We start from the raw sequence: 288,358 nt of genomic DNA, 5'->3' as shown, positions 1-288,358 counted from the left end.
AGTTGTGGCCGTAGGGTTCAAACCGGTTTCTTGCTGGCGCTCATTTGGAAGAACTCAAGTCCCTTTATGCTGAAGGTGGGTGTCTTCTGGACCATCCTCCCTCTCCTCCAACTCCACCTACCTCCCCACTTATCTAACCACCTAACAAAACCAGATGCAGAAAAAGCATTTGACAAAATTTAACACCCATTCACAATGAAAATTCTCAGCAATTAGGGAATATGTTGTAAGTGAGTTAGGAGGAAGGGCAGGAAACCTACCCAAATATGAGATGCACCATTTCTGGTCTCTGTGCAATTCACTGAAAGATGGTGGGGAATGGGAAGAAGGCTTGAAAATCTCATAGCTGGTGGCATTAGGACATCTAAGAGTTTCCCAGCAAACTCTAGGCAAATCACGGCTTTCACAAATCTGGTCACAGGGCCCACAACTCCTAAGAGGGATTTCAAATCTCCAGAACATTCTCAGTTGATATTTGTTAAATTAACAAATGTTCAGTGTGGTAAATCTGACGAAGTAAAATACTTGTCTTTAGTTTTGATAAATATTCTTTAGTAAGGACATTTCCACTCATTCTCAGTGTAACAAAATGCTCCTTTTTAAAAAAAAAAAATCAAGATGTGGAATTTCACAAAATGCCTCTGGTTTCTATCGATGTGACCCTATTTTTCCCCCTAATTTTGTAATAAATTAGTAAAATAAATTATATTTGTAGAAATCCCCAAGATTGAGTCATCCTGGAATAAACTGAATTGTTGATCATTTGCTATATTTTTAGCAAATGTGCTGGATTTGATCAAATATATTCAGGAGTTTTGCACCAGGAGCCGTAAAGTAGGATCACTCGATGGTTAACGTTCTCCATCTTCCTCGGGTTCTGTAGTCAGAGTTAAAAAGAAAAATTCCCTTTTTACGTGCACAAACATAAGGAGAACATGAGTAATAGTCTGTCCCTTAAAGTCCCACGAGAACATGTCCCTCAGCCTCTGGAAGCACATATGTGACTCGTCTCCGGGCGTCCTGGTCTGATTGGGTCTTTCTCTCGGGTTAGGAACTACGACAGCCAAGGGAAGAGCAGTCATGGGGGCCAGCGGCCCCTTCTAATCACCGAGGGGTCCTGGAGTCAAATTTCTACTCGCGGACTTCCAGCATTGAAAGATTGCATCTACCAAGCAGATTGCTTTCATTAAGGAAAAATAAACTCTCCACCAAAATCAGTAGCAGCAAAAACGATAACTCACAGCAGTAAACCCAGACAAAAATAGTGTCAAACTGGCTAGATCCCAGGCTCCGTGGAAAGAGACAGGCGACTCCAGTCAACCCCTGCGGACTCCTTGTTTGTAAATGTTTGCTTTCTATCAAGCGTTAGGAAGTATCGACCATAACGCACAGAAGCGCTCGATGAGCACGGCAGCACTTCAAAGGTCAAAAGATCCCGGACTGGGGGAAATTTTGCAATTTTACTCTTTCAGAAACAGAAGTTCAGAGTAAAAGAGCAGATCAGCTTCTCGGGAGATGAGCTTCCAGTTCTAACAGGACGGGAATTGATTTGGACATCGTGGTTAGTTTCAGCGATGTTCTCCCAGGGTGCCTACAGCTGAAGGGGAACCACGGAGGCTCCTCATCTTAAAAGACTCCGTGAGCACACAGTTGTCACCTGTTCACTGTGGTCCTCATTGTCCCCATGGATCCTGTGAGTAAACCGTACCCCGCGTAACCCCGATTTGCACAGGGCTGAACGTCCCCTGGGCTCCGGCGCTGAGCCCCGAGGTGGATGCCGTGCCCAGCGCGTGCACGGACTACAGCAACGCCTGCAAGAATCCCTAAGCCGACTCCCAAGAGGAGGCACGTTTGCATTTGCTTCCTAGTCCTCTGTCACCAGTCAGACCGCTCCTCCTAGCAGACAAAACGCAGCTGCTTCCCTGACCTAAAATCCTCGCCCCAGTATAACCCACCCAAGGGAGGAGCCAGACGCCCAGAATAAACTTCCACAAGACAAACAAACAAACGAACCAAACATAAACCAATGGATTTTTAAAGGGAGCTGTTCCTCACCCCACACTGGAGGTGATGCTGGGACAGTGGTTCCGGTGGGAGAGTCTGCGGGAGCTCAAGACAACGCCCGGGATGCGGCAATGGCAGCCGACAAGACAACACGCCCCGCCGCTGGCACACCCCCCTCGTTAAGAGCTATGCTTTCCACGTCTTAACTTTGTAAAGACTAGGATGCCCTTTACAGTCAGAGACGGACAACTGACAGTCTGTGATGTCACTGTCCTGGCTGTGGATGCATGAATGTGTGGATGTGTGGGGGTATCCCTGAACAACTGCAACCTCCTAACTTTCTGTAGGCAAATCTTTAAAGGATCATTTGAGAAGGAAATTGTGTATCCTGGTTTTGTATGAAAATACTCCACGATCACTTCAAGTAGGATTAAGCATTAAAGCCTTAGGAGGCAGTATCACTGAACAGACAGTAATGAAGTTGTCTCCTGGGAATCTCCACCGCCCTGATGTCACAGAGGATGTGTGAAGAAACATGACCGTCAGTGATTATGACTCAGATTCCAAAGAAAAGACTTTTCAAAGATGTTTTAGAAATAACTTCTTCAATTTATTTCTCTTATGTTTTCCTTTTTCACCCACGCGTAAGAACGACATAATTAAACACAGAGGAGCTTTCTCATGAGTGTGGAGTCACACTTCTAAGTGATGAGGAGTCACTGTGTCACGGCTGACATTGCTTTCCTTTCTTAGTGGCCCATCAAACTGTAGTGGGTGTCACAGTCAACGACGTCTTAGAGGCAAGGAAGTATGTCACATGGGCCTGGGAGGTCAGGATCACATTGAGCAAGTCTTTCCCTCCTGGAGTTCTGGTTTGTTATTGTTATGCAGTCAATGCTGAGGGGTGCACCTTCAGGTCTCCCACTGTGATTTGGGTTTTTGTAGCTCTATCAATCTTTGCTTTGCATATTTTAAGGCTAAGTTGTCCAGGTGAATTCAGTATTTTGTCATGATTCATGGAAACAGCCTAAATGTCCATCAACAGAGAACGTGATAAAGAAGCTGTGGGATATTTATACAATGGAATACTACTCAGCCACAAAAACCGACAACGTAACGGCATTTGCAGCAACATGGATGTCCCTGGAGAATGTCATTCTAAGTGAAGTAAGCCAGAAAGAGAAAGAAAAATACCATATGAGATCGCTCATATGTGGAATCTTAAAAAAAAAAATAAATAAATACAGAACAGAAACAGACTCATAGACATAGAATACAAACTTGCGGTTGCCAAGGGGACTGGGGGGTGGGAAGGGATAGACTGGGATTTCAAAATGTAGAATAGATAAACAAGATTATACTGTATAGCACAGGGAAATATATGCAAGATCTTGTGGTAGCTCACAGAGAAAAAAATGTGGCAATGAATATATGTATGTTCGTGTATAACTGAAACATTGTGCTCTACATTGGAATTTGACACAACATTGTAAAATGATTATACATCAATAAAAAATGTTTAAAAAATTTTGTCATTATTTGACTCTCTTTGTCACTAATAGTGCTTCATTCCTCAAAGTATATTTTGCCTGGTACTAGAATAAGCTATGCCAAATTTATTTTGTTTAATGCGGATGGTATTTCTATTTTCATCTTTTTTTTTTTAACATTTTTTATCGAAAATAAAGGAAAATAGCACTGGGTTGATGGGCCTTTGGGGAAGCTAACAAAAAGTGGAGATCAGTCAATTAGCAACTAAAAGCTGAGCATGAAAGCTTTGTCGTGTATGAAGAGGTTCTCATCTCCTGCGGCGTAGGAGCAGAGACAGTTGAGGATGAGGGCTAGGGTTTACCGGTGAGAGTGGCAGAGCTCCTTGTAAGGGTAAACTCCCAGTCAAGGCAGAACTGTGATGCCAAGGTCAGGCCATGGCAGGGGAAGAATGGGGTTTTGACACCTGGGATGGGGACATCTGGGTGAATGCTTCCCCAAACCTGAATCTCCAGATTCCCTGCAACCTCTGAGCCTGCAGAAGTGGCTCTCCTGCCTGTTGAGGGCTGGCATTTGCTCCTTGTTCAGGATGTTTCAGGGTCCTCTCCTCCCGAAAACCCACATGCCTCTCTCAGGACCTTCCCCCACATCCCCTCCCAGCTTCCAGGCCAATAACGCAGGCTAAGTCACGACACACGCCAGCCTGGCATTGCTGGGCCTGAATGGGAGGCAGGGGACTGTAGCTCAGGAAGCTGCAGAACCGGGTAGACAGGTAGGGAGTTAAGGAGTCCAGCAAGATGCAGGATCCGGGCGTGCTTTCAAGGGAGCCGGAACGTCAGGCTGAATAAGGGAAGCTATTTGAGTTATTTAGAGTATTAACGTTATTTCCTCCAATAAATCTCTTGCATGCCTAACCCTTCTTGGAAACCACTTCTTGGAGGACCAAACTGACACAGAACTGCATTGCAGCTCAGCTTTGAGCCCTGCATCCTTCCCTTCCCTTCCCCGCCAAGGTGTCGATCCCAAGAGCCTTCCGAACACATCTCTCACTGCCAATCTCCACCTCGGGGTCTCCTTCCCGGGGAACCAGCCCCTGGCAGTTGCCTCTGCAAAGGACTTCATTCCTACATTGCCTTGGTCCTCCTTTCCCACTTTCCCCTAAGCTTTCACAGCTCACTTTGAACTTTCCAAGCTTTCCTTCTGTTGTGTTATTGTCTCTTCTTTGACACCTGTATCGCGCTCATGGAGAAACGTGCGCTCCCAGTTCTCATTTCCTCCTCATGGCTGTTCTTCATCTGCCTTTATTCTTTGTTCCTGTTCTCTCCTTGGAGGAGAATTACTCATGTTAATGAGGACAGTTCTCTCTGGATTCCCTGTTTGCTGAGGACTGTGTGGAGGAATGATGGGCCTGGAGGGGGAGCTGTGGATTGAACTCAAGTCTGTCTTTCGGAAGGACTTTCTCATGACTCAGTGTCCTCTGAGCAGGGATGGGGTCTGCTCACCAATTCCAGTGGCCCGTTCCATGCTAAGCAGGCCTGTGATTTACAACAATCCTTAATGCTCCAGGGTATCTGGAGTCTTAAGGCAATTAATATTAATCCGACTGCCATGAAGATCCTTTCTCCGACCCTTTGTGCCTTTCAGAAAGACGGGGCATCTTGACGGCCTCCTCCCGGCCCTGGTTCACCCACAGTGCTCGATATGGACACCTCAGGCCAGGACCTTTGGTTGGACCCCACAGGGTTGTGCCACCCTTTAATGGAAAACTGTAGGCTGGAAAAAACCTGTGTATGTAGGGCTGGTGGGGTACATATGTTTTCCCATGTCATGTCTCAGTTTGTTCCAAAATGTGTTGTATTTGGCAGCTAGCCTTTGTAGCTTTGGTTTTTGCATGCATTTTCAATGCAAATAGTGTTTTCTTTTCTATTGTTCATTCTTTTCGTTGTTTTAAGTTGGCCTCTGGGGATGGACATGATTGGACCAGAATCCCAAAGTAAGTTTTTACAAGCTATTTACTTTTTACTCTTTTAAAAGAATCCAATTTACTTTAGCACCTCAGCCACATAGCTGGAGATGTGCTGTGTCTTAATTAGTAAGAAGTTAGCAACACAAACTATGAAAACTCAGAATAAAAGGGAAAAGTACGCAAAGCAAAACTAAAAATGCAAACATGGACATCGTTCTTTTAATCATATATTGGAAATAGATTTGGAAAGCAGAACCAAAAAAAAAAAAAATCAGTTTGGAATCGCCTCATGGAAACAAAGCTGGTTAAAAACACAAAGGTCAGGGCTGTGTTCACAGTGTTCTACATTGCTCATAAAAACTGCCATCAAGAAGCGGTGATGATGCAGTCCTGGAGGAAAACAAGCCACTACAGTGGTGGGGAGGCTCCCCCCGCCCCGAGTGAGGTCATCCGCGTGGTGAGGCAGGATGGGCATCTGCCGTCTAAACTCTGCGCCGGCTGCAGCGTGCCACAAAAACAGTCTTTGTTTCCTGTGACCCTTGCTCTCATTTCATTGGATGAAGATTGGTTCATAAGATGAGACTTTTCTGAAGTAATTTCACTGAGGACATTCAATGCAATTTCTTTACAAGCAAATGCTAATAGACTTCAATGTCTTTGTCTCAAAAGTGTTGCTAATCCCGAGTGATTCACAGTGGATGGTGGGGGAGGAGGTGTGGGTTGGGGAGAGTGATTGAGCAGACTTATTTCCATGCTTTCTTCCTTTTTGTCTTACCAAACATCTAAAGACCAGCTTGCCCCAAGTTTTCTAGATTTTCACGATCTTTTTTTGTTTTTTTTTAATCGACGTATAGTCGGTCAGACTTCCACTATCAAATGAGCAGTTACAATGGAAGAGAAATGACAGTGACTCAAACCCCACTCAGTGGCTGATTTACACATTAAAAAGCAGTTATTCCGGCTAGAGAGAAGCGGTTTATATTTCAGGAACACAAACTACAAATTTTCTGAAAACTACAATTTCATTTTATGAAAAGATAATGGATTCCCTATGTCTTTCAGCCCATTAGCAAGACGTGTAAAAAGAATTGAAGTGAAAGTAGGGAACAGTCTCACCCATCTCAATACAGTGCAGTCACCACTCAATACAGTGCAAATGAAAGAACAGCCCCAAATTTTCAGTTCTTCTCAGGAATTAGAAAATGTTTCTGATTAAACTAAAGGGAGCGTGTGCTCCAGTGACAAACCTCACAGCTGCATAGATGCCATGGTCATTCTCCATTCTGTTCCTGAATTTACTTTATGTAGCAGGTGGAACAGTGGACCCAAAGATGTCAGATCCTAATCCCTGGAACCTGTAAATGTCACTTTGTAAAGAAAAAGAGTCTTTGCAGATGTGATTATGTTAGAGATCTTTATGGTAAGATTATCCCAGATCATCTGAGCGGAATCTAAATGCCATCACATGTGTCCTTGTGAGAACGGAGAGAGACATGGCACATATGCAGAAGAGGAAAAGTCAAGGTGAAGACAGAGACACAGAAAGGAGTGACGTGACCACCAGTGAAGGGATGCTGGCAGCACCGGAAGTTGGCAGGGAAGGGAGTCTCTCCTGTGTCACGGGGAACGTGGCCCTGGGGACACCTTGATTTCAGCCCGGTGAAACTCACGTTGGACTCCTGGCCTCCAGAATCACTGAGAATAAGCTTCTGTTGTCGTAAGCCAAGTTGGTGGCAATTTGCTATTGTAGCAACAAGAAACTAGTATTTATATTTATATACTTATTTCTATATAAATATGATATGATTTTAGTTTATCCTTTCTTATCACTTAATTGCAACATGAATATCACAAAAAAAGCATAAAATTTAAAGCAACTATTTTCTAGAATTTGACTTGCATCATTTAAAAAATTTTTTTAAGATAAGTGCATGTAAAAACTGGCCTGTAATTACATGGTGTCAATGTCAGTTTCCTGGGTTTGATGATAAAGTCTGCGTATGTATGTGTTTACCATTGGAAGAAGCTTGTAGAAATGTGCAAAACTTTTCTGAATTATTTTCACAACTTTTTGTGATTCTATACTTATCTCAAAACAAGAAGTTAAGAAAAAACTTTTCTTTGTTTTGTCTTTCATTCATTCGCTTTTTGTATCAGTCACTGGTTGATTTTTGGTGGTTTCAGGGTTGAACGAATGAAAACGCTATACAGTCCATTTACTCTTCAAGAAGAAATATTTAAACCAGTGGCTTATGAAGTGATGGAGGATTTAATACCCACGTTTTCCAGAAACCTTTGCAGAGGGTGGGCGAAGAGAGAATATTGACTGTCGATCATGGGGGCACAAGACAATCACTCTGCATTCACCAGCTTAGATATCGTGGCGGTAAACAGTGGCATAATATTCAGACGCTGGAAGCCAGTGTAGGAGGACAAAGTTACTCTCGCCCCAAAGTGTCTTGCCCTTTCTATCCAGGACGACCAGTGCCTTTCCTGGAAGAAGAGTCAGTGTAGCGGGTGGGATAACACAGAAACTTCGGGGGAGAGGTAATTCCTTTCTACAACCAGATGCTAAGTGGTCTTGCTGGCAGCCAAGAGCAGAGTAAATCAAAGCAGTGAGACTCCTGAGCGTTGCAGAAGTAAAGCGTATCTGAAAATAATTTGTGGTCCCTTGTCTCTCTTCTTCCTAACTTCGCCAAGACTCAGCCAAGGAGCCCAAAGCCTTCGTGACCTCTTAAAATTTCGATCAAACACTATCCCATCCTTGAGGAAATAATTAAAATCCATGCTCTAAGTTACATAAAATCAAATAGAGTAACTCAATGTTTCCTCTCATGGGACATTTTTAGGAACTGTACTCATTCATTCAGCAAGTATTTATTATATTCTGGAGACTGTTTCAGGCGCCTGGGATACATCAATAAACAAACCGACATAGACTCCTGCCTTTTGGAACGTACGCTCGAGTGAAGAGGAACAAAAATTACAAGCATAATAAATAAGACACCTTGCAATTTTATATAAGGTAGTAAAGGAATGACATATTGAGAAGATGTGGTTTGAACAGACTTTAAAGGAGGTGGAGAAGTGAGTCATGTTAATGACTAAGAGGAGAGGATGGCAGATGCAAAAGCCAGGGGAACTGCCCTCAGATGGACTCAGGCTTGAGGAAGGGCAATGATGCTGCTGTTCCTGAGCATGTGGAAGGGGATAATCTCTTACAAAGTGGAAAAAAAATGGTGCAAGGTAGAAGCAGAGTTAATTGATCTTTGGCGCTAGTCCTCAAACTTTAATTCACGACAGAAAAACAGGAAGGGCTTGTTAAAACACAGACTGCTGAGGGCAGGACCCACAATGGTGGAGTGCAAGGAGCTTGACAAATCCTTTCCCAAAACAGGAACAATAAAACTGGAAGAACGACTTAAAAAGACAAAATTTGAAGACCACAGAATTCAACCAAAGGCAAGCAACAAACTGAGAAGGATTTATCCAATAAAACCACTGAACCTTAAGAAAGAACAGTCTTGCCTGAGGCTGGTCCTGCCCCAAAGCCCCACCTCGGTCAGCATGAGATTTCTACCAGGGCATGAAAACTGCAAGCTTTCCTACCAGAGGGTGATGGCTTTATTCGGAGTGGAGATCCGGGAAAACTCATGCCCCTGGAGACTGTTGGGAATAGTAGCCAGCCCAGGGGCAAAGGAATGGGGCTGGACAGCACTCTGGTTAGCCTGAGGTTCTGATTTTGGTTGGGGCAAGCTGACCAGCACCCTGGCTAGAATTTAACTAGGAAATCCAGGGAATGAGATAGCCCCAGTGACCTTGCTGAGCTCCCGCATTTTCCTGTCTGTGCCTGGAAGACTGCATATGAACAAGGCTGCACGTACACTCAGAAGGAGACAGAGGCCCTCAGCGATCCCCAGCTCTCTGGCTGAACGTGGAGACACACACACACACACACAAACACACACACACACACACACACACACACACAGAGGAGACACGAAAGGGCTGGGTGGAAAGTGAACGCCGGGACAAGTTCATAAATGACTTGAACTTTGAAGGAGTGCCTCAGCCACAGACAGATCTATTGGCAAGGAGAGGAATCCTTACTCATTCGGTGTGGTTGAGCGTAATCCCTGAGCAATCGTTGGCCGACCACGAAGATGTATTGAAACAGAGTCACGCATAAGGAGTCAAGCATATAAGTGAAAACAGGGAAAGAAAGGAAGGAAGGAAGGAAGGAAGGAAGAAAAGGAAAGGAAGGAAGGAAGAAAGAAAGAAAGAAGAAAGGAAGGAAGGAAGGAAGAAAGAAGGAAAGACAAAGAAAGAACGAAGGAAAGAAAAGGAAGGAAAGAAGGAAGGAAGGAAGAGAAAAGAAAAGAAAAGAAAAAAGAAAAAAGAAAGAAAGAAAGAAAGAGAAGAAGAAAGGAAAGAGGGAGGGAGGAAGGAAGAAGAAAGGACAGCTAGAGACATCGGCAACCACGTACCACAGGGGCGAAAGACGCCACTGAAGTAGTTAAGGCAAATTGCCAAAATAAGAAAACAAGCAAAAAAAAAAAAAAAAAAAGTGCAAGAACAGCAACCCTTGGTGTGAGGTGGGGGGAGAACCAGAATTGCTACAATAAATCCTCCAAGGTGTTCAGGCTTCAACAGAATATTACGAGACAGTCTAACGAACAGAGAGTACGACTTAGACTCAGGGAAATAAGCAGCTGGTAGGAGCCGGCTCTGAGGAGGCCCAAATGGGGGAGTTAGAAGACAAAGGCTTCCAGCCACTATTATAAAAATGGTCACAATACTAAGAAAAAAGAATAAAGTAAAAGTAAACAGAAAAAGTGTGCAGAGCCTCAGGGACCCAGAGGACACCATCAAATGCACCAACATACGTGTGATGGAAGTCTCAGGAGAAAAGAGAGAAGGAGGAAAAGAAAAATGGAAAAAAGAAGAACCCCTCAAAACCCCATAATTTGATTTTAAAAATCATTGATTTATAGATTTGAGAAGCTCAACAAATTTCAAGTAGGATAAACACAAAGAGACCTGTGTCTAAACACCTCATCATCAAACTTTTGGCAGACAAAGACAAAGAAAAAACCATAAAAGCAAGAGAAAAACGATTCATCACACAAAGGGAAAATTCATATGATTAAAGGCTGACAGAAATAATGAAGGTCACAACGGAATATAATGACATATTCAAAGTGCTGAAAGGAAAAAAGACAAGAATCCCATATCCAGAAAAGTTATCTTTCATAAACTAAGGCAAAATAAAGTCATTTCCAGATCAGCAAAGGCTAAGAGAATGTGCTGCTAGGAAATCTGTCTTACAGTAAATACTAACATCAAAGAGAAAGCGAAGATCTGAGTCTACTGGAATCAGATGTGTGAAAGGCTTTAAAATCACATCGGATGTGCTGGGGAAGAGATGCACCTCCAGTGTGATTTTGTGGATTAATGGGCAGTGGGAGTGGGGAGGAAGTACCTCCAACATCCAAAAGGGGTCAAAAAGGGACAAATGTTACCACTATTGTTAGTACATTTTTATTAAGTGAAACAGGGTTTGTTTAACTCAGTACTTCTCAAAGTGTGGTTCATGGATCCCTGGTGCTCCATGAGGTCAAATCTTTCCCTCATCCTGCTAAGATGGCACCTGGCTTTTTCAGTCGTATCCTTTTATGAGCTCCCAGTGAAGATTTCCAGAGGACATTCAACCTGTGACATTGTAATAGGGAAGAACAAATCTGACTCCATATTAGATCTGCTCTTTTGGCTCAGACCCTGGGCTCTCTCCTGTGCTCAGTCAAGCTGGTTCGGCACCTTTTGTAAAAGAATCTTGCCTATGGCCTGAAATAGACAGGAGAGCCCGTTCTCAAGGCTCTGACCTGTAAGGGTGTAACCCTTTTCCATTTATACAGAGATAGGAAGTTGCAGAACAGAGAAAAACATTTGTCTTGCTGGAGGTTTGCAGGGGCACCATGACCTGACCCACGGGGACAGCTGCAAGAACAAAGGATTCTGACACCAAGAAGTTTGCAACAACCAACCACACCCTCTCCCCTTTTTAACACAAAAGAAGCCTGAACTCTGACTTGGGGAAGATGGTTCTCTAGGACATTAGTCCCCCATCTTTTTGACCTGTTGACTTTCCCAATAAAGTCATTATTCCTTGCCCCAACACCTCATCTCCTGATTTATTGGCCTGTTGTGTGGTGAGCAGAATGAGTTTGGATTTAGTAGCAATATCATAACAGATGAAATGCAGAAGCAGAGATGAGATCCTGCCATCCATCTTCTAAGCTGATATGAAAAAGATTTGCAAGAATGTGAAACACGGACACTGTGTTCATGACTGTTTAGTTTGGGAATTTAAACTTTCGCTTAATATATATTATTGGTGTTAACTTGTAATAAGTTTATTATTGTTGTTTTCAATGAATTAGTAGTGTTTTAAAACAGGTTTAATTTCTAGTACTGTGAAATATCAGCAAACAAATAATAAACAAAAGCTTTTGGGGGAGGGCCTCAATTCTTTTGAAGGTCACAAAGGGACCCTGAGACCAAAAAGTCTGAGAACTATTGGTTTAATTAATTAATTTTCTTCTTATCATTCGGTTCAAGTAGTTATTATATCAGAAGGGTCAGGCACCTGTTTTGATTTCTTGGGTGTAAGAAATGTTTTTAAAAGAAAGAGAAGTCAGCCTTGCTGAGTTGACCCTGCTAGAATATTCAGCCTTCAGCAGGGGTGATTGAAGGATGGGTTTCAAAAGGGCCTGAAGAACCCCTGGGTGGGCAGTGTGCACCTGGGAAATGCAATGACTCAGGAAGAACTCAGGAATGGAGTAATTTTCCAGGCGAACTCGTAGCCAGTCTCCAGAAAAGCTGCCTGGAGGGTGCCCAGGGGAGTTCCCTGAAGCACCCGGTGGAATCCTCCCAAGCAACCTCAGGGGAACTTACGGGCAGGCAGTGGGCTGTCTGTGCAAGGTGGACGCTGAGTGGTCCTTCACACACACTTGAAGGAACTTGCATGCACTGTTGGTATCTGCTCAAGTCTGTCAATCCTAACACATTCTGATCACCACGGAGACTGACCCGCTTTATCACGGGGCAATTACAAACCACAACAGAATGTTTAAGGCAAAACTGAACACTGGCAGGGTTTTAACAGTGGCTTAGTTTCTCCATCCTTCAAGGGGTCTCTTCAAATCTCTGAGTTCCTCCATCTGGAAAGTGAAAAAAGCCTCTTGGGAATAAGGTAATGTTCAGGAATGCCTTATTTAAATAACAGCCCCGCTGACAGGAAGTGTTACACAACCACGAACAATAGATGGCATTTCAGAAGAGAAAAGTGTTCCAGCGAAGATCTGGCAGAGCAGTAAACATCTGTAGGAAGTGAAGTCTCTTCCTCATTGCAGAACCTCATCATGCTGTCAGGGAAAAGAGAGGAGATTGAGCAAAGTTAGATAAGGGAAGATATAGGGAATCTGAAATCATAACCTTCAAACTACCCTAGATTCTGAGAACAAGAAAGTATTCAACATAATTAAAGTTTTTGCAAACTTAAAGTGGGCCAAGACAAAAAAAAAAAAAAAAAAAAAAAAGCAACTGATTCTTACGGAGCACACACTATTAATCCACAAAACCGAAATTTACCATGAAAATAACACACAAGTGGGAGCCATTGGCCAACAGTCCTTCTACTCAACGGCATAGAGCTTTCTGAGAGTGACAGCACATTGGAAGATCATGGTCAGTGTTTCATTGTCTTCCGCTGCACTATGGCAATGTGTTCTATTGAGATTTTATTAGAAATTGGATGTCGCCCATCCTCTGAAGAAGCCCCCAGCAGAGAACTGGAAATCAGGCAGTTTCTAAAAAAGCAATGGGAAATGGGAGGATGGAGGATGGGTGTGCAGCTAGAGTGCTCTAAAGGCAAATGGCTGGGAAGGAGGAGAACTGGGAGCCGCTTTCTTCCTCACTCTGTGTTCACTGTCAAGCCTGGTGCGCGGCACGCCGTCAGCGCTGAAAAAAGAAATCTCGTGAATAACTGAGGATAGCGTAATTAAATTGAATTTTACCCTGGAAAGTGTGAAGTAAAATTCATATTTTATGGCAAGACAAGAAAAAAATTAGACTTAAAAAAAATTCTTTGCTGCCCTTGACCTCCTCTCCCCGTGCTGTGTATTGGGTATCTGCGTTGTGTGCGGACCGAACCTCCCCCGTCGGCAGGAGTACCTGCCCCACCGTAGACAGTAATGTTCGCCCAGCATCGAGGCAAGTCTTTACAGACGGGGAGTTTGAAAGTTGTAGATACTGACAGGTATATATACAATAGATAAACAAGATTGTACTGTGTAGCACAGGGAAATACATACGGGATCTGGTGGTAGCTCACAGAGAAAAAGAATGTGACAATGTATGTATGTTCATGTATAACTGAAAAATCGTGCTCTACACTGGAATTTGACACAACATTGTAAACTGACTTATAACTCAATAAAATAAAATAAAATTAAATTAAATTAAATTAAATTAAATTTAAAAAGGCAAGTCCTTAAAAGAGAACATTCCTTCCTGATATTGTATGGGGTCACATGACCCAGCAGGATGACATTTAGACCTGGATTATGTGAACTGCCAATAATACATCATCTGATGTACAGCTTCCTGTCTCGAAACACTTAGGAAACTTGCCTTGATTTCCAACTGGTGGAACCATCCTCAGAGCTTCCTGAGATGCTCCTCCTGGGTTATAATCCTCCAATTTGGCTCGAATAAAATTTCCCATTGCTTTTTTAGATCGACTGATTAACTTTTCATCGACAAAATGGAGAGATGGAAATTGGAGAATAGTTGTGAGGAAGAGGTTGGAAAGGAAGGGTAGGTTTTGCAATATTTTGTTTTCTTTCCAGGACAAAGCAGAGCTTGGAGTTGCTTTCCCAGGGTCTGGAATATTCTATTCAGTTGGACTATACTCCCTGGGGCTACTTCCTCAGTCTTCCTTCGTGTTCTTGGACAGTTTAGTAAAAAAAAAAAAAAAAAAAAAAAATTAAAATTAAAAAAAAATTAATTCTCTTTCCATGTGTTTAAAAAGCAAAAAAGTACTAGAAGTAGGTTTGAAAGGAACTTAACGTCAGTCAAATTAGATGAATACTGTGTTTCATAGTTGAGAAGAAATTGTCAGATGGAGACAACAGTCTCCTCCTGGTGGGGGAAAAATCAGAAGATACACATGCGACGTGTCCATCTTTTGGTTTCTACTCATGAGAGTCATGCCTCCTGTGTTACTGTTGCAGGGATTAAATGAAATAACGAGCTTAGCATGGCGTACGGACTTAAAGAAATTTAGTGCTATCAACCTCTGTTTGATGTGGAGATGGGGTGGAGTCCTCGCGTGCTTTTAAAAAGCTTGTTTGAATAGATTTGTTAGAGCAGTTTTAGGTTTACATAAAAATTTCACAGAAAGTACAGAGTTCCCTATGTACCCCCCTCCCTCGTCCACACCCACTATTGTTAGTATCTTGGCATCAGTATGGTACATTTATCATAACTGATGAAGCGATATTGATACCTTGTTATGCACTAAAGTCTATAGTTTGCACTAGGGTTGACTCTGTTTTTAAGTTCTATGGGCTTTGCCAAAATGTGTAACATCACGTATCCACCGTTACAGCATCATACAGCGTCGTTTCACTGCCCTAAAAAATCCTCTGCTCTGTCTGCTCATCCTTCCTTCCCTGCTCGTCCCTGGCGACCACTGACCTTTTTACCGTCTCCATAGTTTTACTTTTCCAGAATGTCACATAGTTGGAATCATGTACTATCCAGCCTTTCCACACTGGCTTCTTCCACTTAGTAACGTGCATTTAAGGTTCCTCCATGTCTTTTTGTGGCCTGAGAGTTCTCGTTTTTCTTCTTTTCTTCTGCATAATAGTCCATGTGCATCTTGAATACCAGTCGTCTGCTATAGGTTTAAGCATTGGAGTGATGGAAAACTTACAATTTTCAGCACCATGGTGAGGGGAAATTTGACATCTCAGAGATGCAGAATAAAGACGGTAAGTAACACAGCTTTTGCTGTGCAACGTACCCGAATACAGCAATATTCAACATCTAGAAACAATGTATTGAGTGTAGTGCATACCAGGTGCGTCTTGGACCCTCGCGACCCTGGGAACAAAGTGGCAAGTGCGCAGACACCGGTCCTGTCGTGCTGCCCCCGCAGCCCGTCCTGGACACCCATGCACACAGCCTGCTTCGCCCTTACCTGGCGCTTACTCTGTGCCTTCTGAATGTCGGCTCGCTTAATCCCCACAGTGATGCAGGTGCCATCCTTAGTCCCATTTTACAGATGCAGTGATGGGGCACAGAGAAGGCATGTAACTTCCTCTGTGTCCCGCCACTCCCGGGTGGCAGAGCGGGGACTGAGACCCCCGCAGCCTGGCTTTAGGCTTAAATTAATTCCTCATCATCAGGCTATGCTGACTTGGTGGCCGTCCAGCGGGAGAGCAGAGAACTAAGGAAGCAACAGCGACACGGCATGTGAAACCCGATGATAAGGCGCGAACCCGCTTCCACGGGGGCCCCAGGGCCGTCCGGCCCGGCTCTGACAGCAGCGGGCTGCGGGCGGGCGGTCAGGAGACGCTTGCTTGAGGCGGAAGCCCCTGTGACGCTGTCTGGGTGGGAGGAAGCCACTTTCTGCAGTGTGCCTGCGGGTCAGTCCTTGGCTTCGCAGCGCCTCCGTGTCCCACCGGACGAGCGCGGCCAGCTCACCTGGTTGGGTGCCCTCTGAGCGAGAAGCGCGCGGCGCCGAGCGAGAGCGCCCCTCGCCAGCCGGGCCGAGGAGGGGTGAGGGCGGCGGTCTCGCTCCCCGCTGGGTCCCCACCCGGCCGGCCGGCCGTGGGCTGACGCCCTCGCTCTTCCTTCTTTGGCTTCAACCCCGCCCCAAAAGCCTTGTCACCCTGAGTCCCGGGGACAGAAACACAGCCCGCTGTCTGGGAATCACCGGGCTGTTATCCCGACCATTAAAGAAGAAGGAGGAGATGGGGAAAAGGAGGGAAGTTGAGAAGCCACACACAGGGCTGAGCGCGCTGTCCTCAGACTGCACTCAAGAGCATTGATTTGCTTCTTTGACCAATAAACTGGCTCTGAAGTCGGTGTCAGTGAAGTTCCAAAACGGCTTTGAGTAATGGCATCCACAGGCTTCTGGTTTTAATGCAGAGCCCCATTTGGATGTACTGATTAAAAAAAGAAAAAACTCTCTTTGCTTTATACCAGATTGCATACTAGATTTTTAAAAAATCATGCATGGAGGAAAATACCCCTTCCTGCAATGGCTGTATTTCACCGTTAAGAGGGAACGTGTTGGACTTGCGGGTTGTTGGTGCGTGTCCAGGACCAGTCTCAGAGCTGCATGCCTTCGAACGGGGCCACCTGTGAAGCCAGACCTTGCAAGAGCACACCTGTTCACCTGGCCCAGGAGTCCTCCCATGGCCCCAAGTCTCCCTGAACATCTCCTCACATCTTCCTGTGCAAATGCACCCCGAGCAGTGATGGCGTTCCTTCATCGTGTGATCTTCTGTATTTTACTTGCATGAAACAAAGCCAGAGTTATCAAAAAGGGCTATGCACTGAACAGCACTCAGTAAAGCTCTTGATATTTTTAACTCTGTGTCCTTGTGTGTTGTGTTGCATTGAGTATTCGATTCAAAGTCTGGAAAGCTTTATATCCAACAGTCATGCCACTCAGAGTTAAATAAATGTGATAACTTTGGTCACTTCTAATAAGTAAAGCATTGGCTCTTAAACTTAAAACTACACAAAATGTTTCTGTTAGAAAAACTAAACTGGTGTACATTTTCTTAAGAAGAGGTCAGAGGTTTATTCTTAAATACTTTTAAAATTCAAAGTATAGTTGACTTACAGTGTTATGCTAGTTCCCAGTGTATAGGATATCGATTCAGTTATACATCAGGACATTTTTTTTTTTCACAGAACTAGAACAAATAATCCTAAAACTTCTGTGGAATCACAAAAGACCCAGAATTGCCAAAGCAATACTGAAGAAAAAGGATGAAGCTGGGGGAATAACCCTCCCAGACTTCAGACAATGTTACAGAGCTACAGTCATCAAAACAGTGTGGTATTGGCATAAAAACAGACACATGGATCAATGGAGCAGAAGGGAGAGCCCAGAAATGAACCCACACACCTGCAGTCAATAATCTTCAACAGAAGAGGCAAGGGATACAATGGAAAAAATTCTCTTCAACAAGTGGTGTTGGGAAAGCTGGACAGATGGATGTAAACCAATGAAGTCAGAAAGCACTCCCTCACACTATACACAAAAATAGACTCAAAACAGCTTAAAGACTTAAACATGAGACAGGACACCATAAACCTCCTAGAAGGAAACAGAGGCAAGACATTCTCTGACATAAATCGTAGCAATGTTCTCCTACGTCAGTCCACCCAGGCAATAGAAACAAAAGCAAAAATAAACAAAAACTATGTATTGTTTTGATGTGAAGCAACTTTTCTGGCTGTGAAACCACATAAGAGGATTGTTTATAAATCAGTGTTGTGTCCTGGAAAAAGCCTTTACTCACTACGAGACAAAGTAAACGTGAGTTTTCCCACAAGCCAGCTCTGAAGCCATTTGTCAGACAAGATGTCTCCTTTCCCAGGCTGACTGTACATACAGACAAGGTAGTTAGTTGTCTCTGGGAAATGATTTTAGTGGCTCCAATCAAAAGTCTACTTCTGCCACTAGGTCTGAGATCTACAAAAGCTAGAAGTTCATTTCATGGATTTGGGCCAAATGGGAGCAAGGCCACCTCTTAAAGTGGAAAGATGTGGAAAGAAAGACTCCAATTAGGCCACCATTGCAACAGGCAGGAAGTGACATCAATTTAGAAAAAATGTCTTTGAGCCGACCCTGCTCAGCAGTGTCCCCAGGACCTGCTGTGCCCTCATGAGGACACTTGGGGGGCTGTGGTAATGGTTATCAAGTTCAGCACAAAGGAAGAGGTTGTGGTGATCGCTGACGTTCTCCGCACGTGACCGCATCTCCACTGGCCGCTCCGAACCCCTGTGAAGCAACTGTCATTAATAGCCATCCTCGTGTACTGAAGTCCCCGAAGGAAACCAGACTCAGCCCTTTACTTCATGTAACCTTCTAAGACAAGGACTCTGATTGGGTGTTGGGTGGTGGTCATTTGGCCTGGATGGACTTGACCATCATGGGAGGATCTGCACTGACCAGACTCCACTCTCCAGGTTGTGTGAGAAGCCCTTGCCTGGACACATGGCACCTGGACTGCCAAGTTGGGTTGCCGAGTCTTGTCTGGACCCTGGCACCGCTCTTACTTCTCCTAAAGGAAGACGATGCTTCAGCCAGATGCACGGCGTGGCTTCATCGCAGGAAAGCACCGTAGAGTACCACCTACCCACACACAACAGAAACGGCTAGAAGAGTAAAAGGATAATTTCAATGAGGTCTGAGGAGTTTTCTCTAGAGTGAAGCCAGGGGACTTGTGCATCCAAGCTCCTCACGACTGTGAAAATATATATTGAGCAGATATATAGTGAAGATATGCCCTCAAGTCACTGGTTTTCACTGTCAAGGTCCATCAGGCAGAAGGGACTCTGACAATACCCTTTGCATCTAATTATGAGACAACACTCGATGTGTGACTCTGTGGGTGGCAAGAATGTTGAGATGTTCAGCGTCCCCTAAATGGAAATGCCTGGGGGAGAGGAAATGCGATGGGCGGCCAGAGCCATGAAGAATGGGTGCTAAATAGTTGGCTTGTCCACAGCGTTGTAGTCTCAAGTTGCTTTTCTCTCTTCTTTAAACAAAGGAGGTCATGCGATGCTGGCACACCACACAGAAGGGGGCCGCTCACACCCCCGTGGTTGGAGGGTGAGCTGGCGTGGCTCTCCTGTGGCCAGTTTGGCGGTGTGCCTTAGAAGCCACAAAATACTGATTGACAGCGGTTCACACCCAAGAACTTGAGATGTGCAGAGTGAGCTACGTTCACTGCCGCGTGGTTTAGAAGACAGAAACGTTTGAAGCAATGCAAATGCGCGGGAACACAGGTGTGACGAAATGGATTCTGTACCTCCATCCGATGGAATACTCTGCAGCCCTAAAACATCACGCTCTATTTTACTTTTTATTTTAATTTTTTGGGGGGAGGTAATTAGGATGGATTATTTATTTGTTTGCTTGTTCATTTGTTTGCTTATTTTAATGGAGGTACTGGGGATTGAACCCAGGACCTCATGCGTGCTAAGTACTCATTCTACCACAGAGCTATACCCTAACCCCTAAAAACATCACATTCTAGAAGAATATTTGATGAGAGCAAAAAAAAAAAAAAAAAAAAAACCCACAATGTATAGTTAAGAAAAAGCTTACAAAATAGTACCATTCTCATTCCATTTTTAAGTTACTTGAAATGCCAAGTTACAGTTTAAAAGATGCAATATTTAAAAATATCTGACGTGGTCAGGAGAATTCTAAACGAGCCCCCCAGGGTTCCACCCCCTAATGCCCAGAACCTGTGACCTGGGCGAGGCCCCCCTTGGTGACAGTGGTGTGCTACACGGCACGGCTGGCCTTAATGTGGAAACACTATCCCCACGGGCCCAATCCTGCCCCTCGAGACCCTTTAAATGCAGCGTCTTCCAGACTGACCGAGGAGAGGAAGTCGGATCTGAAGTGAAGGCGTGACTGTGATGCTGCTGGTGTGGGGATGGAGGAAGCCAGGTGAGAAGGCAGGCAGGTGACCTGAGAGAAGCCAGAGCTGACAGCCAACAAGGAAGTGGGGCCCTCAGTCCCACAGGTGTAAGCAACTGGATTTAGCCAAGATCCTGGGTGTGTTTGCAAGTAGATTCTCGCCCACGGCCTCCAGAGAAGATGCCTGCCTGCTGACATCAGCCTATGAGCCCCGTGCAGGGACCCCATCGGGCCCAGCCGGACGTGGGACCTACAGAGCCGTGAGCTAGTAAACACAGCAACAGAATACACGTGCCCGAAGTGCACCCCAAAAAGACTGAAAGGACAGAAACCACGGTACAATGAATATGGGTTCCCTTTGAATTAAAGAAAAATATATCTTATGGAAGGGATAAACTGGGAGTTTGAGACTTGCAGATACTGACTGGTATATATAAACTAGATAAACAAGTTTATACGTGTGTAGCACAGGGAAATACATTCACTATTTTGTAGTAGCTTATGGTGGAAAAGAATATGAAAATGAATATATGTATATCCATGTATGACATGATGCTGTACACCAGACCTGACACAGCATTGTAAACTGACTGTACCTCAATTAAAAAAAATCTAATCCTAAAAAAAAACAACAAACCAAAACCAAAGTGTAATCATGTATTTCCAAAAGAGAAAGATAATTTTATGTGTGTGGTATTCATTCAGAATGGGTTAAAGGAGCAGGGGAGGGCCTAGCTCAGGGGTAGAACACATGCCTGGCATGCACGAGGTCCTGGGTTCAATCCCCAGTACATCCATTAAATTAAAAGAACTAAACAAAATCTGATTACCTCCCGTCCAGAAAACAAACAAGCAAAAAAACCAGAATGAGTTAAAAGGAGAAAACACACTTCTCTAATTTACTAATTACACCCAGGTATTCTAATGCAAAAGGTTATTGTAACTCAGGAAAAGTTTGTGCTCAACGCTACCCGTGGTCTTGCCATTGCTCTATGCAGGGACGCAAGAATTACCTATGCAACTGTAATGAAAAAATGCTTACTGGTTGACAAAATAACCTGATTAATGGTTGGGTATTTTATTTTCAAACATAGCACAGGCCTATGTTCTAGGGTTACCTGCTAAAGGCAACCATAAATCGGGTCCTTTAAGTGCACAAGGGCTTACAGAAGAGATTCTTAAAGAGCCATCCCCTCCCTTGCTGTCTTAATGGCTCACCCAGCCCAGTTCCCGCAAGGATTTGCCGCCATCCACTCATGAATCTATGAGCAGTGACCGTTCCTTGCATAAACTTATTTTATTTCAAAATTTTAAGAATTTCCCTGTTAGCGATCTTGACTGTGGTGGTGATTTCATAGGCGTACACATCTATCAAAATTCATCAAATTGTGCATCTCAGATATGTGTTACTGTGCAGAATTATATTACAATAAAGGTGTTTAAAAAAAGAATTTTCCATCTATACTCATAAGTAAGAAACATTGACCTAAAAATGAACACTTTTTAAACAAATTTTATTTTATTGAATTACAGTCAGTTTACAATGTTGTGTCAATTCCCAGGGTAGAGCACAATTTCTCAGTTATACACGAACATACATAATTCATTGCCACATTCTTTTTCACCATAAGCTACCACCAGATCTTGTATATATTTCCCTGTGCTCTACAGTGTCATCTTGTTTATCTAGTCTATACATACGTGCCAGAATCTACAAATTTCGAACTTCCAGTCTGTCCCTTCCCACCCTAAATTAACATTTCTGATGTTCTTTTCCTGTTTAACAGATTTATGATGTTGCCCCATCCCAATTTGTATGTTGAATTTCTAACAACCAAGTGATTACGTTTGTAGATAGAGACTTTAAGAATGTAATTAGGTTTAAATGAGGCCATAAGGGTGGGGTTCCTAATGTTATAGGACTAGTGTCCTTATAAGAAAAGGAAGAGACACGTGAGCTCTCTGTGTTTCTGCATTCATGCACAGAGAAAAGCCCATGTGAGAACACAGAAGGAAAGTGGCCATCTGCAAGCCTGGAAGAAAGGTCTCAGCAGAAACTGGATTTTTCAGACCTTGATCTTGGACTTCTGACCTCCAGAATTGTGAGTATTAAGTATCTGTTTCTTAATTCAGTCAGCCTATGGTATTTTATTATGGCAGCTCTGGCAAACACATTTTTTTTTAGAATATAGAGTAACATTTTCCTCTTCCTTGAAGCTTTGGTAGAACTCATTTATAAAAGCATTTGAGTAATAACTATTTTGGAAAATATTCAACTACTATTTCAAGTCCTTTCTTGCTTCACAATCTGTTTAGTTAGACCATGTCTTTTTGAGCCATGTTTAGCAAATTAGAGCATTTTAGAAAATTGCCCATTTTACTGAAGTTTTTCAGTGCATTGGTATAAAGCTGTATGTGTTGTTATCCTATCATTTTAAATCTCTTGTTTATGGAATGATTACCCTTTCCCTACCCTATTGTTCTTTTGTTGTACCTTCTTTTTCCTTTTCCTTGATCAGACTTATCCAGGACATTTCTCTTTTGTTACTACTTTCAAAGAATTACTGTACTGGGTTGAAAGGTGACCCCAAAAAGGTGTGTCTATATCCTAATCCCCAGGACCTAAATATTACTTTATTTGGGGGCGGGGGAGAGTCCTTGCAGATGTAAGTAAGAACGTTGAGATGAGGCAATCATCCTGAATTTATCCGACAGGAACCTAAACCCAATGCAAAGTGTCTTTATAAAGAGAAAGGCAGAGGAAGACTTGAGACAAAAGAGAAGAAGCCTCCGACACAGAGAAGAAAGTGGTGTGAAGCCACCACCTTAATGGCAATTTGTTACAGGACCCTAGGACACGAACCCAATTATCTTTTGATTTTTAATTATCAACTCAATTTTTCTTCCAGTTTTATTACTGTCAGCTTTTTGTTTTACTGCTTTTGGATTTTTACCAGTATTTTATTTTCAGTTACAAAAGCTTAAAATGTCAAACCTAACCTCATTTTCCTAAGGGTATGTATTTGTTTTCCTGTGTATCAGTTGGAAACTGTAAAACTGCGGAACTGACCAAAATAATCAAATTCTTTATTGCTCTAAACACAACGTAGCTTAACAAGTTCTTCTCCCTAATCATCACTGACTGAGGAAATCTTCCACAAATCAATGACCAGGAATGAGTTTTCACCCGAGATACATGAGAAACTACAAACATAGCATAGATAACATACTTGGACCGGCACGGAATGTACACGTTTGCAGGCACGAAAATGATGAAAGCAGTTTACTCATTGCTCTTAAAGTTACGCAGAAGGAATTGGATTGCAATGTAACGTTTCATTTCTATTTTAAATCTCTCTGTATTGCCCATCTGCTTAGGATGGATGAGGTATTTGTGCAGCTTTCAGGATATAAGAAAAATAGTACTTTTGGATTTATGACGCTTTTCAGAGGGTGCCCAGTGCACTCACACCATATGCCGTGTGTAATGAGCCAGATGCTCATTTTTTTACTCCCCTATTTAATAACTACAGAGTCGAGCACTGTTCGCTGGGCTCTGGCATGTGCACTGCTCAGAGACACTGAGTAATTCGTGCAGGGATAATCCTTGAAGAATCGGAAATAGGATGTGGTGGATAGGTGCTCCCACCTTCAGTCCTATAGGTGGACAATTCTGGTTTCCCAAGATATCCATTAATAGTCAAGCCCCTGTTGCCCATGGCAGCAACCCCAAAAATCACCTTATACTGACTCTGCCTTCTTCCCTGTCTCACTCACCCCTGTCCCTCATTCCTGTTCCTGGGATTACTTCTCAAACTACCTGCAAATAAGTCTGTGCCTCAGACTCCACTCAGAGTCCTTCTGGCTCACACAATGTTCTTCTAAAATGTTTTGTGAATGAAGGAGCATACAAAATCTCAATCTATCTTCTCCCCGACACTTAACCAAGATCTTCCAGTTCACACAAAAACTTATATAATAAGATGTTCATATCAGCTTGTTTGTAATAACCAAAACCACGAAAAAACTCACATACACACCAACAGGTGAACGGAGTAACACACTGTGATACATCCACGTGGTACAACTCTGCTCAACAATAAAAAGGAATGAAGTTTGATACACACAACAACATGGAAGATCTCGAAATAATGATACTGATGAAAAAAGCCAGGAAGAAAGTTATGTGATTTCCTTTACATACATTTTAGGAAATATGAAGGAGCTGCAGTAACAGATTTTTTTTGCCTAAAAAAATCTTTAAAAAAAAGCAAAACCAATAAATTTGTTTTCTTAAAGGAAAAAAAAATGCTGCATAACATAAAGCAATAAAGCAGCCCCAGGTAGACGACAGGTTCAGAATAAATCTTGAAAAAGATTTAAAATAAAAAAAAAAAGATGAGATTTAACAAAAGGATGTAGGAACAAATTTGAAGAATCTAATGGCCCAAGCTAGAGCAATTTAAGCTGCAAAATAAATGATAGTATTAAATAGAATAAAATAAATATCCATAAGTCCATACAGATTTAATAAATAAAATCAAGAGAAGAAACAGCACTTCCTTACAGAAACTTATATGCTACGTTCACCATTTTATCCCCTCGCAATTGACATTATATGTCATACATCAAAGACATTTAATCAATGTTGTGTTGAATGACTAAATGGAAAAGAATGAGTTCCACTTACTAAGAATTATGATGTGTTTTTTTATCGAATTATAATTAACAATACTGTATTCATTTCAGATGGACACCATACAACATTTTTATACGTTATGAAATGATGATTGCAGTAAGACCAGTTCCATCTGCCACTGTATAAAGTGTTACAGTATTACCGATGGTATTCCCTAAGTGTACCTGACATCCATGTGACATTTATTTCAGCTGGAAGTTTGTACCTCTTAATCCCCTTCACCTAGTTCATTTGTCCCTCTGCTCCTCTCCCCTCTGGCAACCACCGTTTTGTTCTCTGTGTCTATGAATCTTTTTCTGTTCTGTTTTGTTTTCTTTCCTCATTAGTTTTGGTTTTTAGATTATATGTATAAAAGAAATCATATGGTATTTTTCTCCATCTGACTTATTTCGCTTAGCATGATACTCTCCAGGTCCATCCATGTTGCCACAAGTGACAAGATTTCATTCTTTTCTATGGCTGAATAATATTCTAGTGTGTGTGTGTGTATCACATCCTCTTTATTCATTCATCTATTGGTGAGCACTTAGGTTGCTTCCATATCCTGGCTAGTGTAAATAATGCTGCTATGAACATTGAGGTGCATGTATCTTTCTGAATTAGTGTTTCAGTTTTCTTCAGATATACATGCAGGAGTGGAATTACTGGATCATAAGATAGTTCCACCTGTAGATGTTTTGGAAATCTCCAAACTGGTTTCCATAGTGGCTGCACCAATTGCATTCCCAATAACAGTACATAAGGATTCTCTTCTCTTCACATCCTCACCAACAATTGTTATTTTTTGTCTTCTTGATAATAGCCATTCTGTGAGGTGATACCTCATTGTGATTTTGATTTGTATTTTCGTGATGGTTAATGATTTCAAATATCTGTTCATCTGTATGTCTTCTTTGGAAAAATATCTGTTCAGGTCCTCTGCTCATTTTTTAATCAGGTTGTTTCTTTGATGTTGAGTTGTATGAGTTCTTTACATATTTTGGATATCAACCCCTTCTCAGATATATTATTTGCAACTCTCTTTTCCCATTCAGTAGGTTGTGCATTAGTTTTGTTGGTGGTTTCCTTTGCCGTGCAAAAGCTTTTTAGTTTGACATAGTCCCTTTTGTTTATTTTTTAATTTTGTTTCCCTCACTTGAGGAGATATATCCAAAAATGTATTGCTAAGATTGATGTCAAAGAGGTTACTGCCTATATTTTCTTCTAGAGGTTTTATGGTCTTAGGTCTTATATTTACATCTTTAATCCAATTTGAGTTGATTTTTGTATATAGTGTAAGAAAGTGGTCCAGTTTTATTCTTTTGCATGTAGCTGTCCAGTTTTCCCAATACCATTTATTGAAGAGACTGCCTTTTCTCTATTGTATGCTCTGGCCTCCTTTGTCATACATTAATTGAACATATGAGAGTGGGTTCATTTCTGGGCTCTCTATTCCACTCCATTGATCTATGTGTCTGTTTTTGAGCCTGTCCCATACTGTTTTGTTTACTATAGCTTTCTACACAGTTTTGAGTCTGAGAGCATGATACCTCCAGCTTTGTTCTTCTTTCTCAAGATTGCGTTGGCACTTGGAGGGCTTTTGTAGTTCCACATTAATTTTAGAATTGTACTATTTCTGTGAAAAATGTCATTGGTATTTTGATAGGGATTGCATTGAATCTATAGATGACTTTGGGTAATACGGACACTTTAAAATATTAGTTTTTCGAATCCATGAACATAGTTCATCTTCCTGTTCATTTGTGTTGTCTTTGATTTCCTTCTTCAGTGTCTTACAGTTTTCAGAAAACAGGTCTTTCATCCCCTTAGTTAAATTTATTCCTAGGTATTTTAGTATTTTTCATGTGATTATAAATGGGATTGTTTCCTTAATGTCTCTTTCTGACAGTTCATTGTTTGTGTCTATAAATACAACAGGTTTCTGTGTATTAATTTTGTATCCTGTGACTTTCCTGAATTAACTTATTAGTCCTTCTCCTGAATTTAGTGTGCATACTTATGACCATTTCTTTAAATTCTTCATGAGGTAAATTACTTATATTCATTTCATTAGGATTTTCTGAGGTTTTATTTTGTTCTTTTATATAGAATATATTCCCCTGTCTCCTCGTTTTGCTTGACTTTCAATTTCGGTTTCTGTAAATTAGGTGAAACTGTACATCTCTTGATCTGGAAGGAATGGACTTGAGGGCAGCACCCCTGTGTGGACTACTCACCCCTGGCAGCTCTGGCAGGCTGGCAGAGCTGGAGTGGGCACGGACCAAGGGCCGTCCCTAGGGAGAACCATGCCCCAAGGCCACCTTGGCAGGGTGGCTGGAGCCGGACTGGGTCCTGGCCAGCGGCAGTCCCTGAAGAGTGCCACGCTGAGGCTGCCTTGGAAGGACAGCTGGAGTGCAGATGGGCTGAGTCTAGGGGGAGTCCTGAGGGAACTCAAACAATGGCACTTATCAGTGCCTCCAACCGTGGAGAAAGCTCCACCAATTGTCTGCCTGTTCGACAGAAGCTCCAGCGTTAGTGAATGGGTTCCCTTCCTGTGGAGTGTAGATGGCCTATAAACTGCTGTGTTTTGCTGTGTCCCAGAGTAGGCAAGGGAGTGCCAGGGCTTCTCAGCCGTGTCCCTCTTGCCCACGGGTGATGTTCCTGTGGGTGCTGTGTCTCCATTCTTCCCCATTTCCAGGTGGACCTTCTAAGTGCAGTAGCTGGTCAACCAGCTCTCAGGTCTTATTCAGCAGGAGCTGATCTCTGTACGTAGGTGTGGATTCGTCATGTCTGTTGGGGAGGTAAGCTCATCACCTTCCTACTTGTCTGTCATTCGGGGTTCCTCTTGAATTCTGGTGTTTCTTATGGACATTTTTATTTATTTATTTAGTTTCCTGTTTAATCTTTTTCTTTAACTTTTTTTTATTGAGTTATAGTTCTTATGGACGTTTTTAGAAGGAAAAATTTGATTATTGTTTTGGAAGTACTTGAATTATGGCCCAATTTCTAAGAACATGTACAGATATTCTATATAATCAAGACTCCATGGTTCTATCATCATATTTCTTCAGAGACAAAGACCCCGGTTTTGGTAAACAAACAAACAAAGCAGATGCTGTTAGGATAAAAAGTCTTCCTAAGAGATGTTTTCAGTGGGATAGAAATACGTTTTCTGTTCCAACTGCTTTGTTCGTACTTAGGAACCCTAAGTTATGAGTTACGTTTAATTGTATTCCTCAAGGCTCATTCACTTGGAATCTCTTTTCCACATCGAACGCGAATGTTTAATTCCACAGAATAAACAGAACAAGAGATGAGATACTATAAGCTATAAAGATAAATCTCAAGTCAGTACAGACGGTTCTCATTTTGTGACTACTTATCATGGTTTAATTCTGTCGGTTCTCTTAATTAGATATCTGCCAACACAAAATGCACTCTATTCCTGTTTTAATTTCAGAAGAAAATTTAGACTAATGTATGTAATAAGTAATTCCTTTAGTATATTGTTAGAAATGTCCCTGCTTTAAAATACAGTTTCAAATGGTCAAAAAAGTTTATTTTTACACCTACTTGAGGAAAATGCCAAGCTGCTACGGTTTAAGAACAATTTTCGAAGTATCTACGCAAAAATCAAGTTCGTATCTCTCCAAAATAAACTTGAAGTTTTCGAGATTATTTTTTAAGATTATTTTTGTTGATAATTCATTACATATAAAAATGGGGTGCTCTGCTGTAAAACTTGATTACTGTTTATATTCTGCTTTTGTTTATGGTGCTGTTATGAGCAGAATTGCATTATTCTCCAAATTCGTACATTGGAGTCCTAACCCCCAGCACCTCAGAATGTGATCGTATTTGAAGACCGGGTCTTTACAGAGGTAAGTAAATTGTATGTGGTTATTAGGGTGGGCTGTGACCTAGTATGACTGGACGCACACATGTACGGAGGCAAGACAAGGCGATAACGCAGGGAGGAGACGGTGGCAAAGGGGAGAGGCTTGGAACAAACCCTCCTTCACAGCCGTCAGAAGGAACTAACCTGCCAACTCTTTGATCACAGATGTCTAGCCTCATAGAGCTGTGAGGAAATAAATTTCTGTTGTATGAGCCACTCAATCTCTAATGCTTTATTAAGGCCACCCAGGCAAACTAACACAGGTGTTAATCTCAGTCCTTGTTATTATAGCCAATAAATATCTTTCAAGCTTGTCAAGGACAGTGAATAGTCTAGGATTTTATTCTGCTCGCAGGCTCACAAGCTAGCCTGCTAGTACTTCTTGGCTGCCAGCAGAACACATGAGATTACTGGGTCGGAGGTAAGGACTTCATTAGTGAAGGCAAAAGCAGGAGGCATACATGGGTTCCCTGCTCCTTCTGCATCACACAGGGACAGCGCAAGTGGTCCACGACGAATGCCCGTTAAGTGCCATGAGTTATGTTACAGGACCGGAAGACACGGAGCTTAGGAGAGTCATCTCTGTTAGAGTAAGTGGAAAGAAGCCTTGTCTTTGTCTGGGAAGAGACACTACCTCATCTCTCAGGATTACTCATTGCAAACACAGCTCTGAGAAGTGGCCCACATAAAGAGTGGTCAAGACCTTATATTCCTGGCATATCCAGCAAGAACATGGAAAGATATGCAGGGCCAATTGTGGCTTGCCTCTTCCAACAGAGCTACTATGTGCTGTGCCCAATGCTGAAGGCGCCAGTGGCAGAGATCAGCAAGCCAAAAGGAAGTTCCAATATGGCGTATTATGATGTGTCAAAATAGAAGTGTGGAATTCATTTCTTTCTAAAGGGGCACCTGAAGTCAAAGTGTGTTTCCTGGAGTGTTTGATAGCTTAACTGACACTTAAAAGATCAGTACAAATTCCGTATGTGATGAGATAGAGGAGCAGAATGAAAGGTAGTTCCAAGCAGCACAAAAAATTAAAGCAAAGGCCAGGAGGTAAGAAAACGATTGGTGGAATTGAAAACATGGAACATTTATTATATCTGGAAGCAAAAGTAAGAAGAGAAAATTAGAGATAAAAGTCAAAGCCAGGTCACGCTGGGCTCTGGAATCGTACTAAGGAATGGGTGCCTTTCCTTGAGTACAATGGAGGGCGAGGGAAAATGGTCTTAGGGTGGGAAGGGTTGGCATGAGTTTTCAATTTCAAAAAGATCGCTTTGGCCTCTGTGTGGGGGATAGATTTACTGAGTAAGGCTGAAGCCAGTTAGGCGCCATTACAGTAAAACAGGAAAAATTTTGTTGGCCAGGAGAATGGAGTCAAGAGATCTCTGGTATATTGACAGAATTGAAGGGATAAATGGACAGTTTCACAATAATATTTGGAGAATTCAATGCTTCACTTTCAGTAATGGATAAAATATTAGACAAAAGTCAGTAAGGATACACAGAGCTTGAACAACACTATATTCCAACCTGACCTAATAAACTTACATAGAACACTTTGCCCAGCAACAAAAGGATGCATATTCTCCTCAAGTGCACATGGAATGTTCTCCGGGGTAGACCCTGTAAATTTTAAAGTACAGAAATCAGACACAATATCTTCTCCAACAGCAATGGAGTGAAACTAGAAATCAATGCGAAGGAAAATTAGAAAATTCACAAATATGTGGAAATTAAACCACACACTTTTACACAATCAATGGGTCAAAAAAGAATTCAGATAATTAGATAATTAGAGGCAAAGGAAAATGAAAAACAAGACACCACCCTTACAGAGTGCGTCAAAGGCAGGGCTCAGAGGGAAATTTATGGCTGTAAACATCTACATTAAAAAAATAAGAAAGATCTCAAATCAGTAATCTAACTTTATACCTTGAGGAAATAGGAAAAAATTCCAATGGGCTTTTTTGCAAAATACAACAGCCAGACTTCACATTCATGTGGAATTACAAGGGATTGCAAATAGCCTAAACAATCTTTTTTTTTTTTTTTTTACTGGTCTATTTTTTTTTTTTTTTTGAGGTATAGTCAGTTTACAATGTTGTGTCAACTTCTGGTGTGCAGCACAATTCTTCACCAAACCACCTTGAAGACAGAACAAAGGTAGAGAACTCACACTTCCTGGTTTTAACACTTAAAAGCCACAACAATCAAGACAGTGTGGAACTCACATGAGGATAGACATAAGACTAGTGGAATAGAATTAAGAGTCCAGAAATTAAATAAAACTTAACTCAAAATGGATCAATGTTCTAAAAATAAGAACTAATACCATAAAAACCTTAGAAGAGTTCATAGGGGTTTATCTTCAACACCTTGGATTTGGCAAAGGATTCCAAAAGCATATGTAACAATAACAACAAAAAAGACCAGTTGGCCTTCATCATGTTTAAGTTTTTTGCATCAAAGGACACTATCAACAGAGTGAAAAGGCAACCTACAGAATGGGAAAATTATTTGAAAATCGTATATCTGATCAGGGTCCAGTATCCGTAATATATAAAGAATTCTTACAACTTAACAACAAAAAGACAAGCAACTAAATGAATAAATAAAATAAGTAAACCTAATTATCACCACCCCCACCCCCAAAAAATGGAAAACAACAGATGTTGTCAAGGAAATGGAAAAACTGGACCCTCATACATTGCTGGTGGGAACGTGAAATGGTACCGCCTCTGTGGGAAAGTTTGTTGGTTTCTCATATTTTAGCTATGTTTAAAAGCTAAACATAGAATTACCGTATGAACCAGCAATTCCACTCTTAGGTGTATGCCCAAAGGAATTGAAAGCAGGGGCTCGAACAGGTATTACTGCAGCCGTAGTCACAACAGCCAAAAGGTGGGACAGCCAGATGAATGGATAAGCAAAATGTGGTCTGCACATACAGTGGAATATTATTCAGCCATAAAAGAATGAAGTTCTGATCCATGTTATACCATGGATAAGCCTTGAAAACCTTACGCCACGTGAGACACTAAAATAAACCAGACATGAAAGGACAAATATTACAGGACCCCACATGCGTGAAATCTCTAGAATAGGCAAATTCATGGAGACAGAAAGTAAATCAGAGATCGCCAGGGGCCTCGGGGAGGAGGAACAGAGCATCATTGCTGGTGGGTACGTAGAGTCTGTTTGGGACGATGAAAAAATTTTTTGGAAATCGTGGTGGTGGTTGCATAACATCATGAATGTAATTAATGCTACGGAATTGTTTAAATTAAAGTTGGTTAAGATGACAAATTTTATATACGCTATATATTTTACCGCAATTTATAAACACTAACAATGTAATGTGATATATCAAACCCCACTGAATTACTCTTCTTATGGCATGTGGATTGTATCTCAATCAAGCTGCTTTAAAAAAGAGATTTGGGAGGCAGAATCAGTAGGAAATTGTAACTTACTAGGTATTTGTCATTCTTTGTGGCCACTCAGCAGCTGAACCTCTTCCTACATTCAGGAAAAGAGCCCACCACCTGCTGCAGAAATTGAAAAATCAGCTATTCATTTTCCCAGCCTCCTGGCAGCCGGGACCCTGGCACATGATCTCTGCCAATCTCTCTGTAGCTCCTCATCCCCAACTTCCAATCAGAAGGTGATGTGAAGGAGTAAGGTCATGCAGGTTCCTTCCTCGTGGGGGCAGGGCCTGTGGAAGTGGCTGCGTCCCGTCTGCAGGGGCAGTGACTCCGGTGGCAGCCCGGGAAAAGTCAGCCACACAAGCTGTGGTTTCTCCGCCCAGCATAGGAGACAGCAGTGCCTTCATGAGACCATTCCTGCAGTCTGCTTCTGGCTCCATGGCCTTCAAACCTGGTTTTCCAGCCTTCCTGTAGATTCTGTGAGTTGCCTGGTGTTTTTTAAATAAATGGCTGTTCCGCTTATGTTAGCCAGCGTTGGTCCCTGCTGCATGCAACAAAGTACCCTGAATGATATAAAAATTGGTCCCAGATCGTCAGGACGTTGAGTGAAAGATGGGATGGATTTTTCTGGATAATATGTAGCTGAAGGGAGTAAGAATCCTAGTATTGTTGCAGAAAAACGTGTTACAGCTCAGTTCTGACAGCAACCTGGATCCAGGTGAGAGACTAAGCAGCACTGGAGAGTTGGAGAACTCGGGTTTGGAGAACTCAGGTTTACCACGCCTGTGGACCCAGAGGAGTTAACACTTCAAGCTCTAGGACCTCATCTGTAGGTTTACACAGGCTTTTCTAGGCTGCCAGTTTACACTTTGCAACATCACATGCAAATAAGGTATAACAAAAGTTGACTAATTAGGAACAAGCTTTGTAGAAATGGACCAATCAGGAGTGAGAGAAATAACCAATCAGGAGTGAGCTCCATGCAAATGAAGTACTACAAATGGACCAATCAGAAGTTAGGGAAATGGACCAATCAGGAGTGAAGGAAATAGCCAATCAGGAGTTAGCTCAGGGAACCAATAGAATTTTAGGGGTAAGTTCCACTTTCCTAGAAATAAGCCCTTTCAGAGGCAAAAAAGTGAGACAGAGCCTCCGGGCCAGGGAACCGGATGGTTCCGGCAGGAGAGCAGTGGCCCTGCCTGGGGGTCCTGCCGGTCCTTTTATGGGGCTTCCCGCCTCAGTATTATATAGGAGAGCTCTGATCGCATCGGGCACGTGTAGCTGAATTGTGAGCTAGATTATCAGCCGTGGACACGTGGAATGCAGTGCTCACTGAAGGCTCACTGAGGGGTCTGAGTGACCACAATCAGGGGACAGAATAATAGGCCTGAAGACATGGCAGAGTCCTAGTCCTCCCCCCAGCAAGGCAGACTAGTTACTGATACCACTGAGTCTCCCGTTAGCCGAGCAGTGGTGACTGACCCAGCGCCAGTCGAAGTGGTCATTCAGCCCGCCAGTGGCAGATCGATTAGATTGGACCTGGGAGCTGGGCGGTTGTGATTTGGGACTCAGGCGACACTCCAAAAACTCCTTTGAGTGTCCCCTTCATGGACCACACAAGCTGAATTCCACATTTACTAGTCTTTCTTGCAACTGGGGTTTTGTATGCAAATTGAAAGAAAATTTGATGATGGTGCAAGAGGGGTGAGGCCCAGCTTCCTGCTGTTTAGCAGTTGCGGCAGGAAGAAGGTCACAGAGATGTTGGGTTTTCTGGGGCCCGACGCTTGTATTAAGTCTACCAACCAGTTGTGTCAAAATCGGTTATTCCAGTCCTCACAGTCCTGGGTAATGATCACTTGGAGGACTCAGTATTCAAGAGGGAGCTGCTTCCACCAGATGACAGAGCAATTATGCCTTTAGATTGGAACTAGGACTGCCCTCTGGCCGTTTCAGGCTTCGTGTGACCTTCAGTGAGAAGGTGATGCGTGAGGATCTGTGCTATTAGGTGCAAAGACTGACCTTGGTTATCCAGGGGACTTAAGGGTGGTGGTGCACATGGGACCAGGGCGGGCAGTAAGGATAGACTCGAGGGGTTTTCTGGGGATGCTTGACCACTCCTGACTTTTCTTTTCCAATGGTAAATATCACTGAACATCTATAAAAGCAGGACCACCAATGGCTCAGACCTTTCAGAGATGACTGTTTGCATCAATCCACAGGACTAACTGAGGGATGACAACAAAAAGAGAATGAGAGTTTAAGGAATCACTTACTAGATTTGCTTATTAGAGCTTTGGAATGCAAACACGGGGACCATAAAAGTTTTCTGTATTTTCTTCCTTACTGTTTCAACTATAAACAAAAATGTTAAAATAATTTTTCTATTTTTTCTCTTTTAAATGATTAAGAAGAGGAATTGTCTTCCGTTTTCTTCCTTTCCTTTCCATTTGAGATATAACTGACACACAGCGCTGTATAAGTTTAAGGTACACAGCATGATGACTTGACTTCCACATACTGTGAAATTTTTCTCATTTTCAATCTTCTTTCTCCAACTTACAAAGGGCAGGCTGATGCTCCATTTGGTCCTTAGATTACAAAATATAGAGATGTGGCCATTTCAGAAAGAGAGCAGAAACGGTAATTATCTAGAGATCCTGGGTTTGGAGCTGCAAGATTAGACTTTGGCTAGACAACAAATGTGTTTTCCTGTATGAGGGAGAGTTGCATTATATTAGCAAGAAGAGTTTTTAAGACGTGTAAAAGTTTAAAGAGTCAAAGGGATGCACTGTGGATATGCAGAAAATATGTCCAGTCTTTTTGGCCACCTGGCATCTGAATTTCATCTCTGTTTGGGGGACCCTACCATCATTTGATGAAGAACCACTACTCCCACTCCTAAACCCCAAAATGTCAGGTTCTCACGTCCCAACTCTTGTAATATAGGTCACGTGCATGTGACCTATACTCTGTTAGTCAAAGGCACTGGCTTCCTCCCACCCTCCCCTCTCCCTCATTTCTTGGTGGTAAACTAGCAATTAGGTACTACACAAACACTATTCTTTCTTTTCTATGTTTTTTTTTTTGAAGTATAGTCAGTTACAATGTGTCCGTTTCTGGTGCACAGCGTAGTGTCCCCGTCATGCGTATACATGCATACATATGTTCATTTTCGTATTCTTTTCCATTAAAGGTAATTACAAGATATTGAATATAGTTCCCTGTGCTGTACAGAAGAAATTTGTTTTTTTAATCTATTTTTATATATAGTGGTTAACATCTGCAAATCTCCAACTCCCAAATTTATCCCTTCCCACCCGCTTCTCCCTGGTAAGCGCAAGGTTACTATCCTGATGAAGGTGTTAACAATGGCATGGGTTGGATTTTAGTAATGGCATCCATGGTCTATGATCAGAAACATTGGTGATGCAAGCAGAAGTGTCTGTGCCCAGATTCAGTGGCAGTTCTGCTGGTTGACTGGCACTGATTCTGGCTCTGTGGCTGCTAAGATGACTGTTGCTCTCCAGGCTTGCTGTAGAATCTATGAGCTACTGAACTTCCTTTCAGTAAAATTCTTCCTACTTAGATCAACCAGAGTTGGTTTCCCTGGTCTGCAACTAAGAAACTTCACATAGTAGGTGAGGTGAGGGGAGAATCAAGGATGATAGTTAAGATACCCAGTGGCTCGTGCAGCTGAGTGGATAGTGGTCCCACTGTCTGAAGTAGGTACTGAGGAATTACCGCAAGTTGAAATAGGGGTGATAATGAGATTAACTTTGGACAAGCGGAGTACAATTTGTTTTGGAGACATCTGAATAGATAGTCCAGGAGGCATTTGATGTGCCAATTTCGTCCAAGGAGAGAGGACTGAACTGGATATAGGGTTGGGTTCACCAGCATATAAAAGGCAAGCGGAGCCTGGCAAGTGTGTGAGCTCTCCAGAATGAGAAGAAGACCTAGGAATTCTATGATTAGATGATGGAGCCTGCGAGACAGCTGCGAAGGTCCACAGACACTAAGACTGTGCGAGGGCCCGGAAACCAAGGCTCACGTGTGTTGAGCATCACTGACTGAACACCCAGTAGGCTGGTGACGGGATGCGTGCCTGGATGTGTACTGCTCGCCCTACCGAGCACACGCTCAGAGAAAGGACAAGGCTGAAGGCAGTGTGCGGTGGACAGGAGCGAGAGGGCTCCCACGCAAGCACTGCAGAAAACCAGGGCAAGCTACAGCAAGGACGGCAGGCAGATTCCTGAAGAGGCCCTTTCAGTCACGTGACTGGTCCTTTTTTATTGACTTGAGTGGGAGGTGAGCAACCTAACCAGATTATAATCACCTGATTCAAGAAGCTTGGGTGTGAGTGTGGGAGCGATTTAAGGAAGGAGATAAAGAGATAGCTTGGGGTTGAGGGAAGATTACTTCAAAATAGAGGAGAAAACAGGGTGACAGATTTATTCCTGTGTTCACATGGAAAGTCCCATGAGCCCAGGACGCCTTCTCATTCCCCAGTAAATTAGGCTGGTCGGTCACCCTAAATTCAGATGTAAATGATACCTGGTTAGTATCAAATGCTGGAGAGAGGAGAGCCCAGCTGCAGATCAAGGTCTTAGCGGGGGAAGGTGGGGGGCTGAGTCAGAGCTCAAGAGAAGGACCTCTTCGTGGTGATGGAGAAGCAGAAAGGAGGCGTGTGTACTTGGGCAACCCTGCAGTGATGGAAAGTGGTAGGAAATGGGGGGAGTTTATTCATCTTTTCTCTGTGAGATTGCAGGACATGAGGTCATTTCCTGGGTCTGAGCAGGGAGAGGAGGAGGCAGAAGGTCTGAGGAAAGCAGAAAAGGTCTGCAGTCATCTCCTGACAGGAAAGAACAAGAACTTTTCAGGGACCCACCTGAAGTTGGATTTGGTGACACATAGTCATTCTCTTGAAGTTGACTTCACTCCTTCCCCAAACTCCAGGGAAATGGCAAGAACAGGGACACGTTTCTAGAGGTGTTAACCCACCAAGACAAAGGGGACGGGAGAGGAACAGTCACCCAAGGATGAGAGAATCAGCAAACTGAGTGTGAGAGGAACTGACCTTGCAGAGTGGAGGTGGCTGTCCCACAGGTGCCTGCAGAAGGGAGTTCTGTGAAAAAGGACTCAGTTTCCACCCTGCAGACACCAGGAGACTCAGGACCAATAATAGGAACGCGGAGGTAACAATTCCTGCCCCAGCACCAGGATGCCTGCAGGACGCTTCTCTGGAAAAACTCAGAGGAAGGCTTTCGTATCTTCCTATTTGCTGTACCTTGTGTGGTTTACTGCATGTAATCCCGATGGAGAGTCTGGGAGGGGTGTTTCTACAAAGGAAATTTGGGGTGCCGCTACACAGAAAAATAGAAATAGGAATGCATACCGGGTAGAAAACACCCATCTATCAGCAGGTCTGGTATTCAAGCTAGACCTAAGGAAAGAGAAGGAGAAACCACACAAGGCTTTGGGTAGAGGGAAAAGCATGTTCTGGGCAGAGGGAACAGCATGTGCAAAGGCCCTGGGGTGGGAACGAGATTAAAATATTTAAAAACTGAAGGAAGATTAATGTTGCTGATGCCTAAGGAACAAGAAGTGTGAGATGAATTTAAGAGACAGAAGGAACCAGGGTTTTGTAGACCCTTGTGGATCACAGATAGTGTGGTTTCTTCCCTAAGTGTGATGAGAAGTCACTGAAGCAGGTTTGACCAGAATCTATTTTTATTCTATATGGAGAGTTAGGGTGTTGGGAAGATGAAAGCGGCTTGGACTAAGATGATGGCATGGGGGTGGAAGGACATGGCTAGATGGGTGATGCGTTTTGGCGGCCTTCCTGCTGTACCTCAGTTCCTCTATAATCTGTCATCACCCAACAGCTTGGAGGGTCTCCTTAAGCTATTAATCAGGTAATATTTGTTGAATGAATAAAGTTCTGATGGACAGATGCTTTACTGATCAGGTAATTGAACAAAAAGTGCCATAATATTGTTTAACTTAATGTAATAAGCACTCAGTGTAGAATTTACATACGAAGCAACTGAGGCCCAGAGAGGTCAAGTGATTTGCCCGAGGCCACACAGCTGATCAATGGCACAGCGGTTCCAAAAACACGCTCTCAATCACATACTCTCCTGCCTCTCTTTATATCCTGGGTTCAGCCATTTCGACAAATGGAAAATAAATGATGTTCTTTAAAAACCGAAGCACACTGGGTACTGAGTCATTTGTAAGAAAGAACCGAGGAAGAGGTTTATAAAGGAGGCCGGGCTGAGAACTAAGATTCGAGTGCAAAATTTCAAAGGACATTTTTAAGCAACGAAACGTCTACGATTGTATTCAGGAAATTACAGCAATAGGCCAATTGCAACAGCTTGCAGCAACAAGCCAAGATAAGGTGACTAAGTTTAAGCGAAAAAATAACAGTATGCAGATCGGGCCGGCAAGAGGCAGACAGTAAGTGCCAGAGGCAGCAACTGCAGGTGTTCATCAGGAGAGAAGTCGCCCGTCTCAGGGTTGCCTGGCAGGTGCTGGTCTCGCAGACAAGGCAACCTTGGCGCGGAAAGTTAATCACCCTAAGCCAGGAGCAGCAGCTCCTCTAGAAGAAGGTGCAATGCTGCTTTAAAATGCCAATGCATTCTCTGATTCTGGTTTTAGAATTCAGAAATACGGCCTCGGGAAATAATACAGCCCCTCCCATTTAGACTTGGGACCAGTGAGCCCCAGGTTTTGTATCTGTCAGCCAGTGGGCTCGAAGCTCCTTTTGGCTTTCCTGGGGGTCAGTCACCTTGCTGCCACGCTGACATGTCAAATGGCTGAATTGGAGGTTTGCAGGTTTGCATGGCATTGCTCGTTGTGTTCATTTTTCAAAACACAAGTCTTTCGTGATATCTGTCTCTTGTCGAATGATGTTGAACTTTGAAGTGCATATAATCAAAAAGTAAAAACTTTGCCCACATGGACTCCTGTATTTTTAGCCCAGAAATGACCACCATGAACAACTGGGTGTGCCTCCCTCCAGATTTCCTTCAGACATGATACACATCTTCTGTCTTTAGAAATAAGTGGCATCACCTTACGTATGTGGGTCTACTTTTGATTTGCTCTGTTATTGCCCTCTTTCAACGTCAATATGAATAGAGTTGCTTCTTTTTAATAGTTGCTTAATAGCCCATTGTATGAAGGTATCATCGTTTATTTAACTAATGGCCCACTGATGGCCCCTGAAAGCTGTTTCTAATTATTCTTCTGACAAATAACTCTACAGTCAATCTCCTTGCGTCACGTGTCTTGGCTCGTGTATGTGATTATTTCGGTGGGACAGATTCTGAGAGATGTGTGGCTAGTTCTGTGAGACAAATTCTAGGAGGGCTGTTGTAGATTAAAAGGCGGGAGCATGTTCATAGCTGATACATACTGTCAAAATTCACTTTTAAAATTGTATTCCCTGACCTTTCTGCCAACAATGAATACTGTCACTCTTCTGTCGTTGCCAGTTGGATAAGTAAAAAATTCTCATTTTAATGCTATTTCCTCCATTATTAATGAAGCTGTTCATGTCTCCATATGCTTCAAAGTCATTTGCATTTGATTTTTTCAAAAATCAGTTATTCATATCTTTTGCTTATCTTACCATTGGGCACTGATCTTTTTTTGTGGATTTATAAGAACTCAACATATTTAAAATATAAACCTACAATCTAGAATAAAAATTTTAAATATTTCCCACAACTTTTTGCTTTCAACTTCAATTGGGGTGTCCTTTATCAAACAAAAGCTGATTGCTTTTCCCTGAATTAAATGTTTATCTTCTTTTTTTATAGCTTCTGGGTTTCATGTTATGCCCTACCCCAAGGATATAAATCTATTCTCTCATATTTTGTTTTAGTAGTCCTATGTGTAGTTTTAACACTTAAATCTTAAGTCATGTGAGAATATTTTTATGTCCAGAACAAGGTGAAGGAATAATCAGTGATCTCAGTATGATGCACTTTCCCATTACAGGTATCAGTTCTCTTAACCACCACGTTACCTGCCTTCTTCTATTTGGGGCGATTAGAAAGCTAAAGAAAACATCGTCTAGACTCCCCCAGAACTGAGGTTCTGGAAGCAGACGATGCTCCATTATTTAGATACTCATGAGCGGTTTGGAAGGCAGAAGAGAGCCATCTCCCTGGGACTCTTGAGTGTTGCCGTTAGTGAGGGAGCTCGGAAAATGTGAGGCTTTCTCGCATCAGGTGCTCCAGCGTCCACCTGCCAGCTTTCCGGGAATCAGAAAGCAATGGTATAAAGAAGCTGTGGTATAGCTATACAGTGGAATATTACTCAGCCATAAAAAAGAATGAAACAATGCCTTTTGCAGCAACATAAATGGACCTAGAGATTATCATATTAAGTGAAGTAAGCCAGAGAAAAACAAATATCATATGATATCCCTTACATGTGGAATCTGAAAAAAAAAAGATGCAAAGGAACTTATTTACTCATAGACTCACAGAGATAGAAAACAAATTTATGGTTACCAGAGGGGTAGGAGGGGAAGGGATAAATTAGGAGATTGGGATTTGCAGATACTGACTACTACACATAAAATAGATAAACAGCAAGGTCCTACTGTCTAGCACAAGGAACTATATTCAATATCTTGTAATAACCTATGATAAAAAAGAATATACACATGTGTATATATGTTTCATATATATGTGTATGTATGTATATGTACATATATGTATATATATATAAAACTGGATCACTATGCTGTACACAAGAAACTAACACATTCTAAATCAACTATACTTCAACTTAAAAAAAAAGCAGTGATGACACGGACAGCTTCTCAATGTGACTTATTCGCAGACCAAGCTCTGGGTACCACAGTCCGGTTTCCTGAATGTGAGAGGCAGGTGCAGAGACACGGCTTCTCGTCTCTGGCCTAGCTTCAGCCACGACCTCACCAGGGGCTCCCGCAGAATCCGCCCTGTTTGTGCTGAGTCGTCCCAGGAGATCCAGCCCTGACAATGCTCCTGCTGCCCTTCCAACAGAGTTGCAAATATCTAATTTCCTGCATTAAATCACCTTCTGCCCAAAACACCAAGGGCAACTTTTATTTCCTGCTCTCGACCCTGACTGACACGCTCTTGGGTTTAAATGAGCTTATGTATCACACACGGCTTTACACTGATATGTGAGTCTGTTTCCTGAATTTCAGCTCTAGTTTGTTGATCAATTTGTTTTTCAGTGATGCCACAGTGTTTTAATTGCTCCTGCTCCGATGTCTGGTTTCATAAGTCAAATAAGTTCACTGCATTTATTCTTCTTTTTCAAAGTCAGTTCAGTGATTTTGGGATATTTATCCATCCAATGGAACAGGAGAATCAACTTTTCAGGGTTCTCAAAATATCCATTGGAATTTTGGTTAATTTGGGCATAATCATCATCTCTATAACATGGACCATTTTAATCCAGAAATGTGTTCAACCTCCTCACTTACATGTCTCTTTTCATGTCATTATTCAGTGTTTAATCGTTTTCTTTACATACATCAGCCTGCACCTTTCTATTAGACGTAGTATTAATTATTTAATATTCTTTTATTATGAATAAGACGCTTTTCCCAGTTATATTTTGAATATATTTAAATATATTTTAAAATATAATAAAAAGAGTAACATTGATTAAGCACTTTCTAGGCACCGGAAATGTTATTCACATTATGCTTTAAGCGTTATTCAGATACAAATGAAAATCTGTAAGCCATAAAATACTCACTCAACGGTAGCTTTAAAAAAATCCTGATTTATTTTCCACACTCTCTGGAAGCCTGGAGGTGGCAGACAGTCGCTTACTTTGATCTTTTCCTCTGTGGGCCAATGGGTGCATTGCATCCTTTTTTTTTTTTTTTTAAAGCAAGAGGAGAGGAAAAGAAGAGGCACCTGTGACCTCTTCTATCTCTCTGGCTGGAATGCTGTCAAATAGCCACCCTACCTCCAAGGATGTCCGTGGAAGTATGTGGCACTTGCAAATCCCAAAATAGACAAGGACTAGAGGGATGAGTTTGGAACTCATCAGTGAGTCAGACACATTACCTCCTGTTGGTGACATCCTTCCCAGCACTTCTGAGGGCAGCAGAGTCATCCTCCCAAGGTTACTGTCGCAGTTGTGAATGGTGGCACGCACGCTTCTAGCTGCTGTATTATAAATAGTCATAGTAAGGATGCTTTTTCCTCCTGTCTCATTGCTCATGGCTGATGTCAAATAATCATGGTTATTCTTGTTTATTTCCCACTTTAAAAGGGAAGGCTTTCTTGCTTCACTGTTAAGTAAATGATTAAACGTGTCCTGAAAACGAATACTCTTCAAATATTCAATAGCAAAAATGGATATTTTTCAGCACCAAAAAAGTGTTCTTTCTAGTCTGTACTTTAAAACGTTTTCCTTTTCTGACAACAAATATCTGTGTTTCTGACTAGCCTTCAGCAAAGGTACCAAAGGCATATCATACGCAAAAAGAGTGTTGGGGAGGACTTGCCCGACACTTTCCGGGCAAACCTCAAGCCTTTTTTTTTTTTTCCCCAGCTCCACCTACTTACAGAAGCATCAGCGCCTGACAAGAAACTAAACAACGTCGCTCGGATATACGGGAGAGGAGACTTCTGGTCCTGTGAGAGAGGTAAGGAAAGCGGAGAGCAATCTCCCTGCAAGACTTTAATCACTGGTTTTCTCTGTTTGCTACTTTCCATGAGCTATATATTATCAGGAACCCACCTTTGAGAATATCGCGGCATCTTCTACCGTTTCTGGAAGAGAAAAAAAAACTGGCTGGCTGGGTCTGGGTTTCTGAGAAATGGGGATCTGAGTCAAAGCTCATGTGTGAAGGTTTTCTTGGGAGGTACAACCCTAGCACTGCAAAAGCTGGGGGGAAAGGGAGGCAGAAAAGTAGGGAAAGGGGTAGGAGGTGACGTGTCACCAAGCTGACTGCCGCTTCCCACGCAAATGCGGCCCGTGTTCAGTGATGTGGACACCATGCTGCTAAACTTGTGGGTTCCACGCCATCTCTTGCCTCCCACCGATCAGAATTCACCCCAGGGTGCGCCAGCTCCTCTGCACTTTGGGGCTGTGTTATCTGCCCTAGAGGCAGCTCTGGGAAGGGCAGGCACCCAGCTTCTGTGCTCGCCTGAGTTCCTAAGTGATGGAAACCCTAGTGTCTGCAGGACCTGCCAGGTCAGACCCCGTGCGTGGAGGGAGTCGGATGAAGCCAGCCACACCCCCACGGAGGGCTGGAGACAGCCGGTCGGTGGGGTGGGAAAAGTGAAGGTGTCCCAGACAGGGCCTCTCCACGGGGCAAGCAACCAAGACCTGGAGTAGCTGAGGCCCAGGGAATCCAGGAGCCCACACTGGGACCTGTGTAACAGCTGTGGATATCTTCTTGATATTAGGAAAAAAGTTATATGTAGCAGGGTCGTGGGGCAGCATGAGCCCCAGTTTGGGAACCACCCACAGGTGGCCGGGGGCAACAGGGTCAAGATGCAGCGCATCCCAAGTGAGAACAGTGCCTGGAGGCTGAAGCCAGGTGGGTCTCAGTTTCCTTTAACCCAGTTCTGCGCTGCACTGTCTCAAGCCGGGCTGCGTCCCCATGTGGGGTGAAGGCACGCGGTGTGGAACCGTTCAGGATGGTGGGTTCCAGTGTGGCTCCGAGCTCTCAGGCTCTGAAGTCCAGCCTGAGTCCGACTGCTGGTCCCAACACCGCTCACCTCTTCATGGGGTGGCAAGGGAATAAAATGCCTTAAAACAGGTGACATCTGCCAATCAGCACAGGCACGCTGCGATGCCTTAGAGGTCTGTCTTATTACTGTGGCCTTGAGAGGGACCAAGCACAGGGACCGCATTCACAAAGCATCGCTCTGGTGGTCAGCACCGTGTAGGCGTGCCGTACACCTTAGCTCCTGCTTAGGTGTGGGGCCTCTTTCAAGAATTTTCAGCTCTCTTAAAATATCTTTTCCTTCTTCTGGGTTAATCAATCAAAATATGATTAAACTTAGGGATAAAATAATAGAGATACTATACATAGTTAATAAATCCAAAATTGCTGATTGCTTTTATTAGTGGTAAAAATAACTCTGGAAATCAGAAAAACTCAGTTTGGGTTAAATTCATAACATTGGCTTGCTTTTAGATTCTACAGATGAGTGATATCATATGGTATTTTTCTTTCTCTTTCTGGCTCACTTCACTTAAACTGACGATCTCCAGGTCCATCCATTATTTTATTCTTTTTTATGGCTGAGTAGTATTTCATTATATATATATAATATATATATATATATATATATTATATATATATATATACATATACCACAACTTCTTCATCCAGACATCTGTCGATGGACATTTAGGTTGTTTCCATGTCTTGGTTATTGTAAATAGTGCTGCTGTGAACATTGGGGGGCAGGTGTCTTTTCGAATTAGAGTTCCCTGGACACAACTGAACTTATTTACAAACCAGAAATAGACTCACAGACATAGAAAACAAACTCATGGTTGCCAGCGAGGAAAGTGGGTATAAACTGGGAGTTTGAGATTTGCAGATACTAACTACTATGTATAAAATAGATAAGCGACAAGTTTATATTTTATAGCACAGGGAACTTTATTCCACATCTTATAGTAACCTATAATGAAAAAAAATGTGAAAAGGAATATATGTATGTACATGCATGACTGAAGCATCGGGCTGCACACCAGAAATTGATATAACATTGTAAACTGACTATACATCAATTTAAAAAAATGGAAAAAAAGGTGGCTTGCTTTGTTGACTGGAGCAAATGGTGGCAGAGTTTCACACTACATGTATCCTGGAGGTTAAAAAGTGCATTACATTCTTTCTCACCGCTTCTACCTTACTGATACCTGAGAAGCTGTTTATTGAAAGCCGTATTCCTACAAATTACATTACTGTTGGTTTTCTGATGCAGTATATATTAACTTTGATATGGCTAATAACTAATGATTAAATAGTCATCATTCCAAAAAAGAACAAAGGATTTTCAGCTCCGGGAAAGTAAACCAACTTCGGGCACCAGGATTTTACCCTTACAGGGACACATGTCTTGGTGAGCGCAGGATGTCTGGGAGCCATATGTCCACAGGGAGACCTCCTTCCTGCCCTAATGGTGGCGCCTGTGCTCACCCTCCAGGAACCAGACAGCTTCCTTCCCTGGAGCAGAGCGGGAGCATCTCACCGGAGACCCCATGTGGGAGGGAGGCCCCCAGCTCCAAACCCCAGGACGTCTGTTGTCTGGCACTCCCTGGTGGTCCGGGGTGATCAGCCTCCCCTGGCCCCACTCCTCTGCCCCTCTCCTGCCCGCCGGGCAATGACTTGGCGAGGCCTGTCTCCTCCGGGTCCACTGTGGCGCCTCCCAGGTGCCCGCCTTCCCATGCTTTGCCACCTCAGTGCTTCACGCCTGGATGAGTAACCCATTTCCAGTTTCCTCCCATCTGAGTTCACCCTGCTTGCCACCCCGGCTGGTGCTCAGAGCGAACATCCAGCCCTTTGTCTGGGGTTGGGGAGGTGGGATATAGCTGAGCGGCAGAGCGCATGCTTAGCACGCACAAGGTCCTGGGTTCAATCCCCGGTCCCTCGTACCTCTGTTAAAAAAAAAAAAAATACTGCAGCCAGGTCTGAATGTCTGAGAGCCCGGAGGGCCTATCCTGGGAGCAGTGAGGCCCGAGGGTACAATGTCACTACCACACTACTTTCTACAGGAGGAAACTGAGGCACCGAGGTTTCACGTGACCTACCCAGGTCCTCAAGCGTGAGTTAGAGACTCACGGAATCCAGGCCAAGGTCTGGAGACCAGGTTTCCAGCCTCTACCCCACATTGATTCCTCGTGTGTGCCATTTTGCGTGAAAATGTGTTTGAAACAATGTGTCACACCTGGTTCCTCCCATCTGCCTGTAAGATGCACAAGCCTCCTTGGTGTGAGCACTCGGGGTGAGCGCTCGGGGCGCCCCAGCCTGGACCCGGTCTGCCGTCCTCTCCGGCTCTCCCGCGGCCAGACTTCTCACACCCTGGGCTCCCGTCAAGCTGTCCCCTGGCCTCGCGCTCCCCAGGCCTCCCTCCATCGCCGACTTCCGGGCCTCGGATAGGCAACTCCTGCCGTTCAGTATCCTCTGACCTGTCTGTCAAAAGGCCACCCATCTTTACAAACTCTGGTCGCATTCCACCTCTTTCAGGAAGCGTTTCCGTCTCCCTTCAGGGGGTGTGGGTCTCCTTCCGGGGAAACCCTCTTGGCACACAGTCTTGACTTCGAATGACAGTGATGCATTGTGATGCAATTGATGTGATGGTTCTAACCCTCGCACTGACCTCTGGGCACTCAACTCCAGGCCCTTGATCAGGAAATGTGCATGAAACAGGAGAGTGAATACATGAGCTCATGGTCTAGGGCAGGCCCAGGACCTCACTCGACTTGTCCAGGAGTGCCTCAATAAATGATGCTCGATCAGTGGAAAAATTACAGAACTTCTATCCCCGTCCGCCTCTGGCATGCTCTCTTAAAGACACAGGCAATCACTTGTTCACCTACATTGAATGAGGCACTGACAGTCCCTCAGAATTCGTTGCCCACATGCAATTAATAGGGGCACACACTCTGTACACATACACAATGCTCACAGACACAGGGTCCCACATGCACACGCACACACATCTTTGGTGGATACTGTTTCCCTGATGCAGGTTGAGTTCTGATTGGGTTAATAGTAACAATTCCTAGCCCGTATCACTCTCTCATATTGGACATTTTCCCAAGCAGTTAGTAGATCTTGGCTCAGTTTATCCTCGGAAAAACTTGTTGAGATTGATACTAGTATTATCAATGGTTACCAGAAGTTTCCCAGCTGAGGCAGAACGCAGTTTAGGAAAGTATCTTGCCCCAGCTAGACAGCCTGTGAGCGGTGGGGCTGGGACACGGACACACCGCTGTCTGCTCCTCGCCCCAGCGCTCTGTGACCTGTTCGTCTGGGTGATGGGTTAACAGCCTGCTTCCCTGTAGTCCCAACAGGACGTCGACACAGCAGAACCCTCCACAGACATGTGTGTGCTGCTTGAGAAGGCGGTCACCCAGCAGAAGCTGAACTAACCCCTCAGGCACTTCTGCCGAGTTGCTCAGAGCCTGTTAAACTGGAAGTTTCTCAGAAGACCAGAAATGTGGTCAAGCACCCAATTTCCGGGCTTCTCAGTGCATTTACCAAACTGATAACATTCACTCTAAACGTCTTGCTGAAACAAACCAGACCTGCAGAGGACAATTTCTGCCTGGAAATCCCTCAGTGCGTACGTTTCACGGTGTGATTTCCTCCTGTGCACGTTGCAGTTAGGCACAGTAGAGGTCATAGGTGAGCCAGCGTTTCCCTGCAAATGCCAGGTTTTCAGCGTCCCCTTTCTGCACGGTGTGCCTGCAGCCTAGGCTGCAGAATCACCCGATTGCAATGCCAGAAGGAATGCTATGGAGAATCCGGTTCAGCTCCCTAGGCTCTCAGATGAAGGAAGAAGGTTCAGAGAGAAGGAACGATGCCCTTAATGGGTTTGGGGTAAGGAGTGCACTAGAACCCCAGCCTCCTGAGTTGCAGTCAGACCTCTTTCCAGTGAACTACCCTGCGGGTGACTTTGCAGAAATGTTTAGATAAGGTTTGTCTCCGTGGCTGGAGCTGCGTTGCAATGTGGACATGCCACCTCTTATTCTTAGTAAAATGACTTTTGTTAGAACACATGTCACAATTTCGTATTTCACACACTGGTAACCCTGCTAGCCGGGCCCCAGTTGCCAGCTAGCTGCTGCCACAATGCTTGCTTCATCACTGGCCGTTTTGCAATGAACACAGATCGCTGCTACCCAAGTCCTGAGCATTTTTAGTATATTCCCCCGCTCCTCCCCTACCGTTTTTGATTAGTTTCCTTTCTTTTGTCACCTTTACACACATACACCATTTAATCTGAATGAGCAAAAATGCTCACTGAAATGTGTTGCCCTCTGTGGTGGCTGAACTTAAAGGCTTGTTTCGGTTTTTGTGATGGTGTACTTGCAACATTTTCTCTTCGTTTGCAAAATCACCTCTTCCTGGTCTTTTCCTGGGTCTTTTTGGAGACACTTTGAAATGTATTCAGACATCAGCTGCTTTTGTCTGGGGAAATCATGGACCCCGTGTAGAGATCTAGTTTCTTTCTTAGCTTCAGCAAGAGCCATTAATAGGACACATTGCGACCTGCCATAACTTAAAGCCTGTCCTTCCAGGGGGAGCGCTATTGGACCATCTTCTATTACCCAATTTCCTACAAAAACTAGTTTTTGAAGAACAAGGCCAAGCAGGCCAGCGGAACCACGTGGCTGAAGCTGGGGCACAGAGCGGCTGGGGCTGGAAGACGGTGGAAATTTTGAACACTTGCAACATCTGGGTTGTGGCTGAGCCAGGTAGGGGGCAAGAAAGAAGAGGAGGTGGGAGTTTGGTAGAGGAAAGAATCCAAAGGAGTAATGAGGGTTTGATGATTGGGGAAAGATCAAAGGGAAAAAAATAAGAATAAATCAAGAGGAAAAAATATGAAAAGAATTCAGGTCAACAACAGTGGAAGAATGAAAAGGGAAGGAGGGGAGTGGGCCTAAGGACTTGAAATGACGTGAAGGGTAGAAATAAAACAAAGAACACGAGCGAAAGAAAGAAACACCGTTCCAGGAAGTTTCTGCCCCAATCCTGGATGACTCATTAGGTCAAAGCCAAAGCATCAGCACAAACCCCATGCTGATGGCTGTGGGCAGGCCTCTCCTGGGTGACCGGCCACGACAATCCTGCCACACTAGCTCACGCTTTGAAGTCTCAACGCAAGAACAAAACACAACTATAACTTACGGATTCCTAGAAATCATTTCACCTTCTGTCCATGAAGTTTAATAAAAAGACCCACGATCCTCAATACGCACAGTGCAGTGGAAAGACACTGGACACCGGAGCCCCGATGAGGACTGTGGGGCCCCAGTGGTGGCCAAAGGATTTTGAGCTACGGCAGCTTTTCTGCAGAGAAATCTAGAAGCCGGTCCTAGAACCGATATGGTGGAGCTGTCTGATCTGGGTCTCTCAGTAGGGAGAATGCCTTTCTTCCCCCGGGGAGCATCTCAACAGAACCTCTCCATCAGGGGGCAGACTGTCCAGCCTCCACCTCCTCTTGATGGGGCACTTTCTCTCTCTCCCTCTTTCTCTCCCTGCCATAGTTCACATGCTGCTAAGCTGAATTCTCTTTAGAGATCCCAGTTTGCAGCTACACCTGCCTGAAGAGGCCCGGGGCTAAAACTTCCTGGACGCAGAGGTCCTCTTACGTGTTTTCTCTCCTGAAGCAGCTGCAGTTGTAGGGTTCTTCCCATCTCAGAAAGGAGAGGCCACAATCTTACTCATTCTACCCTCAAGTTATCGCTGTTATATTTGCTTAATCAGAAAGCGTGCTGGCAGTGTAATCAGATGAGGCTGAATGTGGCTGATTGTCTCCTGCCTCATCACTGTCATCATCACTGTCCCTGCCTGCTTCTCCCTCATCCTGCCCCCCTAGAACTGAGCGGAACTGAGGCGAAGGAAGTTTTGACTCCATGACTTCAACCAGACCCCTCCTCCTCCTCCTCCTCCTGGGACCTGGTCGCAGCCCTGCTCTACAGTCAGGCACATGCTGACGATTTCCTGGAAGCCTCCAACCTGAGTAATTTGTTTCCAGTGTTTTAGGTTTTATGCTCCGTTCACTGTGTTAATCTGCAAGTGCCTGCCTATTCTGTGACTGTTCCAGGATACAGCGCTGGACACACCACGTCCCGGGTCACGGGCACAGATCCTTTTCTGTATTGTTCAGCGGTTTCCTAATCACCAGGAGGAGCTAAAGAGTTACTTTCTAAGCTGGTACCACAGATAATCTTTTACACTTCATCTGACTTCCAAGCAAGATGGCAGTGAAAAATCATGCACAACCACGATTCAAGCACAATCTAGAAATACACCCGCAAGTAATCAGAGGAGCCTCAGGTTTCAAAATTCAGCAAAAAGAACCAGTTTCCAGGTTCAGAGAATTCCTCCACGATCACCACTTGGGGGTGACTCCAAGCATGTTACCTACCTTTCTTGAATTTGACATTGTTTTTCTATAAAGTGGTGGGTCTTGGGGTCCCATTCTACAACAGCGTTTGGAATTCTATGAATTTATTTAAAAAGCAAGACAATGTGGAGAATGTGCTGTAGGTGGTTGTGCTGGGGGGCGGGGTATGTCCTAAGTGACTCTGCATTTCTGGGAACTAATTGCATTTCTGACCCTGAAAAGGTAAGTAACAGGCATACGGTTTTAATTTCATCTGAGAGGTTTTCAAAGCTATAATGGACATTGTGAGGATTTGGGGGAAAAGGAAATGTATTAGTAAATTTAAGAAAAAGTGGAAAATACAAACCAAAATCAGGATTCATTTCATCTATGGAATCTACTCTTTGGAGTAAGTGTCTGATAGAGCTGGCTGACTCAAAAGCCACACGCAGATTTGCTTTTCCAATTGGTGAGCGTCTGGGAAGGTGGGTTTGGGGAAGATGTTAAGACGCATATTGCATGTCTATGTCGTCAGGGCCTTGTTGGTAAATCTACACTCCACCAGATGAACTGTGAACATGTGTGTGTTCCGAACCACAACATCGTCCTTGGAGAATAGTTTGAAACGCGAAGCTTTCCAGAAACCCAACTGATAACGTGATAAACGTGTTTAAGCACCAGTCTTCCGGTACTTATAATTCTGTAACACGAGGATGGGAAAGGTTAGAAGAGAGACAAACTCGGCAAGCAGATTTTCTATTGATGATGGACACGGGTGATGGCAACGGGGTGGGGGGTAGGTCACTCCACTCTTTAACTTTGGTGTTAGTTCAAATTTTTCCTTTTTGAAAGAGTGTATTTTTATCACGGGGAAAAGAAAGTGGAACGTCATGGAAGGCATTCAGCCCAGCTCCTGCACAGTCCAAGCGGAGCAGGAGGTCCTTCCGCACCTGCCACATTCCCTATTTGGGCAATCCTGTGCGTCACCGTCAGGAACATGGCTCCCTTCGCAGAGCCAGGCACCTCCGCTCTATGTATAGATGCGCCGTGTGTGTGCCACGTGCCTTCAGTCTTTAGCTTGATGACTTAACTCTCACCGCGAGGTGCCTTCCTCCCGTTTCGTTACGACTCTTATGTCCCCCGGGAATTTGGGAGAAGAAGACAACTGCATCGAATTAAAGGCAGAAAATGACTGAATAGCTTCTAGCTTCAACATCAAGAGACCCCGAGCGGCCGTCTCGAGCCCCAGCAGCGGACGGAGCAGCCGGGCGCACCAGGCCCGCGGACCCGCGCCCCGGCCGGCCGCTCTCGGCGCGGCCGCGGGAGGAGCCGGCGGGGCGGCAGATGGACGTCCGCGAGCCGCGTTTCCCAGCTGGGTTACGCAACAACTTTGCAGTCGTCATCTGCGCCCTAATGTGCAGGGGGCGGTGCTGGTGCGTTGCGCTTTCTACGCCCCCGCCACCCCCCATCACCCCCCCCCAGGTCCCCCCCCCCCGCCTCTCCGGGCTGTCTCGCTTTCTGGGGAGACGCGCGGGGCATTGTAATCGCTGCCGACGCAGCACAGCGAGGCTCGAGACGGCCACCCGGCCCCCTCCCCTCGGCGGCCCGCCCGAGGTCTGGCGGCGCGCCAGCCTCGCCTCCCCGCCTCCCCTCGCGCCCACCCCGCGGAGGAGCGGTCCTCCCGGAGTGTGCGGGGCGGGGAACGGGGAGGTCCCTGCCACGCCCGGGCCGCCGCAGCCCGCGGCCCTCGACCCGGTACTCGGTCGGCAACAGGTAGCCCGGCCGGCTGCGCGCTCGGGGGAACAAAACGCGCCTCTGCGAGGGAACGAGGGTCGCCGGGCTCAGAAAGGCGCCTCGGCGACCGAGAGGGCGAAGGCGGCGGTGCGGGGGGCGGCGCGGCGAGTCGGGGGGCTTGGGCCCCTCCCCAGGCTCGCTCTGGTCCAGGCGGCCGCGCCGGCCGTTGCGCAACCCGGGAGCGGGGCGCGGGTCCTCCCAGCGCGCGGGCGGCGGCGGTGGCCACGGCCGGGAAGGGACGCGGGCTGCTGGTGGCTCTGCCGGGAGGGGGAGCGGGCGGGGGCGGGGCGGGAGGGGCGGGGCCTCGGAGAGCCCGCCCCCGCCGGCCGCGGCCATTGGCGGCGGGCTGGGGGAGGGTGCGGGCGCGGCGATTGGGGCCGCGGCCGCCCGTCACGGCGGGGCTGGCGGGCGGCGACGTAGCGCCGCGCTCGGAACTGACCTACTAACACACATCTCCCGGCGCGGCCACGGCGCCCGCGGACCCGGCGCGCCGCCCGCCTCCCGCGCCGCGCCCTCGCCGCCGCCTGCCGCCCCGGAGGCCCGGCCGGACCTGGGTCCCCGCGCGCCGCCGGCTCCGTTCCCGGCCCGCGTTCCTTCTCCCCGCCGCTCCAGCTCGCCGGCCCGACAGCAGGAACACGGTAAGCGCTCCGCCCACCGCCAGCCGGGGCCCGGCGCCCCGCTCCCCGCCCGCTCCCGGGGCGCGCGGCCGGCGGGCGCGGGGCGCGGGCCGGGCTGTGCGCCGGGCCCGGCCGTGCGCGGGGCTGGCTGGCGGCGGCGAGTGTGCGCGGGGCATTCATTACATAAACTTTTGCTGCCTTGTCAGGAGGGGACTCGCCACCTTAAGGTGGCTGCTTTGATTGCAGCGCCCTCGCGCCGGCACGTAGCCCAGGCTGGCTTGCGCTCCCCCCGCCGCTGTTGCATAATGTCTCCCGATTTCAGGAAAATTGATGTTTTGGTGGAGAAGAGCGCCGGGGAGGCTGAGCCGAGGCTGAGCCATCTCGCGGGGAAGGGCAGCGCTCTTTCCGTTCTCGTCCCTTCTGAGGGGCTGGCGGCGGCGGCGAGGAGGGGGCTGAGTAGTGGGGAAGAGTCCTGATTTTCTCGTTGAGAAAGAGGGTTGGGAGCGTGAACGGTGACGGCATTCGGAGAATGCCTGCGCTGCGTGTGTTTGTGTCCGGGGCTGAGTCTGCACAGACGTTTTCCACCCTGTTTGTCGTCAGCGTGTTTTACCAGCGCTCGGGGAGGCTGTGGGATCTGTCCTTGCACACATTGCATAATCTACCTACGGTGACATACTGGCAGGGATTACGGGCTGATGTGGGAATGTGCGCTACGTGTGCAACGATTTGGTAATTTTAGCGCAGCGTTGGATATTAGATCGTTATTTACATGTGTACTACGTCCCAAATTAAAAGAAAAAACAAGATGTATTTTTAAACACTCCTTCAAAGCGTGAAAGGAAGAATTCCTCGGGTTGTATTCTGATCTTGAATACTGCCCGGGCTCGCCCCTTAGGTGTTCTGAGCTAGTATTTTTAAATCTGGGACGAGCCATTGTGACGTTTACCTCTCCACCTTCCTAATTTTAATACATTCCATCCGATCAGCCCTTTTTCTCACCAAATTGTCGTTGCTTTTTCAGACGCGACAAGACAGATCACATAATAGTTTCCTGGAAATGTTGCATTATGTAACTGACGAATTTGCTGGCAGTGAGCATAGGAAGAGGGAGCTAATTACGTGATTTTATAATCCTGCTACAAAGAAAGTAGGACAATCTTAGCCTTTAAAATGTCACTGTAACAGTTTTTTTTTTTAAGGATATTTTAAGCAGGCAAGTAGACAACTGGGCAAGCATTGAGTTTGCGCATGCTGCCCAATGTGTGTCTTTTGCCCTAAATGAAATGTGCGTTCTTCTAAATTTAGCCCTAACTATCACATTTTGACAATTGTGGCCGCACCGTTCTATTTCTGGTGTTTTCTCCAGGGCTGTGTGCAAATACAAGTTCAAGGCCATTTGCTGTAGTTTTAACTCCACGCCTTCGGAGACCTTTGATAAGATTGTATTTTTAGGAAGGCATTTCGCAGAGCCCAGTGGTTTGCTGGAGGCTGACTCCCATTTATCTTTTTAAAGGACGCTTTAGGAAAGTGCTGTTCCCTGAGAACAGCAGGGGATGGCCAAGTGTCATCTTCTAGTCTCGGCTTTTGTAAATAACAACAGCGAATGAGCTCACAATATTTATTTCACGTCGTATTTTTTTTCCCTCCAGACAAAATGATTTATGGGAAACAGATATAGGTTAGTAGATTGTATTTTTGTGTGGACGCCCCAGTTTTATTAATGTGAGGATGATACGAGTTAATGTACCCAGATTTTAAATTTCTTCCCGGACCCTTACATAGTGTATGTGTGAATGTATGTATGTGATGGTGTGTTTGTATCAGATTTGTTTTCCCCTAATGTAACATTTAAATAATTTTAGTGCAGGGTTGGGGGGGGGGCGTTTGGTAGGGGGCAAAGGGGGACGTATTGCAAGATTCACCCCTGGAGCAAATTATATTACCCCAAGTAATTGAAGTTGCTTTCCAGGAAGCTAATATTGCTCCAGGCCCCCGGTGTCAGACCCCGACCTACTCTGGAGCTCGAGCTGCGTGCCCCTGACCTGCCGGGGGCCCGCGTAGCGCCCCCTTCCGATCGCGACCTCAGGGGCGCTCCTGTGCCTCCTGGCGCGCCCCTCCCTCCTGCGCGCCCTTGGGGTCTGGGGGGATGTGGGGTTGGCGGGCGGGGCCCCCGGCCCGCACCGGGGAGCGCCCTGGGCGGCGCTTGCACGGGGGCCGCGCGGCGGCCTGCGCTCTTCCTCGCCCCCTCCCCACATTCCTTTGTTCTGGCGCGGGGGTCCTGGCGGCGCCGAGGCCCCGCTGCGCCGCCCACCCGGCGGGAGGCGGGTCCTGGGGAGGCGCGGCGCGGGGGGCGCGGGGGGACCGCCCGGGGCCGGCGAGTGCGGCGCTCCGTGGGCTCGCCTGGGCGGGAGGGGAGCAGGAGGGGCGGGGTGGCCCCCGGGCGAGGCCACCGGGAGACGGCAGCCCCGCGCCCCGCCGGGCAGCTCTGGGGCCTGCCTTCCCGGGTTCTGCGCCTTGAGCTCCTGAGCGCCGCAGACACCTTTGTTCCTGGAGGCTTCATTGTATGTCGGAGCCGAGCGCTTCTCGGTTGGTAAAGCGAAAAAGACCGAAGAAAACCTCTAAATGTCAACAGACCACAAAAATTGGGAGTGGGGCGCTCCAGCATTGATGGTGATGATAGGCGGGCCCGGCTTGACTGTAACCAGTCGAGTCGATTTTTTTTTTTTTTTTGAACCTTTAGTTTTTGTTGTCAAAGGCTAGCGTAGAGAGAACTCGAATGCCCCGAGTTCAAAAAGCATATATATATCAAAGGGCCCTTACGGCTGCCGCTGCCCTGCTGTGAGGCTACAGGGCTTCCATCCTGGCCGTAAGGCTTCTGAGATTGCGCGCGTTGCAGTAATTCTCGGTGAGTTCACGGCAGCCTCACAGATGTCCCCTGAAAAGCGCGTAAGCGCCAAGTGCTTTGTTGAAAATTGGCTTCTGGGGGAGCCTGTCCTCCACCCCAGACCCTAACCCGTTTCTCTCTTGAGTGTCAAGCCAGTGAGTAGTTGGGGACCAGTGAAATGCTAACATAAGAACTCGGGCTCTGGGCTCAGAAGAGCTGGGTCCCAGGCCCCAGCCTGTGATCTTGGGCGGCTTGCCCTGATTTCCACAGGCCTCCAGGGTAAACTGAGGAAATAAAACCTGTTGATCTAGGCAGTCGTGAGGAGCTCAGTAAACGTTTCCTATGCAAGTGACCAGGAACCAGAGACACATGTATTTTTGATAAAGGTATTCACCTTTTTTCTCTGCTTACGTCTTTGGACAATGACAGACTGAAATTTGAACTCAGCATTTAGTTAGAGTCTTCTTGAAATACTGTGCTTTTTCGTTCGAGTGATGATTCGGGTTTTTTTTCTTTTTCCTCAAAACTATTTGCCATTACACTCAATGGTAATTTTAGTTGGAAGGGAATTCTTGACAGGATCCCAGAACCTCAAACTTCCCAAGTCATGAGATTCATGGGGAACTGTTTAAAGGAACAGAGATAGAGAGAGGGAGGGAGGGAGAGGTGAGCTGATGGTGGCAGGAATGGTGTAGGAAGTGCCAAACAGCTGCCTTTGTCCAGTTCCCTTGGCCTCTCTGTGATGGTTGTCTGGGGCCTGGGCGATCTCTGCATCTCAGGTTCTCTGCTCTGAGATCAGAGGCTGTTAGACCTCACAGGTAAGCTCTCTGGGAGGGTGATGTGCAGCCTATAAAGTAAAGACACGCCCCATGACTGCTGATGGTTGGCCCTTTCGACTGATACGGAAGTCAGTTGCATTTGGTTTTGGGCTTGGGGAGCAGGAGGCAAAAATTAGGCCTAGAACAGATCCTCGTCATCATTGCCTTCATTCTGCTCATCCTTCAAAAACGAGATTAAGAGCTAACATTTTCTGTACACGTACCCTGCACGTGCCAGACACAGCGTGGACCGGTCTATTATCCTCCCCACTTTGTAGATAAGGAAGTGGAGGCGAAGGGAAATCGTTTAGCAACCCAGGCCAGGAGCTTGAAACGGGGTGGCGTGGGGGAGGGGGAGGGAGGGGCTCTGCCTCCGTCCCTTCCCTGAGTGTGAATGCAAGCTCACTGCAGTTTTTGAAACAATTTCCTTTTCTGTGTTCAAGACTTATCTTTGTGAGGTGCAATTATAACATCACTGTGATGCAACAGCCTGAAAATTAAAACCCTTTGTTCGGGCCCTTTCCCATGTTGAGCAACGTGCCTGACTCACCAGCTGAGTGGATATTTCTAGTTGACCTTGCTTTGGTCCACAGCGTCAGTTCCGAGACGTGAATGTGATTGCAGCATGGAATGGAAAAGGTGCAGTCACACTGCCCAGGCTTTATTTTTACCCGAGTTAAAATCACACATACTTCATTATTTCCATTGTAACCCAGATGGCATTGATGCTGTTAAACGTTGTTTATTTTTAATGTGTATTAAGGAATGAGAGCACACTTGGGATTCGGTTCAAAATATGACAGAAACAATGTAATTGAGGTTTCCTTTAATATTCATTTCTTGTTTTTGTAAGGTATGCCTGTGTTTCACGGGGTTAACACATTGTTTGATATCCTGTTATTTTTCTGAATTATATTTGAGTTGAGTTTTATCCAGATTGGATTTGTATGAGAATGTCGAAAGACATTGACCTTTGATCACAGACATTACACAAGAGTTTTTCAGTTTCAAAATGAATTTGTATGACCGCCACCCTCAATTATCTCTCAAATTTCATTACAAATAGCTTTCTTGTAGTTAAAAAAAATTCTGTTTCTTATATGGTTTAATTAGAGAGTGTAAGCTTGTTTTTATGATAAGAAAGTTCAGTAGGGATTTACTAGATGCCTTTCATAATAATCTGCTTTGAGGACTCCGTTTTATTGGAAGCAGAATGATGTTTATAAAAGCCTTTTAGCTATCAGAACATGGTGTCTTTTATTAATTAACTTTCTAGGGATCTTAAACTGGAATTAAGTAGCCTTCAAATAAACACTAAAAATAAACATTTAAAATGATCTGTTCTCTTCATAAGGCACGTAGTAGAGTAGTGACATTTGTAATCTTCTGTGCCCTGGGAAGGAACGTGAAGAAGAAGTTAAGAAGTCAAGCTGAGGGAAACTGGAATGTGATCCTTCAGTGTAGTTGGGAACATTCAGAAACTTGCCCTTCTGTACCCTTTCCCCACCCAGCCCCCGCACGCGCCCCGTTTTTACTTGCCATCATTACTCCCATGTTGCATGTATCCTGGCATTTCTTAGCAGATGCAGAATGTCCTATAACTGGGTTATTTCATGATTACTGGTGTCACTTAAGATTTCAGATAGTTGATAGACTGATAAATTATCTTTTTGAAACTTCAGGAAAATTAATGTTCCTCATTTCGAAGTGACTGCGGTTTTGTTTCTGGTTTTTTTTAATGCATTAGTATTTCACACACACCCCCTCCCTCCCCCTCCCTCAAGCCTTGGATTTGTTTGGACACGTTAGGATCTGCGCTCAGACCAAGCAGTCTTCAGGATATTTTCATCCTGAGTTAGGTTACAAACAGTGGCCTCTTTTTATGAATGTAAAGTTGTACTATTTCATATTTCAATTCCTTAAATTATATTGATGCTGCAATGAAATACAGTGTTGTTCTCCTATTTATTAAGTTTAAATCTAATTTTCAGGTAGTTCTTTGTTGAAGATAAAACAGCAAGAAATTAGAAATATTTGCATTTATCATAAGCTCGCTCTGGTTTTGACACATTCATTTACAGAGGCACCCGAATAGAAAAAGTAGGTCAGTTTGTTGCCATGATAGGGTAGATTTTGGCAAAGTGTGAGAGTCCGTTTATGTGTGTGTTCATATCTTGATCAAGTATACATTTCTCTCTGACTTCAAGTTTAAAGTCTGTGTTACTAGAGGCAGAATTATATTATTAATGGGAGGCACTTCATTGGCCCTTAGAGAAGTTTAACATAGTTGTCTTAATTTAAAAAGCCTTTTATTTTTCAGCCTGATCAGAAAATCCTTGTGCAACTTCAGCATTTCCTGAATTTTTTCATTCCCCACTTCCCCGTAGATTTGATTTTTATTCATGAAAAGAAATAAAGCATTTTACTGAAATGATCATGTCACGGATTTTACCCACAGGAGGAAAACGTAGGTTAACATTTCGCTAGTATTACTAGTTTAAAGAGCTAAGAGTTGATTCAGTGACTTTATTTTTTTCACTAAAATGGTGTTTATCTCAAAAATAAGCAACTACCTTCTTAGTAGAGAGGTGGTTTGTAGTTGAACATAAAAGAACTTTTTTTTTCTTTAATGGTATCTATACTATACCTCTGAGGGTATAATGAATACATTCAGAGAGTAGAGGAAAAATGAGTAGTTCTATAAAAATATTTCCAAATCATGCGGCTCATCAAATAGTATTTCATCTTGTATTGACAGTTTTAAAATCAAAACTTGTAACAGAAGCAATTTGCAATAAGACTTCCCCCTTGAAGAGATAATTAGTAACAGAGTTTTCTCATGGTAGATTTTAATGTCTAAACTATTAGTAAGATTTTAGATGCTTGAAACAAAATGTTTCTTTTTGTTCTGTAACAAGTTTGGATTGTCAACCAATAGTTCTCTGAGAGATGCATTGGAGGCCAGGGAAGATATAGGTCAAACATAAGGAATGAGATTCCTCCTCGAGGAGAAATTTGGTCTAGAATTTGTGTTGGAACTCTTTATTCTTTTAGAGAATTTTCTAAACCAAATTTTAATCTTAATTTAAAATAGCATTTAGGTCATCTGACTTAAATAGACCGTAAAATCTGGGCTTGCGAAACCTAACTCCTGTAGAAATAGCGTGATGTACTATGAAAAAGCGTCAATTAGCAACGGCACGTCCGCGTTAGGTATGGGAAAATAATGTCATTGGAATGTGATGACTCCTGCTCTTAAATTTCTCTTTTTATTTGTGTTTTTAAGCAGCAGCCATATTATCTAATGGGTGTAATGAAGCTGATCGTGCTGGACACGCCAGCATCATAGAATTGGCATTTAGTGTCAATTACTCACCAGAAGGGAAACTAGTGGTGACTGATGTAACGCAGCGTTAGTGGTGATCTGAGAACAGAAGGCAGAGGTGAACTGACTGTTAAATTAATCATAAGGGGAAAACATCAGAATCTGAAATAAAGTCATTAGTTGATCATAAATACTGATGTTTTCAGAAGGCGTTGTAAACTAGCTTTGCGTTCGCTTTCATTTAAATTGATGGTTGAAGGGCACAAATAGATTCGTTGCCCCCCGCACCTCTGCCCTCACGTGCTGCGTGATCCTGGCAAAGTCACTCAGCCTTTCTGGGTTTTAACTGCTCCCCCCACCCCATGTTGAAAATGGATACATTTTGCTTTTGTACTAGAAAAATCACAGGTGACAATGCCAATAGCTAGCACTTTTCTTTTCCTCTGTTTATTTTAGCACATAAGACTGCTAGGAGATTAAAATTTTAGCAAAGAGATGAAAATGTAGAATGTTTTCTCAATTTATTAAATACTTTCAGGATGTAGAACATCTCCAAGGAAGCTGGAGAGAAGTCCCAGGTGGCACCTTTGTCGTCTTAAGGAAGTTCTGGCGGCATCTAAGAGTGCTTTACTGCCCCCAGAGTAACTTAGGAAATGAGTATAAATGACTCAGAAATGAGAGCAACACAGAAAGGAACTGAATGTAATTGAGATGCACTGCAGAAGTCCCCACCAGAACAGCCCCCTGCAAGTACAGAAGAGGAAACCGGACCGTGAGAGGGACTGGATTGCAGTCAGAGCTGGGCTGGAATCAGCTCTGCCACTTAACTGGCTGTGTGACGCTGGGCAAGTTGCTTAACTTCTCTGAGCCTTAGTTTTCTTGTTTGAAAGTGGTTATTATCATGAGGGTAGTGAAATTATGACAGGCCAGGCTCACCGTGCTTCTTGCGTACTAAGTGTTCAGCAAATGGTCATCACTGTTTTTATTTTCACCCTCCCAAGAGAAAAAGCAGTGCAGGCTGGAAACGATGTGATCTGTGCACCAACCCCCGGCCTGACGTGGGCGGCGCTCCTTGCGCATCCCTGGCTCACAAGTCTGTCTCCCCCGCTGGAATAAGGGGATCCCTTGACCCTTGGGAGTTGGATTTATGTGCCCCCAGTCTTCCTCAGTGCCAGGTATGCAGTAGGTGTTGAATAAATCAAGCAAAGAGTAAGAGAAGCTCTCTGTCAATAAGCAAAGTATCTTTTTTAGGATTTCCACCGTGAGACTAAATTAAAAAGAATGTGTCAGAAAAGTGCTTTTGGTTACAAAACTCTCTTATGTGTGGCAAATGAGTGACTGTCAATCAGACGTTGAGCACCTAATATGTTCAGTTTGTTGCCAGGATACAAATACATTCATTTGCGCCCGTAAGGAATCTGTAGTCTAGCTGGGCTTATAAAACAAACGGAGGAAGATACACGTGGTCCAGAATCAGCACCTCTCTGCATTATCTCACACTGTGATAAACTTCTTTCAACTCTGTAAGGTTATTTGATAAATAATATTACCGAAAATATGCTAATACACTACGTGGTGATTTGCTGATAGGGGTCATAGAGACAGTTAATTTGTGCAGGTGAGGGAAGAATCTAGATTCTGGTACACAGAGTGAAGTTCCAATAGGGAGGAGACTAATGGAAAAGAAATGAGATTTTCCCACAGGTTTTAAACATGCCAACAAAGTTGTGGAGATGACAAAGTGGGCACATGGGACTTAGACACCAAGAAGAAAGGAGCCACGAGATTTTTCTTTTTAACATTTTGTATTGATTTGTAATCATTTTAACATGTTGTGTCAAATTCCAGTGTAGAGCACAATTTTTCCGTTATACATGAACATACATATATTCATTGTCACATTTGAGATTTTAAGACAAGTGAGATTTTTAAACTTAAATAGAGGTGGGATCATTTTCCTCCAGGCAGCATGACGAGGGCTGTCTGCCCTCACTCACACCAGACCCAGCACACATCTTTGGACCAGGAGGCTGAAGAGAGTCCCCACTCACTCCATGCATGTGATGAAAACGGGTATGATATGATGACATAATGAAAAGTTTAGGGAGAGTGGCAAAGGCAGACAGCACGGTGGGACATTTCAAAAGCGTCATGGGAAAAACTCGTAAGTGAGGTGAAATGTAGAAGGAATGTAATTTTTTTCCAGGGAAGGGACAAATTAAAAAATGTAAAGAAGAGAAAGGTTCTCAAGCGGCAAATATACTCAGAATAATAGCGTACAGGGAACTCCATGATGCTTTGAAAAACAGAGGTCCCTGAGGATACAGTGGAGATTTGAAGGGCACTTTGGGAAAAAAGTTCAATGTAATAGTCCTTCTTTAGCTGGAGTTTTTACCTTTTGCCTCAACATTTATTTGACTTAAAGGGGGAAGGACTTAACTGCATTAGGGAATACCCTTTTTTTTTTTTTTTGATAGACTTTATTCTTTTAGAGCTGTTTCAGGTTCACAACAGAATTGAGCAGAAAATACAGAGAGTTCACACGTAGCCCTCCCCTCCCCTCAGCATCCCTCATCAGTGGGCGTATTTGGTACCATCGCTGAACCAACGTGGACACGTTATTATCAACCAACGTCCATAGTTTACATGAGGGTTTCCTTTTGATGTTGTACATTCTGTGGAGGGAATACCCATTCTTAACAGGAGGAAAGAATCCATTCAGTATGCAGAGGGCAAATGAGTTTTCATGTCAGAACAAGAAAGCTGAGTGGAAATAGAGGAGGCTGTGTTGTTGTACTAAGTGATAACTAGAAAGATCTCCTTTCTACACCATCACCGCCTGCTCTGGCAGACTCTTTGCCTTCACTTCCCATTAAAGCTGTATTATCAAAAACAAACAGAAGCAGGGTGTTTGTAATCACAAATTTTCCCGAGTTGCAACTCACTGTTTCCGTTGGCTCAGTTGGATGGATACAAACGTGGCATTAAACCTGAGTCTTTGTGATCCTGGAACTGTTACGTCATTCCTTCTGCTCCTTCTGGAAAAGACACAAGAGGCTGGCAGGCTTTTCCAGCTGATAAAATTAAACTTCATTTCATTAGTCATTGTAGAACTATGCACAAGGAAGGCAGAATGACATGAAACAAAAACATTCAATCTTTTTAATGGGGCAGGGTAGAGTGCTGAATGAGCAGTTGTCTTGCCACATCTCCTTTATGGAAGTTTTCCCTGCTGGGAAATTAGGCAAGGAAGCCCTGTCCAGAAACACAGATCCAGAACCACCATGAGAGGATTGTTATTGGAACCTAATATGGATTTATTATCTCGTGTCAGGCCAAATGCAGATTAGAACCGTGTCATCAGTGGAAAAGGAAGCTATTTGGTTCTATTTTTGAGTTCTTATATTTTGTTTGAAACTAATTCATAAAATGGAAAGAAATTCTTTCCATAATTAGATTCTCTCAGTTTAAAATAATTTTAGGTTCTCTCAGTTTAAAATAAATTTACATTTCAAGAATGCACTCTACTTTAAAAAAAAATCCCTTTAAATAGTAACTGTTTATTTTGGTACAAAGCTATTAGATACATGAAATCTATTTTGACAGAATTTTCAGGACCAAAAAAAGCACTTTGAATGCTTCCATCTTAAGTGAATGCTTGATAAGTCAATTTGAAGGAATCAGAAGAAGGAACATTTCTAACCTCATAGTGCAAATACGTCAAAGAGATGGCTTTATTGAGAGGAACCCTTTCCAGGTGTGCTGAGTCTCTTGGCAGAATGACCTTGACATAGCCCATCGGGGGTTTGAGGGACAGGATTTGCCCACATAAGAGTCCAGTTAAAAAGCTGCAACTCCGTTGTTTGTGTGGCTTTTATTTTCATTTTTGTGGAAATAAAAACTTAGCCCCATTTATGTTTTATTCCATGCAGTTACAAAATTTGTTTACTGACATTAAAGGAGTTTACTTGGAGAAGTTCCTTTTTATGAGGTGAGCTTGTTTGCTTGGCAGCGATAGAAATGCGACCGAAAATTATCCAGAAGCACCCAGTCTGCAAGCACTTACCAGCCAGCGGGGATCTGTCATCTCCTTCCTGTCATGCCCTGTCCCTCGTCCCCCTCCCCACCGTGTCTTCTCCCGAAACACAGCCTTCCTCAGTTTCTCCCCGGGGCAGGTGTGTGTTTTTCTCTCACTGCCCTGGACCACGCGTTCCTCTGCCAATACGACAGCTCGCACTGGGGGTTTGTCCCTCACGACTCTACAGTACAGGGATTTGCTTTCTTCCCTTCTTCCTTTCTTTTCTTTCTTTTTTTCTTTCTTTTCTTTTCTTTCTTTCTTTCTTTTTCTTTCCTTTTCTTTCTTTCTTTCTTTCTTTCTTTCTTTCTTTCTTTCTTTCTTTCTTTCTTTCTTTTCTTTCTTTCTTTCTTTCCCGCCTTCCTTCCTTCTTTCTTTCTTTCCTTCCTTCTCTTTCTTTCTTTTTCTTTCCTTCTTTCTTTCTTTCTTTCCCTCCTTCCTTCCTTCTTTTCTTTCTTTTCTTTCCTTCCTTCCTTCTCTTTCTTTCTCTTTCTTTCTTTCCCTCCTTCCTTCCTTTTCTTTCTTTCTTTCTTTCTTTCTTTCTTTCTTTCTTTCTTTCTTTCTTTCTTTCTTTCTTTCTTTCTTTCTTTCTTTCTTTCTTTCTTTCTTTCTCTCTCTCTCTCTCTCTCTCTTTCTTTTCTTTCATTGAGTTATAGTCATTTTACAATGTTGTGTCAATTGGTTGCTTACTTTGGTTTCAAGATTGTAAACTCTTCAAAGGAAAAAACACTGCACCTTGTTCAGACCCACGTACCCTAAGTGCTGAGTGCCGTTTCTTGTACAGAACGGGTAATAAATACTTACCAAGTAACTGTTTCTTTTCGTGTATTGCAGGTCACCTACAAGACTGCCTACTCCGTTCAGCTAAGAGGAGCCAGAGAGATTGAGTCTGGACGGTAGAACAAAAGGAAGAATATTGATGGATGTTAAACCACGGGTTTTAGAGCGTTTGAGAGGCCTGGGGAAGTAACTTGCTCCCCTGCCCCGCGTAGGTAGGTGAAGGCTGTTTCTGATGCAGCTGAGAAAAATGCAGAGCATCAAGAAGGAGCAGGCGGCCCACGATCCCGGGAGCGCCGTGGACAAGATGATGGTGCTTAACTCTGCCTTGACTGAAGTCTCCGAAGACTTGGCGCCCGAAGACCTACTGCTAAATGAAGGAAGCGTGGGGAAAAGCAAATCTTCGGCGTGCCGGAGGAAACGGGAATTCATCCCCGACGAGAAGAAGGACGCCATGTACTGGGAAAAGAGGCGGAAGAACAACGAGGCGGCCAAGAGGTCTCGTGAGAAGCGTCGGCTGAACGACCTGGTTTTAGAGAACAAGCTGATTGCACTGGGGGAGGAAAACGCCACTTTAAAAGCCGAACTGCTTTCCCTGAAATTGAAGTTTGGTTTGATTAGCTCGACAGCCTATGCCCAGGAGATTCAGAAGCTGAGCAACTCGACGGCTGTGTACTTTCAAGACTACCAGACGTCCAAGGGCAGCGTGGGCGCCTTCGTGGACGAGCACGAGCCCTCGATGGTGGCCAGCAGCTGCATTTCGGTCATTAAGCACTCCCCGCAGAGCTCTCTGTCTGACGCTTCCGAAGTGCTCTCGCTGGAGCACTCGCAGGAGGGCCCCGCGCAGAGCGGCTGCAGAAGTCCTGAAAGCAAGTTCCAGGTCATCAAGCAGGAGCCCATGGAGCTGGAGAGCTTCGCCAGGGAGCCGAGAGATGAGCGGGGTGCCTACCGGGCAGCCCTGTATCAGACCTACATGGGGGGGTCGTTTCCTGGTTACGCGCACTCCCCGCCGCTGCTGCAGGCCAACCGGTCCTCCAGCAACTCTCCGAGGACGTCGGAGACTGATGACGGGGCCGTGGGAAAGTCGTCGGACGGCGAAGACGAGCAGCAGGTCCCCAAGGGCCCGATCCACTCCCCCGTGGAACTGCAGCGCGCCCACGCCACCGTGGTTAAGGTCCCCGAAGTGAATTCCTCTGCCCTGCCGCACAAGCTTCGCATTAAAGCCAAAGCCATGCAGATAAAAGTGGAAGCCCTGGAGAACGAGTTTGACGCCGCGCCCAAGCTTCCCTCGCCCCTTGACATGACGTCCAAGAGACACTTTGAACTCGAGAAGCATCCTGCCCCCACCCTGGTCCCTTCCTCCCTCACTCCCTTTTCAGTGCAAGTGACGAACATTCAAGACTGGTCCCTCAAAGCCGAACACTGGCATCAAAAAGACCTGAACGGCAAAAGCCAGGGCGGTTTCAAAACTGGCGTTGTTGAAGTGAAAGACACTGGGTACGAAGTTTCGGACCCAGAGAACTTGTTTCTGAAGCAGGGGATCGCACACTTGCCGGCAGAGGTGGTCTCACTCAAGAGACTGATCGCCACGCACCAGATCTCTGCTTCGGACTCCGGGTGAAGTTACTACTGAACCGGCTCTGGGCATCTCGCTGTCTTTGGCAATAGATGAGTATGTTTTGTATTAGGCTGAGTTTTCACTGGACCTGTGTCATTTCACTGTAACGTTCACACGTTGTCTGTCGGGTGTCTTTTTGTGCACAAATTACTATGAAGATTAGATTGTGTTATCACTCTGCCTTGGGTGTAGTCACAGAGTCCATTGCAAAGGCTGTATATATGGGACATTATTTTTGTTGTTTTCCCATAAAGTGTGTAAGTTACCAGTTTCAATAAAGGATTGGTGACAAACACAGAACTTCTGCTCCATGGCACTTAATTTTATGGGAAAGTAATTTAAGTTACAAAAATAGATACTAAGATGCTCTGATTTTACTTATTTGGGCGAGTTTTTTCTTCCCATCAGTAAGGGAAAAGCAGAACATATGGTCAACACATAATTTTTTTTTTCTTTTCTCTACTTTGGCCCAGGCTATGATAAGTTTGAAAATCTTCCAGCGGGGAGGGGACAAGGGGTGGTGGGGAGTGAATTTTCTTGCATTTGAGACTAATTTACAAAATTACTCCCCATTATCTATCTTCCTTTAAGGTTATGTTTTCTCTGCCTTTTTTTTTTTTTTTTAAGTTGAAAAATCCAACTTGTTTAGCATCAGCTTCCCTTTAGTCATCTCTCTCTTAAGTATGATGCATGAATGCGGAAAGTTGAGTCACTGACCCACTTTATTAATTAGAGGTTCTTTTTAAAAGGGTGAATAACAGAGTAAGGATGAAGTCATTTTTATGTTACTGTAAATCTTAACAGTTCTAGAGTGTAGCAGTCCAGGGAGTTAGCTAGTGAAACACTTTTTATTTAGTTCCCCAAATTTCAAAGAACACATCAGTGATCACCTACCATATACAGTCTGGGTGTATGTAGTGGCTCGGTTTGTTGTTTTCTTTCTTTCTTTTTTTTTTTTTTTAAACAATTCATTAATGATGAATATAATAGCTCCAAGTTTGGAAACTCTTCATGATCCAGAAGCCCGGAAGGAAGCATCATTCTCAGTAAATTGATGATTTGACTGTTAGTGACAATTTGTCCAGGACCCTCAGTTGCCCCACAGCAGTAAAAGTCTCCAAACGCAGACCAGGCGGGACCAGCTTCTGGGCGGGGTGCAGGGCCTGGGTCAAGGTCGGGCCAGCACAGCTGTCTCCGTGGCGGTTTTCCTCGCCCAAGCCCTCTCCAGAACTGCCTTTTTCCACACTGACCTCTTTTTCATCCTAGAGTTGGGGGCGGGGGCTGGACCTCAGGCTTCATAAAACACATGGCGGGTGAGGTAACCCTCGCTCTGTTCCCCGTGTCTCGTGGTGGTATCTGGGAAGAGCCCGGACCTACATCCCGCCTCAGGGCTCCCTCATCTTTTTCACGGCCTGGTTTGAATAAAGCCTGATTTTCAAGATCTTAAACCTCCTGCCCTTTTCTATTTCACAAAGTGATCCTTTGAATTAAAGGCGATGCGGGAACGTACACACGTGCCATCCACCTTGTCCCTTTGGACACCGCGACCCGTTCTCTCTCTGAAATCTCCTGCCTCTTGGAGAAGTGCGTTGCCCATCTTGGCCCCTGGCCTGCTGGCTTCAGTAACTGCCCCGTTTCCGGGTGGGGCCCAGAGGCAAACCCATCTCACTTGGGAATGCTGCAAAGCGGAGGAGGGCGAAGATGTCGGATGGCAAGTTAGGATCCAGAAGGGTGTCACACCCTAGAGTGGACGCAACGACTCTAACAACATGAATGAGAAGAGGGTTACAAGGTGCAGTCAAGTTTCTGTGTCAAGCGGGAAAACAGAAGGCTGTCCAAGTTCACAACTGGGGAAAAACAAAACAAAAAAACCAGAAATAACTACATCTGGAGGGAAAAAGCTTTAGTTCCCTCCAGTTTACTGTGAATCAACACCCAGTGGAATGTTGGGTTGGGTCCAGACATGGAGACAACCGTCCCGTGGTCCCCGGGCGCATGGGAACCTGCCAGAGGAACCCGTCAGGGATGGGAGATTTCGCAGCCATGAAATAGGAGAAATATATTAAGAAAATGGTTGATACATTGTCGCCAGAATGGCCAAACTTTGTCCTGTGTGGTACTTACTGTAAAGGTGCAAGTAGATGATAACAAAAAAGGGAAACCTGGAGTTTTCAGGAAGAACTATGCACCCGTCAGAGCCGGGGGTAAGGTACCCCTCCCGAGGCCACGGTTCCTCCCCTGTGAGTTGTAATGTTAGCTATCATGGTGAGTATATCACATCTGGATGCCCTCTTCCTTGGTCATTTTGTCATAATTCCAAGGATCTAAGATAGAGCCAGGATGATGCTTAGCATGTTATCCCTTAGGGTGTGGGGGGTGTAGCTCAGTGGTAGAACTCATGCTTGGCTTCAGTCCCCAGTGCCTCTGTTAAAGAGGGGGGAAGAAAAGAAAGAAAGTAAGAAAGAAAGAAAAAAGAATTTTAAATGTTGCTCCTTAAAAATAAAGGGCGATATAAACAATTCCAAACTCACCAGGAACCGGAGAAAGGTAAGTTACACTGTGACACTTCTGTCCCACGATGTCAATTGGGGAAGAGCTACCGCCTCTCCCTCCCACTCACAAGGCTCCAAAAAATGATATAAAATGTGTTTAAAGCCAAGCAAATCTTTAATTGTATTCAACAAATAAGAAATGGGAGCCTCCGAGCACTGAAGTTCTTAAGAATTCCCAGCAAGGTGGCTGTCAGGTAGGCAGGAAGCTGTAGCCCGGAAAACACGGAGACCCCACGTCAGCCCCCGGGCACGAGCGGAGGGAGGGGAGCCTGAACCGTCAGCTGTGGGGCTGATGGGGACACTAGCCCCAGAAACAGCTGAATGTCCCCTCCACCTGCCCAGGACGAGGCGAGCGGGAGCAGGGAGTGTGGAGGGGCGGATTCAGAGAGCCAGGCGGTGTCCCAGGGCCGACGTGGAGAACGCAGACGTAAGGGTCTCTTGTAACAGCGCATCCCTGCTGTGTCCAACAGTGTCACATTGTTACTGTTAGCATCACTGTGCCCACTTCATAAAGGAGGGTACGGAGACCCTGAGAGGTCGGCTTGCCGAACACTGCAGCCAGAACCCAGGCCCCACGGCACCAGACAGGACACGGCTGGCCAGCCCAGTGTCGTCTGGCATGTGAGCTTTTCCCCTGGTACGACTGAGGGAGACGAGACTAGGGAGCCTGTCTAATCTGCAGGAGAGAAGGGGGGACCTTAGGAGGCGTCCACGTTGTAAGTGCCTTTTCTCTGCAAATTAGTCTAACTGCTATTTAAGTATCCACTTTTCTATGGCATAGTAATTGTGTAATAACTCTATTTTTCCATCTTCAAGAGGCAAATATTCCCAAATAAAAACAGCTAACATCTGGGTAGGTCTTCCTGTTCAAGTGGAAGTTCACACACACTAGCTCTTCTAAAGTCCAACCCCTTGTACGCGGGCACCTTGTTGTCACAGAGACATTGTTAATTGAAAAATTTTTAAAACTCATGTTAGATTTATTTTTTTGAAAAAAGTAGCTACTGAACTCATTTTCAAAAACTAAAAATTTTCAAAAATGAGAAACATTGGCAGTGCGCATTTGGGTGTGTGTGTGTGTGTGTGTGTGCATGTGTGTGCGTGTGTGTGTTGTGGGGCAGGGATTGGGATTGTGTACGAAGTGGTGCAACCATCGAGGTGACATTGTACAGTGTCCACAAACTACTTGCACCAGAAAAACTGAAATAAGAAAAACTTGCCAAGGATGTGAAATTGTGGGATACTCAAGATTCCAGTGAACCTGTTTCTGCTTTGCAAATCAGTTCATTTGTGTCTTTTTTTTTTTTTTTTTTAGATTCCACATATAAGTGATATCATATGGTATTTTTCTTTCTCTTTCTGGTTTACTTCACTTAGAATGACGATCTACAGGTCCACAGGGAATTCTATTCAATATCTTGTAGTCACCTATAACGAAAAAGAATATGAAAATAAATGTATGTATGTGTGTGCATGCGTGACTGAAGCATTAAGCTGTCCACCAGAAATTGATACAACGTTGCAAACTGACTCTACTCCAGTTTAAAAAAAAAGATTCCAGTGAAGATAGAAAAATAAGAGAACATTTAGAATTATGAACTGTAGTCTAATTTAGTAGCGTGAACCAGGATGCGACGTGGGAAGTAAGATAAAGTACCGCTCGTTTAAAGCCTTTGGCACTGTTTTCTGCAGAGCTGGCTTCCACTGATTCTAATGGACGTCAGGAAATAATACAATGCAAGAGCTAATGGAGATAAATAGCAGTCCTGGCAAAGGAGAACAGGTGACATTAGAAGGTGACAAAGAGCCCTGCTGAAAACATCAGGTGGGCGTGTGGCCACTTCTGCTGAGTCATCATGTTGAGTATTGATAATGTTACTGGCAGACGAGCCGAAGTTCTTCATAAAGTAAACTAAGTAAGTCAAATAGGAGGGGAGGGTGTAGCTCAAGTGGTAGAGTCCTGGCTTAGCATGCACAAGGTCCTGGGTTCGATCCCCAGTACCTCCTCTGTCAATCAATAAATCAATAAAACTAATTCCCCCCCCAAATCTAATAAAAACTAAAAATAATAAAAATAACACTAAAAATATGTAAGAGGGGAGGGTGTAGCTCAGTGGTAGAGTGCATGCTTAGCATGCATGAGGTTCTGGGTTCAATTCCCCAGTACCTCCAATTTAGCAACCAAATAAACAAATAAATCCAATTACCTCCCCTGAAAAAATAAAATAACACTTAAAAAAAGAAAAGTAAAATAACCCAGACAGATATGACTGCCATTTTTTTGCATTCTTCTTTTTTTTTTTGGAAGTATAGTCAGTTTACCGTGTTGTGTCAGTTTCTGGTGTACAGTGTACTGTTTCAGTCATCCATACACATCCATATGTTCCTTCTCAGATTCTTTTTCATTATAGGAGACAAGATATTGAATAGAGCTCCCTGTGCTCTACAGTGGAAACCTGTTGTTTCTCCATTTTATATATAGTATGTAACTGCCATTTTTGATATCTCCAAATATCCTTGATATTTTGTCAGTCTTATCTGCTTGAGAAGGAAAAGGTTACTTTGGAGAAAGTGCCTGAATAAAGTCCAAGGTCCTGGAGGTCAAGAATAAGGCCCTTCTGAAAGCACCCATGGACGAAATCCTGAAGATGGGAAAGGCCGGGCAAGCAGGTCATTTAGTAACAATATTTGGCGATTTAAGAACAGGGGGAGGAGGAAAGCAGAAGCCTCAGAATGAACCACCCTTGAAGTAAGCAGATCTTTCAGTGTAAAAAGGTGTTTGTTTGTTTGTTTGTTTGTTTTAAGTTACTCTAACGGCTGTACCAGATTTCTCATGAGAGAGGGAGCTTTCTTTTTGAGAAGAAAACTCTGATGCACTACTGGGGTCACAGGGAGAGTCCTAAAAACGAGGATGTCAGCAGGTGCAGGGCTCCAAGGGAAAGAGGCAGGTTGTTTTGCAGAGAAAGTGAGAGAAGATGGAGGTGGGGGTGGTTCTGCTTCTCAGGAGGCTGCTTTTCAAAGGAAGGGAGGGGGGAGGAGGCCCAGGGAAGCCCCTGATGAGTACATGGCAGAAACATTTCTTCCTCAGGTTGTCAGTAAGTCCTGGGAGGCTCTCAGATGCTGTGTGTGAGTGGATTTTGTTTGCTTGCTGGACTTTATCTGTGGGTCAGCATTCTGCAGAGCAAGAAAGCTCAGCTGGGAGCAGGCGCCAAAGGCAGGTGGGGTGGTGAGGCCTGACGTCCCCAGGAGCCCGCAGCGTCTAGAAGGGGACTTGGACCTGGACCGACCATGTCACTGAGGCCGGGAGACCACCTGAGCTGGATCTCCCCAGTTAGGGAGGCCCTGCTAATTATCAACAAATACAAATTGCCTATAGATACCAAATTTTGTGTTGTGTAACAAGAAACATTATCTCCTTTTGGGTTTTTTGTTTGGGGGTGGGGGTTACTAATTTATTTTTTAAATATTTTAATTTATTTTTAATGGAGATACTGGGGATTGAACCCACAACCTCACGCATGCTAGAAGGGCCCTCTGCCACTGAGCTACACAGTGTCTCCTTTTGAAGGGTTTTGAATTTGCTTCTAAAGGAAAAACCAAAACACTAAATGTGGAAACCGCCAATAGACATTGCCAAGAGGGAGAATGTGCGGGAAAGAGCAGGTCCATGAGAGGAGCTGCAGGGGGGAGACCTGAGGGGCATCTCCCCAGGAGGAGAACGGGCTCGAGCCGGGGTGAGAACCTGGCGGCTGGGAAGAGCAGAGAGCAGCGATCATACCGCCATCGGGGCCGTGGTGTGGTATGCTGCCTCCCTGGAGAAATGAACTTATTTAGATGATCCGCAAGAAATAAAATTCAAAAGAAAGTGTAGAACCAGTTGCCCAAGGACCTTGAATTCCAGGCTGTAGGAAAACGTAACCTCTTACCTGCCTGCTGAGAGACAGGGAAGGCAGCAAATTCAAGCGTGAGGTCAGGACAGCAGGTGGGCAGGGGTGAGGGAACACTCCGAGGATGGCGGGAATGAATCTAGGACAAGAATTCACCGCCGGTGCGTAGAGGGTGAACAGAAGAGGATGCTGTGGACGGACACGCAGCAGAGGATGCTGTGGACGGACACGCAGCAGAGGTCGCCGGGGCTCCCGGGTGGGGGCAGGGCCTACGTCACGCGCGGCTGCGGTGCGGTCCCATCCCAGTAGCCCCACGCCGGGCCCACTGGGCAGCTGGGGGCTCCCTGCGCCTGCACACGGGCCGAGGTCACCGGCCCGAGCCGCCGCCCGGTGGGGATCCAACGTGACAGAGCGTCTTCACGCACGCGCCTCGTGCGGCCAGGGGGGAAGCGCCCGAAGCGCGCGGCGCGGCGCCGGCCTCCGCTCACTCCCGCCGGGTCTGGACTCAGCGCCTCGCCACGCGGCCCCCAGCCCCGCCCTCGTGCGCACTGAGCTCCCGGGAGGAGGAGGATGGGAGCGGGGTTAGAAAGCAAGGCGGTGCTGGGAGGGACAGAGGAAGTGGTGCAGGGGAGCCCGGTTGGAGTAAAGCAGGAGGTTCTCTGCGAGGCGGTGGCCCAGACCCGCGGAGAAGAAACGGGCCTCGGCTCCCACCGGGAAAAGGGGCCTGCGGTCCTGGCTGCAAGAGGTGGCAGTGGCTGTGTGGGGCACAAGGCGGGCTGGGCCGGGGACGGCGTCGGTGCGATCGGGGACAGCAGCTTTTCTCCTTAGAACTTCCCCAGAACTCCCAAGCTGCCACACGGACCAGCCTTTTCCAGCAGGTAGTCACCAGATCGCTTCTCTTCTCTCCTAAAACCTTAAAGCCACGTCACCATGTGATGTGGCGAATAGGAGCCTGAGATTTGGCTGGCTCTTAACTTGCCCTCATACATCAGCCTTTTCTCAGCGTTTCACCAGGAATGGATTGACCCAGCCAGGGTTACTGAGAAGGTGGATTGCAATGAACCTCCTCCTGGTCTTTCTGCAAAGTAGGATAAATGTCACAATAAATTACTTTTTTGCTTCTTTGATTTGTAGTTTCTTTTGTATTGGAGGCCAAATGGAATCTAAGATCCTATCGATATCACTGCTGAGCGAAATTGGGATAATTATTTCGATAATTCAAGCGAAAGGACTCTGAAATTTTTGATATTGTAAATGAATGTCTTTTTTGAAAATCAAGATAATTGTCTTGCCAGAAATATGCAAATTAGGCCTCAAGCTTGCGAAACACATAGAAAACTCATTTTCCTTAGGTAGGAGAATCACCTTGGCCCCTCCTTGGAGTCATGTATTAAAGCAGAAACGAGGAAAGTGTCACTCCTGCGTTCATTGAGTTTGAAAGTAAATTAACCTCAGGCCAGAATGTTCTGTGATGGAGGAAAGTGTAGTATAATAACTGATGAAAGCAATAAACAATGGCTGAGCAGAAGGAAACAGTTATTAGAAATTTCTACCTTTTGTTTGTCACCGCCTAACGTTTTTGCCAAGTTCTCTGATGCCTGCCTGCCGTGATAGGGTGCCAAAGCTGAACTCTGCCTTCCGAATACAGGGATGTGTGTTTATGATGAAAGTATAACAAAGAACTAGTAAGAGGTCGTTTTTCTGAGTATGCCCCTATGAGAACTCAAGGCGTACTTTAAACATAGAACATTGTGGTGAGCACCAAGCCCAGAGCAAAAGCATCTTTTGTTCCCACCCCACCCGACCCTTCCTCACTCCCACCGTAACAGCAGATCAGAAGCTCCATCCAGAGGAATCTAATGCCTGTGCTGACGGGGACTGTTCTGCCTCTGGAAACGTGGCTGGCCAGGGCTGAAGGCGCCAGTGGGCCTGCACGCACGAGGTTCTGGGCGCAGCGCGTTCATACTCCCTGCCCCTAACGCTGTCTGAACTTCTGAAAGCTCTTACTGTGTCCATCACGGAAATGCGACGTTAACCTGTTGTATCCATCAGGGCTCACAGAGAAACAGAACCAGCAGGATTTAAGGACATCTATATCTTTACCTATTTCCCTACCAATCGATTGATCAGTTGATCTATTGAAAAAGAGAGGGGCTGCAGGCAGCCACATTCTGCTGTCTACAAGCTGCAGGCCCAGGAAAGCCAAGTCACTTGTGTAACAGCCTGAGCCCAGAGGCCTGAGGACCAGGAGGGCTGATGGTATGAATCCCAGTCTGCGGGCAGGGAAGGGTAAAGCGAGACGCCCTGGTTCAAACACAGAGCTAGACTTCGAATCCACCTGGATTTGTGTTTTTTTTCGAGGTACTGGATACCCCTGTATGGGAGACAAAGCCAAAGAATATAAGACCTGCTTTAAAAGTTTTCACTCCTTGGGAGATTGGGGTTCAAATAGGCTTTGGAAAAACAATCACTTACCAAAGGTTTGGTGGGGAGCATCTCTGAATTAGTCTGCTGAAGCATACCATCTGGTCTCTGAACTCACAGCGTCTCTGAAATTACACCTGAACTCAAAGCCATTCTATTTTGTTCTTTTCTGCCTTGGGTTCCAGCAGCCTTCCCAATAATTTGTAAGATATTTGGAAGAGTCACCATCTGCTACTGCTCACTATGTGTTAGGCTTCCGATGTGGTAAAAATATTCGTTATTTTAAAACCGAACATTTTTAAACTTCTTCTCCCCTTTTGTGAATGTTTTCTAATGCATCTTTGGTAACCCATTAAGGTAAGTGTGATAATTTATTATTACATATTTGTTTCTCTATAAAATGAGAACAGCTTGTCTGTAATGGTAGCAGAACCCTCGAGAACACGTGCTTTGGAGTTAATTTCTAATAGGCCTTCGCAAGGAACAGTCTGTTCTCCACGGACAGGACACATCACTGCTCGAGTCCCTGAGAAAAGATGGCACTAAATCAACTACTCCTGCTTTGATTGACACTATTTTTAAGTCATTTTATTCTTGGCTGTAGATACTGTCTTCTTGAAACATACAACTTGTCTATAAGAATCCTGCACAAATTCCATTTCTACAGTAAGGCTAAACTATTAAATCAAGAGACACATGTATAGTAAATTCAAAGAATGCATATATTCTGAATCTTTGAGGTGTTCTTGCCGTTTGAGGAATGCCTGCAATGAGTCAGCGGACCAGGAAGCTAAGATAAAATAATCATTCATAACCCACAAGATGTATATCTGTAGAACTTTTGTTTTGTGATTAACTGCAGTAGTAATTCATTTACAACCAATCTTACACAGGGTTTTCTGGTTTAACTGAAGGGGCAAAACCCACAAAGGGACCAGCAAGAACTCCCAGGCAGGGCCACTGCCTTCCTGCTTTTGTGCTTCTGTAAAACGGCTTGCTTCTCAGGAAATGAAACTTACCCCTAAAATTCCATTGGTTCCCAAAAGCTCACTCCTGGTTGGTCCATTTCTAACACCTCATTTGCATATGGCAAGAATTTAATTGAAACCTAAAACCCTATAAAAGCCTGTGTAAACCTGCAGTTGGGGTCCAGAGCTTGGAGTGCTAACTCCTCTGGGCCCGCCAGCATGGTAAACCTGAGTTCTCCAGCCCTCCGACTGTCGCTTGGTCTCTCCATGGGATTCAGGTTTCTGTAACACTCCTAAGATAACCAATGGTAAGTTTTAATTTCTTCATATTAAAAATGCTTCTATGTGAAAATTTACACTAAAACATACACACACACAGAGATTCCATATGGAGGTATTTTCACACCCATTTCACTTTTATCAGTAACCCAGCATAATATCTCAGTTTCAAGATGCAATTTCAGTGCAGTTACATTTAACAGCTCTACATTGTATACAGTCAACACGCTTCAATGAAGGGGAGGGAACCTGAAAAAGCCAAACATTCTACAAGGCAACTGGCCTGCTGGACTCTAGAAAAGTCAATGTTCTAGATTAAAAGAGACTAACAAGGCATCACTAAGTGTAATGCATGAATTTGAAACAAGAAAAAGCTGTGGATGACGTACTCGGAAATCCTAAATATATATGACATTTCAGAATAGTTGTTAAGTTTGAGATGTAATAATGGATACATACAAGGCGACAGGAGACTTTCCCCATTCTTAAGGAATACATGTTTCAACTTTTAAGGGTGAAATGTCACAATGTCTGCAATTTACTTAGAGAAAGAAATGAGAACAAATGGCGAATGTAACTTCCACCAGTTAACAAACTGGCAAAAGGTACATGCAAGGGTTTGTTGGACTCATCCTCCAACTTTTCTGTAGACTTACATGTTTTGAAAAGAAAATTAAGAAGAGGAATCTCTAAGTACCATAGAATTAAAAATAATAATTAGTTTTAAAAATAATCAGATTGTGTGTACATCTATCAAAATTCCTCAAATTGTACATCTGAAATATGTGTAGTTTACTGTACAGGAATCAGACTGCAGTAAAGGTGTTGAAAATACATCTGATTTAGAAGCAATGGGCGCCGTAATACTCATTCTAGAAGTGTTTCATGGGGCAAAAGGTATGACTTAATTCTACATTCTGATCCGTTAATGAAACAAAGAAAGAGAAATGGCACAAAAAGCCTCAAAGACCAGAGAAAAAGGAGCTGGCAAGTAAATACATCAAGATGGAGGTTAGACGGTAAGAACAGATCCCAAGGGCACGTACAGAGGTACAGGGTTCCCACTGTAAGCAAGAAGACAATACCGTTCTCTAGAAAACAGCCACTAAAGATGTTTAATAATCAGAAGCAGCATAGGTCAGAAGCTCACACACCAGCTCTGGCCCTAACTATAGAACCATGGGCAAGTTTATTCCTTTGCATTTTCCTAGTTTCCATTTCTTTATCAAAAACGAGGATTTAAATACAAACATTCACAGGTTGCGGGAAGAAGTATGTCAAACACTTAGCAAAGTATGCTGCATCGTAAGTGCGCCACAGTTGCTGCTATTATGATCACAGGTATATTTTACAAAGTAGGCAGAAATGGTTATCCTGGAGTTACATCTCCATGCACGCTGTGTCAGATGAGGGTGATGGCAAGCCTGGTGGGAGAGGCAGCCTGGAGAAATTATGATCGAAAGAGGGGTTTTCAAGGAAAATACAACCCTGGTAATCAAACAGATCTGGGATATAATCTTAACTTCTAGTTTAAAAAAAGTTATTGACTGGATAAAGAAGTTGTGGTATATTTATACAATGGAATACTACTCAACCATAAAAAAGAATAAAATAATTCCATTTGCAGCAACATGAATGGACCTGGAGATTGTCATTCTAAGAGAAGTAAGCCAGAAAGAGAAAGAAAAATACCATATGATATCACTTATACGTGGAATCTTAAAAAAAAGACAAATGAACTTATTTACAAAACAGAAACAGACTCACAGACATAGAAAATAAACTTACGGTTACCAGGGGGAAAGAGGGTAGGAAGGGATAAATTGGGAGTTTGAGATTTGCAGATACTATTATGTATAAAATAGATAAACAGCAAGTTTATACTATGTAGCACAGGGAACTGTCTTCAATGTCTTGTAGTAACCTATAATGAAAAAGAATATGAAAAGGAATATATGTATGTACATGTATGACCGAACTATTACGCTGTACACCAGAAATTGACACATTATAAACTGACAATGCTTCAATTAAAAAAAGATATTTTGAACTGAAGTAAATAAGAATTCTTACCTTCGTATGCAAACAGCAAAGATGTCTTATTGGGGGGGGGAGGCATAAATAAGGTAGATGACCTCTGCCTCAACATTTTTTATTTAAAACAAAAACTGCGCAGCTCTCCGTTAGCTAGAAAGGAAAGATGCTGAGGAGGTAAGAAAAGGCATCCATATCTTACTGCATCCCTTCGACATCCTGATCACCTTCCTCTTCAGTTTATTATCAGCCTTCTTTTCAGTCGGTTATATTTTAGACGAGGTGCAGTAAGACGTAGTAGTCATCCAGGTATGGCTGCTCCATGGTGATTAGGTTCTATCTTGTGCCCAACACCTTCTTTTTCCCCAAGGGACTTAGAAGATCAACAAAAGCACCCAGATAAAGCCGAGCAGACGAGGCCAGCCAGTGCTTGGAGAGGAACAGCCCTCCAGACACCGGGACAGACTGAGGAGGGTGCCACCCTCAACGCTTTCCACTGTCACCACTTCTGGACATCTCTTCCCACGCTGGATGCCGTATTGGGGAGAAGCCAGAGACGGTAATTCAAGAGGCAGAGAAGGGCTGTTGGATCATGATTGGATCAAAGATAAAAAACAAATTTCTCCTCTATAGGGCAGGAAACTGTATTTGATATCTTGTAGTAACCTATAATGAGAAAGAATATGAAAACAAATATATGTATGTATATATATGACTGAAACATTACGCCATACACCAGAAATTGACACATTGTAAACTGACTATACTTACAAAAAAAAGGAAAAAAAACCCAAATTATTGGATCAGGCTAAATTTAACGTGGAGTAGATATTTGGTTACTTTTTGTTTTCCCCTGCTAATAAGCAGAATGGAGCTGGAGAGAAACACCTGAGTAGTTATACATAATTTGAAAGAGCTGTTCCTGGAAAGATCTGAGCTGAAGAGTGAGCGAAGTTTTGCAACATGGCTACATTGTTCGCAGCATGCTGAGGGTGGAGAGACCATCGTACTGGCTTAGTGGTCAGGTATACTGAGTGTGGTGGTTAATCTATGTGTCAACTTTGACCAGATCACAGGGAACCCAGGTATTTGGCTAAACATTATTTCTCAGTGTGTCTGTGGGGGTGTTTCTGGATGAGGTTAATCTTTGAATCAGTGGACTGAGTAAAGCAGAAGGCCCTCCCCAACGCCGGTGGGCCTCAGCCAATCCACTGAAGGTCTGAATAGAACCAAAAAGAGGAGGAAGCTGGAACTTGCTTTCTGCCTAATACCTGAGCTGGGATGTGGTCTCCTGTCCTCAGAATGGGCATTATACCATCATCTCCTCTGATTCTCAGACCTTTGGACTCAGACCGGAATTTAAACCACTGGTTTTCCTGGGTCTCCAGCTTGCAGATAGTAGATCTTGGGACTTCTCAGCCTCCATAATTATGTGGGTCCATAATAAATCTCTCTCTCTCTCTCCATATATGTGTATGGACATATGTCCTATCGGCTCTGTTTCTGCAGGTAATCCTAGTACACTGGCCTGTGTGAGTTACCAGTGCATGGGCCGCCGTTAAGTCACAGACGTGGATAATATCTTCCCAAGAGGTTATGTCAGCAACAAAGAGATAGCACCTGGGCCAGCACCGCGATGTCCCGGTTTAGGATCAGGACGGAGTCTGCAGGTAACACGCCGAAGGAGAGGCCAGAGCGGGAGCAGCAGGACCAAGAGGCCGGGGCATCACGAAAGCCAGAGCGCAGCCGCGTGAGAGAACTGAGAGGAAGGAGTGGCATTTTAAACAGGATTTAGACTTTCCCTCTTGCTGACCTGAGACATCCAACAGCCAGTTCTCTACGCTGACTTGCTTAACGTTCATAGCTTCTCGGTATTTACTTGAAACGTCACTGCCTGGGGAGAGATGCAAATGGAAATGTGTATTGCTTCTGAAAATGTTTTCCTTTGAGGCTTAGTGGGGAACTGACATGGTGCCAAAACACCCCTGCGCAGACTGCTTGTTGCTGGAAAGGGGGGAAGGCAACACTCACTGGAAGGCCTTGACTGTGATCAGCGTTACCATCACTGAGAGTGGGCAGCCAGACACGGGCTCCCCCTTCAGTGGCACAACAGGAACGCTGTGCTATTACTGAGGAAGGGGTCTTGTCCAAAATGGTTAACCTGAGTAGAATGAAGCCTTTCTGTTTGCCTTCCAGTTTATGGATAAATACAGGGTAAAGGAGCAAGTGAAGTATCTCTACAAGGAAACAGATAAAATCAGAAAGTGGAACACGTTACAGCACAACCATATTCAGTACACAGAACACAGTGTAACTGCCTGTGCAAAAAGTGAAGGTCCTAGGGAAAGGGGTTGGGGGGCACAAGAGGGAATTATGTTTTATTAAGAGAGATTATACGAGACAGAATAATGCAATGTATAGTTCTTATTTGGATCCTGGTGTGTACACAAGAAAGCAGGTTTTGAGATCACTGGAAAATTTAACTATGAATTGATATTGGAGATACTGGGGAGTTGTTAATTTTGTTAGGCATGATAAATCATGTGATTGTAAAGTAAAAGCTTAGTTTTAAAAAGGCATCCTGTAAAGAAGTTGTGGTACATATATATAATGGAATATTACTCAGCCATAAAAAGAATGAAATCACGCTATTTGCAACAACATGGATGGACCTAGAGATTATCATATTAAGTGAAGTAAGTCAGACAGAGAAAGACAAATATCATATATTACTTATATGCAGAATCTAAAAAATATGATACAAATTCTATTTACACACTAAAACCAGACTCACAGATGTAAACAAACTATGGTTACCAAAGGGGAAAGAGTGGGGAGGGATAAATTAGGGATTGGAGATTAACAGACACATTAAAATAGATAAACAACAAAGGCCTACTGTACAGCACAGGGAACTATATTCAATTTCTTATAATAACATATAATGGAAAAGAAGCTGAAAAGAAAATACGTATGTATGCATATGTATAACTGAATCTCTTTGCTGTACATCTGAAACTAACACTGTAAATCAACTACACTTCAATAAAATTTTTTTTTAAATGCTAAGTAAATCTCTAAAAAATGCATCCTGGAGTATTTTGAGGTGAATTACCATAATGTCTATAACTCACACTGTGATACTGTAGGAAAAATGAGAGGGATGTCTTTGTTTTACAGAGATAAACAACAGAATATGTAGGGGTAAATGGTACCTCTGTAGCTTACATTAAACAATTTCAACCCACTCCCGAGCAACTAACAAAGCAAACAGAGCAGAATCAGACATCACTAACGTTCACCAGTATCTGGTTGCCCCTCCTTTCTAATGCCTGGAGAATCACACCTCCCAACGTTCTTGGAGTTAATACAGTCGTGGCCGGGTTAACAGATCTGGCAGATGGAATGTGAGCAGAAGTAATAACACGCTTCAGGGGGAAGGATTTAATCACCTGTATTGATTCTCCAGACTCCTCTCAATCTTGGCCACAGCAAACCCAGAGGCCTCTTGTTTTACTGTTGATATCATCACATTACAGACCCCCTGTCAACCTGGGCCCCCAAGTGATGCCTCAATGAAGCATAGCCCCCGATCTTCCCACCAACCTATGTTGAACGTATAGCAGAACATTGTGTTGCTTTAAAGGCCACTGTAAAGCCACTGGGGCTGTTTGTTACTAGAATATAATATAGCCTTTCCTGACTGATACAGTTAACAGGTATTAAAATTAAGTGATGGGTATGTTTTATTTTTCTCTCCAGTTTTCTGAATTTTTCTTACAATAAAAGGTCTAAAAAATGATTTTCTTTGAAAATGAGTGTCTATTATCACTGGGATTAGTTCAATGAGATTTTTGATTATTAACATCTTTTTTGTGAAGCTAGAACCAACTCCTTACTGTCAGAATAAAAATTTTGGAATATTGGAATGAGTCAGACTGCTTTCAAAATATATTCTGACTGACAAGAAGCAGAATCTTTGGATTTCAGTTTCCTTTCTTATAAAATGAAGAGTTTTGACAAGACAGCCTCTAAGGTGCTTCCCATTTATGAAATGTAATGATGAAGCGATTTAGGTATTTAATAGCAATCATTTCTAAATAGATTTAAATATATACATGTACTCTATGTAGTGGAATGTAAATCTATTTCCTTTTTTCTGTGAACTTAAATTTCTTCCTTGATCATATTCACTTTGTCTCTTGTATAGCTGCATTGCTTAAAGAACACATTTTTAAGAAACATCGGGAGTGGAAAGCAAGGAAATTCTGTTTTGCCATCTCAAGGCATTAGCTGGAAATAACAGACCAGGTGAGCAGCCAGTGCCTGCGAAGCGCCTCGGAGAGATTCAGTGCCAACGAGGAGAACTCAGTACCCGGTACACGGGCGATTATAGAGGCAGGCTATTTAAAGCTCTTATCCTTCAGAAGACAGCTGGAGCTATTTTAAATGTCCACATAAGGACTTTAGTGCTATTTTTAAGGCATTAAATGAAATACCTGAACAGAAAAAGCAATCAAGAGGGGAGTGAGGGAAATGTGAGCTGTCTTGATTGTGGTGGTGGTTTCACGGGTGCATACAGCTGTCAAAATTCATCAAATTGTTTACCTGGAATATGTGTAGCTTACTGTACAGGAATCTTACCACAATAAAGGTGTTAAGCATAAGTGAAAAATAAAATAAAATAAAATAAAATAAAATAAAATAAAATAACTCACTGGAATAATATACTTTAATAAGACCGTGTTGACAAAGGGTCAAAGGTTGGAAGCAAGCACTTCCCATGATGGGAGGTCCAGGCTCTACGTGGAGGGAGCTCACTGGGGCAACACCCTTGACCTCCCTCCCCTCCCCACTCTTTCCTTTGTTTCAGGGAAGAGAAGCGGCTCACATGATTGGTCATTCGGGGAGAAGACACTGAGGGTTTGTGGCTCAGCCCCTCCCTTTTCTGTCTCCCTGTCGGATCCACGTGTCTGAGAAGTGTGCCTTCTCTGCTTCTCTGCGCCTTGAGCGTTAGGGCACCAGGTCCCCCCAGAGGTGGGAGCTAAACAGTGTACCGGTGATGGCAGTTGTCCAGCACTGACAATGACCGAGTGGGTAGGTCCGGTTCTCGATCCTGGCACTGGCAGGCCCATTTGGCTGCAGATGGAAAGCCACCCTTGCTAATCGCCCTGACAGTGATCAGAATGTCAGAGGAAAACTCGAGATCACACAAACAAGGATGTTGATTCCCTACCCTCTCCTCCATTTCTCAACAGGTTGGCGTCAGGGTATCACAGTGCAATGGACATTTTTGAATTGTTTGCTAATATTCAATGGTGCTATAGAAACTGAGAACACAAGAGGAAAGAGGAAAGCTGTAAGACAGATAGGTAAGTATGACTGTAAGAAAAAGGTTTGGATAAGTAGTTAGTAAGTATGTAGAGTGGAAGACATATTGGCAAAATTCCTAAGATGTGTAGATAAAGATAAGTTCACAAGCAAAGCACGTGTGTGCTAAACACAGATAAAGGAGGAATGGAAAGACCAATAGAACCCTAAAATCCATGACCATAAATATTCACGAGGCACTAAATATTCACGAGGTTTTAATTCAACCGCTCCTCCTAGCCCTCTGTGTACCCAGCCTAAGAAATGTAACCTGCAGCTGCTCAGCAAGCTTACTGGCCATCAGCGACAGAGCCAGGCATCCATGTCCCATTGGCCACAGGCAGCTTCCCTGATTGCAACTCCTTACTCAAGCCTCAGTTCTGGTCCTCAACAACACCACGACAGGGACACTGATGCGGCAGAAGACATGAACATTGTGTAACCAGCATCCAGACCATGGCCCTCCCACCCAGAGTCTGTTAACTCACCCTATACCTTTCCCCTTCTTCTCCCTGCGTGTTTGAAATTGACTTAATGAATTCAGCGCTTGGAGCAGTTGCATTTGGCTGGTAAGACCATCTGTGCCGTGACCTCTGGGACCGCTTGGCTGGTGATGTCCAGTTGGCAATGAGCACAGAATGAATCTCAACTAAGTTAACAGGAAAACCAGGTCACAGTGGAGAAATGCTCTCAGAAATTCAAGCCATGTTTAAAAAGAAAAACTCCAGCCTAAGAGAACCTTGGAAAAAACTGACTCATGGTTGAGTGTAGAAAAGGCATTAAACAAGAGATCAGAGATAAATCCAAGTCAAGGGGAGGGTATAGCTCAGTGGTGGAGTGTGTGCTTAGCATGCCTGGGGTCCTGGGTTCAATCCTGGGTTCCTCCATCAAAAATAGTAAGTAAATAAATCAACCTAATTACTTCCCCCAAAATAAAGATATATAAAATAATAATAAAGTTTTAAAAAGTCAGCCTCTGTATTAAAAAGGGAAAAAAAGAATCTACTTTTTTAAAAAAAAAATAAAAATAACGATAAAAATAAATGAAAAGAAAAAAGAAAGAAAGAAAGTCAGGTCAAAACTCAGTGAAGACCTGATCAAATCTACACAGGAAAAAAAAAACCCTAAAATCCCAAATCTAAGGAAATGGCATCACTGTTAGGGGGAGCTGTGACTAATACGCATAGGCTGAGGTGTGTGGCATAGATCAAGTTAAAGCTGCAACTGCCCACCCCAGGAGCTGAGCCTGGAGGGCTCTGACATCCGACCTCCCAACTCCGCACATAGTGTATAAAGGGGAACACTATGATTGAGCAAAATAGCTTCTCCAAAACCCGACAGTACTGCTCACGGTGGTGTCATTCATCACAGAAACGAGGAACTTATACCAGACACGACTTAAATGAATAAAGAATCTAGTCAAATATTAAAAAGAAACATGATGAACTAGTGGAGTGAAAGAAAAAACTACTCCAGGCCACTCCATCACTAGTTTTTGTTTTCTCAAAGATGTCTTATAATGGAATCACACCGTGTTTAACCACTTAAGTCAGGCTGCTTTTACTGGGCACAATATCTTTGAGATTGATCCCAGTTCTGTGTGTATCAATCGTGTGTTCCTTCTCACTGCTGAGCGGAATTCAAAAAAGCAACCAGCTCACAGACATAGAGAACAAACTAGTGGTTACCAATGGTGAGAGGGAAGAGGGGAGGGACAAGTTAGGAGCAGGAGGTTAAGATGTACAAACTTCTAAGCATAAAATAAATAAGCTACAAGGATGTATTGTACAGCACAGGGAACATAGCCAGTATGTTACAATATCTATAAATGGAACATAATCACTATGTTGTACACCTGATACTAATATTGCAAATAAACTCTACCTCAGTCAAAAAGATCTTAAAATTATATTCAAAGTGTAATCATTGTTGCTTTTAAAAATCGAAGGGATGGCATTTAAAAATCATGTGCAGATAGTGGAAGTGAAATAACCAAATGAAAATGATTGATACACTTATTTGAAGTTTACAAGAACCAGTCCTTTTATAAAGCAGAAGTTACTCTTTAACTTAGTTAAATACTTCTGTTTCTATTTTCCTCCATTAAAATATTTTTAAACAATAATTTATCCAACCCATAAGACCAACGGAGGAAATTTAGAAAGTTTGAAATAATAAGGTTAGAGATAAGAGATACAGCTATTTTTGAAGCCAACTTAGCAAAACTAATATAATTTGCCCAAAGGTTCATGTAAAGTGAGACTATCCTTCATGCCATTTTAAGTAAAATTTATAGTGGTTTGTTTTATTTTTTAGATTCCACATATAAGTGATAACAGACAGTATTTATCTATCTCTGTGTGACTTATTTTCCCAAACGTGATACCCTCCAGGTCCATCCATGTTGTTGCAAATGGAAAAATTTCATTATTTTATGGCTGAGTAGTATTCTATAGCTGAGTATACATTCCACACACACACACACACACACACCCCATATCATTATCATTCACCTCTTGATGGACACTTAGGTTGCTTCCATATTTGGCTATTGTAAATTTCTGCATTTACAGACCAACATTTAGAGCTTACTTAACCTATGTTTAATAGTATTGACTTTAAAATAATTTTTTCCCCTGCATTTTGGTTTACCTAGTTAGAGGAGATAGCCTATGCGTTCTAGCAACCCGCTCCCTCTGGTCACCACGGCTCTGTGCTCTAGGGCTGTTCCCTATGTGGGCTGCACGGGTCCTTGTGTGGAGGCTGCTGGCTGCTGGTTTGCAGGGGTGGGTCACAAGGCGGCTGCCTTTGGGACCCTAGGAGGCCCCAGGGCTAGTGCTGGCTCAGTATTGGGTGGATTCAGGGTCCAGGAGATGCCAACACTGGTGCCTTCCCACCAGTGGGCAAAGCCAAGTCCTGCAGTCTGGCTGCAGGGCCCAGCGAGTCCCAAGGCTGGTGCTGGCCTGCTGGTGCGTGGCCTGGGTCACTGTGGGGCTGCAGTTGTCCTGGGGCTGCTGTCCACCTGGTGGTGAGGCTGGTCCCAAGGCTCCCTGGTGAGCATGACCAAGGCCCAGGGGCTTCTGGTGCTGGCGGATGGGCAGCGTCCTGGTGTCTCTGGCTTGCAGGGCCCTTGAGGCCCCAGGTCGGGGGACTGCGCACTGGTGTGCGGGGCCAGGTCCTGGGGCAGCTGTGGGCTCAGGAGGCCTTAAGGCAGCCTATCTGCTTGTGAGGGATTGTCCCTGCCAAGTTAGTTCCTTGGCCTCAGGCATCCCAGTACTGGTGCCTACAGGCTGGTGGGCAGGGGTGGGGCTGGGTCCTAAATGGCGCTTGCCAGCACCAGTGTCCATGTCGCAGAACCAAGCCGAGCTCCCCAAAATGGCTTCCTCCAGTGTCCATGTCCCCAAGATAAGCTCTGGTCACTGCCTGCCCATCCAGGAGACTTTCAAAGATCAGCCGGTGGATCTTATCCAGGCCCCTTCCAAATTCCTGCTTCTGCCCTGGGTCCCAGAGCATGTGAGATTTTGTGTGCCCTTTAAGAATAGGGTGCTTCCCACAGCCCTCTGCTCTCCCAAAGTTAGCACACTGCTCTTCAAAGCCAAACATTCTGGGGACTCACTCTCCTGAGATAGGACCCCTGGGTCGGGGAGCCCGATGTGGGGTTCAGACCCCTTTGGGTCCTTTGGGAAGCACCTCTACAGCTGTAATTTTTCTCCCATTTGTGGGTCACCCTCCCCGGGGGTATGGGTCTTGACTAAACCTTAACTCCGCCCCTCCTGCCCAGCTCGGTTGTGGTTCCTTCTTTACATATTTAGCTGTAGATCTTTCCTGGTAGGCTCTGGTCTTTCTCATTGATAGCTGTCCTGTAAACAGATGTAATTTTGGTGTGCCCATGAGAGGAGGTGAGCTCAGGGTCTTTCTACTCTGCCACCTTGGGAACTCGCCCAAGTTTTGAGATCTTTAACTGACTCTAAGACCTCTGAGAATAATGCCAAGTTAATGAATAACACTGTCACCGGAGATCTTTGGTGATTAAAACGCATAAATATAAACGGATTACAAAAATGACTGATCACTCTAGAATGCATATCTGCTTTTTGCAAAGCTCCAGTTAAGACAGTAAATTTATGTGAGATATAGTGCCTTGTATATAACATTCATAAGGTAAATTTATTTTATTTATTATTTTTAATGGAAATATTGGGGATTGAACCCAGGGCCTTGTGCATGCCAAGCACGCACTCTACCACTGAGCTACACCCTCCCTCAATTTTAAAAAGCTGACGTGCAAAAGTTTAAGTTTTTAGCTAACTACATATATGTATTTAAACCAAAATTCATATGAAATGTTTTAAACTGAAAAAGCTTATGAATAATAAAAGAGCAAATAGTTCAGATAAAAATCATTTTGATATTTATATGAATATACACTCTACTCTTCAAAGAAAAAGGAAACAATTTTGTTTTCTGTCTTCTGTGGAGGACAGAACCCCACAGCTAACTGTTCTCTCTCAAGGAGTCAGCTTTCTGACAGTGTTCTCTTTATAGCTTTGCATTAATTTCTTGAATCATTTTTAACAAAAATCTCTCATTTTTAAAAAGCTAAATTTTCTTACTACTATACTGAATCTAAACCTTGCTTTCCTGGCTTAGTAATTTCCTGTCTTAAAAACAATGATATATGTTCATATCCTGATGTGATTAAATGTTGGGCAACTCTCTTTTGATATTTCCTTCCATTAATCTAGGTCCACACTTACAACAAAACTGTAGATCAAAAAAGAGAAAATAGACTAATTATGTAGTGGTAGAATGTTATCAGTATGTATATACACATATACATATAAAATGTATCAAAATGCGTAATGACTGAGGCAAAATTGTTCAAAATCGATGTTTGTTTTTAGATACAAAACCCTGGTAATTTGGTGGCAACTGTAACACATACTTCATGAAAGGGATCAGAGGCCCTGGACATTTGTCAATATCGTCATTGATCTTACATTTCTTCTCTCTGGATCATTCTTGGCTAAACGTACCCAAATAGGGGATTCCACTCTCCTCCATTCTGAATTAAATACCATCAACTAATCAGCGCTATTCGTTACTCTCACCCACAGGTGATTTCATAAACTATAGATCAGAAAATGAAATTCCTACAAGTAGCAAAAAAGAAAAAAAGCCTCAACAAAAAAATTGTACCAAATACCAGACTTCCCAAGGGACAAAATTTGGATTTCTAGGACTCTTTCTATATAGAAAGGGATGACATGCATCTTATGCTTTTTTTTTTTTTTTTTAAGCGTCTTAGGTAATTCTAATGTTTAGCTACGGCTGAGAACTACTGATGTAAGGTATGAATTGCCCATCAGTTTTGCACACTCACCCAATATTGAGACTAGAAAGCCATTCTTAATATTAATGATCTAAGTGGTGTTCTCATCTGCTTGGAGCTCTTGAATGTGGAGCCCACGTGCACCTGGGTCCTGGAGCCCTGTGCTCTGCTTACATACATGTAGAGATAATTAGCTGTTGCATTTTCTAGCAGCAGAGTTTTAGCAGACCTTTTTGTGCAACTCAATTTTCTTATGAAAGATTACAGTATTAAACTCCTTTCAGAAGAGTATACTGACCATAGAATTTAAGTTTGTCAGACATATTTATAGGAACAAAAACCTGTGTTATTAAAACCAAAAAATCAAATAAAATTAAAATTTGTAACTGAAAAATAACTTAAAATGAGAAGTTTGCCCATGCTTGCCTGCCTGAAATGGTGGTTTTCATTTTATTTAAATGAGACTTAGAGAAGTCCTTTAACCTGAAATGGTGTCATTTAATTCATGGACCCCATTGAAGAATGAAGGGTTTAAAATATATGACTAAAGAAAATTTTAATTGAAAAGTCAAATTATGCGTCTTGAGATACTTCTAAGGTTAATCAGTAATTTGAGGAGGTTTGGACCTCGTTCTAAGTAACTTCATGGAAAGCTATACACTGTATTTTTATTTATTCAACAAAAAGAACGAATATTATCAAGAATCTAATTTGTATCAGGCCTTGTAGTGGACCTTGGGACACCACAGCCAACAAAACGTACAAGAGGCTTTTCTGGATTTTGCAACGTGGCAGTAGTTAGGTGTTGATCCTGGGAGAACACAGAAAGGCCACAGACAGTCTTCGACACAGTTCCAAATTCAGTCCTGACCTACAGACTTGAAAAAGAAGAGCGCTCAGCCCCAACCATCAAAATCGGACGTGTGGCTCTCGATTACAAGTTCCCTAATCAAACTTCTGCCCCCGTGGGAGCACCTCAGTGGTGGGCTTGTTAAAAATACATGTTCTTACTTTCGTATTTACTCTGAAACAAAGTCGCCGGCTTGTTCTTTGGGGCTGAAAATGCCTTTTGACGCCAAAGGCCAGAAGATTCCAGGGCATTTGCTGGGTTCTGATGGATTGTCTGCCATGGGACTGACGTCAGTCCCCGCGGCTTCCAGCCTCTGCCCCCCACCCTTAGGATCGACACCCCAAAACACCTGATATTTGAAGGGAACATCTTGATTGTTTTAAAAATAATTTGGGTGGCTGGTGTGATGTTTTTGAGTTCTCCTTCTCTTTCTCTTTCGAGATGATTAATTTATTATTTCTAAGAAAACTTTGATGTCTCCCTTTTCGCCCGGGTGACAACCACTACCATTTTCTTAGAAAAAAGTCAGAAGCTCCACGTTGGTGGGTACTCCGCGGCAGCCTCCTGGGTGGAGGCCATCCACAGATGTAACACATGAGTGACTAACATGACGTGGGGAAACGCAGAAGGCCCCTCGCTGTTCCTGGTTATCAGGGCTTGAAAGTCAAGAGTTACTCTTCCAACGTCTCCCAAGGCCCAATTTAACTCAACTAGGCTTTCTATGTTGGAGATACATCATTAATCAAGTGACTTCAGTTGAGATGCCATGTGTGGTCTTTCTACAGGACACATCTAGAGTAACACTGCTGATCAAAATAAAGTCTGTCTCATTTTCTGAATTATTGATAAATTCAGTTGCTTGATATAAACCAAGTGTCCCAGGCAATGTGCTGCCCTTGGTGTGGCGATCAGCCAAAGGAAGTTTCACTGAGGGCTGAGATAAATACAGCACACTGACTTTTTCAACCTTGGTCCAAAATGAGACTATTCTCAACCCTCACTACAGGTTGACTAACTTTAAGTAATTAATGATTTGAAAATGTTTTGTGCTCTGCATGAGAGAAACTTTGTTTTGATAATAAAGATGCTGTAAATATATGCTTCTGTGTTTTGATTAAACTCTGAGTTAAAAGTCTACAATTAAAAAAAAATCACACATACCACTAGAAATAGGGTTAAAATTTTTAAACATATAATTTGATGTGTGCATATACATATATACGTGTATGTTCACATATGCATATGCATGTGTATAAACATACACAAATAAAAGTTACAGGAAGAGGTGAAAATATAAGCAGAGGTCCTAATGTTGTTCTTCCTACCTCAGTGTATTCTGTCTTAGACATCATTGCTCAATGCTAAAATTACTGTATCTTAAAATTAATAATAATAATAGCTAACACTTACAGAATTTTTATAATATGCTCTTCCGTAGTAAGTGCTTTACGTATACGTAGAGGGAAAATAATATTACTCCTCCCATTTTACATATCAAAGTCTATTTCTCAAGGACACACTGCTGATAAGAGGCATCACTGAGACTGAAATGTACATGGTTTGAATCCAGGGACCATGTTTTTAGTCACCATGCTGTTACCTGCAAAAGCAGCCTCAGTTTCGGCAATGTCTTTTTAATTTCACTTCAGTTTTTCTTCCCTTAAGTTAAAAAATTATCAAATAATAAATTTATATAATTTTAAAAAGCCCAAAAGTAAGGTGGGTACACAAGGAATAAGAATAGCCTCCCTTTTCTCCTAACCCTATTTCCTAGGTGCCTTGGTGAAAGATCTTAGGTGTTGTGTGTCGTGATATCAAACATAAGAAGTATTTTTTTTCTCAGAAATACAGTTGAGCCATTTTTGCCTCTTGTTTGGAGTTTTGCTCCTGGTGATGGCAAAGTAGCTCATATTGGACCAAATCTCTTGCGGATAACAATTGTAACCTCTGGACAAAAACAAACAACAATAACAAACCCCCACAAGATAAAAACTAACTGAAGGTACCGGAGAGGTAAGAACAGAAAGAAACTGGAGGGGAGTTCACACTTGGAAGAAAGATACGGTACTGGGTTATTGTCCCAATTCTATGGAGTTCTGCCTGAGGGCAAGCCTCAGCTTGCATGATGGATAAAACTCAGGAACCTGCACACCTACTGGCAGAGGAATCAGAGGAGGTAATTTGGGGCAACCACAAAAGCTGAAAAATAAGGGGAGAAATCTCAGAAAGGAGGGAGTTACAGAGCAGATGCCCAAAATTATCCATGTAAATGTTGCCCAAATCTCTGGCTAGCCCCTGAATGGTACGTGAGCACAGCAGACTCCAAGCAAGGCAGTCCCAAAGCTAAAAGAACTGGCAGGAGATCTCAGAGGCTGCCCCCTGCCGAAGCGGCAGAGTCTGTGTTCAGACAAATTAACCTCCTGCTAAAACGTAATCAACACTACTGAGAGGAATGATAGAACCCAGAGTCATTATAACAACACGATGTCCAGAACATAATCCAAAATTATTAGACACATGAACAAACAGAGAAATGTGACTGATACTAAAATCAGTTCTTCTCAAACTTTATGGCCTGAGGATCTCTTTGTACTTTTTCAAATCACTGAGGACCCCAACAGGGGTTTATTATGTGTATTGTATCTATTGATATTTCCTTATTAAAAATTAAAGTTGACAACATTTTACAAAGTTTATTAACTCTTTTAAAAGAGTAGTAATAAACTCAGTACATGTCCACATAAGTAACATGTTTCCATTAAAAATAGCTGTATTTTCTAAAACAAAAGCAATTAATAAGAAGAGTGGCATTGTTTATATTTTCTTTCAAATCTCTGATGTCTGGATTGAAAGAAAAACAGCAAGATTCTCATATTTGCTTCTGCATTCATAGCTTTGGTCATTTATAAAATACTGGTTCATTAAATTATGAAGATATTTCAAATGTTGATGTATTTCATTGTTCAATATTTAAAAATCAGTCATTAATATCTTGACTGCTCTCGTAAGGCAAGTCTTTAAATATCAGGAAACTCATGATAGGAGATACAAGTTTTCAGAAATTCCAGTTTTCACTTGAAATTTCAATTTTTATTGTGGGCCCCAAATATTGTCACTTTCCTTGAAGTGACAAACTCTCATCATTCATTTTTTAGACAATGTCTGCCAAATACTGAATTCTGAAAAAACCAGTGTGTCTACTCATTGTTCTTCCCATTAAAAATGGTGTTTCATGTAAGAATCAGCTAGTTTTACTCACAATTCAACCAACCACACAAGTACTTTTCTATCTGCTTCATTATGCAGCAAAAGGGATTTAATCCATGAGTCACAACTTGTTTCATAGAATATTTTTAAAAGCGTGTTTAAAGGTTGATATTTGAAGGAATTAATAGTTTATCTGGCTTCATCAAAGCAATTCTTGAATAACCAGCCACTAGTACACTGTGGTACCACTGCCTTGATTCATTGTAACATGCCACAATCTTTACTAACAACTGTTTTTGTACCGTCATTGCAAATGTCAACATACTGAAACAGGCAAATGATATTTTAGGATTACTAGGAAAATAATTTTGACCTTTCTGATTCCCAGAAAGCATCTTGGGAACCTCAGGAGTCAGCAAACCACAATTTGAGAAATACTGCAGAAGAGAAAATATAAACAATGAAGATTGACCTCAAGATCACCCAGATGTTTTAACAAAGAGTTTAAAGCAGCCCTTATTGGAATGCTTAAAAAAGTTTATGGAAATATGTTCAAAATGAATGCTCAAATAAGAAATCTCAGTAATAGAAGCTACTCAAAAAAACCAAATGGAAAATTATAGAACTGAAAAAATGTAATTCTGAAATTTAAAAAATTCACTGGGTGGGCCAAATAGCAGATTGGAAAGGAAAGGGAAAGAGTCAGTGATTGGAAGAGAAATCCATAAAAACTATAAAATCTAAAACATAGAGGAAAAAAGATTGGAAAAAAAAAAAAAAGAACAGAGACAAGACTTTAGAACTAGGAGACAATACCAAAATATTTAACAAACTCATAACTAGAATCCAAGAAAAAGAGAAAGAGAATGGGACAGAGATAAGCATATAAGGAAAAAGTGGCCCAAAGTCCAAAGGTTATAGAATTTCAGAGATCCCCAAGTATAAATGCAAAGACAGTCATATCTAGATACACATTAGTCAAACTGCTAAAAACCAGAGGTAAAGAGAAAATCTTAAAAGCAGTCAGAGAAGTAACACATTATGTGCAGGGAACAATTAAAAAAAGACAACTTGTTTTTCATCAGAAATAATGGAGAACAGAAGACAGAAGAACTACATTTTTAATATACTAAAGGAAAAAAAATCTCAACCCCAGTTTATAGCCAAAGAAAATAGCCTTGAACAATGAAAGTGAAATAAAGACATTTTCAGAAAAAGGAAAACTGGAAGTATTACTGACTAGCAAATGTCCAGTGTAAGAATTGCTAAATAAGGTCTTCAGGCCAAAGGGAAATTATACCAGGTGGAAATTCTGATTTGCAGGATGGAATGAAGAGTACCAGAAATAATAAATATGGGGGAAAATATAAAAAATGGTATTTCCCTTTGAGTGAGGGTATAAAGACACCTATATAGTTGCAATGTTTTTTACATTTTATTTGAAACAGCACAACATTCATTCTAAATAGACTGTGTGAGGATAAGAATGTGTATTGTAATCCATAGGTCAACCACTCAAGGGGAAAAAGAGGTACAGTTCAAAAGCCAACAGAGAAATTTAAATGGAATTCTAAAAAATTCAATTAGCCAAAAGAAGGCAGGAAAGCAAGAGCAGAGGAACAAAATCAGACACAACAAACAGGAAACAAGTGGCAAAATGGGAGGCCCAAATTAAACCAGATCAATAATTACAATAAATATAAATGGAGCAAACATTCTACTTGATGTCAGAGATTGTTACAGTAGATTTAAAAAAAGCAAAACTCAACTACTTGCTGTCCACAAGAGACACACCTGAAGTATCTGTCTTTTTTTAAAATACAATTTGAAGGTATAATTCACCTTCCAACATGGGCAGGAAAATAACTCCCTAGAGATTCCTTGCTCTGGGTTAGAATCCTGACAAACAGCAGGACAGGCTAGAGGTGAAAGATGAAAGTGTGGTTTGCCTGTAGCATCTGTCCACCCCTATGTGAGTGCTCCCCCGATGTCCACCCCAACCAAAATCCACTTCCTGTGTTTTGCCTTCTGACTTAAAGCAGCCTACGCTCTGTGCTTCTGCAGGGCGTAGATTTGTTCCTTCCAGTCTCTTCGAGTCCAGGTGTCTGTGAATGACATAATTTGATAAACTAATTTAAGCTAATGTATTATTCACTAACAATAAATTACTATTCCATGGCATGACTATGAAAAGGGCAGCCAGTGCCTTAATCATAATAACTGATATTTATGGAGTAATTAAAGAAGGACCGTGCTAAGCACTTCATGGGTGCCATCCCATTTAGCCCTCTCCAAAAACTTCATGAGGCAGATGTTGTAACTGTTAACATTTCCCCATCAGGAAAACTAAGGTGTGTTGAAGGGGGTTCCCCCCGCCCCCTGCCATAGACACACACCCACACCCACACACACACACACACACACAGAGTTACATGTTTACTGTTAAAGTGTTCAAAACAGGATTTAAACTCAGTGTATCTGATTCTAATACCCAGTCCCTTAAAAATCTAAGGAATAGTTCTGCCATAATGACAGGCATGAGAGAAGAGACACGGGGACAAAGTAGCCTTTTTGTCCTTCAAAATTATTTAAGTAGCCTCGTACCTCTGTCTATACACTGACCATGTAACCAGCATCTTTGTGGCGGAAATACAAAGGCACTTTGAACGTCTATGACGCGGGTCCTTTACATAAATTATCTCATTTATTCTTTACAACCTGGAAAGGTGGGCTCTTCTTATCCCCGTATTACAGATGAGAAAATATGAATGTTTCAAAAATTATAAAACAAGGGATATTGATCTTTGGCGTCAGTCATGAGAGTAACAAATCAAAAAACAAAACATACATATCAGTTATGGGTTTGAGCACTTCTTAGAAAAAGCTTGTATTCACGTACCGTTAGTATAACGAAAATAACAAGAACAAATGTGATTCAAGAACATTTTCTGAGAGTAGAAAAATCCACTTCTAACATACTGGAGACTTGGCCTCTGAAAAGCTTGGTGGCTACCCCCAGGAATGTTGGGGTGCTCCTGAGTTACTACATAGCACTCTGAATATTGCTTGCTTTACAACCTTCCTCTCCAGGAAGAAACAATTATGACCCTGCTACAACAGCACCACAAAGTCTTGAGAAGTACAATGTATTTTGTTGCTCTAAAATTTTTTTCTCCCAATTTTATTTAGATGTAATTAACATACAGCGCTGTGTCAGTTTAAGGTGTCCAGCATAATGATTTGACTTACATACATCATGAAATGACTAGCACAATAAATTCAGTGCAAAATCCATCATCTCATATAGATACAAAATTAAAGGCATAGAAAAAATTTTTCCTTGTGATGAGAACTCTCAGAATTTACTCTCTTAGCAACTTTCACATATAAGATGCAGCAGTGTGAATTATAGTTATTAAGTTGTACATTATAACCCTAGAACTTACTTATAACTAGAAGTTTGTACCTTTTGACCATCTTCATCCATTCCTCCTCCCTGACTCCTTGTCTCTGGTAATCACTACAGGATATTTTTAGTTTTAAAAATTTTTAAAAGCTGAAGTATAGTCCGGTTACAATGTTGTGTCAATTTCTGGTGTACAGCATAGTGATTCAGTTATTTCTATCTATATCTACATAGATAGATACCTTTTCATATTCCTTTTCATTATAGGCTATTACAAGGTATTGCATATAGTTCCCTGTGCTATATAGTAGAAATTTGTTGTTGATCTATTTTATATATACTAGTTAGTATCTGCAAATCTCAAACTCTTAATTTATCCCTTCCCACCCCCCTTTCTCCCTGGTAATCATTGTCTATGCCTATGGGTCTGTTTCTGTTTGATAAATAAGCTCATTTGTTTCATAATTTTTTTTTTCTTTTTGGCTTCTGGATAGCTATAGTAAAAAAAGACAGACAAACCGCACTGTCCTCTGTTGACTTTCTCTGAAGTTGCTGAAAGCACTAATGATCGTGGCTTGGTTAACGCCTGTGCTTTGAAAAGTGTGAAACTGTTGGTGCCTCCACTAGCAATGCCACCTGCCTCATATGACAAAGACCTTAGGGAGAATAACTAGGTGTCAGGGAAAGAAGAGAACTTGAATGGGGCAGTGGGAAATTATGACAAAATTCCTTGTGCTGATTTGCACAGGACTCTGCAGCTTACTAGTTTTTTGACCTCTGGTAAATCAGTTTACAAGCCAGAGTCCTCCTCTGAGAGTGTCAGTGTCCTCCAATGTCCTTGCTCTGAGGATGAGAGGGGAGAGATGTTGGTACTGTTTGAGAGGAAAAACTTGCCTCTATCTTCTTGCTTTAGTGACGTGGGGCCTGCAAATTAAGCTGCAAAAGACAGATCAATGGGAGAAAAAAGGGTTTATTTCTATGTGTATGCATACAGGAGTTAACAAAAGAAGTAGCTAACTCCCTAAATGGTTAAAGTTAGAGGCTTTAGTCCCAACTGAGAAGGGGGAAGGGAGGGAGAGGAACAGAAAGGTTTTATTAAAAAAGACAAATGGGTTTTAAGGAGAACAAACTGAAGATAAGAATGTTTGTGATAATGTGTGTTTAAGCAGGTGTGAGTGGTCTTTCCTTCTTCTTCGTGGCTGTGAAACTTCCCAAAGAAGGGATTTATGGTAGGTTTATCTTGGTCTCTCTCTGTCTCCTGGGAGTCAATGTGCCTCAAAGGGGATTTATGACAGCCTCATTTCTCAGAAGCTCCTGCTTAGTCAGAGAAAGAAATCTCTGAGAAAGTTTCTTTCTGCATCTGTTCAATCTCAAATACCTTCAGCTTAAAATATTCTTTATATCTACCCTGGGTTCCCACAGTACTGTCATCACACAGGGAGGCTGGTGTGGAGCTAGGGTTAGGGGGATGTAGGGCAGCAGAGCTGGTCACAGGGAACTGAGTCTCTGTCACAGACTCAGTTATGTCTCCCCAAATTCATATGTTGAAGCCCTACCCTCTACTAAAACTGTTTTTGAATATATGGCCTTTAAAGGGATAATTAAGATAATAACATCGTAAAGGTGGGGCCCTAATTCAATAGGACCCATGTGCTTAGAAGAAGAGACAGAGGCACCAAGGAAGGATGCATCAGAGAAGAGGTTGTATGAGGTCATAGCTAGAAGGTGGCTGTCTGCAAGCCAAAGAGAGAGGCCTCAGGAGAGACCAAGCCTGCCGACAACTTGATCTTGGACTTCCAGCCCAGTCTGTGGTATTTGTTACGGCAGCCCACGCTGACTAATACACCTTCTTTAGACTCCTTTACTGATCTAGAGGACAGAATGAAATTCCTACCTACTGGAAAAGTGTATACGGAATGAGACACAAGAACCCCAAGACCTGACCAGGAAAGGGCTAAAATCAGAGCTCTCCAGCTACACTCTGACAGAGCAGGAACTCTTTTTGACCTGTCCAGGAAGTAGGAGCGGACACTACAACTCTGATGGCTGAGCGAGGTAAAGAGCAATGGGGTTGGCCTTCACATGTGAGAATTCTATGGCCAGTTCTCATTCTAGACATACTCATAGCCAAGAAGAGATTTAGGGCCTAGTGGGAAGGCACCATTCAAGCTCTCCCTGGGTCTGTGGGGGAACTCGAAGCAGGAAGGTAACATCAAAGGATTCGAAGGGCAGGGAAGGTAAACAGGTGACTCAGAGGAGAAGGCTGGGTGAGAGGCATGGAGGTCTTCCAGGAGCATCAACCACCAGTTGACCAGGGCAGTACAGACTCATTGGCTTTGAATTAGGGTCCAGGTGGACTGTGACATCTATCTTCCAATGTATTTCAATAATTTTAATAGTTTTAGACTTACGTTAAAAATTGAGGACACAGGACAGAGAGTCCCCACGCACCCCACCCCTAGTTTCCCCTATTACTGACATCCTACATTAGTATGCTGCACTTGTTACAGTCAGTGAACTTACCTTGACACATTACTAACTAAAGTCTGTGCTTTGTCTGGATTCCCTTAATTTCCGCCCGAAGTCCATTATTTCTGTTGCAGGAGCCCACAGTACCTTTAGTCATCAGGGCTCCTTTGCCTCCTCTTGACTGTGACAGTTTCTCAGTCTTATTTTTGATGACCTTGACAAAACCGTGACCACACATTTTAGTTCACCTTTGCAGCTAACACAGGACCCCAGGGCACAGCCCAGGGAGGGGAGGGAGGTGAGTTCTCTTAGAACATGTTCCTCCACTAAACTATTCCACAGCTTTCCCCCTGCCTTTGCTGGACAAGCCGGCACACTTCGGCCAGGCAAGTGGAATCTGGAACAGTCGGGGGTGCTGCGGGGGGCGAAGGCTCAGGGGCGTGGCGAGGACTCAGGGGCGGGGCGAGGACTCAGGGGCGGGGCCTGGCGCGAGAGCGAGGCTTAGGGGGCGTGACTAGGGAAAAGGACTGCCTTGGGTAGGGGCGGGGTCTGGGCGTGGCCTGCGGCGTGCGCGCGGCGGGGGCGGGGCAGCAGCCGCAGGCCCACGCCGTAAACAGACAACATGGCGGCGGCGGCGGCGGCGGCACCGGGGGCCTTGGGCACTTTGCAGGCCGGCCGCGCCCGCTTGGTGGCCGCTTGCTGTGCGCGGCTCGGCCCCGGGTGGAGGCTGCCCGGCCCCTGGACGGGCCCGCGGGCCGGCCCGGCGACCTGGGCGCGGGGCTGGACGCCCGCCATCGGGGGACCGGCCTCGCGGAGGGGCTTCGGCTCCGAGGTGAAGACGGAGGACGAGCTGCGGGTGCGGCACCTGGAGGAGGAGAACCGAGGTGAGGGGCGCGAGGCGGGCGGCCGCCGGCCCCGGGAAGGGGTCGCCAGGTCGAGCGTCCGGGCTGACGCCAGCGCCCGCGGGGAGGCCTGGGGGCCCTCCCCTCCCCCACCCCGGCGGCCCTCCCCTCCCCCACCCCGGCGGCGCGCTGTCGGGGGCGCTCGGGCCGGCCGCGCCCTGCGGACGGCTCACCTGTGCCAAGGTCGGCGGACCCGCTGCGTGCGAGCTCCGCTTCCAGATTCTGTTCTCGCTCCGTGCTTGCTTTCTGTCAGCTCAGACATCAGGGGGAGAGTTTCAGAAGCTGCAGTGAGAATGCACTTTATTGATTATTCTGAATAGTCCTCAGTTTAAAGCTGTTCCTCTGAAACAAATTTTCCCCTTGCCCATTTTGTCTTAGAAAGTAAGTTTGGTGGACGAGTCCATTTCATTTAAACCATTTTGAGCATTCTGTTTTTCCTTTCTGCTCTTCCGGCTACCTTGCTGAGCTCTGGGGGACGTAATTGTGCACGGTCTTGTTCTTGCCTTTGAGCCACCTTCCGTGGGAGGAGACTGATGCATTAGCGATACGATACAGTGGGAGGAAGGGCTGTGATAGAGGGGGTGTGCCTTTCGGCGGGATAACCGCTAAAGCTCAGTTCCTTTCACTTGCCTTGTTGGAGAAAGCCAAGTGGGTCATGAAAGATGGAAACAGCAGTTTGCCAGAGGAGCAGACATTTAATTTTGACACGCAGTTACTGAGCACCAAGAATCCGTTAAGCAGAAGTTCAGAATGAGTTAAGTCATGATTCCTACCTATATGCAACTGCTAGTGTAGTGAGGAAGATGCTGGTAATGAAAAGGCTGTGCTAACTTTAAAGGCTTGGTGAGAGCAGAGGGCTGGACTACGCCCAAGGGGAGATTGGAAGACTCCAGAGGGGCGATTTCTGAGGGTCAGGTTTGGGTTTTGCCAGATGAAAAGGGTTCCAAGGCATTCCTTGCAATGGAATTTGACATTAGTCAGGGTTCTTAGACAGACTTCTCTGTGCTTCAACTTTCTTATGTGTAAAATCGGGAAAAAAAAATACGAACTTTGTATGCCTGCTGTGGACATTAGATGACAGCGTTCGTATAAATTGCACACTCAGTGTCTAACTCATAGGGGGTACTCCGGAGGATGATGAGTTATTTTATTTGTTTATTATTATTCCAGGCCAGAGACAAGAGCATGGGCAAAGGCACGGAGCGTGAACATGTGTGGTGTTTTGGGGCAGTAGCGTAAGGCAGTGTGACTGCTACAGCATGACAGGCAGAATATTGAGAAATTCAGCTGGGAAGTAGGCGGGCAGTTGGGCGTTTAGAGCTGTGTATTTCAGTTACACTAGGTGTGCTGACAGTGCATCGGATGCAAAGGCATTTCAGGTACAGCTAGTAATGTGCACCATGTTCTGTGTTTTCTTTTTTTTTTTATCTTTATGACTTAAATAATTGCAAATTGAAAGTAAATTTTCATCAAGTATCTGGGAAGTCTTTAAATTAGGACCCAGATGGATCAAAGAGAAGAAATCAGAGAATACAAGACTACTTAGTACATTCAGAATGTTTTCAGTTACTTGAAATGTAGAAATCAGCCATTAGGAGATAAAGTTTCTTAGGAAAACTGACCCAGGTTCCTTTCAGGATTGGCAAGATGACAGGTCAGTCCTGGCTCTTGGCTAACATTATATATCCTTCGCTTTGCTTTGCTGTCAGACCAGCAGTGAGCAGCGCAAAGAACATTAGGTCACGGATACTGCAGGTGAGGGAGTCTCCCAGATGCCTTTGCTTCCTGTTAGAGGCCAGTCCAAAATCCGGTGCTCTCAGCAGCCTGCAGGGGATATGAGAGCTCTCCCAGGTTGGAGGAGCCCCAGGCTGGTCTCTGCCCTGTATCCCTCTTAGACTGGTGGAGGTGGGTAAGTGCGTGCAGAACACATCGGCCCTTACCTTTTCCTGCTCTTTTTATGTGTCTGTGCTTTTGCACACACCTCCTGGAATGACTTCTCCCTTCTCCCTGCCAACCTTCTCCCAGTCTGGCAGGCTTCTGCTCGTAAGTGTGACCCATTTCAAAGATCATTTTTGTGAGCTATGTACCAGCTTCTGGCAGAAGTAGAGCAAATGATCAAGTGCATAGTGCACGCCATCCTTGGTGCCTGCGCCTTCCTCGTCGTTCCCACCTAGCTTATCATCAGGTCTTCCCCAGTGCCTTTGTATCTTTCCGCTTTTTCTCCATGCTTTCCTTTATCAACACCACTCTCGTCCAAGCTTGTATCATCTCTCAGGTGGGCTGTTGCAGAGGAAGACGAGTCTTCCTACTTGCTCTTTTTTTTTTTCCAAACAGGTTGATTCCATTCATATGCTTTTCTCACGTTTTAAAAGATATGTTTTTGAATATTTTATAGCATGTGAATTCTGGCTCAACAAAGTGATATATTTAGATAGATGTGTATATTTTAAAATCTTTATTGAGATTGATTCATATATAAAATTAAAAGTGTACAATTGTTTTTAGTGTATTTACAGAGTTGTGCAACCATCACCACAATCCAATTTTAGAACATCTTTATCAATCCAGAAAGAAACCCTGTCCTCTTTAGCAGTGACTCCCCATTCTCATACTCCGTCTCCCCACAAAATAAGACCCATTTGTCGTCTACTTTGTTTCTTCAGTTTTTCTACTTTGGATGTTTCACGTGAAGAAATCATATGTGGTTATTTGTGGCTTCTTTCACTGAGCATTATGTTTTCAAGGCTGTATCACTTTGTGGCATGTGTCAGTAAGTACTTCATTTCTTTTTATGGCTGAATAATATTTCATTGTTTGGATTATCTGTTCATTCATGTACATTTGCGTCATTTCCACTTTTTGGGTCTTGTGAACAATCCTGCTTAGAACGTTCATATATAAATTTTTAGGACATTCTTGTTTTAAAATTTCCACTTAGGGGTGGAATTGCTGGGTCATGTTGTAATTGTAATTTTATGGTGAACATTTTGAGAAACTACTAAACTTTTCCAAAGTGGCTGCAGCATTTTATATTCCTATCAGCAAAATATAAGAGCTCTGATTTCTTCACATCATGACCAGTACTTGTTTGGGTTTTTGATCATAGCCATCCGGGTATGTGTGAGGTGGCATCTCACTGTGGCTTTGATTTGGATTTCCTAGTGGTTAAAGATGTTGAGTATCTTTTCATGTGCTCATTTGGCCATGTGTGTATCTACTTTAGAGAAGTGTCTTTTCATATCCTTTTTAATTGGGTTGTTTGTCTTTTTGTTTTGAATTGTAAGAGTTCTTTATTTACACTGGAAATTAAGTCCCTAATCAGATACATGATTTGCGTAACTTTTCTCCTGTTCTGTGGGTTGTCTTTTCACTTTATTAATGGTGTATTTCGAAGAACCTAGGATTTTAATGATGTATGATGTCCAATTTGTTGGCTTCTTTATTGGCTGAGCTTTTGGACCATATGTAAAACACTGTTGTCTGATCCAAGGTCACAAAGATTTATAACAGTTTTCTTCTAAGAGTTTTATGATTTTAGCTTGTCAGTGCTTTTGTCTGTAATCAATTTAGAGTTAGCTTCTGTATATGGTGTGAAGTAAGAGGTTAACTTCATTCTTTTGCTTTGGATATTCAGTGTCTCAGAACTATTGAATAAACTGTTCTTTCACGAATTGTGTTGGCACCTCCTTTGAAAATTAATGGACCTTAAACATAAGAGTTTATTTCTGGACTTTCAGTTCTATTCCAATTATCTACATGCCTATCTGTATGCCAGTACCATTTCTGAAGAATTTACCAGAATTTCTGAAAAATTCTCAGTTTTCTCAAGAAAGTCAAATCCACTGGCATCTTGATAGGGATGCATTGAATAGTCAGATCAATTTGGGGAAAGTTGCCTTCTAAACAATGTTAAGTTTTCCATTTCATGAACATGGAATATCTTCATTCAACAGCAGTTTGTAGTTTTCAGTGTACAAGACTCGCACTGCTTTTAAATTTATTTCTAACTATTTCATTCTGTTTGGATACTGTTGTAAATGGAATTGTTCTGTGTTTTGTTTTCAGATTGTTCACTGCTAGTGTATAGGAATACAGTTGTTTTTGTATGTTGAGCTTATATCATACAACTTTGCTGAACTTGCTTGTTTGTTCTCTTAGTTTTTTAGTAGATTCCTTAATATTTTCTATATGCAAGATCCATGTCACCTGCGCATAGAAGAGGTTTTGCTTATTCTCTCCCAATCTAGATGTCTTTTATTTCTTTCTTTTGCCTAAATCTCCCTCATTGGAGTCTCCATTACAGTATTGAATAAAAGCATCAGGAACAGACATCCTGGTCTTGTTCCTGATCTTGAGGGGAAAGCCTTCAGTGTTTCACCACTAAGTATGACGTTAGCTATGGGTTTTTTGTAGATGTGCCTTATCAGGTTGAAGAAGCCTCTATTCATCGTTTTTTTTTTTAATCCTGTTGAATTTTGTCAGATTCTTTTTCTTTATCTATTGGCGGTATTTGTGTGACTTTTCTTATTTAACCTACTTATATGATGGGTTACATTAATGGATTTTCAAATATTGAACCAGTGTCGCGCACCTGGAACAAACCCGACTTGATTGTGGGGTGTAATTTGTTTTATTCATTGCTGGATTTGTTTGGCTAATATTTTGTTTAGGAGTTTTACGTTTATGTTGGTGAGAGAGAGTGGTCTTTAGTTTTCCATTCTTGTGATGTCTTTGCCCAGTTTTGGTAGAAGGGTAATGCTGGCTTCACAGAATGAGCTAGGAAGCGCTCCTCCTGATTCTGTTTTCTGGAAGAGATTGTAGAGAAATTATATCATTTTTTTTTTCCTTTGAACGTTTCGGTAGAATTCACTGGTGACACCACCCGCATCTGATGCCTTCTGTTTGAGAAGCTGATTAATTACCGATTCAGGTTCTTTAATAGCTATAGGCTTGCCCAGTTTATCTGCTTCTCCTTCTGGTACGTTGTGTCTTCTAAGGAACTGGTTCATTTCATCTAAGTTGGCACATTTATTGGCATATGGTTGTTTATAATAGTCCTTTATTATGCTTGTGGTATCAGTGGGATTCAGTAGTGATGAATTTCTGATGTTAGTAAGTTTTATTCATTTCTGATATTAGTAATTTGTATTCTCTCTCTCTCTCTTTTTTTTTCATGGTTAGCTGGGCTAGAGGCTTATCAGTTAACCGTTCCTTTTAAAGAACCAACTTTTGATCTGGTTGATTTTTCTTTACTGATTACCTGTTTTGAATTTTATTGATTTCTGCTGATTTTTATTTTTTTTTAACTTGTTTTAGATTTAATTTGTTCTTTAGTTTCTTAAGGTGGAAGCTTAGATTACCAATCGTAGATGTTTCTTAATATGCACATTCAGTGCTGTGAATTGTCCTCTAAGCACTGCTTTTGCCGCATCACACAAATTTTGATAAGTTGTATTTCCAATTAAATTTAGTTAGAAGTATTTTAAATTTCTCTTGAGATTTCTTCTTTTACCTATATGTTGCTTTGAAGTGCCTTATTTAATCTCCAAGTATTTTGAGATTTTCCTGCTATCTTACTGGTTTCCAGGTTTTTTTCCATTCATCTAGGAGCATACTTCGGTATGATTTCTGTTTTAAATTTGTTAAGGTGTGTTTTTAGCCCAGAATGTGGTCTGTCTTGTGAATATTCATATGAGCTTGGGCAGAATGTGTATTCTGCTGCTGTTGTTGGACGCAGTATTCTATATTCAATTAGATCTAGTACTCAATGAGATCTAGTTGATTTTTGGTGGTGTTCAGTTTTGCTGTACCCTTAACTGATTTTCTGCCTGCTGGGTCTGTCTATAACTGATAGAGACAAGTTGAAATTTGCAGCTATGATAGTGGATTTATTTCTCCTTGTAATTCTATCAGTTTTTAAATCATGCAATTTGATGCTGGATTGTTAGGTGCATACACATTGTGGGTTACTATGTTTTGTTGGGGAAATGACCCCTTCAGCATTATGTAATGCCCCCTTTTATCCCTGAGACTCTTCCTTGTTCTGAGATTTGTTTTCTCTGAAATTAATGTAACTACTCCAGGTTTTCTTTTATTAGTGTTAGCATGGTTTATGTTTCTCCATCTCTTTATTTTTAATCAGTCTGTGTCTTTATATTTAAAGTGAATTTCTTGTACACAACATATATAGTTGGGTCATGTTTTTAATCCATTCTGGCAATGTCTGTCTTTTAATTAATGTATTTTATACCATTCATACTTAAAGTGATTATTGAAATAGTTGGGTTGTTATGTCTTATATTTGTAACTGCTTTAGGATGAACTTTTGATTTCTAGTAAGTCTAAAAACCAGAAGTTTGTTGTGTGTGTGTGTGTGTGTATGTGTGTGTGTGTGTGTGTGTGTGTTTATATTTATTTCCTATTCTGACCACTGAAACAATCTCAAAGGAATGATACCATAATAGCAGTGAACATATCTAATGCCCAGATTTTGGTTTCTAAACACTCTGCCCCCTGAAAGAAACCAGGGCTCTTTGGAGAAATCTCTGATTTTAGGTCCGGAGCAGGGAAATTGAATGGTAAACCTGGATTATCTTTGGGGTCAAAAAGCAAGATAGTGTCCAAATGCTAAAAGGAACGTGTCAGAAGGACATAGGCTTAGAAGAGCTCTCACTGGCCATATATAGGATAATTTGAACATTAAAATGTATAATAGTAGATTATAGCTTATACCTTGAATAAAGAATCCATGAAGTCATGATGATTACTCAAAATACTGGGGGGAGGGAAGAAAGTGTTTTTATTGAAGAATGATGGGGATGATAGAAAATCACCATTTTGAAACCATCAGTGTAAAAAGAAAGGAATTATCACGGCAGTGAGAAATACGGACACTTTCTCTTTTTCCAAGTGGATATCCAGGTGTCCCAACACCATTTCTTTATCTTTATACCCCACTGGTTTGCAGTGCCATTTTTATCATAAGCTGAGTTTCCATCCAGGCTTACTGTTCTCTTCTATGATCTCTGTAGACGCTGCACTTGTGCATTATTTTATGAGTAAAGCTGTGTTGTGTTTTAATGTATTGCAGGGCTGGATACTCCCTCCTTCACCTTTGCTCTTCCTTTTGCTTTGTTTCTTGACTCTTCCTGTAGGGTTATTTTTCCATATGAGTTTTGGAATCTTCATGTCTAGTTTCAGAAGAAGTCCGCTTGATGTGTTTTTTTTTTAATTGGCATTGTGTTGGCTCTAAAATTAGGGAAATATTTGTGTTTCCATTTGTTCAGTTCTTTCTCTCTCCATTTTTTTTTTAAAGGAGGGTTTTAAAAGTGCCTGCCAGGGGGATTTGCCCATTTCTGTTAAGTGTACCTGAAGTCATTCTCCCCGTCTCCTTTCTGGTTGTTGTAAAAATGAGATTTATGACCATGAGGTGTCTTCTAAGTGACTGCCTGTCTTCCTTCTTCCTCCCTCGTCTCCCTCCTCTCTTTCTTCCTTTTTATATGAAGGCTGTTGTTTCTGGATATTAACTTCCTGCCTTTTAAATAATGCTCTTTTGTTTGTGGTAGTGTTTGATTTGATTGTTTGGGGTTTGCTAGGTTTACAGTCATCATCTGTTAATGATTTTCCAAGCTTCTAAAATTTTAGTATTATAAAAATTGCTGCAGTCCCTGTGCATGTCTCCTTCTGTTCCTGTGAAGGAGTTCTGCATTAGTTCAGTGTATTTTTGGTATTGGTTCTGTTTTTGTAGTATTGTAAGGAGGCTGAATTATGTATGTGGTTTATCAAAAGTATTCTGTCAGTGATTATCAGTACTTGGTGTCTTATATGAGATTTGTTAGTGATAATAGTTTAATTATTGAAGTCTACAAAATTTTAAAGTAACACAATATGCTAACGGTAAAAAAAAAAATAAATAAAGCACCATGGAAGGGTGCCACCTCTTCACTTTCAGACCCTTTCATCAGAAGTAAAAACTTTAAACTCATCTTTTGAGTCCTTGTTGTGAATAATGATTTTATTCACTTTCTTATTTGTTTACAGAAAATTATTTTTATAGACAGTATGTGGACTTTTTTTGATATAAGATCAGAAAATATTTGCTATTCTCTTTCTTTCATCTTCTAACCTTCCAATTTCTGTCATTTGTAACTTTGGTTCACATCAAAGTTTATGAGAGTTACATTTTTTCTGTCTTAAAATTATTCAGCGCTTTATCTATAGATTGACTATAAATAGGGGTTACAATATGAGTGATAGTAGTCATGCTGGACCCACCACCTTCAGTGTGTTTCTGGAAGAGCATACGTTTCATCTCCATCCCGCAGCCTGAAGCCTGCGTGCTGTCATCTCTCATCAGAATCTCTGCAGGAGCCACTTGTTTGGAATCCCCCAAAATACTTTTGTTTTTCTTTTTTGTAAATTGGGGTGAAATTTCACACAATGCAAAATCTACCATTTTAACTTTTTAAAGTGTACGCTCAGTGGTTTTTAGTTTATTCACTGTGTTGTACAACTGTCACCGCAGTCTTATTCCAAACACTTCCATTACCTTCAAAACAAACCCATACTCCTTAGTCAGTCATTCCTCATTCCCCTCTCCCCCCGGTTTCCAGAAACTACTAATCTCTATTCTGTCTTTTTGGGTTTGCCTACAGTAGATATTTCATAGAAACAGAATCATATACTATGTGACTTTCTGTGTCTGACTTCTTTCAGCTTAATGTTTTCAGAGTTCTATGTTACAGCATGCGTCAACACTTGATTCCTTTCTATGGCTGAATAATATTCCATTGAATGATTATAGCACATTTTGTTTGTTTTTACTTTTTAGATATTCTGAGTAATGCTACTAAACTCTTGAATACAGTTATTTGCTTGAACATACGTTTCATGTCTCCTGGGTAGATACCTAGGAATAGAATCCTTGGATCGTTTGGTAATTTTTATGCTGAGTTCTTGGGGGAACCACCCAGCTGGTCTCCGTGGGGGCGCACCGCTTTACATTTTCATCACCACTGAATGAGAGTTCCTGTTTCTCCACATCATCATTACCACTTGCTTGTTTGCATTTGTTTAAATTTCAGCTGTCTCACTGGGTGTGAAGGGATACCTCACTGTGGTTTAGATTTGCATTTACCTAATAACAAATGTTGAGTCTCGTTTCATTTGTATATTTTTTTTTGGAGAAATACCTGTCCAAATCCTTTGCCTGTTTTTCAGTTGGGGTGTCTTTTTCTGTGAGTAATAAGAATTCGTTGTATTATCTAGATATTAACCCCATATCAGATTATGATTTGCAGATATTTTCTATTCTGTCAGTTGATTTTTCACTTCCTTGGTAGTTTTGATGAAGTCTGTTATATACATATATATATATATTTTAAAAAATTTATTGTTTGTGCTTTTGTTACCGTAAGATGCTGTTGCCTAATCCAGGGTCATGAAAATTTATACCTATGCTTCCTTCTACGAGTGTTACAGTTTTAGCTCTTTGTTATGTCTTGGGTCTATTTTGAGATAATTTTTTATGTGGTAGAGAGAAGGGCCCAGCTCCGTTCTTTTGTGGGTGAATACTCACTTGTCCCACCACTATTTGTTGCAAAGTCTTGTACCATTGAATGGGCTTAATATCCTTGTTGAAACCAATTGATCACAAATTTTTATTTATTTAGATCTTCCTTAGATTTTTTCATTGATGTTTTGTAGTTTTCAGTGTATAGTCTTGAACTTTCTTGATTAAATTTCTTCTTAAGAATTCTGTTCTTTTTGTTGCTACTACAAATTATTTTCCTAATCTCAGTTTGGGAGTGTTTATTGATAGTGTATAGAGAGAACTGATTTTTGTATATTGGTCTTGTATCATACAACTTTTCTGAGTTCATTTATTAGCTCTAATAGTTTGTGGTGGATTCTTTGGAATTTTCTGTATATAAGATCATGTTATTTGTGAATAGAAATAGTTTTACTTCTTTTTTTCCTATCTTGAATGCCTTTTAATTCTTTTTCTTGCCTTAATGACCCTGGCTAGAATTTCCATTACAACGCTGAATAGGAGTGCTGAGAACAAGCATCCTTATCTAGTTTTTTTTATCTTAACGGGAAGACCTTCAGTTTTTTGACATTAAGTATGATGTTGGTTGTGGGTTTTTTTAATAAATGCCCTTTTTTAGGTTGAGGAAGTTCCCTTCTATTACTAGTTTGTTGAGGTTTTTCTATTTTTTTTTTCTTTTAATCATTAAAGCATGTTGGATTTTGTCAAATGTTTTCTTCTGTATCAGTTGAGGTGATCCTGTGGCTTTAAAATTTTTTCTTTATTTTATTAATGTGGTTTGTTACTTTGATTTTTTTGTGCTGAAACACTCTTCCGTTGCTGGGATAAATCCCTCTTGGTTTAGAAACCTTTTCATACGCTGTTAGTTTTGGTTTGCTAGTATTTTGTTGAGGATTTTTACATCTATATTCATAAGGGATATTAGTCTATAGTCCCCTAGTGTATTCGTGCTTCCTTCTAATCTGTTTTCTACACTGTGGCCTGAGTGATCTTTTTAAAATGGAAATTTGAACACAGAGATACATTTCCCTAGTTTTATAAAAAGCTGTTAGAAACATCACAAACGTACTAAATGGTGAAGTGCTTAGAAACATTTTCATTAAAGGCATTGACAAAATAAGAGACCTTATTATTTTTGCTAATATTGTGTATTGGACTTGAAGTCCTAGCTGAAGTAAAACAGCAAGAGAAGGAAATGAGAAATTAACTTTGGAGCAGAAAATGTAATTGCCAATATTTCTGGGTATTGATTGATTGTCATCTTAGAAAATTGGAGAGAACCACTTATTAAACCTATTAATATTTCATAAATTTTCTGGGGAAAGATCACAGAAAATCTCATTAAACTTTCCACATACTCTCAGTATGTGTTAGAAAATGTAACTGATACAGAAATAAAAGCATTCACCTAAGAGGCAACAAATAGCCTTTGAAGATGCTCAAGTGCCATGTGGAACAGTCTCTTAAGTGTTTGTTGAGGGGAAAAAACCCAAGACCTGAAAATGCGGCTCATTGCACCACGTTCTAAACGGAAGGACTTAATACTTTAAATATATCAGTTTCCTAAATATTAAACAGCAACTTTAACGTAATGCCATTGACTATCCTAACAGTTTATTTTAAATTTCAGCAAACAAGAGTTATGTCTAAGAATATTTAACCCATTTTGAAAAATAGGAACTGATGGGCGTGGTGCTTGCTGTGAATGAGATAACAAAACATAAAATACTGTTCTAATAAAGCAGCGGAGCGTAAGGACTGGAGCAGACCAAGACATTGACAGTAAAACAGAGCAGAGAGTCCAGAAAGTGCCTTTTATAGTTATTTAGTATCCATCTGTTTGGTTTTTGAAATTAGAAGGAAAATAGTGGGCTGTTTTATAGATAGTGCTGGCCAAAATGTTTATGCATTTTAGATAAAATAAAGTTATGAGTCCTGTGGAGTTGACAATAGCAGAAATCAAAGTATTCATAGTATTAGAGAATTGGTTCTAATCACTGGGGTAGAGAAATCTTTCTTAAATTTTAATTTACATAGTTTTGCTTTGTCTTAATTCCCTGTGCAGCTGGTGACGTGACCAATGTCTAATATGGTTTGTTTTGAGAACTAGCAGTGCCTTCCTCAACCCCATTTCCCACACTCCAGAGCCAGTCAACCCTTTAAGACCCTTTGGCTGAGTCTTTTGGGCACATATCACCTTGTTTGAAATAACGTACGTGTGTTTCTACTTCTGGAATTTTCAAATTTAGGTATTATCTCTCTGTTGACTTTTTGCTCCTTTCACACTCCACCACTCGTGTGCTTTCTCTTTTGCCGCCATCCTCACTCCATGGTGCTGTGGTGATTTGGCTATATTCTAGGTCTAAGTAAATGTTGCCATTAAAAAAAATAGCTTTATTGAGAAATTCATGTACCTTAATATTCTCCTGTTTAAATATACAATTTAATGGCTTTATTATCTTCACAGAGATGTGCCTCTATCACCACAGTCAATTGCAGGACATTTTTGTTGCTCCAAAGAGAAACTACACTTTTTAGCTGTCACTGCTCAATTCCTCCGTCTCCACCCGCCCTAGGCAAACCACTAATCTACATTTTTTGTCCTTTTCGATTTGCCTCCCCTCGACGGTTCATATAAATGGGATGATACAGTATGTGCTTTTTTTTTATGACTGGCTTCTTTCACTCAGCATGTTTTCAGGGTCATCCGTGTTGTATGTGTATCAAAACTTCATTTCTTTCTTTTTTTGCTGAATATCACCCTGCATGGATATAGTACATTGTGTTTATCCGTTCATCGGCTGATGGGTATTTGGGTGCTTTCCACGCTTTGGCTGTTTTGATGCTGCTCGGATCATTTCGCTGCAAGTGTTTGTGTGGACATGTGTTTTCATTATAAACCCTTTTTAAGGAAGACTGTACATGTGTAAGTTGCAGAGGCAATGATATACCACCTAAAAAGTTAAAACTTTGGTGCAAAAAAAATACCACAAACAAGTTGAATTTTAGAAGCGAGTGATAGAGAAAAAACCTGTTATATAAATAATGGATTAATATCTGTACTCTACAAGTTAATTAATCGAAATGCAAAAGACAACTCTGACAAGATGGGCAAACAACAAGGACAGTTAATTCACAAAACAAATAACAAATGATCATTAAGCTTGGTTAACTCAGCTTTGGTTCAGAAGATTGGTTGAAACCTGATACATGATGCCATCGCTTTCCCACATTTTGTCAGAGCTTTATAATCAGCAGTGTCGAGTGGTAGACCAGTAATTCTCAACAACGTATTTTACAAGATCCCCCTTTACTGACCTGAAATGAAATGTATAGATAATGTAAACTGCTCACGCACATCATTAAAAAAAAATCTTTAAATACAATAATGAAAACAAAAGGAAGATAATTTATGGCAAAGTAACTTAGTTCAATGTTTAACTTTTCTGCTGTGATCATTAAAATATTAATACGTTAGGATTTCAGAGAAGTTAGAAGACTAGAAGCCATTCTACAAAGGAAGTAGAGAAAAATAAAAAACTGATGGTATAGGGGGATATTAGAATAAAAGCTAGTACTGGATTAGTAAGTAGAGACCAGGCTTGTTTGTATATAAGAGGTGGAAAATAGCCTGAATTGAAGAAGGGATGACATGCCAAGGTAAATTTTGCACTGAGCAAAAGTGATATTCTCACGAATGAGCTGTGCTTTGACTGTTTTTTGAGTCAGAATAATTTTCTCCTGGGATGTGGGAGAGGGTGGTGACAGGGTGAACTGTAAGATTAAGTTCTCATTGATGCTAAGTCAAACAGTAATTGCCTGTAATATATTTGAAAGTGCAGTGAATATAATTAGACGTAGGATACCTTTCTTTCTTTCTTGTTTGATGGGTAGCATGTAAAACGGTTTATTAAAATTGCTCTGGTTTTAGGGCAACAAGCCTGTACTCGAAAAGAGCACATGCATGTCTGTGTGTCAAGTTCTGAGTTTTGTGCATCTCGTTGTGTGAGGTCTACTGTGCTGCTGTGGCTCCTGCATCTTGTCTAACAGTGTGGTGGTTCCAGGCGAACTGGCACACACACAACTGCCACAGGAACTTCTAAATGGCCCGAAGGAGCTGAGTCCCAGGGCCCTAATTCCCGTATATCTTTATGAATGACTTAATGTGTATAATGTAAGAATAATTTGTTAGCGCTGTTGTGTCTTAGTACAATGTAGAGGTAGTTTAAAAGTATGTTTGATTTGATCTTATCATCGGATTAATTTTATATATTTGAGAATTAGTGGTAATGTAAATATTCAAATATGTGGGGAAGGAAGTGCCCTTGTGCAGGTCATACACCTAATTGGAAAGGAAGTGTAGAATTTCTCAAGTTTTTAAAATTCTAAAGGTTTTAATGTTCACATTTGTCCTTAATTCCCTGCATGTAATTTTGTACAATGAAGGGTTCCCTAAACTTTATAAGCTTTAGGTCCTGCAAACCCTGGATCCAACCCTGGTGACGGTCCAAGATGTTTTTTACATTTTCCAAATGTGTTCTAAGAGGTGTTTCATTCCGTTGAGGTGTGCTGCTATGAACAAATCGGTATTGGTGTTTTGGCTGGGCAGTAAATAGGGACAGTATTTTTGAGTAGTGTCTGTTAAAATTAAGAATGCACCATTCTGTTGGACCTTAGAAATTCCTTTTTTTGATACCTATTGGAGAAATATTTATACGTGTACAGAAAAGAAATCTTCAAGAATGTCTATTGCAGCATTATATTTTGGAAAATGCTCATCAAAAAGAAAAATAGTGGAAATACATTTTACAGAATATTATGAATTGAAACGAATGTCTTAATACAGAAGGATCTTTAAGACTTAATTAAGTAAATAAAGGAAATGAGTATGAGCCTGTTTGTGTAAAGCAGCTCAGATAGAAAATTAAATAGATTTTCTGGAAGGTTACGTGTCAACATGTAACCATGGCTACCTCTGGAGAGGAGAGTGGCATTGGGTCCAGTGCGGGAGGACTTTCCGGAGGACTTCCGCTTTGGGTGTATCATTTTCAATTTTGCATAAGCAAAATGTATTCATGTATTTTTTTCCCCTAAGTCCCAACTAAGTTACTACGTTCATTTTTCAGTTTTGTGAGCTTTGTAGAGCAGGGTTGATGCTGTAAAATGAACTTGTTACAGATTGACCAAGACTTTTACAGTGTTTTGTCAAAAGGCCAGGGGAAGTCTAAAAATAGGAATCTAAGGTTAGCAAACTTGTTCTGGTTCGGTTCTGTGAGGAGGATGCAAGATAACTGAGTTACTGAGAAGCTGTTAACTGTGGAATAAAGTGGGACAGGTACAGAACAAAAAACAGCTGGCCTTGCTGAATAAAGATTAGGTTTTGTTCCACTTACTTACACGTTTGGCACTGGATGATTCATTTTGAATTACAGAGCTAATTTCCAACTCTTTGAGGTGGAAGTACCTAAGGCATCAGGCCTCAAACATGGGACCAGGACCACTGGAATTAATCTATGGTAGAAGCATTCTGATGGCACTTTACAATTTAGTAATAATGCCAGCAGTACCTTATCTAGCATGCACCATGGTAACACTTACTGCATCTGAGTGTTTGCAGAAGGGACAATAATCATTAAATGCTTATGATGCAAGCGTCTTATCACATGATCCTCACAGCCGTCCCGAGGAGTTTAGAGCTGTTGGCGACTTCACTTTACGGGGTTAGAAACTGAGGGTCAGGGAGGTTAAATAGCTGCCCGAGGTCACATGGTGCGTGGCAGAGTGGGATTTCAGCCCCAGCAGTCAGACCTCGGAGCCCGCATTCTCCGCCTCTACCCTTAGCGTTGACACCAACTTGGATGTCTCATAGGCACTTCAGGTTTCACTGTAGTTCAAAACCAAACTAAAACTTCATCCCCCTGTACACTCACCTCGATGGTTGTTTTTTGATTCTTTGTCTCATTGAATGTCATTTCCTTTTCATCCAGCTGCTGGGTGAAGACCTATTGGACATTCCTGACGCCTCCTTCCAGTGCGTTCAGTCCTCAGTCTAATCAATCACTAGCGCATTGTAAATGTTACCTCTTGAATCCTTTCACTTCTTCTATTTCTAACTGTTAACCTCAGACAAACCTGTATTGCTTGACTGGGTTGCCGCTTGTGGCTCGAAGTGTCAGTCCCTAGACACTTGGGCATGGTCTCTGCATGTACAAACCAACACCCCTGCGCCTCCTCCCCGGCCCCCGGTTGTGTATGTGTGTTTATACTACTTAAAACTCCCTCAGTGGCCACTCCTGGTTTTTTAACAGGGCAGTGTAATGTAATGACAATACCTGGCCTGGGCTGACCTTTCCTCTCATTGCATACTCTCTTCCTCCTGGATGACAGGACCTTTCATGGGGCCAGGACTATTTTATGATTGCTCCTAAGTTGCCCCTGCCTGGACTTGAGCACTCTCTCATCTCCCGGTCCCCCTGTAATAGAGAACAAATCTGACTCCATATTGGATCTGCTCCTTTGGCTTTGACCACCGTGCCCTGTTCCCTAGGCTTAGTCCTGCTCACTCTGCACTCACATAAAGATAACAACGTTGCAGAATAGAGAGCAACGTTTGTTTTGTTGGAGGTTTGCAGGAGCACCATCACCCGGCCCGCGTGGACGGCTGCAGGAACAAAGGATTCTTGCACCAAGAAGTTTGCAACAACCAACCACAGCCCCTCCTCTGGTTTTTTGTATAAAAGGAGCCTGTATTCTGACTTGAGGAGGATGGTTCTCCAAGACATTAGTCTGCCATCCTCTCGGTCTGCCAGCTTTCCGAATAAAGTCGCTATTCCTTGCCCCAGCACCTCGTCTCCCGATTTATTGGCCTGTCGTGCGGTGAGCAGAACGAGTTTGGACTCGGTAACACCCCCAGCTCCTACTCATCTTTCTAATCTCAGCTCAAATAGCACTGTCTTGGATAAGCTTTTCCTAACCAGCCCCCCCTACCCCTGCCCCAGACGGTATCAGTTCTGGTTACAAATTACTGGAACACCATTTAGAGCATGTAAAGCATTTTGAATCGTATATTTTTATCATTAGTTTATTGTTTGTCTTTCTTTCCTAGACTAGTTCCTTGAGGGCTGAGCACCAAAATGGGTCCTGAGTGCATCTGAATGAATGCACATGTCTGGTTCCATCCATTAGGCTTTCTTCATGAGGGAACTGAAGCCCGAACCCTGTAGGGTTGTCATTCTTCCTTCCAGGGTGGAGTTTGCCACTTACTAGCTGCAGGTGGTTACTTAACCTCCCCGAGTCCCAATTATTTTATCTGTTCCAGAAGGATAAAGATAGTACCTACCTCTTAGGTTGTTTTGGGGATTACATGAGTCAGTAAAGATAGGGCACTGGGAACATAATGAAATACTCAGTTAGCGGTAGCTGTTGCCATTAGCGTTGGGTGCTACCCAAGGCCATTCAGCTGTTTAATGTGGAGCCTGCCCTGGATACCAGTTCTCCTTCTTGACTTTCTCCGTGCTGAGATCGTTTGGAATTCTTGCAAATTTATTCTGCCATGAGCCAGAGTTCATCTTTGTACTTTCTTTGAGAAATGGGTTTTGCAAACTGCCTTGAGACGGCGTGTGCACATGTGCACATTTTGTTGTCTTTAACCCAATTACAAACAAGGATCAACACCACCCTCACCCGCCCCCTTCAACTAGACGGAAGGCATTTCTGATGTGGAAGGAAAATTGGTGCTTACTCAGGGAACAAGAAGGTTGGGAACAGGTTTTATAGGACTTTGAATATCAAATTAAGGTCTTTGAAGTCAGGTATTTTGGAAATAAGAAATAATTAAAGGGTTTTAAGTAGGAGGTGAATTCTGTGCATGGAATTACTTTTAGAAAATTGATCTGACTACAGCAGTTGGAATGGAAGGCTGAATTTGGGTGATGCTCTCTGATGAAATTAGGGAAGTTAGGAGGGAGAGCTGGGCTTTGTGGGAGAAAAAACGAACTTTTATGGATTCAAGTTGAATTGCTTGTTGGACTTCTAAATGGAGGTGGCTTCAGGTTAAGTACATGCAACAGAGTCAGGAGAGAAACCTGGGAAGGAAGTACTGAAACTATGTGTGTAGTATGACTGAAAAAAGGTAATTGAGATATTAACACCTAGTATGCTAGCAAAAAGGCTGATCCTAACACAATTGTTAGCTATTATGTACTTCTGAATATACTTGAAGGTGATGAAACTCTATTTTACATAGTACTGTGTACGTTAGAATTTTCACCAGTCAGCGCAGCCTTCCCGCTAGTTAATCTGATTTAGTGATGTGCAATTTAGTAAAATGTGGCAGATTACCTTGGTTGTGTTTAAGGAGAGATAATTGAAGGAGACATGCTGTTTTGTAGTTCTTCTCTGAAAGGCTGAAGAAAAGCAGTAAATATTAAGCACTAGATTGATTTTATAAATATGTTACATATACCGCATTCTTCAAAAATACTCCTCAAAAGGAAGGAAAACATGAAAATTGGGATAAAGCTCTTGACATGAACCTCATGGAGGTGGTAGATTCGTAAGTCCCAAGATAACCAGCTTGTGTGTATGTGGGAGTCCGTAACGTGAATACCTCACTAACTCAAATGCTTGTTCTTTTTTTTTTCCTTAACTAGGAATTGTGGTGCTTGGAATAAACAGAGCCTCTGCCAAAAATTCATTGAGTAAAAATCTTATAAAAATGGTGAGTGTAAAGATTCAACTGTTTGCTTCTAATATTAAGAAACAGTGTTGATATCAATCTGAAAATGATTTTTCCCCTTTTCCCTCCTTAACCCTCCCTGTTTCTGTTTAGCTCTCAAAGGCTGTGGATGCTTTAAAATCTGATAAGAAAGTACGGACCATAATAGTCAGAAGTGAAGTCCCAGGGATATTCTGTGCTGGTATGTAAATAGATTAAGTTTTTAAAACTGTAGTCTAATTTTTCCTTAGCGATCGTCTGTTTTCAATTATAAAGTGTTCTGTGGTTTGAATGTCATTACCAACAATTCCTCTTTGTCTGTTTTTTACTGCTTTACAAGAAAAGAAAAATGCTTTGTCAGTATTAGAGACTTTTACAACATGTGGAAAAGTTGTTTTGGAAGTTGAAAGAATAATTTGAGCCATTAAAATATTCCTTGCTAGTACATGAGTAATATTTATGAAAGATCAACTGGGAAGGAAACATTGCGTCTTTTAGTCACAACAGTGTGTTCTGTATTTATGAGTTGTTTAAAAAATGCTTTATTTGAGTAGCAGTAGCTGCCCCAGGACAAAGTGTTAAGTATAGACATTTGCTTTGGAGATTGGTGTTTGTCGTAGTTCTCACTCAAGTATGTGTCCACAAGTCGGATTTCTAAATTGGTATCTACAGCAGTGAAAGCTGGTCTGTTCTCTGTTTGTGCTGTATTACCAAAAACCAGAGATCAAGTTGCTTTGCATTTTCCATATTTGTCAGTATTTCTTTTTTGGTTTTTTGTTTTTTAATTTATTATTTATTTTTAAAAATATTTTTTATTGATTTATAATCATTATACAATGTTGTGTCAAATTCCAGTGTAGAGCACGATTTTTCGGTTATACATGTACACACATGTATTCATTATCACATTTTTTTTCTCTGTGAGCTACCACAAGATCTTGTATTTATTTCCCTGTGCTGTACAGTATAATCTTGTTTATCTATTCTACATTTTGAAATCCCAGTTTGTCCCTTCCCACCCCCCATCCCCTTGGCAACCACAAGTTTGTATTCTGTTTATGAGTCTCTTTCTGTTTTGTGTTTATGTTTTGTTTGCTTTTTTTTTTTTTTAGATTCCACATATGAGCGATCTCATATGGTATTTTTCTTTCTCTTTCTGGCTTAGTTCACTTAGAATGACATTCTCCAGGAACATCCATGTTGCTGCAAATGGCATTACGTTGTCGGTTTTTATGGCTGAATAGTATTCCACTGTATAAATATACCACGTCGTCTTTATCCAGTCCTCTGTTGATGGACATTTGGGCTGTTTCCATGTCTTGGCTATTGTAAATAGTGCTGCTGTGAACATTGGGGTACAGGTGTCATCTTGAAGTAGGGTTCCTTCTGGATATATGCCCAGGAGCAGGATTCCTGGGTCATATGGTAAGTCTATTCCTAGTCTTTTGAGGAACCTCCATACTGTTTTCCACAGTGGCTGCACCAAACTGCATTCCCACCAGCAGTGTAGGAGGGTTCCCCTTTCTCCACAGCCTCTCCAGCATTTATCATTTGTGGACTTTTGAATGATGGCCATTCTGACTGGTGTGAGGTGATATCTCATTGTAGTTTTGATTTGCACTTCTCTGATAATTAGTGATACTGAGCATTTTTTCATGTGCCTGTTGATCATTCGTATGTCTTCCTTGGAGAATTGCTTGTTTAGGTCTTTTGCCCATTTTTGGGTTGGGTTGTTCGGTTGTTTCTTATTAAGTTGTATGAGCTGCATATATATTCTGGAGATCAAGCCTTTGTCGGTTTCATTTGCAAAAATGTTCTCCCATTCCGTGGGTTGTCTTTTTGTTTTCCTTGTGGTTTCCTTTGCTGTGCAGAAGCTTATACGTTTCATTAGGTCCCATTTGTTTATTCTTGCTTTTATTTCTATTGCTTGGGTAGACTGTTTTAGGAGAACATTTTTGAGATGTATGTCAGATAATGTTTTGCCTATATTTTCCTCTAGGAGGTTTATTGTATCTTGTCTTATGTTTAAGTCTTTGATCCATTTTGAGTTGATTTTTGTGTATGATGTAAGGGAGTGTTCTAGCTTCATTGTTTTACATGCTGCTGTCCAGTTTTCCCAACACCATTTGCTGAAGAGACTGTCTTTATTCCATTGTATATTCTTGCCTCTTTTTTTGAAGATTAGTTGACCAAAAGTTTCTGGGTTCATTTCTGGGCACTCTATTCTGTTCCATTGGTCCATATGTCTGTTTTTGTACCAATACCATGCTGTCTTGGTGACTGTAGCTCTATAGTATTGTCTGAAGTCTGGGAGAGTTATTCCTCCAGTCTCTTTCTTTCTCTTCAGTAATGCTTTGGCAATTCTAGGTCTTTGATGGTTCCATATAAATTTTATTATGATTTGTTGTAGTTCTGTGAAATAGTCAGTATTTCTAAGTCATGAGATTGAATGAATCTGTTTCAGTTAGTAAAAAATGTAGCTGATAAAGGTAAAAATGCTGATAATATGCAGTATCATTGTAATTTACTAATAAGTAAATGAAGATAGAAGTTGACTGAGGCATAAAAAATTTTTTTTCAGTAAAAATATAAATGGGATAATCCACTTGAGATAATCAAACACTTGAGGGAACAGCGTACAGTGTTTTATTCATCCCACAAGTATGTTTTGAGCATTTCGAGTCTACCCAGAGCAGTGCAGGGGACGTGGGGGGAGTGTTTCTAGACAGAATGTTTTTAGAGCTGTCTTAGTTGTGGCTGATGTTGGTCAGTTTCATTGTTAAGGGTGCTCAGCTTTTCAAGCTTCAAACTCTGTAGCTTCGCCTTAAAGTAAGGCAGGATTCTATGGTATTTAGGAACATTCGGTATAAATGAGTTGTATTTTAGCTTTTGGTATAATGTACTGTGTCTAAAAGGATTAGTTCAAACTTGAGTTTGGTAATCAGAGAGAGCAGGATTCTTCTCGTCCGCAGCCTGGGCGGTGATGTTCTGAGTACAGGCTTCTGCTGTACATCTGTCAGATGCGAGTGGCGCCGTCCTCCCGGTGGGGTTTTCGGAGGTGTCATGTGGCAGTGGACGTCAGTGCGGTGCTCGTGGTCATAGCTGTCACTAGATTTTATAAGGGCTTTATATATTGAAATTTTTTCCCCTTAAACAATATGAAAAACTTACACTGAGAGAATTGGGATTCTTGTATCTGTGACCTTAGGACCAGGTAGGAGACTGTCTCTCCAGGTGACTGAGTCAACGCCATGCTGATGGTTCTGAGGACCCCTGACAGGCTCATTGGCCAGACGCAGAACAGTCTGGGGGCTTTTAAGGGAGGCCCACTTACATGAATCTTGGAGGAGTGACGGTGGTGCAGTGAAGGCGGAATGACATTCAGAAGGAGGTGCTGATGGTCGTAACTCGTCACTGGCTGTGTTGGTAATAGGTTTTATAATTGTAACACTGTAATTCCTGGTAGAATTCTTTTTGTTTTACCTCTGCTGCCCATTTGTTTTGTGTCTCCACATTGTTAATGCTCTCTGGAAAAGGCTTTACGCTTTAGTACAGTTTACAGCTATCTTTTATAGGTTGCCTTTTTGGGGACATATTATGTAATATACCAGATGCTTGACCCGATTAAATACTGTAGCCTGGACTACGTCTTCCCAAGGGCTGAGCAGGTCTGTTTTCTTTGCCCTGTGTGCTTTTCACAATGAGGGTAATCTCCTATACTTAAACTCATAAGGTTTGTTACTGTATTTTGTCCAAAAATAAAAGTTTGAATTATAGAAAAATTGGAGAAAATCATTTGTTTTGGTAACTTAGAGTGTGTAATAGAACCATTCTTTCAAATTTCTCTGAAAGGTAGTCTTATGTATATTTGAAACAGGCAGTTTAGTAGGTCTGTCTTCATTAACATGTACACATTAAGTGTACTGTAAGTCTGTGTAAACAAAATCTGTTTACATACTTAAAAAGAATATTTAAACTTATATCCTACATTAGTATAAAAGTCTTACTTTTACTCAGACCTCATTTATTTATTATTGTTGGAGAATAGCCTTTCACATCGTTAGAGCTTTAATTTCTGTTCTGAAGCAGACATATTCAAAAACAAAATCCTCAAAAATGTACTCATTTATTGGTAACCCCAACCCCCTAAAGTTACTCATTTTCCCTCTTCCCTTTCTGCCCCCGCAAAGATTTCTCTTCTCTGTACGTCTGTATTCTAGTGGCACCTTGTTTATTTCCCAAAACTTAAAGCTTATGAAGTGGTCTTGCCTCAAATTTCTTGAGGATGGGAACTTCTGTTTTTCGTTTTTGAAAATCATCTTAGGTGTTCTCACAACACAGCACGCAGCAGGGACCCAGGAGGTGTTTGCTGAACCTGATCAGCCTTTGCACTGTGCTGTGATTCACTGGTGGTGTTTTCAGGGGCTGTTGGGATGTGAGCAGCTTCTCTGAAATTCGCTGGTCGGGTCTCTGGCTCCTCACTCTGGTTCAGGCTTCCACGTCCTTTTTCTAATACGCTACGAGAACAGCTAACTAAGCCCTGTTCATAACACGATCGCTCCAGGCACTGGAGGCTGGACTGACTTCTCATTTAAATCTATTATTTAGAGTCTACAATCGTATTTTACTTATCTTTACGTTTTTTAAATTAGATTTTAGTTTAAAAAACAGGTAGTATGTCAGCATGTGTGAAATGTAGACAATATGTGTGAAAAGAATACAAAGAGAAGTCCCACTCTTACCCCCTCCCTCTACGCCATTCTTTCCCGAATAAAAACAGCAATGTTTATTATTTTATTTCATCCTTTTTGTATTTCATTATACAGATGCATACAAATATATGTAAATATACAGATATATGTGTACTCGGTAGAATGTTAAGATGCTATATTTAAAGTGATAATGTGAAAAGTATGTTATAGTGTGGAAAATACATGTAATAAGAAGAGAGCTACGTGTGACATGTCACTCGCATTATGACTGCACCTGTGTGAGCTGGGTGTACAAATAAAGTCACAGCTTAGGCGCGATGTTTTCCTTCTTCTGCCTTCAAAGTTTCGGTAATAATAATTATAGTAAGAAATTATATTAAGGTAATACATACAAAGTAAATAATTTTGAAAAAATTACCAAGCATGTTTAGTATATTTTTCAATCTTGGTAACTAAAATTGTGACATTAATTGCATTTCTGAATTATTGTTGCAACATTTAGGAAGAAAAATTTCAGAATAACAAGACCTTACACGACTCTTCAGATCCTTTCATTTTACAGAATCTCTGTGAGGTTAAGTACCTGGTTAAAGGTGGTGGCTTTGCTGGAACTACTTCTGACTCCTAGGGCAGGGTTTTCTTTACTGTACCAGTGGTTTTTAATCTTTTGGGATATGAAGTCTCCTTTTTGAGCTCTTAAAGTTTCGTGCACTTTCACACTGTAGTGGTCCTGTGTTGACTGAGATGTGTGATGTCACATGCCACTCTGGGTACAGTAATCTATTTAGATGAATTTTCTGTTTGACTACAGTGATGCCTAGATCCAGAAAAAATACATATCGTAGTTAGCATGGCTGGAGACCACGTTTCCTCCACATGCCTGCTCTCAGATAACCGTGCTGCGCCCTGGGCCCGACTCCACGTTGGGAGTCAGCGTCGTGGATGTATCTTTCTTGTGGATGCACTGCTCTGGGTTCATGGCTTGCCTGAACGTCTCTCAGTATCCTGAGAAATAGCATTTTGGTAGTCAGGACTCACTGTGAAATGTTTAGGAGTTAGAATTTTAATATATTTAATGGAATTATGAAAAAGTCCTTTTAAACTAGGCCACTGCATCAGATGGGACTGTTTGATCCTAGTCATCTGTGTGTTTTTGTCCTGTTAGTGTTCTGAGGCTAAGTAGCAAAGTACACATGTGTTGTTTTTACTATAAAATTTTTGAAATGAAATTTTGTGAGAAATTACTGAGTCTGAGGATCTTTTCTTTTGAAATTCCTGAAATAGATTATAAACAGTTCTTGGTAATTGATTCCTGTATGTAGAACTCTAAATTGAGTATTTCGCTGAATTACACTGGTGTGGGTTTTTTTTAAAAAGTAAAGGTACTTTTGCTTCTGCTTTTGAGTTCTAGTAAGTTGTCTTCTGACTAAAAACTTCTCACTAAAATTGTTAACATGCTTTATTGAATGCTGTATTTTCAAATGGAGGTAAATGTCATGACATGATTAAATATATGGGGACCTCTGACTAGTGAACTTATCTATTCAGTATTGTTTCAGAATCTCAAGTTATCTTTGTGTATTTGAGTGTTAGTCCCTTAGAGAGTTTGTAAGTAAAGGGAAAGCTAGATAACCTACAGATTTGTGTTTAGTTTAGCATAAGATTCTTTTTTTGGGAAATTAAAAAAAAGTCTGTGTTACAGAGATACGAATTACTTGCAAAAATGTACCAATTTCAAGTACACATGTAGTTGATTAATTTTGACAGATGTTTAAACCATGAGGATAGTTGTGCTATAGAACATGTTCTTCACTTAAAAAGCTTTCTTTTTTCTTTTTAAATTGAAGTATAATTGACTTATAACACTGTGTTAGTTCCAGGTGCATGGCAGAGTGATTCAGTCTTTCTCTACGTTACGAAACGGTCACCGTGATAAGTCTAGTTACCATCTGTCACCGTACAAAGTTATTAAATATAATTGACTGTTCCCCTGTACATTTCATCCCCGTGACTCATTTATTTTGTAGCTGAAAGTTTATACCTCTTCATCTGCCTCCCCTATTTCACTCATCGTCCCACCCTTGCCCCCTCTGGCAACCACCTGTTTATTCTCTGTCTGTGACTCTGGTTTTGTTTGGTTATGTTTGTTGATCTGTTGTTGTTTTGTAGATTCCACATATAAATGAAATCATACGGTCTTTGTCTTTCTGTGTCTGACTGACTTCATTTAGCATAATGCCCTCTAGGCCTACCCATGTTTTCGCAAACGGCAAGATTTCATTTTTTTAATGACTAATATTCCACTGAAAATATATGTCATCTCTTTATCCGTTCATCTGTCAGTGGGCACTTAGGGTGCTTTCATATCTCGGCTGTTGTAAATAATGCTGCCGTGAACATAGGGGTGCATATGTTTTTGAATTAGTGTTTTTGTTTTCTTTGGAAGGCTACCGAGGAGTGAAATTGCTGGATCGTATGATAGTTCTATTTTCAATTTCTTGAGGCGCATCCATACTGTTTGCCATGGTGGCTGCATGACTTTGCATTCCCACCAGCAGTGCGTAAGAGTTACTTTTTCTCCACATTCTCACCAACACTTGTTATTTGTTTTCTTTTTGATAATAGCCATTCTGACAGCTGTGAGGCAGTATTTCATTGTGGTTGTGGTTTACATTTCCCTAATTAATGATTTCATGTGTCTTTTGGCCATCTGTATGTCTTCTCTGGAAAAATGCCTATTCAGGCCTCTGCCCATTTTTTAATTGGGGTGTTTGTGTTTTTGATGTTGAGTTGTATGAGTTCTTTGTATATTTTAGATATTAACCTCTTATTAGGGATATCATTTGCAGAAATATCTTCCCATTCAAGTAGGCGGCCTTTTTGTTGGTTGATAGCTTCTTTCACTGTGCAAAAGCTTTTAGTTTGATGTTGTCCCATTTGTTTACATTTGCTTTTGTTCCCTTTGCCTGAGGACTTACTTCCAAAAGATTTTTGCTAAGACCAGTGACACAGAATGCTGCTTACGCTTTCTTCTGGTTTTGTGGTTTTGGGTCTTTAATCCGTTTTGAGTTTGTTTTTGTATATGGTGTGACTATGGAGTCCAGTTTGATTCTTTTGCATTAACCGTCCAGCTTTCCTAACACCATTTATTCCCCTGGTGTACGTTCTTGCCTCCCTCATTGCGTGTTAATCGCTCCTATAAATGGAGGGTCATTTCTGGGCTTTCTGTTCTGTTCCCTTGCTTTGTGTGTGTGTTTTGGTGCAGGTACCGTGTTGTTTTGATTACTGCAGCTTTGTAGTGTAGTCTGAAATCGGGGCGTCTCATACCTTTAGCTTTGTTCTTTCTCAAGATCCTTTTCCCTATTTGGATTCTTTGGTGTTTTTATACAGATTTTAGAATTATTTGTCCTAGTTCAAATGCCATGGGTCTTTTGATGGAATTGCACTGAATGTATAGGTTGCCTCGGGTAGTGCGGTCATTTTAACACTGTTCCTCAGCCCGTGAGCACAGAATGTCTTCCCGTTTGTTGGTGTTGTCTTCAATTTCTTTCATCATTGCCTTGCAGTTTTCTCAGAGTAGGTCTTTTATGTCCTTGGTTAGATTTGTTCCTAGTTAATTTTATTATTTTTGATGCAGTTGTAAATGGGGTTATTCTCTTATTCTTTCTGATAGTTTGTTGTTAAGTGTATAGAAAGATCACAGATTTCTGTATATTATTTTATACCCTGCAAGTTTACTGGATTCCCTGATGAGTTCTAATGGTTTTTGGTAGTGTCTTTAGGACTTTCTGTCCAGGGTATCCTGTCATCTGCAAACAGTGACAGTAAAGTTATTTACATCCATTCTTCTCCCGAGCTCACTGAACGTCTTTGTGATCTTTATCTTGAACTCTTTATCAGGTAGTTTCTTGTCTCCACTTCACTTAATTCTTCTGGAGTTTTCTTTCTTTGGTACATTTTCCTTTGTTGCCTCATTTTTCTCAGTTCTCTGTTTTTACCTCTCTGTATTAGGTAGGCTGGCTACACTTCCTGATCTTGGATAAGTGGTCTTATGTAGGAGACGTCCTATGGGGCCCAGCAGCACATGCCCTTTGGTCCCCAGAGCTACGTGCTCTAGGGCTGCCCCCTATGTGGACTGTGTGAACCCTGTGATGGCAGGGCTGACTGCTGTGGTCATGCTGGGAGATGGGGCTGGCCTCTGGCCTGGCTGGCTGCCAGGCTCTGCCTTGTGCAGAGGCTGCAGGTCACTGGTGGGTGGGGCTGGGTACTGGGGCAGCTGGCTTTGGGATCAGGTTGTCCTAGGGCTGGTGCCAGCCTGCTTGAGGGTGGTGCTGTTAAAAATCTTTCTTATGCCCATATGGTGTCGTATAGCCTATCCCCTCCCCTTCTCCCACCCCCTTAAAACACTGATCTCATTGCTCTTACCATAGTTTTTCCTCTTCTAGAATGTCCTACAAATGGAATCCTTCTGTAGATGGCCTTTTGTATCTGGCTTCCTTCCCTTAGCATAATGCTTTGAGGTTCACCCATGATACGTGTTTCAGTAATTTCACTTTATTGCTGAGTATGATTTTCATTATGTCACTGAGCATTTGTTTTACTTGCTAAATAGCCATTGCATAGTTACAGCACAATTTGTTTATCTGTTTTGCAGTTAATGGTCATTTGGGTTTTTCCACTATTTTGGCTTTTACAAGCATGTTTTTCTTTCTTTTGGATAAATAATTAAGAGTGGAATTACTGGGTTTTATCATAACTGTACATTTCATTTTATGAGAGACTGCTACTATTTTCTAGCCATTCTGCATTCCCGCCAGCAATGTATGATAGTTCCAGGTGTTCTGCATTCTCGGCAACACTTCATATTGTCAGCCTTTAATTTTAGACACTCTAGTGGGTATGTAGTTACATGTAATTGTGGTTTTAGATTGCATTTTTTAAATGCGTAATGACTTTGAGCACCTTGTCTGGTGCTTTTTTGTCACCTGTATATCTTTTTTTGGTGAAGTGTTTATTCACATCTTTTACCCATGTTTTAATAAAAATAAAAATGAAAGATCGTCTTTTTATTGAGTTAAAGAGTTTTTAATATATTCTTGATACAGACCTTTTGCTGATAAATGATAAAGATAAGTAAGAGTATTTTTACTCCTATTCTTTGGCTTGTCTTTTTCTTAACAGTTTGCTTTGAAGAACAAAAGTTTTTCAGTCGAAGTCCAGTTCATCTATTTGTTTTCTCTTGTGGTTTGTTTCTATTTTGTGAGCTAAGAAACCTTGACCTACTCCAAAGTCACAAAGACTTCCTCTCTGTGTTTTCTTCCAAAAAGTTTTCAGTTTTTATGTTTTATAGTTAGACCTGTGATTCATTCTTAGTTCATTTTCGTATATATCATAAGGTGTGGATTTAGGTAATGTGGTATAATAAAATATATATTTGGTTTTTGCCCTGGGTCCCTGGCACAGAGCTCCTAAAATCCTGGGAATTTCTTTGGAGTAATGAGTATCTTCTGTGTGCTAATGAGATGGCTGAAGGCAGGGGCCCCAGATGACTTTAGAATGGGGTGGTTGCCAGAAAAATCAGTCCTGGGGTTAGAGGGTTAGAACTTAAGCCCCACTCCCCCAATCTTGAGAAGGTAGCGGGGCCAGGGATTGAGTTCAGTGTCTGCTGGACAGTGGTTTACTCAGTCACGCCTAGGTAGTGAAGACGCCATAAAAACCTGTAAACGATGAGGCTTGAGGGGGATTCCAGGCTGGTGCACATGTGGGATTGTCGGGAGGGCGAGACTTTGTGCCCCGCCTCCCCGTACCTTGCCCTGTTCATCTCTTCCGTTTGGCTGATCCTGAGTTGTGTGTCCTTAATAATAAACTGGTAAATGTAAGTAAAATGTTTTCCTAAGTTTTGGGAGTGATTCGAGTGAAGTATTGACTCTAATGGGGGGTTTGTGGGAACACTTGAATGTTTAGCTGGTTGGTCAAAAGTCTGGGTTCTCCCCGGGACTTAGGACCAGCGTCTAAAGTGAAAGCAGGCTCGTAGGGCTGCGCGATATCGTAGGACCCGCGCTAACTTAGGGAGTCAGCATCAGAATTGAATTGAATTGTTGGACACCCAGTTGGTGTCAGAATTGGTGAATTGGTGTATAAATCACCCCCTCTCTCCCCATTTAGTGTCAGCAATAGGCCTGGCTGGACTGGCCCCTAGAACTCAGGAAGTGCTTGATTTATTATTACTGGTTTATTCTAAAGGCTACAACTCAGGAACAGCCAAGTGGTAGAATGCATAGGGCAGGTACCCTCCCAAACATGTGTTCAACAACCTGGAAGCTTCTTTTTTTTTTGACAGGGGGAGGCAATTAGGTTTATTTATTTATTAGCGGAGGTGCCGGGGGGTTGAACCCAGGACCCTCTACCGCTTGAGCTACACCCTCCCCCAACCCGGGAAGCTTCTTGAACCCAATTGTTAATGGATTTTACGGAGGTTCCATTACATAGCCAGGACTGATTGAATCATCGGCCATTAGTGATCGGTCTCTGGTCCCTCTACTGTCACCGGAGGTTGAGGGGTAGGGATGAAAGTTCCAGCCTCTTGTCATGGCTGGGTCCTTCTGGTGACCAGCCTCCATCCTAAAACTGTTAAGGGGCCCGCCAGCAGTCATCTCATTAACATAAACCCAGCTATGGTTGAGAGGGGCTCGTTATAAATAAAAACAGAATATACCGCCATCACTCAGGGAATTCCAAGGGTTTCAGAAGCTCTGTGCCAGGATACAGTGACAAAGACCACATAGAGTTTTTATTATACTTCAGGGTTGTTTTTTTTAATTCATATGTATGTCCAGTTCTGTCACCATTTATTAAAGACTAACTCTTCCTCCACTGAATTATCTTAGGGCCTTTCTAAAAAGCCAGCTGCCATATGTATGTGTGAGCTATGCCCAGGCTCTCTGCGCTGCACTGTCTCAGTTGCTCTGTACAAGCCTTGAACATTCTCGGCTAAATTCAGTCCTAAACATTGCGTATTTTTTGATGATACTATAGAGTGGCTGCTCTTAATTTAGACTCCCGATTGTTACTGCTAGCATGTGGAAATGCGATTGACTTTTGTGTGTTGACATTGTATCTTGCAACCATGTTAAACTCACTTTTTAGTTCTAGGAGTCATTTTGTAGATTCCTTGGTATCTTCTAGGTAGATGGTCAAGTTATCTGCAAATAAGGACAGTTTTACTTCTTCCTTTCCATTCTGTTGGCCTTTTGTTTTATTCTTCTCTTAAAATTAGGCCTTTATTGCGATGTTGAATAGAAATGAAATGTCCATCCTTGCCTTTTCTTCAACCTTACGGGGGTGCATTCAGTCTTTTGCCATTAAGTGTAATTTTGCTGTAGATTTTTCATCAGTGTACTTGACTAGGGTGAAAAACTTTCTATTCCCAGTTTGCTGAGTTTGTTTGTTTGTTTTTTTAATCATGAATTGGTGTTGAATTTTATCCAAAAATTTTTTGTACCTATTAAGATGATTATGTGGTTTTTCTTTTTCAGTCTCTTCATATGGTGAATTGATTGATTTTCAAATATTAAACAACTTTGTGTTCCTGGAATACACCCTTCTTGGTCATGATGTACTATAGCTTTTATATATTGCCGGATCTAATTTGCCAAAGTTTTGTTGATGAATTTTGCACTTTGATCGTGAGGGAAATTGGTTTTTAATTTTCTTGTCATGTCTCTGTTTTTGGTGTCAGGGTGTTACTGTTCTCATACAATGAATTGGGAAATGTTGCAGTTTTGTTTGTTCTGTTGTGCTGGATGAGCTTGTGTAGAACTGGTGTTGTTTCCTACTTGGTTGTTACGTAAAATGCACCAACGAAGCCGTCTGGTCTCGGAGCTTCTTTGTGGGAAGATTTTTAACTAAGATTTTAATCTCTTTAGTAGATAGAAGACTATTCATGTTATCCATTTCTTTTTATGTTTTGATAAATTATGTCATTTAAAGAAATTGCCTGTTTTATCCAAGTTTTTAAATTTATTGGCCTAAAATTGTTCATAATGTTCCCTTATCCTTTTAATGTCTATTGAATCTATATTGATATCTCCCCTTTCATTTTTGATATTGATAATTTGTCATTTTTCTTAAAAATTCTAGCAAAACTTTGATTACTTTTCATGATTGTTTCAAAGAACCAGCTTTGATTTCATTGTTACTGTTTTTTTCCTATTTTCTGTTTCATTAATGTCATTATCACTTTCTTTCCTCTGTGTGCTTTGGGTTTAATTTACTTCTCATTTTCTAGCTTCTTAAGGTGGAAGCTTAGATCATTGATTTCAGTCCCTTCCTCTCTCCTCATACCAATGTTTAATATTATACTTTTAATTTCTCCACTCGAACATGCCAGAGATGCCATTAAAAATGGCTTAGATTACTGTTTGTGGAAGTAATAATTATTGGCTGTTGCTAATTCATTTCTGACCTTGTTTCCATTTTTTAAAAAATACCTAAATGATATTTTATGCTCTTAGATGTTATTTTCTTTTTTAAAAATAGGAAGTATGTATTAGTGCTAACTTGCTGACTCCTCTCTCTGCTTCCACTGTTGCCCCGCTGAGGCACACTCCCCATCGTGTAGCCCGAGGAATCTTAAAAAATAATCACTTCACACTTCCTGCTCCAAATAACCCTCAGAAGTAAAGTGTGGTGGCTGAATGATGCCCCCGAGGATGTCCGTGTCTCAATCCCCGGATCCTATGCGCATGTGATCTCAGCGCAGACGGGGCGTCACCGATCCGTGTAAGTCAGAGATCCTGAAACGGAGCGGTCGCCCTGGGTCACCCAGTGGGGCGATGTGTAGACAGGGGTCTGTGTAAGAGGGAGGCGGGAGGGTTAGAAGTTGGGAAGAGAAAGGAGAATCAGGGAAAGGTCTGCGAGGGGAGAAGTGACGGCAACGCAGCGGAGAAGCCCTGCCCCGCGGGCGCGGACAGCCCCGGGAGCCGGCGAGGCGAGGGAGCTCGCTCTCTGGGGCCTCGGGGGCGCAGCGCTGCCAGTTTCAGGCTCCTGACCTGCAACTGCGGACGATCCCGCTGAATTTGTGGTTATTTGTGGGGAAGCTGATGCCGCAAGTGTGAGTCTCCCGCCCCGGGTGCCTCGCCCCTCCTGCCGCTTGCCCGTCCCGCTTGGCCTCGCAGCCCTCGTTCTCGGCGGCACAGAGCTCAGCGCCGCTCAGACTCCCTGTGCACGGCGCTGCCTCTGCTCAAGTGTCATCTCCTTAGAGAGTTGTGACCGAGTCATTTTAGCCGAAACAGGCGTCTCCACTTCCTCTCACCGTCTGCCACATTTTCCTATTTTAGCTTCATCTTCTCAGTTCCTGAATTTATTTTTTAGTTGTTTGTTATCGATCTGCTTCTTGTACAGATAAGCTCACCCCCTGGAGTCAGGACAGGAGCCCAGCGCCCGCACAGCGCCGAGTCCACTGAAGGCACTTAACAGATAGTTCATGGGACGAAGAACTGAAAAATTTTGGTTGCTGATGTAGTGACGTTGGCAAAGTGTCATGGTTAAGTAAAGCAACCTTTGCTTTTTGGTACAGTGCGTGTATAGGTGGCTTATGGGGTGAAGAAGAGGCAACTGCTCTTGGCCATTCTCCCCCAGTCCCGTGTCCAGGCCTGCCCAGTTAGGTCGCCTTGGTGGGGAGGGGACATTAGAAGGCACTAGAAGCCAGAAGAGGTCTTCCATGCAGAAGTCCCCTCTTTCACGAGGCCAGGGGAGTGTAATTCAACCCATGACCCTGGGTCAGGTTTGGTATCGCTCCAGCCGCTGGAAGGGCAGAGCTGAAAAAATTAGAAAAAAAATAAGAATTTATATCAGTCTCTGCCTCTGGCAATTTATATTTAGCAGCACAGGTTGCTTTCTGAGAGGGTCCCATGGGAGCCAGAGTTAGACTGGACCAGGGTTAGGCAAACCTTTTCAGTAAAGAGCCAGGTAGTCTAGGCTCTGTGGGCCTCTTGCAGTCTTTATCATATGTTATTAAAAAATTTTTTTTAATTTTTATGATGCTTTAGGAAAAAGCAGACTGTTTGTAGCTCGAGGGCCATATGAAAGCTGGGTGCAGAGTGGCTGCGGTGTTCTGAGCCCTGGTTCGGGCGCTGTTCCTTTGTCTTGTCTGCTTGACAAAGTCCATTTCCTGGGACCTAGCCCCTCACCTGCAGCTGGGGAAGCCGGACTCAGCTTCCTCGAGCTTCACAGCTAGATGTTAGACACCTGGCCCGTGCAGGCTGTGTTGTGTGTCTTAACACACATTAAAAGTGCCCTCTTTTCTTGTGTGATTGATGAATGATCCTGCTGACAACTCTGCTACTCACAGTTGTACAAATATTCTGTTCAGTGAGATCACCGTAAGGGCGAATGCTAGACTCAAAGGCCACTACCATTTGAGGTTTAAGGTTCCTGGAAACCTCCTGGTTAGAATTTCCATGTGAGTAACTTAGGACTTTTGGGGGCAGAATAAGATTTGAGAGATGGAGGTGGTCAGTGTATTCACGCTTTCTAAAGTAAAAATAAAGCCAACATGATTAATACATTACATATATTACATATTACAATATAACTTACTCATTTACAGTATTTGTAATATTATATACTTGTTATCTCTTAACTGTAAACCTCTGGAAGTTTTCTCCTCTTGAATTGTATGAAATATCTGTAAATTGGTTTTGCTTTTGTAGAGATAGGAGAGCCCTTACTGGGTGTCCTTCTGAAAGCGTTGTTTTGTCCTGGCAGGCGTTACTCCCCTGGAGGATCTTCCCAAGGCTTTTGAGGCTTGTTTTAAAAGTTTCTGGTGTCTTCACTAAATACCCAGGTCTTCTGTGTGTTTTCTCGGTTCCCGCTGGCCGTGATGGGAACACCAGGAGTTGTTCAGGCCAGAGCTCCCCGTTGTTCTTTCTCTGATAGTTGCCTGTGAAATGGCAGCCACCCCAGCTTAAAGCTTAAGGGGAGCCCGTGTAGATTATTGCAGCCCCTTCCCTGAGAGGCGCTCTCCTCTTTGGTTCCCTGTCCTGCAGATTCTAGCCACACGGCCTCCCTGAGCTCTCGTCTCTGGGCATCAGCAACACCACTGTGTTGTTGCATTTAGGGCCCCCTGCCTTACACCCCAGCTTAGAATGTGCCTGGGAAAGAAAGCTGGAACAGTCAGTGGGCTCCCCGATCTATCTGGCACTACTTGTTGATCAGCTTCTGAAAGATACTTCATATATACTGGGAGAGGAAGGGCTCGTGCTCCAGTACCACTGACTCCCCCACAGTCAGAGGCAGACGCCTCCAGTTCCCTCAGCGGGGAATGGTGCTTAGGAACCAACATCCGAGTGCTCAGGGTGCTCCTTGTTCCCGGGGCGTCTCTGCTTCTAGGCCCTTGTACTGCACACAGCTAAGAAATAGGGAGGTAAAAAAATTAGGTTATACGTGTATACACACATACTTATGTCAAGGTCTGTATTTATATATTGAAAACCATGAGTTCATACAAATAACTGTTTCCAGTCCATCACTGCAGGATCCACTCTCACTCTCTCCCGTTCAGTAGATGTCATATTTTCAGTGTATTTACTCACTTGCTCATTCCTCTAGTAATGGAGAAAATAGTTTCAAGTGACTGGTGCCTACCACTGTGATAAATCCACTTTCTAACTAGAGTTTAATACTTAGAGTATTTATGTCTTTAGATGGAGGGTAGCGAGTAAAAATACTGTGTTGAAGAGTTATTTACATGATTTCCTCTTCAGTTAATTATGTTTAATTCGTACGAAGTAAAATTAGGTTTCCTCACTCGTTTATTTCACCTTGAGTATGTGAAGTGTCAACACAATTTCGAAAGTCAGAGCTGTCCACGGAGGTGTCACTGCCCCTTCCTCCTCTAGTCCCTTCCGATTTCCACCCTCGAGGGTTGTTAATGAATCTTGTTAGCTTCTAGTTTATCCATCATGTTTCTTTCTGCAGAATTAAGGATATGCTTGTTTAAGCATCTCCATTCTTGTACCAGTAGTGTCCTATACATGCTTCCTTTTATCCTTCACTGTTTTCGGTTAACATATATACTGTTAACCGAAGTTAACTGGGAGTCACTCCATATTAGTTCACAGAAATGTGATGATAGCTGGAGTATATGAGGGTTAATGGGACTTTCTCAGGATGGAGCTATGTCCCCAGTTTGCAGGCTGATGACACCGATCCTGGCCCTGTTTGAGATGGAGAAGTGATGAGACTTTAGAAGAGAAGCCTTCAGGCAAGCCGGGGGGGCCTGGGATGCTGGGCAGAATGGATGTTCTGGGTTATGGTTGGTGAAAGGACACTTCACTGTGAGGAAGAATGAAGGCCTGTTTATTAGAGCCTGAGTTCTGGTAACATTCTGTGTCAGAGCACTCATTTTCATTTAATGGGGAGTTGCTATAAATGACTCTGAGGAAAATTTGCTATGTAGATTTTTTTTAATTAATTTTTTTAGAGAAGTTTTAGATTCACAGCAAAGTTGAGAGGGAGGTACAGAGACTTCCCGTACACCCCCCGCCCCCACTCACGAGGAGCCTCCCTCGTTATCAGCATCATGCACTGAGTGGTACCTTTGTGACAGTTGAGTAACCTCCATGCTTACAAGTGAGTAACTCTGCACAAGGGTTCACTCTTGATGTTGTGCGTTCTGTGGGCTTTGGCAAATGTAAAATGGCATGTATCCGCCATTGTAGCGTCATGCAGAGTATTTTCATTGCCCTGAAATTTAGAGGCCAGTTGTGCTCAGCCTGTTCATCCCCTCCACCCTCACAACCACTGATCTTTTTACTGTCTTCATGTTTTTTGCCTTTTGCAGAGTGTCAGATAGCTGTTATCATGGAGTATGCAGCTTTTTCAGATTGGCTTCTTTCACTTAGTAGTATGCATCTAAGTTTTCTCCATGTCTTTTCATGCCTTGATAGCTCTTTCTTTTTATTGCTGAATAATTTTCCACTGTGTTGATAGATCACAGTTTGCTTATCCATTTATCTGCTGAAGGACACCTTGGTCTCCTCCAAGTGCTGGTGATTATGAATAAAAGCTACTGTGCATAGCAGTTCAGACTTTTGAGTGGACGTGTTTTCAACTCCTTTGGGTGACTACCAGGGAGCGTGGTGGCTGGACTGAATGGTAAGAGTCTAGTTTTATAAGAATCCACCAAAGTGGCTGTACCATTTCGCCTTCCCACAGGCAATGGAAGAGAGTTTCTGTTGCTCTACATTCTTGCCAGCATTTGGTGTGGTCAGTGTTCAGATTTCCGCTATTCAGACGAGTGTGTGGTGTTACCTCTTCGTTGTTTTAATTTGCATTTCCATGATGAAGTGTGATGTGGAGCATCTTTTCATGTCCTTATTTGCCATCTGTGTATCTTCTTTGGTGAGGTGTCTGTTAAGGTCTTTGGCTCAGTTTTTAACCAAATTCTTTATTTTCTTATTGTTGAGTTTGAAGAGTTTGTGTCTTTTAGATAACATTCTTTTATCAGATGTGTCCTCTGCAGGTATTTTCTCAGTCTGTGGCTTGTCTTCTCATTCTCTTGACTTTGTCTTTTGCAGATACTTTTTGGTTTTAATCAAGTCCAGTTATCCATTATTTGCTTCATGGATTATGCCTTGATGTTGTATTTATACATTGAATTTATAGATCAAATTGGGAAAAACTGATATCTTAACCATTCTGAGGCATCCTATCCTTGAACATGGACTGTCTCCACTTATTTAGTTCTTTTTCGCTTTTGCTCATACATTTTGTAGTTTTTCTTGTATGAATCGCGTACATATTTGATTAGATTGGTATTACTTTGAACAAATTATTATCTGTTAGCTCAGTGAAGAAGAAAGAGAGTAGAAGTTTTTATTTTACTTTCACTTACTCCTTTTTGGATGCACTTCCTTCTTTTTGGATGCACTTCCTTTTCTTTATGTGGATCTATGTAATTTTCCTCCCCTCTAAAGAACTTTATTATTATTTTTTTTAATATTTCTTGCAAGGCAGGTCTCTTGGCAACAGATTTTCTCAGTTTTTGTTTGTCTGATAAAGTTTTTATTTTCCTTCACTTTTAAAGGATAATTTTGCAGGTACAGAATTCTTGGTTTGGTGGTGTTTTTCTCTCCACACTTTAAATATTCCGCTTCACTCTCTCCTTGCTTGCATGGTTTTTGAGGAGATGTCAGGCGTAATTCTTATCTTTGTTCTTTTATGGGTGAGATTTTTTTTCCTCTGGCTTCTGTCAGAATTTATCTTTGACTTTTCTGTAGTTTGAAAATATTATGCCAAGGTGGGTTTTGTTTGTTTAATTTTTATTCGTTTTTTTGCATTGTGTTGTTGGTGTTCTTGGTGTTCTCGGTGTTCTCTGAGCTTTCTGGGTCTGTGGTTAGTGTCTGACATACATTTGAGGAGATTCTCAGGCATTCCTGGTTCAGATGTTTCTTGTTCTTTCTGCCTTTCTCCTCCTTTTGGTAATCCTGATATGCACGTATTACACTTTCTGTGCTTGTCCCGCAGTTCTTCGGTGTTGGGGTTTTTATCTTTAAATTTTTTTTCAGTCTTTGTTCCCTTTCTCGGTTTTGGAAGTTTCTGTTGTGACAGCCTCAAGCTCAGAGTCTCCCCAGCTCCATGCCGCCTGCTGAGAAGCCCGTCGAAGCTGCCGTTCATTTCTGTTGCAGTGTTTTAATCTCTAGCATCTCTTGTTTCTTTCTCAGGGCGTCCATCTCTGCTTGCTTTGTCGGTCTGTCCTTGCGTGCCGTCTGCTTTACTCATTAGCGCCCTTATTACCATATTAGGCATCGTCATTTCAAGTTCATGGTCTGCAATTCCAGCATTGCTGCTACGTCTGTGTCCGTAAATTGTGTTTTGGTGCCTTGGTGTGCCTTTTACTGTTCACTTGCCAGCCCCGCATGGTGATGTGCTGGATCAGGGACCCTCCGTAGGTAGGCCTTCAGTGATGTGGCGAGGTGGCGGGAGGGGAGGTGTTCTGCGGTGATGCTGTGATTAGGTCTCAGGCCGGTCGTGAGCCTATGAGCTGTGAGCTTTGCGGGTGTTTCTCCGGTTGTTTCCTGCCCCCTTAGGTGGGGCTGGATGGCCAGAGCGGGCTGGAGTCGGGTGTCCCTTCCTCCAGGTCGGTTAGGCTCTGCTTGGTTAGTTTCCCCGAAGGCAGGCCTTGTTGGGAACAGAAGTCTCTGGTATTTCAAAGCGGCTCCTCTTCCCCATCCCCCGCCAGCAGGAGGAGGGGGTTTTGCTCCAGTATTTACCCTGAGAAGCCGGTGAGGCTCTTGGAGGTGAAACGCACAGAACTGCTGGGTACCCTGGAGTCTAACCCTCAGCGGTGCTCCCGCCCAGCCTCCAGCAGTTCATCAGCTGCGTTCCAGGTCTTCCTGCCCTGGCGGTGGTTTGCGCTGCTCGCGCGTCTCAGCCCTGGCGTGCTGTGGTTCTCTGTACCTGCCTGTTCTTCAGTCTCGGGGGCAGCAGTTTGCCCTGTGCCTTCCTCTGCTCTCTTCCCGATCCTAGAAGAGCTGTTGATTCAGCCTGTTCAGCTTTTCACTTGTTGTTAGGACAGAGTGGCAACCTCTCGGCTCCTTCCATGTGGAACTGGGAACTGCAGGTCTGTATAGCTCCTTTTAGACTGAAATTTTATATTTAATTGAATTAAAAGGTAGTTTCAGATCCAGGATGAAGTCTGAGCTAAAAGTGCTTAAGAATTAGTGTTGCTCTTAAGGCTTGAGAAGCTGTGAGGGTAGTCATAACAAGAAGACTACGCTCCTGAGCTTTAGTTGTGTCTCTCCCACTCAGAACCTTGGCTGGAAGTTCCCTGTAATGGTTAGGGCTAACCTTTATGCCCTCGCCAGTCACGATCCCATTCCTTGGGAACGGAGTAGCCTGAAGCTGGACCCACCTGTTATCATTTATAATGTATCGTGTAGTACATACCAAGCATCAGTTAGGATTCTCTCAGTTTCATGTTACAGAAAAATGGATTCCAAGTTGACTTTACCTTATAACGTTGTTAGAATTGTTCTAATTGAGTGATTCTGGACTGTTGTGAAGCTCCTTTGGCTTCGCTCTTTTCTGTCTGCCAGCTTCATTCCCAGCTTGGTAGCCTGAAGCTTCAGTAGTTCAGGGCCTCCCACCCACGGATGACCACGTTGAAAGGAGGAGAACGCTTTTGCCCAAATTCAGGTTGGAGCCCTCGGATTGATCTTGGTTTGATTCTTGGGGGAAGAAAGTACACTGGTTAGCTCAAGATGTGGGAGTGGGTTTAAGTTCTTTCAGAGGACATGGAATGGGGGGTGAGGGGTGGGGGCGGGCTAGAGGCCGACACCAGAACAGACATAAGGCTGCCTTCAGGAAGTGGCAAGAAGGCGGTAGATGCTAAGTAAACAGCCAATGTTCATGAATTTTAAAATTCCTGCTATAAATTGTCTTCTACTGCAGTCCAACTACAAAGGAAAACTTGGATTCCTTTAATTTATTCATTCATTTCTTCATCCGATTTCTTGGAGGGGAGCCTGTCGTGGGCTGGGTGCTGTTCTGGGATCTGGGGACGCAGCCGTAAGAAGGCCCGAAGTCACCTGCTCTTGTGGAGCCCCAAGGCGTGGGGGTGGGGGAGGCAGTTAAAAAACACGAATGCAAACATGTGCTGGGTCCAGCACTTACTGGAGTGCTCTGAGTGCAAATTAAATGGGGCGGGAAGAATGAGTTGTTGTTGCCAGTAAGTGCTCTGAGTGCAAATTAAATGGGGCGGGGAGAATGAGTTGTTGTGGCTGGTGTGGAGGATGCTGTTCCATGCGTGGTGGAGAGGGAAGGCCTCGGTGAGGAGTTGAGTGAGTAGAGAGTCCTGGAGAAGTGAGCTGGTGAGCCTTAGGGGTGTCTGTGGAGGAGTGTTTCAGGCAGAGGGCGAAGCAAGAGCAGAGCCTGGAGGCAACGTGATACTTTGCAAGATAGTGGGAGAGCAAGAAGGTTAATGTCTGGAGCAGGGTGAATGAGAGGAAGAGAGCTAGGAGGTGACGTCACAGAGGTAGGAGTCCAAGTCATGCAGAGTCCAAGTGACGTTGACTTTTTGCTTCTACTCTGAGTGGAAAGAGACTCTGGGGTGTTTTAAGCTAAGGAGTGACCTGATATGACTGAAGCTTTAAAAGGCTTGCTCTGGCTGTGTGTTGAGAACAGGCCGTTCCAGAACTTCTGCCTTTTGATCCTCAGCAGTTAAGGTTGTACTTGGACCAGTGTAGCCGTGGTGGAGGTAGTGAAAAATTGTTGGATTCTACATATATTTATATTTTGAAGGTGGAGACAGGGATTTATTGATGAAAAGGAGGGGGTATGAAGGAAAAGAGTCAAGGTTGACTCTGTTTTGATCTGAACATTGGAAGGATGGAGTCCCCATCAAGTGACAAGTGGAAGAAGGCAGGAGGAACATGTTCTGGGGAGGAACTTTAGTAGTTGGGGGAGGGGAGTGTTTACGGTGCTTGAGATGCGTATCAGACATTCAACTGGATGTGTCTAGTAGGCAGTTGAACTTAGGAGTCTGTAGTTCAGGGTAGAGGTCTGGGCTTGAGGTAAGAATTTTGATATCATTGGTATACAGGTGGTGTTTAAATCTCTGAGTAAATGAAATAAGAACAAGCAAAATAGTCCAGAAGATGGTGAAAAAACAGAGAGGGAGGTGGAAGGAGAAGGAAAAGATCTAATGGACTCTCCCCAAATGCAGTGGTAGAAATAAATTCAAATTTATTACCTATCGTAGTCAATGTCAGTGTATTAAATTCTTTAGAAGACAAACAGTAGCTGGCTTAAGAAAAGTTATCACTAAGCTGCTGTAAGAAACACTTAAAACATAAGGATATAGGTTGAAAGCTGAAGAGAAGAAAAAAGATATTCCAGTCCAATACTGACTAAAAGAAAGCTCATATAAATATATTGATATCAAATGAAATAGATGTTGAAGCAAAGTTCTATTAGAAATAGTTATCAGAGATAGAGAGTCAGTACGTCACGATAAAAGGTTCAATTCCCCAGGTGGGTATAATTCTCAACTTTTATGCTGTTAGAAACAGCCTCAAAATATACAGTGTGAAAATTGACATCTTTTATGAATTGTAAAATTTCTACTTTTATGAAAAGTAGAAAAATGTTTCTCCTTTTATGAATTGATGTTTCATGATTTTCATTCTTTTTTAGAGGTCTTCTGAAGAACAGAAAATTTGCTTTAGAAAAGAAAATTAAAACTCATTTTCTCTTTCTAGTTACTATATGGTTCATTGGACCTTCTTATGAATCTAAGATGCTGTAGATTCTTATATCACTGTTATCTTTATATTGGAAATTTCATCTTCCTAGATTTTATTAATCTTTATTCCCAACTATGCTAAGAAAAACTAAAATAAAAAATAAAATAAAAAAAGAAAAACTAAAATAAAATAAAATAAAAAAAGAAGAATGAAGGAATTGTCTAGAAAGATGTCAATGTTACTGCATTATCTTTGAGTCTTTATTGCATTGCCTCAAGAGTTGCACATATTTTAAGAAAATACAAATGGAGTCTGGAGGTACCGTCTTTTAGTTTTCATTGAACACAGTTGAGAATTTAGAATTTTTCATTTTCTACCCATAATGGTTAAGAGTAGAAAAGTTGATAGAGGAAGACATTTTGCAGTTGTTAGATGGATAAAATAATGGTCAAAGCAGACAGTGGGGCTCTCGGCCCTCATTACAATGGTGAACTCGATCATATGAGTGAAATCTTAGACTGTGCGTCATCAGATGATAGTATCCTAGTTGAATTTTCTTGAACTCAAGAATTGATCAGCGAACAGTATATTTCTGTGGTTTCTATAAAGGAAATACGGGCTTTGCATCAAGTTAGTCATTAGGCAGGAAGGGCTTCATGATGCAGTATTTTATGACAAGAAGTTAGACACTGTCCTATTTTGCCAGAAGGATGTGTGACAGTATTCTTGAATTTCATATAATGTTGTGCACGAACATTTACTTGATGCAGCTCGCACTTGAAGAGTGTTGACGGCAGCAGGTGTGTGTACAAAGGTGATAGGGAGAGAATATGTAATAGAGAAAAGAAAACAAGGCATTGGCTTGATCATTCTGTTGGATGTTTATAAATCTGCAAATGAATGTATTTTTACAGTCAGGGAACAAAGGATATGGCTGTCCTCAACAGGTTTATAAGCCATTGAGTTCCAGAAGCACTCCATTTCCACTGTCCAAGTTCAAGAAGTAGAAGTGATGGTCTTGTAGTAGAGATATATTTGAAATCTGGGAACAGATTTAATAAAACTATATGTCCCTGGTTCGTGCATGTCAGTTGACCAGTTTTATTCAAATGATAGAGCCCTTTTGTGTGTGTTTGTGTGTGTAAATGTGAGTGTGTATGTATATACACAGTGTGTATTTGTAAGTATGTGTGTATATAATACACATATGTGCACATACCAGGAAAATATAAAAATATGGGGTTTCTGTATTTCAATTTTGACTACAGTTTTCAACTAATTTGCTTTTTTACTATCCTTTTATTTTTCTGTAAATTATTTATATAATGACCTAAATATTAAATAAAAGAGTCTATTGACTCGGCTGACAAAGGGAGTTGATTATTTTTCCTGGCCTGCTGAGGGTTAATGTAACGTACCTGTGTGGATCACTGCCCCCAGCAGTTGACTGTGTACCCCTTTCAAGCACACATAGAATAGTCATGAAAATTAACCATCTGCTTGGCTGTAAAACCTCCACGGATTTCAAAGGCTGAGTTCTGTGACTACAGGCAGCTACAAGCTGTAGTAAATACACAAGCCATTTACAAAAGGCAATTAGAAGAAGTCCCCTACATTGAGAAATTTAAAATAACTTCTGAGTAACTCACAGCTCAACAAAGGAAGTATAATGGAAAGTAGAACATACTCAGAATTAAATTCTAACAAAATACTTTAAAAGTTGTGTAATATAGTTAAGATTGTACTTTAAGAAAGAATAAATGCTCAGGATGAAGAAACTAAGAATCCAACTTAAAAAGTGACAAAAATAACTACAGAATAAACCCAGATAGGGTAGAAGGAAGGAGGTGAAGATGAACATAAGCTTATGACGTGGAAAACACACAGTAAGTAGTGAGGATGGTGAAGTCCGAAGCTGGTTCTTTGAAAGTCAAGCTTCTGGAGGGGAAAGCGCCATGGCTCTCATGAGTTCAGGGCCTGCCATTTGCCTAGACGGCCACAATTAGGGATGTATTTAACCCCCAGCCATGTAGGATGATCCACTTCTCTGCCACCATGTCTTGAAATTCATCTGCATTAAACTTAGTAAATCCTCACTTCCTGGGGATATGGGTCTTCTGGGGCCAGCGAACTTGAACTTGGCCCTGTATCGGACCTCAGTCACATGCTCCTTGTTCTGCAGCTGGTGTGGGTGGACACGATGACTTGGCCAGTGTGGCCCCTGGGCCCTGTGTGCTGGGACTTTCCAGAGGCACACTGCATACCTGTCTGGAGCCTAGACTGGGGACAGCATGAAGTTAGACATGAATGTCCACTGGAAAGGGCTGTCTCCAAGGTCCCTTAGGGCAGTCCACACAAGCAGCAGGCTGTGTGCACTACTGAGGGGGTTCCTGTTTGCCGCCATTGCCCACCAGGCCTCCTTGGGGAAAAGAGCATGGCGGGCTTAATTGGCTGCAGGAGGAGTATTTTTAACATAAACTTTTAAATTGAATTGTAATGAACATATGGAAAATTAACACAGACCATAAGCGTGTAATAAATTTCCACAAAATGAACTCAACCTGTGCAGTCACCGCCCACGTTAAGAAGTGAACACTGCCCTTACCGGCACACCGCAGCGCATTCCTTACGCCTCGTCCTCGTTAACCGTCTCTCACCCAAAAGATGCTGGGTGTTTCTCTGATTTTTATTACCAAGCACTAATTTTGCCTGTTTTCAAACTTTGTGGAACTGGCATTATCCAGCATGTGGTCCTCTAAGGCTGGCTTCCACTCGGCGTGTTTGCGGGGTTCAGTATGTGCTGGTCACCTAGGAATGGCGCAATCACATTTGGGAGTATTTCACAGTTCGTTATGCTGTTGGTGAGTGTTTGGGGTGTTGCTGGTTTCAGCTTTTCTGAATAATGCTTCTATGAATGTGCTAGTGCGTTTTTTTTTTATTGAGTTATAGTCAGTTTACAGTGTTGTGTCAATTTCTGGTGCACAGCACGATGCTTCGGTCACACCTGAACACACACATACTCATTTTCATACTCTTTTTCACCATGAGCTACTACAAGATACTGAATGCATTTCCCTGCACTGTACAGGAGAAACTTGTTTCTCTATTTTATATGTGTTGTGCATGTTTGTTTAGTTGCATGTCATGCATTTCTGACGCATGTGTGCACTTGGGGTGGGACTGCTTTCCAAAGCGATTTTTACCCCCAGCAGCATTAAATCAGAGTTTTTGTTGCTCTGTACCTTTGCTAACACTTAAACTCTGTATTGCTTATAAAACTGTGTTTTTAGTTTATGTTTGCTTGTTGGTTAATTATGTCGTGTTCCTTTTCCTCTCTTCATTAGCCGGTGTGATGCCCTCTTTTGCGAATTGTCTGTATCGCTTGCCTGTATTTCGTAGTTGGCTAGTTTATCTTCCCAACTTACAGCCCTTTGTACGGACGGGACGTGTGTGTTTCAGATACCTTTTCCCACTCTTTCGCTCCCGTATTCCCTCGCCTAATGACATCTTTTGAGGAACAGAAGATTTTAATTTTAGGAAAAATCTAGTGTTTTCCTTTTAGAAGTCTTTGGGGAAATCTTTTAAAAATCTTTGTACTAATTTCTTGAAGATATCTTTGGATGTTTTCACTTAGAAGTTAATTGTTGGACCTTTGACATTTAGGCAGTGATTCACCATTAATTGATTTGTGTGTGTTTGTGATATGAAGGGTCAAGAACTGTTTTGTCCCATGTGAACCTCCAGTGGCCCCATTCCCAGTTACTGGCATGTTCCAGCGGCGCCATCTTTGTCGTAAATCAGGCAGGTATTTTCTGGACTTGCTGTTTGGTTCCATTGCTCTGTTTATCTCTGAGCCCATCTGAAGTTCTCTTGACGACTATAGCTTTACAGTGTGTCTTCTTTTAGCATAAACGCTTCGACTTTTTCTTCATTCTTCAGCCTTTTCCTCTTCAAGAGTATCTTGACTGTTATTAGGCTTTCGCGTATTCATTTTGTCAGTTTCTAAAAGCACTGGGGCTTTGATTGGGACCACACCGAATCTATTAGTTTGGAGAGAATTTACGTCTTTCAGTATGGAGTCTACCAACACTCCACACAGTACTACTCCATAAACACGATGTGGTTCTCTGTTTATTTAGGACTGATTTAGTTTAGATTTCGTAGGTTTTTGTGTCAAGATCTTATACATCTTTTATTAGATTTATTCCTTGGCTGTTTGATCTTTTTAATGTTAATATAAATGCTATCTGTTTAAAATTGCACAAATTTCTTACACGACTATATAGAAAGACAGTCAGTTTTTGTATGTTGAACTTGTATCTAGCAACCTTACTAAATTCACTTGTTTTCATGATTTGTAAATTCTTTTGGCTATTTTTCATGTATAATTAAGTCATCTGCTAATAATCACAGTTTTTATTTTTTTCTTCTGATCTTTGTAATTAAAAAAATCTTTCTTATTCCACTGACTAGTACGTCTGTTCCCATCTGTAGAATTTCTTGATCTCTTAGAGGAAATAATTGACCATTAAAAGTGATGTTAGTGATAGATATTTTATAATTGCTCTTTATCAGATCAAAAAAATTCTTTTATTCCTAATTTGCTGTGACTTTTTAATTAATAGCGAAGGTTGATTAGAGAGGACACCCAAAGCACAAGTAATAAAAGAGAAAAATTGATGAACTGGACTTTTTTAAAATGAGAACTTCCAGAACCCATCAAGAATCATCAAAAGATATTGTGTGTATTTGTGTTTTCAGATTTTCTGTTTCTTTGCCAATTTTAGTAAGTTGTGTTTTCCTAGAAATTTGTGTGTCGTGTTTCAAATTAATTGGGCCAGAGTTGTTAATAATATTCCCTTATTGTTTCATTGTCTGTAAAATCCTTAGTACCGGCCTCCTTTCATTCTTGATTGGAATTTGTGCTTTCTTTGATCTTCCATTATGAGTCTTGCTAAAAGGCCTTTTATTTATTTTAGTTTTTCTCAAAGAGCCAACTACTTTGATTTTTCTCTCTTGCACATGTATTTTCTATTTACAAAATTATTTTTTACTCTAGTTTTTAATCTTTCTTTTCTTCTATTTTGGGATTTTTTCCCTCCCTTTTTTCTGTTTCTAGTTAGGGATACTTGATAAGGGTATCTGACTGCTTTATCAGCGCCTGTGAGAGGTCTGTTAAAACCCACTGTGGTTGTCGACGTGTCAGTTTTTGCTTCTTATATTTTAGAGCTGTCTTTTTTGTTTTTTATTTATAATTCTTATGACTTTTTTAATGGATCATCATGTTCGCTATTGTAAAGTGACCCTCTGTCTTGAGTCATGTTTCTTGCCTTCATTCTCCCTTGTCAGAGATTAAGATGACTTTGCAAGTTTTCTTTTGCTTGATATTTGCATGTTTTTTTACCCTTTTCCTTAGCCATTCTGTGCTCTTGTATTTTAAGACGTATCTCTTGAAAACGGTATCAAATAAGATTTTCAACTCTCCTTGCATAACCTGTGTGAAGATTTCCCTGTAGTGTTTCTTTTAGTGTGGGCCTGCTGACGTCCGATTGTGTGGGTGTGTGAAAATGTCTTTGTTTCACTATCATTTTTGATGGATAGATTTGATTCGTTTGGAATTCTCGGTGGGCAGTTATTTTCCTTCCTGACTTTAAAGGTGCTCTTTTTCTGTCTCACACTGTGGCTTGGATAAAGCTGTATTCCAGGACTTCTCTGCTGGACTGCTGTGCAGCGAATGGGCCACAAGTGTTAGGAGCAAACCTTGATTCTCTTTGGCTCCTGCCATGGCTTCCAGCAGCCTGGTCTCTTTAACCTGAGTGTGCTTTTCAAAGCGTGCTGTGTGGTCACAGGGTCAGAATGTTGGTAAAAGCCCTCCATCAGACCTCTGGTTGGTGTGTTAGAGGGCACCCTCATGGTGTCCTGGGACCAGGCGACGTGATGGATCCCATGATGCAGTTATGGGGGCCCCTCAGGACCACCTCATCCAGAGTCCTCGTCTGTCCCATCAGCTTCCACTTCTGCATTGCTTTGGCTCCTCTTTCATCCACTCCCTTCCCCCGTATCACACTACATTTAGCTACTTCTGTTAGCCAGTATGTATTAGCTAACATGCACTAAGCAACATTTTATATTCTCAGTTTACAGTTATATTCTCAGTGTTAAATGACAGTGAGTTTGAACCATTACTTCATGAACAAATACATCCTGCTAATTTAATGTAGAATTTTTTGGCCCTACTAACTTTTTACTTTTCATAGCAGAAATTAGTTATGAAGATATTATACCAGACATCTAAAAACGTTTAAAGAGTAACATATTGAGAATCCATCACCTAACTTAAGCAACACAGTATTACAAAAAAGATTGAAGTTCTCTGTGTCCGTTGCCAGTCACAACCCTCCCCTCTGCTGAGGTCACCACCAGTTGAATTTGGAGTTTATTACTTCCATGAATGTTTATATCCCTAAGTAGCATTCTTCTTTTAAAAACTTATGTAAATGGTTATTATCTTTTGTGTCTTTCTGTAATTATATATAATTATGAATATGTTATATTTATTTCTTTACTTATAAATCTTCCAACATTGTTAAATTTATCCATATTTATACTTTAATTCCTTCGTTTTCATGTTGCACATACAACATTCTGTTGCATAAATATGTTCCAGTTTTGTTATTAATCCTTTTGTTGAGTGTCTAGGTTATTTCCAAGTGTTTTGCTATTTTTATGTATGTTACATTGAATGTCATTGTACATGTTTCCTCGGGCGTGTGTTTGAGAGATTTTCTAGGGCATGTATACCTAAGAAGTAACGGGTTGTGTAGGGTGTGTGCTTGATCAGCTGTAGTTCTCACTCCCGCAGGAAGTGTGTGGGCTCAGAATGTCCCCGCCTCGGCTGATACTTGATATGATGTCCTGTCATGATCAGTTTCTAGTGGGCTAGTAAGAGAGTGAGGAGCTGAGCGTATACCGTCCGTCCTGTAATTCTACTTTGTCGTTTATTTGTCTGTTTATTTAAATAGGGACCTACCTTATCTCAGAGAAGTTAATTTTATAAAAAAGAATGTCTTTGTTGAGCCACAGAGTAAACAATCCCTTAAGGAATTCTTTATGTTGATTTGTATCTGTTCCCAAGTGATGAGTCTGGGGTGAACTAATTATCACACTGTCGGTTTGTATATACTTTCAAATGAGTGATTGTTAAATGTGATCTGTGGTCACCAAGCGGGCATCCATGAGGGCACAATGGTTTTCGCAGCAGTGAGGTGCCCTTTTCACTGGGTTGGCATTTGCACTGATGGGGCAGAAGCAGTGGTGGGTAAAGTGCCAGCATACTTGCAGGAACCAGGAAAGTGGCATCAATCTGCAGTGATTTTTGTTAACACGAATGGGCTTATTTGTATTATTCAATGAATAAATAAATACTTAAAAATTTTTGTTTCATTGTATAATAGAATAACTGTTGGTAGATTTATATTATATAATCTGAACAAAGCCCCTTCCTCTAAGAGTATGAAGGGGGCCTGAGACCACAAAGTTGGAGAACCATTACTTTAAGCACATGGTAGATGTATGAACAGACAAGTATTTTATTCTTTCTGATGCTGACCAGCGTCTTTGGGATGGAAAAGTTAGATAATAGAATTCCTTTGGTAGATAAATTCTGTCTTATCTTCAAGTTATATATGAATCTTAAGTAAATTTTCAATTCGTTGCCTTAAAATTTTGTTTATAACTGGATTATATTTGTAAATAAAATACTTTGCAGGTGCTGATCTTAAGGAAAGAGTCAAAATGAATCCCAGTGAAGTTGGCCCTTTTGTCTCCAAAATAAGAGCAGTGATTAATGAAATCGGTAAGCACAATTACTTTGTCTGTTGAGCATGCTGAAGAGGACCTTAAATGTCAGCTTTCAAAAGTTTTACACTGTCTTCTATATAAGCTTTGACTACAATATATAATTAGATTTTCATGGCCTATAGCTGGTTGGTTGTAAAGCAGCATGGAATATATTTAACTTGAAAAATAGTGAAAAATATTTTATAATTAAAGATGCCTCCTGTTTATGATGACACAGCATGTGGAGGTAGTTCTTAGAAAACAAAGAAGAATTTGGTGTAAGCCTTTGACGTAAAGTGTCTATATTTCTTAAATAATTGCATACACAAACGTATTTATGGATTTGGAATTTTTTTGGTTTTTCATGTAAATAGAATCATTCTGTGTAATGTTTATATTTACGTACCTATTAATTTACTTTTTTATTAATACTTTTTAATATATTGCTGATAGTAATGCACAGAGTAGTCTTATCCAAAATTTTAAATTATTGCTTCCTTAATGAACATTTAGGGTTTTTGTTGTTGTTTTGTTTTTTTGCTGTTTTATTGTTTATAATAAAACAATGATTATCTTCGTACAGAGTCTTTTAGAGCATTAGGATGTGTGTATAGGATAGGTGTCTAGACATGGTGTCGCAGTTCTCAGGACGCACTGAATATAGAACGCACCGAAGAAACTGAATCAGTAGTTGAACGTTTTTTCACAGAGAAAGCCTGAGACCCAGTTTTTACATGTTCAGTCACTTGCGTTTCAGATTCTTTCCCTAGCCGGTGAGGAACAGATCATTGCAACCGTATACTACCTCTTCCACAGAACGGTGGAGTGAGAGTACCTTCCTAAAGTCATTATTTCAGATCTGCAGGACCTTATGCATAAATATGACACAAACAATGGAAGAAAGGATTGAGAGGAGCCACACCTGTGAACATAGATGAGATCAGTAAGTTCATTACAAAGACCAAGTTGGATTTTCACAGGAATTGAAGGGGGAGAGAAAGATTTCCACTTGAAAATATTAAATTTAATTCGTGACGTTAGCCAAGTAAAATCATGGGTTTTTCTCAATAGACTGAGAAAAAGAATTAGAGAGATGTCCGCTCTATCACAGGTAAAGCGCAAGGCAAGCCAGGAGGAGCCGAGCGCGCCTGTTCCTGTTCTGTTCTCTTAGTAAATGCTCATTAGGCATCATCTCCTGTTTCACTATGGAGATTTCAAATCAAACAGGCTCTGTACTCACAGACAATAAAGCGGTAATAGAATAGAAAAGAAAATCAGCTGGTCTCCTAAAGTCAGAAAAAAGACAGGAGGTCCCCACCACCTCTGTTCAAGATGGTTCTGAACATTCTGGCATGTGTGCAAAAGGCAGGGAGTGGAAATACAATGATGGCTGAAAAAGAAGAAATATAACACTGTCTTTCTCCATTGGTGATTGTCTCCATTGAAAATCTATAAGGATCAATAAATTATTAGAAATAATGAATGTTGCAAGATAGCTGAATAGAAGATTCGTATTAAAAAATAATTAATTACCTTTCTTCCTACCAGCAACAGACAAAAGGTATCAATCAAAGAAAGATAACGTTGACAGTAGAAACAAAAGTGGATCTAGAAATATATGCAAGCTGTTTGGAAAAATTATGAAACTTTACTGATAAGACACTAAAAAAATTAAATGGAGACATTGTCTTATTGAACAGAAAGATTCAGTATCAAAAAGATGATTCTCACAAATGAAATTAAGTGCATTAATTTTGTGAGGAACTTGGTGGGCACAGACAGGCCCCCAAATAAAATAGCTGAACATTCTTAAAGAAGAAGGAAATAAGGGTCCTTGCCTTATTATGCTCAAGACCTATTTTAAAGATACAGAAATTAAGGTGGTATATTACTGGCTTTGCGATAGACGAACTGACCAGTGGAGTGGACCGTAGAACCATAAAGTAGGGGAACTGATATGGAGAGAGGAGGCGCTGCAGATCACTGGCGGGTGGCAAAGACGTGACCACGGTTGTGAAATGAAACAAACTTGTATGGTCTTGATGGAGTGAAAAATCTCTTAAACACAAAAAAAAAACCACAAAGGGAAAGGTTGATAATGTTCTATGAAATTAAACTTAAGAACATCTGTTTGTTAAAAGACACTAAAGAAAGTAGAAAGAAAAGCCACAAACTGGGAGAAAACACTTGAAACACATATCTGCCCAAGGATTTGTGTGTATATATATATATATATATATATATATGCATATAAGAATCAACACATGCATACATATATGCAGCCTGGAAGTCAATAAGACAAAAATGTTTCCCACAAAAGCGAAGTGGGAAGTACGTGCAGGAAAGATGAGCATCCTCACAGGTAATCATAGAAATGCAGGTGCATACCACAGTGGGATACTATTTTATACCTACCAGATTAGCCAAAAATTCCTAAGCCTGCTATTACCAAGAGTTAACGAGGAAGTGGATCATTAGGAAGTTTATACACTTCCAGTGGGAGTATTAATTGGTGTGACTGGTTAGGAAAACAGTTCGGTGTTGTCTTACAGAGTTGAGCATCCACATCCCATAAGACTCAATAGTTCACTTTTTTTGTGGAGTATTTGCCTAGAAGGGTGCACTTTAGGACTGTTTTTTCTAGACCTATAGTTAACAAATATATTTATGGTTTGGTCCAGTAAACACATAGGTGTGGGTGGGTATCAAACGTTCATGAAATAACCTTTCTTTGTGCATTGCATTTTGATGCTATTTTACTTTATTTTTAAAACTTCCCAATTTTGACCATCTGATGAATGCACTGCTACTTGGAGTTTGACACTACACTATTCTATAGATATTCTGCAGGTGTATCCTAGGGAAACTTATCCCTGGATTTAAGACAAAGACTATTTATAGTAGCAATATTGTTCAGAATAAAAAGCTGAAAACAACCAAATTGCAGTGACGGGGGAAATGGATAAATGTTTTGGTCCTTTTGCGCAGTTGGGTGTAGACAGCATTGTAAATAAATGAATAACTTACATGTGTAACAACAAGGATAAATCTTTGAAAAATGTTGAATTAAAACAATGTATAACTTTATAAAACTGAAGTCATGCAAGACGGTATATAATTTGGAGCCATGTAAGCATGTAATGAAATCACACACACAATACACACACAGAGGAAAAGTGTGAGAATGATAAACACAGACGTCGGTGGTTACCTTTGGGTTTGGAAAGGCAGATAGAAGAATAGGTGAAGAACACCTGGACAGGTAGGGTGTTAGTTCTGACCTGTTTCTTATTTTGGTGATGCTAAGGGAGTTGGTTATTTTTGTGCTTCATTATGTGTACATGTTAAATATGTTCTTTATATTTGCCAAATTAGATCGAAGTAGATTCATAGCTCTTGAGTTCTGCAGACATTTCTTGTGTTATTTCTTGAATTATTTTCTGCGTTTTTTCTTATATCCTTTTTTCTTATTTTCAAGAGAAGCCAGAATTCTACAGTTTTAGAAAATACCTCCTACTTTTAAGGTTTTTATTGAGAGAGGAAAAAACCCTTCGAATGTCAAACAGAATTGGTTTATGGACCTGATTTTGTACATAAGCCTCCGGTTTTCCTTGGGGTCCTTATCCTCTGGTTCTCCTCATAGTTCATTTTCTGTAGAGAAGGACTTCCCGGAGGTCATTTTTCCCCGGAGGAAATGGCTTGTCTGGTGCGTGTTAATGGATGCTGGTGGAGGGGGATCCTGCATGGTACACGTGGGGCTGTTTTCACATACCAGTGTGCTGGCGCCTGCTCACATGGACCTGAGGATTGTTAAAGTGTCAGGAATTTTGTGAGCTGGTTTTGAACAACCATGTACATCTTGCGATCCATCATTGTGGCAGTATCAGTAATAGTACAAATCAGAACGTATCCTTCCTGTTTGATACACTTTCCCCTCTTGCCTCCTGTTGCATGTTCATTTTTCACAGCTGGAGTATCTTTCTCTGGGTTCTAAGGGGTGAATGGACTTTGTTCTTGGCCACAGTGGCTACTGTGCTCTGCTTGCTTTTCATGAAAGAGTCTATAAGGAACTTACAGGCACTGGATGCATTTGAAAGCTGTTCTGTTAAAATAGAGATGAGAAAGAAGTTCTGTATGTTGAGTCATTAAATTACTTACTTTACTGCTCCTAACTTCTTAGAAAGCGTCTTCTTAAGAAGTAACCCCAAAATTCTACAGCAAAATTTAATTCTTTTGCTCTTTTCAAAGGAAAAAAAAACTTAAATGGCTTTTTTTTTTGGAGATATTTTATTCTAAAGAAATTCTCAGGTTTCTCAAAAGTTGATCACTGTTACAAGTCCCCACTGTCCCCTTCAAGTATGAGATGTCTGGGTAGAAAGCAGTAACTGACTACTTTGAAATGTCATGCGTTAGCAAGTCAGCATGGATGTGCAGACATGAGATTGTCCTGGTCTAATAACTGACTGCTCTTGTTCCTCAGCTTTCCACCCCTCCTTCAGCTGCATGATCTGGCCACCTTACTGCTGGGACCACCGTTGTGCAAATTAGCAATTTAGAATATGCTGTTCTCAAGCAAATGTATTTAATTACCTACTTAGGACCAGCCTTTGTCTAATCGGATGATATTTCATGAAGAGCTAGAAAGCATTTTCAGAGTTCTCTTTGAAGTGGAAACTCCGAGGGGGGAAGTCCTGGTTCTCTCAAGTTGAGGTCTCAAGGAGTTGCTATCTAATGGTGAAAAATATTTAAAATAGGTTTTCACCAGGATTTTAAATTGTAGGCTCTAGTGTGATGTGGATAATTCTGTGAATGATCTTCCACAGTAATCCTTTAAAATGCCAGGCATTTCTGGCTTCCTCCCCCCCTTACCCCCCCCCAATAAAATTGCAGAAGCTTCAATTTAGCTATGTAAATGCAGAGCTTAATTTGCATTGAAATACAAGTAATTATGTTAAGAGGACAGATTGTAAAATTCATCTATTTAACATCATTTTTTCTTAAGATTTTGTTATACTGTAAAGTTTTATAAAAAGGAAGTAATTTGATTTTGAAAGTTTTCAAATTCTCTGATTAGCTTCTCTTCATGTGATTGAAAAATCTATTGTTTTAAGTATTTTTCTATCAGAAAAAGCTGTCTCTTTGGGTCAAATACATAGAAAATATTTTTGTACAATGAAACAAAATTTTGTGTAAAAAAATTTTATGTAAATTTTATGGGATAAACCTCTTCTCAAGAAGTGCTTCTCATTTATTTTTCTTTAGTTGACATGATTTTGAATTTTAGGGTTGAAAAGCTCAAAGAAATAAAGAGTAAGTCACTCATAATTAAAAACTAAAGAAGCACAAAAATACAGAAGCACATTTCTATCAGACTTTTATCTTGGTCACCTTTCTGCAGGGGTTTGTTATGGAATCAGACTCTTTTTTTTCCCCAGCCTAGCTGACTTTGTACAAGAGAATATTCTTTCTGTTTCGGTGGCTGCATGATCTGTCTGTCTTCCTGTTGTCTTTACCTTAAGCTAGAAGATAGAATACAGTTCATATTGTAAAGCTGATCTTATGCCAGAACATCAGCTCAGTTTAACAGTTGCTCAGAGGCTTTGCCATAAATGTTTATTTTATTATAGAAAAGTTATATTTTACACATTACCAAAGTGCAGTGAGCATCTATGAATTGTTTTGATACATGTTGATTGAGGCATACCTTGCATAAATCTCTTGATGTGGAGGTAGGAGATGTGGATTCTAGTCCTCCCTGCCATTTGGTACTTTTCCTGTCTCCTCCTTGTTGTGAGAACACCGTGGGCTTTTTCTCCACCTGTCCCTAGTATCTGGCATGGTGGATCTCCGATTGAAAGAGTAAATTGGGATCCTGCTGGTGGAGCAGTGAACAGAGCTGTCCTGGTTTCCTCTCATCTTCAGATTGGATTCTCCCTCGGAACCCCTTTCTGTTTGCCTGTACCTGAAATTCAAAGAATCATGCTCATCCTGGCCTGAGCTTGATTCTTTCTCTTCCACCCCAGTTCGTGGTGTTTCCAGGATGTGACTGAGGATGATAGAACAAACATAGATGGACCAATTTGCTTATTTATCATGATGAGTAAATTAGAACACTACCCTTCTGCTGGATTAAAATGGGAGGCGGAGGTCAGGAGTTCAGGTTTGAAACGTAAAGCTGGTTGATGCTAAGGAGACATCCAAGTTGGAGATGTCAGGCAGGCAACAAGAGAGGAGCCTGGACAGGAGCAGGTAGTCCGGGCTCGAGATGTGAATTTGGGAGCCATCAGAACGTGGATGGTACGTGAAGCTCTGGCCCTGGGTGAGGCACCTAGGAAGTTAACTGCAGAGAGAAAAAATGTCTGGCAGCCCTGAGGCGTTACAATGTTTCAAGGCTGAGAGGAGAAAGCACCAGAACGGAGACGGAGAATGACCAGCCTGGGAAGGCAGGTGGGAGGAAAACGGTGTTCTGACACCAGGGGAAGAAGGGCTTTCGTGAAGGAGGGACTGAGCGAAAGCTGCGGACAGGCCACGTGAGATGCGTGGTAAGGAAACTGCTCAGTATTGCAACAAGCACCCTTTTGGAGACAGCGTTGAGGCTGTGGTCAGATGCTTAACTTGGCTGGGAAACGATGAAAAACTCCATTCTTTCTGTAGGGCAACTTTGGGAGATGCCTTAGTCTGGGTACCAGGCTGGGCTTTCTGGTTTTAAGTACTTTAAAAAAAAAAGCTAGTTATCTGAAACTTATTCTGGTTATGGACAAATACTTCCTGTAATTTGATTTCTTGTAAATAAACTATAAGTGAAAGTATTTGGAAAAATTTTCCTCTAAAATAGATGTACATAGCTTTCTATGAAGCACAGCATCTGACTTACCATGGCTTAATTGTAGTCTCGGATGCTGACTTATGGCAGTCATAGCCTCTGATGTAAGATCCAGAGCTTTTGCATATGAATGAAGTGTGAGTAATTTTTACCCGTTTAAAGCACTGTATTTGTCATTTCATGCACTTAGTCATTATATACTTTTTAATTACATAAAATGTTCACCTGAGAAATGTGCTTGTAAAGGTACACATCCACCTAGAACTCTTTACAGTATCGCATTTTAGGATTTAGATATTCTCCAGTAATGAACACAAGAGAGCTTGCGTCAGTTCCAGGTGTATCCCCGATAAACTTTCCATTTGGTTTAGAGGCATCTGATAACTCAAGAGAAATCCAGAGGTGTTATTTATTTTTTTCAGTTTAAGTTTATCACCATTATACAGTTCAAAACTTTTCCAGATGTTTCATTTTTGTTTTGCTTTATCTGAAATAAAGCTTATTCTGAAGGTACTTAAATCGGTACCACAGTGACTATTATAATACAATTTGAGAGATTATATGCTTGTTATGTTATCTTTACTATTGCCTGTTTTGGTTTTTATTTTGGCTGTGTTGTGTTAAGAATTGTTCAGAAAAGAAGATTTTCAAAGTTTGCAGAATCGTTTGTCGGTCTGCCAAGTTGACCTGTTTAAGTAATTAATTTAGTTAAATTGGACGTTATCCAGCATGTATTTTACATGCCCTCCCACCCCTCATTTGATGTAATAACTAGAAATTGGAGGTACTGAATTACGGTGTGTGAAAGGTTGATTGGTGAAACACTCTGGTTAAGTCTTGACTTTAGTTTTCCAAGTAGTAATTTCCAGATCTCAATTTTAGTTTTCTTTACCCTCTTGCCAAGAATGATGGAAAGCTGACACAGGTACCTAGGAGTTACTTGTTTTCCCGTATGAGTAGTTAACAGCCCCTGTTTATTGAATCATAGTCTAGAATGGAGTCGTTACACCTCACAGTTTGCAACTTACGGTCTCTTGTCTCTTTCTGGAGTTTTACTGCTTTGGCTGCTTTCATTGGGGTATTAATCACATTATGACTTTGGACAGTTTTGTGAAAATTATAATGTGTTGCTAAATATAGCAAGAGCAATGGGCTTATCAACCAAGCTCTGTCACTTACTCTAAAATATTACCCTAGAATATTCTAGAATTTGACAAGACTAGAAAAAAATCACTTTAAAATTTTTTGGCTTTTTTTCAACTTTTTTTTTGGCGGGGGCAGTAATTAGATTTTACTTATTTATTTTTAGAGGAGGTGCTGGGGATTGAGCCCAGGACCTTGTGTATACTAAGCATGCACTCTACCACTTGAACTAAACCCTCCCCCATTTTTTTGCTTTTTGATGTTAGCACTTAATTCCACAGGGAATATGTGTATGTGTTTAATGTAAAAATTTAAAACTTTCCAGCAGCTTTCCCTCATTCTCTTTCTCTCCACATAAGTAATTATTGCTCGTATGCTAATTTAACATGTACATTTTTAGTCCTTTTCTTGATTTTTACTTGAATATTTGCATGCATACATTGCTAGATAGATTATGTACAAACATGTATATGTATGTATGTATATGAAAATAAGCACAAAAACAGGTCTTTAAAATTTTATTTTTGGAAACGTATAGTATTCAGGAATTTATCCATGTCATCTAGATTTTCAGATGCGTTAGTATAAAGTCGTCCACAGTGTTCTTTTATCTGCTTAACGTCAGAAGTGCCAGCAGTGCTGTCCCCTCTGCACTCCTGATGGTGTCCTGATTCGTGTCCTCTGTCTCCTCCTTTGATCAGTCTCTCCAGAGCCTCCTCAGTTTTATTATACATTAGAAAATCTGTTTAGGGCTTTGTTAATTCTCTCTATTGTTTCTGTTTGATTAATTCCTATTCTACTTTTTATTAATTCCTTCCTTTTTTCTTCAGGTTTAATTTGCTGCTTTATTTTAGACTTATTCAGGTGATTGTCTGTTTCATGTGTTTTCTGTCAGTTAGACATATATCAGACCGTCTTACTGCATCCTTTTATCTCTGTATTTTCCATGTTTGTTTTTCCTTACTTTGTGAATAGTTTCTTGTCACCTCTCCACCAATTCAGTAATTTTCTCCTAAGCTGCACCTGATTGTATACAAACATTGAGTTTTTTTGTTTCATTTAAAAATAGTTTTTGGTTCTTCAGAAAATCTGTTATGTCACTTTTTTGTTTGCAGTTTACAGTTTCCTGCTTGGCTTCGTGTTTTTGAGAGTCCGCGTTTGATGATTTCAGATCTCAGTTTTATGTGGACCTTTTCCTTTTTACTGTTTCCCTTATCTTGTTTCCTTGGCTAGTCTTTGTGTAATAGACATTGTAATTTAGAGTGTAGGTTTCTCCAGTGTGGATTTTTATCACTGCAATTAAAAAAAAAGAATTTCCTAGCATTGTTTACTACAGATATACCATAATGTATATAATTATTCCTTTATTGATGGCTTTTAGATAGTTTTTAGTTTTTTACTATTATAAACAACAATGCAGAAAATAGCATTAAACATAATATTAGTGTATCTGAGGAAGCCTCAATAAATAGACACATCTTTCTCTCTGAGGTTTGGAATAAATTAAAAAAAAACTAGAAAAAAAAGGCAAAATATTTTTATGACTGGTATTAGGTAAGTTGAGGTTGTGGCTTCAGATCTGTTGATGAGGTTTGCTCATTTGGATTGCTGGCATTAGACTCACTTACCCCAGATGGAGCTGCTCTGTGCTGGCTCTGGCCGTAACTCGCAGGGCACTCTGCACACGCATGCAGGAACATGTGTGACCTTGGAGGCCAGGCACATTTCCAAAAGAAGAAAGAAGGAGGTTATAGCTCAACCAAGAACACGTGCGTTTATTCATTTTTGAAGGAGCCATTTAGATAAATCACTTGTTAGGGTAGAAGAAATTTGGGGACCAAAGTTACAGGAGAGGGGGACCCCCACCTCTGTAATGCTGTATATATTTAGCATTTTAGGGAAGAAGAGAACACCTGTCTAGCCATGTACCCTGGACACTTGCCAGCTGGGAAAGTGAGTGAGGAGCCTTGTCAGAAAGCACCTCTGGAAGCAGGTGCCTGGAGCTGGCCCTCCTGCTGAACTGATGCTCGATGCTCGCCTGTTGAGCCAGCTCTCTGCGCTCTCTGCTGAGCTGCTGAAATGGCAAAGAAAATGTGCCTCCAGGCCACGCATACTCGTCTGTCCCCAGTTAGCCAGTGTTTCTGTTGTTATTTCCTGGTTGACTTCTTGCAGATGGGTCAGAGGATGGCTGCGACATCTGTACTGTGTGGAATGTACTGTGCTTCTGCTTTGTGGACGCTCCCGCTGTGTCAGTTGGTGTATAGATGTTTTATCACTGCTAGATCTTCATCGTGGATTTTTGCTTTATTAAGCCTTATGAAGTGCCTTTTGGGTTTTTTTTTTAAGCCCTTTTAATGCTTTTATCCCATTGTTGCCCTTTTTTGTTAAGATTTTGAGGTGTTTTCTTTGTATTTGACTCTGAGGGGTCATACCCGTTCTTCGTATTTTTAATATTTTCTGTTTTGTTTTAGATGTTTTGTATTGTTCTGCTTGTAGTTGGGTTTTGCTGTGTCATCCAGCTGGAGTTTTTTCTTGCTGGATGAATATAGCTCCTTTAAATATATTGATACACTTGGTGTTGAGTCCATCATTATGATTTTCTGTGCCTTCTGATTTTGATGATTTTATGTTTACAAAATCATTTTAAATATGCTGTGTGTTTTTCTGGTTCGTTCTGTTTGTGGACTTATTCTAATCATGGGAAAGGGTTGCGTTTTTGTTCTGGGGTTATCTTTATTATTAGAATTTCATGTGCTGTACTCGGTCCTCTGTTCCTTTAGAAAGTTCTATTGACTTCTTCGAATGAGGAGCGATGGAATTGGCATCTTTCCAGTTTTAAATTCTTTTCTCCCACCTTACTCTTCTCCCATCATTTTTCTTACTGTTTTCTTTATAATTTTAAATAGACTGATACCTGTATTACTTGATTTATCAATTTTAAATTGTGTCTCTCTTGTTTATAAGAGATCAGGGAACTGGTGTACTTTCTTTTGTTTAATTTATCATTTTCATGTTAGTCAAGTCACATACTTTTTAAAAACAGGTTTATTGAGGTGTAATTGACGTACAAGAGATTGCAGCTATTGGAGTGTATACAGCGTGGTGACTCTGACTTGTGAAAAGATCAACATAATCAAGATGGCAAACATATCCATCACCCCTAGAAGCTTCCCCAGAAGGGTCTTTGGTAATCCCTTTGTCCGGCCCCTCCTGGTCCCCCAACTTGTCCCCAGACAACTACAGCACTGCTGTGTATCACTAGATACTAGTTTCCATTTTTAACAATTTTTTATGAATGGAACACAGTATGTATTAATTTTGTATGTCTTTTAATCAGCGTATTTTTTTTGCGACTCATCCATGTGTATCATGGATCAGAAGTAGGTTCGTTTTTAGTGCCGAGCAGTGTTCCACTGCAGGGAGGTACCACATGCTGACATTTGGGTTGTGTGCCGTTCGGGGCAGTTACACATAAACCTGCTGCAAACATTTGTATGTTAAACCTTTAACTGTCTTTACCTTCACTAGTCTTCCCCAAGGAATTAAGGCTCTCACTGCTGCTTTTTATCAGCATCCTGTGGGTCAGTGAGGTGGTCAGGTTCTCTGTGGGTTAGTCAGGGTATCCAGAGCCTTGCCGGAGGGTCTTGTGAAAATGCACATCCTGACCCAGCAGGTATGGGTGGGGCCCGGGGTTCTACATTTTAAACCAGCTTCCGGGGGATGCTAGTGCTGCTGGACCACAGTCGCACTTGGAAGAGCAAGGCTGTAGAGCCTGAGAGTTGATGCGAGCAAGGCAGTAATAGTGTAGTTTCTTCCTACAGGTGAAAGTAAACTACTCTAGTGTTAACGTTTTTTATCAGAAACGGAAATAACGTCATTTGCCCGGTCAGGCAGCATTTGAAGTGCCAAGAGCTTCGTTATGTGTGAAGCAGCAGTCGATAGTGGAGGTCCTGACTCAGGTACGTTTGTTACAATGTCCCAGACCAGCCTGCTGCGTGGGAGCGTGGGGACTTACCTCGCCAGCATCCCCTCTTCGCGGTTCCGCAGGGAGGCTTTATTTGATTTGGAGTTCTGGTGGGAAGGGGGTGCTCTGGTGTTGGCTCTTCCTGCTTTAATGACCTGCACAGTCACGTACCAGAGACGGTCTGGGTTGGGGGTGTCCGGGGAAACTCGAGTCGGAACTCTAGTGTAGTCAGCTGGCTGGTACCTTGCCTCTGGTTCCTAGGGTCCCCAGCTGGACCCAGTGAGCTGCGGTGTTGCTCCAGGTTTCCAAGAATTAGCAGAGCACAGAGCCATCGTGCTCGTCAGCGTTTCCCTTTCCTCAGACACACGGTCGCAGGTCCTCAGGGAGGGATGTCCTCCTCAGGGGCCCTGGGTCTGGGCTGTGAGGGCTGGTGATCAGCAGTAATGGGGACAGTGGAGACCCTGGGGCCACACCACCTGAGTTCGAATTGTGCCTGTACCAGGCCAGTAACAGCAGCTCCTCTGCCCAGTGTCCCTGTCTAGAAAGTGGAAGTCACGATAGTTTCGATGTCCTAAGACTGGTAGGAGGTTCAAATAATATTTGTGACATCCTTAGTCCTGTGACCACACATAGTAAGCAGTTCCAAGTATTTTGCTAGATCCACAGGTAGCAGCAAAAAAGAAAGAAGGCTGGTGGGTAAGCGGTAGGCTTGGAAAAATCAAGCAGCTTTTCTCACTTCGCACAGTGGTCACTGTTGTGACTCCTGAAGCGATGGCTCCCATTTGCAGCCCTGCAGCCCCCTGTGCGATGGGGTGAGTGTGCGTGTTGGCGTCCAGGCCTGCTGCTTTCTCAGTGGCCTTGGCTGGGCTCCAGGAGAGCCAGGGCGCAGCCAGCCTTGAGGCTTCGGGCAGGAGTGGTTTTGTTTTGTTTTTCGTGGTTCCTTTGAAAGTTGACGATGGCAGTGGGAGAGAATACATTAACCTGACGGTAAAGTTTTAGCTGAAGTTAGGGATCATTAGCAATTTATTATAATTTTCAGTTAACCTTGATTTTATTTCTGTTCTCCTTGAATGATTTCAATAAAGGCAGACTTCTGGTATTACTCGATGGACATTTCTTTTGAAATATTCGATTTCTCTGTTTTCTATAAGAACACTATTCTTCAAGCAAAACCAAATTTACAGCTAGTGTTTTTCCTTAATAATTGCACTGTTTGTATTTTTCCGGAAACATCTGAAAACCTACATTATGTGTTGCATTTACCTCCAAACTGACAGGAGACCCTCAGTTGCCTTTTCCCCACATTCCTGGCCGTCTGGCCCCAGTTGTGCTCACGGGGGTGTCCTGCGGACTCCGGGGTAGACAAGAGCCTTCCCCTGCCACTCATTTATTTTTCTCTTAAAATAGCAAACCTTTGCTTGTTGGCTTTACTTTTATTTTTAGGATCATTCAAAGGATTATTATCTTCTTTGTCATACCTGGCTCATTTCCTGGTACTAACCTCAAAATAGTACGCGGTCCTGCTGGTTGCGTAACGTCCTGAGTCATGATTTCTTCCTGTCGCTGTTGGGAACAGCCATTGCTCCTGACGGTTCCTGTTTCGTTCAGTTGCACTGTTTTATACAACTGCCGTTTTGATATTTCCTGGGCCTTTGAAACTGATGATCTGCCTTTCTAATGGTGTGTCTTACTGAGTCTCCTCTGAGATTGTGAAGTGCTCCCAAGTAGAAGAAATACTGCACGTAAAAACAAGCACATTAGGTAATTACGGCACTAGCATGGACTTTGAGATGACTCATGTTTTCCTGAAAAAAATTAATAAGAGAAACATCTTTCAGGGAAAAATTAGGCTTCTGCAGAACTTCAGGATTTATAATACAGTAAAAGGTTAAAATTTACTCATTGACTACTAAGGTGTTCTACGTAATCCTTTAGTAGGAAAAATTTTATAGACTGCCTTACATAATGCTAATTTGTGCTCATGTTTGAAAGTACTAAGCACTGCCCCCATTTAATGAGTTGAGAGTGTTAATACCCTGTTTTCCTTGCTTTTTTATATATAAGGAACCCCATGTTTGTCATTTGTATTATCTATAGGTTGTAATGTTAAAAACTTTTATCTGTTTGAGAAAAATGTCTTTTAAGTTTTTAATTGTCACATTTAAAAGTGATTTTCATTATTTCCAAAAAGTATAAGCATATGGGGGGAAAGTATTGTATTCTCTTAACTTCAGAATTAGGAAAACCTTCAGAACGAGATGCGTCATTTCAGCACCCTGTGCCCCCAGCCCCCTCGTCTCCTGGGTCAGTATGTTTGTTATTTCCCGTCTCCTACCACTGCGTTACATAAACCCCATCCTCATACTTTAAGTCACATGGAACCTATAATCTGGCTGTTGGACATACCCCTTTCCCCTTCATTTTGTTACCGAGTCCAAACTCGTTCTGCTCGCCACACGACAGGCCGGTAAATCGGGAGACAAGGTGTTGGGGCAAGGAATAGCGACTTTATTTGGAAAGCCCGCAGACCGAGAGGATGGCAGACTAACAGCTTGGAGAACCATCCTGCTCCAGTCAGGATACAGGCTCCTTTTATACAAAAAAACAACAGGGGAGTAGGGGTGTGGTTGATTGTTGCAAACTTCTTGCTGCAGGAATTCTTTGTTCTTGCAGCTATCTATGTAGGTCAGGCCATGGTGTCCCTGTAAACCTCCAAAAAAACAAAGGTTCTCTATTTTGCAACTTGCCATCTCCACCTAAGTGCAGAAATGCTGATCTCCTTAAAGGTCAGAGGCCCGAGAATAGGCTCTCCTGGGTATTTCAGGCTAAAGGCAACATTGTTTTACAAAAGGTGCAGAGCGAGCAGGACTGAGCCTAGAAAACGGGGCACAGTGGTTAAAACTAAAGGAACAGATCCAGTATGCAGTCAGATCTGTTCTCCTCTATTACAATTTTATGTTATCAAAGTAATGTTTGTTTATAGACCTCTCACGTGAAGGGAAAAGGTATATTCATTAATCAATTTCATTTGTGTGTTTATTTCTCTTTTTTACTGACATTTTATACCACTGGAAAAATGATGCTTTTTAACTTTCTGTTGGCTAAGTGTGATTTTTAAGTATAATGTTTATTTGAGGATATTAACTAATAAAAACGTAGAGCAAAGAAAGCCTTGTCAGCCCTCTGAGCAGCCACTGCCTTTGTGTGGCAGCACTAAGAACATCACCGACGACCAGGAATTGCCACCTTCCCGGATTCTTTCTGTTCGGCTTCAGGGCTTATGAAGTTACGTATATTACTTTGGTAATTTGTAGTCGGTTTATTCCTTTTCCCCTTCTATTCAGCCCGCATTTTCAGTGCACAATTTGATGAGAAGAAAAATTCCTCTTTCCATATATATCAAATCAATTTATCTCTATTTTTAGGGAAAAAGAAATCTAAGGAATGTGATGTAACCCCTGTTTACCGTGGGATGAAATTTTCAGAAGCTGGAAGTCAGGAGTACACATTTTTCAGGCCTGGGTTCGATTCTGGAGGCCCTTTAAACTCACTTCTGTGTTTTCTGTTTCTGAAGAGTCGGCTTCCAGCAGATACGTAGCGAGTGCTGAAGGCGCTCCGGGGTGAGCAGCGCACCGCCAGGAGGGAACAGCCCCCTCCTTCCCGTTGCTCCCTGCGACTTAGGATCTCTGCAGTTGTTCTTTTCTGCAGCCCTAGGGGGCTGCATACGCTCATGGAGTTTCTTTAAAGTATGAAGTTAAGTCGATAGTAAAACGGAAAGCAGAGAGAACACCAGGATTAATGCAGTGGAGACAGAAGAGACGGGGGAACCTTGACGGCTGTCGCAGAGCGGTGAGAAGGTGTTACTGAGCAGCGTTGATGTGATGCTGGTCTTGCTTCAGGGCGGGCAGTAGGCGGTGTGAATGCTCTGCGGGAGCAGTATGTGCAGAGCGCCGTGGAAACGTGAAGCAAGGGACTTCCGGCTTGCTGGGCATTCCCGGCAGAGGGCAGCTTGCACACAGGTGTGGGTGGGAACGGCTTCTGGAGGTGCCTTAAGTAGTCTGGGGCTAGGGTAGGTGTGAGAGGTTGGAGGAGAGGTTGGGCAGGTGGGCAGACTTGGTTCATCCGCCGCCTCCTGTGCCGTGCGGTAAGTTTGCTCTATTTTTATCCTGTTGTGGAATAAATCATTGTACTATCTTAAATAGGGGGATAGCATGACTCTGTTTGCGTTGTAGAAAGATTTTCCTGCAGGAAACAAGGATAGTGCATTGGAAGGGGCAGACTGAGGTGAAGGAGGTCCTCCTGCTGGTGAGAATGAGGGGACCCGGACGGCTGGCTGTAGGAAAGGGAATGGAAGTTCCCATTTGTGAGCTGTTGTTAGGCAGGACTTTGAAAATAGTTGGGCGTAAGGTCATTAGAAAGGGGGACACCTGGGATGGCTTCTCGGTGTCTGTCTCGAGTAACTTGGTGGTGGAGATGCTACCAAATGTGAAATGGAGTCTAGAAAAAGGACTGACAAGAAGTTGATGGGAACGTGCTGAAGTATTTAAGCAGAGATGTCCAACAGGCAGGACATAGAGATACAGTTTAGAGAGAGGTTTGGGTTTGAGGTGGCTGTTCGGGTATCATTGGTGTTATGGACAGTAAAAGCTAAGGATGGGGAGGACACCTTCCAGGCAGAGCTTCTGCTGAGAGCGGAAGGAGGCTGGGAAATAACCAAAGGTAGAAAGAAAGGCAGGAAAAAATGAGGGGGGGATCAGGCAGGCAGATGACTAAGGAACGTCTGGTTTTGAGTTTCGTGATTGGCTGACCCCTTCCCAGTCCTCCTTTGGGCAGGTTCTCAGAGCCGTGCCAGTGCCCTTCCCACCTGAGGTGTGCGGGATCTGATAGAGCCTGATTGTCTTCTGGCTGCTGTGCATCGTACTTGTTACCAGGTGATCGATCTAGTGGGTCGATCCCCCAGCAGCCACTCGAACTGCTTCTGTCTTGTTTGAGTAGATGTGTCACTTCTTTGAATGAGGCTCCATCATTCTGAGCACCAGGTAACCCAGCAAAGTGTCGTGAACTTTGCATTACACCTAAGTCACTTCAGCTTGAAATTTGTGTGAATCAGAACATCTCATGAAAGACTTTCAGACTGTGAAGTCAGAACTGTGATTCTGTTAGCTCAACAGAAAATATTTATGAATGTGTTTCAGCAACGTGGTAAGATTGAAAGACACTGCACAGGTATGTGAAGGAGAACTACACATTTATTATATGTTTTCGTAGAATAAGAACAAAATGCTTATTTTGTTAAAAGTAAAAGGGGTACAAAATCCTGTAGACAATATTCCACTTAAAAATACAGTCACAGAAAAATATTTAAAATAAATTACATGATAAGGTAACACTCTTCCTGAAGAAGCATCAAATCTTTCTTTCTGTTTCAGCTAACCTTCCAGTGCCAACCATCGCGGCCATAGACGGACTCGCCTTAGGTGGCGGTCTTGAACTGGCTTTAGCGTGTGATATAAGAGTAGCAGGTGAGAATTAATTTTATTAAAAATGTAACTTTTAAAAAATGAGGTTTGTGTTGACCCTTCAGATAATTCCAATATTTTACTAATTTTTTTTCCTGTTGTGGAATAAACATGTAGAAAAAGTCACCTTGTTGGGCTTAATGAGGTTTTAAAATTCCCAGTTAAGAAAACAGTCTTTTATACTCAGTCTCTTGTTCAGTCTTAGCAGTAGGAGAGGAAAACAGGAATTGGGTCAGACAGACCTGAATTTGGATCTTGGGTCCTGCCCTTTTTAGATCAGTTTCCCCTCTGAAATGTTGTGAAGATGAAATGACTTCATTTATGATAAACGTGTAGCCCAAGCCGTAATTATTGTTAGTGACAGTAATAATAACTTAACCTGTTTGAGGTTCACTTTCTTCCTGCGTGGTTTTCTGAGGATTGGATGAGGTGACTATGAAAATGATAAGGAAAAACAATGGGTGCTAACCACGCGCTGAGTATTTCCTGGTGCTCGACGCTCTTCTTAGCTCTTGACGTGTGTTAACTCACTCAGTCTGCCTCACGGCCCTGTGAAACGGGTACACACCGTGGAGCCTGAAGAAGCTCGGGCCCAGAGAGGTGAAGTAGCAAGTCTAACATCAGCGACGGCGCTGGGATTTGAACCCAGGCGGTCTGGCGTCCCAGCCGGAGTACCGCGTGCTGCCACTGTTGTCCTTGACACTGCCTTCTGTGTGGTCACAGTGCTGTCTGCATCCTTGTCCCTCGTCGAGGTGACAGGGGCACGGGACCAAGGACTGGGCGAAGCAGGCAGCCAGTGTTTGTCACTGTTCTTGCCCTGGTTCCCAACATCCCTTCTGATGGAGCTGCCTGTTAAATGTAGAGTCAGGATAATTATGTTTTTAATAATTTTATGTGATGTTTCTGGGGATTTGTTGTTGCTAGTCCATATGTTCGTTCCCCCTTTTCACTCTATTTTTGATCTCTGTCTTCTTGACTGAGATCCTTGGGTTTTAAATTGACAAATCAAGTTACACGCGATCCATTTCTGAAAGAATGCAAGTTCTGGGAATTAGGGTATGGAAAGTCGTCCAAGGACATTTGGATATGCAAATAAAGAAATAATTAAGATGTTTTAAAGTAGCTGTGAAAACAAACATGGAAAGAGGAACCCTGTCCAGCTGTCAGAACCGTAAAACCATTTGTCAGGAGTAACTAGAGATTGGGTCTTGAAAAGTTGCCATATCTGATATGATATATTAAGCTGTTTGATCTGGAGGACTGTTCAGCCAGTCAAGGAATTTTTACTTGTCAGACGCAGCCTCTCTCCTCATCCTGAATAATTAATGAACTCTGAGCCTTCAGACATGACTTGGCAGTATCAGGTCAAATTATGTAGTTACAACCCTGGTCTTTCTGCATCAAAAAATTAATTTGCTGCCAAGCAATTTTTAACAGAAAATGTTATGTGAATCTCTTAATATATATCATTTAGAGTGTTCATGTATTTCCATAACTAAATGTCTTCCAAAGGGATTTTTAAAAAGATTCGTGACAGAAATTTAATTAGTAAACAGAATAGCCTACTAACTTTTTTTAAGTCATCATATTTGAATTTGACGATGTGGGTGTTACTTAATTTCTTTCTTTCCTTTTTAGCTTCCTCTGCAAAAATGGGCCTGGTTGAAACAAAGATGGCAATTATTCCTGGTGGAGGTATGAATTGTTCACGCCTGTCTTGATTTGCTCCTCAAAACAGAGCATAAGGCAAAAGGGTGTTAGTCGAAAAGGCAACATTTTGGGTAAAGAGACTAGTCCTGTATTGTTTGCTTATTATTATTCAAAGTGCATCCTTTTAGCCTCTGTGGGTGTGAAGATGGAGGGCGCCTTGCCTGGTGTTCTCTTCTTGTGCTGTGTCCTGTGCTTTTTCTGTATGATTTCTTAGCTTTTAAATTATCGTAGCAGCCACATTATTCTTGAAAGAGCACACCGATATTTTGAAATTCTTTATGGGTATATAAATGCGTTTGCCCTCAGAGAGCCTTTTCGCACCGTCAGACCCCAGTGGAGGAAGGAGCAGGGCTTCCCAGGCTGCATGCCAGCTTCCTTGGGTTTCTCTGCAGCTGGACAAAGGTTGGGGTTAGTGGGCAGCCTGGATTTGGAGCTGAGGAGCTGGTGTTTATTCTTTTACCACAAAAAAGACAGGTGAGCTGCTGCTTTTTGGAAGACTCATTTAAGAAAGCACTTTTCCAACGTTGGTAACGAAATCTTGCATCACCCAGTAAATCTGAAATTGTTCCTTTGTCTGCTGCAGAGAATTTAGAGACATTCCCATTCGGTGGAGTTGTTCTTTCAAAAAATGGACTTCATTTGAGGATGTGTATGTTAATAAGTTATTACTGTATGAGTGAAGTGATAGTAATAATGTAAAAATGAAAGGCGGTGTTTGAACACTTCAGGCATGTTGTACCTGAATGGGTTAAAGTTATGTGTTTAACCTTATCTTTAATACAATACGCATCGTGATTAGGGTGTACAGGTAGAAATTACACCTTAATTTAGTGAAACTGAAGACTGCCCAGATCAGTTTTAAGACTTAAGTTTTTTCTACTTTGGCAATTGCTGAAAATGCTATTCCTGTAGGTAAAAGCATTTAGTATCTACCTGTCCTGCCATACCAACCTTTTTCACAGTGACTCATGGAAACACTGAAAGGATGATAGGAAAATGGATCCGATGATAAGAATTATCAGATAACTAACGTGAAATAAAACAGCTGTTCCCCAAATTAAAAAAGGAAGAAGGAAAGACGAATTTTTAGTTTATTTTCTGTTTTAAAAAGAAAGAAGGAAAGAAGGAGGGGAATTAGAGTGCTCAGGTTTCAGAGGACCAGAACTGGGGTCCCGAGATCTGTCTGTGTCTCGTCCCCAGGGTGAGCGATTCAGGACATCCCTGCCCGGCTCACCGTAAGCTGTGTTTAGCAGTAACGCAGCCCCTTGGCACGGAGTCCAGGAACTCTATTTTAAGGTGTGTCTGTGAAGTAATGGCAGATTTTTAAATCCTGTGTGTGTGTGTTGTCCTGAACACAGTAGTCATTTTGGAAAGTTTTGTTTATAACCTTTGTCGAAATCTTCTTAGAATTTACATCAGAATTTGAGCTGATTCTTTGGAATATCTTCTGCCAGTGACTCATCTTTTTCCTCTGAGGGTGAATTTGCTTTTCATAAATAGCAAAAGACCTTTCTGTGCCAAATCTGATTAATAAGGTCATAACTGTTTTCAGGAAGAAGAAAAGTGTAACAAAAATAAGACTGCTTTTCTTAAGAGACTTACGTAATGTCAGACTTTTACCAGTGTTGTGAGCAGGGGACAGCACTGCTGGGTGAGTGGGCTGATTCCCCAGTGACCCCTCTGAATTCTAGTCCACTTACGAACGCACCTCATGCACTGCAGTGTCGTTTCTTTGTACTGGTAAACGTGCTCAGTGACCACTTGCTTTATTTCCAGTTAGGATGTTTGGGGAGTTATTTGCAAGAAACTTACGTTGTTAGTTGCTGTGGTGGAAACACACAGACCTGGATCGAGATGACAGTGTTCCCTTGGAGTGCCCGTCCGAAATCTGGTAGGAGAGAGTAAACGTGTGCAGTGCCGCAGCTGCCCTGTTATTACAGAGCTGTTGGCATCAAACAGGAGCAAGGCAGTTTAAGCTGGGGAGCTGTGAGTGTGAGGAAATAGTGGTGGACTGAGTCAGCTGTAAGCGTCAGAGGACAAGACCTGCACACGGGTCCCAGCACCTCTCTCGCCTCTGCTCACACACTGTGTTTCAGGCACATTTACTCACTTAACTTAGCACGTATTTGTTGCGCCGTGCACTGGCGTAGACACCGGGTGTACAGCCGTGAGCAAACAAGGGAAGGGCACGGTGCCCTGCGGCTGACGTTCCAGCACAGGGGCGGGAGACATGGCGAACAGCGAGCTGTGGATTGTGGCCAAAGTGCAGCAAACCACGCCCCTCATCCAGACCAGGCCTCATTCCTGCTTATCCCTGGAGACGGGGTTCCAGGTCCCTGCCAGACTATGAAATTATTCAGATAAACCAATCGCATCCTCCCTGAGGAACCAGGGGCACACCACGCTCTCGCACTACAATGCCTGCCTCTCATACCCTGTTCTTCACCCTGTTACCAAGCACAGTATCCACGTGGTCCTGCGTGCCATGTGGTACCCTCCCCTGGGCTGTGAGCATGTGTGACTGAGAAACTGTTAGCAGTCACATACGTGTCCAATGTCCAGTGTCGTGTTTGGCCATCCCCAGAAACCTAGGAAAGGAACCCCTCCCTCACCAGTAAGGAGAAGAGGCGGCAACTGAAACAATTCACCCTTAACTGCTCGACGTAGTAACCGCTTTACCCACATGAAGAATGGAAATACACAGCGTTTCAGAGTAGAAATGACAGAAGAGGGGGTGACCTCACGCCTGAGCAGTAGGAGCTAGGAGCTACTCGGTCCAAGTAACAGAGAAGCAAACAAAAAGCTGAAGAAATGAACTGGACACCAGGGGCCTACGGAGCAGTGCTCAAATGCTTGACGTTTGTGTCGCAAAAGCCTCAGAAGGAAAGGAGAAAGCGTGGTTCGAAAAATACTGTTCGAAATAACGGCTGAGGATTTTACAGATTCGGTGAAAGACATAAATGAAGGAGTCCAGTGAAACCAGTCAAGAGGAGCCCAAAGAAACCCATGAGCAGACGCTTCGTAATCGAAATGCTTGGAACTAAAGACCAAAATAGCAGTAATAATCATCTTGAAAGTCGAAGAGGAATAACATAGGAAACAATGGTTTGAATGAGTGGATTCCACATCAGAAAGTGTGGAGTCCAGAGATCGGTGGAATGGCATCTCCGAAGTGCGGAAAGCAGAGGGCCGTCAACCTAGAATTCTCGTATTCTGAACCTGTTTGTGTCTTTATATTTAAAATATGTTTCTGGTGGGCAGCATGTTGTCGGGCCGTGCTTTTTCACCCCGTCTTACGGTTGAGTCTAATTAGCCATTGAATGTGATTGCTGTTGTTACATACAAAGCTCTCGTTTTCGTGTGTTTTCGCTGTGCTCTGTGTTTGTTCCCCCCTTTCCTTTTCACCATTAATTGAATTTTTTTTATGATTCCGTTTTATCACCTTTATTGCCTTATTCACTGTTAAAACGCATTCATTGTTTTTCTCTGACCTTTGTCCTGTGGCTGTGCACTTGTACAGAGGCTGTGAGCCCACATTGTGTGGTTAACTACTTCTGTTAAATAATTGACTATTCTTTAAAGAGATTTAATTTATTAGGAAACTGCCTTAGGTATTTGTGCCTGTAGTTACTTCCAGCTCTTCTGTGTGTTTGCGTCAGACCCAGATTTCATCTTGTACCCTTCCCTCCTCCAGGAGGACTTCCGTTAACATTTCCGCGGTGCTGATTGGCTGCTGCCGAGCTCCGTCAGCTTTTGACTGTTTGGAAAAGTCTACATTTTGACTCTATTTGAAAACATTTTTTCTGGGTGTAGAATTGTAGGCTGGCACTTACTTACCTTTCAGTTTAGCCAAGCTGTTGCTTCACTGCTTTCATAGCAGCATTTCTTTCCTGGCAAGGACTCTGCTGTCATTCTTACCTTTGTGGATGTAATTCCCCCCCCCCCCCCCCCCCAGAGCTACTTTGTGATTTCCTTTATCACTTTGTCATGGGTTTTAAGCACTTTGAATTGTGATGTGCTTTGGTGTAGTTTTCATCATGGTCCTTTTGCTTGGCATTTATTGAACTTCAATCTCTCATCCTTTCAGCTCTTTCCCTGGACTCAGAGAGTTTTCTCCCACACTTAATGGTCAGCACTTTGCTAAATAAAGAGTTGCCCCCTTTAGATTGCTGGAGTCTTGTCTCCGTGCTGCCCACTCGAGCTGCCTGGGTCGGCCTGGGGTCACAGCCTGCCTTCAGCGGAGAGCGTGCGCTGGGCTTGAGCACCTCTTTGCGCTGTGTCCTGGAAACTCTTTTTGGTTGATACGGTTGGGCAGATGCAGGGCTCCCCTTGCTTGTTTCCCATCTTTCCTCCTTCCCAGTCCTTAATTGTCTCATGTCCAGTGTCATGAAACGTTTTTTGGATGTTTTAGGCACAATGTAAATCCAGTCTTTGCTGCCTTATCTTGATTGGAAAGGAGGTGCTATGATTTCTTAAACACATGCCTTTGCACCCACCTGTCAGTTGCTTGCTTTATGTATGTATTTAGATGCAACTGACATATATAACATTAATTTCACATACACAACATGATGATACTGTAGATGTATATGTCGTGAAATGATCACCACAAGCCTGGTTAATGTTTTGTAATTCCTTTGTTCTTTTCTTCTCTTGCTCGCTTTGTGGTTTCATGATTTTTTTTTTTTTTTTGTAATGGTATGCTCAGATTCCTTTCTCCTTACCTTTTATGTATCTACCATAGAATTTTGTTTTGTGGTTGCCATGAGGCTTACATAAAACAACATGAAACAACTTATATTTATAACAGTCTATTTTAAGTTGGTAATAACTTAAGTTTGAATGCATTCTAAATGTCTACTTTAAAAAAATTGAGATATAATTGATGTACAGTGTGTTTCTGGTGCACAGCAAAGTGATTCATTTATACATATATATTCTTTTTCAGGTTCTTTTCCATTATAGGTTATTACAAGATATTATATATAGTTCCCTGTGTTATATAGTAGGACCTTATTGTTTATTTTATGTGTAGTAGGTTGTAATTGCTAACCCAAACTCCTAATTTATCCCTTCCCTTCCCTTTCCCCTTCGGTAACCGTAAGTTTGTTTTTTATGTCTGTGATTTGGTTTCTGTTTTGTAGGTAAGTTCTTTTGTATCGTATTTTAGATTCCACAATAAGTGGTATTTATTTATCTTTCTCTGACCTCACTCAGTGTGATGATCTCTAGGTTCATGCATGTTGCTGCAAATGGCGTTATTTCATTGTTTTTTATGGCTGAGTACTTTTCCAGTGTACACACGTACCACATCTTCTTTATCCATTGATGACATGTCAGTGGACATTGAGGTTGCTTCCATGTCTTGGCTGCTGTAAATATAAATAGTGCCGCTGTGAACCTTGGGGAGCATGTGTCTTTTTGAATTAGAGTTTTCTCCAGGTATGTGCCCAGGAGTGGGATTGCTGGATCATATGATAACTCTCTTTTCAGTTTTGTAAGGAACCTCCATACTCTTTTTATACTGGCTACACCAATTTACAGTCCCACCAACAGGAGGGTCCTTTTTCTTCACACCCCCTCCAGCGTTTGTTGTTTGTAGACTTTGTAGTGATGGCCACTCTGGCTAGTGTGAGGTGATACCTCATTGCAGTTTTGTTTTGCATTTTTCTGAGAATTAGTGATGTTGAACATTTTCTCAGGAACCTATTGGGACATCTGTATGTCTTCTTCCGGGAAATGTCTGTTTCGATCTCCTGCCCACTTATCATTGAGTCGTGTGAGCTGTTTGTATATTTTGGAAATTAAGCCCTTGTCAGTTGTGTCATTTGCAAATATTTTCTCCTAGTTCGTAGGTTGTCTTTTTGTTTTGTTCGTGGTTTCCTTTGCCTGGCAAAAGCTTCCAAGTTTGATTACGTCCCATTTGTTTCTTTTTGCTTTTATTTCTGTTGCCTTGGGAGAGTGACCTAAGAAAACATTGCTACAATCTTTACATTTAAATCTTTTCATTTTTATTCTTCCCACACATTGTGTGTTTTTGATGTTACATTTTGCATCTTGTTCTCTCGTGTGTGCATTAACAGATGATCGTAGTTACAATTATTCTGATTTTGTTTTTTTTAACCTTCCTATGAGCTTTATGAGTCATTAAACCATTGCCTTTACATCAGGTTGTTCTGAATTATATTATATATTTACTTTTACCACTAAGATTTATACTTTCATATGTTTTTCTGCTACTGAATACTGCCAGTTTGTTTCAGCTGGAACAAGTTCCTTTAACCTTTTTTGTACAGCCAGTCTAGTTGTGATCAACTCCGTTACCTTGCCTGGAGAACTCTCTATCTGCCCTTCAGTTCTGCAGGGCAGCCTGGCCAGGTGTAATACTCCCGACTGGGAGCGTTTGGAATGTGTCGGGTTCCTCGTTTCTGGCTGCAAGGTTTCTGCTACACAGTCGGCTCACGGTCTTGCGGGGGTTCCTTGGACGTAACAAGTCGTTTTCCTTTTGCTGCTTTTGAGAGTCTCTCCTTGTCTTTAACTTTTGACGTGTTAACTGTAATATGTCTTAGAGCGAGTCTCTCTGGGTTTGTATTTTTTAGAACTCTCTGGGCTTGCAGGGCGGGGATGTTTTTAGTCATTGTTTTGTCAAATAAGAGTTCTGCCCCGTTTCCACTGTCTTCTCCTGCTGGGTCCCCTGTAATGTGAGCGTCGATGCGCTCACTGCTGTCCCGCAAGTCTCTCAGGGTTTCTTTACTCCTTTCCGTTTGTTGTTGTTGTTGTTGTTGTTGCTGCTGCTTTGGCTGGGTAAGTTCCACTGCCCCGCCGTTGAATTCAGTGCTCCTCCTTTCTACTTCGTCCAGCCTGTTGTTGAATCCCTCTGGTGCACTTTCCAGTTCAGTTACTGTGTTCAGCTTTGTCACTTCTGTTTGGATATCTTAAATTTTCTCTTTGTGGGAATTCCTCTTTATTCACTCATTCTTTTCCTGTCCTCAGCATTTTTACGACTGTCATTTTGAACTCTTTTTCAGGTGAGTCACTTGTCTCTGTTTTGTTAAGGTCTTTTTTCCTGAGGTTTTATCTTGTCTTTTTGTTTGGATTTTTTTTTTTTTTAATGTTTCTCACTTTCCTTGACTCTCTGTGTTAGTCTTTATGCATTAGACAAAACAGCCTCTTCTTCCAGTCCGGGAGATGAACCTTACTGATCAGCCCTGCCTTGGCTGTTTGTTGTCTCTCAAACCCTTGGTCTGTCCAAGCACCTGCTTTGTTCTTAGTGGGTCCCGGTGGCTGAGGCAGTGCCAGGACCTGTCTCGTCTCAACGGGGAGGAGCTCAGTCAGCATCTGGAGTCAGGCTGATTGGAAGCCAGACCCTCAGGCAATAGCTGTAAGATGTGGAAACATGCTTCTTCCAGGGGAAGACTGGGAGATGAGTATTTCTTGCCTTTGGGTGCTAGCCAGTTAGGAATTCTTTCTTTCTTTGCTGTTGTCCTTTTGAACCATTAAACTCAAGGCCAGCTGGTCCACAGATCCAGGCAGTCAAGGGATGTGTCCGCTAGGCAGCAGCTACAAAAGCTGGGGTGACAGGTGTGTGTACAAGTCCTTTCTCAGAGACAGCAGAGACCTGGAGCAGGGCAGATGGAGGGTGGGAAGACGGTACCTGCCAGCCTCCGAGTGTCTGGAGAGGACTGTAGTAGACCCTTTGATGTGTGTTTAATTAGAAGCTGGCCCTCCCTCTGCAGCCATGAAGACAAGCTAATTGGCCTCTTTCACAGAAGTATTAGACCTTCCATTCGGCTGCGCCTCCGCTGTGCCCTGGGGTGGAGAGCTGGTTAAGAACTCTTTCTCTGTTTGTTACAGTCTTGTGGGGCCAGTGAATATAAGCTTAGTGGCCTTCAGAGCCTGCTGTTCCGGGGTTATCTTCTTGGCAGTGTCTGCAAAAACCAGGGCGCCAGATGTGAGCACAGGCTCATTCCTGGGAGGTCCTGGTGGCCTGGAGCAAGGCAGAGGCAGAGTGCAGAGGTGGCACCCCTGGTCTCGGTGGTCTTGGGGTGGTATTGCCTCCGGATGTGCAGTGAGTTAGGCACGTGTTCCTGGGACTGAAACTTTAAGATAAGCAAATAGGCCGCTCTCACAGAGAGACCGGGCGCTTCTCAGCCAGCTGCCTGGGCGCTGGTTTGCGCGGGTGGTCAGACGGGCCTGTGCGAGCCCAGGACGCCTTCGCAGTTCGCTGTGCCCGTTGCTGTTGTTGACACGAGCCTGCCTGCTTTCAAAGCCAGATATTTGGGGTTTCATCTCAGGCACAGGGCTGAAAAGTTGGCATGCCTGATGTGGGATTCAAACCCTTTGCTCCTCAGAGAGAAGCTGGGAGCTTTGGGAGTCCCCCCCTGAGTGTGTCACTGGGTGCGGGTGGGGTTGGCGGCCACATTGTGCCTCAGGCTCTCCTACCTGCTTCCGTGTGGAGGAATCACTCAGGGAGTCTAGGGGTTCCTTCTAGAGGAAAGCGCTCCTTGTTTAGCTGTAGCTTTGATGTGTCTGTGGGACGACGTGAGTCCAGGATGCTCTTATGTTTTTACCTTGAGCAAGGACTCACTTGCATTATTTTTGTCAAATGACCAAAAACTTAATCAGAGAAGTTCTGTGCACCCAGACTGACAATTGCTATTTTTTTCATTCACTGAAATGTCACCAAACTATGTCTAGTTACCCACAAAGGCGACATCAGACTTACGGGTACCAATCGTAAAAGGCGTTTGGCGTGGGCATGTGAAAGGACCACCTTTCCTTTGAAGCAGATTCACCAGTGTTACTAGTTACTTGTTTCTCGGAAATGTGCACCCCTGTGGTGATTGTGGCTGAGCTGAAAAAGTCCTGTTAACTTTCAGATTTCTAGTCTTTGCATGTAGAATTGGCTGCCATTAAGTAAGCTTGTTGCTGCGCACAGAATTACACTGCTAAGCCAGGATGTGCTTTTACAGTCACGTGTCCCCCCTTTCGCTTTTATTTTTTCACTTTCTCGTGGCACTTGGTGAACATCCTTTTATGACCCTCTTGATGACTAGGCATGGCGACCAGTGGTGGCAGCCCTGAGCCCGATCCTGTTGCGTGTGTGTCGCCGGTTTTGTTTTTGTCCCGCATTTGTTCCCCTTATCCTCTATCTTCTGCTGTCTCTTTCCTGATATCTCACAGTTAGAAAGTCACCTGCTCCTTCCTCCCACCAGGCCGCCTCCAGTGGGGGGATCTTGAACACCCCATCCCCAGAGCCCAGGTCCCCTTGAGGAAGTCTTCTGTAAGAGGCGCCAACCTCAGTTAATCAGAAAGTAATGGCGTTACTTTAAAATTTAACTCCTAGAGCATTCGAACACCAAAGTAATACTGCTATTTATTTTAGAAAAGGAAAACATAAAATCACTAATAATGTATGACTAGAAGTAAAAATAATCATGGGAGGCAGTTGGGCCAGTTTCAGAATTGAATTAATCTTTTAGCAGTTGACAGATTTCTTAAAAGCAGTTTCTTAATTTTGATTAAACCAAGAGGGAAATATTTGTCCCAGTAAGTAATTATCGTTAATGGTTTGATGCCTGTCATTTCGGATTTTAAAATGCATCTACCAGTATATTAATACAGCCCTTTATAGATTTTTTTCCCTAAAAATATAGACATATTATACATTCCATTCTGTGAGTTGGAATTTTTGATTTAATGGTCTATTTTAGATATCTCACCTTTCTGTCTTACATATAACTCCACTGTAGGAAAACTTGTGGTGTTTCACCAGAAAGCATTCTCCTGGCCTCTGCTCTGAGATACACATCCATAATCCTATGATGGAAGTATCTTGACATATTGATAGTGTCGCATTTCTTGATACTTGAATTATTTAGATAGGTTTTCTATTATTGAAAGAGTCTAGTTTTCTTGGAACAGACTGTTCTGATCATGGTGTACTGCTGTTTCAGGCTTAATGGGACTTCTGGATTCTGTATGCCTATATTGGAATGGTATTTTTTGCATCCATTTTTATAGAAGAGATTAGTTTGAAGATTTGTTTCATTTGTTACCTGGTGAGATTTTGGTAGCAGTTACATGTTAGCATCTTGAAAATGATTTGGAAGCTTTATTAACTATCTGCTTTCTAGGATATTTGAAACAATACTGGGATTAAATAACACCTGTGAAATTTTGTATTAATTTTACTTTTGTGTCCTAATATATTTTGACATTTAAAGTACCCTTTTTAAAAAAAAAATTTTTTTTATTGAGTTATAGTTGATTTACAATGCTGTGTGAATTTCTGGCGTACAGCACAGTTTTTCAGTCATACATGAATAGACATATATTCATTTTCATATTCTTTTTCCCCTTAAGCTACCACAAGATCAGAATAGGTACACAACTTTATATGGTAGAGCACAGAGAAATACAAAATACCCTTTTAATAACTGACAATTCTCGGGTCATATCCCACCCAGATTTTCAGATGTAGACGTGTTTTCAGACACAGACTAGTATATCATGTTTTACAAAATGTGCTAAGTTTCCTTCCATAGTTGGTTCTTTCCCCTTATTAATTCCTTAGTTCCTAGTTTTGTTTTCCTTTCCTCCTAATTTGCTTTTCCACAGAACCGCTTCTTAGGTTTACGGGTTTGTTTTTTTTTTTTTCCTTTTACTTTTTTTCTCTTTTCTAATTTATGACTTCCTGCCTTTTTTCTGCATTTTCCTGCCATTTATTCTACGTTTTCTTTGCCTTGGTGCTTTCATTGCTCCTTTGTAACTTAAACATTCAAATGTCTAGTTGGTTCATCTTCATTATTACTGATGAAGGAGTTTGTATTTTAAATAAGCTAATTTTAGCTGCTTACCATTTATTTTCAGACAGGATTTATATTATTTTCTAGATTTGCATTTTATTCTTACTGAATTTTAACCTAAGAGTAGGGTTTGTGTGTCTGTGTGTTTGCTTGTTGTTTTGTTGTGTTTTAGTTTCCAAGTTATTTTTAGGGTTTTCTAATTAATAATTTCTAGTTTCATTATTTTCATATAATTTCCGTAGCACTGCTTTTAGGAAATGATAGCAGTTTCATTTTGTATAACAATTGCATTGGCCAGACTTGTAAATGTTTTCCATGGCCTTTGAAAAGGAAGTATCGTGTTTGTTTGTAAGGTTTTAGACATAGTTTTACATAATGTATTTTATTAATTATATTGTTTTCTAGTTTTTGTGTATTTGATCAGTCAGACTGGAGAGACGTATGTTCAAGTATCCACTGCTATTGTGTTTCTGTCAGTTTCTTGTTTTTCTCTCCTATTTTCTTGTATACGCGACCTTTGAACTACTCAGGAGTTACGTGCCAACCCCCATGCAGCCGGAAGTCTGCTAATAACGTTACGGTTGGTCTCCGTATCCACAGTTCTCTGTCCTCAGCTTCGACCAATCACGGACCAGGTAAAACTGTGGGACACATTTACTGAAGAAAAGCCTCGTGTAAGTGGAGCCACACGGCTCCAGCCTGCGTCGCTCAAGGGCCAGCTGTGCGTGCATTTCATTCCCGGGTCTTCTGGTGCCTCTGGTGCCTGTGTCTTCACCGCGGTTCACGCGGCTGCATCAGCGTGGCCCGCCCCCGTTTGCCTGTTGCGCGTTTTGCCTTCGCTTGGGTTGTGCCTGACTGTGGCACCGTGAGCCCCTGACCCATTTGCGCGTCGCCTGCCTGTGGTGTGTTTCCCAGCCTTTTACTTTCTGCCTTCGAGGTGCTTTGTTTTAAGTGTGTGTCTTGTAGACGTCGTACAGTTTGTAGATGCTGTACAGTGAACTCTTCTAAGAGGTGACTATGTCCTGTTTTTCACATTCTTCATTTCAGGAAGGGAAAAATAGGTTTCACAGGCCCAGTGTCTCTCAGACTTGTTTCTTGCCCCAGCTCTTCCTAAAGTGACTGCTTTTGACTGTTGACGGTTTCTATTGTGCCAGGTTTTGTTTCTATGGTGCTGTGCGTAGGTGCGGTGTTTCTTTATATTTTTATGTCCATGTAATATAAAGCTACCTCAATAAAAATAGTTGTGTGTATTGTTGCTTGCATGTTTCTTTGGGTGTGGCGCTGGCAAAGGCAGCCGGTTATCTTTATAGAGTTTCTCAAAAATAGTCTGGTCTGCTGGTGTGGTACGATTGCCTACATTAGGCAATTATTAGATGTTGAAAACAGTTTCTTATTAAATTTTACTGGTTCTGAATTCTTTCCAAGTTTTGAAAATATCAGTAGCGTTACGAGAGCTAGCACTGACCGACGGGGGTACATAAAGGACATTCCTGTTTGGTACTGGCTCTGAGTATGAGTAGTCTTCTTGCCCTTGCATGGAAAGATTATTTAAAACCTTAAAAAAGCGTGAAGCTCTGCGTTCGGGAAGCTATTTTGGTACCAGTCTCAAAGGACAGATTGCTGTTTCTTTCCCACCCTAATGAAACTAGGTCACTGGCTCTTGGCACATCTCCATGATGTGAGATTTATTTGATGTTCAAGTGCGCTGTCTAGAAATAGTGATGCACTGTCAGCAAGGCCACTTTTCATCTCATGAGCATAATTTCCAGTGCCCTGGAATTAATTTGTTTCTTGACCTGTTAATAGTTACCCTTGGTCAGGAGCATTTCAGAGGCAGAGGAAGCGTCTGGAAATGGTCATGGTCACCCTGTTAAATGATAAATTATGGGGTTTCTGTTCAGCTTGAAGGTTTGGCTTGTTAAAGTAGTTGATACCTTGTGAAAAGCAAGGAGCTGTTTATTAATCAAACTTTTACCTGATGCCGTGGCAGGATTTGCTGGCTCAAGTGATTGAGAATCCTCATCTAATATACGTATTTTTGAATTCTGTTTTCCTGTGGCCATCTGTAAACACAGTTGGGGAAGTTCCCTGTTCCATTCACTAGCCAGCAGCAGGTGATTGGAAAATAAGGAGTAACCATCGGATTCCTCTAAAATGAATTATCTGCAAGTCCTACAATTGCTGATAATTTAAAATGAGCACTTTGAAATCAGTTATGTATCAGTTCAGTATTTCAGAAAGAGATTGAGAAAATAAATATACAAACTATTATAAAACCAGTAACGTCGCTGCATGTGGATCCTGGAGTGGGCTGAACCCTCGCTCCGTGGCCGTGGGAAAGGGACTTGCCGCCCTGTGCCTTCGTCTCCTGACCCATTAAATGTGATAGTAGGTGTGAGTGTTTTATAATATAAAACATCGTGGGGATGAAGGGGGTTAATGGACACGTGCTTTAAAAGTGTGCTGGTAGATGAGGAGTCTCAGCACGCGTGGGGTGCAGTTCCGCAGTGTCCAGCTTCACGGGTTTGTGTTGGTAAGTGTCCTTTTTCCCCTCGCTCCCCCTGCCCCTTCCTTACCTGATAAACTGTCACTGTTCTGTGTGGTTGGGGGTACCTGCTTCTGTTTAATTCCGCCAAGACGGCATGTCGTGGGAATAGCATCACCTGACCTGCTCGGGAAGTGTATTCCAGCGGGATTGTCCAGAGAGCTTCACCGAACAGGAGCTTTTCCTGACTGTGGCACTGAAGCGAGGGTGCAGCCTGGCACGGAAGTCTTGCGGGTTCGGAGTGTGTGCTGTGCCTCAGTTTCGTGTATTTGTCTGTTTTCTGGGCGCTTTTCTGCGTTAAGGTCCATTTTCATCTTAGCATTGTTGTCGATTTACGTAGGTTTATTCAATATGAATTTAAGTTCTTTATTTTTCAGAGACATAAATGATGTTGAGCTGCCAATCTGATATTTATTTCCTTCATTCTCCCTTCACTTTTCATACACTCGACTTTGCAGTTAGAGTTTTTGCTAAATTGTTTATTCGTAAGTTTGACAGCTGAGAATGCTGTGAAAGGTAAGTGTCCTAAACTCTGAAAGGATTTGGGTGTTTCTGTGTAACCTGTATTAAGATCACATCATTAGGTGCTGGAGTGAGACCTTGATAACATCCTGTTCTCTTCCAGTTGGTAATTTGTTAAGAGACAAGCTGAGGCGTATTCGGAATTTTAAGACTTCATTTGAGCAAAAATCGATCTGACTTGGGCCAAGCCAGACGGAGTTAGGAGCACTCCGCCAACAGGAAGCTGGGGAGAGACTTCTACAGAGAAAAGATGGAAGCAAAATCAGGAAACTATTGACTGGCTGTGGCTGATAGCCTAGTTGTTTGGTTGTGATCGTTGCTCTTAGTGTTTTGATTTCGTAACTTTGAGGCATTTACAGGCTTAGATTTTGGTTTGTGTACGGAGGCCACCTAGGCGTTCAGAGCCACCTAGTCTGATGGCCTCCTTGTTTACTTACTGTAACAAGTCAGCTCTCTCTGCCGGTCTGGCCGTGCCCTCCGGCGTCCTCCGCCCTGTGTGCTTCCGGGGAGGGCACCCGGGATTTCTGTTGCCTCTTGTGGCAGCAGCGTCTCTGGCCCAGAGCTTGTGAGGTGCAGGCGCTCAATATCTGTTCCTTGAATGAGATAAATTGGGTTTCTCTGAATGTTTTACTTTCTGGGATTTTTAGGAGCGTTACCCAGAAATCATGCTTGTCTGCTCTTTGCACAAGTCTCTGCTGGTTAACTGTGTGTTTCGTACATTTGTTTTCTCCCTCTGTTGCTTTCTTTGTTGAAGTTTGTTTTTAACTAGGCACGTTTCAGTGCCTTTTGGGGATAAATTCTTCGGATTCCAGGGAGCACGTGAAACCTGCTTCCCTCCTCCGAATAGCAGGTCTTGAGAGGGGCTTCTTCCGCCCCATCCTTTGAGCCTAAGGAAACCGAACAAGAAAGGAGCGGTTGTCTTGCTGGGACTCCAGCAAACCTGGCCAGCCCTTTCACACCTCCGAGAAGAGAGAAAAGAAAGTAGATTAAGATTCAGGAGTTTTTTTGTGTTTTGTGGCTGCCCCAAAATTAAAGCTGCAGGGGGAAAAAACAGAAAAAAACCGGAGTGTCGGTCAGAGAGCTCAGACCCTTTTAAAGTGTGGACAGCTGACTTCGCACGAGCCAGTGAGCGCTCTGTGACTGGAGCAGCCAGCCCCTCCCAGTCCCTGTTATTTGGGTCACTGTGCGATTCATTTTGGCTGATGTTTGCTCCTGAACGTCCGCACATGCGTGCTGTTCTTGATGCTTTGAAAACCTTTCGGTTGAGTAATAGAGACGTAGAGGGTTTAAAATACTTCAGCTTGGTGCCTTTATTTTGTGCCACTTGAAGTAAGTGTAACATTTCCAATGCCAACTGATACTGCAGAAATCCACATTGCTGTGCAAATGCGTGAGGTTTAGCGTGTGCATTTTAGCCTGTTCTCACACACAGCGCTAATGAGCAGCCCACCTCCCTGACGCTTCTATGCTGGTCATTGTCGCAGAAGCCTTTGTCATGCAGGTATCAGGAAGTATGTGCACTCCAGGCAAGAGCTTTCTCTTTGGTATTTGTACCAGATAAAGTTTGTTTACACCACTATTGTGATGTACCTGTTTTTTTTTTGACCCCCCCAGCGCATCTGAACCCCTTTCTAAGTCTGTGGGTCCCTCCTGAATGGGTTTAAGTGGGTACCTGCTAGCAGAGATTTCTGCCCAGGATTTTGAGTTTAAAGCTGGACCATCAGAAGTAGGGACAGTGAAGGTTTGATGGGGACTTTGTCTGCGTCCTAGGGCCTGGGTCCTTACTGGACGCAGCCTTCTCTTTGTGGGCTGAGGCTGCCATCCTGGCTCGTGGTGACTCTTGGTTCTGTTTAGTAAACGTAGTTCTTTAGCATTTTTTGGTAATTCTTGGAGTCATCCAGAAAGCGTTCAGTAAGCCTCTCTTGTGTGTAAATCAGCCAGAGTGGGTCTGTGCTGCCAGCGGCCAAGAAGCCTGACTGGTGCAGTTTGCTGTCTTTGTACCGTCTCCCACCGCTTTCCCTTGGGAGCTATAGTTGGTGGTCCAGTGCGGGTGCTGTGTACCCAGCATTTTGTTCTTCTTTTTCTTTACAGTACGTCCTATGCCTGGTATGTCTGACCTGATGTTTCTAGTAGTTTTTTTTTTTTTTTTTCTGGTTTATACGTCTGTGAGATGCATTCATTTCTTTGCCTAGTGTTTTACTGAGTGTTTATTATGTGCCAGGCACTTGTAGTGGCTGGAAAAATATAGCAGAAAATTAAACAGACCAAACCCTTTATGGAGTTTACATTTGAGGGGGCAGACTGATAAATAAATAAAATACGTAGTTACGTTAGATAGTGGTAAGTGTGGCGATGACAAAATTAAGCAAAGGAGGAGAGAAGGCGTGCTGAACCAGAAGCCCATTAGGACGGGGGACAGTGGGGGAGAGGTGATCTGGGAAGACATAACGAGATGTCCCAGGGCCTCCTCAGCAGGGGTGGCGAGTGTGCTGGCACCCTCACCCCAGTTCTTCTGGAGCACGCTGGAGGCGCAGGAAGGAGCAAGGCTCACCCACAGCACTCACCGCTTCTGGACCACTTTGACTCTGGAGATGTGCTGGTCGGTCCAGCACAGGGATGGCAGATGCAGACAGCAGGTAGGCAGAATTTTAAAAGAGCAGCCTGAGTTTACTTCAGCAAGTGTAGGTGTAATGAGATTAAATATAGATATGTATGTATATATAACATATATATAATACATGTGCAATTTTTCGTAGAATATAGTTTTAAAAGTGCATTCAGATATAAGAGTTAGCATTTTAAATACTCTAAAAATGTAGGCACCTGGTCTGTTAAGTCCAGCCCACGTGTTTGCATCCTAGTGTCTGGTTTGTTGTCCCACCACGTGAAGGATGTGTAGGAGCTCCAGGTTGCAGACCCACATGGCCCTTCCAGGGGAGCTGCTGTGGGTTCTCCGTGCTGAGCACACACACGAGCATTGCACGCCAACACTTACATGCTAGTACAAGGTGTGTCAGAAAGCCTAGGCGTTGTAGCAAATGAGAGGCATCGTGAAGACTTTTGTATTTTTTTATGAAAGAACTAACATTTTATTATGCAGAAAAGCTATAAATGCATCACTTGTCGAAGTGATTGTCGCGAGGAAAATCCTGCTGAACATCAGGTGTTCTTTCCCCACCTGTACTTCAGCAAACGCCTCGTGGTGGAATATTTATTTTTGTCAGTGTGAAGATTACAGAAAAGCTAAGCAGACGCAATCTTAATATCTTGTTGATTACACTCCAGAAAGAAAAATGGCAGAACATTAAGCCTAAATGCCATTTGCTATAATTACCCCGTGTGAAATGTAACTGGTAGCTGTCAAGCTTTGATTGAAACTCACTGAAGGTTAGCGCCAGCTGCATGCATTAATTGTCTCTGGGAGCAAATGCGCAAAACTGCAGCCGCCATTTGGAAGCAAGCTTTTTTGTATTTAATTTGTTGTGAAGTATTTTATGATTGAGTTCGGATGAATGCTGCTGTAACTTCCAGTTTATTTATTTATTTTTTTTTGCATCATTTCCAACAGACAAAGTCCTGTTATGTTAAATCTGAGGTACTCTGTGTAAGGGGTGTTTCCATATTTCATAGTACTGAGTATTTAGAGAAAGGGAGCTTACTATTTTAAAGAAGTGTTTTGAAACATTTATCTAATAAATATTTGAATTATTAATATTTAGCTTTTTCTCCATATATGATACCCAGTTTATACAGTGGCATTTTTTAAGGTGGTTTGATCGTATTAGAATCTTCATAAAGTTTATGTCTTTTGAAAAGTGTTGAAACAGACCTATTGTCTATAGCAAAGTGATGAATATTAGCTGGCGAATTTATTTGTGTACAAGTATGTTTTCGTGGGTGAATAGTTAGTGTTTGATTTGACAGCTGCCACGTATAGCGCCAGATACGCTGTACCAGCGTCTGTCACAGATTGAGTCTGTCTTCACATTGATCGCAGTCTGAATTGTGCAGAAACTCTATGCAGAGCCCAGACAGAATGTGTTTATTCCTTGACTCCCCTGCAGGGAGCGTCTAGTGTGAGCCCCCCCACCCCCACCCCCCTCGAGCCGCAGCTGTGAAGGCGGCTGAAACTCATCGCATGACACTGAGGAACGTTGCAGTGCTGCTGGATGGTTGATGGTTGCAGTAGACGTTCGCTGCTTGTTGGCTGCCTAGCATTCTCCTTTCTGAAAACACTCCAGTTTCCAGGAGGGGAACTCCGGGCCTGTTCCTGCTAGGGAGGGAGCCGGAGTCCCCCCTCCCGCCCTTGGGCACGGAACCTCGCCGCCCCCGGGTGTGGGGGCTCCCCCACGGGCCTCTCCCAGAGCACGACCCACTGTGGCCCAGCCAGGTGTCCTGACTGGTGCCTGCCCGTTGCCTTCCAGAAATCCTCCTTTCCTTACGCTAATCAGAACCAATTTCAGTTGCTTATCACCTTCAACACAATTTTAATTGGTTAAAGACGCATATCCTTCTCAAGTCTAAGGTGATACTATGATTGCAGTGAAAGTGTCCAGTTGGTGGCAGTTTCAGACCCCATTGCTCGGAGACGGACCACACTTGCCCTGCAAACCCTGCCAGGTGATCCCTTTTCGTCTTCTCTTGGTTAGTGTTTGAGACATAATTTATACAGGTCTGGATAGCAGGCTGTAAAGGTATTTGGCGGTATTTTTCTGTTGGCTGAATTATATTTAAAATTGTAGGAATCCTTCCCAGTTGCCCGAGTGTTAAAAGCCAGTTAGTTACTGGACGGTGTGTATCGTAAAAGGGCACTGAAATAAAATGTTTCTTCAACTGATTTTTTATTTAATGTAGGTTTATTTTAAAAAAGCAAGCAAAGTATGTCATTTTCTCTTCTGTAGTTTTAAAGCAACAGTTTTAGGGTTAGAAGATGACTAAACTTGAAGCATTACATTTTAAAACTCACTCATGTAGAATAAAATATACCTTTATCATTGAAGACAATTGTTTTCTATAAAAATTTAAATGTTGCTGGAAGAGCTATGTATTGAAAATAAATTGCGTATTTTCTCACTCATGATGAGCTAGTGAAATGGAGAATTTGAGCATTTATATTTAGATCTGCCACTGCATGGTTTTTGTATTAGGTCACTCTCTGACCCTGTCCCATCTTTCTGCATTCAGCCCTCTGGACAGTTAAGCATTTCTGTAGCGAATCCCTCTCTTACGAGGGAAGTTTCTCAGTGTTGGGAAAGAGTTAATTGTCTGAATCATATCACTGAATAGGATAGACCTGGGGAAAGGCTAGCGCGGCCAGCTTCTTGCTTTGTACTCATTTTTAGTAAATACGTGCTTCTCTTCCGTTCTCTGTGCTTAGATGTAGTCTGCACAGGATACTGTAGCAGTCACCCGTGGATTTACCTCGGAAGACCTAGATTTGGCAACGCGTGTGCTAGAGAGGTTTCAAGAGAAGACCCCGACTTTCAAAAGAAAGCTGTGAGATAGTTGCAGCTGGTCTATTAGCATAAACAGTAGGAACTTGGAGTTTTAAAAAATGTGTATGTGGCGTGTACGGAGCGTTACATGTTTCTCAGTGCAAGCGTGCGCGTGTGTTCTTCGTGCATTCACGGGTTTTGCGAGCGCTTGGATTCCGTCCCCTTTCTGACGCAGGAGTGAGCGATGTTGGAGTGGGCGGCACCTGGAGGGTGTCCTTGTCGTAGAAGTGTTCCACAGGATGGGGAGGCCCGTGGGGCAGCGCTAGAGCTTAATGTAATCCGAAGTTTGGATGAGCTACTTCGTGCTTTCAAGTACAAAAGAAAGGAAAACAGTGTTCTGTGTGTAAACTTTTAACTGTAATGTTGCTGACAAGAGGTTGACTCCGTGGATCTTTAGTCCTCGTCTGAGGGCCTCCTCAGAGTCTGCTGGACTTGATGTTTGAAGACCAGACTGTAGTTAAAGCTGGGAGTTAGTGGGACAGATCTGTGAGTCCAGGAGTAGGAATAGGGTTCTGGGCAGGAATGTGATGTTTGTGGTGGGAGGGGCCAGACCCAGCCAACCCGCACTACTGTCCGTCCAGAAACCGGTGTGGAGAAGGTGGTAGGAGCCTTAGGGACGGGGAGCAGTCGCAGGGTAGGGAAGAGAGACAAGGAAGGGGGAAGAGAGACAAGGAAGGGGGAAGCGATCTCTTTTTCTGCCCCTCTGTGCTGCCTGGGGCACCCACTGCGCTGGAGAGGAGATGGCTGAACATCACCTGCGTGGGACTCGGGCTCCCTGGAACCACCGACAGCAGGAACGGGACATGGCAGTTGAATGGGTTGATCTCTTAAGCTGAAGCCACAGCAAAGGAAGAAAGACGTGCGTGCCCGCAGCAGCCTCACGTCCACTTTGCACCTGTGGGGGGTGGCGTGGGGCGAGCAGATGAGGCCCAAAGAAATTAAAAAAAAAAAGCAAGCAACTGAAAATGTACATCTGAAAACTTTGGGTTATTCTGCCTGGCTGTTACAGACATTCAAGAACCAGACACCACGAAAAGGGAGCAGGTGAACAGTCAGAGGGAAAGACAGGCCCTGTTCTGCATTGTGAAGGTTTGGAGTTAAGGCTGGGTGTAAGTTGCTGACCCAGTCGTGTGGCGGGTCACTGGTTATGGCCGGGATGCTGGTTGTCCACAGTTTCACATTTGGAAGCTGGGGTACCTCTCTAGCGCATGCATCGCTGACTCTGGGTCTTAGTGATGCATCGGTGGGTTAAGCTGACACTTCCTTTCCTGTTACAATACAGAGACCTGCATCCCAGGCTGGAGATCTGGTTTTACTCCTGATCACCTTTGTGCCTCTAAAGCTCTCTACTAAAACAGACCTGAAAGGGACACGTGCACACAGGGTTCCCGCAGTCTGTCACACGCTCATAGTTTCCCTAAAATCTTAATTTATTTTACAGTTTATGTAGTTTTCAGTCTAGCCTATAGAATATTTATATTAAACCACGTGTGCCTTTTAAGTTGCCCATGAATGAGATATTAAAGAGGGGGAGGGAGCCCTACCTCTTCCGTCAGTTAGTGGGCGAGATGTGAGTGCCCGTGCCCTAGACACGGGGCCACAGACACCCAACTCGAGGGGCTCCTCTTACTTGTTAAAGACGAGGACTGACTTGTGTGGGGCCTGCGTTCCCTCCTGGGCAATTATTCTGTGAAATCTCATGTGACAGATGCTGCAAGGAACTCTTGCTCTGATTACAAAATAGAAGTATATGACAAACTCTTTCTTACAAAATGGCTTTTAGATGTTGTGTAATTCTTATCCATAGAGGCCAGTCACAGAGGACTTTGCTCAACAAAATTTATTACTGTAGAGGCTGCAAATGATCAAATTCTGTTTGCTTGAAACATCCTTGGAAGGTGGTCATCAGTACGTGACATCTCGTTACGCTGTCATCTCAGCTTTTGCCTGTGAGCCTCACTTTCCAGTGTAGGCTTAGAGACCATTAAGCCTCTGGCTACGGAGGTCCACGAGGCACTGAGACTGTCATTTGTCATCTGCCCATTTTAAGGCCTTGTCAAAATGAAAGCACAGACTGTACAAGAAAAGAAAAAAGGTTTAGTCATTAACCAATACATAGCCAAGCTAAGGGAGAGGCCTCGTTAACAAGTGAGATCTCATCAGCGTTTCTGGAATGTCGGAGGTGAGACAGGTTGAAAAGCCCTAGCCTAGATGTGCTGCACGATGGCGTCTGAAGACGTGGGGCACAGGCCGTCTTTCTCAGGGAATCGTGGAGGCTCAGCGTCAGCAGCCGTTCAGAGCTGACACCTTGGACCCGCGGCTTCCATAAGCAGGGTGTGACTGAAGGGCTGGTCATCAACTGTGGTACAGATCGGTCCCCCAGCGCCCCTCTCCCAGCGATAGTGCACACGCTCACAACGTGCGCACGGACGTCCTCAGAGCAGAGGGAGGTGGCACGTGTTATTAGGCAAAACAGGCAAAAATTGTTTCTGCTTAGGATATGAAACTAAATTCTGATAAGGGTTTCGGTACCGCAGGAAAGCCCTCCTTATCTGGGGATGGGGAGGGTTTCCTCCTCAACAGTCAGGTTCCCTTTTGTTTACACCAAGGAAGCCTGCCCAGCCTGGTCAAACAACAGAGTCTAGAATTTCCAATTTGAGACGAAGCCCTTCTAGGGAAAAAAAAAAAAAATAGACCAACTAACAGAGCCGAGAACAGTAATCCCCATCTTCCTCTATTTTCACCTTTTTTTTTTTTACATTTTTTATTGATTTGTAATCATTTTACAATGTTGTGTCAAATTCAGCGTAGAGCACAATTTCTCAGTTATACATGAACATACATACATTCATTGTCACATTTTTTTTCACTGTGAGCCATCACAAGATCTTGTGTATATTTCCCTGTGCTACACAGTATAATCTTGTTTATCTGTTCTACAACTTTGAAATCCCAGTCTGTCCCTTCCCACCCCGCACCCCCTTATATGAACAGACAACCAAAGGGTTGTTGGGTTTACAAGGAAAATTGACAGAATGAAAGGAAAAAAAAAAAAAACACGAGCCCTAAGGAAGCAGCTGATGCAGCAGCAATGATACTACAAGAAAAGGCTATTAGATTTATTATTATTTTTTAAAAAGGATTACTGAAGTGAAAATCTAAGAAAATACAAGTGAAGTAATCTTCCAAAATGTACAGCAAAGACCAGAAGAATGCCGGAAGAGATACATGGGAAAGGAGTCTATGAGGTTTGATACTTGGCTTAATAGAAGTGGGAGAAAAGTAACAAGAGAGAAGTGTAAAAACAGAAGGGAAGGCAACTCCCGGAGGCAGAGGTGACACGTGTCTTTATACGAAAAGGGCCCCTTGACAGCCAGCACGAGTAACAGAAGCAGCTCATCCATGGGTGTGCGTTTGTGGAGGATCAGTGCTTCAGGGATGACGAGGAGACTGTAAAAATGTTCAGAGAGGGAGGAAAATTGTCCATCGACGAAGAAGTGTCCAGCTTACAGCGGCGATGTCTTCTCAGTTTTAACACTGGATGTTCTAAGTATTGCCAGCAAGATCCAAAGGGTAAACACACTTTTTTTTTTTAACCCAGAATTCTGTATCTGACAAACTACCACTCAGCTGTGACAGCAGAATAAAGGCGTTTTCAGATGTACAAGGCCTGGAAAGATTGGCTTCCTGAGTACTGTTATTAGGAAGGTAGTTGGACGTGTGCTCCAGCCAAACAAAAGAATAGCCAATAAAGACAGGCTTGGCCTTCTGGAAATAGAGGACTCAACCTAACTGGGCATCAGAGCAAACCCAGGAATAATGGGAATAGGTCCAGACAGCAGTCGTTCCAAACTGGAGCAGGAGTGTGAGACATCTGAGGGAGAGGAAGGATTGACAGCCTGGGGATGTGTTACCCCCAACCCCCCACTCTACCAGAAAGAAAACCATTAGAAACCCCAGGGAAGACTTCTATTTTAGTCTAAATATGGGAGGAAAGGCCATGCTTTTAAGCAGTCAGTGACAAAGAAATGGGTCCATTTAATCTTAAAACTAGAGTTTTTTTGTTTTTTTTTAAATTTCTTGGAGTGGTCACAGGATCATGGCATTGAGTTTGTAAAGAATGAAGTGTCATGTTAGCACACCTCTTGGCCTGGCATTAAATAATATTTATACAGCATAATGTGAATGCTGGTTGTTGATTTTCAACTTTTAGAACCAGTCTGTGATCAGAAAGGTTTGGTTGCTGTTTACTTCAAAATACGAATGCTGACAGCCTTGATGCTGTCAAAGGAGAAGTGTGGCTGACCTCAGGTGAGCTGCGGAAGGGCGGAGGAGAGGTGTGTGATGTCTCCAGTATCTGTGAGGAACTGAGACGCAGAGTCAGCTTAGTGGAGCAGGGAATTTATATTCTGTATCGTTGAAATCGTAAGTAATTAGTAAAACGGCTAAATACTGAGAGGGACAGGTGAAGATTAATGATGATGAACTAAATTTTAATTTTTAAATCTAGGAAGATCAATAGATACTACGTCAAGTCATTAAATCTAGAAGCTTTTAGATAAAAGTGTATTATTTGGGGATACAGAGAGAACTATCAGAGGAGCAAAAAACGAGAACAGTCGGAAGTTCTCCTCTGGGGGATGGGCTCAGGGTGTGCAGGAAGGGTGCACACACATGCATCCTTCTGTATTGTTAGATTTGTCCTACGTGTACATATTTTGAGAAGACAAAACATTTAGGAGTACTTCCTGATCTAGTATTTCACTAATCCAGACCTGTTAGGAAGTTTTACTAAAGAGAGTGAGCAATTTATAGGATTGAATTGTGATCATGACCTTAGGAAATAAAATGGTATGAAAACTTTTGCCCTCCTCTTAACTTTTTAAACTGAGTCATCTCTCTGGACAACAAGAACAGCAAAATCAGATGAGCGACTCTTTTCTCCATTATTCAACCCAACACTTTTTTCCTCCTAAAAGCGTCTGTTCACTGTGCAGAGTGTGAGTGAATTCAGCTCACTTCCATTTCATTAGACGTGAAACTCAGCCCTGAGCGTGGCCGACTGAGCACAGGAACGACGCAGGCAGCGCCGCGCTGTCGTGAACCCTGGCGCTGCAGCGAGGACGGGCTGCAGGACTTTTTCTAACGCTGAATTCCCAGCATCAGATAGACATTTAACTGGTCCTTTCACGTTGACTCGGAAGAGGAATTCTGTCTGCGATCCTAGTGTTGTGCATTTTCTACTCAGAACATAGGCCCGTGCTGGAGGGGGACCTGGGAGAGCACGTGGGCGACATCAGAGCACAGAGACGCTGCGTGCCTCCTCCGTCACAGCCGAGGGGCTCCGGCCCCCAGGGAAGATGCCTGTTGCCATGGCTGCTCACCTCCTTCGTACCTTTTAAGTGGGCCTGGCGAGTCTTACTACCCCTCCTTAGGCGGATTCCTCATTCTCTATGGGACTGTTTCCAAAAGCTCTGTTCCCCCTCATCCTGGCGGAAACCACCCCCTAGACAGGCAGCTGGCCCCCGGGCCTGTCTGCCAAGCCCCGAAGCGCTGATTAGGAGCACGGGCTCTGGAACTGGACCAAGGTACAAATCTCAGCTCCCCCAGTAATTGTGGGACGTAGTTTTCTCATTTTTAATACGAAGGTAATGGAAGTACCAGGGCCACAGGGTGTCGTGAGGTCAAGTACGTAACGTACTTGCAAACAGTGCCTGGCCGCGGCAGTGGCTCTTGCCGCTTAGCCACTGGAATAGGGTCCAGGCGGCCGTTCAGTTTACGCTCATGTGCTGGGTCACCACAGGGGGAGCACGGGAGGCCGGGTCTGTGCTCAGCAGGGGCAATGCTGTCCTGCTGTGTGTGAGGACAGTGGGGAGACCCTGGCAGCTGGGCCAGGGTTCTGGTACCTCTTATAAATGATCCCGCTGTCCCCAGGTAACCTCTCCAGGGTTAGGAACATAACGCTACGTTCAACTGTTTCTACGGGAAAACAGATTCGAAGCAAATTGTCTCCGTTTATACTAAATTTTATAGGAACATAACTAATGTAACACTAAGGTTGGCAAGTATTAAATATACAGATTGGCCTTTAAAGATGTTTCAAATAACTAATGTATTTTGATGGCATTTTGCGAGAATGTATTTACAGAACTGAGCAGTTTGTTGAAGAGTATGAACTACATGGAATGTAAACATGAAATGCTTTTAGTTTTCTCCAGTTACTGTGTTCAGCTGAGCTTTTACAAAATCTCCTTTTTCTTTTATTAGTTCATTTCTTGATCGATCCCATCACTCCCTAGTTACCTTTGGTTGTTCATGAGTTTAGCCCAGTTTCAAGCTTCCGTCTCACGCCCAGCCTAGTAGTGTACCTTTTTCTATTTCCAGCCATACTGGAGTAACGGAGACCAGGTTTGCCCTTCTGCCTTAAATAACTACAAAATTGAAAAGACACATGGAACAACTTTCTTCAGAGACTAGATACAGACAGCTTAGGTGTATGATCCTGAGAGGAAAGAACCAAACAAGCAAAGTCCTAAAATTACAGCTCTCTGCCTAGAGGCGTTTTCTAGAGAACAGGGTGAGACAGGGGGACCCAGGCGCTTTGGATGGTCTCTCTTGGAATGCAGTGGATTAAACAGGTGAGATACCGTCTAGGAGAGAGAGCGGCTGCACAGAACGATAGTTGCAGAAACTTGCACAGTGGTGCCCTTGAGTTTGTCGCTGATTAGGATGCACTCACACAGAGTAAAACTCTGCAAGGCCCGATGAAGAACGACCAGGTAGCTGTAAGGAGACTTACCCCAGACCTCACACAAGAGAGACTGGGGAAAGCTGCAGCCTCTTGAGTAGCAGGGTGGAGACGCTCTGTAGGACACGATGTGAGTTAAGTAGCTATCCAGAATGGTTGTGCGAGTAGGGCCTGAACTAACCCTAACGTAGTGAGTTCTCTAAACCTGCCCTAACAAAGCTTAACAACAAGCCTAGTGAGGGTCCACCTGCACTGCAAAGAACTTAACTGTCTGTGGGCCACGGCCCAACGTGCTGTAAAGGGAAACGGCAGAATGCAGTACACAACACAGTCAAATAATGTCTGGCAATCAATCCGAAATTTATACACAGGATGAAGCAGAAACACGTGACGTAGGGAGAGAAACCGTGACTAGATAGAAGCAGATAAAGCAGAGATGGTGGAACTTGCAGAAAAAGACTTCAAAATGACTTTATATTTGTGCTCAGGAATTTTTAAAATGAAAATGTACGTAAGGAGAGAGCTAGAAGGTGTAAAAGAGAACCGCCTGGAACTCCTAGGGCTAAAAATCGGTCTCTGAAATGAAAAAAACTGCTGGGCGGAATTAACTGCAGCCTAGATGCTGCAGAAGGGAAGTTTGGTGCATTTGACAACACAGAAGTAGAAATTGCCAAAACCAAAGCCCAAGAGAAAACTTGGGGCAACATCAAGTGGTCTGACAGGATATAGTGAAGGTCTCAGTGCTCACAGTCAAGGTGGGGAAAGAAAAATACTAAAAAAAAAAAAAAAAAGACCCGTCCTGTACAGCTAGTTCCGTGACAGCTCTGGCCCCCCCCCCCCCAATCTGCAGGCTCCAGGAGATCCGGAAGCACCAGAGGGTGGGGGGGTGGGGGCGCATCCGCATGTGTGCAGCCCTGGGTCCCTGTGTGTCTGCTGCACAGGGAGGGTCCCACAGGGCCCTGTGCACGTGCGCATTATTTGCTCACAAGGTTCTAGAGCCACGTCCTAGCAACAGGACAAACAGTGTGCGCTTGGCCTTCAGCAGAGTTGGTAGCTGAAGGACAGCGCTCAGAGCCCTGCTCTCTACCCCGAGAACTGACCTTGACCTTCCCTAAGTGCCCTATGGGCGACTACCTGAGCACACCCTGCCCCTCAGCCCCTCCCCGAGCCCTGGGGGGCCGGCACCTGCCGCGAGGGCCCGGCCACCTCCAGGCCGCTCCCCGCCATCGCCGACTGCCCCTGGCCGGCCCGGGTCACCCAGCTCTCCACCAGCTGCTGGCCGCTCGCAGGCCAGCCTACAGGTGTCCCGTGACTTTACATCGACGCCTTGTAACAGTGCTTCACAGAAGATGCTCCCTGCTCCCGCGGACCCTGCGCTCCTTTCTGGGCGTTCTCATCTCCACCTGCAGTCGAGTCCGTCGGAGAAGGGCCGTGCTGCGCGCCCAGACCTCCACGCTGTCCTGCAGCTCAGCATCTCCAGTGGGCACAGCCCCCGTCTGTGCAGCGCAGGAACAGCCCCGCACTCCTGTGCTGCCCACAACGCCCGGGTGTGCCCTGGGCTCGTGCGCGGAGGCGGTGTCAAGGGCCCCTGGTGAGAGCGGGGAAGGGTTGGCCAAGCAGGGGGAAGACCCGGCAGTCCCAGAGGGGGAAGATCAGAGGAGCCCAGACGGCACTGGGGGTGAAGAACCCGAGATGAGGCACCTGTGGGTCCAGAGAGGCCCCATTTCTTTCATTCCGAGGCCTGGGTCTCTGCAGAGGAACCTCCGTGCCAAGAACTCAGAAGACCGCTGCGTGCAGAAACCCCAGACCTCTTGCGTGAGCTCCTGCCCCCGTAGAAATGTCATCAGCAGCTCGTACAGCTCCTCCCGGGGTTCCCCTCCAGTGCGGAGGAAGAGGGGTCCCGCACACAGCGAGCTGCCCCCGAAATCCTTGAAGAAAGGGAGGAAGGAGAGCCCCCGGCCTCCCGCTGCAGCTCTGGTGGTCTCACCGTGGACGAACTGGCCCGACAGGGATGCAGACACAGTCAGAGGGCCGAGGGGAACCAAGGGGAACACATCCGATGGTCCCAGGCCCCGAAGACGCAGGTTTCCTCTGCTGCCACACAGGCGAGGGGAGCCCCTGAGGCTGCCCCCACCCCCTGAACTGGGTTTCCCAGTCACCGGGGAAGACCTCAACATGGAGAAGAAAGCAGCGTTCCGGCAGATCAATAGCATGTTACGGGGTGAGACCGAGGCGGGCTTGGCTCCCCCGCCCTCCCCGGACGCTGAGGTCACCTCCATGGGGACCACTCCACCCTCTCAGCCTCTCCTCTCGGGGGCTCCCCAGACCACCAGTGGGAGCATCTTGCCCCCTCTGCAGACCCCGCAGACGGCCCCCATGGGTGCCCTGGCCTTTGACACCCCCGCTCAGGAGACTGGGGTCACTCCCATAAATAACACTGCACCCTCTCAGCCTCTGCTCTCGGGGGCTCCCCAGACCACCAGTGGGAGCATCCTGCCCCCTCTGCAGGCCCCGCAGACGGCCCCCAGTGGTGGCCTGGCTGTCTTCACCCCTGCTTGTGACTCTGGGGTCACTCCTATGGACAGCACTCCACCCTCTCAGCCTCTGCTCTTGGGGGCTCCCCAGACCACCAGTGGGAGTATCCTGCCCCCTCTGCAGGCCCCGCAGACGGCCCCCAGTGGTGGCCTGGCTTTCTTCACCCCTGCTTGTGACTCTGGGGTCACTCCTATGGACAGCACTCCACCCTCTCAGCCTCTGCTCTTGGGGGCTCCCCAGACCACCAGTGGGAGTATCCTGCCCCCTCTGCAGGCCCCGCAGACGGCCCCCAGTGGTGGCCTGGCTTTCTTCACCCCTGCTTCCGACTCTGGGGTCACTCCTATGGACAGCACTCCACCCTCTCAGCCTCTGCTCTCGGGGGCTCCCCAGACCAGCAGTGGGAGCATCCTGCCCCCTCTGCAGGCCCCGCAGACGGCCCCGAGTGGTGCCCTGGCCTTCGTCACCCCCGCTCAGGGGACTGGGGTCACCCCCATGAATAGCACTGTATCCTCCCAGCCTCTTCTCTCGGGGGCTCCCCAGACCACCAGTGGGAGTATCCTGCCCCCTCTGCAGGCCCCGCAGACGGCCCCCAGTGGTGGCCTGGCTGTCTTCACCCCTGCTTGTGACTCTGGGGTCACTCCTATGGACAGCACTCCACCCTCTCAGCCTCTGCTCTCGGGGGCTCCCCAGACCACCAGTGGGAGTATCCTGCCCCCTCTGCAGGCCCCGCAGACGGCCCCGAGTGGTGCCCTGGCCTTCGTCACCCCCGCTCAGGGGACTGGGGTCACCCCCATGAATAGCACTGTACCCTCTCAGCCTCTGCTCTCAGGGGCTCCCCAGACCACCAGTGGGAACATCCTGCCCCCGCTGCAGGCCCCGCAGACGGCCTCCCATGATGGCGTGGCCTTAATCATCCTCACCACCAGCCTGTCTGCACTGAGCTTCTGTGGGCCTAACCTAACTGTAACACTTCCTGCTAACCCTGGGACCTCTGCGCAGCCCATCCTTGCGGTCCCTCATGGGCAGCAGTGTGGAGCCACCACCGCCTGTGACAGCTCTTCCCAGTATCGAAAGCAGGCAGCTCCAGCCCCAACCTCGGACTCACTCTCCGCTCCAGGTCTGCTAGCCTTCCGGCCCCCTCCAAAAGCGTCTTCTGACGGTTTGTCATCCAGAAATCCCACCATGGGCACTCATGCCAGCACCCAGCCAATCTCTTCTGCCACCTCAACTGTCTTCCCCCATGGCTCTGCAGCAGCTGCCTACATGCCCAGCGTTGTTACCAGGGCTGGGCCCAACGCTTGGCGGCACTGCCCAAGATCTGCCAGCTCGAGCCCAGTCCCCTGCAGGTTCGGGGTCTCAGCTACATGTAAGGGCGGCAGGAGCCAAATGGGTGATCTTGAGCTGTGCCGCCTCTTTGCAGCTCTTAGCATCACAGGAGAGGCGAAGCGGAGCCCGAGCACCACACGCTGCCGTGGGGGACGCAGGGGCCTGAACACCTGGGGCCCTGTTCACCAGAGCACCCCCATGCTGGCCACGGGACCCAGCACCAAGCAGCAGCCTGGGTTTGGAGGCACTGCTGCCCCCATCTTAAGTCCCACCCCCGGGGGTGCCCCCAGGCAGAGCCCCTCTGCTTCCAGCCGAGGGCCCGGCACCTCTCACAGTAAGGCTGGCATGTCTGTCCTGGCCTGTGGCAGCAGCCCTGCCTGCGCAGCGGGCACAGGAATGAGCAGCCACACTGTGAGGGCCCGCTCATCACCTGTCCAGGGCGTGGCTGCACACAAGGCTGCTGGGCCGTCCAACAAGTCGTCTTCCTCCAGGCTGGGATCCCCTCCCTTGGAATCTAAGAGGCAGATGATGGCCTGAATTGGTGACTTTGGGAGACACAGTCAGTGTCCCCTACCTCCCCGGCTGGACTTCATGCAGGCAGGCCCCATTTGGGGGTGAAACACAAGCCTGGCCCTAACTTCTGGAATCCCGGAGCCCCCTGCCTGCGATCTTGTCCCCAGAGGTGGTTGACCTGAGACTGTTACCTGATCCCACTGATCCCAAGTGGTCAGAGTCCTCAGGACAGTAGACAAAGGCCCTTGTCCTGTCCTCTCCGGCCCTAGAGCAAGGGGCACACCCCTGCTGCCTACAGCTGACTCCTCCTCTCCCCATTTTCCTCCCAAAACCCTGGTGTTTTTTCATAGCTTATAATAAAGTTTTGTTCTTGTTTGCATTAAAAAAAGACCAGAACTTTTCTGAATTTGGTAAAAACTAAGCCCTAATGCTTTAAGGCATTTACTCTACATAATAAGTTAATTTCTATTCTATGTGTCTAAGAGCAAAGTACTGTCATCGAGACATTTTAAAATACTCATTAATTTCACTTTCTTTTAGCTTTCTTCTCTCACAAAACCCTACCTAAGAAAGGCTACTAACCACTTAAAAAAATTAAATGTTAATAAAGCAGTAGTGAAGGTAGAATGAAATGCTAAAAATGCTCAATCCCAAAAAAAGAACAAGTAATTAAATAGATGAGAAAGACAGAAAAATATTAAAATGGTAAATTTAAACCTAACCAGAATGGGTCATTATATTAAATGTAAAATTTTCTATGGAATTAAAAAACAGATTGATTTGCAAAGTAAGACTCAGTTACATACTGTTTATGAGCCCTCCTTAACAAGGGTACAGATATGTTAAAACTGAAAGGATGGAAGAAGATGTACACGCTCACAATAAATAGGAAGGCTGGACTGGCTCTGTTAATACCGGAAAACTAGGTTTCAGAGTGAGGAGCGATGTCCCTGTGATAAAGAGGGACATCGTGAAATGACAGAAGGGAAAAGAGTGATCCATCAGGAGGGCGTGACCTCAAGTGTGCCTGCCGCTGTGAGAACAGAACTTCAGATGCTTGAGGCAGAAATTCTCAGAACGAAAAGGAGAAATGAGTAAATCCACTGTTTCTCCTGGAGATTTCATAATTGATGGAGCAAATGGAAAGAAAGTAAGTGAAGATACAGAAACCTTGAAATGTATTTGGAACAGCTTGGCCTGAGTGATCTTTTCGGAGTACTCCACCCAATGACCACAGAATTCACGTTGTCTTTAAAGTTTATGTGGAATAGCCATCAAAATAGGAAGATGGACCATAAAATAAATTTTAATAAATTTTAAAGGATTGAGATAATACAGGCCATGTTCTCCGACCCTAACAGAGTTAAATTAGAAACCAGTAACTGAAACTTGCATGCAAACCCTCTAGATACTTAGAAATTCAAAGAATACTGGGTACACCTATGGGTCAAAAGAGAAATCAGAAAATATTTTGAACTTAAGGAAAATGAAAACAACATTAACTTTTGTGAGACAGTGCTAAGCAACAGTTAGAGCAATCAGTTTTAAAAGCTTGTATGAGAAAATAAAAAGATCTGCCATCAGTGACTGAACCTCCACTTTTAACAAAGAAGAGGAAGTTAGTGGAAAAGACTTGGTACCAAGAATAGAGAAACATTAATAAAACCCAAAGCCCATATTTTGAGAATGTGAGAAAAAAAAAAAAATTAACACTGCTAGCTAACCTGATAATCAAGAAACACAGAGGAAAAAAAAAAAAAGAAGACACAAATTGCCAGTATCGAGATAGGTCATCACTGCATATCCTACAGATATTAAAGGGTTATGAGAGAATCTTAAAATAACTTTATGTCAGGAAATTCACCGAAACTAACAATAGAAGAAATAGAAAATCTAAAATACTTTCACTTTATATATATATAAATGAGTAATAAAAGTTAGATGAGAAAGATAGACAAGAAATATCAAAACGGTAAATTTAAACTTAACCAGAATGGGTAATTATATTAAATGTAAAGTTTTCTATGGAATTAAAAACAAAGATTATATATATGTATTTTATATATATATATATGTATTAAAAATATGTATATAATTGAATTCGTAATTAAAAATTTTTCTAGAAGGAAAACTCTGGGCATCATATGATGGCTGCACTGGTGAATCTACGAACCATCTGTGGAAGAAACATTACCAATCCTGCCTGAGTTCTTTGAGAAAACAGAGAAGGAGCGGACAGGTCTCAAGTTATTTGATGAGGCTTCCATTATTTTCCTGCCAAGTCAAACAAAGACACTAAAACAGGGAATCTACAGACCAGTATCTCTCATGAAAACGTATGTAAAAATTCTTAAAACTTTAGCGCATTAAACCCAAAAATATATAAAAAGATAAGTTGGGTGTGGGAGGTGAACTGTCTGGTACACGAGCTCCCTGGTGGATGTTCTGTTTGGGAATGTTACTGGGAATGCTGGGAAGGGGGCCTGAGGCAGGTGTATTTCTTCTTCTGTCTTTGGCTTTGTGTCTGAAATGCCAAGAGGCTGGGGGAAGAGATGACGGGGTAGGGTTCTGACTCTGACTTGAACGACTGGTGTAACGCGGTGGGAGCTTGACGACCTCCTGCCCTCCCAGCTCTGCCACTTCCTTGTATGGGCCCCAGCCCCGTCACTCGCCCACCCTGGCTGAGTGGCTTGACGCTGTGCAGAATTAAGTGATGAGAGCTGTTCTGCACACCGTGGATTCAGCCCTCAGTCACTGGTCAGTAAACATTCACTAATTTTTTTTTAATTAAAAAAGATGTCACTAAATGGGACTTATCTGATGTATAAAACAATACAGTTCATCATATTAACAGAATAAAAGAAAAATTCCATAATCATCTCAATATTGGCAGAAAAAAACATTTGACAGAATTCAGTGTTGATTCATGATTTAAAAAAGAAAAGAAACTCTTTGTAAATTAGAGTAGCAGGGTGCTTCCTCAGTCTGGCCAAAGGCTTTTATAAAATTCCTACCGCTGACATCCTCAGTGATGAAAACCTGAACCCTTCCCACAAATAATGCAAACAAGGCAAAAATGTGCACTTTCATTGCTGCTATTCAACATTGTACTGTAGGTTCTAGCCCGTGTAGAAAGGCAAGGAGAAACGAAAGGCACACGGGCTGGAAAGAACTCTATTCACAAGTGCCCCACGAGCACGTTCAGACAGAGTCTTAAGACGTTTACCAAAAACAGAACTAGTGGTCGGATCGAGCAGTCTGACTAGGAGGCCGACATATAAGCCATCAGTTGTCCTTCTATGTGTTAGTGATGAGCAACTGCAGAATAAAATTTAAAAATCAGTCCCATTTACAGTAGCGTCAACGAACATGAAATATTTAGGAATAAATTTGACAAACTCTGTATAAGATCCATACACTCTAAACTATCAAACATGGTGGAGGGAAATGAAAGGAGACCAATCAATGGCGAGGTGCACAACATGTTTATGTGTTAGAAGATGCAGAATTGTTACGTCTTTTCTCCCCACATTGACCTATAGGTTTAGTGCAAGCTTAGCTAAAACCCTCGCAGCTTTTTTTTTTCTTTTTGGTGTAAAATGGCAAGGTGATTCTTAAATTTATATGGAGATGCAAAGAACAAAGTTGGCTGAACTACGCTTCCTGATTTCCAGATTTACTATAAAGAAATCAAGACAGCATGATCCTGGTGTGAGCACTGACATACAGAATAGAAATTCCAGAAATAGACTCCCACGTACATGGTCAGGGAAGTGGGGAGGGGCAGCAGTGGAAGTCCCACTTGTCATCTGGTTATAAGACGTATAGAATTTCAGAAGAATCTTGGTCCTATTTTTATTAGCAAATGTTATTTTAGAACAGATTTTATGAAGTGCTATTTTACGCCACTGAATAAACCCATAAGCTTAATGGCTGCAATCTGGGTTGATGTAGATTTGTTTTACACTTTAAGCCTCACTAACTGATTTAATAGACTCACCAAAAGCAATTTCAGATACTTCCGTACATTACAAATGATCAACCCCTGTTGTTTTTAAAATAAAATGAAAGCGAAATAAAACGTTTATATGACATTATTTAAATTTAATTATCCTTAATTCCTGTAAAACACCAGATAAAAGTGCCAGAACTTGTCTTCCATGTATTTTTAAAATCGAGCTGCATAATTTATAGTGCCTCAATTCACGAGCAATTAGCTTGTTTTTTGGAAATTAAAAAAAAAAAGACATTTTCTAAGTTAATTCACATGATACTTTTGATTTTAAATAATAAAGATCATAGCTTCACTGTGTACCAAGTTAGCATTTGATAGTTTAAAATAAAAACAACTCTATGATTCTGTAAGAGAGCGTTATAAACAGCTTTTAGATATAAAACAGGTACATACACACGCACAGGCACCTTTAATCATTAAAAATTGCTTGTCAGGACAGTCATGGAAATGTCCTCATCACGATGTTTCTCAGATCTATTTCAGACTTAATGTGTGTGTTACTATTTTTATCTTTATCTGATCAGCCCTTGCTGCGCGGTTTGGTTATTTTATTACCAGCAGCTGTGCAAAGCTTTTTCTTTTAAAAAGGACATTCTTTTGTAGCACTGCCTGCCGTCACTCACACATTGCACGTCTGGGCAGCAAGTTAACAGCAAGTCCACTGTAGAACTCAATGAGAGACACAATGTCACTATAATTTATGTCCATGGAAAAACTACTCTTTCGGGACAGTTTAAATTGAAATCACTAATTTTTAAAAATCACAACAAAAGATACACTCAGGATTTTGTACCATCCCTCTGAAGTGTTTTCAACCATGAAACTTCTTACGACTGTATTTACTGTTCTGAGCGTTAATAGCGTGCCAGCGTTTAATTAGTTTGTTCTGATGCTGAGAAGTGTGTACATGTTCGCGTACACATTTAGTGAATTTATAAGACTGTCAGAAGGCTAAAATTCCAAACCTGTGGCCCAAATGGGAACTTCTGGGGTATATAAACTCTTTAAGCCAAAACTTAAAGTCTCACTGCAACTTTTGTATGACAGCCTGAAACGGCATCCGATGTAGCTGACTTGCGAGTCTGTGCTGGATCCCGGGTCTGTTCGTGGGGTCCACAGATGGGATGAGCGTTAATCTCATGGTCTTGTATTTTGTCATCGAGCCTCAGGTGGATCACTGAACCTGGGAACCGTGTCCAGGGTCACATGGCTCACGAGGGATATTTGATTCTAGTAGAAGTACCGATTGCCTCACTCCACCATTCAGAATTGTTGTTAGTTAAGAGCAGTGCTTTGCTATCGGGGAAGTAATCTTCACGGTGTAAACCTGTTGGGTTGACAGCGTGTAAATGGTCACCAATATAAATACTTTTTGACTTCTTGTGTTAACTGTAGAGATGCTGGAACAATTTGCTTTTTTATTAGCTGTCTCAATTTATTTTTGTTTCTGCCGCCACTCTGTTAATTCGGATTTCTGTGACCTGCTGCCTGAGCTCATCCAGCACCTTGTGATTAGTCCCTGGGCTTCTGTCCTGACTTCGGTATGTTTATGTCCATATGGTGTCTGGCAGAGCAGTGTTACTCCAGAACCTTCAGGACCTCACGTTGCTTAAGCAGAGAATGTACGAACTCACCCTGGCGTTGAAGACCTGGATTTCGCTTCCCCGCTTTGCGCTTCCCGCCGCACGTCTGTGCCCCATCTCAGCCATCTGAGAGCTTGCCTGTCGTTGGGAGGGCTTTGAGTTGAGCTGCAAGTGGTTGACCTCCTTCTTCACTCCCCGTCTCATCACAGCCCCTTGGCCCCCTCCTCCGGGAAGACTCTCCCTGCTCCCTGACATAAGCACTTGGTTTAGACCGCTTGGAGTACCTAATAGTTTTCGCCCCAAATCACAAAGTCTAGGAAATTAAGATAAACAGAGTAAGTTTGTGCGCACCATCCCGGCATCCTCTTTCACACTTTTGTACTTCTTTCCTGCCTGGTTTCTGATACAGTCTTGTGCACTCAAGGTGACACACATTTCTTTTGTTATATTCTCGCCACTAATTTGTTTGTATATGGATCTTTAAGAATACCAAAAAGGACATTAGTTTTATTTCCATTTTAATTCTTTTGAAATGTAGTTCTTTTCACTCTAAGTGAAAATCAGTTCTTCTCACTCTTTTATTTCTTGACTTTCTTATGCTATTTGTTTACATATTGATAGTTTGTTTCTTTGAATTATGCTTTATTTAATACCATTAAAATACGGTTTATATGCAGGTCAATTGCTTGTCTTAACTTTAAGGAATACAAAGGTTATCCAGGGTGTGTATTTAGATAACCTTGATGGTTCTGAGTGTTAATTCACATGCAGCCCACATGCGGATAAGGACACTGTTCCAGTGAGTGGCTTACAAAGCTGCCTGTCGCCTGCAGTCCTTCTTGGCTCTCCGACACCAAGATTTGGGATCAGAGAGGAGCCACCAAGCCCCAGCCAGCTCTTCACCATACTTGACAAGAATCTGGTTCTGATGAAGCAGGGAGACGCATGTTCTGGGCGAGGAGGTGCTGTGATGAGACCCGCGGGCCGCCTGCATCCCGGCCACAGTCTTGCAGATTTCTCCCTTCTTGCGTCTTTGATCAAACCCCAGAGTTTATTTTCTGCTTTGACAGATGTTCCGTGGGGTGTGCTTGTACACTGAACATAATACAGGGGAAGACATTATTTATAGGCTTGGTTTTCAGGAGATAAGTCATGATACATTAATAAGTGTGAATGTCTGAAATCAGAGCATCTGATAGATCCTGAGAGCTGTCGTTTGCTGGGTTCACGTCACACCGCGTGGCGAGCCCTAACCCGCACATCTGTGAACCGCAGGAATGGTGCCTGCCAAAGTCACTGTTCCAGGGTTCTCTTGGAGAAGAAACCCTTTGCGTATAGTCTGAGATTGAAATGTTTCTTTGGTACAGGCTGGCTTTTCATTCTGTATTTCTGAAGGTCTCTTGTCGAGTCTTTGTAAACTTAATAATTCCAAGTAATGAAAAGGACCTCATTTAAGGAAGTAATATGATGAATTATTTTCTAAAGAGTATTAGACCCTAGTGTATTTTTGAAAATGATAAACCGTACAGTAGATTTAAAGGAAAAGATAAACAGAAACCCAAAAAGCCGCTGGTAATAGCAGCTGGTGTAGAAACACATGTGTGGCTGTTCTCATTAAATGCTCGTCTGTGCCGTGCGTGGTTAAAGCACAGCCTCGCAGGGAAAACGAGAAAATTACAAGATTGCTTTGCCGCCTCCATATTAAAAGGTCAGTTTTATGGCTTTCTTTCTTTGCCTTTAGGGTTTTATGATGCCTTTGTGCCAGATTAGTCAAAACACGTGTCTACATCCAGTGATGTCTTACTCTTAATAGTGCTGACGTCCAATATTCTTCTGTTTTTTTATTTCCAGTGTGTGTCCTCCTTGACAACCCATGTGTCCCCTGTCCTTTGTGCTCCTGCAGTCTGTCGGAGCGGGGATCCAGCAAGGATGGCTGCCCAGTCTTTGTGGCCCTGAGACAGACAGAAGAGGCAGGGAGGCAGTGACACGCCCGTCTCTGCTGATCGTTGCCTGTGGGGCCTGAAGCAGGCCTCGTGGCTCTACCCCGAAGGGTCGATGTGGGAGTTAAATGAATTTAAAAGGACTTAGATCAGGGCCTGGCATATAATAAGCACTAGATAATTGCCCCGTTTGCTGTTTTATGCTCTTTTTCCCCCAAGGCACCATGATTGCCATGTAGCTGTTTCTTGATCATATGGGAAAGTTTTACAAAATGACCCCCCCCCCCAAAAAAAAGAGGGAAAGGAAAGAGAGATGGATGGGTAGATTGGTAGATTACCTCAACAGCTTTTGTGGCTCAACTGGACTTAGAGAACCATTTAAGGGCAGAGAGGACTTGAAGAACCTGGAATAGCGAGAACATTTCTGTGACCCCCTGCCAGTTACACACAGTCGCAGCCCTCAGCAGGGCGGCGTGCACTGTCCTTTGCTTGGTCAGCATCAGGATGTGTCAGACCTTCTGCTGAAGGACATGTCTGGGGGCCGCTGTAGGATCATCAGGGCGCGGAGCAGGTTGCTCAGGAGGACAGGGAACGGTGACTCTGCCCTGGCCTGCAGTCGACACCTGCCTCCCTTTTCCTTTTTCTGTTACAGGCTCATTGGGAGCTTTTGTCAGTGGAGACCACAGCTCCTGGCTTTTCTAGTGAGCACACGATCTGCCAGTGGCTGACTTGTCTTTCCCATTCTGCAGGGACTCCTCTCAGAAAGCCAGCTACTTTGTAAGTAGTGAAGATCCAACATGAGTAAATCTCTGAGTGTTTGCTCTCCAAAAAGCACTCCACGTGGGCAGCCTGTGCGTCATAGAAGGGCCTGTGAGAGGAGAGAGTTCAGCCTGGAGATGGAGATGCTCCTTGTCCTGTTTTGGCAGAGGACGCCGCACTTAGACGTGCCTTGGTGCCCCCCGGGCTTTTCGAGGCCTCTCCTGTTGCTGCGGGGCCTTCAAACACCACTGCTCCACTTAGGGGGGCTGGCCAGGAGCCGCTGTGGTTGATCTTGCAGAATATTTACAGCAGCGGGGTCATCCATCTTCCTCCTGTAATAGATGGTGAGACAGGTTCATGAACGTGAAATGTCCTCGCTCTGGGGACCCCAGGATAGCGCCCCTTCTCTTAGGCCCGGGCAGACACATGGATGGGCCCACAGCTTCGCCATGTCCCAAGGAAAGCCATCCACCTGTTCTCTGGTGATTTCTTTTTCTGAGGCACCGATCTGCCTTCACCCCGAGGGGCGTGCGTGATATTAGAGGGGTCTCTAGAACAAAGTAGATCCCGTTCTGAGTGGAAGGAAACAGCTCTCGGGTGGCATGTCGGTGCATCTCGGTCCACAGCCAGTCCCCGGTCCGATGGGCCTGTCACCCCCAGAACACATGAGCTGATGTGGGGCCAGGCCTCCTGCAGCCCCCAGCGGGGGGCCGGGGGCAGGACACTCAGCTGCGTGTGTGTGGAAGCAGTGAGGATAAAGTTCTCCTGTCATTCCTGGTTCTTACACTGGACTTGGCGGAGAATGAGAACTTTAAAAATGCAGTAAACGTTTGCTGTGTGATACAGCGGCCTTTATGGCCCTTTGTGGAACGGTTTGATGTGACTGTCACATTGAAAGAAATGTTCAGGCAAGTGGCAACACCTGCGCAGCCTGACGAGCTGCGATGGGCAGGGCCTGAGGCAGGGGGCGGGCGCATCAGGGGGGGTGAATTTCGGGGGGTGTGCGGGGCCTCTGCGGGGTGGGGTGGCTAGGGCCGCCTGCCTCCTCGAGCCGAGGCCGGGCCCCTGAGGGCTGCCCTGCCCTTCCACACTGGGCCTTGTTTACTTCTTTGTAAAAGAGGAAGTTAGTGGAGGCTACAACTTTCAAGGAACCCCCTGATTGTTTTAAAAAATAACTTTCTTCCTTAAAATGAAGAACAACAGTGGCTGAAAAACATATTTTGAACGTGGTCTTTAGGTGTACTTGTATCTGTCACATTTATGGTCATGAGCAAAAATATAAAAGATATTTGAGCATGAAGTAGACATTGACGTATCTGCTACGTTGCTGATGTTATGTTACTGCTGGGGAAAAAAAAGTACTGAACAAACAACTTTTGTGAAATCAGCTGAAACACAGCCGCAGGGGTGAGGTAACAGGAAAAGGGGGATTGACGTGATGGTTTATGAGATTGTCCCTTTGGCTGGGTCGCAGGACCCCTGTGGCTTAGTTTTCCCAGAGCCGCTGCGGGCCTGTGTTCAGAAGTACGGGCTTCTTTACTTCTTTCTGTTTTCCCTCTTCCATCATTTACACGGAGCTTTGCTGTATGACTGAGCGTGAGCAGGAAGCGCCATGCTGGCCTGCTGACTACAACGTGTGTGTGCAGGTGTACAACTACATCTTAACGTGAAGCAGTGAGGACAGAAACCAGTACTAAGTGAGAGGCAGTCGGGACGCCCTGCCCCGTGGTCCTGACGACGTCCTGGCCGCGTGTCCACTGCCGCCAGAGCTGCTCCAGCTCCCACAGGTGTCCTTTGTGTTAGCGCTTTTAGTCTGGGGGGTCCTTGATCGAAACTCCAACACGGTTAAGAGTTTATGCTTTCAGTTTTTCTCTATGACTGTACTTGTGTACATTTTTAGGCAGGAGGTATGGATTTTATTCTGAGACATTCTCAGTAGGCCCCCTTAGAGACCAAAATAATAAATAATTCATATTTAAACCTTTAAAAATAAAACTCGGCGTAAAGGCAGTGGGGAAAACGGTTTTTTCAGCTGTTGGGTGTCCAAATGCAAAAAATTAACTTCAATTCATATCTCTTGCCGTATACAAAAATGAACTCAAAATGGATCATAGACCAGAATAGGAAACCTAAAAATATAAAGACGTCAACAAAAAATTTAGGAAAACAAGCTTTGCACTCTTGGGTTAGAAATGGAAGATTCCTTAGATGAGACACCAAGAGTGCAATATCCATGTGAGAAAAAAAAAAGGAAATACTAACTTGATCAAAATTAAAACTACTGGTTGTCAAAAGGCACTGTTAAGAGAACAGTCAAGTCTCAGACTGGGAGAAACTGTGTGCAAACCTTGTATCTTATAAAAGACCTGAATCTAAAACATGTGAAGAACTTTCCAAACTGAAAAGTGAGAAATCCCTGATCAGAAAGAGATTTGAGATTTGAGGAAACACTTAACCCAAGAAGAGGTGTGAATGGCAAATAAGCACATGAAAAGGTGTCCGAAATCGTGAGGGAAATGCAAATTAGAACCTCAGAATGCCCTGCCTCGTCCATCTTGACGGGCGGGCATCCCAAAGATGAACAATTCTATTTAGTTTTAGCCATTCTAGCAGGTGTTTAATGTTCACAATTAAATACCCATCAGAATGGCTAAAATTAAAAAGATTGTACCAAGTGTTGGCAAGGATGCAGAGCATCTGGACCTCTCATGCGCCGCATGTAGCAACGTGAAACGGTACAGTCAACTTAAAAAACAGTTCGGCATTTTCTTAAAAAGTTAAGCTGATGCCTGCCCTGTGACCCATGGGGTGAGACATGAGAGCAGTTTTTACTTGCATCCATGAATATCACGGTTGTTTGCACACTGCGTTTCATTGATGTTTTCCTTCCCCATTGTGCGTTGTGCTGTAATCCAGTTAGCCCGTGCCTGTTTGGTAGGCGTTTGACTTGTTTCTGTCCTTCTGTAATTACAAAGTCACCGCGAGGACCTCGTGTGTATGTCATGCCTTGTCACATGTTTACTAGCCTGTCTTCGAGTAGAATCCTGCAAGTGAGGTGGCAGGGGCTGCGGGGAGCGATTCACAGATGTTGCCACACCTTCCTGCCGCGGGGTTCTAACAGTTTGCATGGAGCCCAGCAGCCCCGCTCACAGGAAGCTAGAATTGTCGGTCTTTGGGGACATTTGCTCGTCAGACAGATGAGGAAGGGCGTTTTGAGGCTATGTAACTTGTGTGTCTCTTTATAAGCAACGTTGGTATTTTCACGTGTTTGAGGGCCTGTGGTGGGTGAGCGCAGGGGAGAAACACTTTTCCTGCACCCGCCAGGCTCTCTGCCTGGGGCCTTGAAGGTTCAACTCACAAGACAGATGAATAAGAGAAAAAATTTCTTAACATGTTCAGCAGGCATACGTACAGGAGAGATTCAGTGATGGGTAACGCAGGGAGGTGGGTGGAATCTGGGGACACGGGTGCCATATTAGGCTAAACAAAGCGAAGGGGGCTTGCGGTTCCTCGTGGGGGTGGGTTACGGAACGTGACCGGGAAATGTATGGTAAACTGGGGTCTAGTGAGGCTCGTGATGCAGGTTTAAGCCTGTATTTTCTCCACTGGTAAGAGCTGTTAAAAGCTGTCCTCTTCTTCCAGGTACTGGAGAGGGAGACACCTTTACAAATGGAAATTTCCTTTGCTAAAGAAAAATGTGTGCTTTGTTTTAGATCTTTTCTTATGTCTGCTGTTCCTTAATTGCCTTCAGCTCAAAATTACCCTTAACGCCAAAGAGACATATTTTCGAGTAGCACATTCTGGTCCTCTTTAAGCCATTTGAATCTTTAATTGTCTTAACTTTTGCCTTTTTCCCTTATAAAATGGTCAGTCTCATTTTTAGTAGTGGGGGGGGGAGGGCAGAGCTCAGTGGCAGAGCACATGCTTGGTGCGCGTGAGGTCCTGGCTTTGATCCCCAGGACCTCCGTTAAATAAACAAAAAAGACAAACAAACCTAATTACCTCCCCCCCCAAAAAAGCCCCATAATTTTTAGTAGTCTGTTACATATTAAGAATTAGTTCTTTAGCTGCAGTTGTTTTTCAGTGGCAAACATTTGTTTTCCTATTTACCTTTGTCTCTAACTTTCCGTCGGATTTTTTTTTCTTTGTGATTTTTTTTGATACATTAGTCTTTTTTATTACCTATAAATTTTGAAATATAGCCCAAAGTTATTAATAATTCATACTATTAGTCCTTAGATGGCTTCAGTTTTTACTCCTAGATCTCAGTCTGCTTGGAATTGAACCTGATGTGTGTTAAGAGAAATAAATGCGGCTTTATCCTCTTCCTCGTGTTTTTGCCGTCAGTCTTGAAGAGTACGTTCACGGGGCGCAGCCTTCCAGGCTGGCATTTGTCTTCTTTCAGCGCTGTGAGGATGTCCCGCTCTGTTCTGGCTCCTTCCGTGCCAGGTAAGTTGGCTCTGGTCTAGCTTCTGTTCCTTTGAAAATAATCTTTTTTTTTTTTTTTTTTTGCCTAGTTGTTTAACAACTTTTTCCCTTCGTGTCTGGCTTCCTGGCGCTCATTTTACTTACCAAGGTGTGGGTTTTCATTTTGTTAATCTGGCTCCTAGTTTACTGGCACTCCTAATACGTGAATTGATATCCATCGCTGCCTTGGAAATAGCCAGCCGTTGTCTCTTGAAATACTGTCTCTGCCCGTTCCTTCTTTCCTGTCTTCTCATACTCTGATCGAATTTAGGTTAGACCTACTCGCTGTTTTTCCTTCTCTTTATGCTGCGTTTTGGGTAATTCTTCAGATCCATTTTCCAGTTACTTACGCTTTGTTTTGCTGTGTTCGGTCAGCTGCCAGATACAGCTGTCAGCGTTTTCATTTTGGTGGTTGTGTTTTCCCTTCTTAGAAGTTCTGTTTGGTTCACTGTGAAACCTGGCATCTCATTGTCCCTCATTTTCTGTCCCCTGAGAATGTATTCGGGTTCCTCACTTACTTACGGTAAATGTCGTTGCTTTAAAATACGTATCTGGTCGTGCAGTTTCGGAAGCACGGGAGTCTTCCTTTACTGTTTGTATTCGTTCTTGTTCTTGTCTTTTCCTTTTTGTGTCTGAATATCTGATTGCTTGCTGGCCGTTCCCTGTGAAAAATTACTCACAGGCTCCGATGTGGGATGAATGTGTCCGTCCATCCCCCACCGTCCCCCCGCCCAGAGGTTTGTGTCTGTTGTGCTGTTTGCCCCAGGGCAGTGCCGGTGGATCCCTCAGATCACATTCTGTTCTGCAGGGTCCACGAGCGTCCAGGTTCTGTGACACTGGTGAGCAGAACTTCGCAGTGGCAGGGAGCTTCTCTCTCTTTTCCCCCCTCCCTCTCTTGCTCTCTTCAGCACCACGCAGCCTCTCGTGTGGTCCTTTGTGGTGATGAGGAGGGAGAGCTGGTCTGCCTTCGCCTTAGAACAGTGTCCTGTGAAGCCCTGCGTGCGTGGTGGGGGGTCTCTGGCCTCCCTGATCAGGCTCTGGGCCCTGACTTCTCCGTCCCTGTGGCCCTGGGCCCTGGGAACAGCGCCTGAGCTGTGATAGCTTGTAAGTGGCTTGGGGCACACGTGACGTGGCGGCTCCTGTATTCTGCTCACTCCTGGGAGTCCTGGCGTTCATCCCTCAAATGGCCTGGACGTTCCTTGCTATTCTTTTGGGTCTCCAGGACTTTTAACTCGATGTCTTTCTTTTTGTCTTTTTTTTTAATCCTGAAACTGGACGTTTTCCCATGTTTGTCTTCAGTGGGAAAATCGTCTGATCCGAGTAACCTCATCCCCGTCTCAGAGCTGTCATCAGCCTGTTAGCCTTTTTAAATTTGTGTTTCAGTAAATTTATAGATGAATTTTAGAAGGATTCAGATTTTTACCATATTAGGTACTTTCTCGCACGTAAGTCAGCTGTTCGGAAGTTTTGTCTGGCTTGTCGCTGCCTTACCGCGTTTCCCTGTCATTTAACGTATCTGTGTGCATTTACCGTTGAAGCATAGGTGGCTCTGGGAGACTTCTGTTTGATCCGACCTTTGTTATACTGCAGGCAAAGCATACAGACCAGCTCGTACGAGTTACTTGGCCTTTGTTACGTTTCCTCTGTGACCAGGCGTACACTTAGGTTCCATCCATGTTGCCCATGAGTTGGAAACCAGTAGATGGGGCGCAGGGGTCTTTAGGTCAAGCCTGTTATTTGTGTTTTTCCTAATCACGTGTATCAGGCGTGGGGAGACTTGTATAAAGGACCAGATGGTAAGTTCGTCAGACCTTGCAGGCCGTGCGTCCTCTGTCCTGGCTGCTGGTGGTGGCCGTGTCCCAGCAAGGCTTAATGTTCAGAGCAGGTGGCCGTGCAGGCCGGGCCTCTGTCCATGTCCTGATCAGGGTTCTGTCCGCTGCATCTCTTGGCTCCTGACAGGATGGATCGGAACTTCCCTGCTTACTGCGGGCTTACTCTGCGTTCTCAGTACGCGGTTCAGGGAAGTTAAATGCAGATGTGCCCCTCTTTATGTCTAATGGCTGTTCCCCCAGGAGGGTCTGCCCGGGTCCCAGCTGTGTGTTGCCGCAGCGATGCTGTGTAACAGTCTGCTCTGAAAGTAGGTGCCTCAAAACAATAAGGGATTCCGGCCGGGCGCCTGGGGCGGGCCAGGTCCTGCTGGGCGCGCTCGCGTGCTGGGGGCTGACCCGCTTGCCTGGTCCAGGGTGGGCCCTCTGGGATGACCGGGGTGACTCAGCCTTTCCCCTCCGACCTCCACCTTCCGTCCCCCGCAGGCCGCTGGTGCCAGCGTGTTCTGAGCGTAGGCGGGGGCCTGCAGGTGCTGGTGACGCCCCTGCCCTCTGCACCACTTCCTGACGCCGGTCACAGGACTGCCCGGCCTGCGCTGGGGGGCGGGGCGGCGGGGGCACCTGGACCCAGCGCTTCAGGACGGCAGCCGAGCTTCTTTGACTTTATTTTTTTTTTTTTACCTTGGATGCCACTCGTCAACTTTTCCTTTTACACCATCCTTGGTTTTAATCCGAAATCGATGATTGTACTTCTTCGTTTTGAGGGACAACTTTTCAGAATTGTTTGAGAAATCTAATGAGAAGACAAACCCAGACAGCTATTTTATAGCCAGCATTTTCCTTTCCTTGAAACAGATGTTTTTTTCAGCCTGAAGTATCTCATGTGTCTTGTTATCAGGACAAATCATTTGTTAAAACCACAATAACAAAACATGTGAATTCAGTTTGTGAATAGGCTTAAAGTGTGTGATGCGCTGTCGGGTAGACAAGCAAAAAGTCATCCTTGAAATGCTGATTTGTGCCCTTATGTTTTAAGTGTTTGCCAGGCTCCCTGTCACGGAAGGGCCGTGTTTTAGTGAACCTCTGATCTGTGGAAATGAAGGAAGCACGCTCACAGCCAGAGAGAGAAAACACAGCAAGCAGGTGGGGTGGATAATACAGGGAGAATAGCTGCAGCGTGGTGACCCACGACCTCTGACTCTGGTGGAAACAGAGGGATTCATTTTAAACTGGAAAAGGGGCGCTTCCTCCTCCTGAGACCAAAGGGCAGTTGAGGAAAGGGGCCGGAGATGGAGAAACGGGAGGTGAGACGTCGCAGGCTTGTGTGCGTGCGTGAGGGTGAGACTGATGGGCCAGGAGGGAGCGGAGAGGTCGGGAGGGATCCTGCAGAGAGTGTGTGTGACCGGGGAGGGGCGAGGAGAGACGCTGTCCTGTGCTGAGGCTGGGCGAGGGTGCGGGGCCGTGCTGGGTCATCTGTACCGGAGCAGCCAGCTGCCCCCAGGCCTCCCGTGACCAGGGTTGTTCCCCGGCCCTGGGGACTGAACTCCGGGTACCATAGTACCTTTCCATAGATCTGATTTCCTGCAGCGGCGTGGTGCTGTGCAGATGCAGAACCAGAGGGGGTAAAAGGGCGGTTTACTGTGGCTCAGAGTTGCCAGATGGGCGCCATGAAAGATGAAGGGAATGGCAGGGTTAAGGAGCAGACTTGGGATTAAGGATCCTGGCGAGAATGTAGCTGAAGGGTCCCGGCAGGGGGAACAGTAGGCCACACAGACCCGGAAGGGGAAAGAACAGTGTGCTGAGGCCATAGGCTTGAGGAGGAGCCGGGTAACAGAGAGCCTGGTTTCAACGCGGGCGAAGTCTGGGGAAGGCGGTGGTTGGCGTGGTTCAGCTGCTGAGCGATGACCGTGAGGTTCCCAGGCTCTCCAGCTTTCTGCTTTGCCGTCCCCATCATGTGGCTTTCCATCCACAACCCTCTGTCTTCCGTTCTGCCAGGAACAGCGCTCTTCTTTGTTAAACAGTGTCCCTCTGATGTTTATTTGCTTGGCTTCTGACTGCGTGTGCGTGTATTACCCTTTTTGCAAGTATTCTGCCTTTGGCAACATGCCTTCAGCCTTCCTTCTTTTATCATACTGTTCCTGATTCATTTATTCGTTCTGTGATGATGCTAATTTTGTCCCTCGGTGCTTTGCTTAGCTCTGCAATGTCACTCTTTTCAGTCCCTTGACTTACCGCTGCTCTTTAAGTCTCATGTGCTGATTTCGCGTCTTCTGGAAATTATCTAAGCTTCCCTTTGGTTCTTGCGTTTGGCTTCCTTGAAGGACCGCGTCTTTGGCGTGCTGTGGCTTTTGTTTTCTTCAGTGAGTGACTCGCGCGGTTAGCTCTGAGCAGTGAGGATGCTGGCGCACTTTTGTAGTGTTAGGATGCTGTGCCTTTTCCGTCTCCCACTTTTTTTTTTAATCGGGAGCCTGTCAGGATTGTTTTTCTGTTACACAGCGAGGGAACTTCGCGTTGAGGGCTGAGTGTTGCTTGTTTTTTTTCCTGTCACCTCAGGGATGAGAAGAGGAGACGGGGAGGGCAGGGACTGCCCAGCAGGGGCTGACGGCAGTCCATCACGCGGCTTTATTAGAGGCTTGCCCAGGGCTCCCTCCCCTCGTCAGGCCATACCATTTCCCATGAGATGTGCCCTTTGTTCCCCAGCCAGGGCCAAGGGCCTGGGATCTTGGCATAGCTGGTCCCTGGCGTCCACCGGCTCTGCCCCTGTCCTCATCCCCCATCTCCAGCCCTGTGTGCACTCTTGCCAGCTTCAGATAGAAAGGATGGAAAGGTGAAAACCGCACATATGCACGTGTGTGTTTGGGGAAGGGCCGGAGGTCCAGGGCATCTCCCGAGACAACTGGGAATGAGAGGGTGGTCGGTGGAGCAGCTGCCCAGGCTTGCGTTCCGACCGCGGCCTTATCACCAGCCCTGATGTGGGGCTTCTGTTATCCTTTCTGTGTGGAGGGTAATGACGTCCTTCTTTACAAGGAGGGTGGAAGGATGCGTTATTACCTGCAAGTCACTTACCACCAGAGTGTGCTCCTCTCGGCAGGTGTCACGTTCAGGTACAGGTCTCCCCCCACTTTTTGAAAGTCCCATTTATACCACTTGACTTTTAGATAACTTCCAGAAGACACGAGATCAGCACGAGACCAAAAGGCCGACATTAGTACCTGTTTCCGCGAACCGAAAGAAATCCAAAGAGGATTTCCACTTTGATGAAAACAAGACGAGAAATGAAAATGGCGCTTAGGGTTTGTCTCGCAGAGGCCGTGACAGAGGCGGCTCGCGCCCTGCGTGGTGAGAGTGGTGCCACCAAGCTCCTCCCTGGGAACCGGGCTCAGAACCTCAACGTCCAGCTGCCGCCCCTTTGCGTCGTGTCTGTGAGCGTCGGCGCTTTGTCTCGACTGATTCTGCGCATCCACCAGCAAGACGTGTCCCAAGGCAGTGGCTTCCTGGCTTTGTGAGGCCGTTTCGGCTTGCGAACGGTCTCATAGAAACGCTCTGCTTCTGGGGAGCAGGGTAACCGGCAATGAGTATTTCACAGACCTCGCACGTGGGCACCTTCCCTGCTCAGTTACCCTGGGCTCTCTGGTCTTTTCTTTATTTTTATTTTTGCCTGCCTTGTCACCAAATCCTTGCTAAGCGTTGAAGGTGATGGTGGTTAGGTGCTTATGGGAATTTCTGCCTTCTTTCTCCAGCTTCCCTCTAATCAGGTAAAGACCAGAGTGGCTGTCTCCCCATTCTGTGGGGCAGCCTGAGAAGAGGGCCCCCGTCTATCAAAAAGTGCTTGGATTTTGAAAGGTTTTCATGGGGCTGCCTTTACCCCCATTTCTTCAAATGGGAAAGGCGTCTGAGGAGGTACTGACACAGGGTTTTGTCCGCTCGCCACCTCTGCCCCGTGTGGCGTCTGGGGTGAGATGCGTTCAGAGTCCCACCGAGCGGCGACCGTGCTTGAAGTCTGCCGTGTGCGCTCCCGGGCCTCTGTTTCTGGACGATGACACCGTAAGATGGTGCCACTTCCTCCCTCGATTCGCTCTTTCCAGCCTCACCTCTCTTGCCTGCCTCACTGGCTGTTCAGCTCGTTTTTGTTGCTTATTAACGCGAGTCTATGGACTAGCCAAATACCTGCTCTAGAAAAGTCCACAGTGTACGTTTACTTGTAATCAGTGTATATTATGTTTCCAGTGTTTAAAGAGTTTTTTCATTCAAAATACTGTGGCTTAATTTTTAATATTTGTGTCTCAGACTTTAGTTTTTGAGGGGTGTCCATTGTTGCGTAAGCCACGCATCACAGAGCAGTGGTGACAGAACTCCCGTTGCTCTTGCTAGGGTAGCAGTAATCAATACCTGTTTTGGCTTAGAGGTCCCTTCAGATGTTCTCCTGGAACAGGGGCGGGGGGCTGCCTCTGCGGAGCTCCCGTGTGTGGCTGTGTGATCGGGACGCTGGGAGGAGGAGTTGGGGAGTGGCCAGCCTGTCTCATCCTGGCCATCTTATTCTCAGCTGCGTGTGTAAGAAGTTAGGTGTGAGACATGGGTAGAAGGAAAGGCGTGTCAGCCTTTAGACAAGTTAATTTTGTATATATCTTACATCCAGCTGTGCCTTCATGTAGTTTGAAGTATGAAACTCTAATATATAAAAAACACACTTATTAAAACTGCAGCTGAAGTTTCTGTTCATTTATGAACAAGCTGAATCACTAGGAGCAAAAAGAGTAACCAGGGAGTCTACAGGTGGCCAGTGTTTGGGGGTTTTCCCCAGCATTTTATTTGGGAAGATTTGTTATTTAGATTAATATTGTATTGATACTGTACAGTGAACATTTAAAAGGTACACATCAGGTGATTGTCATAAATTAGCCAGCTGGGCATAAAGAAGCAAATAGATGTGGGCAGATACATGGGTTTTATTATAATATGTTGTGGGCAGCTTTACTTGCTGGTTTAGGAAGGGATTTAAATTTTATGGCATACGTTTGTTTTACTTTGTTCTGGGGTGTGGGGAGAAGGTTATTTGCTTTTTAAGGGGTTTCTGTTTTTCTTGCAATGGGACTTAGAGTTACGGAAACCTGACTCGATGCTGGATAGATTTTACAAAGTTAATTTGTTTCCAGTAAGTTAGAGTTGCTTCATCTTGCTTGGATATGCTCTGAAGAATGGCTCATCCCATTTTCTTAATATGAAACAGTTGTTGAGTAGTTCCCTGAATGATAAAATCTTACACTGTCATTTCACAAAATGTTCCGTGGTTCTCCCAGTAAGGAGCAGTGCTAGTTAGTTCATCTTTATAGTTTCAACCATTGTGAAATAGTGTGCCTTTTTAAAATTTCATTTTGCTCATTATGCTGTTTTTCTGTTCAAAGTTTAAAGAGAAAAAAAATGTGGGCTGTCCACAGAGATCTCAGGAAGGGCCGGGGTGGAGGCATGGCCACACTGGCCCAGACAAGCGGCATCTCGGGGTCTGTGCCCTGTGGTCAGTTCCACGTCTTTTATGCCTCTGGCCTCGTCCTGTAACCACAGGGTGAAGCAGAGGTGGGCCAGTATCAGGGAGCAGAGAGGGAGGGGGAGGAAGAGCTGCCACCAAGATGGGCATGTGCGTGCCTCGCACCTCGTGGGGCCTTGTGTCGTAATTCATTTCTTTCCAGAGACATTTTCCCGGTGGAAACTGACCCCTGTGTGGTGCTTTTGATTTGAAACTTTCTGCCTTTGATCGTTGCGTCTGCTGTCAAGACTCAGTGAGGGGTCAGGATATCGCCCAGCGGTAGAGCGCGTGCCTAGCATGTGCGAGGTCCGAGGTTCAATCCCCAGTCCCTCCATTTAAATAAATAAATAAACCGAATTACCTCTGCCCCCTAAAAACAAACGAATTGGAAAAAAAAAAAAAAGACTCAATGGGTACTAGTTCATTTTTCCTTTTGTTTCAGTTACCAAGTTACATTGTTCTGCTAGACTAACCCCCCACCAAGGCCTTGCCCCGTCAAAGGATAACTGCCCGGAGCGGTGCGTCTGGTCGGGGAGGTGGCTTGCCCCTGGGAAAAGCAGGTGGGCTGCCGGACCGCACATCCCTAACTCACCCTCACTTACTGGTTTACTGGGAGCACGAGCTGGCTGCTTCGCCTCTCTGAGCCTCTGGTTTCCTGATCTGTCGCAAGGATGGTGATCGCAGTGGCCTCATAGGACTCTTGCCAAAATTATAAGAAATTTTGTGTTAGAGTATGTAATAAGTTCGCAATGAATAATGGTTGTTTATCTGTTAATAATGGTGTTGCTATGCCAGAATCTTCAGATTTTTATTACACAACCTGCTTGTGATGAGAAAAAGCAAAAAAATTCACGTCCTCACGTCCACTCTATTGTTTCTTCTAAGATGTTTTTACTCGTTCTGCACCTGCCCAAAAGCTTTGTGTTATCCAGAGAGAAAACATCTGCATATGGAGGATTTTCCACTTCCATCTTAAGTGTTTTTGTTAGATCTTTCTCTCCGTTTAATGAAAATGTCAGGGTCCGGTTTTGATGAGATACAGCGCGTCCATTTGTTCTGCTGATCCATGAAGTCAAACGCTTTAGAAAGGTGAGAAAACACCTTTGCTATGCGGGTGTCATTTTCTCTGCTGATTGCAGTAGCAAGCCGTGTTTTTCCTGGGACGAGCTTTCCAGAAGGAACGTCTTCCATTTTATTCTCTCCCTACTCCCCCCCTCCCCCATTATTTTTTAAAGGTACTGGTTAACATGTTCTATGCACCTCCTCCCTGATTGTGAAAGAATGAAAGATCATTTTAAAGTTTTGGGAAATAGTCTGAATGTGCTCTGGGGAAAAAACTGCTTTTCGGTAAAGGGATAATGGGCAGAAGAAACGGTGACCTTTGCAGTGTGTGTTGCTAAATCAGCCTTAGACTGTGTGGCAGGCTGGGCGGCCTCTGAACGTTCACGCCGCGTGTGGGCCCCCCCTCGGGACGCTGGGCTCAGGGGCTCACTTCTGTCTAACAGAACGTGGCAGGAGAGATGGGAAGTCACCTCTCGGGTGGGTTATTACAAGTCTGTGTCCTCCGTGCTGTGCACTCTCTCTTTTGAATCACTCACCTTGGAGGGAGCCACCTGCCTTGTCGAGAGGCCGCCCTGAGGACTGGCCCACATGAGGGGGACCACGGGGATCTGCCAGAAGTCGCGTGAGCAAGCCTGGACGCAGAGGCCTGTGGCCTCCCCAGACACCCGACCCACAGCCATCACTGGCCCACAGGAAGAATAAATGCTTGTTGTTTTAAGCCACGGAGTTTTCAGGTGACTTGCAATGCACATGAAATAATTGATATGGTCCTTGTTTAATTGTTAGAGATGAAACTGTTCTTCTGAAGCACAGACTGCCTGCTTTATGCTCCACCCACATCACCACCCACTCGGCTTAGGGAACATCACCGCATAATCGGTTTGCTTTCAATGTTTAAGAGACGTCAAGCTGTTAGATTTGACTTGATTTATATTTAATTTAATTTATATGACTTATCTAGTGAGGTAAACATGAAACATTGTAGTTTTAGTAGATACCACTGTATTTAAGAAAATTAAGAATTTTCCTTAAGGCTGTCATGAACATACACACCTGTATGCATATTTATGTTCATTTGATACCACAGTTATATGCATATTATAAATAATCTCAAAAGGGAGGAGCTATCTGGCCTAGTCATAGTCCTTGTGATGTGGATACTAAAGTGACTAAACCACATATGTTTGCCATATGTAATATATAAAACATATTTATATAAATAACTAGAGATAAAAGTGGAAAAGACATATAAAACAGTCACACGTAAGTGGCATATTATGACAAAATTTTTACTCTAGGTAGGAAATTTCTATTAATGTATTAATTTCTATTTACTGGACAAATCTAGTAATTTGTCCAGTAAGTGCATGCTACTGGATGGAAATCAGAAGACAGAAGAATTCATCGGATCACTTCGTTCTTTCAGTTTTACTTCCTCTGGGCGAGTTCTGTGCTGAGCTTCGATCAGACCTGGGCCAGGTTTATGTTGAAGACTGCTAGCCAGGTCTCCATTTCGACGTCTTGCTGACGCACCCGCTTTCCTTGCTTACGGCGCAGCCGTGTTATGAAAGCAGGCGGCTCGTTTGCTTCCTGGCGCTTTTGGGTGTGAGGCCACCTAGGCTGTGGATCACGTCTTCCATGGGCCACGTGCTGCCTCCCGCCCTCCTGCCGGACAGGTGAGCTGCGGGGGAGCCCGCAGACCTGTGCCTCGGCTGCATCGCTGAGGAAGACGGTACCTGGTACAGTGAACTGTAGGTCAGATGGTGTCAGAGTTTCTCTGGTTTTGCAACAGAAACAGATATTGCAACCAAAACAGAGCTCATGAGAAGCCGAGGGGCAGGAAACGCTAGACCTGGGCTGTCTGGTGGTGTGGCTGCTGGCCACATGTGCTTTTTACATTTAGTTGATTAAAATGAACTAAAAGTAAAGCTTGAAATTGAAGCTAGTCACGTTTCAAGTGCTCGGTCGCCACACGTGGCTGGTGACTCCCGCATCGCACAGCCCAGACACAGACCATACCCATCGTCACAGAAAGTTGTCATCTGGCAGCACGATTGTGGAGAGGCTTGCCTGGAAGCCTTTGCTTGAACTGGTGAGCCCAGCCGTTTCCTTCCTTCCTCCATTGCTCCATCCGTGACCCAGGTTGCGAGAGATAATTCGATTGGCCTGGCATTCGTCATTCGCCTACCCCCTTGACTGCGCTGGCGTGGGAGAGCGGTCCCTGCAAAGGAGGCCTCCAGCAACCCCGTGGAGCTGCCAGGGACCCGAGTTCAGAGGCCCTGCAGGTGCAAAGAGGGCCAGAGGAGTGTGCGGGGCTGCTGGTGGACATCGGTCTTTAAAATCATTATAGAAAGTAAGATACTGTTTTTCGTGCAGTATCTGACAGTATATTATTCAGAAACTAAAAAAAAAGAAGATACAACCATACTTCAAGGATTTGTTATAAAAAGTGTATATAAACGTTCAAAAATAGTTGTTTTAGTCTGTTTCCCTAGCAGCAAATGGGTTGATAGTCAAGAAAACTTTCTATAAAGATATTAACACGGCTATACCGCAAAGGGTTTAATTTGCTGCCAGTCAGCGTAATTTTTTTGCTCGGGAAAAAAATTTTTTGATGCCCACCTTTCCTTTCTGTGCCCTAGTTCTTAAAAAGTTTTTTCACGTTTTCGCTGAGTGCTTCTGTGGCGTAAGCCTGGCGGAGCTCAAGCTGCTGTGCTTTAGGTGGGCGCTGGCGTTTACCCAGGCAGGCTTTCCTTCTCATTTATTTCGGTTTTGTTTCTGTGCGTGTGTGTGTGTTTTATCTCATAGCTTTACAACAATGTAAAAAGTAAAAAGCCTCGGGAAATAGAATATCTCACAGCACTTTAAACACTGGCCGCAGATGGAAGGACAGCCATTTTTAAGGTTTTTGTATGACTGTGACATGATCTGTTATGAGACTAGTAAACATGCCATGTTTGTTCACATCGCACACTCCTCTTCCATTGTAAAAGCAAGAGGAGGTCGTTTTGCAAGCATCGAGCCCAGGTCTGTCAAGAAGGTGCTTGCCCAACGCCCTGCAACAGAATTCTGCGGCAGTCAGTTGCAGTTTAATCCGAAGTTAACATTTTTCTGCAGCGTTTCCTCCACAATTCAAGGGGATGCAACCTTATGTGGGACTTTCTATTTATGAGAGAGGATTTAGAAGTAATTCAGAAGTGGTGTTTACTTCTTTAAGAGTCAGAGATCACTTCTAACTGTATTGACAAAATGCCCTTGATGCTGTATCTACATTAACTTTCAACTTAAAGTATTTTTTATGTGTCCCCCTTTATTAGCATGGCTTCTTTCTTCATGAAGTCATAAGAGGAGGGAAAGATAAAGGCTAAAAAGAAACCCAAAAAACAAACAAACAAACAAAAAACTTGGAATTTTTCACCTTGTAAATACTACTAAAACATAATTTACAATCCAAAACCGTAGGTTATGTTCTGTTATTGACACATTACATTATAACTGATTGTGAAATGTCAAATCAAGCTTGCTTTAAATTATTTAAATACATGCAAATAGAACAAAAGGGAAGTAACATCTGCGCTTGGCTCCATCAGTTTCGGACTTGGTCCGGGAGACGCCGGCGGTCCCGGACTGCTGCCAGCAGGGCGTAGGGAGGAATCCCCCAGACGGTGTGAAAGTTTGCATGTCTGGTCTTGCGGCAAAAGCAGACTTGCTGTGTTTAAGCCACTGCTGATGGTACAGAGGTTGCTACTCTGAGTTTGTTTTAATAAAAGTGGTCAAATCCCAGGGGAGTATTAGCCTGGGGGGATGGGATTTCTTGATCCCTTCTCAACATGATGGATTAAATGATGGAACAATTTTGAACGGGAACATGGTATTTCAAGTATATTTTCATTCTCTCCAAATAATATACAAAGATGAAAGTGTTTTGTTACGTGATTCGCACTGCTTTACCACTCGGGGCGCTGACTGCTGACTGCCTGCCCATTTTCGTTTTCCGTTTGTAATAGGGCCCCAGTTTCACTCCCCGTGCAGTCACAAGTGCAGCCTTGAGAAGACTGGTCCCCAGATTTTGTGGTTGACTTCAAAAGATATCACAAGAGTGGTTAAATCAAAGTAATAAAATTACAGATCTTGTCAAAGAGGCTGGCTTTACTAAAGCGGACAATGAAAATACCAAAGACCTGTTTGCATTACATAGTGAAGTCCAGGCTGCCAGAGAATCACCCCCCTGTCCATTTGTGGATGCTCGTCCTCAGTGCTCATCCTTTGTTTGAAGGAGTCTTGAAACTCAACGCAAAATTGTTGAAAGACTCTACGAAACCTGCATGTGAAATCATGGCTGTTGTGAGTAAGCTTGGTTGTGGTACAAGCAGAGGTGTGAAATTTTTAAACGCAGCTCCACTAAAAGGAACCAGGGTGTTGGGAAAGTGGCTGGTTCAAGGTCTAGGGAGGAGATGTTCCGGATGAGCTCAGAGTAACTTGTGGCACCAGGTAACAAGAAGTTAGGAAAGACTCTTAAGGTCGTGTCGGTAGGAGCCTAGAGCCAATCCCAGTAGGTTCCCACTGACCAAAGATGGGGGGTTGGAGCATCAATAAAGGTAAAAACTGCAGTGGAGTCTAATACTTCAACTATGTTAAAAGTTGTAAGTTTGTGATGGTTCTCAAAAGATTAAAAACTTTTTCATAACCTTTGGAGGGTGCTAGAGAACTGCCTTCTTACTTTGAAAATTAATAAATGGAGGCAAAGAACAATTTAAAAACTGCAAGTCATTTTTGTATCATTGATAGACCATACGCAAAAGAAATAAGACAGACATCCATTTTGAGTGTTTTCATCCTGTCAGCTCGTCTGGCTTCTGATGGTGGTTCAGGGCTCCCTGCTTTGCTGTACTTGAGTGCCAGAAAGAGAATTAGATGGGACGTGAGCAAAGCCCAGGCATTTGCAGGTCTGCGCCTGCCGTCACCAGCACGCTCTCGTTGACCTCCACCCTTCCTCCTCTCACCACCTAACTTGTCACTTGGCCAGTAAACAGTTTCTAAATTTTAAAAAAATTTTTATTATGTTATATGTTTAATGCCACGTAGAAAGAAACATAATTCATACTTGATAGATTTGTTTTCTGCACATAGCAGAACCCTACCTAAAACACATCTATCCCTTAATGAATTCATTTAAGTGTTAAATAATTAGGTGATTGGTGCTTAAAATGCTAAACATCATGAAGAAATCATGATGGTCTATTATAAAGCAGTTTGAGTTTTTTTTCTCCCAGCAATTTTATTGATATTTGGGGCAATTGTTTGGAGCTGTTGGACGGGCTAAGAAGATACTATTACCTTCCCCATTTAGAATGATGGATTTCCAGTATCCGAATACTTCTCTTCAACGGGTTTTAAAACACAGAAGAAACTTTGTTCCTGGAAGTGTGATAAGCTCTTCGTGTGCATTGCTTCACACAGTCCACAGAACGGAGTTTCAGCTCCGTGTCTCTGATTGCATCTGCAGGGGTCCGTTCCTCCTTCCCATTTGAGCCCAGCACCCCCATGATTATCTCCTAGATTTCAGCGTCATCAGTAATGGCTCTGTTCTGAGTCCAGATTCCTGCAACATCTGAACCTCTTCCAGTTCTTCTTGGCCCTCATTGAATCATCACGTCCATGGACGTTGTCACTCCAGTCAAGTCCCTCCTCTCCTCCCCCAGCTGAGATTTCATGGTCCTTTGTGGTGCGACTTTATTGCAAGTGATCTTAACTACCTTGGCACCAACCTCATAGAGGAGTTGTAAGGATTAAATGAGCTAATTAGATCTGTATGAAGTGCTCAGAACGGTTGACATTGTGTTACTGTGTTGTGTGTCTGCCCAGCACATGTCAACAGTTGCTTTGACTCAGCTCCTTGCACCTTCTTGGACTTGTCCAGAGAGGTCCCAGCGTATCTCCCTGCCCTGTACTCGCACCAGATGACCAGGAGTGGCTGGGTCGGAAATAATACAACCATGCCAATCATCTCATGCCTACCAATCTCAAATACGTAATTAATTTTGCCGAGCAGGCCTGCCATTATTTCTCCTAGTGCGTTTGCTTTCCACTGTCCAAAATGTGGGTTCAGATCTGTTTCCCTAATCCATCTACACTTACAGACATTTTTTGGTACAAAGTACGGGAAACTATTTTAGGAGGCTTAAACCATCGGAACGCACCATGTAATATCACAAGAAGGCACAACGTGCGGCCGATTCAGGATTAGTAAGTTCAGCAGCTGAGAGATGTCTGTCTGCTGTGCTGTCTTTTGAAGATTCTGGCCTTCCTGGCTTCCGTCATGGCCACAGGGTCATTGTCTGCTCCACACGTCACATGTAGACACGCCAGTATCCTGAGAGAAGACCTGTTTATTCTGGGGTGTCTTTATTTCAGTGAGGGAGGTCTTTCCTAGAAGACCCCTGTAGACTTGACTTCCTTGGAAGAGGGCTGGGGTGAGTGGGTGGGGAGTTGATGTCCAGCTAAGCATTTCTGCATTTCTGCTCCCTGACTCACTTCAGTGGGCACTTCTCAGGGTCTTGTTGACTCCTCTGCTCCTTTCTATCTAAACAGTCTCCCTAGGTGATCACATGCAGGTCCCTGGCTTTGGATTGGACTGGATATCCAGTCACGTGCATGAGTGTTCCGCCACTGCCTCCTTTTCCCCAGTGTCAGTAAACAGCACTGCCTTCTAATCACACTCAAGCCAGGAATCTAGGTGTCGTGTTAGATTGGCTTCTCTTCCTCCCTACATGCGTTTTACTATCAATTTTGGACACTCACCCCCGTCCCTCCCCCCTCCCTATGGTGCCCTGGTTCAAGCTGTCATCGTATCTCGCTTGGAGGACAGCAGTAGCCTCCAGCTGGGCACCCCGGTTTGATCTTGCCCCTTTAATCTATCTGTTCTCTGCCAGGCTTACAAAGGATCTTTTAAAATGCAAATCAAATTATGTCGCTTTTCACTCAGAACCCTCCAGTGTCTACATCATACCTAAAGTATAAACATGGATCTGCGTTGGATCTGTGTGGTCTGAACCCTGCCTGTCCGACTTCACTTCTGCCGTTCCCCTCCCATCCTTCTCCCCATGGCTACAGTGGCCTCCTTCCTCTTCCTCAGATGTGCTAAGCTTGGCTTGACCTCAGGGCCTTTGCTTGGCTGACCTCATCTCTGGGTGCTTTCTCTGACCTTCACTTGGCTGCCCTGTTGGCATCAGACATGGGCCTCACCTTTACCCAGCAGACCTTCTCCAACCATCCAGTCTGAATCAGCCGTCTAATGATTTTCTCAGGACATTTTCCCCTGCCTTAAATTCTCTTCGTCACACCCTCAGTTCTCTCTTGTCCGCATGCTGGTTTATTGCTCTTTTTCTTCCCTCTTTCTCGAAGAGGTAAGCTCTGTAAGATCTGGGGTGGCCTTTCTGGGTCACCACTGTTCAGCACCTGGGACAGCGTCTGGCACACACTGGGTCACCTGACCAATAAATTAGAGATTGAACAGATGGGTTTTACGTTGGAAAAGTAGAACAGACAAACTCCCATCCAGCATCATCTAACTGTTTTTGAAAGAGAAACCCAGACTGCTAGCATGTCATTGTGTCGTGTGTGATTTGGAAAGCACACGCTAGAAATTGGCTGGCTACCCTGAATGAAAAGGCAACTTACTGTAAGGGTCCCAGAATCAACAGATGGCTAGAGAATCAGGCTGAGAGCACAGACTGGACCCTAGGAGCCCTGGAAGCTCACAGTCTGCACCGTGGCAGGGGTCACGATACAAGAACCATCGGTCAGCACGTCACTGCTCCTGCGTTGCCTACAAGCTCGAAAGTCTCCATGTTACAGGGTCACCCATTCAGGATTCCTGGCCATGAGAAGTGGCTTCCGGTGGACCAGGCCTGGCTGATGCCTGCCCTGCTGTGCCGGGGCAGAAGGGAGGAGAATCTGGCTCCCTGGGCTTCCACTGGAGGGATTCTCTGCTGCCCCAGGCTGCACACAGCTGGGGGTTTCTCCAGCAACAAGACCAGGATTTTAATGGGGGCATCGGATGTCGAGCAGCTAAAACATGACAGGCGTTGAAAATATTTGTGAACTCATTTTGAAATTCCTCTCTGAGCCTCTTGGAGCCCTACCACAAATAGTATGAACATATACCCAACCTCCTTCATCTTCTTGGCTCCTCATGACCCCAGCTTGTCCTCAAGCCCAGATCTTCACCAGTGATGGATGATCCTGCACCACTGTTTTCAGAAGATGCTCTCAGATGCTCTGTGGCTTTCTGTCACCCTCAGGAAGCTGTAGGTCCTTCCAGGCCCAAGGGACCTATGGGATCTGGACCTGCTCCTCTTGGGCTGTGCTCCAGCTGCTCTGGTCTCCCTGTGCTCCTCTGTGGGCCAGACATGACCCCAGCAAGTCGTGTGCACTGTGTTCTCCTTAGTTTCTTCTGTTCTTGGCTCCAGTGTCACCTCCTCAGAGCCCCTCTGTGGCCATCCTGTCTACACTGTGTACACCCCACCCCCCCGGCACACTCTACTCTCTAACCATGCTTATGGGGGGCTTCCCCATGGGAGTATAAGCTCCTGGGGGCAGGGCTGTGTTTGGTTCACAGCTGTATCCACCTGTCCAGAACAGGAAACTGCAATAAATACTTGTTGAATGAATGAACAAATGTAGCATGTTGGAAATTAGTTCCAAAAGAGGAGTTCCCAAATGGTCCTGGATAACAAGTATACATACAGCATTTGAGGTGACTGTTCTGAAGTGGTGAATGCTTACTTGGTTCCTCTGTAAACTCTGTTTCTTTATTGAAAGTGAATCGTCTCCCTCTGCGTGTTTCACAGCAGTGGCTCAGCAGATCCCACCGAATCAGAATCTCCTTGTTGCCAGAGTCAGAGCAGAGGCCTTACGAGAGCAGCTGGCGTTTCCGGAGCGCTCCCACCGTGTGAAGGGGGCGGGGGTCGGCGTCCGAGTTGCTTCCTGTCCTTCTCAGCACAGTAACGAGCGTTGTCGCCCTTTCTGCTTGCTCCTCTGAGGCACCTTCATGCAGATTCATGGAGCGCCCCCGTAGGCCCTTTTCTGGTAGGCAGTGAAGTGACTCAGGAGGTGTTTTTTTGTAGAAGCAAAACATACGCCAAATTTACTGCCCCCGGGAAGGGTAAAAGTTGACTGTGGAAGCTTTCAGCTCGCGTTCAGACTTGTCCCCGTGTTCGGTAGTACCGTGGGACGCCTGCAGGAGTGCCGCCTGAGTGTGTGCCCTGCTGACACCGTGATCCCTTCCTCGTGACCCCGCAGCCCAGGAGAGCCCCCGGGGACGCAGGCACGGAGTGGCTGGGGCGCTTCCACTCCGTGGCCGGCTCTTTGTCTCCCTGTGCTGTGCCCGTCAGAAATGACGTAGCACTTTGATCGCTATTACCTGCCCTATTACCTACGCGTCGCGGGACATTTTTGAAATACAGCAAGGTAAAATAAATTAAGAAATGATCATTATCTATCAGCGGACCCCAGAGACAGCTTTCTGGGTGCATGTGATATATGTACATGACTACTTATATTACGTCCCTGCTTACGTATACCACGGACATGCCTTTTATTTTATAAAATAAACTCAAGCCATGAATTTATCTCGTAAGTGCTCTTTACTTCCTTACCACATGGTAGATAAGATTCAGGCAGAGGTATGTTTGAATCCTGTTTCTACAGCCTAACTTTGTGGCTTCGGGCAAGTTACTAAAACTCTGTGAGTCTCGGAGCAGGGCGCGACCAGGAGTTGGGGCTCCAGGCTGGACGCTGTTGGGATGGACAGTACCGCAGCTTTGAGTCGAGTCCCAGACCCATGTGATTTTGAATGCATTAGGGCTGCTGTCAGAGCAGAACAGTTTTAATCCCACTGGGGACATCCTTATTTTTAATTCCACTGTTTAATTTCTCCGTTCCCCCCAGACCGTATCCAGATAGGGCGCTTTAGTGATCCTGAACTCAGATCCCTCTTGGAACTAAGTGGGTTGTGTGATCAAATGAAGTAAACCTGGTGTAAGAAAAGCAACTGACAGAAATACAACACACGGCTTCGTTTTTTTTTTTTTTTTAACCTAACTCTAAGCTAATAACTGGGATTTAATATTCAGAATTAATAAAAGATGAAATTCTCTACTAGAGAGAATTAGACTCTCTAGAGAGAGTACTAGACTCCTTTTTGCATTTGGAGCTTGAAAGATCTGACACCGTTTCTTCCCCACGACACCCCAGTGGTACATCTTGTCTCTCAGGTTGCGGGACACGATGCTACACTGAACCTTGCTTCCCTAATGAGCAGTAGTGTTAAGTTTTGCTTTATTTCATCATAGAAAATAGCTATTCGTAAACAGAAGTACTTCCAAACTGGACCAGAATGTCGGCGTGAAAAGACTTCCCACGTGGAACAGCTGTTCCTGAGACACTCGGAGGAAATCTGCGATTCCACGTCAGTCATGTTGAGTTCTTCGTGTCGTATCGCACGGCAGTTCAGTAACTTGCATTTGTACAGCTCTTTGCTCACAGTATCAGTATTCACTGAGCATTTTTATAAAGTTTGAAATCACAAGTTTCATATGCCGGGGATGGTAGGGGGTCAGTTACCTCTAATTCCTTAAATGTAAAAATAGTAGTTGTGACTGTCAGCCTTTGATTTCGGCAGACTGACTGCTGCATATGAAAGCGGGCCCGATCATTTCTTACCAAACAGGTTTCCTAAAGATAAAGTTTTGGTAAGAATGAGCAAATTAAATCACATACTTGTGTAAGTGTTCAAGAATGCGCCTTTTGACGTAGTGTGGGGGAAACAATTTCTACCCACAAAAGAATGAAGTTGGACCCTCACCATACACCACGTACAACAGTTACCTCGAAATGGGTCAAATACCTTAGTGTAAGAGTTGAAACTACAAAACCCTCAGAAGAAAACAGGAAAAACTTACGGCATTGGATTTGGCGATTTCTTGGCTACAACACCAAATGCAAAGGCAGCAAAAGAAAAAAATAGATAAATTGGATTTCATCAAAATTAAAAACTTGCGTGCATCCAAGGCTACTATCAACAGAGTGAAAAGGCAGCCCAAGGACTGGGAGAAAATGTCTGTAACTCGCACAACTCAGCAACAGAACAACCCGAGTGAGAAATGGGCAAAGGACTTAAGTGGACTTTTCTCCAGGAAGATACATGAAAGGTTGCTCAACATCACTAGTTGTTAGGGCAGCACAAATCAAAACCTGCAGTGAGATAACCGTTTCACACCTGTTAGGATCGCCATCATCAACCCCCCCCCCCAAGAAAAAGCAGAAAATGACAAGTGTTGGCGAGAATGTGGAGAAATTGGAGCACTTGTGCCCTGCTGGCGGGAATGTAGAATGGTGCCGCTGCTGTGAACAACAGCATGGCTGTTCCTCAGAAAATTAAACAAGGGTTTATTACATGTTCCAGCAATCCAGCTTCTGGATATTTACTCAAAAGAGTTGAAATTGAAAGCAGGGCCTTGAGGAGAAATTTCTACACACATAGTCATAACAGCATTATTCATCATAGCCAAAAGGTGGAAGCAACCCAAGTGTCCATCAACAGGCGAATGAATAAACAAAACATAGCGTATTCATACAATGCAGTATTATGCAGCCTTACAAAGGAATGAAATTCTGACGCATGCTACGATAGAGATGGACCTTGAAGACTTTATGCTAAGTGAAGAAGGCCAGCCACAAAAGGACAAACACTGTGTGACTGTGCTTAGCACGAGGTCCCTAGAGTGGGTAGTTCATGATGTCAACCCAAAAAGCCGAGTCTTGGATTCAGTGTTAGTTGATGAGCCAAGTTGTGCATCTTCCCTTGGATGCTGTGATGGGCCGTTTTCAACAGAACAGAAGTGCCTCTTCTTCAGCCCCTTGCCTCTCAGCCTCACGTCATGTCCTTCGGCAGGCAGACGGGTTACGTATCCATTTCACCGAGCAAAGCTTAGCGTTTTGTGCCATCTGGCTCTGTTTTCGTCGTGTTAGTTTCACAACTGTTCCCTTTGTTAAATTTTTACAAAATCTTCATTCCTGGAGAATCATACTGTAAACAGAATAACATGATGAATGGGCTTAAGCTATGTGGACTTGCAAAATATTGAGTTTCAGCTGCATAAAAGCACTAAGAATGACCGTTGAGGGTCACATTGTTAGTTTTGACCAATCTCCCCTAAACTGTTCACAGGACCCAGCAAAGGATCATTTGCTAATGTGCTCATCACGACTACTCTTACCCGCAGGTTCTTTCGTCTCATGAAAATTCTCATCAGTTCCTCGAGCAAATACAGCTCCTGGTTTGTACCATTTACATCCCTGTTCTAATCAGCTGCCTTTGGAAACACCATAAATAATTTCTCTTTCATGCAGCTTATCCTGTAAGCTCTCAGCCCCGATCTTCACCACACTGAACATCATTGTTTGCAGTTTGATTTAAATTTGTCAGCACTTCATTTTTTTTTTTAGATACACATTTTTTTGTCATGTTACATAAAATACCTATAAACTTATCATCTCTAACTACTCGGGCAGTGTAAACACTTAATATAGAACTGCACTTTACAGAAGTGGTCCTTATTTATGGTTAATGGCAATCCCTGTTCAAAAATGTCAGTCCTTTTGAGGTATGTTTGTTTGTCTCTTTGTTTAATCACCTATATTTTAAAACACGGGCATGCTTCTCAACATGGTTTTTGAATCACAGCATCGTAAGCTATGCTCTTCCAATGCTGGCATCTTTCTTTGTCAAACATGTAGGAATATACTTAATTACTGAAGGGAAATACGCTTTCTTGAAACTTGTCTCCCCTACTTTTGACTGAGATGTGAAAAAGAAAAGATTTTGCCTTCCTTTGAAAGTTGCTTAAAGGAAATCAAAACTTCTCAATCTCTAAAGTGTTGGAGTCATAGAGAATGGAGGAGGTTGTGGCCAACTAGAGTCCACTGCATCTAAAAGGAACAGCTGCGGGTGGAAATTGGTTTTTATAAGAAATCGGCTACCCTCTTTTTAAATGTTGATAACTAATGTAGAAAAAAAAAGTTTAAACTTCATCCAGCAATCCCACTCCTGGACATGTATCCAGAGGGAACCTTAATTCAAAAAGATACATGCACCCCAGTGTTCATAGCAGCACTATTTACAATAGCCAAAATATGGAAACAACCTAAACGTCCATCGACAGATGACTGGATAAAGAAGCTGTGGTATATTTATACAATGGAATACTACTCAGCCATAAAAATAATAAAATAATGCCATTTGCAGCAACATGGATGGACCTGGAGGCTGTCATTCTAAGTGAAGTAAGCCAGAAAGAGAAAGAAAAATACCATATGGTATCCCTTATATGTGGACTCTAAAAAAAAAAAAAGGCAAATGAACTTATTTATAAAACAGAAACAGACTCACAGACACAGGAAACAAACTTATGGTTACCAGTGGGGAAGTGGGTGGGAAGGGATAAATTGGGAGTTCGAGATTTGCAGATACTGACTGGTATATATAAAACAGATAAACAAGTTTATACTGTACAGTACAGGGAACTATATTCAATATCTTGTAGTAGCTCATGGTGAAAAGAATCTGAAAATGAATATATGTATATTCATGTGTGACTGGAGCATTGTGCTGTGCACCAGAAATTGACACAACATTGTAAACTGACTATACTTCAGTAAAAAAATAAGATAAAAAACTTTATGGGTCACAGAAACACTGTGAGCTCAGTCAGGTTACAGGCCATCAGTTTGCTTTTTCTTTTTCTCCTCTGAGTCTTAGCAGTCGGCCTTTCCTCGGCCTCCTGGGCCGCCCAGCCGCCACTTTAAGATTTAAAGATAAGACTTGAGATCTGCAGCTGTTTTCATATTCTTATTGGCAGGAATTGAAGCTGCCAATAAGAGTATTCCCTGCTTTGGTCCAGCTTTCCATTGAACGAGGTCCCAGGCACGTCACTCAAAGATGCTGACAGATGGCCCTAATGGATCAGGGCGTCAGTGGACGATTAGTACTTGCAGTGAAGAATAAAACCCCCAGACAAAGCCTATTTTCATGAGTAATTATCTGGTGTTTTTTTTTTTTTCTCCTAATTTTCATTAAAGTAAAATTAGTTCACAGTTCATTTACCATAAATGAGTCTTTAAAAAGCACACGAGTTAGATTTCTCAGAATTTGCTGTTTTATCTAAACAGAGAGAGAAATACTAGGCTTGGTGGACCTGTCATTCCTCTGGTGAGGGGGCCAAGGGAGAGAAAAGCTTGCCCCCCTGGTGCTGGGGCATCTTTTGGTTCCTGACATGATAATGATGGTGGATGGGATTCAGGAAGACACTGTTACTGTGTTGCAAGGAATGGCCGGCGTCAGAATCACTTAGTAATGATCCGATTCTTAACGTGCTTTTTGGGTGTTAGTAATTTTATAAGCCAAGAAATTAGATTCGGTTTTGAAGTCGTTTCCCAGTTACTTTGACGTACAAGCTTCCGGCCCTGGTTTATTTTTTTAAAAGAAGAAAGGAAACATTGAAATGTTCACAGTAATGGGTATCAGATCGCTGCCTCCGTTTTCTCTCCCATCCGCCCTGCAGGGGGGACGCAGCGACTGCCACGTGCCATTGGGATGTCCTTGGCCAAAGAGCTCATCTTCTCTGCCCGTGTGCTCGATGGCCAGGAAGCCAAAGCAGTGGGCTTGATCAGCCACGTTCTGGAACAGAACCAGGAGGGGGACGCTGCCTACAGAAAGGCCTTGGACCTGGCAAGGGAGTTTTTACCTCAGGTATTTTAATTACATTTCCTTGTTTTCTTTTCTATCTCTGTCTTTTTAAATAACTTTAGAGCAAGTTGACAAGACCAACAATCATCTCGCACCCCTGGGTTTGCTTTCCAAGTAGAGAGGTTCATGGTGGCTGTGAAACTAGAGACCGCAGACTGGGTTAGTATCAGGAGCCTTCGGAATTAAAATTGAGATTTGAAGGGACTCTGAGGCCCCTGCGGTAGCCGGACGCTGACAGTGTAGTTGACGCACGTTACCACGCGACAGAGCCTCCGAGCAGCGCGCGTTGGTCCCCAGCGAGGCCCGTCTGACCTGAGCTGTGCGCGTGAAGAGAAGCAGTGATGGGCCGTCACGCCGCGCCCCCCCCCCCCGAGCTGAAACGCACTGAAACACAGGTACGTTAGGAGCCCACAGTCGGCTAAGCCCAGCGAGCTTCCGCCGAGACCCCTTAGCGTGGCCCGCCCCGCCCGAACGCACCAGTTGTCTGTCTTCCCGCGGCTGGCTTTGCGGGGACGCCGGCGTCGCTTTAGCTCCGTGTGCGCCACGCGCTCCCCCGCGATTACGCCTCCGCCCCTGGGACGCGCCGCGCCTGCGCGCAGGTCCGAGTCCACGGGAGTGACAGCAGCCGCCGCGCGCCGAGGGTCCCGTTTCGGTGCTTTCTTGGGTCTCTCACTCTTTCAGGAGTGTTTTTCAAATCTTTCCTTCTGAAATCCTGGATTAAGCGAGTTTCGCTGTATAAACAATTAGTGGCTTGTGTTTACTCCTGATGGAGTATAACGTTCCATAACCCCCTAAGCATTTCTGGGGTCAAAATTACATCCTCTGTAATTCAAACAGGTTTTGTACCGTGTTTTGGGGCCGTGGGTCCTTCTGGGAGTCTCATGAAATCTCTCTCTAGAAAAATGCATACACCCTCCCACCTCCCACGTTTGTTCGGAGGTTTGCGTCCAGTTTTAGAAGGCGGTCTGGGAGTTCTTTGTTGTCAGAGGCCAGGTCTGCTGTGACATACCTGCCCCCTGAGAGCTGCCGGCCGGGGCCTCGCATTTGTTGGCTTCTAAAACCACGCTGCCTGGCGCTGATGCGAGGTGTCAGCCCTTCTCAGCCCGTGCTTGAGCTGTAAGCTCTGCTAAGGTGGGACCCATAAATAGTGTATGCCTCATTAGGAGGTAGTACGGAGCCTTATACTCTGACTTGGTGGAGAGAGGGCAAATAAAAAGACGTCTGCTATTTTTTTAAGTTTTATTTTATTGAGTTGTAGTCAGTTTACAATGGTGTGTCAATTTCCAGTGTAGAGCGCAATTCGACTTTCACTATTTTAAGGGGAAAAAAAAGCTCTCACTGTAACTGTGGTATTAATATTTCTTCAAAATATTAAGGAAACATCTACCTAAAGAGAGATTAAAGATGCAAATGTCAGTAGAAGTAACAGTTCAACTCTGTAAGGTTTAATGACTTCCTTTGGCTTAAGAATGTACGAGCAGTGCACGTTTCAGCTGACATAAAGGGGTGTATTTAAGACACGTTGTGGCATAATTCTGGTTCCGAGACTCGCAGCCTCCCCTGGGCCTTGGATGTGAGCGTTCCGGATCCCCACCCAAGTGGCTCATTAGCCCCTTGGCATCTCTGTGGTTCACATTCCTTACCTCACCCCTGGGAACTGGCCCTTTCTCCTGTGACAGCCGTGCCATTAATGCCGCCACCACCCACAGCTCAACCCGCCTGCGAGCCCCCCCACCTCCAACCTGACATCTAGCCGCGCCACGTGGTGAGCCAGGCTGTGCTCGTCGCCCCTGTCCTCTGAGGGCCGTGCCTCTGAGGACGTTCACTGCTAAAATTAACTTTTCCCCAGGTGAAGGGAAATGTCAGATGACTTCGGAAAATGTGTAACTGCGAAACTCTATGCAAAAATTACAAAACAGCATTTGAAGTGGAATAATCTTTGTTTTTACAGGGTTTGTTTCTGAATGATTACTCTTTCAAATAATTAGAAAGCTTCTGTAAAATTAATGTTTCTAGGTGATTCTGGCATCATATGTTACTTCCATTTTCCTCTCTGAGAAAAAAGGTTTGTACATGTAGAAGAGGCACTGGTTTTATATTTTGAAAGGGAAGTTAATCAAATAAACATTATATTTAATAGCATCTTCATCATTCTGCTTTTCCAAATTTCTAAACCTTGCTACGTGTGGTCTGTGCACTAGCAGTTTGGGGGGGGCATGTTAGATGTACGGACTCCCCAGGCCCCTCCCTGACCCCCGAATCTTCATCTCCATTTTAACGAGGGGCCTGGGGCTGTGTGTGCACATGGCAAGCACCCTGTCTGGGTCAGCTGGTGATAAAAGTGAATGGATAAGATTCCCATTGAGAGGAGCACTCTGTTTACAAACCTGAATTGATGGTCTTAAAAACAAACCAACAAACAAATGGCAGTGTAGACCATACATACAAACATACAGATCACATTTGGAAGAATTCTAATTAAGATCGTTGCCTAAGCCTCAGGAGATTGCCGCCTCTGAGAAAGGTTTTTCAGCACGTGATTTAGGAAGAGGATTTGGGTAGGCTAAAATTGATAACCAAAACCCCCGAACAGGGACGAAAGGCGTTTTTTTCCTGCTGCTGTGCATTTATCCATTCACTTCCTGGAGTCCTTTGCTGTGTTTCTTATTTACAGCCTCTTGCATTTTAATTCAAAAGACACTTTAAAATATGCCATTGAATTCTGATTCATCACCCGTAAACAACTTTTAGGAATTTAAAATGTGATCAAATAACCGGATTCCATCTGGAGGATGGCGGTTTTCTAAGACAAAAGTAATGTGTCCCTCCTCACAGAGGACTTCCAGTTTTTCCCTCTGTGACCCTCACACGTCCTGAAGGACCTATTTGGACCTTGAGCGTTTGTGTGCTGTGGGAGGACACGTCTTAATAAGGTGTTGTCATCGTGGTTGGTTACTGATGCCCAGGGAAGAAAGATCAGATCCAGTGCCCGAAACGGATGCTGCCTGAGCCCCTCGTTAGTCAGTAGGTCAGCCCCTTCGCCGGCTTCTGTCGTACACTGATGGGTGTGGTGCCAAGCTCTTTATCTCCTCTTTCCTGCTTAACTTGTAAGGAGATTTGCTGAACAGGGAAAAGCCCTCTGCTGGACACACACCATCTGCATGCAGTTTTCTGTGTCACAGCGTGCTGTGGGCTCCGGGTCACCTGCTGCTGCAACAGAATGTGACCACTGCTGTTTCCTTAAGACCTTGCAAATCTCCGAAAATAAAACTTCCATCCACTGTCTTACAACCACTGGTGCTTTTATGCCATGGATCCAGCAAAGGGAATTCCTGAATTTTACTGAGATGTACAACATGATTTGCATAAATAATAATTAAAACCTGTTTGCATTTTAGGGCCCTGTTGCAATGAGAGTGGCAAAGTTAGCAATTAATCAAGGGATGGAGGTGAGTGCCTTAGGCTTGGGGTTTTTGTTGGAATAGGTGGTGGAGATTTAACTGGCGTGAACCATTATTTTGTTAATAGTCTGAGGTAGAGCTGTTTCACTGCAGCTGCTACTGAGAGTGTCTGAGGCTCCTTCTCGCTGCATCACTGATTTCGTTCCGCGTATAGCTGTTTTGCTTCAGGATCATAGTCCTGGAATTCATTTATCTCACTGATGCCCGCTGATTTTGCCATTGAGTTCATGGAGCGGTTTACTGGCTAGTAGTTCACAGAAAACCAAAGGAAAGGGGCATTCTGTGTATTCTCAGCACCAGTATCAAGTACTGTCCCAAGGAGAGCTTCCTGACTCAAAGCTCCTCCTAAAGATGGAGACCATCTTTAAGTTCTCCGCGTGCTTTCTGCAGCAGGACACACAGAAGCCCTGTAGGGGCCCCGGGTTACCCCCGAGAGGTGGCTCCGAAGGGGCAGAGGCCCCAGGCCGGGGGAGGAGGAGGCAGGGCAAGGGGGTGATGGGGGTACCCATTTATACTGGGCTTTTGTTTTTTTCTAACTACTTTTATTTATTTGGGGGAAGGGGGCAGTAATTAGGTTTATTTACTCAACGGAGGCACCAGGGATTGAACCCTGTGCACGCTAAGCAGGCACTCTGCCACCGAGCTCCACCCTCCCCCTTACACTGGGCTTTTTATTATCATAAGAAGTTCTGAATATTCTGAGCATTTTGAAGGAAGATACTTCTTCCTTGCAGACCCAGAGGCCACAGTATCTTCATGGCCTCCACAGCATTAAAGGAGGTTGAATTCATTAGCAATAAATACATGTTCTTAATTTACAAAGTATTTGATTGTTTTTTTTTTTAAATTCTTACATAGCAGTAACAATATTAATAGCAAAGACCCGCTATGACCCCACTATGTGCAGACCATATATATATAAATTGTACTTTATGAAGACTTGCCCTGGAAGAACTCATTCGACCCTCGCAGTAACCCCAGCTGGTACCTACTGTAATCAGCCCCTTCTTCAGAGCCGCCGCCCTGAGGCTGCAGCTGTGTAGGCGGGCTTCGCAGCTCCCGTGTGCTGGGGTCAGAATTTGAACCCAGGCGGCCTGGCTGCAGTTTCTCATGCTGGCCATACTTCCGATTACACTGAAAGAGTGTCCTTTTGGAACAAGGTTATTCAGCTTGGATTTATGTGTATATTGAGGACACCATGTTCTTAAGAGTGCTTCTTGCTGAAACGACGTACCTTTTTATCCTCAGGTCGACCTGGTCACGGGATTAGCCATCGAAGAAGCGTGCTACGCTCAGGTATGTCACACAGTCATGTTCAGTGAGGACAGCCCTTCCTCCGTGTAAGTCAGCTGCATTGTGGGTCACTGAGCGAGGTGGCACTCGTGCCTATCCTGGAACCGTACAGATGAGTTAAAACTACTTGTTTCTGCTATTTGACTGTTGCCAGCTCTTACACTGAGTCTGTTGCCCATGCTGATGACTCCTGCCTCTGTAGTTCAGAAAACTCTTAGAATAATTAAGTTAGTAGCATTCATGCTGTAGCTGTCTCTCTGACTCATGTTGTATTTTGTGGGTGTGGCCTTGAACCCTCACCCCAGCGTGGAGAGGTGAGAAAAAGGCAGCAGTGAGCACACGCCTGCTGGGAAACATTGGTGTTGGAGACACATTGGCTTTTCCCAATGTTCTGAGCCTCTCCTCCTACCCTGAAAGTTCACTCATTCAACTATGTACACAGTTTTCTTTTTTGTACACAAATGAATAAGGCTTTCTGTAGAGGAACAGATCTTCCTTCCTCCCTTCCTTTTTTCCATCCTTTTTTTAAATGGAGGATATAACTTTGTTTAAGGACATCTAAAGTAGCAGAAGAATTTTGTTCTACCTTTCCTGAGAATTGGAAATGGTGTCAGCTCCCACTTAGGCATGGCAGCATCATAAATTAGGAGCAGTAGCCAGAGTGTACTCTGCTCCTGGTCTGTATGTATAAATTACCACCTGTCATTGATGAGCACATGCCATGGATGAACTAAATTACCAGCCTCTTACACATGGACAACCTCAGAGTTTGAAGAAAAATTTTAAAAGCATATCTGGCCACACCTTATCAAGTGTAAGGGAACAGAAATCATGCAAAGTGTTCTGTCAGACCACAGTGGAATTAAACTAGAAGTCAGTAATAGCGAGATAGATGGAAAATCCCACCTACTGATGGTGAGAAGTAACCTTTTTAATAAGGCTAAACGATACACTTCTAAATAACATGTGTGTCAAAGAGGGAGCCTCAGGAGGAATTAAAATACATTTTGAATTAAATCAAAGTGAAAATACAACTTATCAAAATTTGTGAGAATGCATCAAAAACAGTGCTTCGAGAGAAATTTATAGCATTGAATGCGTGTGTCAGAAAAGAAAGATCTGAAATCAGTACTCACTTCCTACCTTAATGAAAGTGGGGAAAAGAAGAGCAAATTAAGTTCAAAGTCAGCAGAAGACTATCAGTAGTACTTCAGAGCAGAAGACAATGAAATTGAAAATAGACAATAGATAAAAAACAAAACCAAAAATTGGTTCTTCATAAAGATCTATAAAATTGACTGTTTCCAGTCAGGCTAATCAAGGAAAAAAGGCCGCAGATAAAAATTATATCAGAAATACAGGAAAGATCATTACTGCTGATCCCATGGACATTGAAACAATAATAAAGGAATGCTGTGAACAACTATATGCTCAAAAATTTCATAGCCTAGAGGAAATGGATCAATTCCTTGAAAGACACAATATAGCAAAATTCACCAAAGGAGAAATAGCTCATCTGAATAGTCCTATGTTTGTCGAAGAAATTGCAGCAATGACTAACAGACTTCCAAAATAGGAAGCACCTGGCCCAGGTGGTTTCATTGGTGAATTCTACCAGACGTTTAAGGAAGAAATTATACCAATTCTCTGTAGTCTTTTCCAGACATTGGAAGCAGAAGGAGCACTTCCTAACTTATTCCATGAGGACAGTATTATCCTGATAACAAAACTAAAGACATTACAAGAAAGGAAAACTATAGAACATTACCTCTCATGAATGTAGATATAGAAATCCTCAACAAAATATTAGCAACCCCCCCCAAAAAAGTATAAATATATGTACCTATTAGTAAGCTAAATCCAGCAGTGTATAAAAAGAATTATATGTCACAACCAAGTGAGATTTTTTTTCCCGATATGCAAGTCTGGTCCAACACTCAAAAATTTATTTAATTCATCGCATCAGCAAGCTAAACAGGAAAAATCATATGATTGTATCAATAAGCAGAAAAAGCATTTGACAGAATTCAATACTTATTCATGATAAAAACTCTCAGCAAACTATGACTAGATGGGAATTTCCCCAACTTTTTAAGAACTTCTACAGAAAACCTACAGGTGTTCTACTTAATGAGTAGGAACATTGCAAGGATGTTCCCCCTCATCACTCCTTTTCAGCATCTACTAGAAGTCCTAGCTAATGCGATAAGACAAGAAAAAGGAATAAAAGATACAAGAATTGGGAAGGAAGACGTAAACTGTTTGTAAGTGATGTACTTACCCATGTAGAACATCCCAAAGAATCAACAGCAACAACAAAAACCCACTGTAACTAACAAGCAGGCAGAGCAAGATTGCATGACACAAGGTTAATATACGAAAGTCAGTTGCTTCCCTGTATACCAGCAGTGAAGAATTTGGGATTTGAAATAAAAACACAACATAATTTATATTAGGTCACACAAAAAAAATGCTTAGATATAAATCTAACAAAATATGTACAAGATCTATAGGAGGGAAAACTGCGAAACTCTGATAAAAAAACGTAATTTAATAAAGAAATAACTTTACAAAGAAATAATTTAAATAAATAGAGAGAAAGCCCATATTCATGGATAATGAGATTCAATATTATTAAGATGTCACTTCTTCCCAACTTGATCATAGATTCAGTGCAATCCCAATAAAAATTCTAGCAAGTTACTTTGTTAATATTTGCAAACCAATCCTAAAGTGTATACGGAAAGTCCAAAGACCCAGATTAGCCAGCACAATATTGAAGAAGAACAAAATTGGGGAAGTGACACTACCTGGCTCCAAGACTTACTGTAAAGCTGCCGTAATCAAGGAAGCGTGGGTACTGGCAAAAGAAAAAACAAACTGATCAGTGGAACAGAATAGGGAGCCCAGAAGTAGATTCATACAAAAATAGCAACTGGTCTTTGACAAAGGAGTAAAGGCAATTCAGTGGAGGAAAGATAGTCTTGAAAATGAAGACTGTCTTCATTTGCAGCAGCCGGACAGTCAATTGCCAAAAAAAAAAAAGGAATGAATCTTCACAAAAATTAACTCAAAATCACTATTTAGCCCAGGGAGCCATATTCAATGTCTTGTAGTAATTTATGGTGAAAAAGAATATGAAAACAAATATATGTATTTTCCTGTATGACTGAGGTGTTGTGCTGTACACCAGAAATTGACATATTATAAACTGATTATACTTCAGTAATATATATATATATAAATAAATTTTTAATGTGTTTTAATTAACTCAAAATGGGTCATAGACCTAAATGTGAAATGAAAAACTATAAAACTTCTTGAAGATAACATAGAAATTCTGAGAGACCTTGAGCTTGGCAATGGCTTTTTATAAAAAACACCAAAAGTATAATTCATGAAAGAAAAAAATCTGTTGTTGGACTTTATTAAAATTAACAACTTCTGTTCTGCAAAAGACACTGTGAAGAGAATAAAAAGACAAGCCACGGACTGGGAGAAAAATCTTAGTAAAACAGACCTGGTGAAGGACGTATCTAAGACACACAGAGAACTTTTAAAACTCAACAATGAGAAAAGAACCCGTTAAAAAGTGGGGATAAGGTCTGAACAGATACCTCACCAAAACAGATGTACAGATGGCAAATAACTATAGGAAAAAACGATCCACGTCATATGTCGTTAAGATCTACAAAGAAAAATGAGATGCCACAATTTGGCCATTTCTTCACAAAGCTGCGTCTCACCATATGATCTAGTGATCTTGCTGTTATGTATTTACCCAAATTAGTTGAAAAGTTATGTCCACACAAAAGCCTGCACACCGGTGTTTACAGCGCTTCATTCATAATTGCCAGACTTGGAAACAACTAGGTGAATGGGCGAACTGTGGTATATCCGTACAGTGGGGCGTTACTTATCAGTAGGAGGAGAGAGCTATCCTGCCACGAAAGGACGTGAAGGAACCTTAACTGCATGCTGCTTAGTGAAGGATTTCGTCCTAAGAGGCTGCATACTATGTGATTCCAACTGTTTGTCATTCTGGAGAAGACGACAGGGGCGGGGAGTCAGGGGTGACGCGGTGGAGCATCAGGGACGTTTAGGGCAGTGAAACTACTCTGTTCTCTGTGGTACTGCAGTGGTGGGCGCACGACATTGTGCGTTTGTCAAAATCCATGGGATATACGGCACAGTGGACCCTGATGTAAATTATGGACTTTAATTACTAATACTGCATCAATATTGGTTCATTAATGGTAAGAAATGTGCCACATTAACGTGGGATGTTAATAACAGGGGGAGCAGTGGGGGGCCCGGAGGGAGTGCATGGGAACTCTGAACTTCCTGCTCAGTTTTTTTTATGGACCTAAAATTGTCTAAAAAGTAAAATCTTAATTTTATTAAACTATATTTGAAATGGGACAGTAAGTGTTTTGGAGTTAGGATGATAAATACGCTCCCATAACTGACATTGTGCAGCTGACTGCTAGACGTCACCATTTAGGTTGCCTTTTAATTAGGTTCCCTTAGAAGCGCGGTAGCCTTGTTAATCTTTTGCAGTTGTTTTTACTTTTCGGCATAGATGACGCAATGTTTTGTTTCTCTTAGACTATTCCAACAAAAGACAGACTTGAAGGCCTTCTTGCTTTTAAAGAGAAGAGGACCCCTCGCTATAAAGGAGAATAGGAGAAACAGAAATGGTTAAAATGCCAGTGTCATAAAGGTACTTCTGGAAGCATCTCTCAGACCCAGATGTGCCTCGGTACCTGGAATCCCAATGGCCAAAGTGAAGAGCGAGTTACTCGTATACTGAGCTGAGTGTCTGGAGTGACCCCTGTGTGTCCTTTGTCCCACTGTGCATCATCGCGTCCATTCAGGTTTATAGAGCTGGTGACGAACACTGTCAAAACATCGACTCAGAATTAGGTACACATTTCTAAATACCTCCTGCATATGAGGCTTTCTGTTCTTAATTTTTTTAGTGTGAATAATTTATATATATTGCACACTCTAGGAAATAATGATTGTATGTCTCCCGTGCTACTGTATGAAAATAAAATTATTTCTATATACCAAAAATGTGAAGTTATACCAAATAAAGTTTCTAGAGGATCATGCGCACATGCAGCCGCACACACACGTCTCATCCTGAAAGAGGAGCCGACAGGCAGAATTCTGAGTGAAAATGACCAAATATAAATAAAATCAGTGGAAAGAAAACTTGGACATTTTTCTCTTACCCCGTTGTTTTTGTACTGAATAAATCATCGCCTGTTGGATTTTAGATTCTCTCAGGTGGCCTCTTTACGCGGCCAGTCCTAGAATCCAGTGTGGACGGTGCAGAATTAACCCAGAAAGAGACCGGGGCCACCTGGAGGCCTGCATGCTGTTCACCTCCACGCCCCCCGCGAGCAGGCGGCCCGGAAGGAGACGGCGCAGCCAGGGTGGCCGTCCCAGCGGCGGGGTCCCGGATGAAGAGTGACGCCTCCTCCCCGCTGCCCTGCCCTCAGCCCTTTACGCCTGGTTCCAGTCAGGACGGGCGGTGGGCGCAGCCCCTTTGGCCCCCTTCTGGCAGAAATGTCCTGCCTTCCTACCCCTGGAGGAGCTCGGGGTGTGCGAGTTTATACAGCCCTGCGCGGGGGGCAGACAGGACGGGTGAGGGAAGTAGTGAACTGGAGAATCGAGGGCGGCTCCCGGGGCGGATCTGCGCTGCTGCCTTTGCGTTTGATCAAAGCGGCCTGCCTGCCCGGGCCGCGTCCCGGGCCGCGTCCAGCAGCTGGCGATGCCCCACTGAGCCTGGACCGCGCCTGTTCCTCGCCGGCCCCGAGCACGGCAGCTGGGCGTCACCGCCCCGAAGTTAAGCTTGGCGCGAGCGTGACCTGTTCGTGCCTCCCCTCGGCTCAGCACCACGGCTCCCTTGCTCTTGGAAGCAGACTTGGAATGTTTAAAATCACTGAAACTTAATTTTTTTTTTAACTTTGGGAAATTAGACTCAGTCTCAATTCGAAATACCTTGAGAGAGGCAAACGTGGCCTTGGCCTCAGGGGTCCGACGTCCTCACCACACATGTCCTTGTGCTCAGGGGCCCCTTTGCTGCTCACTCTGCCGATTTATGATGTTGGCTCAGCCGATGGGCATCCTTTGAAAGGAGCTTGTGAATTCTAAGATTCACCTTCAGCTCTGAGGTGGTGTGTACACTTGGCTGATAAACCCGCGCCCTTCATTTCATGCAGGATGATTTGCAGATAAAGTGCTGGTCCCTGTTTTCATGGCCCCTGAAAGGTTTCAGGATCACTTTGCTCCGTCCATGTCGCGTTCCAGTGCCACCTGCATTTTAACTGAGTAGGAAAGAATTACATTAACGGGGAGAAATATTGAGGGTGCCGAGTGACTTGACTCCCCTAACTTGGATTTGTAGTCTGTTGCTGAGGGAATGCATTTCCTACAAGTTCTGATTAAGTCACTGGAGAGTATCTGAAAGCAGACGTCCTGTGGTAGCATCAACACATCTGCCCGGCTGTCTGTCTAGACGTGTGCCTTCCCCTTGGTTTCTCTCCAGCAGAGCATCTTGTTTAGACGGAGGGGGCCCCGACACCACCCTGGGCCCAGGGGCAGCAGCTGGGTGCTGGGGGCGCCCCGCGCTTCCCGGAGGGGGCGGCACCTGCGCTGGCCGGTGGACGGGCAGCCCCCTCTGTCTCCCTCCAGGGCTTGGAGTGCTGTCGCGTCCTTCCACTGAAACCACGTCACACTGACGTGGCTGGAGGTGCGGCAGGTGTATCCACACGTTCAGATGAAGTTAAAAGACGACGGAGGGAGGATGATTAACTGGACACACATCATTCCAGGGGAAAAACATTCCGTATCATCTCAGAGCAGGAGACCTACTGGTCTTGAAGGAACGTAGGGCTGGTTAATTTATAACTTACCTCTGAAGGGAACAGCGGTCTCCAAGCTACAGAGAGGCTCCGAGTCAAAAGTTGTAATCGTGGTCAAAATAAGACTCATTTTCTGTGCCTTAAAGGGGCATTTCAAGTTTGTGTTGGGTTCAGTGAAAAACAGACCTGGTTCTCCTGTCTTTTTTTTTTTCCTTCTGGCTGTCAAAAAACTGGCTGGTTGCAAAGTGTTACCTTTCTGCTAGCACTTAGCGCAGAGCTTTGCACATAGGCTGGCGTCGTGGGGTGTCATTTTGTGGGTGCCGTTTTAACAGAAAATGCTGATTTCTTTCTGATGGACTCGTGGCTGGCTGGCCATTCACCCTTTTCCTCATTTGACCTTAACTCCCTCTTCTGGTTAGGGGCCGCCCTACATGTGCTCTGATTTGGGGTCCAAAACTCCTGGCAGGCAGATGGACTTTTTCACTATTCAATCGTGTCATTATTGTTTGTCTCCCCACATAGTTAAATATTAACTAAAATGCGTGCCAGGATTTGCTGGGCTTTTTCAAAAGACAATAGAAATGATTTTCTTACATTTAAAAAGAATGTGTACATGTGTCACAAAAGAAAACAAAAACTCCAGCATTTTAAAGTTCGTTGGCTGTTCTACATTTTGAAATCATGTCGCTCACCATGACAGCAGACCCCGAACTGTAATTCTCTGCTGGTCCCAAATAAACCCATTTAATTAATTAAAGAAAAAAAAGTTCGTTGCCAGTATTCTGGTAAAATGAGCATCACTGTCCTGCAGAGATGAAACAGGCTGTAAGTACCTTCTTTTTGGGAACCTCTTGAAACCCAGCCGCCCCTCAGAGGGAGAGCCGCTAATACTCAGACATCGTGGTGCGTGTTGTTCAGACCAGTCCTCGGGGCAGAGAACTGGGCCCCACTGGGGGGCATGAAGGACCCCAGGGATGCGTGAAGACACGCCCCTCTCGGGGGTTCAGGGCCAGCCCTCGTGACCCTGGGCCACGCAGCACAAGCACCAAGGAGGCAGGTTGGCAGATGCCCTTCCTCCTGAGCTGACAGTTCCCTGGGACCAGCAAAGCGACCTCAGAGCCACCCGCCTGTCTGTTCCCATTTTAAAGTATAGAAAACACAGGATGGTGTGTTTTCATTCCAGGCGACTCTTTTGACAGAATCACTGAAGATGCGGATGTGAATGAGATGGGAGGTGAGGGCTGGAGATCCTCATGGTAAAACGGCGACCATTTGTGAGGCCCTAAGTCCGTCCTGTGAGCATCCGGAAAGGGGTGGCACCACTGTTCCCGGGGCCCAGAGCAGGAGGCTGGAGCCGAGCGGGATTCCAGGTGGGTGGAGGGGTCAGGAACTGGACCTGGGGCCGTTGACCTGTCATTGCTATCGAGCCTGAAAACAGCTGAACAACGCAACCCAAGGCGCTGTGTGAGCCAGCCTTTGCCCGGACCGGTTCCGGTGTCCCCATCACTTGGATTCCGAGACTAAACGTGCGGAATGAGCGGTCTGATGGGGGGACAGCCGAGGCGACAGCGCCAGCTGTTCCTGCTCGGCACCGCCTCTGAACTGAGCGCTGTTTACCTGCGTGTTCCCATCCAGTACTCCACAGCCTCAGGAAGTGGGTTTGTCGTTTCGGAGTTTAAGAAACTGAGGCAAGAGCTGGATTTGCGGCAGGCGAGCTGAATTCAGAGCCCCAGCGTTCACTGCGCCCGGAGTTTACAGCGCCGATCTCGGCAGCTGCGAGCAGTGAGTTTGAGGACCCCACCCAGAAGGAAACACGGGAGGGTCAAAAGCACCCCGTTGCTGCTTTGGGGGAGGCGCGATGAGTGCCTTGCTCTATTCGGCACCAGGCAGGCTCACGTAGAATCGTAATCATTTCTCAACGTTGCAGTTCCCGGTGGTTATAAATCCACTCTGTGCTTTTCTGGAGAGCACACAGGACTTCTTTGGTCCAATTCCTGACTCTTCTGAAACCAGCAATGCGACCTGGGGTAAAGCATCTCATCCCGCCCTCTGTGAAGGAATCCAGCAGGCGTTCGTGGCCCCTGCAAGGACAGATTGATGTGTCCCTGCCAGAGGGCTCTGGAATCGGTACACTCGCCTCCTACAGGTGTGGTGGTGATGTTTTATTTGTCGCGCGTCTCAGAAGAGCCCTGTTGGGACAGGGAGGGTGGGGCTCACAACTGCGTCCAGTTCAGGGACGTGGTTCAAGAACCTGCACGTTCCCCCCCGGGCGGAGAGAGAGGTTGGGGGAAAGCTGGCGGCTGTCTTCTGTAGAACTGCCGTCGGAAACTAGAAGCTTCTGGAAACGAGAAGCCACACAGGCCCCTGCCCCCAGCAACATCCTGCCCTGCTCTGCGCTCGCCCGCACACGGCCTCGAGGCCCGCAGCCCACGGGGCGCCCCCGCGGCCCCCACGCGCGCTGAAGGGGTGGGAAGCAGGGGGCTGCGAAGGCAGCTGCCGGCGGGCCGGGTCCGAAGGAGGCACAGAGCTGTCGCCTGCCTGCGGTGGGTCTGTAGTTCATAACGGCTCTGGCCCTTGGAATAATCTGTAATTTAAGCAGTAGTTTTTAAAAAACATTTTGAGAAAAGTTATCCTTAGGCCTGAATGCCATGCTCACAGTACCAGTTTTGAGGGCTGGGGAGTGGGGGCATTGCCCATGCTCTCATCACGTTTCACGTGGCTGCCTGGTGGCCTCCCTGCCACAGGGGAGATGCTGGAGGACTCTGGCCCCTGCGGCAGGCGAGCTGTGGCCAGGCCAGGAGCAAGGTACCGGCCGGTCCCCACATCTCGGTGCCAAGGCCCGGCCCTAATATGTTCCCAAACACGGCCACGTAAAAATGTTCTCTCGTGAGCCCATTTCACAGAGCAGGAGCCGAGTTCTTCCGTGAGAAATAGTAAAAAAAAATTCACCGAGGCCCCGAGTTCCAGCTCGGGGTCTGTAGTCCTTGCGTCGTGACATTCACAGGCGAAGGCTCCAGAGGAATCTGAAGATGGGCACATGCACGTTCTTGCCCTTTTGGAAAGTCGTCTGAGTCACTGTCACTTTCTGCCTCTGAACCGGCTTGGATGACTCCTCCGTGCAGTTTACAGGAAGTGAAGAGATTGGCAGCCAAGAGAAGTTCAAACTCCCCACTGCCTGTCCTACGTGGGGTAACATTTGTTTTGAGTCGTCGGTTAACACGGTTCTGAAACACACTTCTTACGATGCCTGCAGCTTGTTCATGAGTGGCCGTAGTCTGAGCCCTTTAAAAACACGAGAAAGGTGTGACATGGCGTGAAAGACGGGAAGTGACAGCCCACGTCTGACCTGGTGGAAAGAAATTCTAGTTATTGCAGAGGCGTGGTTGGTATGTTTACTCCTCTTATGGGATGGGCTCTTTGGGAGGCTTACAGAACACGAGTTGAGGTCTGCACCTGACCCGAAAGATCCTTTCTTTCGCCCTGGTCTTCGTGGGATCCTATATGTGACTTGGGATCATGAGACCACAATTCTAGAAAGACTACCCAGGTGTACACCCCGGCCGGTCCCCGGCACTGACACTCCTTAGTCCAGGTAGGGTGTGTGGTCCCTCATTCGCTACATGCAAGTTTTCAGATGTTTGCTCGTGTAGATCTGAAAATGTATGTTGAATTTCCTGAAAAACGCAACAGACTTGACTTTTTTTTAAAAATAAGAAGACATTTTATTTTTTTAAATTTGGATGGGGGGCAGGTAATTAGGTTTACATATTTTGATGGAGGTACTGGGGGTTGAACCCAGGACCTCGGGCACGCTAGGCACGCGCTCTACCACTGAGCTGTATACCCTGCCCGCTGACCTGACGTTTCTAATTTCCCTCGGGGATAAGCTAGTCTTAGGAAGTGAATGTGAGGAGGAGTGTCGTGGTTAAGGGAACCAGGGGCAGGAGCCAGCCAAGCCCTGGCATGTAAATCACATTGGATTAATACAAACTTAATTCCAGTAGTGTATAAAACTTCGCTGTCATCTAGCTTTGTGCCCTTGCCTTCCTCTGTGCTATTATCATCAGATAAATTAAATCTTTATGCATAGTAAGCCCATGAAAACAGTTTTAAAATCATTGTTTTATGCAGTTATCTTTTAATTCCAATTGAAAAGAAGTTAAAAATGAAAAATACATTTGTGCTTTCTTTTATATATGTAGTTACCTTTAACCAGTAACCTAATTTTTCTCATGTGGATTTGAATTACTCTCTGGTGTCTTTTCAGGTTAACCTGAACAGCTCCCTTTAAAATATTCATTATAAGAAAGTTCTGCTAGTGACAAATTCAGTTTTTGTGTGTCTAGGAATATCTTAATTTTTCCTTCATTTTTGAAGTGTAATTTTGTTAAATGTAGGGCTCTTGGTTGATAGTCTGTTTCTTTCAGCACTTTGAATATGCCGGATTCAAGACGGCGGTGCCTTCTGGCCTGTGTGGTTTCTGATGAGAAATAGGCTGTTCATCTTATTGAGAACCCCTTGTAAACGACAAGCCGCTTCTCTCTTGCTGCTTTCAAGATTCTCTGGGTTTGGCTTTTGGCAATTTGGTTATAACGTGCTTTGGTGTGGGTCTCTTTGAGGTGATCCCCATTGGATTTTATTGAGCTTCCTGGGTGTGTGGATTTGTGTCTTTTGTCAAATTTGGGAAGCTTTTTGTCATCATGTCTAAACATTCTTTCTGCCCCCTTCTCTCCTCTCCCTTTGGAGCACCCATTATGCATATATTAGCACACTTCATGATATCCCACAGGTCTTTGAGATGCTGTTCATTTTCCTTTAATCTTTTTTCTCTCTGCTTTTCAAATTTGATGATTTCTATTAGTATGTTTTCAAGTTTACTGATTACTCTGCCTGTCAAATCTGCTCTTCAGGCCGCCTAGTGAATTTTTTGCTTCAGTCATTACATTTTTGACTTGAGAATAGTTCTTCAGTTCTTTTTCACTATTTATTAATTTTCCTTGTTTGGTGAGCATTGTTCTTATACCTCTCCTTTTCTTTGAACATATTTAAAGTAGCTGATTTAAGACGTTTCCTAGTAAGTTCACAGTCTTGGCTTCTTCAGGGGTAGATCCTGTTGGTTGCTTCTTTTCCTTGTATTGGTCACGCTTTCTTGCTTCTTTGTGTGTCATAATATTTTGTTGAATAATGAACATTTAAAATAATATAATGCACAACTCTTAAAATCAAATCCTTGCAAGGATCCTCCCCCTGTGTTTGCAGTTGCTGTTTGCCATTGTTGCTCTTTGTTTATTGATTGCCTTGCCTGAAATAGTCGTGTTGTGTGTGGTCACTGAAGTCTCTGCTTGCTTAGTTCAGTTGTCAGCTAATAGTTGTTCTGATCTTTCTTTAAATTCCTTGAGCCAGTAAGTCTCCAGCTCTTGGAGAAGGCCTTTGTGTGTGTGTTGGGGCATGTCATCAGTGCTCTGCCAGGCAATTGACAACCTTGCTTTAGTCTTCACTTCCTGTTTGTGCAGAGCTCTGAAGTCAACCAGAGGTGAGAGCTGAGTCCTTCTCAGGTCTTTCCTGAGTTTGCACACAGCCCTGCACATGTGTATTGCCTTCTAGATTCCCAGGAGTATGTCAGAGCTTTTCACGTCTGCCTGTGGACATCTCAGTCCCCATTTTCTCCTTTTCACTGATTTGGTCATTTTCTATTTGTGCCACCTGCAATCACTGCCTCAGGCAATTTGGAAGCTAAACAATTGTCACTGGTTATTTTCCACAAATACTCTGCAGAAAAATCTGTTCATGATGGGAGGGCTCTGAGTCAGGTCAAATAAAGGCAAGCCCTGTGACTGGGGTTTTTCCCACTAATTGGTTCTCCAGAGAGCTGCCTGACAGGTCGGATAGTGACAAATTTCTAGGAACAGAGGTGCAGGGAGGCTCCAGACATGGTGGTAGTCGGGGGTCATGGCTACACTGACTTTGAGGCTGTTGGCTTTCAAGCCATTCAAGGCGTTTGGAAAGGAGGCTGGATATACAGCAGCAATTTACCAAACCACAGCTTTATGTGCTTGCTGAGATTCAGCCATTTTCCTTGAATAAATTGCCCCTCAGATTGTTGCAAGCTTTTGGTTGAATTCCAGGCTTCTGCAAAAGTTAACTTTGACAATTGTTGCTTATACAGAGGAGCAGAGTTTTGGAGGTTCTTACTGTACCATTCGCACTGACTTCAGGCTCCCAGCTGACTCCAGTGCAACCGTGTGCATTATGGGATGTGACTGATAAATAAGGTATTCAGAGCAGCTTTCTGACTTCTGCTACATCAGAACTGAGGTTTGTTGAATGACGATAATAATAGAACAATTATATATATTATAATATTTATTATGACTGTTGAAGACCAAAATATTCAATCTACCTTACTTCTCAAGTGTTAAGTTTATTTGCAGTCAGAAAAGGATAGGGTTTACTACTGTGCTGTCTTTTAATTGTGTAAACTGATGTTAGTTGAATAACAATAATAATAAAACAACAATAATATATTAATTATAGATATTATTTTTAAAATAATTAGTAACTATAAATATTATTAATTATAAATATTAGTTATAAATATTGTTGGATTATAAACACTAATGATTAATGTTTTAATTATAAATGTTAATGTTGTTAATTATTAAATAATATTATTAGTAATAATAATATTATTCATAATAATAATAATTATTATTAAAGCCCAAAATATTCAGTATACCTTACTTCCCAAATGTAAAGTTTATTTGCAGCCAGAAGAGAATAGGGTTTACCGACGTCTTGTCTTCTAAATATGGGCTCTGAGGCTGAGCCCAGGAAACAGCAGTTCTCTGCTCCAGCTGAGGGTGCCCCATCTAGTCATGAGATTGGATTTGTCTGTGGAGGATATGTGTTCATTCAACCACCAGTAGCTAAACCGACAGCCATAGTTAAGGAAAGCAAATCAATGCATAAATGTAGAATTCAAGTAGAAAAAGAATCAAAAGTTAATTATTGAAGTCCTACCACTTCTAAGTGTTTTATGTTTTAAAAGAAGTATAAACTTTCCTTCCATGCTATTAAATTCATGTCCCAATGTTGGACACCAAGTCTGTGGTGACAAAGCAGTTTATATTCATTTGAACTTGTCAGATCTTGGGCAGGACTTCAAGTACAGTAAGAGTCTGCTAGTGATGGGATCCAAAAGTTCTTTTGTTTAAAAAAGAAAAAGTAAAATGCAAACAAGCAAGATGAAATTTGATGATTTATTATTTCTCATCTCTGCTAGGGAACTGGCTATATTCTAGTTGGTTACTAGAATGTATAACTGGCCCTTGGTGAAGTTGCAGAAGGATTTTTCAGTTAAGGCGTCACTGAGTGCGACAGAAGCCCTCACACCCCCACCGGCACTGTTAACCCTGAGAGCTCCTCAGACGCGGTGGCCGTTGTTAAGGTGGCTAATTCCTGGAGCCTCCGCTGGGGTTTGCGTTCACATCACAAAAACAATTTATCCTACGTGGACGCTTTATTCACGTAAGAATTACAGCATATTTGTCTTGAGTGTTTCACAAGCGTTCTCTTTGGATCATACTGGCAAGATTAAGTAATAGTTTCTTGCTAACGTTATTGCTCAAGGACCTCAAACATGATGGACTGAGATTTGATGTCTTACGCATATGTTTTTGGCTCTCAGAGTCTTTGACCTTTTGCTTTTCTTACGTATAAATAATCTCACTGTAGGGCTCTGCTGATCGTTTCTCACACAAGGGCTACGAACGACTTGAGCAAAATATTTGATTTCAGTTTTGACGGGTAGTTTTTATAATGATCAAGTATCACACAGCCAAGCCAGCCACAGCACTGTGCCAAAGACCTGGAACTTCAAAGAGTCTTCTTTTTAGAACTCCGAAGGAATTGAAAAGTTTCTGTGTCTCCGTATCATCCAACTTAATTACTGGCAATAAAGGACTGTTGGCAGGAAGCACACGTCACATGGCTTCAGCTCTACTTCAGAAAAGGTCAATATGAGACAAAAACCCTGGCTTGCATTGTGCAGCCGTGGGCTCTGATCCCCTGACACGTGCTTCAGGACACATTATGCAATGTTACGCTCACTGATTAATGGCCACTTGCACAAGAAGTTTTTCATTATCCCCGAATGCGAGCATCCTGGGAATGATTAACTTTGTGACATAACCCTCATCACACAAATATGGAAGATGCAAACAGAGCTTTCAAAACAACGTGCTTCAGAAAAAAAAAATGGGTTTTGGCTTCATAATGTGTACATGATTAACAGCTGTCAGAAAGCCACTGAGTGAAATGGAGAAACCTCTCTGGGATTTGCGTTCAGGGTGGCAGTTTCATGAGCTCGGCTCATGCATCAACACGCTTCTACCTTCCTTTAATTTTACCTTTGTGTATTCTCATTTGCTGCAAGAAGTGTCCGCTCTGTTTTACAGTGCTCCGTCTTGTGAGCCAAATACTGAATATATAGTTGCTTTTATTCACGATTTTGGGGCCACAGAACTAGGGCTCTCACATTCCTGTGTGTGACAGAGAGTTACTCTGATGATTGCTACTGATTTCATGGGACTAAAACAGTCAGCTGAAGTTTGCATTTTTCTTAACAGGTTCTCGAATCTTACTTGAGTGCAACATCTGCAATGCTTGGTGTGTTAGGACTCCTCTTTGTCAGTGGCTGGAAATCAACCAGAGTGGCTTTGGTGAAAGGATGCTCTGTGGCTTTCAGCCTGGAACGCTGGCAGGACAGGGGAGCAGCATTCTAAGGGACCGCTGGAGCCAGGGTCTCAGGGCTGCGGGAACACTCTCCACTTCTCATAACATGTTCTCTGACTGTGGCTTCGTCCTCTGGGCCTGCCTCACCACCAGGGTGGATGGGGAACTCTCTTAACTCAGTTCCAACTCAAAACCTCCCAGGAGAAGCCTCTGCTGGGCTTTGTTAGATCACATGTCACCCTGTGGCCATAAAAGTGGGCATTATGAATGGAGGAGAGGGACTTCTGGCCCAAAAAATGACAGCAGCCACCAAGGGCCAGCCATGACCCAACCAGCCATCCTTTCCCCAAGATGCCCCCAAATTGCCTCGAGGTGGGAAGCCTCAGGAAAAGATCAGCAGGACCCCCAGGCCGGGCCACTACTTTCCCGCCAGCGCCATCCGGTTCCCTGGCCCGGCGGCATTGTCTCGCTTGTGTGCTTCTGTAAAACGGCTAGCTTCTAGGAGAACGAAACTTACCCCTAAGATTCTATTGGTTCCCAAAGCTCACTCCTGATTGGTCCATTTCTAACACCTCATTTGCATAAAACTCACTCCTTGTTGGTCCATTTCTAACACCTACTCTGTATATGATGTTGCAAAATGTTGCAAAGTCTTGACTGGTAGCCTATAAAAACCTGTGTAAACCTACAGACGGGGTCCAGAGCTTGGAGCGTTAACTCCTCTGGGCCCGCTGGTGAAATAAACCTGAGTTCTCCAACCCTCCGAGTGTCACTTGGTCTCTTGCCCGGATCCAGGTTGCTGTCACACTGAGCTGTAACACACTTTGCTGTAACAGCCTCAAGGCATTCTTCCTTGCACATCTGCAAACACGGATGTCTTGCTAAAAGCCAGCCCGGACTTCTGCCCAGCAACCGCACAACTTTGACCCTATACCTCTAGGTCACGGCCACTGCTCTCGAGGCCTGGCCTGGCTCCCAGAGCCAGGTAGCCTGTGACCTCCAGGCTGGTCAGCCACCTTAGCACTCTGTCCCCAGCAAGGGAGGGAACCCATTTACAAATGGGACAGAGCACTCTGAGCTCTCTGTCCACTCAACAGCTGTGCCATGGTGGGGCACGACAGGGCCAGCACGTCTCAGGCATCCATCTTTTGACCTCCCCCTTCCCAACAGGAGACGAAGCCCCCGTAGCCAGTCTCCCCACCAGGTTCCTGATGATAAGACTTTCCCCTGAGGGATCAGCGGAAAGAACTCCTCCGTGGGGTCTTTACCCGTCATGGCTTCACTTCTATTAACGCTGTTGGAGAGGGTCCTGGAGATTGTCATGGGCTGAGGACAGACCCCTTAAAACTACATCTGGCTTTTCATAGATTTAATGCAGGGGAGGCAGTCCATTATCTAATAACCAATAACATGATTCTGGTCAAATGACTAGCTTTGAATTTGATTGGATGGAATCTAAGGATGTTGGCTCCTAAGCCATGTGCTTTGGGATCTTGCTGTCACATAGCAGGCTTGGGAAAGAGTACAGGGGTTACTAATGCACTCTGGCACGTGACCCTGTCATCCAGGATCTAAACTAGCCAGGTAGGTAAGTAACTCACTCTGCTGTTGGGGAAGGGGGTCAAGTGATGGAGGGAGTGCAGTTGGGAGAAGACACCGAGGTCTGTGTTGGAACTCTTGGTGGCAGGTAGCGCATACCCAACTTGAACTAGAGAGGAAAACAGAAGTTGCCAGCTTCTGGGACAGCTAGCCCTGTGGTCTCCATCTTCTCGGGTCTTTCCCTCTCCCCTGCCAACTGGTTCTCCATGCAGGAGAGGACGTGCCCCTGGCAGTGGCCAGCTTGCATCTTCACAGTCTTTCTACCAAAGAGCAGGGTGACCTTACCTCCATATTTTGGGAAGGTCTTGAGCCCTGTGGTGGGGGCGAGGTGCTTCGTGTAACTGGCAGCCCTCATCAGGACTTTGTGCTTGGAGTCAGGGGGGCAGCCCAGGAGACAGATGCCCACCACACTTGGTTTGTAATGACAGCAGGTAGCCGTGTGGGATATCCTCATTGGGCAGGTCCATGTGCCTACGTCTCTGATTAGTAATGCATTTTCTTGTTCTCTTTTGCACTCACATTATGGGAGGACACCCAGGAAACCACCTGGTTCCTGCAAGGGTCTTCAAATCCACATTGCAACCAACTGAGTAAATGTGCTTGGCACAGATACCCCAATGTTTTCCCAGTGTTGTAAGAGTACTTACAAGAGTAAAAGTTACAAGTTCTGGGTTCTTTCCTCTTCTTTTTTAAAAAATTTTATTTTTTATTGAAGTGTAGTTAATTTACAACATTAGCTTCAGGTGTACAGCAAAGCGATTCAGTTTTATATATATATATAATACACACATACATATACATACATATACCTGAAAAGAAAAAATATATATACATACATATTTTTTCTTTTCAGATTCTTTTCCATTATATGTTATTATAAGAAATTGAATATGGTTCCCTGTGCTATTCAGTAGGACCTTGTTATTTATCTATTTCATTTATAGTAGTGTGTATGTGTTAATCCCAAACTCCTAATTTATCCCTCCCCGCCCTTTTCCCTTTAGTAACTATAGTTTGTTTTCTATGTGCATGAGTCTGTTTTTGGTTTGTAAATAGAATTTATATTATTTTTTTAAGATTCCACATATCGGTGATATCATATATTTGTCTTTGTCTGACTTATGTAATATGATAATCTCTGAGTCCACCCATATTGCTACAAATGGCATTATTTCATGCTTTTTTATGACTGAGTAATATTCCACTGTACAAATATACCACACTTTCTTAATCCAGTCATCTGTTGATGGACATTTAGGTTGTTTCCATGTCTTGGCTACTGTAAATAGTGCTGCTGTGAACATTGGGGTGCATAATCTTTTCCAATTAGAGTTTTCTCTGGATATATGCCCAGGAGTGGGACTGCTGGATCATATAGTGAATCTATTTTTAGTTTTTTAAGGAACCTCCATACTGTGCTCCATGGTGGACAATAAAGTTCTGGTTCATCTTAAGTCACCACCTAATCCATCTTTGTTATTTATCATTACGTTTGTTTTCTAAGAGGATGATAAATACCCAGTTACTCTCACACAGGGCTCCTCAAAATATATTGATGTTCACATGTGGAAACACAGGAGCCCCAGTTTTTCATTGGAGCCATTCTGCAACTCTCTGCAGCAAGACGTCCAGGCAACACCAGTGGACTTTTTCTAAATAACACATCCTGTTCCCTAAAGAAAACTGCTGAAGAAGAGAATCCTTGGTTTTCTTTCTCCTAAACCATTTACACAACGCCTGCATCTTTGATGAGACACTAGGAAGCAACGGAAGATGATTTAGCCCACAGTGCAGCCACGTGGTTTCATGAGAAAAATGAGAAATGGAAAGCGGGGGTAAACCAGGAATCCAGGCACCTGCCCACTGCCTACACACTCTCCCCCAAAGCCCTTGATTGCATCCTTTGCGAAGAACAGATGTACAATAACCTTGTTCTCTTGGCTTCGAGGCACAGCGGTGGCAGGCAGGGTGTCTTAACGGAGACGGGGCAGAGCTGTGTGAAATTCAGGCTATAGCTTGAGGCTGATGGCACTTTCTTTCTGCCGTAGCTGGAGAGCCTGGCACATTCTAAGCTCAGGTTCATTGCTCAGAGGAAGCGTTTGCCAAAGTCACCAACCGATGGCCCTTGGAAGGGGTCGGTGTCCCCTGCGACTTCCCACAGGCAGGCTTCACCGAAAGCCAACAGGGTGGGTAAACACTGACTTAGGAGTCACCCCGGAGCCGGTGCAAAGGGGCAGGAAGCAGGTCCCCAGGCTGCTGCTGCTGCCTACGTGCCGGCGGCTTGGAGAGGGCGGGACCTAGCGCAGAGCCGCTTCCTGGAATCAGGCACAGATAAGAGGCGGCATGTCGTGCTTGAGTTTCAATTGAACTCCGCCGTGGGTTACAAAATCCTGTGTCACAACTGCTCTTAGGAGCTCTGAGTACTGGTTTCCCCATGAAGGACTCCTCTGCATGTTTGAAAAAGAGAGAGGGAGAGAGGGAGTGTGGGTGAGCGAGCACGATTTCGTTTCTGTCATTGTTTTGGAAAATGTTCGGAGAGGTCAAAATAAGGAATAGCAAGGGGGCTTCATGGATGCTCTGGGCGGGTCTCGGGGTGTCTCTGTGGGAGATGCCACCCTAGTGCCAGGTGCACGGAGCTGTCCTGCTGAGAAGCAGCAACAGCCACTGCCCTGTGGCCATGGGTTCCCCGAAGCTGCCGGGGTCCCCCCCACCACCCAGGCTCGTGGGGATGGATTTCGCTTCTTTGTCGTGACAACTTACACTCAGGTCACTGACCCTGTAAATCCACAGTCCTTGCAGGGTTATAAGAAAAATGGCTTTTGGAGCTGGGTTACTCATGAGGGTGGAGTGAGCTAAGTCTAGTGGAGGCTAAAAATAGTGGGAGCCCAGCGGTCCTGGTTGGGACTGCGGGCCTGAGGACCGCCTGCCCCGTCACCCTGGCTGCTACCCGCTCCCCGGCTCCGCGTGCGAACACTGGTCCCAGGAGGTGTCAGCGGCCCGTTACTCACAGGTCAGACTGCCACTGTCATGACGCTGTTTCATGCAGCAACTGCATTTCCGCAGAAAAGCGCGAGTCGCTCCCAAGAGGGGCCTCTCCCTGCGAGCTTTGAGAGTGAGCGGAGCCACAGAGGGAGGGTTCGGCTCTCATTGACCAGAGAACCAGCAGGGAAGGGGCCTTTCACAGCCATCCCACCGGTTCTCCACAGGTTAATTTTTATCTTAACAACCAAGATAAGGTTCGATGGTCTTTTTATAAAAAGGTCCTGGAATATAAGTAAACGGTCTATTTAAATACAAGGAGTTATTTGAACTTCTTTTTAAAAGCCGAGGGCATTTTGTGTGTGTGTGTGGCGCTCACTTTATAAATAAAATGGATGGAGGGACTGCTGCGTGGACATTTACAGTGTTGGCGACTCTTACCGGGGCACTGTCCCCGCACCACTCGGGGGACACGAAATGCCCTTTGTTCTTGTCCGCGGGGACGGCCGTGATCAGCCGGGCATGCCCACCCCTGACCCCACGAGACAGGGCTTACGGCTCAGAACAGATGGGTGATTTTTCAAACTGAACGCTATTCTGGGGCACTTACTTAGGAAAAGGATCTAAAAGTAGACGTGAATGAGCATAACCTGCAAAAATAAGTTGTCAGCTTCTTTTTGCTCCTGCTGGGTTGAAAACAAAGCTGTCAGCAATTTCTGCGAGTTGAGGAATCTGTGTGCTTTCTTATTTTAGAGAAAGCTTTTTCAGTAGGGCTGTAATTGAGTCCCCTTAAATCTCTCAGTGTCAACAAATTACCATCTGTTGTTCCGGAGACTCTCAAGCTGATGAGCGCGGCTCCCCGCCTGAAGCCCAGGGGCGGGCGTTCTCCTCTTCCGGAAATGGGACCTGAGGGTGGGGGCCAGCGCTGTGCCCTGGAGGGGGGCTGGTGGCAGGACTTCAGGCTCAGCCAGACCCCACCCTCCCCAAGCTTGATGCTGGAAGCGGTCACCCCTTTGATGAAGACACTGAGCTTGTAAATGGGGGGGTGATGAGGTCCAGGCTGGGGCACCTAAAGGGTCTGATGCCTGTTGTGACTTGGGGAGCAACCACCAGCGTGCTGGGCTTTGGGGAGACCGGCCAAGGGCTCAGCCTCCCTCACAAGGCACCTGGTGCTATCTTGCCTGGCGGGTGATGTGGGCCGGGCAGCAAAGTCCCCACGCCTGTGCACAGCCCCGTTGTCTGGGAAATGGCCCCGATGCTAACGGAGAGGTCAGGGGCAGATGGAGCCCTTGCTTGCCCGCAGTGGGAGGGCCTGGCTTGAATCTGAGAAATAAAATGAAGCCGGAAAATGCATCTCTCCTGGTGGAGAACTGTGCAGGTGGTCCCCAGACTCTGGAACCCTTGCGGGTTTAACCATGACTGTCTAGGCTGGTGAGCGCAGGCTCTCCGGGGCCGCGCATCCCCGCAGAGAGCTCGCCGTGGTCCCCAGCGTGTGACACCCAGCCAGGGAGCAGCTCTGCCAGTGCAGGCAGAGAAAGGACACCTGCGAGGCCAGCAGGCCTGCCTCCAAGAAGCCCTCCCAGCCTCTGTGCGCCAAGTGCACCCTCCCCAGCGCCAAGCAGTTTTTAAACTATTTGCCCTCAAATCCAGACTGCAGACCAGTAGGATCTGGGGTTCTGCTGCTTAGACACTTGCTTCACTCCGTCTTTACTGTGCTTGAACCTGCATGTGCTTTCTTGAAATGAAGGAAACAGCTCCCTGTTTCCGCCTCACACCTGCCCAACACGCACTGGGTTGGGAGGAGCGACTTCTCCCGGAGTGGGGATGGAGACACATCAGAGGATGAAAAGGAGGACGGGGGAGATGCCCGGGGGCGGGAGGGTGTGCGGAGAGAGCGAGGCTGCGGCAGGTCAGGGGCGGAGGGCCGGCTGCTGTCCAGGCTCTGAGACCCACTGGCCCGGCTCCGTCAAGCCGTCCTGGGGCCCAGGTGACGGTCTGGCCCGGACGGCGTTGGAGGATCTGGGAAACTGCCCCTCCAGTTTCTGTTTGGTGAAACCTTTTGATGAGACAGTCTCACTTGCCCATGAGCCAACTGAGCCTGCGTGCGCTGAGGGGGAGGCTGGGTTCACCCCCAGGACTTTTCCAAGGCTGAGCCGGGACGGAAGCCCGCCCACCCGCCCCACCTCCCCACTGTTTGCATCTGAGAGCATCAGTCGATTTGTCCCCCAGAGACTCCAGGCTCCTGAGGAGACTAAGGGGTGCCCTGTGCGCCCCAGTTTCTAGTGTTGGGGCGGGGCCAGGCCTCCCTGCTGAGATCCTCCCGGCCCTCGGCCCTTGCGGCGGCGGGGGTGGGGGGCATCCCTGGGCTGCACCCGCCACCCCCTCTCCCTGCAGCGGTGGGAAAGGGGGGAGGACCCCAGGGGTTAGCACAGGCCTCTCGCCTCCTTCGACTCATCTTGGTTCTGGGCCGTCTGGGGCTCTGGCCGTGTGGCCGTCCCTCTGTCTCCTCCCTGGGTGAGTCCCTGTGCGGGCTGGACGCGGTGACATCACCTGCCTCTGTCCCTCCCACCAGAGAACCACCCCCCCCCACTGTGCATCCTGGCTGTTGTCTGCCCCTGCGAGGTGGGTCTCACTGGCCTGGGGTCGCCCTGCTCCTTCCTGGTGGTCAGGGCCCAGCTCCCACATTCCACTGGAGGGCTCGCAAGTGTGTGTGTGTTGTGTTGTATATGTTTTCTGTGTTGTGTTGTTTTGTGTGTTGTCTGTTTTCGTTATGTGTTTTGTTTGTGTTCTGTTACGTGTATGTTGTGTGCTATGTGTGTTCTGGGGTGTGTGTGTGCTGTGTGTTGTATGTGTTGTGTGTGTGTTGTATGTGTTGTGTGTCTCGTGTTTGTAGTGTGTGTGTGTGCTGTGTGTGTGCGGTGTGCAGGGCAGGGCGAGGGGGTGAGAGCCGGGCCCTGACTGCGGGCCGTCCTGACGGGCCGTCTGTACACGTGTGCCCTGCAGTTGTTCCTTCTCATTTGAGTGCGGCTGGCATTCCGTTTTCTGTTGCTGGTCTTTTGTGGAAGCTGCTTCTGTGAGGTTTGGGGGAAGCCGGTTTCGTCAACGTCCATCCCTCTGCGCCGCGCCCGGGAGGGGACCTGGGGAGCGGGCGGGGCGCCGAGAGCTGCCCCGAGAGGCCCCGACCCCCAGCGAGGACCTCCGCTCACGTGCTTCCTGCCGCTTCTTCCACCCACGTGAGCGAAGACGTATTTCTCACACATTGAACGGAAATTTAAAAATTATTTTCCTATTCCTCGACTTTGAGAAGTGAAATTCACACCAGAGCGTCACAGCCCTGGCCCCCAGCTGACAGCCTGCGAAGAGCTGTTCTCTTCACAACCGAGTAAACATCACTGTATCGTGGATTCGGAACCAGACGGATGGAAATACGGGCATTAAACCCGCCTCATCCACCAGTGGGTGGCTTGGCCGATTTCTCGTCTGTCCGATTCTCAAGTTTCTGTCCCCCTTCCTTCCTCCCCTGCGTCCCTTCCTCCCTCCCTCCCTTCCTTTGGAAAGAGGATGATAATAATGTAACCTCCTGTGGCAGGGACAACACGCTGCAAAGCCTGGGAACTGCCTCCCATCCTGACAGATCAAGGGACCCGCACCTGAGAGAGGAGAGGAGAGGAGGGGAAGGAAGAGGAAGGGGAGAGGGGATGGGAACTGGAGGGTGGCCTGGGGACAGCTTGGAATGGAGGCAGGACTGAGCAGTGACACGGCCACAATGGCCGCCTCAGCTGAGCCCAGGTCACTCTGCAGCCGGCCGGTCCTCCAGAAGGTCCACCAGTTTGGGCAGCGGCTCGGGCCTTCCCACCCCACGCTGACAAGGCAGTGGATGCCAGCTGACTGGGGAATGTGGTTTTGGGGCAGGGATCTCCCCACGCAGGGAATAAGCCCTGGCGTCCTGAAGATCTGGGCAGCGCACCAGGGCTTGGACGAGAAGCAGGGAGCTGCACCTCCGCGACCCAGATGCCCTGGCCTCTCCCGATCCTGAGGCTGTGCCCGCCAGCCTCCTGCTGGTGCCACTGACTGACCCACCCCGCCGGGGGCACAGCGCACGAGAGTCCCGTGGGGCCAGCCCCTGGGACACGAGGCAGGACAGAACGTGGGTCCGGGGTCTAGGTAATCAGAGAACAGCCGAACGTCCAGCGTGGGGTGTCAGGCCCTTGCCCCAGGGCATACCTCCCTGGTCCCTAAGGGCTCCTCACCTCGGTGCTGCGGGCGGGGGGCAGGGCAGGGCAAGGGGTGCCGAGGACACGTTTCATCAAAAGATCATGCAGTGAATAAAGTCCCAGCATATGGCTCGACCTACCGCTTCTGAGATGGGAGCCTGACCATGACCCCAGGTCATCTTTTCAGCCAGACGAGCTGTGTTTTCTCATTTCTCACTCTTTCACGGAGCCTGAGTCCTTACAGTTTGATTTTCTGTGGGCGGGGGCGGGGTGAGGGCAAGACTAAATCCATTTCAAACTCTTACTAACAGAAAACCCTGCCTCTGAAGGGGACAGGTGGCTTCTTTGGAGACACTCAGACTGCAGACATCAAATAAACACATACGAAGTTGCTGGACCAGACTAAGACTCGAAGCAAAGGGGCAGGGACACCCCTGACCTCCACCTGTCCTGCCGAGCGCATGGCCATGTCTTTCTGTCAGTGGGGAAGCCCGCCTTCTCCTGTCCCAAGGCCACCAACAGCATCGGAGCCCAAAGCTTTGGCCCCTCCGGGTGACTGTGATGAGACGGCGGCTTTGAGAGTGTCTAGGAGACCTGGAAGATAGAAAGGTGAGCTCTGGTCCCTGGCAAGCAGTGAACCATCCTGAGATCACGGGATGGTGCCCTTTGCTGTGGCCAGGCTGACATCTGAGAATCTAGGCTCCGTGTGTGCTGGGTGGGCATGGCCAGGCATCCAAGGTGCTTCTCATTCACTTGATGGAGAAGCAACGGCCTGCAGCTGACGCACCACACTGTGAAGAAGGCCAGATCCTGCCCCCAAATTATGCAAACCCCCGAAATCGTTCTGGGCCCCGATTCCCCTGGAGTGGTTCAGTCTGTCTGAACCGCTGTCTCGGCAGGACCCCTGCCCACCCACAGCGCCCGCAGGTGTGCACAGCGACCTCGCACACCTAGCACACCTTGCACACCTCGCACAGGTGTGTGTCTTGGGGCTGCAGCAGGGCTGCCTTGCTGCACAGCTCCCGGGGAGGGGGGGCACCACTCACCATGTCCCTGGTCCACCTGGACCCAGAGGTGCCACCCAGAGAACACCCTGAGCAGCTGGAGTGATGGTTGATGTCTCAGAAATGGGGGCCTGTGGACACCCTGGTCCTTAAAGGTTCTGAGGCCACACAGCCCCCAGGGCTGTCCAAGTGGGACCAAGTCTTCACTCTCTTTGCTCCCCCTCCCACAGGCCCTCATTCTCCGGGCACCGTAGTCTGTCCTGCTTGTTGACTGAGAAGCATCACCCATCACATCTCCTTGGCACTGTCCTCTTTTTTTCTGGGTGGGTGAGTCTAGGGGCTTCTTTGAATGGAGGCAGCTCTTCCCTGAGGGTCTCGGGAGGCTGCCGGCAACACGAGAAGCTGTTCCCCTGGCCCAAGTGCTGCAGGAGGAGGTCCCAGCGCTTCCACCTAGTCCAGGGAGGCCAGGTGGCTGCCTGGAGGAAGCGCCAGGGCTCAGAGCAGAGGAAACCATCACGCAGAGGCCACCTTCTGGGGACGGGGTTTGTTCAAGGAGCTCCTTGTGTGGAAGCTCTCAACCCTGACTGCATACTGACGTCTCCTGGGAGGTGTTTAAACTCCACCTGCCTGAGCCCAGCCAGTCCACTTAGACCAGGGTCTCTGGGTTGGAACGCAAGTCATTGTCATGGTGCAGCCACAAGTAAGAGTCGTTGATTCAGTGAATGGATGTGTGCTTGAATTTCAATCCATGAGTATTTTTTAAAAACCTAACTGCAGACAAGCAAGATGCTGGGTACCCGGAATGGGAAGGGGTACGGGATGAGGGTACGGGAGCAGAGAGCTTCCCTGAACCTGAGTCCTGTGTTTTCCACCAGCAGAGGAGCCAGGCTCCCTAGGAAAGCGGTTCACGTTTATTCAAAACACGAGATGGACAGGCTCGCCGCCTTTAGTTCACTAAGTAAGTGCAGAATTTGAAACCGCAGTTGCGGACAAGAAGATAAGATGTTCCGGGTTTAACTCCAGGCACTGCTGGCTGGCGGGGGAGCGAGAGACAGAGCAGCTGTCTGTACGCACTTGTGCTTACGTTTGTGGCCGCGACACGAGGGGCAGCACTCGAACATTCATAGAATATCTTATGAATTATGCAGGGCATATCTGCATCTTCATTTCGGTAGCCGCGCTGAAAATAGAAATCACAAAGCCTGAGTGTCGGAGCAAGCGAGACGAGAAGGCAGCAGGGAGCGGGGCCAGACGGTATTCTTAGAGCTTTACATCCCAGGTGGAAAGCTGAAGTCACAAAACCAGACAGAGCGCTCTTTGTTTCCCTGATTAATTACAGGTTGTGAAGTCAGGGCGTGGGCTGCGTGTATGCCTGTTTTTTTTGAACCGCGTTTGACAGCTCTCGGCGGCCGGGGTTGCATCGGTGTCTCCAGGTGCGCTGTAACCCATGCGGAACGCACACCCGGTTGCGTAACTAGCTGTTTGCCCCGTGTTTCTCCATCGAGCCCGCTTACATCATCGCGGAGTGGGGGGGGGGAATCCCACGGCACTGTTTCACCCCTGAGGGAACGATGTCACGCCTTTCCTTTTTTAAAGGAATAGCTTTAAATCTAAAAATACTTTAAACATACAAGGAAAAAAAAAAAAAGAGTTAAAGATATCCACGGTCCCCACCAATTCAAATGTTCAATAATCTGCCCTGCCTTTCATGTTGCGGGCTCGGCAACAGAACCAAGTGTTCTGGTCTGGGTTTTGAAATCGGGTCCCCTGGGTTCACATTCACCGCCTACGGGTCGTGGGACCTCAGGAAGGTCACGTGGCTGTTCCCCGCCTCAGTGTCCTCACCTGGGAAGCGGAGGCACCAGTAGTAACCCCCCTGCGGGACTGTGATGAGGAGTAAGGGCAGGCGTGTGTGAGGCGCGTGTAACAGTGCCCGGCGCAGGGTGGGGGTCAGCTGTTACCCACGGTTATCATCCTGCTCATTCCTGCCTGCTCCCTACGCTTAGAAAAGCAGACATGCGCACTCACACGCATATAGACACTCACGCACACGTGCATGGACACACACACCCGCCCGTGGGCACACACACACTGTTTCCCACAAATAATGGTCCCATGATCTCCACGCAGGCATCCAGCTTGTTCTTTTTTCACCTCCCAATAAACATGAAATTCTCCCCCATCGGCAACATCCACCTTCCTCCGGGGCTGCCTTTCCCATTAGCCACTCCTCTCCTGGGGACATGCCATTGTCCCGAGGTTTCACTGCCACACGCTTACTGCTGCAGAGCTTGGCCTGGGCTGGGGAAGACACAATTGTAATTGCTCACCAACTGTGCCGGTTTGTATTCCCACCGGCAGTGGGGGCCTCGCGATGGGAGTAGACACAGCCCGCACTTTGCCAGCCCAGTCGTTGAGAAACGCACCCTCCTTTTAACTTGCATTTCTGTCATGATTATTTATGTGATGGCTTCTCATCCGTCTTGTGCAACGAGCAGGCACTCCTCTGAACCACGTCAATATATTTGTTGTCCTTTACAGTTTGTTTTGTAGCTTTTTCTACAAACAACAGCAATAAAACATGTACAGACAACCCACCACTGACTCAAACCTGTAATTTGCCAAATTAGCACAGTTACTGTAACAGAGGAGGACAGATATGGCTCCATACTGGATCTGTTCCTTTAGTCTTAACCACTGCGCCCTGTTTTCTAGGCATAGTCCTGCTCGCTCTGCACCTTTTGTAAAACAATGTTGCTTTTAGCCTGAAATATTCAGGAGAGCCTATTCTCGGGGCTCTGATCTTTAAGGATGTCAGCACTTCTGCACTTGTGTAGAGATGGCAAGTTGCAAAATAGAGAACAACCATTGTTTTTTTTTTTGGAGGTTTACAGGGACACCATGGCCTGACACACATGGATGGCTGCAAGAACAAAAGATTCTTGCAGCAAGAGATTTGCAACAGCCAACCACACTGGCTCTCCTGATTTTTTGTATAAAAGGAGCCTATATTCTGACTTGGGGAGGATGGTTCTCCAAGACATTAGTCTGACATCGTCTGAGCCTGCCGGCTTTCCTAATAAAGTCGCTATTCCTTGCCCCAGCACCTTGTCTCCTGATTTATTGGCCTGTCATGTGGCGAGCAGAACGAGTTTGGACTCAGTAACAATATGAGGAGGGAGGGGGTATAGCTCAGTGGTAGAGCACATGCTTAACGTGCACGAGGTCCTGGGTTCAATCCCCAGCCCCTCCATTAAAAATAAAGAAATAAATAAACCTAATTACTCACCTCCCCAAATATAATAAAAAATAAATTAGCACAGTTAGATCAAGAAGAGTTCTAAATTTGGAACCTTAACATTGTTTCCAATTTTAAAATTTTTGAAGAGCTCATTCTACAAACCAGATCATTATGTATCAAGTCATTCATTCAAAACCTAGTTACTGAGCACCTATCTGTGTGAGGGTCATAATGTTTTTAGGCTTTTAGGGTCCAGCAGTATACAAATTTTAAAAATAACCCTGCACGTGAAATTTATGGTCTATCCGGAGTCCAGTGGGAACTGCGATCAGGGCCATGAGGCAGGAGGTGGATGCTCTGGGCTGGAGCTCAGGGTGCCTTGGGGTGGCCCCCCCCCCGGGTGGGCCCCCCCCCCACTTCATGCCCCTCCACCCTGGCTGTGAGGGAGGGCATGCCAGCTAGCGGGCAGAGAGGCCTGCCCTCCCGATGCCCCTGGGGCCCATGGCACCTCAAGGCACCTGAGCTCGTCTCTGTCCAGGCGAGAAAATGAAGCCCAGCCCCCGGGTTCAGGCCGGCCCTTCCCTCCTTCCTTGGAGGGAAGTTCCAAGGAGCAACATGAGGAGTGTGGCCGTGTGCCTACTCACTGCATGCACACACAGCCTGCATCTTCTGATCTGCTAGTCTGGCGAGGGCAGAAGAGGAAGCCAGGCTGCAGGACCACCTGGAGACCTGCCGGGACCAGCCCTGGGCCTGCTCTGGGCCCCCTGATCGGCCTCTGACACGGGTCAGTGAGGGGTGGCCCTATGCTCTTGGCTCCTGGTTGAAACACCCAGGAGAGGACTTCACTGATGTCGTTGGCCGAGGCACTTGTCTCTGACCATGACAGTGTTACAGAAACCTGAGTCCCGTGGAGAGGCCAAGCGACACTCGGAGGGTCAGAGAACTCGGGTTTATTACGCCAGCAGGCCCAGAGGAGTTAACAGTCCAAGCTCTGGACCCCGTCTGTAGGTTTACACCAGCTTTTATAGGGTTTTAGGTTTTAATTAAGTTTGTGTTACATGCAAATGAGGTGTTAGAAATGAACCAATCAGGAGTGAGCTTTTGGGAACCAATGGGATTTTAGGGGTAAGTTTCATTTTCCTAGAAGCAAACCGCTTTACAAAAGCGCAAAAGCAGAAAGGCAGTGGCCCTGCCTGGGAGGTCTTGCTGGTCCCTTTGTGGGTTTTGCCCCTTCAGCAGCCGTGGCCAAGCAAGTGGCAGTTGTCACCAGGCCAACTGGTTGATCACAGGTGGGGCCAGGTTTACAGGTGGCAGCATCTGCAGAACAACGTGGCTGGGGAAGGGATGCAGCTCCCCACGCCCTCAGGGCTTCCCCTGAGCAGGGAACCCAGTCCCAGGAGTCTGCAAAGCCCAGCGCTGCAGTGGCCGCTGTGGCGGGTGGGGACTGTGGGGCCACTGACACACGTGGGTGGCGGGAGGCCCTCTCCTTCTCTCAGGGAGCATCCGCTGTAAGGGGGTTGCAAAGGGTCCCATGGGGACCTAGGGCGATGCTCAGCGCGCAGGGTGGTAATGGGCAGCGTGGGAGTTTCCTGGGCGCTGTGACTAATTGTCGCTAATTTGGTGGCTTAAAACAACAGGCATGTATCCCCTTACTGTTCTAGATGCCAGAGCTCTAAGATCAGTGCCACTGGGCTGAAGCCAGGGTGTCTGCAGGGCTGGTTCCTTCTGGAGACTCTGCAGAAGAATCCATTTCCTTGGTTTTCTCAGTTTCCAGAAGCCGCCTGTGTTCCTATGCTCATGGCTCCTTCCTCCGTCTTCAAAGCACATCGCTCCAGTCTCTGCTCCCATCACCGCACCATCTTCTTTTCTGCCGTCAGTCTCCCCACCTCAGAAGGACCCCGTGCAATTACAGTGGGTCCACCCTTTAATCCTTAACTGAATCACACCAGCAAGGCCCCTTTTGCCATATGAAGTGACATTCACACATTCCGGGGTTAGCCCATGGGCATCTTTGGGGGACTATTCAGATGGGAACCCCTTGGATGGACACACACTGATTCCCTGGGCAGGGGTGGTGGGAGGGGCTTCCAGGCCAAGGGGCAGCACTCACCACCCACAGCTCAGCCCTTGCTGGCCAGCTGAGCTGCCCCACTGCTGAGATGGCCCGAATCTGGCTACTTCCACATGGTCGGCCCCTCTCCACTTGGCCTGCGTCTGCGTGGGGAGCAACATGCCAGCCAGGGTGGCTGGAGTGAGGGGCGCCGGGCCGGCTACAGTGCAGAGCAGTGGGACAAGTCCATCTTGACTGCCCCCTCCTCACTGGGTGGAGTGGTGAGCATGGCCAGCTGCTGCGGGGAGCTCGGGGCCAGAGAGACCCAAGGAGGAATGCCTAACGGGGGACAGTGAACTTGGGGGCAGCAGTATGATGGGAAGTGGAGCTGGACAGGACCCACATCAGGAGGATAAAACTCATCAGCCGGACCCTGGATCCATGGCAAACTGGCCCACGTGGGTGTTCAGGCAGCTGCTGGAGCCCAGCCCATGCCGTCCACCATCTAGTTTGGCCCTTCTTATCTGCCACCCATTCTGTGACAGCCTGTAGTGATTGGTTTCCCCTTCAGAGCTCCTTGAGGACCAGATCCAAACACACTCACATCTCTGTCACCCCCGCAGCCCCAGCCCCACAGCCCACAGACGAAGTCTTATTCCACTTGTATGTGGTGGACGGGCTAGCTGCCAGAGGCCAGGGTGAGGGACCGAGTCACCCCTGTCCACAGGACTGCATAGCACCGTTGTTCTCAGATGGCGACGCGATGGGGATGGGGGGAGGTCCAAGGCCCCCCAGAGACCGAGTGACTGATCCATCGGCCTCCGCTTGGCGGCTCACTTAGTCTGCATAACTTTCCATAAACCATGTTGATTTCAAGCAGCCCTGGTACAACCGCCGGTTGCTCTCAGACAACGGTAAGCCCGGGCTGTGCCCAGGAACTCCCCGTTTGCCACAAACCAGGTCCCCTACGGGCTGACCTGACGTCTGGCCCTCGGCCAACGGGAGCAGCAGGAACTTGCCTGCCTCTCCTGAGGCCGTGTGGCCGTGCGCTGCCCTGAGAACCCCAGCAGGTCCAAGAGACCCATCGGGGTGAGGAAGGCGGAGTAACAGGCAAATCCCAAGTGTCAGGCGGGGCACGTGGCAGGTGAGGGTCCCCGTGGACACTGGCCAATGCTAGCTGGCCTCTCCGCTCCTCTGCCCGCTTCACCCCCGGGTAGCTCAGCTCTCCCTTCATCTGGGGGTGTTCAGTGCAGGGCTGGCCGGAATGGGGGCGGAGCCACACAGCCAGGGCCTTGCCCGAGGAGCACGTGTGTGCGGGGTCCAGAGTCCCTGCCGGTCCCCAGCACTGCCCACACCTCTGCTGGCCGTTGCATTGCCTCTCTGAGCCGTGGGCCTTTCATATTTAGCTGAGCACCCTCATATCCTGAGTGCAGTCCCCGCCCGTTCCGAAATCCATCCAGCTCAGAAATTTCCCCTGCCAAACCACAGAAACAGCACACGGCTTGTTTCCTGGCAAACACACCTTCTGCAGGCAGGCTTGATGAGCCACGAGATGGGTTTATCATAAAGTCACATATGACATTGAAGTTCACTGGGTTGCTTGATTGTCTTGGAAAATGTGAGGGAGAGGGGTCAGCCTGTCTCCGAGCAGTGTAAGCAGGTGGCCGACTATTAGCTTTGTCAAATAAAACCCCTGGATGTAGACAACTCAGCGGACCCCCAGTGGGGCTGCGACCCCAGGACGCGGGGCCCTTGCACACGCACCGTGGAAGCTGCAAAAGGATAAAGGGCTGCGTCATTTCCAGTTTGCATCTGGAAGTGACCACATGTAAGTGAAGCTCGGGGATGACTCAGAAAAACAAAGGAGTTTCAAGCAGTCTTGTAAGATTTGAGGTGAGCAGAACCTCTGTGTTCTCCGCACCATTCTGAGGGCACCCCTGCCAGCCCAGCAAACGGCCAGGAGCAGAGTGGTTATGGGGCTTTGGCGAGGGGCTTCCGGCTCCACCATGATCCCCCCACCCCCCGGTGTTGCCGGAGCGCCCCTGCTCTTCATCTTCGGTCAGATTCCTTCTCCCACTCTGTCATCACTCCAGGAATGACCTCACACGCAGGTCACGCCACCAGGCACGCCCCAGACCTGGCGTTTCTGGGCAGGCAGACTGGGGTGCCAGCCCCAGGTTCCTCTCAGGAAGCACGGGGGAAGGTGAGGGCTGTGAACAGGTGAGCAGAGGAACGACGGTGCACCCATTCATGTCTGCTTTAAACATCAGCTGGGAAGTCTGACAGCATCAGTGGCACCAGAAGCACCTTCAGCCATAGCTAATTACCAGCAACTCTCTCGAGAACCGACAGCTGTAAAATCGTGCTTTTTAGCTGCTGTTCTAGAACAGTGCCTCGCATGCAATCTTTAGTGAAGGACCGGTTCTTTTTAGTTGCTCCCCAATCCCCCTTGGACTAGTACTTTTATAAAATGCAATATGCACAGATTGCTGAAAAACGGGCACACACTTGGAGGCTGCGGTAATGTCAAATGGCTGTCAAAGTCCTAAACCCTCCCTCCCTGCTTTCAGGGATCTTGCCACTGGGCAGGAGGAGCAGTTGGCAAATGGGTCTCCGGCCGGCAGCCCCGCACCCCAGGTTCTGTATGTGGTCCTATGTCAAATGTGAACAAGCTTTCCATTGTTTTTAGAAACCACTGGCCCTGTCAAGCTGCCAGCCACAAAGTCGTCCGTCAGAACGTGGATCCCAAATTTTCAATCAGGTTTGTGTTCACCACTGATTGTCTACAGCAGTTGTGTGTCTCCCTCTCCGGGGACTCCTAACGAAGTTGTCCTGCAGAAGGAGGCTTGGTGGTGATGACTGCGGGCATCTCAGACGGTCCCCATGGTCAGTCACTTGTTGAATGGAGTTTTATTCTCTAGGTAACATTGCTGATCCTTAATAATTCATTAAAAGAAGTTCTGAGTTTTAATTATGACAGATCTTCTGAGCAGGAAGACCGCTTAGCTACCCAGTGGAAGCCACAGTAAGAACACTGGCCACAGCAGACACTGCAATGCTTTCTTTAAAGAATTCACAGTTGCACGTTTATAAAAGGTTCTGAACCCCGTGCCAGTTAAAAGGCCCATTTCCTTCTTGGATTTTTCTGTATCATTCTTCTACAAATTTCTTCCCAGCACACGTAGTTTGTCCAAGGTTCTAGTTACTATCTTTGGGTTTCTGCTTAACCAAGAATTTGATTTTCTCTGTTTCTTTGCCCAGAGTTCATTTAAAAAAAAAAACTTTATTACCAAATATGGCAAGTTCTTAAAAGACATCATGGAATGAAGTTTAATATTATGACATTGGGAGTTGAAATTAGTTCTCATTGACTTCAACTAGTCATTTCTCTGACAATGGAGCTGACTTAGGCTCTGAAACTCCTGTGGGAGTGTTAGTGTAACAGAAAAGGACAAATCTGACTCCATGTTGGCTACATTCATTTAGCTTTGACCGCCGTGCCCTGTTCCCTAGGCTTCCTCTTGCTCGCTCTGCACTCACGTAAAGATAACAAGTTGCAGAATGGAGAGTAACGTTTGTTTTGTTGGAGGTTTGCAGGAGCACCATCACCCGGCCCACGTGGACGGCTGCAGGAACAAAGGATTCCTGCACCAAGAAGTTTGGAACAACCAGCCACACCCCCTCCCATTTTTTGTTTTTGTTTTTGTTTTTGTTTTTTTGTATGAAAAGAGCCTGTATTCTGACTGGAGCAGGACATTAGTCTGTCATCCTCTCGGTCTGCCGGCTTTCCGAATAAAGTCGCTATTCCTTGCCCCAGCACCTCGTCTCCAGATATATCGGCCTGTCGTGCGGCGAGCAGAACGAGTTTGGACTCAGTAACATTAGCTTGTTAACTTTAGTTCTTTAAAAAAAATGGTCCTTTTGGGGGGTAATGTTTTGTGATGTTTTGGTGCTGATGTGATGTTTGTCTCAGGAAACTTGTTGGGTTGTGCTCCCTCCCCTTCGATTTCCTGAAATGGACACGTTGGGTTGTGCACCACTGGTGCTGCCACTTCTTGGACTATCTGTCAGGGTTCACTTATGAAACTGGACCTGGAGTTTCCTTGGTGGGAAGGTTCATGAAGACAAGTTCCATTTCTTTAATAAAAACAGGGCGATTCCCATTTTCTCCTTCGTCTTGTGTAAATTTTGGTAAGTTGTATTTTTCAAGGGATTTGTCCGTTTCATTCAGGGGCCAAACTGATGAGCATAAAGTCGTTTACAACATTGGCTCGCTATCCTTGGAATATCTACCGCTGAAGTGATAACCAGTCTTTCATTCTTTGTATTGATGATTGATGTCCTATTGTGATTGTTTTAAATTAGTCTAAAGTTTTATCTATTTTGTTGCTTTTAAAACACTGGGATTTAAAAGCTTTGCAATTTCATGGCAATGTTTGCTTTTTATCTTGTTGATTTCTGCTCTTTATTTTTTCTTTCCTTCCATTTTCTGTGGGTTTACTTCACTCTTCTTTTTTTAGCCTCTTGAGGTGGACGTTTCCTCTTTTCTAACGTAAGCATTTAAAGCTGTAAATTTCCCTCTAACCACTGCAGGGCTGTATGTCAGACACTGTGACATTTTCACCATCTCTCTATTTTAAATGTTTGCTGAATTATTTCTGAGTCCCTTTTTTTTTTTTGAAACACACATGACTTAGAAGTGCGTAGTTTAATTTCTAAATATTGGAGGTCTCCCTGGATACCTTATTGTTCCTCATTTCTGGTTTAATTCTGTTACCGTCAGAGAATCTGCTTCATACTTTTTCTGGCTTCTTTTAAAATGTTTTAAGCCTTGCATGATGTGTAATTTTCTGTGTGTACTTGGAAAGAATATGCAACGATGCACAAAGAGCGGCCAGGTGAATGTAAATGAGGATCAGGTTCTCTATGCGAGCACTGATGCTTTTTTCTAATTGATCAACAAATGGCTGCAGGAGGAATGTTAAAATCTCTTACTATGATTGTGCAATTGTTTATTTCTCCCGCAAACTCAGAAAGGGACTTCTTTCATCCGATAAACAGCGCCTGTGAAAAACCTAGAGTTAACACAGTACTGTACATGCTGTTGAAATACTGAGTACTTTCTTTCTAAGATTAGGAAGAAGATAAGGAAGTGTGCTCTCTCGCATCACTTGTGGTCAGCACTGCACCGAGAACTTAGCTGTGACAGTAAAACAAGACAAAGATGTGAAAGGCATGCATTGATGGGGAATACATAAAACTGTGTCTGTCAGAACAGGGCATGATAGTTTACATAGACAAGTCCCATGTAATCTACAAAACCACTAGTGTTAGTTGCAGGATACAGGTTAATATGAAAAATATAATTGCATATGTATATACTAGCAGCGAACAATTGGAAAATTGTGTTTTTACAAAAATTCCATGTATAACACCAAATAAAATACTTTAAAATGCCTTTAACAAATGCTACACAAGTCCTGGTCCAGAAAACTATGGAACATTGCTGAGAGGAACACTGAAAAAGACCTGGATCCAGGCAGAAAAGTACACGTTCCTGGATTGGAAGAGTCAACAGTAGTGTGAGCAGTTTCTCCTCTGATTCATCTATAGATGTGACACAATCCATTTGGAATTCCAGCAGGGTTTTGTGTACAAACTGAGATGCTAATTCTAAAATTTGTTTGAAAGTACAAAGGACCTAGAGTAGTCAAAGCAATTTTTAAAAAGTTGGAGCCATTGGGTTCCAGACTTCTCACAAAGCTGCAGTAAGCAAGTAATGCAGTGTGGCTGCTGGGAGGATGGATGAAACAGAGACCACACGGAGATGGTCAGCTGATTTTTAACAAAGATGCCCACTCAATTCAATAGGGAAAATACAGCTTTTTAAACAATTGGATATCTGTCTTGGATATTCCCATCAACCTTGACCTTGTTCCGTACACAAGTTGAACTTGAGGTGACTGTAGACGTAGAACTCCCAGAAGAAAAGCCTCTGTGACCTTGATTAGGCAAACGTTTTTTAACATAGAACACGAAAAAGCACAAACCATTAAAAAATGATAAACAGGATTTATCAAAGTTTAAAACTTTTGCTCTTTGAAGGACACCATGAGGGAAATGAAAGCCCCAAACCCAGAATAGAAGAACATGTTAGCAGTGCCTGTATCTGACCCAGGCCTTGTTACTGTTATACAAACAGAACTGAAACCTCAATACTAAAAGGGCAAGCAACACAATTGTGAACGGGAAAATGACCCGAACAGGCACTTCTTCAAAGATGATGTATAAATGGCCGATGAACACATGAAAAGATGTTCACCATCGAGTGTCTGGGAAATGCAAACAAAACTACAATGAGAGGCCACTACACGCCCTCTAGCCTGGCTGAAATTAAAGACTGACACCACCAAGTCACGCTTGGTGGGAAGATAAAGCAGCGCCAACACTGCCTGGCAGGTTCCTAACACACTTGTCAGACGACCCAGTTTTTCCACTCCTTGCTATTTGCCCAACGCAAGGGAAGACACTTGTCCACACAAAGACCCGTGTGTGGACTTTCACAGCAGCCCCGTTCACAGCCACTCCTTGTCTACCCACAGCCTCACCTCCAAGACAGTGTGGGTTCAGCTCCAGAAAAACACGACAAAGCAAATATCACAGTAAAGCGAGTCATGCAAATTTTTTGTTTTCCTGGTGCACAGAAAAGTTGTGTTGACACAATACTGTAGTCTATGAAGCATGCGTTAGCCTTATGTCTTAAAAAAACAATGTACATACCTCAATTTAAAATACAAAACAGCAACGAAAAACCCAATTACAACAGTAACATCCAAGATGACCCATCTCGGTCACCATAACAAATGTAATAATAGCGAGAAAATTTGAAATATGACAAGAATTACCAAAATGGGACTCAGAAACACAGGAAATAAGCAACTACATTTGGAAAAAATGGTGCCGACAGATTTGCTGGATGCAGGGTTGCCACAAACCTTCAATTTGTAAAGAAAACACAATGTCAGCGAAGTTCAATCAGTGAAACGAGGTCTGCATGGAGTTGCGAATAATGGGACACTACGCAGCAACAGGGAGGAGCGACCTATTGATGCAACGTGAATGAATGTGCTGAGTGGGAAAAGCCAGATATAGAAGAGCACGTACTTTATGATTCTTTTGATATAAAAAGTTAAAAATGCAAACTACTCTATAGAGACAAAACTCAGCCCAGTGGTGGCCTGGGGCCAACGGTGAAGGAAGGGGCTTCAGAGGAGCCCAAGGACTCTTCCGGGGACGGTGAACATGTCCTGCATCCTGACTGTGGCCGTGGTTCTGAGAGGTGTGGGTCAAAACTCCACAGACTGTATGCTTTATATGAATGTAGCTTATTGGACATAAGTCATACCCTCAACAAAGTTTTGACAAAGCTGCCCTACCTCAGGTGGGGGTGGTGACCGAGGACTGGGATGCAGAAGGACACTGGAAGAGCTGGGTGGTGGTGGTGGCATGGTCATGGACATACAATTCACTGAGGTGTAACTTGAGACTAGTGCATTTCATTCATTTTAACGTGCACATTTCGTACCTCAACAGAGAAAAAGAAAAAGTCCTTGTTAACTGTCAAGAATGAGATAGTATTTTGGGCCAAAGAAAATTCCTACAAGTGTTTGCCAACGATGTATTTATTCTGTAAAGGAAACTTGCTTCCTTTTGAATTAGGTTTCATCCATTAGATTTGCTCTGAATGGTACAAACTAATTACAAAGGAAGGGATACAAGATCTGCATCTTTTAAAGTTTTCAGTTAGCGTCTCAGGGAATGGTAGCATTTAGCTCCCTCTAGCTTGGCAGGTCGGTTTTGTCCTCTGGGAAGCTGGTGTGTACCTGTTACTAGAATGTGCTCTGGACGTGTAAATTATCTAATAAGGTTTTGATGTTGCTGCTACATAAAGTGTTTTCGGGAAACAGAAAATATTCCTAGAATTTAATTTTTTTTTTTTTTTGCACGGCCCAGGCCCACATTCCAGGGATAATGCAAATTTATCTTGGGCTCTCCGTTTGTGATACTAAAGTCAGAGGCCCTATTTTTTGTTGGCTTCTCTTTGTTGAGTGGGGAATTGGTTTCTGGTCCTTTCGTGGAAAACTGCCCACTTGTGTTTGTTTTGCGTTGCTGTTGGGCAGTTTTTGCTGGAAGCACCATTTTTAGTTTGTGCTGCAGAATTCTAGGATGGTCCAGGACCTGAGCCCCTGGAGTCACTGCTGGGGTTTTGTTACTATGCACAGCAAAAGGGATTTTGCAGACTGAGTTATGGTTACTCATCAGTTGACCTGAAGATAGAGAGATTATGCTGGTGGGATTAATCCCTGATGCTTTAAGAGCAGAGCGTTTTCTCTGGCTGCTCCCAGGAAGGGAGGTTGGAGACACTTGAAACGAGGCAGGGTCCCTGTTGCTGGCTTTGGGACGGCACGACAAGGGGCAAGGACCTGAGCGTGGCTTCTATGCTGAGAGCAGTCTCGCTGACATCCGGCAAGAAAGCGGGAGTTCAGTCCTGCAGCTTCAAGGACAAGGCGATTCCTCCCAGCGCCTCCAGGTAAGAGCCCTGACTGAGCCCTTGCCCTTGAGAGGCGCTAAGCAGGGATGGCTGCCAGCCCACCTGGACTTTTGACCCACAGAGCTGAGAGATAATAAATGGGTGTTGTCTGAAGCTGCCAAGTTCATGGTTAAGTTGCTACGCAGTAATAGGCCCCTAAAACACAGCAATGATGACCCAATGCCAGCAACACACCATTTGACGAGGAAGCTCGTTCCCCGCTTTATTGCTATCCCGTCGAACGATGAATGTGACTCTGCGTTTTGCTCTGCTGTTGTTGAGGACAAGGCTTCTATTTTCTAAGCCATTGTTAAGGGTCAGGTAAACTGTGGCCCATCTTCTTGAGAAAGTGCTTCTAAATTCTTGCTGCTCAAAGTGCGGCTTCTGGACCAGCAGCAGCACGGACATCGGCTCAGAGAAGCGACAACTGGCATCTCTCCGTGGCTGGGGCTCCTCACACAGGGCGCCTGGATTCCGGGAGGGGGTGTCTTGAGAAACAGTGTTTTAAGAGACATAAGCAGAAGCCTCAGCGCTTTGTGTTGCCTTGTGCAGCTCTCCCATACGACACGTTTGTCTCATTTCTGTTGGGCAAACCAGTCCAGATTCAAGGGAGGGGGACTTGGACTCCACCTCTCAGTGGTGGGAGCAGCAAAGAATGTGTGGCCATGTTCCCTCTGGCTCATGTGACCACAGGTCCTCCCCATCGCCACGGCCGTCTCTCCACCCAGGCTGCCCTCTGGCCAGTGGACCATCTCCCGTGGGGCTGTCTCCAAACACAGAGCCTGGCACCTGCTCATACATATTGGTTGATTGAAGAAATGAGACAAAACACAGTTCGGCAAAAGTGGGGGAAGCGCACGACTGGAGACACACAGAGGCACGTTACGTGGGATGTGTATTTACTGTGTACGTACCAAGGCTTGAACTAAATACAGAGTTGTTCACCGGCCGGCCCCAGAGTGTGGGGTCAGCCGTCACCAGGAGCTCTTGATTTCAAGAACTTGTGAGCCCCCCATTAATGGAACTTTTCGGAGGGGTAGCCTGTCACAAAAAGACTCCATCGGGGATGCTAGGGTCCAGGTGGGTCAGAAGGGGCGCCCCACGTGGACCCGAGGAAGAACAGGTTCGGCCCGCTGGTCTGCCCAGGGAGCCGCGTCTCCCTGGCCATCCCCCTTGCGAAGAGTCCCCGAGCCCTCAGCGCGCGGGGCGTCTTGGAAACACGGGTCACGCTGAGCTCGCTTTCCGAAAATGTGGTAAAATAAGTTTCTGCAATCCTCAGCTTAAACGCCCTAGTTTGCAGAATGTTATTTACAGCACAATGTTGATTTACCCACAAACATCCTGCTTTGCTAAACATAGCGCTCCGCTCCCAGAACAGGGCTGCGGTTGCACAGCGAGGGCTCTGCCTCCCCGCCGGGTCCGGCCCGCTCCGCTGCGGCCCCCCCCCCCCCCCGGCGCCGGCATCCCGCTCCCCCCCCCCCCCCCCGGGCGCTGCAGGCGGCAGGCTTACGTGCGCCTGGAAGCCTGGTGCCCACGGCCAGGCGGGCCGCGTCTGGCGAGTACGCCCCCTTCCTCTAGGCTGCGATGGTTCGCGGCGCCACCCGGCGGGACGCACGTGCGCGCCAGGGCCCCCGCGGCGGAGGGAAGGGCTCGGGGGCGATTCAGCCAGACGGGAACATCCCACCCGGGCACCGCGCAGCTTCCAGAAGCAGAGGCCCAGGGCCACGGGCTGCTGTGGGCGGGAAGGCCTGAGCCCCAGGAGGGGGCCTGAGCCCCAGGAGGGGGCCGGTGAGGCTCCTGCCCCCACTCTTGCGGAGGGAGACCAGGGCCAGGCGGAGGAGCAAGGCGGGAAAGTGAGCAGGGGAAGCGGGCAGATCGCGCGTTTGTTCGGGGTGGGGGGCGTGGAAGGGGCAGTGGACAGCCAGCTCCCCTGTCTGCCGGGGACCCGGGCATCCCTGGGGCTCACCTCCAGGCACCTCCAGGGAAAGGGGTCTTCGGGGGTGTAGGGGGATAGACATTAGAGCCAATGAAACACTGGACTCACATGAGAAGAGCACCCCCTCTGTCCACGAGGGGTGGGGGAGCCTCGTCGGCAAGAGGCCAGCCCGGGGGCGCAGGCGGCTCTGGTCTGAGCCGCTTCGGCCCAGATATGTCACCTGGCCGAGCCCCTGAGGTCACACCTGCAGGTGGGACTCGCATCTCTCTTGCAGGGGGTTTTATGGAAGGCAAACGTGTGATGTTACATAGCCCGCCTGTAGCCGGGGGTCCAACATAGAGTAAGTGCTTAACAACAGCAGGTGGCATTTGTGTTCTCTGATTTTTGTGGCCAACACCACCAACAAATAGTTCTGAATCTCTGTTTCCACCTGACAGGAGAAAATAGATGGGCATGTAGGGAGCCTCGGGGAGCCTCGGGGCTACGGCGTTAGCTCTCTCTCTGGTTGGTCGAAGCCGAGCAGAGCAGCAGGTGGAGATGGACCTGGTGCCGCCCTTCAGATGGGACAGCGAGACGGGGAGCCTGGGGCCACCTCTGCCCTGGGCCACGAGTCCGTAAAGACCACACTGGTGTCCATCCCAGAACCACACTCTTTCTAAGACATCGAGTTGTCTTTGATCTGAATCCTCCATGGCCAGGTGCCAAAGTATTAATGAGAGAGAGAGAGAGAGAACGCAGGGAACCCTCTCTTTGCCTAAGAGTCGCGAATGAGTGGCAGGTGGTGCAGGGCGATGGGTGACACTGACTCCCTGTTCACCCACCGACATGATTTCCTCAGGCAGGTTGGTCAGCGACGTTTACTGCTGAGAAAGATCAGTTTCCTGTCTTTGAGGAAATCAACCACAAAGGATTCTTTAACATCCAGTAAATAAAAGCCTGAGTAAAGTGTGGGCGAACCAGCGATGCCCATGATGATGCAGACCTATCTAGCGCCCAGAACTGTGGTCTCCGTGCTCCTGAGAGCCAAGCATTGAATGAATATTGAGAAACTTTCCGAGTAGGGAGCTGGAGCTCAGCCAAGCTGCCACTGTTTACCCCGAGGGAATCAGCAAATCCCAGGAATCAACTTGCCTTTCCCTTCCTTTCTCAGAGAGCATGCCGAAGGATGTCCGGAAACCCAGTGTTTAAGCACAGTGTTTTGGTGGGTTGCGTCTTTCCAGCTCCTACTGAGAGAGGAGGTGTGTGGGGCAGGGCCTGCTCTCAGGCAGTCCTCTGAGCTCAAGGAGTCTGTCTGGGCAGGACACTTCTCCGATGACCAGCCCAGTGCCTGGTGACATTCTCCATGTGTCCCACGAATCCTGGGGATGGGCAGAGGCTTCCAGATCATCCAGTCACATTTGGAGGGAGCCATCCACTCGTCACCGTTCCTCCACTGTCCTCGCTTAGAAACGTGTTTGCTCACTCAGTCAGCCCTGGGGAGTTACGGCGCCCCTGGCAGGCGCCCTCGCCAGGCTCCTTAGGCTGCAGGGGGACCACTGGTGCCTCCTTGAGGTGGAAGCCTGGCCCCATGTGCCCGCCATCACCTCCTCCCCTGAAACCACAGTGTGACATCCACCGGTGACTTGGAGCACTTCCTTTGGTTTTTTGAATACCAATAATTGGGGGCGCCTAAGAATTGGGGATCCCAAATGCCTGGGCCTGAGGCATTTGGGGTTCACAGACTGCAGAATCATGGGGGTGCAGGCATCGGGAGGCGGGTGGGAGGCTGGTGCCTGCTCCCCACTGCTGGCCACTCCTGCTGTCCTCCTGCCCCGGGTACCCCTGGCAATCTGGGACCCACAGTCCAGCTGCAGATGGAGAAGGATGAGACCTGAAGTGTAGAAAAATAAATGAACAGACTTCAACAGCCATCAGAGGCACAGAAGGCCACCTGGCAGACAGAGGGCACAGGGAGCACCCACTGGCTTTGGGGACATCTGGGTGGGCCGCCCCCCGAACCCCGAGCCTTGGAAGAGGGCTGCCTTCTGTCCTGCCTCTGTTCCCCGTGTGGACGGACAGCCGGGCAGGGCAGCGCAGCCGTGGGCACTGACCACACCTCACATTGCCGTCCGTCTGGCTGACATCCCCAGGAGACTGATATTTTCTGTGGAGTGTTTTGCCAGGAGGGGAGGTTTTGATCTGAAATGAAGATGTCTGAGAACAAGAAGCTGAGGTCACTGGAGTGGGACGTCAGGGGGGTGGTGGGAGGGAGGCCTGGATACCGGCCCTCACAAACATGCCGTCACGGAAGCAGATGAGCCTCCAGCTCCCGGGACCTGAGCGAGGGTCAGAGGAGGCGTGGCGGTGGCGCAGGGCAGGGGCTGCAGGCGTATTAAGCACAGGGGAGCGTGCTCTGGTCCCTCCGCCAGGTGGTCCCCAGATGACGGAGATCCTGGGTCCTGGGAGATTCTTGACTGTGGGTGCCTGGCCAGAGCCCCTTGGGTGGGTCACGTTTCTGCTCCCTGCCCTGGGCTCCTATGTGGTTTCACTTCCTGGGGGGAGGGGTTGCCCTTGACCTGTCCTGATTGCCCTGTTGGAAGGGCCCACGAGTTGCCCTCCCCCTCCCCCTCCCCAACCTGTGCCCTGGGCCAGCGAGGCCACTTCTGCTTGGGACCCCCCAGGGTCAGGCTGAAAGCTGCCCCCCTCCCACACTGTCCCCAGCTTGGGTCCTCTCTGTCTGTGCCCTCTTCTGCGCCCCCATCACAGTCTCTCCTGGAAGCATTTCCTCATCACGCTCTCACGTGTACCCTCAACTCAGGGCCTGCCTCTGGGGAGCCTCGGGCAGCCCCACTCTTGACCTTGAAGGGAGAGCTTTGAACAGTGGCTTTGGGTGGGCAGAGAGGGTGGGGGGGCATGCCCAGGAAGGGTGGGGTGCAAACAGCTCAGGTGTGAGAGTGTGCCCTGTGGTCCTGCAGACACAGTGTGGGGCGTGGGCTGGGTTTGGGAGGAATCTGGGGCGAGGGGACCGGCCTCCTCAGGGAGGTGTGTGTTGGCAGGAAGCTGAGATCCGAGGACAGGGACGCCACAGGTCATTCACTGGGGGGGGCAGGACAGAAACACCCACCATCTCTCAGGCCTCTCCCTCCAGCAGAACTCTGGCTGGTGCCAGAGGCTGTCAGATATTTTCCTTCGTGTCAGAATCCCTATGAATAATTTATTACAAGAAATTGAATGTATTACAGTATGTCCTTGTTTGACTGTCTGTCTTACATATAGTATGTGTGTCTGTTCATCCTCAGCCCCTAGTTTATCCCGCCCCGCCCTTTCCCCTTTGGTGACTGTTGCGTGTTCTCTGTGTCTGTGAATCTGTTTGTAATAAGCTATAATGGAAAAGAATCCGAAAAGAAAATATATATGTGTGTATGTGTACAACTGAGTCACTTTGCTGCCCACCTGAAACTAACATTGTAAATCAACTAGACCTCAGTAAAAAATTTAAAAAAAAATAATGGAGGCCAGAAGATACTAGAATGACATTTTAAAGTGCTGAAAAAAAAAAGAAAAAAAGACTGTCAACTCAGAATTCTGTGTCCAATGACAGTAACGGTCGAAATGTAAAGGCGAAATAAAGACATTTTTCAGATTAAAAAAAAAGACTCTCTATGAATACAACCTTGCTAAACTTGCTAGCGTCTCCACGCAGCGTCTCCGCCTTTACGTGCTGCTCGGGATGGGGTGCATCAACAGTTTGCTGTTGCTTCCTGCTTTGGGTCATTGTTCGTCCACTCCTACCCAGATAGCCGAATTTGTCCCCCAGTGTTTGCTGGGGGCTCGCCCCTCTTCAAGCCAGGCTGGGCTGGACACTGAGACCACAGCACGGTCTGCATGTCCCGACACGAAGGTTCCGATGGGAGACACAAAGGACTGACATGCCTCAACAGGCAGGTAACTACAGAGATGAGGGGGATAAGGGCCAGAAGCAAAGCCAGGATGGGGGTGCAGTGGTGCGGAGTTCAGCTGGGGCCTGGGAGCCTCCCCGAGGCTGGAAAGTAAGACACCGCACTGAGTGGGGGTTCGCTGGTGAACAGACAGGTGTGCGAGGGTGAAGCCAGGGAGTCGCCGGGAGTCAGGGGACCCAGTGGGGGCATGGTTTGATGATGTCAGTGAGGGAGGCAGGAGACAGGACACCGGTCCCTCATCCTGGGTGCTGTGGGTCCCATCGTAAGGAGGTCTCTGAGGATGTGGATGGGGGCAGGAGTGGCGGGGGTGGCTGGGGAGAACAGGCAGAGGGGGCTTCCTGTAGGAGGCAACAAGAACAGACTTGGAGGTGGAGTGGAGGGGGGAGGAGGGCGGGGTCCAGCACGGCCACAGCTTCTGGCTTAAGAACCTGGTGGGTGGGGGATGGTCCTTAAGAACAAGAGAACAGAGGCTCCTAAAGTTCACTTTGGGCAAATCTGAGATGCGCTAGTGATAGTCGGGGAGGGCTGTCTGTGGACTGTGGCCATGTGACTCTGGAGGGACCGACTGTGGTCTGTTGAGCAAGGCTCTAAGAGGCTGAAGTGATGAGGAGCACCCACTAGTTGTGTGGGGCACCAGACTCCAGCGGCTCGCTCTTCTGGGTATCATTTTTACACATGTTGCCACAGGGGTACACCACTTAGCACTTTCCTGAATAATAACCTTTAAACAAACTCTTGAAATAAATCTCTGCTTTTCCTGTGCAATGTTATCTGTGAACTCTCTTAAGTTGGACATGATAGAGACGGCCGTGCTGGAGATACACTATTAAAATTACTAAAATAGTCATGGCTGTGTGTTCATCCCTCACAGTAGCTCGTGAACCCCACCCCGTGGGTGTGACCCTGGAATGCAAACGGACAGACCTGAGTCCCAGGCATAGCTTTGCCTGTTGCTGGCTGCAGCTTCTTCACCTTGAACGTTGTGTTTCTCCTCCGTGTAATGGGAGCTGTGCACCTCACTGCGATAACCACGAGTGATGGCTAATTTTATGTATCACCTTCGTGGGGTCCCCAGGGATCCAGATATTTGGTAAACATGATGCTGGCTGTGTCCATGGGGTGGTTTCTACCTGAGATGAGCATTTGGATGGTGGACCGAGTGAAGCAGACCGCCCTCCCCAATATGGCAGCCTCATCCAGTCCCCTGGGGGCCTGAATAGAGCAGAAGGTGGAGGAAGGGAGGATCGGCCCCTCTCTCTGCCTGCTTGAGCTGTGACAACCATCTCCTGCCTTCACCCTGGAACTTACACCACGGCCCTCCAGTTCTCCGGAGCACAGCGCCAGCTCTCCTGGGTCACCAGCACGAAGGCAGCAGAGCGTGGGACTTCCAGAGTCAACGTGGGCCAGTCCCGCCTGACGAATCATGTGTGTCTCCCACGGGTTCTGTTTCTCCGGAGAATCCTAACAACTGCACGGCGGGAGGGACCTGGCGTGGGCTCTGCCCCACAGGCGATCATGACGATTTGTGTTCTGCGTTCTCTGTGGATGCACATCTTTGTACAACGTGGAGGTACCGGGCTGGGGATAAAACCAACAGACGATGTAGCCGAGCAGAACCCCGTGGGGCCTTCCAGGGTCAGACCCTCCCCCACATCCTCTGCTGGAGCTCCTCCTGAAGCACCCAGATAACAGTATCTCCTGTATTTTTCCTGAGTGTTTCAGATGCTGAAAACCACCACCAAAGGGAAGAAATGAACTACTTTGATGATTGAGAGCCCATGGCCCCCAGACCTTCTGGCACATGGGGGTTGATAGTGTTGACCCCCTGTTCCCCCAACATCAGCCAGAGAATTGTGCACGAGCTGATCACGTACCCTGCGACCCACCTCCCTTACTTTTAATATGCTTTGCTGACACCCTTTGGGGAGTTTGGGGGTTTTTGGGCAGGAGCCACCTCGTCCTCCTTGCTCGGCCCTGCAGTAAACCTTCCTCTGCTCCAAACTCCGATGTTTCTTTGGCCTCATGGCGCAGCAGGCACTTGAACTTGCCTTCGGTGACAATGAGAGCATTTGAGAACCATTACCTGGCAGGAGCACACGCGGACAGCATCAGTGAGCTTGGAGCTGGATGTTCCTGAAGACACGACCCCAAGCACATGTATCATTTTAGGACAGATACACACTTTGCCGCATCTTCAGCAGAAAATTATGTCAAAGCTGCCCCGGGGGAAGGTGCTGCCAGCATCACTTGGAGCTTGTCAGAAATGCAGAATCTCAGGCCTTGCGCTGAACTCCACCATCCGTCACCCCCGCCCCTGGCCACACGTGGCTGCTGGGCTTTTGAAATGTGGCTCCTGCCACCTAGTGAAATGATGACATTTGGGGGCACACTAGGTTAAATAAAGTATCCTATTAATATGAAGTTCACCCGTTTCTTTGAACTTAAAGAAAAAAATGTTGTCACCAGGAAATTGTAAATGACACACGCGACTCACACGGCACGCCAGCTGGACGGCACCGCACGTACACCTGCTGGCCCAGAGTTTTCATTTTCGCAGGCACCTGGGGGGATCTGCAGCCGTTACAGTCTGAGAAGCCCTGCTCTAGGCCAGGGGTCGGCAAACTACAGCTTGTGGGTCAAACCCGGCCCACTGCTGGTTTTTGTAAATAAAGTTTTATTGGGACACGACCAGACCCATTTGCTACACGTTGTCTAGGACTTTTCCCATGCGTCTTTCATGAAGAGTTGAAGGCTTGCCAAGTCTGAAATCCTTACCCTCTGGCCCTTTACGGTAGAGTTTCCGACCCCTGGCTCGGGTGGTTGCTCCTTCCGGTCCCTATGGTGTGGTCTGCGACCCCAGCGTATCCGTTCTGTTTGTCAGGAAAGTCCCCTGGCACATGGGTACCCGTGGAGCGAAGTACCGCTCGAGGCCTGCCTCCTTCCTGGAAGTCACAGAGGAGGCCAAAGATCCTTTGGCCACGTGATGGAAAAGATTAAAAGATGATTGAAGATCAAAAGTCCCAGTTACATTGGAAAGGCCCTTCGAGGTCACTTGGCTGCTCTCTCGTTTGCTGAGGGGCGAGGGAAAGCGAGGCCCCACGAAGGGGGCGTGGGCGCGGGCCACACAGATGCTGGAACCTGGGCCCTGTTTTCGCACCAGGCTCTTTCCCCAGATCCTGGGTGTGGGTGGACCGCCGCCCCTGCAGGACCGCAGATGTGCGATGTGAAAACACAGCAGGGCTTTATCTTCACATACTGAGACTTGGTTTGGGTGTAATAGGCATTTCCTGTGCCATTTGTAAATCTTATTAAAGGAAGACATGAGATTTTTATGTTAACCGGTGGGAGGCATAGGGTTAAAAAAAAAAAAAAAGGAAAAGACTGAGAAATATGTCTCTGTTTTCCTGCTGGTTAAAGTGTGGCCCACAGACCAGGGCAGAGACACTGCCTGGGCGATGCTCAGTGGCCCCCCGCTGGGAGAATGTGCCTTTATCAAGGTCCTAAGTGAGGCACAGGCACGTAGCAAAGTCATCACTTTTAAGCTGGGTCCCTGCTCCAGAGCCTGCGATGTCATGGTCTGGGGCAAGGGCTGGGCGTGGAGGTTTTAGGGTCCCCTTGTGATGTGAGTGTGCAGGGGAGGATGAGGACACTGGCCGTTTTGCTCTGAATTTCACAACCAAGAACTCATGCTCTGCAGCCTGAGTGGGGTCATCAAGGAATTTGCTCTCAATTCAAGACTCACGCTGCTTCAAGCCCACTGTTTATTCCCCCGCCCGGGAAAGTGGGGAGCCCATCTTCTCAGGGTTCTCCCCACTTCCGGTGAAGCTTCAGGGAGGTGTGACGAGGA

General features: G+C 44.5%; 3 protein-coding genes, 2 long non-coding RNA genes and 2 other non-coding genes across 19 annotated transcripts; 6 read left to right on the top strand and 1 right to left on the bottom strand.

Annotated features, from left to right (window-relative positions):
* The first annotated feature begins 36,941 nt into the window (after positions 1–36,941).
* Positions 36,942–47,955, top strand: LOC135320071 (uncharacterized). Its single transcript, XR_010379227.1, has 3 exons — positions 36,942–37,394; positions 42,781–42,874; positions 47,263–47,955. It is a non-coding gene; the product is annotated as an uncharacterized LOC135320071 (long non-coding RNA).
* A 4,108-nt stretch (positions 47,956–52,063) lies between these two features.
* Positions 52,064–66,520, top strand: NFIL3 (nuclear factor, interleukin 3 regulated). 4 transcript variants are annotated; one of them, XM_064482451.1, is made up of 2 exons: positions 52,064–52,085; positions 64,660–66,520. In XM_064482451.1, the coding sequence occupies exon 2, from the start codon at positions 64,838–64,840 to the stop codon at positions 66,221–66,223; it is 1,386 nt and encodes a 461-aa protein (XP_064338521.1). In that variant the 5' UTR covers positions 52,064–52,085; positions 64,660–64,837; the 3' UTR covers positions 66,224–66,520. The 4 variants fall into 4 exon arrangements, with proteins under 4 accessions (XP_064338521.1, XP_064338519.1, XP_064338520.1 ...); XM_064482449.1 differs by lacking the exon at positions 52,064–52,085 and adding an exon at positions 52,591–52,744; XM_064482450.1 differs by lacking the exon at positions 52,064–52,085 and adding an exon at positions 60,292–60,595.
* Positions 66,521–78,230: 11,710 nt separating this feature from the next.
* Positions 78,231–82,166, top strand: LOC135320070 (uncharacterized). The gene is made up of 2 exons (XR_010379226.1): positions 78,231–79,449; positions 79,874–82,166. It is a non-coding gene; the product is annotated as an uncharacterized LOC135320070 (long non-coding RNA).
* Positions 82,167–99,610: 17,444 nt separating this feature from the next.
* AUH (AU RNA binding methylglutaconyl-CoA hydratase) lies at positions 99,611–244,572 on the top strand. 10 transcript variants are annotated; one of them, XM_064482441.1, is made up of 11 exons: positions 99,611–99,882; positions 118,102–118,169; positions 118,281–118,368; positions 148,895–148,981; positions 166,325–166,417; positions 168,053–168,109; positions 211,261–211,362; positions 234,414–234,601; positions 237,997–238,047; positions 239,308–239,355; positions 243,961–244,572. In XM_064482441.1, exons 1-11 carry the CDS (start codon positions 99,621–99,623, stop codon positions 244,036–244,038), a joined length of 1,122 nt encoding a protein of 373 aa, XP_064338511.1. In that variant the 5' UTR covers positions 99,611–99,620; the 3' UTR covers positions 244,039–244,572. The 10 variants fall into 10 exon arrangements, 8 of the variants coding, with proteins under 8 accessions (XP_064338511.1, XP_064338513.1, XP_064338514.1 ...); XM_064482443.1 differs by lacking the exon at positions 148,895–148,981; XM_064482444.1 differs by lacking the exon at positions 211,261–211,362.
* On the bottom strand, positions 143,449–143,583 carry LOC116149925 (small nucleolar RNA SNORA70). The gene has a single exon (XR_004133543.1). It is a non-coding gene; the product is annotated as a small nucleolar RNA SNORA70 (small nucleolar RNA).
* Positions 195,131–200,728, top strand: LOC116153315 (nuclear envelope pore membrane protein POM 121C). Its single transcript, XM_064482440.1, has one exon. The coding sequence runs from the start codon at positions 195,365–195,367 to the stop codon at positions 198,638–198,640; it is 3,276 nt and encodes a 1,091-aa protein (XP_064338510.1). The 5' UTR covers positions 195,131–195,364; the 3' UTR covers positions 198,641–200,728.
* Positions 244,573–267,934: 23,362 nt separating the features above from the next.
* On the top strand, positions 267,935–268,009 carry TRNAV-AAC (transfer RNA valine (anticodon AAC)). The gene has a single exon. It is a non-coding gene; the product is annotated as a tRNA-Val (tRNA).
* The last annotated feature ends 20,349 nt before the right edge of the window (positions 268,010–288,358 follow it).

Source organism: Camelus dromedarius, chromosome 36 (genome assembly GCF_036321535.1).
Source record: "Camelus dromedarius isolate mCamDro1 chromosome 36, mCamDro1.pat, whole genome shotgun sequence".
Classification (NCBI taxonomy): Eukaryota; Metazoa; Chordata; class Mammalia; order Artiodactyla; family Camelidae; genus Camelus; species Camelus dromedarius.
This window is presented reverse-complemented; position numbering and strand designations above follow the sequence as displayed.

Excerpts from the sequence above, each read along its gene's own strand:
- NFIL3 (XM_064482451.1), top strand. The coding sequence starts at position 64,838 with ATGCAGCTGAGAAAAATGCAGAGCATCAAGAAGGAGCAGGCGGCCCAC.
- AUH (XM_064482441.1), top strand. The coding sequence starts at position 99,621 with ATGGCGGCGGCGGCGGCGGCGGCACCGGGGGCCTTGGGCACTTTGCAG. Across the intron at positions 166,418-168,052 it reads GTGTGATATAAGAGTAGCAG|CTTCCTCTGCAAAAATGGGC; the intron begins GTGAGAATTAAT and ends TTTCCTTTTTAG. Across the intron at positions 234,602-237,996 it reads CAAGGGAGTTTTTACCTCAG|GGCCCTGTTGCAATGAGAGT; the intron begins GTATTTTAATTA and ends TTTGCATTTTAG.
- LOC116153315 (XM_064482440.1), top strand. The coding sequence starts at position 195,365 with ATGGGCGACTACCTGAGCACACCCTGCCCCTCAGCCCCTCCCCGAGCC.